Raw genomic sequence first — 269,511 nt, 5'->3', positions numbered from 1 at the left:
TACTGTCAGGTCTGAGCAGATAGAAGTTTGAAAGGAAATTTCCCACTAGACAGTAATAATTTACTGGCAGGATACATGGATAGGAAAACCCAGGAGTTCTATGTTTTTGCTTTTTTGTAGTTGAGCAAGGGAAACCACCTTGTTCCTGAAAGTACTTTATGTTACTACTGATGACTCTAGATCAATTTGTGATCCAGTATGGGCTGTAGTTTGTGCTGGAAACAATGTTGATAACTCCGGGATGTTTTAGCCATTGCTGAGGAGGGCTTGCACAGTGTCAAGACCTTTTCTGTTTCTCACCCCACCAGTGAGGGGGCTGGGGGTGCACAAGGAGCTGGGAGGGGACAGAGCCAAACAGCTGATCCCAAGTGACCAGAGGTATATCCCACACCATATGGCCTCATGATCAGCACTTAAAGCTGGGGAAAAAAAGGGGAAGGGGAGGGACACTTAGAGTGATGGTCTTTGTCTTCCCAAGTCACTGTTCCACGTGATGTTGCCCAGGTTTCCTGGAGATGTCTGAACACCTGCCTGCTCACGGGAAGTGGCGGATGAATTCCTTGCTCTGCTTTGCTGGTGTGTGTGGCTTTTGCTTTACCTATTAAACTGTCTCTATCTCAGCCCATGAGTCTTCTCACTTTTACCCCTCTGATTCTCTCCCCAATGCCAGCAAGGGAGAATGAGTGAGCGGCTGCCTGGGCTGGGCTGCCGGCTGAGGTTCAACCACAAAAATCTCCCATCTTTTAAACTTGGAGTGACTCCACTGAAAAAAAATACAGACTCAGAAGACACCTATTTTTAAACCAAGAAGATTAAACAAGATCTGCTTTACTTTGTTCCTTTCAAATGAAACAATCTAGCAAAATAGTTTCATGTCTGGTATTTTGATAAAATCTCTGTGGTAGTCCCCAAAAAACTACCATGTGGCATAAATGAATCACAAACATGTCTAACCTTTGTGTTAATGTGACACTATTTATGAGGCCAGAATTATTTTGGGTCCTGGAAACGTGAATCCTGTGGTACATTATGGTACTCTGCAGTTCCATACTCAATGTCATGTGTACAAGAGCAATTAATTTTCTAATTCAGAGCAGAAATAGCTCCTGAACTTTGCATATATGTGCATGTATGTGAAGATATTTTGCACAGACGACAAGGCACCTGACTCAAAAGATGGACTAGAAGAGAAACTCAGAGTTTCTCAGTCTGGAAAATGACAGAAGAGGCAGGTGGGTGGGGGGAGGCAGGGCATAAAGGTGAACTTTTTTAATACCCTACCCCAGTACCATACTGGATAAAGATTTGGAGGAAGAGGTAGCTGCAATAAGCATTCCTTCATTCGTTCTCAGTCACTTGCTTCAACCCAAGAGAAACACGGATTTCATCCTTGTTCAGATAGTTTAGGTGTTCAGCCCAAAGGGATCAAGTCTGTTTATTTTGAGTCCTCAAAATAAACCCAGGTGGTTCTCCTGGTAGTATTCATAGCAAGTAAAAAGAACTAAATGTATAGCTTCACTTATTTCATAATCAGAGTGACTGTGCTTTTCACAGCATGTACTTGCACAAGAACTAGGCATTTTGGATGCATTAAATTAATGTTTAAAAAAACCCAAATGGTCTTTTCTCTGACTTCTGTTTTTCTCAGCCATGTTCATATAACTCACCTTGACAACAATACACATAAAGCATCTCATCACTGATCACTGGCCTAAAACGTTGCATCTCAGAAAAACCTCAATTGAAAAAAAGGTGGCTTTTATGGTCCATATAAATTAATCTCTCTTCTTATATGTATCAGTACTGAATCTGCTTTTTATACATAGAGGTAAAACACATGAATTAACAGATATTTCTTGGAAATTGCAAAGTATTATGCAAAAGAATGATCACTCTTTTTTTCCATTTAAGCAGGTCTGATGGTGTCACTTCCTTTCAAAGGAAACTGTCATGTAAGCTGGTTTTATTTAGTTTTTTTCAGTATCTTCGTAATACAGAGCAGCTGCTTAAAATGTTAATGAGAAATACCTTCCATTCCCTGATTTACTCTTTGGCATTTCAGGAAATTTCTAGAGCTTCATTGCTGTCTAGACTGTAAGATCTATGGAGCAAGCAGCACCAACACCATTCCTGCAGGAGCAAAATGCAGTGAAGGGATGCATTTTAGATGGGTTTCGTGCTGGTTGTAAGTACCCCTGACCCAAAATATGGCAGGTGTTTGCCAAACGGGATCCCACTGTGGTGCACAGTGAGGAGGCAGGGTGCAGACAATAGGAACATGGCTCTTTTCCTGTCAGTGGCAGGTATTGTTGCTTAGCCTTTGGAGAAAATAAATAAATTAAAAAATAATTAGGCCCCTTCATTCACTCTGTTTCAGTCATTGTGAAATACCTGCATTAGGTCTTGGATTAACTTAAAAATAAATAAGAGGCATCTAACCTAAAATGGTTTTGGTTGTTGTGGTCTTTTGATTAGAAAGGAATTAATTTGAACACTAAAGTGTAGCCTAAAATACACATCTGGAAATGGTATTTTTAGTGCATTAACATGACATTTTACTATTCAGACTAGACTGGCACAAAGTTCAGCTAAAACAGTCCCAACAGTCCCTTTCTATCTGAAACTATTTGGTAGGGTACTTCTTCCTCTTCTTTTGTTTTCCTTTCCTTCCAAATACACACAGCCTTAGGTATAGTATAAATATACACAGTGAACTTTATTGTAAAATAATTGCCACACTTTATTGGTACAACACTTTCACCAGAAGAGTTATTAAATACTACAAGCAAACAAACTCTTGCTACCCAAAATTATTGACTCTGGGAGCTCCTGGCTACCCACTCAGACAACACAGGCTAAAACCCCTCAATATTGGTTCATGAAAGCAGAACACATATCTGGAGTGTTTTTTTCATTTTTCCTCTTGAAGAAAATCTATTCTGCAGTGGAGTGAAAGGGAAACATCTCATGCTTGCCATAGCCAGAAAGTTCTGCTACATCTGACTGCAGGCACACTGAGTGGTGACGTGCCTGCCCTTACAGCTCCAGGGCTCTGCCCTGCTCACAGGGAGATGTGGGTAAAAGCAGAGTGGCAGTAACACATTCTGTGCTGGCCTCCTTTAGGAAGTCTAGTGCCTGCACAGCACAGTTTCCAGAGGTTTCTTTAAAACAAAATAAAAGCCTACCAGTTCCTAAAATAAATTCTTTGTTCTATGGTGCGTATGGTGGAGGCTTTTCTCCAGGCAAGCAGTAAGTTGGTGTATAAAGGGCTGGAGCATTTGGGGGAAGACCATAGCTGGAGCTGGACTGAGATGGAGGCTGAGTTTCTTCTGATAAAGAAATGTCAGTAGATGATGTTCCTGGAAAATTGCTGGCAGGCTGTATCAGACAAAGAAAAATAACTTCTTCAGTAAATGATTACAACCCCATTGCAGCTTTGTGTTGTTTGCCATGTGTTACATAAACGATTAAATTTCTCATGCATTGCAGCACAACATTAACTTTAGTTCTAAAGCACCTGCTTAAGTATAGCAATGATGGTGTCTAGTGAAACAAGAGATTCCATCTGTAACCCAAGTCATTTTTAATAGACATTGTGCAGACAGCTAGGCAATACAGCAGAACAGGAATTTCTGCAGGAAAACATGCTTGGCTTCCTGGGCGAGGCACAGCACCTGACTGACTGATTAGATTACGTGTAGCTGTTCCTTTCCTGGCTTCACTGTGAAATTTAAATTACCTCAGATGTAATTAATCTCAGTTATAATACTTGCATAAATATTTGCCAAATGCAGATTCCTCTTAAGAGAAAATTTTATAGGTAGGCACATGTCTCCCTCTTTGGCAGTCAGGTATGATGGGGCTTTGCCTGAAAAAGGCACAATAAATAAATAGAGCTTGGAAACCCTGAGCTTAATGAACCCTGCTTCAGGAACAAGCAGGGTTCATTAAAACAAAAGAATGCATGTAGGGAATAATATTCAGGACAAAATCCTACTACTGCTTTAAACAAAGTTTTGTCACTGATTTCAAGAGGGTGAGGATTTTACTGCTCCTCTCATGTGCCAGCATGTGCCAGTCTATGGGCTTCAGCTGAAGACTTGGGCTCAGCTCCGCTCACTTTCAGACTTTAAAGTGAACTTAAAGTGCCTGGAATTTAAAAACAAGATAAAGTAATCATGGATCTTTTTCAAGGGAAATTAAAAATCCGGGCAAGTGATGTTCCCTGATGCTAAAAAAAAAAAAGAATAGCCACAATTAGAAGGCCAGGGCCAGGGCTGGCCCTTGGACAATGGCATCTCAGAGCTGTCCAGGGCTGGCAGACCCCATGCCAAGGTGTTTGCTTCCTCATGGGGCTCCATGTGAGCAGGGGCTGCTGCCCTGGGTCAAACCCTCCTGGCAAGGAGAATTGTCCCACATTTGTACCACACAGTGACTTAGTGAGTGAGAATGGGGACATCCCAACAGGAAGGCTTGTTTATGCCCTTTAAATCTCTGAGGCAGTGCAGGTGCACTGACAGACCTGCTAGACACTTCACCTCCAAACGTAGGTGTTGTGGTTTTGAGTTGGCTTGGGGTTTTATTTATTTCGGAGTTGTTGCTTCCCTCCCCTCTCAATCTGCAGCTACTGCTTCCATGTTTGCCTGGAATTGTTTCTGCAGTGAGTTCTCTAGCAGGAATAACTGGCAAAACCCATAACTGCTGTCATCACCACCAGTCCCTGCCCAACTAATCAGGACCATTACCTGCCCAGCTGGCTGGCCTGTTACTGAGACTAGTTGTGGCTGAACTGTACTAGTAAGGGATGCATTATTTTCTTGCACATGTCACAGTAAACAAAAGAAATGCTGGTTACATCCTTTCAAATGCATTCCTGCTATCACCATTTCTTTTTGCCATATGGCTGATTTCTTTTATAGACTTTGCCTCTCTGGCAAGCATTTATTCAGTGAGATACTGGATTCAGGACCAGGAATGAATGTCACATATCTTTCACCTGAGATAATTCACTGGTGTCTCTAAAGGGTAGAACAGCTCAGTCAGGATCTTCTACTCTGTGGACAGCTAAAACTTAATTCAATTTCCCACATCTAAGTGTGCAGCCCTTTTGGGATGCCATGGGATATCCCAGATGTCCACACAGATATGACCCGGGGACAATGGGACCTGAACATGGACACTCTCAGAGTAGCAGAAGGGGACAGGTGCCTACTTGATCTCATTATCAGGCAGTACTGCATCCCTACATGCCAACAGCCCCTGTGTTCAGTCAGATGAATCCCAGACCCAGACTGGGATTAAGGACTACAACCATCTGAGCAGGGCTTGTGAAGGTCTGAATCCAGCAGCTTGAAGCACTTAGATGGAACATGAAGACCTCAGACCTCCAGCCCCATGGATTCAGCCCACAGCTCTCAAGCAATGGAAGCAGATGGCTGTTAAGCTTCTGGCTGATCCTAATCATTCCTGCTTCTATCATTCACAATTTGTACCAAGTTTATCGTGATTTTTTAAAATTCATATACTGATGCAGAAATTACTTCTCTCCAAACTGCAACATAATGAGTTCATACATACAGGGAGGTGACTTGCTTTTACTTTTTTTCCCAGGAATAGAGTTAATTTTCCCCATTATTTCTTAGTAACTATCCCAGTGGATCTCAGTGTTTCTTACTAACCTCTCCTGACTTGGGGACAGCTGGCAGTGTCTGCTTCTGAATGTTATGAAGGGGAAGGAAGATAAATGAACACACTTATTTGAAAAAAGTAGAAATCTAGGGAAATAACAGTGTTTCTCAGTGGACTGAACAGTTACAATCGTTATAGATGGATAATGAAATTATTTGCTCTCGCATTCAAGGGATGAATATTGTGTGAATATTAAGAGAAGCTTTATTGATATATAGTTATGTTATTGTAGTTTAGATGTCCTCTGTTCTCCCCATAGTTCCCTTTGCCCCCCCTCTGTATTGTTGCCATCAGACAGTCTGTGTTATTTAGGACAGGTAGAAAGAAGGCGTGCACATGTGCCCCTTCCATGGGGCAGTTGGGAATGGAAAAGTTTATTGCTTCAGGGGTGCGGCATGACAACACCTGACCTCCAATCAAGTTACAAGAAAGCAATCTCCACCCATAAACAGCAAAGGAGAGCTGACTGACAGACTTTGGGTGGGGCCAGGGTTGGCTGATGCAACCCCTAGGAGTATAAAGGACCGAGCACCATCTTGAAGATGAATTGGCTATGTGGTAGGCAGCCATGAGGGCAGTTCTCAGTGCTGCAATTTTTCCTTATTTAGTCCTTTTGTTGTATTTTTGTTAAGGTTTAATAAACCTTTTAAAATTTTTAAAGTGAGCGGTCATTTCTCACACAATCGATCCTCATGACTGCTTACAAGAATCTTTTCAGCTTATTTTCATGTGTTTCTCTACTCTCTCTACTCTTGGCTACGCTTACCTCATCAGCAGGTAAGAGTTCAAAGGACAACCAGAACAGGCCAGAAGACTAGGCACAGACTAAGTCATCCCACAGACAAACCTGGGAGATGGGATCCAGCTAAGACCTACCTCTGCTGTGTTTGTACTGAGTAGCAGCTAATGGTTTTCTGATGGTGTGAGAAGGGTGTGTGTTGGCACTGTACCTGAAGAGGCAATGGGTAGGACGGATAGGTAGAAATTGTGGCTGCGGAAGGACAGAACCCAGCGTAGGTCAGGATCTGCTGGGCAGGATTGTACAGGATCTGAGGAGGAGGTGCAGCACTGAAGGCGATTTGGGACAGAGGTACCTGTTGAGCACACAAGACAACAATTTATCAGTACAATGTAGAGGGGGCTGGAGCAGGAGCTGCTCCTAACACAAGCAACAAGACAATTTAACAACTTTCTATTTTCCAACACAATACCAGTAGTACAAAAAAACAGCAGACAGAATGAGAGGAGGGTGTATCCGGAATGAATTTTCTGAGTAAAAATACACAGCTATTTTAATCTTCTTCCCTTGGAAAAAGGCGGCTGGTGCTTCCCTAGCAACAGTTACAGAAGCACTGGCAGGACTCCAGATCCGAGACACCCTGAAAGTGCACAGCATACAGCTTTGGCTGCCTCTTCTTATTCATCCAGCACCAAACACCAAGTCCTTCACCATTTACTGCAGACTTCTTCCAATAGAATTATCTGATGCCCTCAAGTCTTCTTTCTCTGCTTTCCTACACAGATTTACCTAGATCTCCCTTTCCAGACCAGTTGCTTCTCTTTAACAGCTCACTCTCACTTGGGAAATGGAGTTCGCTTCTGGCTCTCCAGCATCACTCTCAATGTGCTTACCTCATTCCTACTGTAGAAAATCCTTCTCTCATGGCTTTATTGGCATGTCTTTTAATTACAATGCAAAATTAACTTTGCATGAAGTAATAGCTCACATTAAACCAGCTAAAAAATCTTGGTCAGAAAGAAAGACCAAAAGCTGAATGTGAAAGAGAGTTTGTGTTAAACCCTAAAACCCTGTGCTATATAACAATTTGTGAAGGACAGCAGAGTAACAAAGCTTTGTGAAATATTTTCATGAGATAAATCCAGTGGTTTCTTTTATTTCCTTTGTTTTTGTTAGCAGATTCCTCCACATGAGAGCATGGAATTTTCTTTTCACTGAAATAATAAAATATGGTAGTTGCCAGACAAATGCTGAAAGCAGCAGCCAGTTTTTTTGGGTTGGTTTTTTTTTTTTTTTTTTTTTTTTTTTCCACTTCCTTTCAAATTTATCTGTGGAAGATATAAACCACTGCACCCTCTGGAGACAGTGTGAGATCTCCCTGTGATTGAGAAAGAGATATATTAATTGTTTGCACATGGAAAACATCATCTAGATCACTGATGCACCACATAAGGTTACTGAAACATCTAGGCCTTAGTTTCCTGGGGAAATCTGGCAGTTCAGGAGCTGGCATGGAGAAAGGCTGGGATCAAAGGCAGAGAGCTTATTTCACAGGAGAAGAAAAGTCTCTCATCTTCAAGGCACCCTCCTCAAAACACTCTCATCTGCAAGGTACCCACCCTTCTACATGCCCTGCTGGGTGGATATGGTGGGGAAAAGACACTGCCTCAGGCGTAGGGAGGAGCAGGTAACCTGCTTGCCTCAGATCCAAAGGTTTGGGGCCAGTGCACAGCCCCAGAGTGTGCCCTTCCTCCCTTAGAGGAGGGATAAAATCAGATCCCTCTCACATAAGTGAGTCAAGAAACTTTACCCACAGATGTCAAATATAGATGCCTGTTCTGCATCTGTCACCAACTTTCTGGTGTGGGTCTCTTTGGGTGCTGCTGTTTGACCCCCTTTGGCTTCTTCTCTTAGGAACCTCTCAGTCCTCTCACATTCCATCCAGCCACAGAGCAATGCTCTCTAATTGCTAAGGATGAACATCTCAGCAGTCCAGAAGACAAATCTGGGGAGTCATCCATGCCACATCTACTAATTCAAAGCACCTTATTATTGTGCTATCTGGTCTCAGTCCAGGGCTAGCAACAATTTGTGGTTACTGAAGCTGGTTGGATGCTTGTATCAAGTATTCCAGTAATTACTCTGTGTTAAATTACTCACCTAAAATACACGGGTAGGTTGAGACATTCTAAACTGCACCAACACCCAAGTCAAAGAGATAAGGAGCTATGAACTAGCCAGGGAGTGCTAACAGTGCCAGCTCACTGGCCTCACACAGACCTGCCAGAGCATTTATGCCTGACCTCCAGCTTCTTTTCACATCAGACTGCACCTGTAGTTGCATAAGTGCTAAGACATAAACCCATGGCAAGTAGCTCAGTAATTAGGGGTTCGTTTTGCTTTCCTTTTTAGAACAGGTTGAGGGAAGAGGAGAGGGGATAAAGCAATGCTATTTAATCTGTTCAGATTCCTTTAAGGACTGCAAGAAGGAGACTAATTAAAACAAATTTTAAAAAGCATCCCCTTCCCAGCCTCCCCATCCTCCCCTCAGGATTATCAGTGGATTAATGCAGCCCTAAACTCAGGGCAGGCAGATTCCTTGGCAAGGTGTGTCAGAAAAACATCCAGAAGTCATCAAATGAACACTGGGACAGGGAAGGGAGTTTCTAGATTAACTCATCATCAGCAAGTAAAATCTTCCATGTAATTCTTTACCTGCAGCTTCTGTAAGAAATAATCACAGTGTGTTATCATTTTGGGTACTTTGGCTACATCTATTGATGTAATTTCTTGATCTGCTTTTTTGTTAGAGGTGACTTTAAGGTAACTACCTCCATGTCCTATATCCAAGCATACTGTAGATCTTAAAAGGAGACCAGGGGAGTGTGCTAGGTTCTGCAGGGAATTTGTCACGAGAAAGAAAAGCTGAAATAACCAAAACAACACTATTTTTTCTGTCCAGGAAATATGATGGGTTTAAAGGAAAGGGCACTGTTTTGCAAACTCTCCCCTTTGTAACATGGTTTGGCTGCCAGCATTCCCCAGAGATAAACATAATGTTTTTTGTTTGACTAGTCAGCCTGGCCTTGTGTTTTCTGGAAGTCAATCCCAAAGCAGTGCTGTGAGGCATTTCAGGGGGCTTTGCAGTTCTCCCTGCAAAATGCCAGTGAGCATTTATGTGAGAAGCTGATATCTTAAAGCAAAGTAAATAGTTCTCTCACACATTTTAAAGGGTTTTTTTGTTTTGTTTTGTTTTGTTTTTGTATTTTTTTTTTTGCTCTTTTTATTTCAGTCCCATGCCCCTTTCTTTTCCTCTTCTACTTGATGTTTTCCTGGCCCGTCTTCCACCAAGAGTTGCTCCTTTTGTAAGGAAAGGGAGCAGCAGATTAGCAAATTATTTCTGGTACTAACTCAAAAGAACCCTGAGAAAGCACAGGCAGGAGCAAGGAGCAGTCATTGCATTTTGGATTGCTGCTTTAGTAAGATTTTCACAAGCATAGCTGAGGTGACTGACACAAACTCATCTTTCCCTTGAACTATGACATCCTTTTCCTGCTCACACTCGGTGGAGACATTGAACAGCTTATTCAGATGAGGTTTTTAGTTGGAGCCCTGACAGACTCACTCCAGCTACGCTCAGGGTCAAGATGCACATCCATTGCTGCTGTGATTTCCCCCCATGGTTTTATGCCACCCAGTCAGAGGACCCAGACCATGACCCAGGCTCTGCCTCCCAACAACGGAATGTGCCAGATCATGGAGACTGCAGTTCTCCTAGGAACATCTCCTTGGCTTGATGTTCCTCACAAGCAGTGCAGTGATGGCCCTGCAAAGCACAGAGCTGTATCAAAGCATCAGCCCAAATCTCATGTAAGCCTAGGTTTGAACAAGATAGGTTGAGGGACTCAGGCTGGCTCTCTGCTCTTGCTGCTCTCAGCAAGAAAACTGCTTCTACTCCCTTTGGGCAGCTGCAGCTCTTCAGTGGCTGGCTGCAATCTGTTATCAATTCCTTGCAGGAGTCCCCTGCATAAAGGAGAGCTCGGCTGCACATTTCTTACACGCCATAGCTCAGGGTGCTCGTTTGGCTTAAGCTGGACAGAGGAATATTTCCAGGAAATGTTGCAACTCTTAACAAAGGTGAATTTCAAACAATTCATATGTCCCTGCTCTATTTTAAACATGGTTTTAAGCACCCAACACACGTTGTAGATAGCCTGGGCATGCTTCCTGAGGAATGCTGGGTGGTCAGAGCAGTCAGGCCTGATGGCCTCGAGTCTGACTGGGTCTTTGGCTCTGACTGGGTGCCAGTTCTGAGCAGCCCCTTCCTGCCAGTCTGCTCCCCTTCCTGTCCTGATGTACATCTCAGCTATCTCTCTTGCCTTCTCTTCCCTGCTCTCTCTCTTTTTTTTTCATTTTACCCATCTTTCTATTCAGTTTTCTCCTCTGCAACAGTGACCAGACACATCATGGATCTAAGATGACCCTGCTGCTATCACACCGCACTTTGGTTCCTGCATTTCACCTCCATCTCCATGCCTCTGTCCATTTAGTTCTAATACTCTCCTGAGAGCCTAGTAAATCAAGACGCCCTTGCTTGGTTTTTAGGCATCGCTTTAGCAAACAGGGCCACTGACAGTGATAATCCCAGGAACAGCAACTTCACACTTTAACGTGTCAGTAAATCCAGGCAAATGAGGGACATTACTGGAGAATCCCTCTCACCACACAGTCTCTTCTGAATGCTGTGGTGCACATCAGCACAGCAGGTGGTGTGGCACAGCGAGTGGCATTCCTTAGTGAAACAAAAGGGATGTTGAAGTCCCGAGCACACAACTGTTTGAATAAAATTTTAACTGGTACTTCAGAATTCATCCCCATTCTTAGGGAAAAGAACTACACAAGCCTGAGCAGTCACACGTAGGACTTGACTTTTACATGTTAGCTACAAACTAGCATCCTCAGACTCCGTGCTGTCCCACACATTCAATGATGAAGTAGAAGGGAAAAAATATGCCACTAAGTGAATTGCCAGCATTTGTTTACACTGTTGTGGTTTTTTTCTACCATTCACTTATTTGACCGGGCTTGACCCGCTTAGCTGTGAACAGCTGGCAACAGCTTTGCCTAAAAGCATAAATCCATGAGAGAGGCTGAATTGTTAAGGGACAATGACTCAAAACATTCCCCCATTTGTTGAGACCCCAAGGTGCTCAGCTGAGCTGGAGGAGGTGAACTTTTGGGTGTGTAATGGCTAAACCTCTGATCTGATAAGGCACAGAGTGAATGATGAGGGAGATAGAAGCTGGATCCCGTGGAGATGGATTGTTCCCATTGTCATGCTAATTTGTGCTCTCCTGCACAAACCACTGGGTTGGGGACCTCCCCTCCTCTCCTCAGGGAATTACCTGGGAATTCAGGACATTTGCCTGTGGGCTCAGCGTCTTTATCTCTGCTGATAGGACATAACTGACTCAACTGCTGCTAGGATAGGCAGCTGTGTTGTCTTAGAAGGTGTCAAGGATTCCCAAAGCATACTATAATTCACATTATTATGTCAAGTTCCCCGCCTAGTGGGAGGTGCCTGTGCATTCCCACCTGAACCAGAGTGAATATAGACCCACTAGATGTTGTGTTCTGGGGATTTCTCTCCACCACGTCTTCAGGATTTCCTCCACCACCAGACAGATGTGGTCAGCAAACACCACTTTGACCAAGACTGCACAGCAACCAAGTCTTGTCTCTTGTAGGTGGTGAGATCCTCACACTTCTGTCCTTTCTCTCTTTCTTCCTTCCTTTCCCCTTGTGTGTGTCCTTGGGTGATGTTGTTGCACTTTCACATTGCAATGCTTTCATATTGTATTACTATAGATAATAACCACCAAAACTGCTTCATAGCTGCTTTCCTTTGCTACCAAATTGTTCTATAATAAACTCTACATTGTTTATTTAAAAGCAGTGACATTCGGTGTTGTTTCATTTTAATCTGCTCCAAGGGAGCTATTAACAGGAACCTGGGTTACATTCTTGGTATCTTCTGTGGTGGCTCCTAACATTCCAGACTCCCACAACACTCAGGAAACACATGTAAAGCATCTCCTTTGTACATTTATACTTCCTTGGTTTTAACTAATTTGATAATGCCAACAAGCAGAAAGCCCTCACATAAGGCAAAAGACTGTGAGCCTTACCATGTCTTTAAATGCCCCAAGAATGGCTGCGGTGATAATGCCCAGGAACAAGCCGATGATGTTGAGGACTGTGGAGGACCACAACAGTCTGTACAGGTGGAGCACATCCTGACAGCTGCTCACGCCGAGAAACTCATAGTAGCTGGAGGACTGGTCTGAGCTGAAAGAGAATGCAGACAATGTCACTGCAGTGAGAATGGTTCTGCACACAATATAGAGCACCACAGGATCTGACTCCTTGCTTCCTCTTTGGCAAAGTACTACACCCATGCTCCCACCAAAAACTGCCCAGAAGAACTGGAGAAAGCCCTGCTGAAAAACTGGCTCTGCTAAGGTCAGCATCAAATGTAATCCAACCCTAGTTTGGCTGATTGGTGGCGGTTACCAGCATGGACCCTTCTTTATTTTTTGTTCAGTGTCTCTAAACAGAGACATAATCTTGGTATGTGGAGGCTGCCCTTTCCATTTAGCTACCAGATAAAGCTTGCTTAGCTTTGCTTTTTTTTCCCCAGCTCACCTAGAAATCTGCTGGCATCTCAAAAATTGGGGAAGGCAAGTTGCTTAAGCATTAATTCCGCTACAGGAAGGGAGATATTGCCAGCTAGCTACATTGTTTATGGTGTCTATGGTTCCAAATTAATGCAACACAGTACAGTATAAAGTTGTCTTTACACTCCGGTTTGTACTATCCAGAAATCTTTGTTCATATTTCTACACCACATTGGTTATTGTAAATCAGGCATGTGGTGAAGTTACACCTCACTGTCTTGCCAAAAGCCAGAAATATCCTACTGCAAAATTTGAAACCACAGGTTCCTGCAGTTCTTTCCAGTACCTGCCCTAATTTGAGCCCACTAATGAGCTCCTAGAGCAGCTATTTGAATTGCAAAGGTTTTTTAAAATGCCAAGCCTCTTTTTCCACTGTTAGGAAATTGCCAAATTGCCATCAGATTATGGTGGAAACCAGAAGTGAGCAGTTTGTGTTCACTCTTCTGCTCCCCCATCCCCAGTGGATGGGGCAGCGTGTGCATGTATGGTTAGGGAAAGCTCTGCAGAGCAGTTCACAACATTTCTGGGAAGAACCAAGCTAGGCACAGTAACTTCTGGAAATATCCAATCAATGGCTTCAGGTCATGGTTCTGGCACTGAAGAACCACTACTATTGAGCTCACCTGGGCCCTGCATGAGCCCATCTTCAGCTACAGCTTCAGCTGCCATGAGGCTGAAGAAATTGGATTTACAATCCTGCCATCATATCAGTCTATTCTATGGCTGACAACAAATCATTTGGTGGGCCTGTGCCTCCTACTTCTCTCTAGCCATCCTGCGAACTGGAATTGCCAAGTCTCCAGAGCAGTGTGACTGTTTATTTACCCTGGATTTGTCCATGCCAGTGCCATAAGATCTTGCTGTCCACTGTAGAATGTTGACAATAGCAGAACACACACATTTAATTATATCATTGAATAATGTCACAGCAGTGAACAGTCCCAAGTGTTTCAAACAAACTCAATGTCTCAGAAAAATGGCACTGAGGATCTCCACCTGAAAGGGAAATACGCCTGATCTCTCCTCATGGTTACTTTAAGCAACAGTTTCAGTCACTCTTTTTTGACAATTCCGAATACTTTCACCCCTTTAACAGCCCTGATCTTTTCTGTGTTAGTTGGGCTGTTTGGTTCAGTGTTAACATATAGGCATTAGCTGTGTACCACAGAAGGAAGCATTCTCACTATATACATACTGCATTGCAAATATGATAAAAGGTTCCAAAGTTGAGCATTCTCTACCTTTCCTACTTGTTTTGTACGCCTCCATCATGTCCAGATTTAATATTTCTTACAAATGCAAAAGACTCTGCACAGACTTTCATTCACTTTGTTTCTCCCATCTGCATAAATCACTTCCCTCTAGTCCCAAATGTTTTTTTACTTCTCAGAGATATCACCTGGCTAAGAGCTACTTTTTCATGCAGAAGCCTTGTGTAGAAGCTTGATTGTTCCCACCTTGTTTCCCTACACCGAAAATATTTATGTCTGGCATCACGCTAGCCAAGTTCTACAGAGGACTGAGGTTATTCAGGGCTGCTAGCATGTGAAGAGGAGGCAAAACCAAAATAAAATAGATATAGGAAGGAAGAAAGATGAGAAATACACAGGGGGAAAGAAGGAAAAGTGACTGTGGCTGAACTGTAGAGGGTTGCAGAGGTTGCATGAGAGTGCATGGTAAGATGATTTACAAGGGCAGGTAGAGATAACACAAGGAAGAATGGTTTTAAACAAAAACAGGGAAGATTTAGATACTAGGAAGAAATTCCTCACTGTGAGGGTGGTGAGACATTGGAACAGATGGCCCAGAGAAGTTGTGGATGCCCCATTAGTGGAAGTGTTCAAGGCCAGATTGGGTGAGGCTCTGAGCAGCCTGGTCCAGTGGAAGGTATCCCAAACCATGGCAGGACAGTTGGAACCAGATGGTCTTGAAGGTCTCTTCCAACCCAAACCATCCTGTGATTCTATGACAGTGAGATGTGCCAAGCAGAAGATTCAGTAAATCTAATGGGAAAAATGCATTGCCAGGCCAACAGTATATCTGAACAGGGATGTAACTGAGTGATCAGTTTTGATCACACAGCAAAATGCTTATGGACATATTCAAAGAAAAAGAAAATTAAATAATACCAACACTAATGAACAACTCCTGACCTACTTTGTGCTGGCATCAGGACTTCAGTTGCAGAGGAACTGGATTTCTCAGCATACAAGCTCCCTGTGTTACTTCTTCAGGCCCTACCATTTACAAGTAAGGCCAGCTAACCAAGAATTTCTCAGAGAATTTCAGAATGCACACAGATACTTACTTCTCACAGTTGTACAGATCACAGCAATAGCATGTGTTACTCTTCACTTTCAGCTGGCACTTGCTGTTTAAGGTATGACATGTAACCTGCCAAAAAAGCAGAAACGTACTTTTATGTTCAATGTTTCAGTGTTGTGTGAATCATCTTACTGTACTGACCACACACACACACAAAAAAAAAAAAAAAAAAACAAACCAAAAAAACCCCCAAAAAAAACCCAAAAAACCCAAAAACCAACCAAACAGAAAAAAAACAAAAAAAAAAAAACAAAAAAAACCAAAAAACAAAACAAAACAAAAAAAACCCAAACAAACAAACCACAAAACCCAAAAAAACAGCTACTACAGCATTGCCAAGTTATAATACCTTGTACAGAAAGATCCTGAGATTCCAAAATTCATGACTGGAAGCCAGAAGGCCATCCCTGAGCACACAGGAGTTTTAACCAGAGCAACAGCCCTTGAGTCTGAAGGCATTTGCACTATGGAGCCCAGAGCTCCCAGGACCAGTCTGCAGCTAGGGCTGCCAGAGTTTTCAAGAGCTTTGCTGCACTGCCTGGTGCTATTCTGCTGAGACCCAGAGTGTGCAGCCAGGAGGCTCAGATTTCTGTGACAAACTGGCCATAGGTCTGGAGAGATACACCACAGCAAACACTGAAGTGGATAAGAGAACCAGTCTGTTATAGTGGGGAAATGGCAAGGGAGCCAATTTATTTGAACAGCTTCCAATAAATGGGAACTCTGCCCTTACAGTGAAACCTTCCTAAGAAGGAAGTAATTATGAACAACAGCAAGAATAATCTTCAAACCCACAAACAGAATAATTCAGAAAAGATCCAAGCACTCCAGCAAATAAGTACCATTTATTGCAGGCTCTCAAATACAAAACTGAAAAGGTTTATTTATGTGAGGAGGAATTCCAGGGATGGACAGATGTTAGAACAATAAAGGCAGGCACACGTAAGCCACTCTCCATCCAGACACAAAAATCATTTTAATGACTCCTTAAGTATGGTAAGCATTAATCACTTCTATTTGGCACTACAGACCAATTGAAATACTTTATATGTAGCACTCTTTTTTTTTCCCTGAGAGTTTTAGCTTATTGACTTTGAAATCCTGGAGAGCTGTCAGGTTTTAAAACCTAGCAGTGAGAAAACACATTCTTTCTAGAGCTTTTATTTGATAAGGAAAAAACTCTGTAACCACTGAGAATTATTTTATTCACAAAATGCAATTAAAATATATTATTGAATAGAAAACTCCTCATAATGAAAAAGTAGAAGGAGCATGCTTAGGAATACATGCCTGCTTTTGACAAATTTATCAGACAGCTCTGGCTTAGACACAAACATGTTACTCTATAGAATAGTGTCCACAAGAGATGTTAAATTAGATGTTTCTCACTTCCTAAGTCCTGGATCTGTGTATCCTTTTAGTATGAAATGTGTCACTGATGATAAGTCTGTACTCCTCATGTGCTTTGCTTTCCCAAAGGAAAAGGAAAGCAAAGGAAGAAAAGAAGAAAAGGAAAGGAAAGCCTTTTTGGAAAGGAAAGCCTTAAACACACACAGCAACAGAGCAAGTTCATCTTGCAACTGGTCTCCAACTTGCCACACTTGTCCTTAGCCGGATTTGATCAAGCAGTGGAAGATGGATGACAAAACTAATGTTAGAAGGAGATTAAAGTGATCCCTTGGGATTGCTTTGCTGCTCAGGACAAGGCTGTACCTGTAGCTAGTGTCTCATACAAATCAGCTCTTCTGTCCCAAAATGGTTATAAAAGAACAGTCTCAGTCTAGGCTGCAATCTGGAAATGGAGCTCACAGTTTGATACAGACACATCCACTTGTCAAAAGGACATCTCACCCTGAGATAGAACCTTATTTCTTCACCATTGCTCTATTGTGTCTGAACTTACTGGAGTGTAACCTAAGGGCTTTGTTGGCCTGAAGTCACATTAAGCTGCAGCTGTCAGCCTGAGCTGCAGTTTACTGCAGAAGAGGAGCGTGTTCAGTCACTGAGCGCATCAGCTTAATCAAGGCAGTGACTGAACCATCCCACATGGCTACTTCTCAAAGCAGGCTGAAAACCAATCCTGGAGCTCAGCCATTTTGTGGGATGCCCTATACTTATGCATTCAGTGGATCTTCAGACTTTAGTTTTGACCTCCTGTATGCAGTGAAAATGGCCCGGACTCGCAGAGTTAAAATACCCTTTGTTACACATGCATGACTGGGATAGGAGGGCTTTATAAGATGGAATGGGCTGCTAAAAAGTGGTTTGTTCTGATGCATGGTTTGGGGACCACTTCTGATAGGAAATAAAAGTAGTTTTTCTCTCTCCAAGCAATTATAAAGCCAGTCTGCCTGTTTTAATGGAGAAGGCTAGAAGTACAAAACAGGGAGATCAGCATGACCTTAAACATGTTTTTGGCTGCTTCTACACTACGAGACATATTATTGGCCAAGGAAGTTACTGTAGTTATCTATTTTTATCACTGCATTTTTAAAACATGCATAGAACAAGACACTCCTTTTTAGGAGAACAGTGAATAAACCAAAATAAACAAATTAATGTGTGGTGTGAGCAAGGGTGGTGGAAACAGGCCGTTTGTGGGTGTTCTGCATGTCAAGACCTATTATTTCATTTCAGTGACCAGACACATGGCTTTTTCATGTCCTGGACATTTGTAATTTATTATCTCCTCAGCACCAATTGAAGATATGTTCTCCTCTCATGGTAATTGCCAGTGAATCCAATTCTTTTTGCTTTGAGCAAAGGGAACTGAAACAGGGAGACCAAATGAGCTAGAGATCACTTACAGGTGAGAGATGTCAATCAAAAGGAAACTTGCAGTCAGTAAACAATCTGCTTTTCTAGTTAAGTGTTTGCCTGGCATGCAGAGCATACCCCCTGCTCACTACCTGGCAACCTTTGGAAAAGCAAAAGCCAAGTATAAATGCTATGAATTCTTAACTCTGAATTAGCATACACTGACTCTAAATCAGTGAACAACCAGGCAATAATGTTATTAGAAACTACATTTCTAAAAGATACAGGGTTTGTTTTTTTTTTTTTTTTCCAGAATAGAAGAAGGAGCTCTGGGTGGCCCAAGTTTAGACATTCCCAGAATCAGCAGAGCTGTGGAAAACCATCTGGCCAGAAGCCTGAGGCTGGGATCACCTGCAAGGAATTGTGGTCAGTGGGACACCAACCACATTCTCATTACAGGAATCAGAAGCATTTCTCAGGCCATGTCTGAGTCTGAGTGTGCATGCACACTTTAGAAGAGGAAGGAGTAAATCTTACAGGAAAGGGTGTTGTCACACTTAAGTTTGTCTGGGTCGGTCTTTTACATGAGATCTGTGAAATATTTTTGCTATACATTTCCTGGAATCAACAGCACGATGCCCTAGCAGCAAGACTTAAGGAGCTGCTTAACCTGGTAGTATACTTTGCTAAGCTTTCTAGAAATATTAGTGGTAACATTCCCCATACACATTTTCCTAGCCATGGCAGGAATGGTGATGAAGAACTGGCTTCTTGAAAGTTATACCACTGTTTAGCTGTTCTCCATTTCACTTTTCTATTCATGCATTACCCACAAATTTACCACAATAATAATATAGGAAAAGAAATGAAATCTGGACTTCTCAGGAAGTTAGGCATTTGTATATGGGCACTTTCCTGACCATGTTAATGTCATTGAGATAATAAAAATGCTGCATTCAAACTACTGATGTTCTTGACCTGTGCTGGATAAATACAGAGATTTGAAGTCTTCTGGATGATACAAATGGTTTAATTTAGATACTTCCTATTCCATTTGGAGTCTACAAAAGCCTTCTTAGAGGAAGATGCCAATGTGACAAACACATTCCAGACACTTATTCTACAGCACGGATGGACTAGGAATCATTCCAACCCCAGAGTAAAGTACTGGATACAAACACTGATGATGACTCAAAACCTCACTGACTAGTGATTTTAAATCATCAGAAGTTTGGACAAACAGGGAATCACTTGTGGGAGAAAAACAGTGGCATTTCTATCAACCCATGACTTACATGCACAGACATGCTCTCAAACATCTCCCTCGCTCCTCCCCAGCACAGCAGAAATGAACACATGATGGGGTGAGTTTGTTTACCTCAGTCTGGTAGGCATCATATAGGAATCCTATTCCACTTGAATAGAACTGGCATCTTTTGTTATACAGAGGTCTGGGTTCCTGTAAAGAGAAAAACAGCCAAAAAGTAATTGGTTTGGAGGATTTGGAAGGCACTATATCCATGTCCCCATGCAGATGCTTACAGCTCTGTGAAAGCAATGCAGTCACTTGGGTAAAAGGCTCACACCCCCCTGTGTTGGCTTTCTTTCTGGAATGGCTCTCCTCAGGGTTACATTTTCCATCCTCACTCCACCACTAAGCTATGTGAGTGTCATCTGTTTTTCTCTAAAAGACATCACCTTTGGCATTTAACCACTTGACACCATTTAACCACACTTGACGTCAAATATTACTGCTCTGAGAATGGTCTAGTCATTCTTTTTTCTGGTGCAGTTTCTTACCTAAGAACTAAGATCTATTTTGCAGGTTGTTTTCAAGATATGGGACTTTCTTTTTCAAGAATTTCAACAATGTCCATGGTGAGAACAAAGTAAAATAGATAATAGTTTGAATATTCCACTTATAACACACACTTCAAACCCCAGAAGTAAAACAAAGAATAATTAAGAAATTAAGGCATAAAGAGAAAGCAATTTACATTGTTTGGTTTTGCCTTATTTTCCACTTATGCTATTGCAAAAGATGCATTCACTGCTCATATTTCATATTTTGCTTGTAACAGCTCCCACAAACTGATATAAAGGAAGAACACAATGAAATATCCTTGGCCAGATGGAAAATGTGTGCTTCTGACCTTGGCAAAGAGCCACTTTGAAGCCTGGAGGATGCATACCTCAGTCAGTTTCAGGACTACACTATATTTGTTTTGGAAGGATTTGACAACTTGAGTCCTCTGTGATCCAATGTCTATCCCAAAGCAGTGTTGGATTACTTATGTTTGCAAAAAAAAAAAAAAAAAAAGAAAAGAAAAAAAGATTTTTCAACTTTCCATCACTTATCTGGTCCTGATCTGTGCCTTCAAAAGCATGAAGAGCTGGGATCCTGTGTCGATCTGTTGGAAGGTAGGAGGGCTCTGCAGAGAGACCAGGAATGTTTGGATGGATGGGCAGAGTCCAATAGGATGAAGTTTAATAAGTCCAAGTGCTGAGCCCTGCATTTTGGCCACAATAATCCCCTGCAACATTATTGGCTGGGGACGGTGTGGCTGGACAGTGCCCAGGTGGAAAGGGACCTGGGGGTACTGCTCAACAGCCGGCTGAACATGAGCCAGCAGTGTGCCCTGATGGCCAAGAAGGCCAAGGGCATCCTGGCCTGTATCAGGAATAGTGTGGCCAGCAGGACCAGGGAGGTCATTCTTCCCCTGAACTCGGCACTGGTGAGGCTGCACCTTGAGTGCTGTGTCCAGTTCTGGCCCCTCAGTTTGGGAAGGACATTGAGACGCTTGAGCGTGTCCAGAGGAGGGCAACGAGGCTGGTGAGGGGCTTGGAACACAAACCCTGTGAGGAATGACTGAGGGAGGTGGGGTTGTTTAGCCTGGAGAAAAGGAGACTCAGGGGTGACCTTATCACTCTGTACAGCTTCCTGAAAGGTGGCTGTAGTCAGGTGGGGGTTGGTCTTTTTCTCCAGGCAGCAACTGACAGAACAAGAGGACACAGTCTCCAGCTGCATCAAGGGAAATATAGGTTGGATATTAGGAAAAAGTTTTTTACAGAAAGAGTGATAAAGTTCTGGAATTGTCTGCCCAGAGGTGGTGGAGTCATCATCCCTGGATGTGTTTAAAGAAAGCCTGGATGTGGCATTCAGTGCCACAATTTAGTTGAGGTATTAAGGCATGGGTTGGACTCGATGATCTTGAAGGTCTCTTCCAACCTAGTAATTTCTGTGATTCTGTGGAAGCACTCAAGTGCTCATTGCTCCTCAGTAAGTCAGTCAGACCAGATCCAAGACAGAAGACGCAAACTCACTATCTGCCATCCCCTCTTTCCATGCCAACTTACAAGCAAAGGACTATTTAAGTTGTTAGCAGAAATCTTTGCTGATTAACTTACACTGCATTTTACAGTTTTAAAATCCATCCAGGAATAACCCAGATTTTGCATAAAGATCTGCACTGCTTCAGCTCACAGGCAGAGTATTCTCAGCTTGTTGGATAATGAAGTGTGAACTGTATAAATCTGCTGATCCAAAATACATAATTCGTTAAAATGCAGAGCTAGGCAGGAATGCAGAGAGATCAATGAATAAAGCTCCTCCATCAGCTTGCTTGCCTTTCTGATTACTCCAGCAAACTTAAGCAAGTTTGGACACCAACTCCCCAGGGCTAGAGAAAGGTTAGCTTCCTGCATCCAAAAATATTTATTTATACTACACAAGTGTAAGGAAAAAAAAAAGCTTCAGTAACTCTTCTTCTCTAGAGGAAAAGCAAATACCACACGAACATCATGCCATGTCTTGAACTAGGTCAACATTCTTCCACAGTCCTGGGAAAGCATTAACCTTTAGCCATGACTTCCAGGGACAGATCTGGTTGGGAGGTCTAAGAGGATTGCAGTTCCTCTGCCAGAACAAGGAGCTGACAAAGAGAGGAACTCTGCTGGACTTTATAGTTACAAACAAGGAAAGATTGCTCAGGGATGTGAAGGTCAAGGGCAGCCTTGCCCCTAATGTTATGGTGGGGCTCAGAATCTGGAGAGGATGGAGCAGGATTCCAGCTCTGGACTTGAAGAAAGGAGACTTTGGCTTATTCAGTGATGTGTTTGGAAGAATCCTATGGGATACAGTCCTGTAAAGCAATGAGGCCCAGGAAAATGGGTTAATATTCAAGGTTCATCTCCTCCAAATTGAGAAACAGTTCCTCCCATCTAGCAGGAAATCAAGCAAAGGCAGCATGAGGCCTGTGTGGATAAATAAGGAGTTCCAGATATAACCTGGACATGAAAAGGAAGTCTACGAGAAGCGCAATAAAGGGGAAATCACCAGGGAGGAAAATAGAAAAATTATATGAGTATGCATGGATGGGGTTAGGAAAGGAAAAACTCTCTTGGAATTCAGTCTAGTAAGGGTTGCAAAGGGCAGGAAGAAGGGCTTCTATTGGGTGTTTTAGCAGCAAAGGAGAAATTGGGAAAATATGTGTACATTACTGAATAAGGCAGGCAACATAGTACAAAGACATGGTAAAGATCAAAGTATTCTGTGCCTTCTTTGCCTTGGTCTACAGTGGAGACCAGTGGGAAAAATTGGCACAAGAAAGAATTACCCTTGCTAAAGGGGGATCAGTTCAGAGCACATTTAAGCAGACTGGAGATACATCCTGTCTTCAAGGATGACAAGAAAGACAATCAGGGGAACTACACACTGATGGGAAGGGATGGAGCAAATAATCTTGGAAACAATATCCAAACATCTCAAGGACATGAAGGCGATTTGGAGTAGTCAGCATGGATTTACAAAGGGAGAGTCATGTCTGACCCACCTGTTGACCTTCTACAAGGATGTGACTGGCTTGTGGATGAGTGGAGCTTCTTGCTCACCTGCTTCTGGATCTTTATCTTCACTAATCCCTCTGGCAGTCTCATTCTCACAGACAAGCTGATGAAATAAGGACTAAATAACTGGAGAGTGAGGTGGACTGAAAGCTGGCAGAACTGCTGAGGTTGTAGTGCTGGGAACAGTGACATGAAATCCAGCTGGAGGTGACTTAATAGTTGTCTACCCCAGGGGTCAGTGCTAGGGCAATATTGTGTAGCATCTCAGATACTGAACTGGGTGATGGGTAGAGTGCAGCTTCTGCTAGCTGGCAGATGATACAAAACTGGGATGAGTGGCTGAAACACCACAGGACAGTGTCATTATTCAGAGAGACCTGGGCTGGAGAAATGGCCCACAGGAACCTCAACAAGTTCAGTACAGGAAAATGTCAAATCCTGCACCCGGGAAGGAATAATTCCATGCACCAGAAAAGAGTGGGGCCTGACTGTCTGGAGAGCAGCTTTACAGAGGGTCCTGGTGAGTAGCAAGTTAAACATGAGCCAGCAATGTGTCCTTGTGGCAAGAAAAGCCAGAAGTATTCATGACTGCATTACAAAGAGCACCACCAGCAAGCCCAGGAAGGTGGTCCTTCTTCTTAACACTGGTGAGACCCATTTGGAATACTGGGTAAAGTGCTGGGCTCCCCACTATAATAGAGAACACAGACATGGTCTATGAATTAACAGACTGGAATATCTGTCACAAGAGAATCTGTTCAGCCTAGACAAGAGAAGGTTCCCATGTACCTTATCAATATGGATCAATACTTGATGGGGAAGTGAAGAAGATGGAGCCACATCTCTCTCAGTAATGTCCAGAAAAAGGACAAGATGCAGTGGGCACAAACTGAAATATGGGAAATTCCATTTAAACATAAGAAGTAACCTTTTCTATTCTATGGGTGATTAAACACTGTAACAGGTTTCCCAGAGTGGTTGTGGAGTCTCCATCCTTGGAGATACTCAAACCGGACACTCAAACTGGACACAGTTCTGAGCCACCTGTGCTAGCTGACACTGCTCTAAGCACAGGTGGTTGGATAAGAAATTGCCAGAGGTTCTGCCCAGTCTCAGCAACTCTGATTCTGTGAAGGTCAGAGTCTATGCCAGGCTATGAGCAGAATAACAAGTTCTCTCAAAGTATCATAGGTTATGAGTTTAGCACCTGGAGACAGATGGTCCCTGGCTTTACCTTTGGGGCATTCACATCTTACTACAGGCTGCTGATGAGTGACACCACCACATCACTCTATGAGGCTGAGTCTGACCCTGAATGCTAAGATACTCCCCTCAGACACCTCTATATGTTCTTAAAGGCTGTTACATTTGCATCCACAATCATGGCAAACCTTCTTTCATGCACCTAATTTTGAACAGCAAGCCTGCTGCACTAGTACAGCCAGTCTTCTGCATTCAGTCTGTTCTCTAAATGCATCCCTATGTGCAATCAAATAAATGAGTGATGATCAAGTGTACAAAAATAACAAAGATTATTGGCTTTGTCCACACACCTACAGAATTTAACACCTAAAGCACACAGCTTTTAAGTAAAGGTACACTGGGGATGCCAAAAGGTTGCATTGGTAAAAGCTTCCATCTTCATGCCACAGAGGTGCTGTGGTCTGTCTGTCTACTAAGGTGTTTATATGAATAAGGCACCACACAGATATAAAAAAGTGCTTAAAAGCTATCCAACAGTATGGCACACCACATAAGCACCCGCTGGACTTTATAGGAGTGTCTATTACCAAAGGCAAATGAGACATACTTTAAAGCTATAAAAGTATTCCTGACAGACTGGTCTTAAAATACTTCACATTGCTCACAACAGATTGTGTATGAATATAGTATATACCTACCAGTCCTTGATTCTTCTTGGTTCTACTGCTCATAGCAATAGTGGTTGAGACAGAGCTACTTGTAAATACTATATATGTGTGTGAATGTATATATATACATTTCATCTATTAAGAGTAACTCTAAAGTATATAGCAACTATATTCTTTTTAACTAATTTAGTATCATTTGATACCAAGAACTTCCTCAACTGAGAGGAATTTTACTGAGACAGAGCTATGCAATACCTCCCACTAATGTGTAACATTAATATATAATAAATAATGCATTCCCTTTCTTTCCTTCTTTGAGTAAGTCCCTTTAAGTGGAAATGGGCAGGTGGGAAAGTTCTGTTGGTTAAAGCTTTGCTGATACACACAGAGGACAAAATATGTAGGCTGGTAAAGAGAGGAAGAATTCTCTATAAAAATGTAGTTGTATTCTTGAGTTTGTTTATTTATTGATGTGAAAGAAAAATGGACAGGTTTTATTCAATCCTTCTGAGCACTGGAAAAGATGATTTCTTAGCTTGCTTTTGAGCGTGTTTGTGTATACTGAGCAGGTGCAGTCAGAATGCCATCAAGCTAAGTTTAGAAAATTTTCAGATGTGTCAAAACCCCCCCCAAAACCCAGCACACCCAGTACCTCCCTTTAATTTCAGACAAATCAGAACTGCGTAGCCTTGAACCCTACAAGGCTAAATGTAGCTTTCCCTCATCTTGAATTTTTTGTTTCAATAGTTTTCTAGTATGTGTATTAAAAACCTGAGAGTGACAGACGGACAAGGAAGAGAAGATTTGGTCCAAATATAGAGGGTTTTGGTTTGGCTGATTGCTTTATTTTAAGAGCATACAATAGAAACCTTACATGCTGTTTGATGGTGGGAGCATTGCAGTACATTTTTTCTGTAAGAAAAGTATTCTTTTAACAGTATCTTTGGTGGATTTGATAAAATGACTGAGGGGAGGTTGAAGGGCTCTAGGCTGAGGTATGAAAAGAAGCTTTTTCTATGCCAGTTTTTGTTTCCTTGGAGAACAGATATATTTTGGATAACATAGGGGAAATTCCATCTCCCTTATGTGTAAGCTCACTTTCAGAAAACAGAGATATAGCTTAAACTGTATTGACTGAAATGTATGCCATACTTTACAAAACATGGCTAATAATTTTATTGAAATAATTATTCAGTGAGGGCTATTTTTTTCCAATTACAGTATTTATTTAGTCTTAGCTTCCATAGCTGCTCAAGAGAGGTGTTGATTGATCAGTGCCAGGGAATGTTCCCAGGGCTGAAACTCGAGCATCAAGCCCATTAAATTGTTAGAACTGTGCTGGTGATGGCTTTGGCCTGGGCAAACTATCACTCTTCCAAAATATTTTCTGGGCATGGTTTGTAAATTAGTATGGGCCAAGAACCATTCCCAGTAAGTAATTTGGACATTGCCATTTACATTCCAAGAGACTTTGAGAGTGAGGACGTGGGCTTCACCACGCCAGTTGGCCTGGGGAGCAAGGAACCATGCTGGTCACATGTAAAAGATGAATATAGATAAAATTGAGGGGTCCAAAACCAGAATAATGTTTTCAGTGTCTCATTAGCGTCAAGTTTTAATTTTCTGTTTTCGGTTGTTTTCATCTACAGCAAAGCTAGCAATGAATAGGAGAGGGATAGCTGCCAAGATTTTTCAAGTTTAATCCTAAAAACAAACTGAAACATCACCCTTCAGTGCCAGCTCAGCCTTGTTGCCAACAGCTGGGTGTTCTGGAGATTATCATTCCCTCCAAGACCACACTCTCTCAAAATAGGCATGCAAATATGAACAAATACAAATATGAACAATAACAAATATGAAGTTATTAGTAATTAGCTTTTATGCTCCTCTGGAGGGCTAGATAGAGCACAGGTATCTGTGTCTGCCCCACGCTGGCTGACAGCACATAGCACATGGGAGCATATAAACCTGAGCTTTCAGACCAAAGATAAAGAAGCTCCTAAAAGAAGGGGCCAACCTATTAGGAGACTGGGAAAGCAGGCAGACTGGATCACTGTCTGGGGGCCCAAGCTAAAGTTGGTTGGATCCTACCCTGTACAAACAATGAGAGGAAATGCTACAGGTTTTTTGCAATTCCTGTCTCTCTCTGACCAAGGGCTACTTCTCCATCTTTTTCAACAGCATTCCCAATGAGAAGGGTTTCTCCTGAGGAAGACTGCTAGAAAAACCTAGGGATTCACAGGAGTGATTAATACAAAAATTGCTTTCAATCACAAACAAATAAAATATGCAAATTTTAAAAAGATTTATGAACAGTTTCCATATTGGCTCTGGCCAGTTTGATATTAGGAACTTCTGAGTCCAAGGCCAGTATCATCAACACTGCAATGAGGGGGCGTCAACTTTGAAGAACAAAACATTTTATAGCTCAGTTTGCTCCTCAGCCTTGTGACTCCCACATGGAGCAGAGGACCATACCCCTCTACACCCAGAAATAAGGGTGGGTTTTTTTGAAGTGTTTTGGGCTTTTATTCTCTGGCAGATAAACCTGCAATTCAGTTTTCAGTTTGTAATTTCTGAAGCAGAAATGGGTTTCAGAAAACAAATTTTCTTCCATAATTTCACTGTTATATGCAAAAAGAAGAAACAATACCCCCTGAAATCTCCAAGTCCATATTTCCAAGTACTGAACCCACATGAAATGGCACAAAACAACTAATTAAAATAACAATTTTAAAACTGCTAGTTTCCTAAAGACCTGTATCTTCTGTTGTGTATTTAAAGAATCTTTAACTCCCTGGTAGTCCAACAGAATGCCTTACTCATAATTCATGAGATACAAAATATTTGTATACATATAGTTACATACAGTTTGTTTGGTAAACTATTTGTTTCCATATAGTTGTTAACATACTATTCCTCATATGCCTTATTAAAATGTATTTCTGTAACTAATACCATTATTTTCAAACCTGTCTATTTCAGACAGCAGCTGGACAGAGAGGAAGAAAGGGGTCACTGCTCACTGTGTGCCAGGAGCCTCTGGGCAGGATAGACCATGGGCTCCCACAGGAAATGTTGCCTCCTTGGACAAGCCAGTGTCTTGGGCCACCCACCCCCACCATGGGGCTCAGTGGGCTTCTCTTCCCTCCCTTCAGTATGTGGGACAGCTCTTATGGGAGTGCCAGGCATCAGCTCCTACCCTTTGCCAGGATGTGTTCTTTCAGTCAGTGCCAGGGATTCTAAAGAGGCTGCCATTGCATCTCCACCTCTCTTATTCACAAAGAAATTCAATCCACATGATAAATTGGCTGTAAGCATTTGGCTGGCAGCTCTCTGGAATGCTGTGGTTGCTATAAAACCTCAGGTTTAAAAATCACTGTGACCCTGAAAGGAAATCCAGGTGCTAGAAAATAAAGTTATGGACATCATAAAGAGATCATTGAAAGACAGAAATTGTAAAACAAAAACAAACAAACATTTTTTTTTTTAATTAAGGAAGCTGGGAAAGTACAGTTATGGTCAGAAAATTAAATGTACTACTGGATTTGGCAGTGTTAAGTTTACATTGAACTTGATCATCTTAAAGGTCTTTTCCAACCTAAATAATTCTACCATTCTACAATAATCCCTTCCTATTTCACCTTTTGACCATGCACTGAGACAGTTTTTTTTCTGGAATTATTAACATAGCCACCAAGGTCATAATCAGCTTTTGAATCCAGATGTGTCAGTTCAGTTTCACTTCATCAAGTGGGTCTCCAGGCCTTTCCATTTCTTCATTTTAGCTGTTTTCCTCCTCTGTGATACCAGTGATTGTTTCCCACTTTTTCTGATGTTTTGCTCTCTTGATACCATCATGTTGACTATTGACATAGGAAGTCCTAGGTTGTCAGGGTGTGCACAGTGCATGCTGGCTGGGATTTGGAAGGGAGAATACTAAAAAAAAACTGAGCCATTTCTGGACTCCCACAGTCCTGCATGAGTGCAGCAGCCCAGCTCTAAGGTCATGCTACTGGCAAGGGCTGCAATGGACCGGACTGGCAGGAGTAGAATGTTTTCAATTTTTTTTCAAAATTTATCCAATAATTAGGAAAGTATATTAAGAAACTTTAAACCCTAGAATTGGGTTTTCAAGTGGTTTTTTTTTACCTAAGCTGTAGACATAATTACTGTGTGTTAATTCAGTTTCTACACATATTGCCCATGCCTAAGGAGTCAAGGGCTCCCAAATGTACAGTTGATCAAACACTTCAAAGCGATGCAGAGCGAGACAGAGACATGCTTCTGTCCATGCCATACTGCTACTGTAACTACAGCACATTAGTGATCCCCTGCTGCAAATAATACATCTCCAGTGCTGTTTAAGCACTTCAGAGGCAGCCGCCCTGGTATCTGGTTACATTCTTTGGGTGAGGTCATGCCATGAGAGCAATTCCACTACAGGCTGCAGACAGCACTTACCCTTTCTTGTGCTTCTACATCGGCCTTGCATGAATTTAAGAGCTAATCTTCTTCTAGAAATGCTGCACTCCAGTCTAGAGACCCTGTCTATTTTGTCTGCTATGCTGAAACAACCCAACTTCTGTGCTGAAAATAGGAAAAGCAGCTGGTGGGACTTAAAATTTTACTCTCACAAACCAGATTTACTTCACATTTCTAGGGGTTCTTTTTAGAATTTCTAGGATTCTACAGAATCCTCTTCTCTTAATATTTGGTAGCAGCACATACTCATTTCAGGTCTTTCAAACCAGTAAATATTCAGAATACCTGTAAACTGTCATGGCTGAAAAACACACATACATGGTTCTGTCTCACTTTATATTTCCTCAGTGATTTTTATTTTATGTAAATACTTTGCAGTGGTAGCCTTAGTCTTACTCTTCCCTATTTTGGTGAGGTTTGTGCTCGTGTAGTACTGCTATAGTCAAATGAAAAGCCTACAGATGCTGGAGCTGCCCCATTGTTGGACAATGGGCACAGACAAAATACTTCCTGATATAGACTGCCAAATCTGATCTCAGATGGATACAGATCTACTAGGAGAGGTTAAGACCTCTTCAAACAGGTGATTTTCTCTCAATGACTTTTGGCCGCACTCTCTGTGGCACAAAGGTGGGAGGAAAGGCCCATCAGCCTTCACAAGTGGATGGAGTGCACTGGAAGAGGCAAAAGAAATGGGAGCTGACTCTCCTGCACATTCCCAAGGAGGTTCAGTGGCTGCAGTGCCTTTAGCTGAGCAGGCTTAGGTGGTGGCAGGAAGGAAAGGTGTGTGCAGAGCTGCTGAGTGACATGGTGTCTCTCTGCTTGGGGGCTGCTGCTGTGGCTGCTCTGGAGATAAGGCCACCCAAGGCTCCAGCGAGGAAGCCTACTCCTGCCTTAATACAGCAAATCCAAGCCTGGCTCAGGAATAGGTCTGCTTTTCTTCAGTCAAGTCTTGCTAGCCAGTGTCTCTCAGGATGAGGCTATAGACCTTCCCATAACATCTGCAATAGCTATGTTGTGTGGTTAAAAACTTAAGACTTACCACTGGCTTTTACACAAGTTTCTAATGATGCAATAGCTGATACTATTCAAAGCTATAATTTTAGTTATTGCTTGATGCAGTTAGGTATTTAATTGCTTATTATAGTTGATTACTTACATTGATTACATTACTTTGATTATAGGGTTTGTTATATGAACTGATTGCTCTGTCTTGATTGTAATGATGTTGTGCTGTGTGAGTAATTAACGTTTCTACAAGAATGCAAGAACTGTTTATTCTGTTTCTGGTAATGTGACTCAAATACATAAAAAACCGCTCCATCTCCTTCCTATAGCCTTAATGCTATGAGAATATGTGAGAAATCACTGAACCACAGAATATTCTGAGTTGGAAGGGACCCACAAGGATCATCAAGTGCAACTCTTAAGTGAATGGAATGATCCCACGCAGGGATCAAACCTGCAACCTTGGCATTATGAGCACCATGCTTTAACCAACAGCACTAATCTCATATAAATCTCTAAGTATACTACTGCAAGAAGTGTTATTTTGAAAGACATTAGCCTTTAAACATCTGAAATACTGAATATCCTGCTGACTGAAATGTACAGGGGTTTAATTTATAATGCTCTTTTGGAATTATTTTATAGCAAAGGGAAGGAAAAGAGGCTGCACTAAATACACCTAATTGAGCAATATATAAATATATTGAATATCTGCATCTACAAATAAAATGCTGGAGGCTTAATAAACATTGCAGTGTTGGTTTTAATTTTCAGGGCATGGCACAACATATCCCTATTATAATTTAATTTATGTAATAACAACTTTATGCATGACATTTTTATGTTAGGTATTGAGCAGAAAACAGCCAGAAAGGAGGTGCTTATGCCCAGCAATTTGCCATGAAAGCTCCCTATCATTCCTGTAACAGGGAGATCCCCACTGCCACATGTCAGCCAGGCTGACAGGTCTCGTCCAAATGGGAGGAACTGCAGGACTGGGACCCAAAATGTAAGAGAGGAAAAAGCCCATGAGAGAAACTTCAAGAGGAATGAAAAGACATAAGTTTTAAAAGTAAAATAGTCTAAACAATTAGTGCGATGGTTCATGAATGCCTGGACTGCTCAGGTACCATTAGCTTTTCCCCATCTCCACTGGCTTGTCATTTTGAAGCTCACATGCATTTCACAAGATCAGAAATATTGAAATACATGGCACTCAGTGCTCTAGAGGTGAAGAAGTCATTGGATATACTGATGGCTGAGAATGTGGAGAGAACTGCACTGAGCCATACAAGAAAAATCTTAATTATGTTACCTTCTTGGAATTTATCATAAAAGACTAAATAAATACATTACAAGTGTGAAGTTCCATAATATAGCAGTGGTGAGGCAACACATTTTAATAAGCTCTTAATAGAGCCATAAATAATCATCAATCAAAACTTCGTTGAATACCTGGGAACATGGACATTGTATGCAACTGAATAATCATCCACCCACAGAGAGAGAAATTCCTCCTCCGTGATAAGATTATTCATATTAATCATGGTTTCTTCTTAAAGATGGAGCAAATAAAACCTTTTGCTAGGGCACATTGCAGCATACTGAAACACCCTTAATTAAACCCTTAATTTTTACTCTACTAGAAATTTGAGGACTACAGATCCATGTGAATAAACAGTGCCTTTACTTTTTTTTTTTTTTTTAACTCCACTAGTTGCTGCACTGAGCAACTGAAAACAATGTTTTTCCTTTGAGAAATGATGAAAAAACTATGAAGTATTTTTGCTGCAATCTGAAGTCTGCAGGTGGTTATTTTCGCTCCCTCTATATGTCTGTGTAGAAGCTTTCAATTTTTTTCATAGAAAAGAAGCATCTGTTGTTAGTCTAGAAACATTTCTGAGAATAGGAAACAATAAAGGAAATTATCTTCTGCTGGCAGCACATCAGAGTGAGGTAGATTATGCTTTTCAGAACAGATTGCAAGCCCTTTGCCCCAGGCACCCACCTTTCTGGGGATTAAAGTGTAATTAACTTGCTTTGTGCACTTTGCATAAATTCCATCATGGCCCATGCTTTGCAAAGTAATGAAGTAAAGATGGAAGTAGACAATAAATCTCCCCTGACCCAAGCTGCTATTCTGCATTGCTGAACAAGTTCCGCTGTCTCTGCCACTCACCTGATTTTTGGATGCATAGAAGCCACACAGATGCAGAAGTCAATATCTGTGTACAAATGCAGAAGACTATAATGTCTGGGAACTAAATTATCAGTGTAATTTTAAATTTGGATCAAATCCTTCTCACTTTCCCACATCTCATATTATTTCTTGCATTAATAATATGATTATTAATATCAGTAAAATGTGTAGAATTTCCCTATCCTATTTCCTTATTTCTGGAGCTGATTTACAATATACTCATTGGAATTCATGCCTACCTAAGTACACTAGAAACAAAGCTAAAAGAAAATAATTTAATTTTCAGAGCCAAAGTAATTGGAAATGCCTGACTAGCTACAACCCCAATGCACTAAAAATTCTGCCCAGTTATACACTGACATTGTGGTCTCTGTGCAACAGGATCGTGCAATTAAATGGCAGTGGCATTTAGCCATTAGCTTTCAAATATTCAAATGCATGGGTCATTCCCTTAACACTTTCCCACAGTACAAACTCCCAATTTAAAAAAAAAGAGTAGTCTTCCTTCCTTCTAGTAAGATGGTCTTACTGCATCTTCACAGAACTCTTCCCCCAAAGCTGCCTTGCTGCAGTTTGAATAACCAAAGCAATGACATTAATGAGAGATCTCAGTTTGGGCTGTTATGTCTCAAAAGAGGGAAGCCAATGGACCAGTGTTTATGTCAGGGGCCTAGGGAATTCTGGACCAATCCTTGGTTTTGTCAGCAGTGAAGGCATTTATCCTGTATTATCCTACAGTGGGGCAGATGGGAAAGGAACTCAAACCTCTCTTTTCCCTTCTCATCAACAAGTCAATTCCTCTTTGGTATCCAAACACAGTGTGTGTGCTGCCTAATGGTTTAGACATTCTTTTTGGTTGGCACAATACGAGCCCTTTTCCCTCAGGAGAACAAGTCACAGCAGGAAAGAAAAAAAGGGATTTTAAAGAATTTGCAATCTGGCTAAACCTGAAGGGAATTTCAGGGATTAAAAAAAAAAAAACAAACCAAACAAAACTGTATAAACTGGGGGCTTTTCCCTGTCAGTGTGAGAGGTTCTGCAAACTCGAGGGGGAATCACAAGAGGTTCTCCAAAAAAAAAAAGTTGCCATTATTTTTTCTTACTGCAAAATATCCAGCAACCAAACCAATGCATACTACCAGCTCCTCTGTAATGTCAATATATTCAGGCTGTATGCATAATACTTACCTGTCTGGAAACAGAGGAATATCAGATTGCAGATTTGTGGGTACAAAAACCCTGCATCTGTGTTCTAGACCAGAAAACATTAGCAAGATGGCAGTTTTGCTGACAAATCCCTGGATACATCCAATATATTCAATATATATGTACTTATATATATATATTAATGTAGTGAATGCATTCATCATTGGGTTGTCTTGTATGTTATCCAGTATGTGAGGAATAGTGGTTTTAGTAGAGATAATTTTTAAGTTATGTTCATGTTAAAGATTGCATTTTCTCTGTTGATTTGAAGACCAGCAAACCTAGATCAGAAATCTTGATAAATGGTTTTGAAGTGTTTTTAATCTATCAAATCCTAAACATTTTCCAGCAGAGAACAGGTCCTGGCACCACACATACAGGTTTTAGAAGAGGTAATAGAGTTTCTACCTGACTGTAAAAATAGTTCAAAGGAGCCTTCCTTGAAGATCCTTCTCTAGAATGACGTCCTGAACAACAGCTTAAATAATTTCATCCCAAGACATATGCTTCATGTTCATAACCTCTGGATATGCTTCATAAGATTAAACAAAAAGAAGCTTGAGATTTAGGTGTTTCAGCGATGGAGAATTATCCATAACCTTGACAATGCTGCTTCTATAATTCATTATTGTCAAAACCATATCTGCTCCATGGTTTCAATCTCTTTAGCATTGACTTCAACTCACTGTATTTCTTTTGTTTTTGTGTGAGAGACTAAAAGCCCTCTGCTATCAGATAACCTTTGACTACACAGATACCTTAGAAAGGCCATGATCAATTTACCTGTCAATCTTTTCTGTGTTAAATAAAGAAATCAAACTTCTGAGTACTTTTTCTAAAAGCTACCACTTCAGATTTCAGATTTTTCTTCTCCAAACTCTTTCCAAGTCAATGAGGTCTTTGGCAAAGCACCAAGAAATACTAGACCTGGAATCAGTAATCTAGCAGTGGTCCCACAGGCTATTCCTATATCGCCAAATAAAAGCCAGAGACCAAACTCCACACAGTCTCACCACTGTGCTCACACCAACACAGCTTAACATTATATGCCTAGCTCAGATCTGGTTTCAAAATAGCTTGTGGGGGTGGTCTGAAACTCTTCTGTAATGTCAGTACCTTCTCTTCTACTAGATGTCCTTCTGACTTCTGTTGTGAGGCTTTTGGCTGATGTACCTCTGACTAATTTACCTTTCACAGGACTGGGCACTCCCAAGCTGTAATGTGCTTCACAGGGAAAATATATCTGCTTAACAGGAACAAAAATGATAGTACAACAGGTTCCAAGCTCTTCAGGCCCTTCAGGAAAATTCTTTTTCAAAGTATTTGCCCTTTGATTTAAAGTATAGTCAACTGCATTTGGATGTGTGAATGGGGTTGTCTTGCAACACAAAAGAGAACTCTTGGCAAATGGGCTTAAGCTGGTAGCAAGAATCCTCCTTTGCTCCAACCCCTGAACTAAGTTCATAAAAAATAATTAATCCCACCCTGTAAATGGCTGGTACTCTAGGAATGCAATCTGTGCTTGAGTGTCAGATGCAAGGTCTAATACTAGAATTAATACCGTGGGATAGTTGACCATTGGCAACAAAACGTACTGGCTGCAAACTTAAGCACTCTGTATTTAGGAAGTTCACCAATGAAACAATTTTACCTTGGTGGACCATCAAAATAAAAATCACTACTGAATTAGTGCTAGTTTTCAGTTAAAAATGTCTAGTATTCACTCTGCTAAAAAGAAAATACAATTGCAAAGCTTTTCAGAGAATCACAGGGTTGGAAGAGACCTTTAAAGCCCATCTAATAGCAATGAACATCTTTAGCTAGACCAGGCTGCTCAGAGTCCTGTCCAACCTGACCTTGAATGTTTCCAGGGATGGGGCACCTACCACCTCTCTGTGCAATCTGTTTCAGTGTTTTACCACCTCATTGTAAAAAACTTCTTCCTTATATCTAACCTAAATCGACCCTCTTTTAGTTTAAAACTTTGTCCTATCACAATAGGCCCTGCTAAAAATTTTGTCCCTATCTTTCTTATAGGCCCCTTTAGGTACTGGATGGCCCCAGTCTGGTTTCCAAGGAGCCTTCTCCTCTCCAGGCTAAAAAACCCCAGCTATCTCAGCCCGTCTTCATAGGAATGGTGTTCCATCTCTCTGATCATCTTTGTGGCCCTCCTCTGGACTTGCTCCAAGGGATCCATGTCCTTTCTCTGCTGATGAGGACGCTACAGCTGGATGCAGCACTCCAGGTGGGGTCTCACCCGAGCAGAGCAGAGGGGCAGATCACCTCCCCCGACCTGCTGGACATGCTGCTTTTGATGCTTTTTATGGTACATGCTATGCCATGCTATTATATTAATGAGTCATACAGGGTGGAAATGGAATTAAAAGGAATTAGGTGTAATTTTGTCTCATGTGGCAACATGGAGAACACAAAATGCATTTAGTGTTGTTCTCCAGAGAATCTACCTAATTTAATTCCAGTGAGAAATTATTCTTTGAGTTGTGTTAGACATGGAATGAAACAAATTGTTTTTTTCTTCAATGGGAAAGCCAACAGGCTTGCTCAGAACATTTTCAAATGGATTTTTAGAGGATCTGGCCTATAGTGTGCAAGACAGTGGCCTGTGTTACATGCCATGGGCAAATGAAGCCACCCTGTAGTAAAATGTAGCGGGTGGCCAGCAAAGCTTCTGGTCACCCCTGCTGCCGTCCTAGCCCGGGTGTGTGTAACCTGCATGAGAAGTTCCAGAGATGGGAAGGGGATTGACATCCCCGGTCACTGTGCACGCAACCACCGGATGCAGCTGCCGGCTCCTGCACAGGCCTCGGGGAGCAGCTGGGAGCCCACAGGTCACCGCTGGGAGCCCACAGGTCACCGCTGGGAGCCCACAGGTCACTGCTGGGCAGGAATCTCTGCGTCTCTGCCAGGGAACCGCTCTTAACACAGAAATCAGCAGATCTTCATCTCCTAGAACGTGTTTATAATGTAGCTATTTGTTTGCTGCCAACTTTACTTTACTTAATACAGCAGCTTTGGAGTTCTACCAACCAGAGCTCAATTTGCATGAGCATCCCCCACATCAAAGACTCCGTTTTCCCATTGCCTTGTCTCTGTGCCTTACAGAAAGTGAGTTTACATAATGCCCGTCTCATCAAATAGTATTTTGAGGTAACATATATAAAGAGAAAGCAAATATTTCAAGTTCAATTTCTAAACTCCCAAATCAATAGGTAATTACCCAGCTGATATACTTCAGCAGTCCACAAGCTGCACTTAAACCATATATGTGAAGATCTGAATTTAGGAGTGTTTCAGTATCCTCTAGTTCAGCTACATTCAGTCTCAGGTTCGTTTCAGGGCTTAGCACCCGATGATATATTCTATTTTAATTAACTCCTTAAGCCATCACTATCAAGAGGAAGAAACTAGGTCAGCTGAAAATTGAATCAACGTTACACAGAAGTGGCTTTGCAGAAGAGGAGGGGAACAACTTAACACTGCTTGGTTTGGTGTGCATTTTAGATGTCACAATGGACAAGCAACTGTGCCTTCCACGGCGCCCAGCTTTTCCTTCACAGAATCACAGAATAAACTCAGTTGGAAAAGGCAATTTCCTCACTTCACACCTGGACTTCTTGCTGTTGGTTATTTTAGGTTCTTCATGGAGCACAACTGCAAAGCTAAAGATCATATGGCAATGGTCAAAGCTTGAAGTCATGAATAGGAGGTCATAGCTACTGCAGAGAATGTGAACCTGTGGTGGAACAGGGCATCTCCCTGTGTGGTGGGAGGACGTTGCTGAATGATCTCCAACAGAAAAACTGGACTATTCTCATCTGCTAAATAACAAAATGTCTCAAGCAAACACAAATGAACATAAATTCCTTTAACCACCATATTTTTCTGAAATAACATCACTGCACTTTAATTTCATCTTTGATTTATTTTACTTGATTCTGGTTTGGCTGTTTTTGTCTTTTTAAGGTGAATTATATCTGCATTATTTCTTAGATAAGCTACTGCTATTTTAAATCAAGCTACATTTTCTTCAGTGTTTTTAATTTTATAAATGGTGTGATCCAGAGCTTTCTATAAAGCAAAGTAAGTATTAAATAATGTAAGCATCTCTTTTCTGAAATGTATCCATTTCCTGGAATAATTTTTTGTCAATTTCATGCCCTCTTGGAAAGGAAATAAAACAGAGAAAACTATTTTATTATTCTATTCACAGTTTTATAAAAGCAGGAGAAAATGTGCAACAATAGTCTTCATTCCACTGCAGGCACATACTAAGAAAAATCTGTAATTATGTGATTTGTCCTCTTCACATCCTTCCCAGCTCAAATGAAGCTAAAAAGAAAGCAAAAAGGGGGACACATTTCTTATTCCAAATTGGTGTGAAAGATGCTGTATTTGTAGTCAGTCTGAAGACTGCTTGGCTTCAGCTACCATTTCTCACAAAAAGTTGATGGCTTTAGCATAGGCACCTACTCTGACATGGCAGGAATTTTTTCTTTCCCAGACTGGAGGACAGTTTACTCCAACTCTTCAGCAGTTATGCCCCAAAGGCAGTGGACAAAATGGTAACAGCACAAGCCAGATCTGAAAAAGGCTGGAACTGCCTGTAGGGAGTGGACTGAACGTGGTGTTGCTGTTCTTCCTGAAGGAAATGAGATGTGATGCAAAGAGGATGTAACACTGTGGCACTGACGCTGTAGTCTGTGTGGCACATGTTCTTTTGATAAGGCCCCAGCATTACTGTAAATTAAATTGGGAGCACACTTACACTTAGGAAAGTCATCCCTACAGACTTTCCCTGGTGTGTTAGAGAAACTTGGTGATGTACACTTTTACTTCACCTATCAAGTTCCTTATTAGACAGAGGAGAATGAGTTGAAGCGAGTGTGATCATGCTGAGATGCAAATTATTTTTCCAACAAATGGTGCTACTTAGTATTTCTTTGCTCTGTCATAGGTGAAGGAGATAGCAAGATACAGATGTGACAAACAGAACTAAGCCCGAATGTAAACAACTGGTCATGGATTTCCATGAAGCCATGCTTTCCAGCCATGATGTGACTGAAGGAGGATCATGTTACTGGGTTGTTCATCTCCAGCACTCCTGGAAATGGATGACCAGCCCCTTCCAGCCTCCAGCTCTGCACAGGGGATGCAGTCATATCCAGTCACCAACTTAACCAGATACAGAACTGCACCCCCCAGACTGTAAGATGCTTTTTTCTTAGGTGAGTGCAATGACTTTGTGCCTTGGTGCTCTCTTACTGAAAACACCTAGAAAGGTGTGAGGAGCAACATCTGCATCCGTGCTTGAGACTGAGCACACACTGTCCCCTGACACAGTACCTCGCCTCAGAGAAGCTGTGTCTACCCTCAGCAGTGGGGGGCTGTGGCTGCGCAGCTGCACTGCAGTTACAACATGCAAGACTGTACAAGTGCCATCTGAACACTTCCTAATGATCACATTAAAGCAGAACAGAAATAAGTCAGGTTCCTGGGAAATTACAGAATCACAAAATCATCAAGAATGGAAGAGACCTTCAGGATCATACAGTCCAACCATCAACCCTAAATTACCTTTACACCATATTCTTAAGTGACACATCCAGATGCCTCTTGAACACTTCCAGAAATGGCGACTCTGCCATCTTCCTGGACAACTTTTTCCAATGCTTAACTACTCTCTCAGTATCCAATTTGAACTTTTCCTGGCACAACCCAAGGCCAATTCTTCTAAAACTTCCAAGTGGGACATAGCAGAAGAGACTGACCTTCACCTCACTATAACCTCCTTTCAGATAAATAACCTCTGCTTCTCCAGACTAAACAACCCCAGTTGCCTCAGCCTCTCCAGGACAGGTCCAAAATTTTGATAAGCATCAGTGGTTTTCCAGGGCACAACCATGAAATGTTCTGGAGCAGGGAATGCAAGTAGGAATTTGCTCCCCTCCTCTTTTAAGCAGCTCCCATGGAACAGCTCCCTGGGCCTATGCTAATCAGAGACAGTTAAACCAGGTGTCATCCAGACCAGCCACAGGGTAAATCCAAGAAAAAGCAGGCACTTTGGCATCATGTAGGGTCTGTATTCCACAAAACATGACTACAATTCAGAGCATTTATCCATGCTCACATTGCATACCTCAGTTGTTTACACCAATAGATGCCTTTTATCTTATGCAATGTATATAAAGCTCTGAAACCCACATTTGGTTTAAAGCCCTCCTCAGTAACAGTAAAATAGAAATCAGTTTATAACTTTATGCTTCAGGTGATCTAAAGCCTAATTACTCTGAGGTATTTGCTAACAGAAATTCAATAGGGTCTCCCTGATGCCAGTGGAGTTATGCTGCCCCTCAATGAACATAAGCAGAAAGATGAGCAGGCTCATGGTATTTCATAGCACAGAGAGGCTCGTATACAATCATGCTGTATTATTTAGCATACTACATCTGACCTCTAATGTCTGTTAACATATATGACTACTTATTTCCTGATGATTTTGGAAATCAAAGCTCAATTAAAAGCTAGGGTTTAGACTGATTTTTTAGGTATTCTATCACAAAAGATAGAATAGCAAACAACACATTTCTAACATATAAATTACCATATTCAAATCCCAACATGTGATGGTGCTCATCACTGTGTGCATTCCAAATCCTTACTGTGCCCACAAAGCCTTTGTGCAATAGGAAATAAATGCTGGTAGTGGTTGAAATGTCTTCCTTTTCTAAGCAGATACACCTTTTAGCATGCCTTTCATGACATTTTACATCACCTTTTTATTTGGAATCTCCACCAAGAACTATCAAAACCCCTAATATACTGCTAAACATAAACCAAAAGAAAATACTTTCCTGCTAGAAATGACATAAATAATCAAAATTGAAACATGACAAAATTGCTGTACTTACTATGTGTCGTGCTGCAAACACTCCATCAACTATTGCACAACAGAAGGCTGCTACAACACCAAAGCTGATAAACACGATGGAGGCAACCAACTGAGAAGAGAAAAACAGATTGAGCAATCTTTTCAGTATAATTCTTTAAGTAAAACAATTACACTAGTTTTTCTAGTACTCTGAAATGATGGTTTCCACTGCTGTAATTCACTTTAGATCAGTGTGTCAAGGATGACAGTCATATACTAGTAAAAAGGCATAAATTCTTGATGCTGAGTTGACAGACCAACAAGCCTCCCAGAAATGTTTAAATCTTTCAAGAGAAAATTAGGTCAGCTGCAAGAGTTAAATTCAATGGTGATTTCTTCCAAATCAACTTACTTAATAAAACAGCAGTGCTTCCACAGGGACATGGTAAAAAGTTATCTTCCTGTTGGCTTACATAAATCTTTGGAGCTTTACTACATGGTAGTATTTCACATCAATAGATAAAGGCAGCTGCAGTAAGTTAATAACTAGCCTGTGAATGATCAGAAATCTTTTATCATCCCAAATAGCTTATGCCACAGCAAAATCAGAGATTCAGAGCACCTGTGGAAGGGCTGGGGTGTGCTGCCTTGGACCCCATCCTTGTTGGGGTTTCCAGCCTGGACAGAGCAGAGCACAGCAGAGCTCAGTGAGTGTCCCAGCTGTAGCACAGACAGCACAATGTCTTCATCAACCCACTAGCCATAGCTTCAGACCTCATTCTTCCTCCCAAAGGGCTTCATTCATTATGCACTATTAATTCTCTCTCAGCAGGACTGCTCATGGTGCACTGCAGGAGCACAGCTCTGGCACAAGCAGTGGTGGTATGGAGGGCTTGGGTGAAAAGGCTGTGCATGTTGGACATGTTGAGCCCCCTGCCCTCTGTGCTGCAGCTCTGACAGCAACTGCAGGGCTAGAACAACCCCAGACACCACAAGCTTCCTGCCCAATTCACTCTGGGGAGAGAATCAGAACTTGAAAAGAATGTGGAGTGCATCTCCACCAGGGACCAGTCAGTGTGCTGTTGGCACACACTTCTGAGATGACACTGGCTTCTTCTGAGGTCACATGTGAAGGGTGCAGTGCTGTGAGCCAGCTGAGATGAAGCCCTGAAAAACCAACTGTACACTTGGCAAGGTGCTCCCCTGGGTTTGCTACCCCCAATGCCATCAGATGAGGGAGAGATGCTGACAGTCTCTAATCTCTCCCAGATTAGATGATTCTGTGATGTTGAGGACTCTGCACCCTGAGTTTGAAGGACTGGATTCCTGCAGGGTATAAGGTGAACCTAACATGCACTATCTGGCTATGCTTTTTAATGTAATGTAATGTATACTTCTCATGTCTCTGGCATTTCTCAGGCAAAGTCACAAGAGGAACCCTTTGAAACATCCTATATGTTGATTTTAATTTACAACAGTGTTGTTATATTTAATAACAACAACAGATTAAAAAAATTCATTGAAAACTGACAGAACAGCATTCTTTTATTGGCAGAGCACATGGAAAAGGGATTCAGTTAAGAGTGTGGAACCTTTTTGTTATTTACTAGTCATTAAATGCTCCTTTACAACATGTATTCCTGAAATACCCAGGTAGAGATATCCAAAATTATATCCATACATTTCATATATCCTTTTGCCTATACAAAATCTGCATTACCTAGGTGCCATTTTCACAAATTTGTAAGGCATCACTAACTCACTTGAAAAACGGACTCTTTAGCTTGTGTTAGGTTAAGAACAGTACAATGTGAATAGTGCTTCCAGGGGATGCAGCATTGGTGATTTTCTCAAAAATACTTATATTGGGCAAGTAGGAAACTACAACCATATAAGCCCACAGCTTGGATGCACAGGTGAAAGCAGTATTACCCACCTGGAGGTAAGAGCTCTTGGAGAATTGGCAAAAAGTATAAATTAAAAGCAGAAGAATCACAATGCTTTCTGACATACTTCTTTAATCTCCCCTTAGTTCATGTCTCATGCAATCAGAGATGAGCCAGCACTGCCATAGGGATTGCTGTAGAATTGGAATCCTCAGCATGGGGAGAAAAGGGGCACACAAATGTGGCTGAGGTTGAAGGTACTGGCTGATCTTAGGAACCTGCTGCATTCCCCCTGCAGCCAGCTCCATCTTGCTGAAACCCTAGGAAAAACACTGTTGGCATCACCCTTCAACCTCTGCTATCCCATGGCTCTCCAGTATAGGAAGTCATGTCTCATGAATCTAAAGATCTTGTCTAAAGATCTTGGCATGCAATTCATCAGATTGAGAAGACTGTGGACCCTTATCACTGCAGAGTAGTGGGCTGTGCTGCCCTGTGGCAGCTGCATTTGCTATAGATTCTGATCTCTTTATTTGAAAAAGCAGCAGTGTTTAAAAGTTCTGATTAAGCCATTATTGTCTGATACCTCTATATTGTTTTTCAAGTCAAGCTGTCAATCAAATAATTAGTGGGCTAAGTCAGGTGTTTCCAAATTGCCTGAGCTCAAGATGAATTTACTAGAAGCTGGCCTCAAGGTGGCTTTTCATTTCACACATGAACAATTTAAAATCTCCAAACCAACATTTTCCACTCACTGAGATAGCTTAAATCACCTAATGAGTGTGCTGGCCTTTCAGTTTCACCATATAGCCTTAGGAGACCACAAATAAAGGTGCAGTAAATCACAGTATAGAAAGGAGCTACAGAGTTGGCTTTGCACTCCTCAGTCATGTTGGAGATCATCTATGCTTCCAAGGAATTGTGTGCGAGTCAAAGGTTTACAGCCAGAGCCTGCTGTTCTTCTCCATGACTACTAGCAATTACTTCAGTGAGCAGTCTCTTTAGAATCAATGTCATTCCTTGACTGAAGTAATATTTATCATGATGCCAAACTGGCAGACCATGACACTGAGAGCTTTTTATGACTGAAATTGCCTTATATATATTTGAACGACAGAAGAAGTGGTAGTACAAGAGCACCACTAAAAAAATTCCTTAAAATAAAAGTAGAGATTCATATGCTCTCTCAAATCTCTCATTGCTTATTAAGAATGTGAGAAACATAAAAAATCAAGTACAAAATTAATTACTTCTGAAAATTGCCAGGACAACCAAATGAAGAGCTGTTGAAAATTCAAAAGCTAATTTTCCCAAGTAGGTGATTGCTGGAGCAGTGAGTTCACAAGCCTAGGACTGCCTAGGAAGAGAAGCAATGCAGTTCATTTAAAGATAGAGAATGTTGCTGACAGGTAAAAGAAATAACACTTTAAATAAAATAAATAATGATCCATCACATCATCTTATTTCCATTTTCAACAGCACTATGTTTTGTCAGGATAGCTATTCATTATTTATAGCAATATATTTGAACAGTTATTCAAGAAACAGTTTTGCTCTTGCTCTTCCATTGGTGTGCAGCCAGGCTTCTCTGCAGCTGTTGCCATCAGAACATGTTTATTCCTGGTTCTTGTAGAGAATATAATAATTCGATTATTTACAATGGAGCCATAAAACCAGTTACTAAACACTGAAAACTATACTGTGTGGACCTAACAATCAAACTCAAAAGGCAGTTGTTTAACAGAGGGGTTTTAGCAAAAGGGAGAACAAAACAGCATATGGAATGAGGGACTTTTGTACACAGTATTAAGAGCTGTAAGCTATCTCCAGCTGTATCACAGAACTGTGAAAACACTCTAAAAAGTAAAACTAGTGAAAGGCTGGACTGCTAAATTCTTGCATACTGCCTTCTTTCAGAAAAGACATGCATTTTTTTCTCAGAATTCACCTGCCTTGGACAACCTCCTGTCCTTCAGCAGGCATACAACACCACTGCCTGCAGCGTCACCCTCCTGCGCAAGAGAGACTAGTGAAGGCATCAGGGGACACACAGCGGCCAGGGATGCTGCTCACAGACTCTTGTTCAGCTGCCAGAAATGCACCTGGCACAGGGAGTTGGCAGCTAAGTCTCCCACAAGGATCCCCATTTTTGGAGTTAAGAGCTGGCCAGACAGCAGACCCAAGAGGCAGTTTGATGAGGCCAGCCCAGCCGCAGCCACACTGATGTACACACTGCACACCAACACTGCACCTCAGGTCCCCAGGCACGCTCTGTGCTGAGTGACACGCTGATGGTGCCATGTCCCTGCTGCGTGACACGCAGAGACCTGCAGAGACCAATGTTTGCCAGCAGAACCACACAAAACCACATTGCTCCTCAGCATAAGCACATGCTGGCTACATGTTGGCATCTCTCTGGCTGTTTCCAACATCCCAGTGGAATACTTCTGGGAGCTAGCTAGACTCTCAATTCTGGTACATCCCTGGTTTCTTCATGATTCTAATTTAGCCTCTACCTATGCTCAACCAAAAAGCACAACTTCTCAGATAATGACAGTCATTTCTAGCACTGGATGCTGTGTGAGATGCCTCATTCTCTCAATTTAGAACAAGTAGATCTGAGACTGAAAAATGCATGGATTTTTCTTTTCAAAATCACCTCATTACTGGATGCAAGTTGCATTACATCTAACAGACTAACTTCACTCATGCTAAATGGTTAATTCTGCATTGCACAGCCTCTGATGTCTCCAAGGATTATGCTCTTCATCAAGACTCTCTGGGATTCTTTTCCAGGCAGAGAAGGAATCAGAATTACCCTGACTGATGTAAATTGAGAACCACTGTCATTCAATATTTTTTGCTGTAGAAAGTTAAGTCTTTGCAAAAGGATGTGTAAATGTTATGCCACAGGTTTGTAAAGCCCTTTTTTTTATTCCCACACAGGTTCAAGTATTTGGAAAAGAAATGCATGGGACAGTTTGTTGTAGGCTGCCCCTAACATTACATTCCCCAAATTACAGTTTAATTCAGTGGGCCTTTTTACTGGTTTGATTTCCCCATGTCCCCAAGATCAGAACTGTAGGCTTAAATAAATCTGCTGCACTTTTTCAATGGGAATGATGATGTAAGAATAGAAGTTTACAAAAACTCATATCACAAATCCAAAACAGAGAATTGTTTTTCACCCTGGTGCAACCAGGGAGCTGGAACAACCAATCTCAGCCAGAAGCCACATCTGTTACCATGGTACCTCAGCAGGCCTATGGATTAATATCCCACAAAATTAAGATAATTAAACTCGTTGCATTGCATTGTCTTTCAGATGCTGCTGTCAACTATGCACTGCCTGTCTTGTGAAATGGGCCTGGGTATATAAGTACTTAAATTGTGAATTAATTTTTTCTAATTTGGAATGCCCTCTCCCGTGTGGCTGCTTCTTACACAACAGTCAATTCTTTTTCCTGCCCTTGGGACAAATGTTTTGCTGCTGTGATGAAAATGAAGCACAGGCAAGACTCCTACAGTTTTCACAACTGAGCTAATTAGGAGGTTTCTCACTATACCAGGTAATATGCTCCACAATTTATGGCCTGACAACATATTCTTTCCATAGGCTGGTTCTTAAATAATGGCAATTGAGGTTCTGCTGGAGGGTTGTCACACCACAGGAGATGGGATTACATCATGTTCATTATTCATTAATGCCAACTCCAGTCATAGCTGTGCACTGGTTACAATGACAAGAATTCATAATGGTGAAAGACTTTCATGACTGCCCAAACTACACATTCCAGTTCCTAAAGGAACCCTACAAAAAAGCTGGAGAGGGATTTTTTATAAGGGGCATCTAGTGAGAGTACAAGGGGGTATGGCTTCAAACTAAAAAAGGGAAAATTTGGATTAGGTATTAGGAAGAAATTCCTTACTGTGAAGGTGGTGAGGCACTGGAATAGGTTGCCCAGAAAACCTGTGGATGTCACATCCCTGGAACTGTCCAAAGCCAGGCTGGATGGGGTTTGATCAGCTTGGCCTAGCAGAAGGTATGTTCTGCATGGCAGGGGGGTTGGAACTAGGTGATCATCTTTTTAAGGTCCTTCCCAACCTAACCTATCCTGTGATTCTATGATTGTGTTGTCATATGTTTAGATTAAGCCTCATCCTTAGATCAAGTGACCAAGTTAGAAAACTATGGCCTTTTCACAGTATAATCACTGTTGAATTCAGCACGTCCAGTCATATGTTGTTCAATATTATCAGCAAAACCAAAGATCTTTAATTCAGATTTCCTTCCCTCTTGTTAATAGCACCTTGTGCTATTAATGTATTGTTAATAGCACCTCAGGGCATAGACTTGAGCCTGTGTGATTGCTTGCTCACTGCCAACTCAAAGGGCATCTTCTTCTCCAGTCCTTAGTTTGGTTACTCGCTGTCCAGCCCTTTCTCCGGCTCCCTGTCCCAAAGGGCTGCATCCCTCATCCCAGCTCCTGTGCCTATCCAAGCACACAGGAAGCCAGTGAAATTCACTCCACAGGCAGAAACTACTTATTCCCTCAAATGAGTTAAATCAGAAGACTGCAGAGAGAGATGAGCACTAGATTCAGTGCAAATGAGAAGGTGACACCATGTAGCCATGACAGAAGGGAAGGAAGTAGAAGTGCTGACAGCAACTAATAGATTGTTTCACCTGTTCCATGTAATTTACAGTCCTAGGGATTATCAAAGTAAAAGCTAGGTTTTAGCTGTAATGAATAAATCATAAGGACTGGAGTTATTTTGTTGTTTGTGGTCAAGGAGAAAAAGTCTGCTGTTTCCCAGTATGGTGTCAGGGATAATTAGGAAAAATAGCAACATGAAAAGGCCAGTTGGTGTAACACAGGCAGGAGAAAAGTCCCATGAGACATTTAAGCAACCTCACATGCATAAAAAGGTGAAATTAATTAGATAAACAAAGGGGAAAGAATACAGAAACCACATGACAGGTATAAATTATTATGCCAAAGAGAAAAAAAAAATCAAACTCCACTTTCAAAATCAAAGTAGCATTTTTGTTTGGAAAATTTATCTTTTTTTTTTTTCCTTGCCCCACATTCTGAAGGGCAAAATTGTGAAAGGCAGGATTTGCAACATCTTTTGTTACACCTTAGGTACTCACAGTTCATTTTTATCATAGGTAGGCATCAGTACAAAGTAGGCACATTGCTCTTTTTCTCTTCCAGTGGTACTGCTGCTCAACTTTTGTAGATAATTCATCATTTAGGCTACACACAATGGCAAGGGACTACAGAAGTATCCAAGGATGGGAAATGTGCAGCAGGGTGACTTAGCAGTCCTGGCTCTCCCCCAGCCCAAGAAGGTTTATGCAACATAGTTGAGTAAGAAAAGAAAGGGAGCACAGGTCCTGAGCCTGCTTACTCCAGTTCCTAAAGGCACACACACACATCTTTAGGAAAGGGACTACTTCTTTACTGATCAGATGAACAGACTGCTCAAATTGCTGGGAACTTTCCTTGTGCCATTTTTTGTGGAAGTTTGTTATGGAGATGGGGGAACTGAGCATCTGAGCACACTGACACAGACCTGGGGTTGTGTGATGGCTGTGCTGGGCCCCACGACAGGAGGGCTCACCCAAGAGCCAGGAGGGCTCACCCTGCCAGCTTTGCTTGCTATTTCCCTTTAGGGCACAAAAGTCCATAGTTCAAAACTGTCCCTAGAAAAGTAGCATGGAAACATTTTGCCTTAACATTGTACTGTCCAAGTAAAACCTTGTATGCTATATCTAATAGTTCCCTGATCTGGGTCTCTCTGTTGTTTTCACCCTCTAGAACTGTTGTCTTGATTTATGCCAATGCATTTGCTTTACTCTTTCTGTAATTCATCTTGTCTTTTTTTTTTCTAACTTGATAAAACACGTGAAGATACAGTTTCTGTGAAAAAACATTATATGAAATAAAGACAAATTGTCCTATATTTTTATCTTCAAGCTAAGAAAGATTGGTGGGAATTAAATCAATAGCCATTATGAAACATGAAACGAAATTACTGGGAAAGGTTACCTGATTAATACATTCTTTCTTCTCTCATAATCTAATATCAGCTACAAAACCAGACTTAGAATAGGTAGGAAATTATTTCAAATTGTTTTAGAAAGCAAATCTTTACTAGAATGACCAATCTACAGAATAAAAAAACCTATATCAAGCAGTTTCTGTGCACTTAAGAATTTGAAACTGGAGTCACCATTACATTGCAATCAGAGAATGAATATCATTTATTTGTAAATGAACACATATCAAATTCAAGATAATTCATTCACTGATGAGTAAAATGCTTGTCTTGATTCAGTTAAAAATGCCACCATGATGATGCACTATCAAGTCTCCTGGGACTTTGGTAGAATCTGAGACTTCACTGTAGTCCAACAGATATTATTAAAATAATTTTTAAAAAAAATGAGATGGAACTGTACTTGCTTTGTATTTTCTAAGACAAGAAACAGAAGGAAAACAAAAAAAGGAATTTTTTTCCTCGTGCAGGATTAGCTTTATTATCTATAGTGCTCTTTTAAGCCTTCACAACATCTAAGAACCCCAGATCGTCCCAATAACCATTACTGCAGTTCCTGATTTCCTTCTAGCAGCAGCACATCTCAGCTTTACTCAGCTCATTCAAACAGTGCTGCTGGTATTTTGTCCCAAGTCTGAATTGATCCAACCCCCCTACTGGCTGACCTTCTCTACTTCAAGGAGGTTCAGTGCATATGCTCTGCTCCACCTGTGTTTTCGCTCCTTTTAGAGAGATGATTTTTTTTTAAATCCATTTTTTTTCCATCCCATTAAATTAGGTGCTGAGTGTGTGATCAGCCTCCTTTCCTCTGTTTCAGACTCATACTGTTATGTAGGGCAGCACTGGGGCTTCTCAGGGCAGTTCAGTCTAGTGTGCTTTTCCAGATAGTGCCACTCTCTGGCCACCCTTACACAGAAAAGAGAAAAAAAAATCATCTGGATTTCACAGCTGGAGAAATGCTAATGATTTTGGAACCAGCTTAATCAAGTTTTAGTCCAGTAGGCACTTCAAACTGGTAAGAATTCCTCTTTGCAAACATCAACAAAAGCACTTAGATAAGAACAGTTAAAAATTATTACACATTTAAGGACATCAAATTCAGTCTAAAAGAAAAAGCTAAACACAGCATTAAAGGAAAGGGAACAAAAGTGAAACAAATTTAGATTCACTGATCAACAGTGCTGACATTTTAGGAATTCATCACATATTTCCTTTTATGGATGCTCTTTTATTGCTTAAGCTGGAACAAGGTCATTTCATCACTTAAACAGCTGTTCTGAGTGGTATGAGAACAATAAACCAAAAATACATAGCATACCATGTGCCATAAAAGTTTATGCTTCCTGATAAAAATGGTGGAATTTACATAGATCAAGACTGTCAGAGCTGACTGTTTGAGCAGCAAGAACTGTTTTTACACCAGAGTCTCTGTTTTCACAAATCCTCTTTCCCTATACAGTGATTGCACTGGTTTCTCAAGACACAGACACGGTCTCTTTATAGAAATGCACGAATTACAAGTTTTCATGTAGTGAAATTCTATCTGCAGAGTCTGGAAGATTGTATCTGTCCATCAGGGATGTTCAGCTATTTAAATTGAGCTAATTCTTCAACAAGAGGTTCAGAAACTGCCTGTCCTTTTCACAGGCACACCCCACCTCACCTTCTTCACCACGCACACACCAGAAATCAGATTCCTTACTGATACTTTCTTTTTCCTCCTGCTTGCTAGGAAGAGTAATTGACATCTTTATTGTTCCACAAACACATTTCATGGGTCATAAAGTTTACTTTTGTTTTCAACTGTGTGACAGAAACACTTTCATTACATAAACAGCACAAGAAAACAAACTGGCAGTTAAAAAGTGCCCTATTTTGCACTTAATCCCATGTGCTGTTTCCAAGCAAGATCTGAAAGGAACCACATCCCCAAAAATCTCTAGCTTAATAAGATAGAGAACTTAAACTGACTTTGTGGCTTGAGTCTCTGACTCAAAAGAATGGTGACAGCCTTTAAAGACTTCAGTATTGGGAATAAGCTCTGTTGGTGGAAAGACATATTTTCATTCATAAAGGTATGCATCTTCTTTCTGTTTCTATTGAACTTAAGCTTACAGAAGCAAATTAAAGTAATTCTGGTTGCCAAGGAAGCTCTCCAAATAGAAACCAAAGAATCTCTTTCAAAATTTCTCCCCTTTGTAACCAATATTCCATTTCTGTCTTCCAATGAGGTGAGAAACCCGAGGTGGGTAAGACCTGAGACTGGTACAACCAGTGACCAGCATAGGGCTGTGTGGGAGGGAAGAACTACAGTGCTAGGCTGCAGGTGGAGGTACTTGGTGGCATCTCTCTAGCTATGTCAGACAGACACAGCCTTGATGATGGAGCACAAAGATTGCTACAGATCTGACTGTGCTACCCATTACAGTTTTGCCAGCTGAAACAACCTGGCACACACATCTATGAAGAGTGTAAAAAGCATTTTGCACATTAAAGACATAATGTCAGTGGCACAGTGGCATAGACTTCTTTGTCATTATTATAGGTATTTGCCAGGACATATCAGCTGTAAATACATACATGTACATATGTGAGCATGTATTACAGGTGATGTATTATATGGCTATAATTTCTATATTAAAATATTTACATATACATAAATATTTACATGTCTAGCTCATGAATCTGTGCTGGTAAAATCTGAAAGCATACACCTGTAGACATGTAATATGAAATGCCAATCCATAAGGAACTAGATCAGGGAAGAGCTGAAACACCTCCCACACTTCCTTTAGTAATTCGCACAGTGAAAATATCTATTTTTGTCTTTGAGTCCTTGAACTTCAAAATTCTCCAACACTGTTGGGAAATTTATGCTATCTGTCTTCAGGCATTTAACTCACTGACAACACTTAGATGATGGTTTCACGCTACAGTGAGTTGATATAACAGATTATTCCTGGCAAAAGGGATGAGTCTTGTTCCCTCCTTCCACAGATTCCTCTCTACCCTTACCCATGCAGCCCCACCAGTTAAATTTTGCTATGTCTTGATGCTCACTTGGCTGTGAAACCTTTTACTCACTTAACTAGTGGAGAGTGTTTTTCTCCGGGGCAGGAAAGAGGAGCAGAAGGAGTCAGCAAGATAGAGGAAGGAGCAAAGGAGGTAAGAGAAAAGAGCTCTTTGTGTCAGTGGGTATTTACATTTGCTATAAATTGGAAATCCTCACATTAAATGTACTAGGCCAAAGAATTGCATAAAGAAATCCAAAGTATTGTACTTAGTCTTTATTCATAGAATATATAACACTAATAACAGCAAAATGTCTCTCATAATATTATATTATTAGAAACAACTTTTCCACTTACTTACATTTACTTGCCCACAGAACTTTCTTCTTTTAATTTCACTTGTCTTCTTCATTTTGGAAGGTGCTTTCATACCCACCGATATATCACCTATCCTCCTCCTCTGCAGCTGAAATAACTTAGCCTTCAAAGCATCTCCAGTTATTCATCTCACTTCTACTCCTATTTTTGTGGAATATTCTCCTACATTACAAGGAATAACACATATTTCCCAGACCTACCATGGATAGACCACATTCCAAATCCCTTCCAAAAAGGGTTAAAAGGGGTCTCAAAGCTGATTTCTGCAAAATAAGGCAGAAAATACCCAAGACTACTTGGGTATGGCCCATGCTTATGGGCCATCTATACATAGGCTGCTCTTCTCTCAACCAGTAACTAGACAGAATTATAGTATGATATCTTCTGTAATATTCTCAATATTATAGAAGAGAAATATAAATGTCACTTAACACAGGATTTTTTAAATCCTAACTAAAACTCCAGAATCTAGTGTAAACCACCCTTCAAGGTCTCTTGCAGAACCTAAGGAGAGAACAAGATGCCTCTGAAGAGCACCTCATTACAGTCTTGAAGAGCTAGCCATGAGAGCAGGAAGACATTCTCAATGAATAAGCTGCTTGAACTTAACAGCTAACAAGATGCTGTTATATTTTGAAAAAATGCAGATTCATAAAGAGGAGCCACTCGAGCTCATTCAAGTGTCAGTGTCAACCTATTCTGATTATATAAATCTTGTCTCTTTCTGAAATGTGCAGTTAGGTCACACCACAAAACCTAGCACACATTTATGCCTGAAAAGGTATTAGTAGGTCTTTTCCATTTCAATAATTTTAGAGGTGCTAAACAAGAGAAGGATGATTACTAATTTCTTCCATTCTTAACATTGTTACCTCAGCAATAATTGTTTTTCTCTGAAAATGTATTTCTCTGAAATATGTGTGAAATATGAGCATACAGAAAATCAACACTGAAAGAAAGAAGTGCTGTTAACTTTGTTGGAAACTTGAGTTTAGGAAAGAAATAATACCTTGGTAATTACAAAGATTGCCTTTACATTTTGTGCATTTCCCCCACAACAGTAAAGGCTTCTTCCATTTATTTGCACAGAAACATCAAAGATAGTCTATGGGGATCTGCAGAATTTCAGTGGTCTTTCTTTATTAAAACAAGCTGCTTTAATTAGCCTAATATGTGATATGAAATCAATCAGTAATTAGTATCTTTGATCAAAATCTGCACTAAAGTTAATTTCTTCAGAATGTTTGATTTGCAAACAGCAAATGAAACAGAACATGTTTGAACTGAGCTAATTAGGTGTATATATAGCAGTATTTTTGGGGGGATGTATATATTTATAACCATCACCTTTACATAAAATGCCCGGTGGGCATAATTTACAAGACATATTGGTTTTGAAAAAAGTGAAAGAGGTTTGCCTCTTCTGAAAGCTGGCTCACACACGTACCTGCTTCAAAAAATCCTCTATTCTATTAAACAGATGTAAAGTCCGGTGTTAAGAAAATAATCAGAGATGATATTAAAATCCTACCTCACACAATGTCAGTGCAAGACAGGGATGCTTGCACTGTAAGAGAAGTCTACCAACTGAAAACAGAAGAGAAAAATATTGCTTTGTTTCTCCAACTTCAGCTATAGTGTCTTTTCAACACTTCATTGGAAATCTAACTCTTGTTGACAGAGGCTGGGAAGCAAGCATATTAAGGGACCTAAACTTAGCATCCCTTGAGAAGCCTGAATAAATAGCTTTGCCTTTTCTGTCTGTGTGTAGAGCTCCAAGTTTGTGTCTTCCTCATGTTTTCAAATTCTGCTTTGTTGGAAGCTTTGCCTCCATCTCTCTGAACAAGTCAAGGACCAGGCTGAGCACTAAGGTTTATATCTGAGTATATCCTAGACATGTCAGTGAGAAAACAAAATGTTTGTTAGCATGACAAAAACATGACAAAGACTCAGCAGTGGATGACTTTGGGTGTCAGACCTGCTGCACACAGCGGCTTCCATCCTAAGTACCAATGTTTGTGCTTACCCACCATCTCATGAGGGGCCACTCCTGCTCCAATGACCCTTCCCCATCTTCCCTGTGTCCTTTTTTCTCCTGTACCTCCTCCCACACCCTTCCTGCCTGCTCTCTGCCACAGCTGTGCTGCTCTCCTTGTAGCTCCCACAGCCCTAGTGAGGGCTCTTGCAGGCAGCACTGTGATACTGCAAACATTCAAAACCCTGGCAGCTATGATGCTGCCCTTGAATCTCCCCACCACTCTTGCAGGCACCACAGCTTCAGGGTGCTCATTTTCAGCCTTTCAAACAGTATGGCTGGGTGAGGCTGGCACTGGAGAGATGTGTGAGTGGAAGCTGTGAGCCATTGCTCGGTTTATGCATTGGGTTAGCTAAAACTGCATGCATGGTGTCACATCCACATTGCACATTTAGGGAGTGATTCATTTCTGGGTGCAAGCTCGTGCCACCTCCACATATTTTCTGAGGAGAAACCTCTTACAGCACTCCCTCAGCACTACTCACTGCTCTCAGCTCAACTCTGCTGCCAGCAGCCCCCTGCACACCCAGCTTTCCCCACTCCTGTGTGTAATTTCAGCATCTCACTTCCTAACTGGAAATACTTTGTACTGTAATGTGAGGAGATGGCAAGCAAGCAAACAAGTGAGAACACTTCATGTCTTACAATCAAATCCATTTGATTTGGGCAGTATCATGTTTTTCACCCATCCGGCTGGACTAAGTGTGCCTTTGGAATGAAAGAACATCCAGCTGTACACTGCCCTTCAATCCATAACCTGCTTTGCAGAGTGCAAGAGAGGCAAAAAGGGACAGAGACACATTATGCTTGAAATGCCTTCTGTTTGCCAGTTAGAAACATCCCAAATCAGTGCAAATCTTTAGTCAAAGGGAAATCTTGTTCTGCTGGTGCCAAGCTTTGCATATCAGAGCCAAGCACAAATGCTAAGAGCTGAAGTGAAATCATGCTAGTCAAGGAGGCAGAGCCTGCTTCTTCAAGCAACAGTTCCTTTGAATTAAGGGTTATACCTTGGTCAGCACATTGAACTCACACTGCGGGCTCTAGGGTGCCAAGAAGGAGGTCAAAGAAGTGCAACATTATTAATGTCATGTTTTAAGAACAAACCATTGTCCACTCTGCCTAACTGCACTTTTGTTCCTTCTCAAACTCCACACTCATCAGTTACTGAGTGCTGGGGTTTTGCTGTACTGGCTCTGCTAATCATTATATATTTTATGCTGCATTTAGCATTTCACCAACCATGAAAGAACCTGGACTTAAAATGGACAAGTCACAGTGAAATAGAACTTCAAGACAAAAAGAGAAATAGATTTAAGTAGAATGGTCAATTTGAAATAGACTTTTTTCCCTAGTACAATTGAATTTGCATTAATTTTCAATTTAAATAACAAATAAAAAATGAAGTATTAAGTCATTACAGGGACCAAATAACTGTCAGAGCTACACTGGGTTAAATTCAAACTATACTGCAGTAACTGCTGAAGGTAGCCTAGTTAAAATAGAAGCAATTGAGTAAGCAATTTCTTTTCCTTTCCACTCCCTTTTGTCCTGCTGCAATGCATATAGTTTTTAGGTACAGGAATATAACATTTATTCTACATTTCTGTGCTTCAATCTTTACAATCTTACTGACGGTGGCAAATTTGTTAAAGCTGCCCTAAACCCTTCCAATATACTCAGTTATGTCCCAGGGAATAACTACTGCCTTCTACTGTAAACCCTTTCAAATCTCACTTCCACAACTTTTAAAACCATCAGCTCAGCCTCAGCAAAGACAGTGTTCAAAGACCCACTGTGGATGGTTCTCAAGGCAAGACACATAATTAAACTTTCTAGTTATTCTCTTAGTCTGTTCCCCAGAAACCCAATCTTCCAACAGCCCAATCATCTGTAAATGTTATAAGCAGAAAGCAGTTTTCCTTGTTCCATGCTGGGAAATGCAAGCAGGCGCTAATCCCAAGCATACTGGACATTTATGTCTTCACAGTCCTTGTGTAAATGACACAACATGTCAAGGAATACTTACTTTAATGCTGCTTACCCACCTTATGGCTTTTTCAGACATTTTACTTTTGCTAAGGACAGAAGCATAGAAAACCACGAAGCAGATTAGAAGAAAAGTGGAAAATCAAACAACCCTAAAATGTTATGCATGTTAGTAAGGTAGCATGAATGCTGTGGAAGATAAAGCTATTTTCATCTGCCCAGCACTGAGCCTGCAACTTGGAACCTGCTGTTCATCCTGGTCTCTGATGTAGAAATCAGGAACAATAGTTCTTAATTAAGCTGTTTTGTTAGTAGCAAAATTAATGACACCTGACCTTCTGCAGATTTTTGTCTCACAGGTCATATCCCATTTGGATTCTCCATTTTTAAATAGTGGTGAACTGACATTGCAGCCTTTACCACTATGGAGGAACTAAGTTGTAATTCTCTCCTCTACCCACCTGTGAATTTTCATAAAACTTGATGGAATTTCATACCTTTCAAGTCTCTACCTCCCTCCTGAATTTGCCTGAAATTGGTCAACATATTCAAAAAATGGAATAGGGAACAGAAAATACAGAGACAAATATCACAGCTTTATAAATCTTATTTCTTTGTGAAACCCAGCTAGAAACAAAAGTTAAAAGCAAGGGAAATATTGCAAATACACTACTGACACTTACAGGTAATGCAAAAAAAGAGTGATACTATGAAGGAGTGATATTATGACTACTTGTAAGTAAAGTAGTTACTTATTAGTAAAATGCAAGCTAAATCCATCAGTTCCTTCTCTGAGCTTAACACCACTCTTGATTTATACCAGTGAAAGCTCTGCATTGTGAAATTAATCATATTTCATGATGCTTGGCTATAATCAGTCTACTGTGAGGTGCCCATTGGACATGCTGTTATTCAACCAAGATTGTTACTTTTTGCAAAGAAAGGAAGGAAATTGTTAAGAATTGTTAAGAATTATTAAGAATTTCTTCTTACACCTTCCTTTACCCAGATGCCCCAAAGACTTTTTGTGACTTCCTCACATAAATAAAAGCAAACTATTTGGGAAGCCAAGCTAAATCTACAAACAAATCATATGGTATCTCAGATCCTGTCTGACACAGCCAGGCAATCTTAACAGCAAGAGCTCTGGATTTTTTTCTTCTATTTAACAAATATAGTTTCAGGAAAGTTTTCTTGACAAACTTCTTGCACAGGATGAGATCATCTGCTAGGGTGGAGCTGATCATGTAGCTTGTTGCTGCTCAAACTGTTATTTTGCTCTCTTCCCATCCTTTTCCCAGTTACATGGTCCTGGCCAAACTCTGGCGCTTAAGTGATTCTGCCCTCGGTCAGTTCAACTCACTAAACCAGCAGGAAAGTAAATTCAGTAAAACAAAGTAAGCTGCTTTTGTTTTGCCTTGTACAAAGGAACTTACTGGCCCATTCATGCTTCTCTAAAGCTTCTCAGAAGTGGTGAAACTAATGACTAACATTTTGAGGCAGATAAAGCCGTTTTAAGTCAACTGGAAATCCCTGCTTTTCATATTTAATACAGTCTGATACAAAAAGAAAAAAAATGAAATTTTATTTTAATTTAATTTAAATTTAATTAAACATTAAAATTAATGTTACTTACTATTTGTCTTCTGTTTTCTACCAGGTAGATGCCAACAATCCCTAGGAAAGATCCAAAGCCAAGCTAAGGCAAAGAACAAAACCAACAGAAATGCATGAGGTCAGCTTCTCTGGACAACATACCAACACATACAGTGATATCTGAGCTAATGCACCACACAGATGGGCTAAATGGGGTGGGTCAAGGGAAAAGGTGGAAGTTACTGTTGGACATAAATCAAATAATGTAATGGGAAATGGCAAGGACTGCAGCTCTTTCATAGTTCAGTGCAAAATTTGTCATGCATTAAACAGAAGTCTGTAGAGACACACATCTATAACCTGACTATTGTTACCATTGTCATGTATAGTTTTACACACTGTAAAGCAAAAACTAATAAAGTAGGAGAGAAAACCACATTTAGTCCACACATCATAATTTTTGAAAATTGCAAAGCTTTAGGCAATTGCAGACAGTTTTTCTCAAAAAACTGATGTGCTCCCCAAAGTTCAAACCCTTACAGTTATACTTGTTTGGTTTTAATAATTAGACAGTATCACACAACCCAGAAAAAATCCTTGCTAAAATGCTAAAAAGAGCAGTACAGTCAGCTGCATCACCAATAGCCTCAGGAGAGAGAGGGGAGGAAGGCACACTGAAGTAAGCTGGCCTTAATGTTCCAGTGTTGCTTCAACATCGGGATGGTAGGAAAAGCCTCCTCCTTCTGATGGGCCCATGAAGGTTTGGAGCAGTAGAAACTCCTTGGATTCACAGTTCCAGCCCCTCTCTGCAATGAGGCCTCTGAACCAAGCTCAGAGCCTCTCCTCCAAGCACAAATTAAGTTTTTAAGGACTACATGTCCCAGCCAAGGGCTTAGGCAATGCCCGTAAATTCCTTGCTGTTACGCACAGCTGCTCACAGCAGAAAGCAAATCCCCTGCAAGCACTTTACCCGCTCAGTATCACAGGAGGAATCCGTCACTCGCTTTCAAGAGAGCGACTGTAGGGAAAGGAGATTTGCTCTTGAGTGCTTTGGGAAAATTTATGTGAAAGGGAAGCACAAGGACTAAAATCAGAGACTTTGAAAGAGTGGGCAAGCACACCCATGCTGACAGCTAAATAGTAGAGATACTTGGAACTGTGAACAAGGACACTCTGTTCAGGGGACAACAACTTTGCAAATTAAGATAACTACATCAAAATGACATCTGGTTCCAAGCCCCATTTTTCATTCCAACAGGAACAATCCATAAAGCCTCATTTATGGCTGATGCAGGGAACACAAAATGAGTAATATCTATGCGAATAAAAAGAATGACCAAACACAGAACAATAACAATTAAATCAGAAGGAGCGGAATCATAGACATCATGATGAAAGCCACAGCACTACTGAGATTGTTTTAGGATCATATGAGCTAGTTTTTTGTCTTTTTAGACAACAGGGAGTTTGGGAGCTCTGAGAGTCCAGGTCAGTATGGTGCTGGGGACCCTGTTGAAAGAGTATAGAAATAGCAAACAAAAATAATACAGTAAGAAGTCACAGAGCAGTGACATTAAATATTTAAGTATAAACAATATTTATAAAGAAATGAGGCTGAAGCAGTTCCAACTATGTCTTTGCAGACCATTCCAAAAATGCAGTCCCAACAGATGCTCTAATCTACTAAATGCAGACACCTTCCAAAGCATAACATTACATTAACTCATCTACACACAGAAATATTTTATGTTCAATTACTTTGGATGCATAAATTCAGGTAATACCTAGCACTATAAAGATGTATTTAGAAAAAAGATTTTTTCAAAACAAATTACAAGTGACCACATATGCAGAGAAATTAAGGCACGTAACTCGTCTTGAAGCCAGTGGGAACTTGGCAGAAGCCTAAGTGTACTATGGATCTAACCCTGAAGACCTGTTCTGCAAATACTTCTAGAAACAAGTAAATCTCTGCCAGTGGATAGTGTTACTCATCTTTGTAGGTGTCTTCAAGGCAGGGTTAATTCTGCATGGTTTTTAAGGCCAAAATTGCTTACCTAAGGTCAGTGGAGGTTTCACCTCATCTACCAGCTGTGGAATTAATATTTTACTACTGAAGTCTATGAGAACTAGACCTTATTTTAAATTTAAATTAACATTGTCTGTCCACATATTCTTGCTTTTCTCTGAGCCCAGCAGTTAAATATAGTGACAAATTCACTCCCCTGGTTTAGGTATCTAAGAGTCTGGGATCAGGGCTATGCTGCTTTTCTAAGCTCCCTCTACTGTCAGCAGAGAAGAGAAGCACCTTTTGAGTGCTGCTCAGTACATTCTGAAGGAGGTGATGGTGAGAGGGGATTCTGCACCTTTGCTTTGGTGGGATCCCAGCTGGAGTGCTGCCTTCAGTGGGGCTCCCAGCATAGCAAGGACATGGACATGCAGGAGTGAGGATAGAGCAGGGCCACAAAGATGATCAGAGGGCTGGAGCACCTCTTCTATGAGGGCAGGATGAAAGAGTTTGGGTTGTCCAGCCTGGAGAAGAGAAGGCTCCGAGGAGACCCTATTACTGCCTTCCAATTCCTAGAGGTGCCTTTCAAGAAAACATGAAGACATAAGACAAGAGGTAATGCCTTCAAACTGAAGGAAGGTGGGTTTAGATTAGATATTAGGAAGAAATTCCTTACTGTGAAGGTGGTGGAACTGGAATAGGTTGCACACAGAAGTTGTGAGTGCCCCATCCCTGGAAGTGTATGAGACCAGGTTGGATGGGGCTTTGAGAATCTGGTCTAGAGGAAGATGTCCCTGTCCACAGCAGAGGAGTTGAGATAACCTTTAAAGCCCCTGCCATCCCAAACCATTCTACAATTCTCCAACAGTCAGTCTGCCAATGCTGCACTGGAGTCAGTCACTTCTGGCAGTGAGGCAGAAACGTAACAGTCACACATCTCTGATCAGGCTTTTGGCAAGATACCATGTAAGATTTGCATAGCACTTTTAATTCTTGCTAAATGTTTGTGGTATTTAATATCTTGATGACATTTACATTAGCAATTACAAAGGAAAATTATTAATAAAAGGTTTTGTTTTCAAAGTAATCTAATAAATTCTTGCTTTTTATCTGTTTATTAATGAAAACAAGATTTTAAAAAACTATTTTAGCAGGTGATATTTTTCAGATGAGTGAGTAGACATTGTGTTATTCCTACAAGAAACTAAATGCTGAAATAACCTGTTTTGTACACATGGGTTTATTACTTATTATACTTGTTAAAAACAGCAGTTTAAAAATGAAACTTCTTTCTAGGGATGAAGGCAGATAATGTGGTCTTACAAAGGATTTTATGTCAAATTTTGGAAGAAGAGAGACCTTTATCAGTATTAATTTATCTATTCTAGGTTAATGAAAGGGAAAATCATTCTGTTAAGGTCTTATTCCTGGAACTGCTTTTTGACTGCTTTTTGTTCTAATTTTAAAACACTACTCCTTATAGATCATTATCCTAAAATTACCTTTCTGAAAGTCCTGTTCTCAATATAACACTAAGATGTAAGAGGAATTGTTTAGGAGGAACAGTTCTAACTCACAAATTATTAATGGTGTACGCACAGTATTAGAAGATCCATATCCCTCTTCTCTGGCCATTTCATTCCATAGAGAGCAAGAAATTATGGTACCTAACAACATACTTCGGCAGTATTGGAGCCACACACCTAAGTAGTGTCTAACTGTAAACAGGTGAATTTCTTTCTTCACCTTGCAGCCTCTACCTCCCCTTGGTTGACTCAGCCCTTCTCTATTTGCTACCCATATTCCTCATATTTAAAACTCAGGTATTTAATAAGTGGTTTTTGTTTGTTTGTTTGTTTGTTTCTCCAGACATTTACACACTTTGAGATATCACTGATCCCTTCTCCTAAGATCAGAAAGGGCCTGGGGGTTGAACCAGCAAGGGGCTGGCAGGGTTACTCCTCCCCAGAAGCCACGGAGGCACCACAGGACAAAGCAGGCGGAGCTCGAACCTTGTGCCCACTGCAGAAAGGCTTTTAAGCAGTCTGTTCCCAAGGCAAAAACAAGACTAAGGATTTTGGAAACAGGATCTTGTATGAGAGAACTGGCAGCAAGCCTGCAACAAAGGAGGTTAAGGAGAAGTCTCCACATGTCCTTTAGCAGGGCTTTTTCTGCCATGGACACAGCTGAATTCCTGGCACACAGACACAGGAGCGGAGTGGCTCTTCCTTCCATCAAAGCAGTAAACTTCTAAAAGGTTGTTCAAATCTATCCCATGCCTACTGTCTGGTCACACAGACACCCACTTCTAATGGAGACCAGTGGGAGTCTAGCACAGGTTTTCAACAGTTCCCTGAGCCCAGCACAGTGCAGTGCAGCCTTGACCTCCTTCTACCCCCTAACAGCCTCTCCTTTGGGGCACTTCAGAAATATAGTTTACCCCCTGCCTTACAACACAGTAGAACAAGATCAAAACAAAGCAGCATCTCTTTTCCGTGAAATGACACAGGACCAATGTCTTTTTTCTTTCTTTTTCAATCAATCAGAGCTTCCCATTTACAGCTGATAATAATTTATTTGGATGTACCTAATATTCTAAAATGGGTTTTTTACTTACAACAATGCCTGGGTAGTAGCCTCCCACAGTAACATTTTCTGTTCGTGTGGTAGCTGCCAGACCTATGGTGAGTATGAAAACAGACACCACCAGCAGTGCGACTGTGAACCAAAGGGAAGTCTTCTTCCTTTTTGCAAACTGTCCTGTAGAGAGTGAGGGGAAAAAGACCTTTTCATTGCAATCATGGCAGAACAAATACATACTGATGAAAGACTTTCTTTTGTTAATCTTTTCTGTAGATAACCCTCTGTTGTTCTCCCACTAAAGAAAATTGCTCCCAGACAACAGAAGGAATTAAAACCCGCAGAGTTAGCCAGAGTATAGCTTAATGCACACGCATTGGGTAGAGGCATGAGATGAGTTTTTATTATACTGAACTGTATGTCAGTGACAATGGTAATTATGCCTTGTCTTCAGTAGCATTTTTAATTGTTGTTCATGTTGGTGAGATCCTGCAGGACTTAAATTCTTACCTGTGTGAAGTGTCAATTTGAGTCTATTTGGCCTGAATATAAAAATGAATATTTGAAACAAGATTAGCAGGTGGTCTGCATGCTATCATGAAAATGAATGTGCTCTTCATGTTTACTGGGGTAAGAAATCTGTATCCTTGAAGCAAAGCTGTAATAGAGTTTATCAGGTAATGATACATGAGACTTTTCTAGCAGAGGCTGCTCAGTGAAATCCTTTCATTCTCACTGGGATTTGGACCCAGATACCCCAAACTGAAAACCAGCACGCTCACCTCCAGCTTGCAGGCTGCTCCAAGGCACTTAACCTGGTTATCCAGTGGAAGATCTGAGCTGTAGCCAGAGGTTACTCACACCAGGGCCCCAGCCCATAGCACAGACTTATATAAGACTAAAAAAGCCATTAATACATGACTGCAACAAAAGACACCCAAGTGAATCAAACTGTGGTCTCCATTTTTGGTGTTCTCGCTTTGGAATGTGCAGGATCACCCTGTAGCACTGGGCCACGTGATGCCATGGTAACATACCCTGCACCTGGGCAGGATGGAGCTTCTGAGAAAGCACAACCTGGCCACAGCAGGGCCAGTCTCTCTCCCTCTGTGGCCTCACAAAGCTGCCTGACTGCCCGGCCTCAGGAGAAGGCAGACACTGTGATGTTGCACTGAAGCCTGGAGGCAGCAGTCCTCAGCAGGAAGGAGGAGGTGAGAGGGGAAGGCAGGCTTGTATGAGCCAGGCTCTGGGGGCACTGCTGGAAGCAAAAGGAGAGGAAATGCAGGAAAGAAAATGAAAGGAGAAGCCATTTGCAATGAGTCACTTGAGTTTCGTGGCCATTTTAAAGTCATGTAACTCAGTTAAATGTTTATAGTTCAAAAGCCAGACTAGATCAGATGTTTGCAAACCAAGTCAAATAATTTCAATAAGTAAAAAACTTAATTTATAATAACAAGCTGTGTTTGCTGACATTTCTCCAGTAGAACAACCAGTCAAATTGATTCCAGTATTTTAGTATGAAATACAAGCAATTTTCCTAAAGACAAATACCATCTATTGATGGTATTAGCTTACACAACTCTCTTTCACCTACATGTACAAAGTCTTCCTGCTAAAGAAATAATTCCTAAGACTTGCTATACACCTCTTCTCCAGCCTGTGTCTCTGTTATCTTCCTCTGGCAATTCCCTGTTAATCCATGGAGGGTCACTGGGCACATGGAAGCAGAGAGGTTTTTGTTAGCAACCGGTCTTTCACCAAGTGGGTGGAGTTGAAGACGGTTCTTTAAGTGAAGCCAGTTCACATGGCCAAGAGAGAAAACTAGATTTCAGATGTGCAGCTCCCCAAATCCACTGTCATTCCCACAGACTAAAATGATTCATTCAATAGATCTTCCAGATTGTAAATAATATCTGATGCCCTTGCCATACCTTATCATCTTTGAAAAGTCATAGAGATTAAAGAATACCCAAAACTTAAGAAAGGTTTTGCTCCACCCATTTTTAAAAAGGCTGAAATGAAGATTCAGGGAATTATAAACCAATCAACCTCACTTTGGTTCCTGGGATGCTGGGACCAAAAGGTGGAATAAGTCTTCTTTTAAGACATTTCTGGGCACAGAATGAAAAGGTGATTGGCATAAGTCAAGATGGATTTACCAGAGCCAAGTAAAGTCTGACCAGGCCAGGTGCCAGCTATGGCAAAATGACTGGACTTGAGGAGCAATGGATGTCTTTTGCCTTAATTCTAGCAAGGTTTTAAACATGATGCCAAGTCCTGAGCAAAGGAAGGAACAATGCATTGCAATGATGTAGGTAAAGGACTGCCAGGTTGTAAAGCAGCTCTGCTGGAAAGGACCTGGGGGCATTGGTAGATGATGAGCTGACCATTAACCAGCAGCGTGCCCTAGCAACAAAATCCTGGGCTGTACTAACAGGAGCATCATTAGTAGATCAGAGGAGCAACTACACCCATCTATTCAGCACTTTTTAGATGACACAATATTGCACTCAGTTTGGGGCCCTCAGTATAGAGAAATACATAAATTAACTGCAATGAATTCAACACAGGACTGCAAAGAAGGTCAGGGGCTGGTTCTCACTGTATGAGAAGAGGCTGAGGGAATGGGGCTTGCTCAGCCTAGAGATGAGATGACTTTTGGTAGAGCTGGTTGCAGTCTTCCAATTCCTTTGAGTTGTCAAGAGAACAGACTCAGGCTTTTCATAATGGTGCACAGTGGGAAGAAAAAAGACCGCAGACAAACTGAAGTACAAAAAAGTGTTTCAGACTGGGTATAAGGAGGAAAAAAAAATTAACATTAGGACAGTCAAACATTGAAATAGATTGTCCAAATAACTTGTGCCCTCTGCAACTTTGAAGGTTTTCAAGATTCAAGCAGAAAAAGCACTAAGCAACCTGGCCTGACCTCATAGTTAACCCAGCTTTGAGCAGGAGGTTGGAATTGCAACTGAGGTACCTTCCTACCTGAATTCTTCTACGGTTTTATGATAGTCAAGACAGCTAGACTAAGAGTGGGTTGGGTATGTGTGCTCATATCCACTGATGAAACTGCAGCTGGAATGTAGACATACTGTAAAGGGACACAGGAACACAAACCTTTCCAAAGCCAGTGGGGCACATGATCCTCAGCCAAGACCTCTTGAAACCACCAGAAAGTACCTGAGGAGCCAAGCCTCTACAATTTCCTCAGAGTAGCACCTGTACTGGCAAAAGTTGAAAAGATTGGATGGAGATAAACTATGGGTCCAACCCACCCTCCTGAGTTCTGATTATGAATAATGAAAGGCATGAGTTTGACTGCCCTGAGTTGCTGGAAAATGTCTTAGGAAAAGCATGCTCTTATTCGTAATTGGAGTAAATCTGATGTGGATTTAGTGAGACAGAATAGAAAAAGATGTCATTATTTGTAGGGACATTTTTTGGTATGATCTACATTTTGACACTGAAATTTACACATGCCGAAGAATGCAATACTCTTCAACCCTCATATTTATTGATCTTTTACCACCTGCATCTCAAAACAGAGGCAAATATCCAATTGTATCTCCCCTTTTTCATAGCCTAGGAAACTCTGATAAATAACCACGTCACTAGCTATGAACTCTACCCTAAGGAGAGATGACTTACAAGCAGGAGCACAGAAAGGCCCTTTTGGAGAAGAGGCTGGCACATGCAAGGACTTATTCTCAAAGATTTCCACATGCACAGAGATGATGGGTAGAAATCAGCCCAAATTGGTTTTTATCACGGCTGTTTGGTTTTCCTTAATCACAACAGTAAAAATCTTTGCTCTATCAAATTATGTATAATTGCATGCCTATAAGCCACCAGCATACTGGGAGGCCTATGTAATATTTGCAAAGCAGCTTAATATCTTCAGAAGTTACTGCTCCAAAGGGTTCCCACAATTAAAAGGCTTCCTTTTGCAACTTCAGTCATGCTGGGCCCCAAGATTTTTCAAGCCTTTGTTTACTGCTGTTTGTAGGAGTTGCCATGCAGTTTATTTGGATCTTTTTTTAATGTACCTGCCAGCCAAAACTCAATGCCAGACTCAGAAATCCTGTGTGCCTGGCCCAACCTTCCTCCCTGACACTCTGTGGCAAGGCTTGGACTGAAGGCTGGCCATACACAAGAAAAGCAGTTAAATTAAGAGCAGAGGAAACATTGCAGTCAAGATTTGTAGCCTGAGTTTTCTTCCAACACCAATGTTCCTGGAGTGCAGAAAAGAGTTAATGGAGGCTATTCGCTTTCCAATTTTTTAGTACTGAAGTAACTCTCAGAATAATTTTGACATTTATTACCTTCAACTTCTTTAGCAATGATTTGGTATGAATACTATTAAGCTCCTACTCTGGACCTTAATGCAATTTAATTATAACTTTAAATTCTTATATTTAGCATACCAAAAAACCAAGCTTGTAGGAAGAAACCTTCTCCTATCCTTATTAGCATTAGCTTGAAGCTGGGGTCAATAGAGGGTGTGAATATGTTATTAACATCTATTGGCAATATTCTTCAGCAGTTTTGGCCAATGAAGTATTGACTGAGCCTTGGGCATTGAGTTTTTTGCAGTATTAACTGCAGCAATAGGCACTACAGATAAATTAGAGAGGTAACAGAACTTCCACATGACAGACTTGTACTTTGCCTGGCGCAGACCTAAACTGTGCACAAAAAGTCACAGAAACACTCTCTGCTTTGCTCATTAAACATCTGTCAGGAAAAGCATTTGCTTGAGCCCTGCTTCCACAGTGGAAGGTGAGAAAATGCCACCAGGACAAGGAAGAGACACACCAGACTGCTGCCTCCTTGGGACAGAGAAAGGCCCATTAGGGGGGCAATTGAGGTCACCCTCCAGAGAGCAAAAAGAAAAAGTGCCTGCTGAAGACCACACTCTGCTGCACTCAGAAAAAACTTCTATCTGTTCATCAGCTGCAGAAAACAAAATTGCATTACAATGCTCTGTTTGCAATGGGTGGGGTTTAAATTAAATTTGTAGAAAGACTATGGAAAAATAAATGGTTTTGTGGGGAGGGTATGTATGAGATTGCAAAGTGGTGGGTCTAATCATGAATAGTAGGGTCTGGATTTGAACAAAGTAAAGAGTGAGTTTAAAAGGGCAATGAATTAATTAATGATGAAACATGTCCGTGGCACAGAATGTGTCAAGAGGCTGAGGGAAAGAAAGAACAGAATGAAACAGCATCTCTCTGCCTTGGAAAACCTCCATACAATCTGCAACTGAACTAAAGAAAGTTTACATTTAGACCAAAGCAACTATACTTTGCTAACTTCACTACTTTTAAAATCTATCTTCAGACATCATAAAGCTAAAAAGTGTGGCATAATTTTTGGTGAGGAAAATGTCACTGTGGGACGTAGCAGTTAGCTGGGATTACAGCCACATTTGCTGAATATTAGCACTACATAATTCCATATCTTCTTTGATCTAGTTATGGTGATCAAAATGGAAACACTACTTTCAAATAATGCCCCAGCCCGATGTTTATTAGCATCTTACTATGAGAAAAAGAAGGAAACTTTTGTAACAGGAAAAAAATTGTGCATTTTTATTATGTAATGGATACGACTAAAAATTGTGACATGTTTTAGAGAGTGACATTAAGCACACAGAAAAAGATAATTTAAATGGAAATTCACCACAGACAAACCTTAGTACCAAAGGTATGCGCTGTTTTGCTGCTGTTGAGAAAATTTTTAGGAGATTTTTGGAGCTAGATTATAAGTTTTTAATTACTGCAATGCTCACTTCAGTGCCATCTCTCTCTCAACTACAGTTTTGTGTGTTTTAAAAACTGTTTCATGCCAGTGAAATTGAATTAATCCTACATTGCCTTCTAAAATTAAATGTGACGGATTGAGATGCTTAAAAGAGATGCTCACACCTGCTGTTGGTGATTACTTTCTCTTTTCTGATTAAATGCTTGACTTGTCCAGAGTGCTGAACTAATTAAACCAGATGCAACAGCATTCATTTCAAGCCACAAGACAGCAGCTTTTATCAGGCCCATCTCTTACCTTTATTATTAATTTGTTGAGTAAGCTTCTACAAGTGCATTATATATTCAAGACCATGCGAAACAGTTTACAATTCTGCCAGAAAATATCCATACTGAACAAAATTAAAAAGCAATCCCAAAAGCCCTGATATACTATGTAGTGTGGCTATAGTAAGTGATACCATGCAGTATCACTATGACATCACTGTTTTGGCAGCAATTTTTTCACCAATAAATAATTTAATGAGCATCTAATCACTAGTTTAAAGCTGGCATACAGATCCTTCTTTTTCCCATGACTACCTGAAAATGTTTTTAAGTTACAGCACATATTCCACGGCCACATTTTCAACACCAATATAATTCTTCTTCCAAGTTAAGACATAAATTGAGATCTGGTACATTTTTCACTAGGATGTTAAGATCCTTGAGTGCATAGCAAAGTCTCTATCCTTTCAAACGTTACACAGAGTAATTCCCAGCAGTAAGTTCTGTATTTTCTAAACTTTAACAAATTCCACTGGAATAACGAAATACTCGACCTTTCTTTTGCCTTTGTATTTCAGGATGTACGCTGCAAACACAAGCTATTCAATTAGGAGAACCAGGAGGACGGAAACGAACCCAACACCTGTGGCCAGCCCGCCCCGAACCTGCGGGCACCTCCGCCTGCTCCAGCGCAGCCACCGGCCAGCACGATGGCTCCTACGTTAATTTCCCGTCCGCGTCCCGTACCAAGCTCTTCCTCCGAACGTTAAACCTCCAGCACAGGGATTCTCCCAGCGCAGCTGAAAGCTCTGAAGAAGAGCCGGTATTTTTAAACATCTCGGCGGGCGAGCGAGCGGATGAGCGGCAGCGCGCACCGCGCCGGGGATCTCGGGCTGAGCCCGCGCTGCGCTGCCGCTCTGCTGGGCACAGCCGGGGCACAGCCCGGGCATAGCCCCTGCCCTCCCCTCCCCTCCCGTCCCGTCCGGTCCCGTTCCGCCGACTGAAGCGCCGGGGCAGCGGCGCCGAGCCCGGGGCAGCCCGGCCGTCCAGCCCCGCCGCCGGCTGCCGCTCTCCCCCGCCGCATGCCCGGGGCGCACGCACCCGGCGGGGCAGGTGCCGGGCTCACCTGTGGGGTCCAGCACGGCCAGCGGGCCCGACATGGCGGGGGCGGGCGGCGGAACCATCATCTCCCGGGGCGCCTCGCCCCGCTCCGCTCCGCGCCGCGGCCGGCGCTGCCCGGGGTGCGGCGGGTCCGCCCCGCGGGGCGCGGCGGGGCCGGGGCGGGGCGAGCGGCGCTGTCCCCGCCGCGGGCGGACCCGGCCGCCCAACCGGACCTGGCCCCGCTCGCCGCAGCTCCCGGTGCCAGTCCTCCGGGGAAGCACGGACCGGGTCTTTTCTCGTGCAGCCGTCAGCTGCTTCATTCATTGTGTCTCCTACCCGTGTCTCAGCCTTGGCGTCACTTCTGGACTTCTTGGCCAATTCGTCACCTGGTGGAGATCAGAGCTGTCCCAAACTTTCCTTGCAGCTTTCTTCTTCACTTAAAATATATATATTTATATATAAAAATCAGAAATAAAATGCAACAGCAATCAGAAATACTAAGTAAATTACTAAAGCTGGCATCTCAGAGACATGGGTTACGGCAGGTTTAGGCTAAGACAGGAAATGTCAATAGTCAAGAGATGCTGCAGGGCTATTCTTTTTCTTACATGGTCTATCATTCTGCAGATTTCTGACTCTTGTCCTGCTGCTTCCCAGGAACTGCCAGCTTCTAGTGCTGTTTACTGCAGGGTTGTGTGACTTCTGCCTGAAACAGTCTAGCAACAACTGAGAAGAAATAGCCAAAGGCACTGTGCTGTTTTGATGTCCGCTGTTCATTTTGCCTGACTTCCCTATAGCAGAGAACATAATAGTTGTTTGGTTTTGGGGTTTTTTTAGTGGTTTGGTTTTTTTTAGTGGTTTGTTTTTTTTTTTTTTTTAGTGGTTTGTTTTGGTTTTTTTTTTTTTTTTTTTTTTGGTAGAAAATGCTTTTGATAGGCTGCCAAGTGCTTTACTTATGTTGTGTTCTCCCATTTGCAAAAAGAACAACTCTACTTAACATTCTTGTTTTTCTTCTGTTCCAATCTCTAAATGTATATGTATATATGTATTTAAGTTCTTCAGTCTTTGGCAGATTTCCCCAGGAAATGGTTAGATGGAAAGAGACAACTTTCTCAGATGCTACTCCTGTAGTGTATGAACTAAGTAAGCCAGGAGCTAAGGCCAAACACAAATTCATTCTTTTCGCATCCTCTAACCTGAAGAGGCAGAAAAAAGGAGAAAAAATAGGGTAGAGGTAGTATTTGTACTATTAATTACTAGGTTTTAATAGAAATTAATGAAGTAATAGATTGAGAAAACAGAGATGGTAATGGTACAAATAAGAAATTTGTTTGAAAGTCGTAGTGGATAAGAGTGACACAAATGCCCCAAAATCTGGTAAAGACTCTCAGGTTTGGGGATGGCTATGAATAGAAGTTTTCACCAACAGTAAATAACAGCAAAGTTGGGGAAGATTCAATTCCCTAGACAGATGCAAAACAAAGACCATACACAGCATTTATTATCAGGTCAGATGCACAATAAACCTTTTGTTTACCAGCAGTCACTGTTCAGACTCAACAGCCTAAAGGGAAGCTGTTCTATAATTCTTTTCAGTAAAATATAAGGATATTATAAATCCTTTAAAATAATTTGATTATAGAAAATAATCTTTGATGAATGACTAGCATTATTTACTGCAAATTTATTGAGAACCAAGAATAGATTTACAAGAATATCCTACAATCCTTGATATCAGAGGGAAAACTATTAAGAAACTATGAAAAATTATTCATGAAGCAGCATGGACCTAGTATTTGAGTGTGGAAGAATCATGGACTTACTTTAAATCCAAGATGGAAAATCCTGTATAGCACTTACATCCCATAAAAGAGGTTGGAATAGATCAAGAATAATTGTGGAGCTAGAGGATAAGTAACTACTTGAAAATGAATGGACCTACAGGAAATAGAAGTACAATTTGCTGGGTTGGAAACTGCAGGATCAGAGAAAAAAAATTGATAAAAATCTAGCTGAACCAGATGTTGCAAAGAAAAGGATAATGGATAGCAAAGAATTCTTCAACTACATAAATAGAAATTATTCAAAGAAGTGAGATATGTGGTGGCTAAATGCCAGGGATGAGATGAAGGCTGTTCCAAATATTGAATAAATACATTGCCTCAGTTTTCAATGAAAAGAAAAAATTAAGATGAGAGCATTTACAGAGAGCATAAAGTAAGCAAGATAATGTAAAAGATGATACTAGCTTAAGTTAGGTTGTTTCTTGTGACAGGTCCCAGAAAATCACACCCCAAATGTTGAAAAAATTTGTATTTATCATGTCAAGTCCTAAGCAACACTTTTGATAAATCAGTGAAGTTGGGGTTGAAGCACTGTTATTGGAGACTGTTGGAGAACAGGAAACCTGTCTTCTAAAAAGGCAGAGGGAGGGAGAGGAACAGCAACTCCATGCCCTGTTAATTTGACGGAGAAAATTCTTAGAGGTAAGTGAAAAATGGGTTCAGCTACATTATGGTTCATCAAAGCTAGATCATGTCAGACTACCAAGATGTTTGATAAGATTATTCCTCAGGCAAAAGCATTGCAGTGAAGCAAATCTGTCTGGATGTCTACAGATTAATAGAGTCCTTTAGAGGAAAAGTCTTAACATGGAGAGGACAGCTGCAAGTATAGGTCAACATCAGGTACGGGGTATGTGCGTTTCTGGCATATTTGTCAAGAAAATGTTTGCAATCTCACCCAAAAAGTGCCTGGTCAACACTAAGCCTGAAGGCCTCCATCATGTCCTTGATTTCTTCTCCTGGTTTACTGTGGCACACTGCAGGTTTGAAGGATTTTTGCCTTTTTTCCTACAGATCATCACTATAGTAGCACATTCTTTGGAAATGAGATTGGTCACACATGAGATTTCTATCCTGTGTGTTCCTGAAGTATTTTCTTCTTTATTTTGAACATGATCAATCTGTTTGGTCTTTCTTTTCAGGTCATGTTTTCTAGGCTAACAGACATTGCCTTTGCTTCCCTCTAGCTTCTGTGTCATCACACTCTTTGTGGGCAACATCTTTCTTTATGGGTGATGCAAAATGACTGGGCAATATTCACAGAATCACAGGTTGGAAGGGGCCACAGTGGATCACCTGGTCTGACCTCTCCGCTTAAGCAGGATCATTCTAGAACACATTGCACAGGATTGCATCCAAACAGTTCTTGAATATCTCCAGTGTGGGTGACTCCACAACCAAAACAATTTTTTTTCTAAATAATTTTGAATTATAAGTCTAGCAGCATTAATTCCTCTAAAATGTGCAACAGTTTCTCCCAACTTTATATCCTCTGCTAATTTAATGTACTTTATATCCAAAGCCATCAGTGACCACACTGAACAATACCAGACAGCACATCTACACTTTCTGTCTTCCAGGACCATTGATAGGTACGACTCTCTCCAGCTACTTATTTCATCTCTTCTGTACTATTGTAATTTACACTGTTTCTCTGTAAAGGGTCTGGCACAGGCTCAGAAATCAGTCACAGAGACTACCAGTGTGAAGCAGATTAAATGGCCCCAATGCACTTAACTCATCACCACTGTATTCTTCAAAAAGTCTGGGAACTCTCTCCTCCTCTCATTATTTGAATGCCCAGCAGAAAGATAAGCCGGTCATTGCTGAGACAAAATTCAGGATGTTCAATAAGCTGGCTTGCCCAGTCACACAGGGTCATGACAGCGAGGCACGTAAATTTCCTTGGTTCATAGTATATAAATAGTATTTATTGGCATGGTTACTGGTACAGTCCCTTGAGAAGTACATTGCATTAGCTCAGCTGAACAGTATAAGGGAATCATGCAGGAAGTGAAAGGAACAACAGAAGTAGCCCTGAGGTTGAGATAAATGGCCACTGAATATTTGACTAAAATATGGCTATTAAAAAAACAATTTCTGGGCAATTCTCTTAAAAAATTCTTCTTCCTGGTGCCAGTCAATATCCAGGGTATGTTTTATTAGCACAAGATTTAAAAGATTCTGCCTGACTTCTTTAAAATGGACTTTAAAAGGTAAAGCTATTTACAGCATTGTTCAGAGGCATCAGAAATAAGTGAATGACACATTCATTTGTGGTATATGTTTGTCAAAAGCAGGTTTAAATTCTTTAATTGCCTTCAGTACACTTTTCACCTACTAATATTTGCAGTCAGTTTTTTAATTCTATAAACTTTTAGCATTCACAGCATGTTGTGACAAGGAGCTCCATGTGTGCTGTGTGAAGACATGGGATACCCCAATGGGAACAAGAGGCAAACTGAAAAGAGCAAGATAAAAGTCAAGTTAAATGTCAGGTATATTTAAAGTCATAGGAGAATATACCTGAGGACATGCCCTTACAAAAACACCCCAACAAAACAACAAGCAATCAATTGCTACATGATACCAAAAGACATTGTGTTATTTATATGTTAATAAAGGTAGATAATTAAAAGTGAGGATAATGTACTGGAGACCATTCTTGTGCTGTAGCTCACAGCCGTATCAAGACAGCAAATCTCTGAAAACTGAAGTAAAGAAAAGGTTTTCAGAGAAGTACCTGTTTTTGAAATATTATCATACTGATAGAGCCTAAGTTTGTATAAGCTGCATATATACCTCTGCAACGTGATTAAGAAAGGTGTGTTTGAAAGGTACCAACAATAGCCCATCAGAAGCATGACCAAAGAAAAAAACAATGTAGAAATGTCTACACAGAGGTATTTATACCAGTCCAAACAGGAACAGATCATCAATTCTTGGAATGCATGAGGAAACTCCTCTGGAAAATGCCTCTTAAATTGCAAAACTATGCCATCACCAAAAGAATAAATCAATCTGGAATGCAGATGTAGTCATGAAATTTTTATAACAGGCATAATTTCAATTACACTTCTAGATAGTTAACATAAAGTTTGATTAATTATTTTTCCTAGCTGAAAGCATCTTAAAAAGTTCCTTTGATAGCACAGTGAATTATACTCTCCCTTCAAATTAAGTTTTTTGAAGCCCCGAGGTGAGACACCCTGTACATTTTCTCATGTCAGTTGGTGCCTTATTTAGTCAGATGCCCTCCATCCATGTCTTCTGTAGTGACACCAAGTCAAGGACAATGTGTAGTACAGTCTCAGTGAGGGAAAAGAGTTCCTCATGCCTCACTTCTCCCATCCAGGCAAGGTTGTTTCCTTCATATATTCTGAGCAGCTTTGCTTGGTTGAGTTTTAAGTCTCACTTATGAAGTTCTCCTTTCCCTTGGCAGGCAGTTTTACAAGTTTAATGGAAAATGAGGAGAGGTAAGAGCCAAGTTCCACACTGACAACCCCTCAAGAGCTGTAATGTACCACAGCATTTGTCAAACTGATCCCCTAATGGTTTTACTGATGTACTCCTTTAACTTCAAGAACTCACCGTACTCTTCATAAACTCTGGACAATGAAATATGGAATTAGAGCCATATTCTGACATGCACTGCAGTTTCCTCTGAATCAAAAATGTCTTGGTAAGGAGAACAGTGAAATCTGTAGAACATTGTAGGGTGCCTCAGCTGGGAAGAAGAGAGAAGAGGCAGAGGGTGAGCAGCCTCTGCTTGTGGGTCAGCCTTGGAATCTTGTTCTAGAAGAAAAGCTACCAGCCATGGAGAGGTATCCCAGTAATGTCAAGTGAGTCTCTTCCTCCCTCTCAGAGGGTCCTTAGGAGCCGCCCACTTATTTAGAGGGGAATAAGATGTCAGGCTCTTAACTGCAGTCCAGTGTGTCAGCATTTTTACAGCACTCACATCCATTGAAAAGATCACAACTACAGCATTTCTTTCACATATGAGAGAAGCAGCTTGCCAATTCTTAAAATTGTGCTTGTGTTTAGGAATTAATGAAGATGTGAAGGTGTAAGAGAAAAAGACCATAAAACCTGATTTGGAGGCTGGGTCCTCCTTAAAGGAATTGTGTGATGCTGGGGGGATGAGGATTCCTGGTCACTTGACAGAATAAGGCAGTGAATGAGATGAATCACTGGAATTTAGCTGGAGACAGTACAGGACATGCAAACAGCAGGTGGGTTCTGAGTGTAAGATCCAAGGTTGTTCAGCTAGAATAGTGACTTACAGTGGCCACTGCTTTAGCTCAGCTGCACCTTCAGCCCTGTGAGAGTCACCTCTACACCATCCCACTTGTGACTATATCCATGCTGGCTCAAAACCACCTGAGGACGTTTGCCTCTACATTTAAAAGTGAGGATGATCTTCCATTCCCTGTTGATACTTCTGTGGGAAAGAAATTCTTCCATTAAAAGTTAAAATGTCAGCACTCTGTCTTCCCAATGCCTAGCTTGGTTCATTATGGCAGCACAAAGGAAGGGCTACAGCCTAGTTTATTTCTCCTGCTTGATTTGAAAGTACCAGAATTAATGGTGCATATGGTGACATGGGCTGCTTGTGGAGATAAAGAGGAGATGTAGGGTTGAAATTAAAAAGGGTGACAGGCTTTAAAATGCATTCTCTATTGTCAGGGCTAAGACACTTTCAGCAGCAGTTCAGAGTTTTACATGTACTTTGTTTTGTAAAATGCTATGTGGTAAATAAAGAAAAAAGAGTTAAAAGTAGCTGGTGGAAAATGATTTGCTGCCAAGGAGATTTAACTGTCCAGGAGATGGTCTATGGCTTGCTGCCATGGATGTTTAGACATACAAGAAGATGACGAAAGATGTAGAGCCATTGCAGCCCAAAGTGTTTCACAAAGGAGAAAAACATAGCAGAAAACTTTATTTGGAGATTTTTAATAGGGTTCTCCTTCCTTGGCCCTTCTCCATCCTTTTTTTTACAGCTCTAAGGCCCTCATATTCAGAGTGGTTAAGTGGAACATGTTACATGCCTTCCTCTATTTCCTTTTGACCTCATTGCCAAAGTATTCTGTGACATTATCATATTTTGATGCTAATAATAGAAATAAACTCAGTCTAGGAAGCACTTATAACTTCTATGTTTCTTCTGCCCCTAATTTTTTTATTTCCTTTGGGTGTCAGTCATAGACACTTCTCCTAATCACAGAGCTGTCACTTAAGCAGCAGAGTCCCTGTGCCTTGTGTGGTTAGACCACAAAAACAGTATTTTCAACAGGACAGGACAGCACACACAAGAACCAAGATAAACCTCTCTAAGCTGAGAAGATCTGAGCCATGAATAGATGTTGAGACTGGATTAAAATGACAAAGAGTTAGACTGGTATTTGCAAGGCTTGCATCCTCAGTAATAGGACCCCTTTCCTGTCCATGCACTCCCACAGATGGAGCCCTCAAGTCACCAGATGTATTTTGTGCAGAGGTGCAGAGGGTGCTCCTGAAGGTGCAGGACAAAATCAAAGCTCTTCAGTCTTGCTTGGCCTCCTGTGGTATTCACATTCTCTGAACAGAGAGAGACATGATTCTCTCTCCCAGAATTTTTCCTGGGAAGTTGTGAGATGCAGTGAGAAAGCTCAGAGAAGGAAGAAAACAATTCTTATCTCTGTTCACTGCTCCTGTTGTTTGGCACATGTGGAATGTGTTATGGAGATTGTTTACCAAAGAGTGATTTGTTAATTGGACACTGGTAATGGTTGTTTGGATTGATTGGCCAATTGAGTCAAAGCTGTATCGTGACTGTCTGGAGACAGTTACGGGTTTTTCTTTAGTATCTCTTTGGTATGATACAGTTCTAGTATAGTATAGTATTAATGTAATATAATTTAGCTTAATAAAAACAATTTATTCAGCCTTCTGCAACATGGAGTCAAAGCACATTATTCCCCCTTCAAGGGACACTGCTTCGATAGGCCTCCGTGGAGAACTTTCTGCTACCCTGGAATAAAGCTCTGCACAGGGGAGTGGGAGGGTCAGCTCAAAATGTGACAAAATGCTGTGGCATAGGAAGAGTTGTGGACTCTCCACGTGCAGCCACTGAAGAGAGCCCCGTGTTAGTTAGCTGCTCTATTCCTCCTCAGCAAACAAACTACAGCACTGGGTAGAAAACGAGATATTCTTTGCCTATGGATGTATGAAAGCAGATACATAAGAGGATTAGAATGAGAGTGGGAATTCAGTCTCCCTATCATGTTTTTTCAGTGTCAATGAAAAAAATGTCACTGAAATATGGGTGGGCAAAAAGTAGAGTGAGAGGTGAAGCTGTGTGGGCTGGATACACTGAAACACCTGTGAACATAAATGTGCAAATGGAGTCCAGATTCATGCTTGATTTCATATACTTCTAAATGAAAAAACAGATTGTATTTGGAGATGAGGTGACTGTTTGTAGTAAACAGATACCACAATAGATGGTACATTCCTTTTGCCTCACAGATCATGTATGTTGTTTTACATCTGATATCACATTAACTTTGTCCACTCACATGACAGTTCCTTCAAACAAGTGAGGACTTGAGGTGGTAAGTAGCCATTATGGGTTTGCCTCCAGGGTCCCTTACAGGTCCTTCCCAGATTTTGACATAACTCCCAGGCTGATTCCCTTAGACACTGCATCTGCTTGGTTCCAGCATAAATGTAACAGCAACAGATGATTCACAGATTTCTGGCCCTTTTTCCTGAGGATCTAAAAGACCATGATTGTTTATCTGTAAATTGAGATTTTATGTGTGTTAATAAGGAAAATAAAGCTGCAATAAACCTATTTTCTGTAAGTCATCTTCAAACATATTTTCTTTTTTTCCTAGTGGATTTGTTGTGCAAATAATGCAAGGAACTTTTAGAAAAAGATGCTGGCCACTTTCAGAAGAATACAACACTGTATATTTATTTATGCTAACATTCACGTATCTTTCCCTTTCCAAGAGCAACATGGATGTTATCCAGTTTTCATAAATAACTGTTAGGCCATGACAGCAGTATGTCTTTATTATTACGTTTTGCTGTATCTTCCCATCTTCTGTGAAACTGAGTTGATGAAACAGAGAATATCTCTTACCACACAGTTCTGTAACATCTTGATTTCCTATATATATTTTTCAGGTCACATTTGAAAATGTTATTTTTTTGAATTATTTTTGTTATCTATGAAGCCATTGAAATAGATACTGAAAACTTTTCATACAGCAACCTAGTAGACATCTGCTTAATGTCCTGCCCTACAATTCATCCCTTTGACTTCCATGGACACCCCCCCACCAACTCTACTGTACTGTGAGGAAAGCAGATCCCTCAAACTAAGTGGCAAATTCTTCTGACTTCAAGTGGCCAGTCGGCTTCAGAGGGTATGCAAAGTTTATAAATGCCCCTTGAAAGTTTATAAATGCTCAGTGCAGAATTGAGTCCTCTAATTTTATAATCTTTTTATTTTCACTATCTATACAGAAAGGACTGTCTAAAGTGAAGTAATAAAGTTTTATTAGCATGACTGGGCAAATGCCTGAGCTACTGGTCTGTAGCAAAGGCCTGGAGGCATCCAGATAGGTCATCCAGAACGTGAACCATCTCCCAGCAGTATCTAAAGTGTATGGTATATATAGCAGGTGGTGATAGGAAAAGGCACTCTGCAAAGATACTTAAACTATGCTAAGGGCAGTTTTCACTGCTTACTGCAGAGCCCTCTGCCTTGCTACCGAGGTACCAGAACACAAAAGAGTCTGGAAGCTAGCCAGTAAGTTTCTGACTTCCCTGACAGTTATTTATAACTGCTTTTCCATGAGCAGTAGTACCTTGGTGTTAGGAGCTCTGCCATCTGTCAGAAGATCAGCTATAAAGGTGGGAATCTCCATTTCCATTTGCACAGAGCCTTCAGTCCTGGCTTTGTAGCATGTTGTGATTCCAAGGAAAGGACACTATAGTGCCTTGCTGCCTGAGTTGCTAGCAGAGATGGGGAACGCTGTGAGGACAGGCAGAAGAGCATTGTGGAGATGGAGTCAGTGAAAAATCTGTATTTGGAAAAGGAACATTTGCTGAGACATCCTGATAATGGGAGGGCTTTGCTTGTTCAGCAGCAGCAGTTTGGAAGCATCAGAAGTTTACAGTGTCCACACTAGACCATGAGGATACTGATAAGTGGGACAGGCTGCAGAAAAGGCTTCAAAAATGCCTAGTGAATGAAATGTAATTTCACACAGCTAAAACTGTCACACTGCCATAAATCCCTTATATGGGCATATCTATTTCTATTTCAATATCTATACAGGCATGCTTTCATGTCCCATTAAAATGTGCTGTTGGATTCATAAAAACATGAGCCATACCATAAGTCCTTAGCTGGCCTCAGACCAAATACAATTTCTTTTAACTGTAAAACTTTAAATTTACTTTGACTTTTTCTTCATTAATTGATCCTAACTTCTACACATATATTTGCTATCACAATTAATCCTAACGATACAATTCAATATGAGAAAAAACCTGATGGCTCCCAAATCCAAGGTTTCAGCCTGCATTGCACAAACATAACCTGCTCCTGCCCCTGTGCCTCTGCACCTTGCCCAGGAAAATAAAAATTTGAAGACTAGTTCAAATAACAATTGCTATTCTTTGCTCATGAATCTACATGTTTGTTCAGAGAATAGCCATTTCTTGAGCACCTGGGCAAACCAAAACCTCACCCACACAAAAGTTATGAGCAAGTAACAGAAGATACACATTGAGCAGTAAAGAAGAAGAACAACCCAGCCGATCTTGAAACTGGAACCTTGCAGCGATCCTGAATTAGAATCACAGAATCATTTAGGCTGGAAAAGACCACTAAGATCATTGAGTTCAACTGAATTGCCTCAATCTTAACAAAAAATGAGCTCTGATTTTGGGTAAGGATGCAGTTTTGTGGTTCTCTGCTTCTGTTGGGCTGCACAGGATAGAAAGGGGACTAAACCTAGTTTAAAATAGCTGCTTTTTGCATTTGAATAGCCAAATCTCAAACATGCTATGTTTGGCCTTAATTTTAAATAATACTTACACAAAGGTGCAAATTAGTCAGTAGATGTGATCACAGCTATCAATACATACCAGTTTATTTCAAGTGCAACAAGTTCTTACTGCTTTGTCCTTTCATAAAACTTTCAAAAGTGCAACTTTGTTTCACTGTTAAATTTAGATTTAGGTTCTTTCAACTTAAAGACATTCCTCTTTCAGCACAACTCCTTTAGTAATAACCAAGTTTACTGATTCACTTGGCTCTTGTCCCTGGAGGGCTTCCTGATCATAGGTTGAAAATGCACATTTCCAATGTCACTTTTTAGTGACTCAAGAGCATTTATGTCCTAAACCAAGTCTGCTTTTATTTTTCATTTCCTTTACATCCAAATTCCTGCTAAGTGTGGTGGCATGTGTCAAGGGAGTGGCATAAGTTCCAAGGGTTCTCTATTCTGACAGTACACTTAGGATAATTCAAGATTTTGATTCTGGCCCTCTCTCTATACTAGAGCTTTTATACATGATGTCAGAATTTGGCACACTTCAGATTAGCAAAATGAAATGAGGTAAGCCTAAAGCTGTGGAAACCAGAACTTCACATAGGTCAGAATAAAACAAGGGAGGTATTGATGGTATTCAGGATTCAGACTGAACACAGGTCTCCTGAATGCACTCAGAGACATCTAAGCTGAAACACCAACATAAACTGTGGTATTAATGTGAAAGTTATTTAATATCAGAACATGGGAAAACCTCTCTGCAAGCCGCAAGCAATTATTTCCTCAGATCTTATACTGACCTTCTTATGAGCAGATATCTGACAGCAACAGGACAATGGTTTGTCCATTAACAGCAGGCACACATTTATTCAGGTCCTCAGTAACCCTTGGCTGTGGTGAGATACAAAAATACAAGAGCTTCTCTCTCCTGGATGCCTTCAGAACATGTCTCTGGCACAAGCATCTCTGGGCAGAAATCAGCCCCATTTTCATTCATTTGTAGTACAAGAGAGGAGAAATATTAGAGTATTTCCAGAGGAGAGTGACCAAGAGTGGTGAAAGGCCTTGGGTGCCAAACTCAGGAGGAATGGTTGAGGTCACTTTGTTCAGCTGGGAGAAGATAAGGCTGAGAGGTGACTTTGTCACAGTCCAAAACTTCCTCAAGGGATCAGCAGAGGAGGACGTGCTGATCTCCTCTTTCTGCTGCTCAACTGTGGGAGTGAAGCTGTCAGGGAAGTTCAGATTAGGAAAAGTTTCTTCATTGAGAGGGTGGTCAGGCCCTGGCACAAGCTCCCAAGTAGTTAGAGCAGCAAGCCTGCCAAAGGTCAAGCAATATCTGTTCTTAGTCATATGTCTTGGTTTTAGGTAGTTCTGCAAGGAACAGGGAGCTGCAGTTGGTGATCCTTATGGGTCCCTTCCAATTTGAGATGTTTCTATTTTACATCTGAAACAGTGACTGCAAAATTCAACCTCCAAAGACAAATTCCTTCTGTTCCTTTGGCCATTTTATGTTGGTCTTGGGTACTCAGGATGAAATGCCATAGTCTTTTAGGGTGAGGAGAATCAGCTTAAGGACTACATTGGTGTATATAAACCACTCTACATGGTTCCTCCTCAGCGTGCTCAACATTTGAAATGCCATGGGGGAAGGCCTAAATCCATATACTCTGCACAAAAGTCCCTGGACTGCCTCTCTTTCAGAGGTCTGAATTAAATTTGGGCAGAATTTGAAGGATCTTCAGGTCATGGGGAAACATCCGGTTTACTACGGTTTGAACTAGAGTTTAAATTTTATGTGTGTATCAGATTCCTAACTGGCTCATGTATGTATTTGTTATCTAAGATAAATACAAGGCCTTTCCAGCTCACTGGAGAAAAAAAATTCATTTGAAAAATTACATTAAAGCAATATGAACTATAGGAATAAAACAAGAGATGAGACCAAGGTTCCCACTATAATGCAAACAGCTTTTGGAAGAAGTCAAAAATATAAAACATTCAGATCTATTTATGTAGTTCTTTCTGAACATAAACATTCAATACTTTTAATTACTACAGAATCCTTATAGACCTAGAGGACTTCCATACATTTGAACAAAACTGTCTTTATCAGTCTGGAAGATTATAACTACCTATTGACAGCAAAGCTTAATCTAACCCAGCCTTCAGAGATTTTTAAATATGAGCAAATTCTTCATGTGCATGCATTTGGGTGTTCAGCTCTGCTTTGGACATCTGTGTCTTCCTTTTTATTGCCCTTTCAACTGTAGTGGACATAAATAAAAACATGAAGCATTTAACATGAAAAATTTCCTTCCTATAATATTTTGTTACATTTTTTTACTTCTTACTTAGACTTTTGGTTTTTAACTAGAAGCTGCTTGGCGATTTATAAGACACCATTTTCTTTTTCTATTAAAAATGTTCTACTACACAGCATCCTGCATTTCCCCTACCAAGCAAGGATGCCAGGTTTGTAATCTAAATATTACCCCTTTCTCTATTTATATATGACAGCTGTTTGTGGAAACTTCTTTTCACATAGAATTAGTCTGCTGCTTATTTGCTGTACATGCAGTACTGATTTCTCGTGTGAGGATAAAAGGACCAGAGTCTGCTTTAGAAAGCCTAAACCCAAGGAGAAACACAAATGGAAAGAAAGGAAATGGGACATGAACATCTTAACTTGGTACTGATTACTCAAGAGGTTTCAATTTTGATTTTTTCATCTGGAAATGTGGCTGAAGCAGTCGTGCTGCCTGTGAGTGCTTTATGGGAGGTGTTTCACTAAAAATTTTTGAACCCTGGCCAAAGAGGGATGTCTGGACTTCAGCTCAGAGCACATAACACAAGTGGCTGAACACCCTCTGAGATGTTTAGAGTGTACATGTGTGAGGGCAGGCACAGACATGAGGGACCAAGTGTCATATGGGACAAGAGGCCAAGACAAGACCTTGGCAGGGAAGGAGAATGCTAGAGGAATGATTTAAGAAGAGGCAGGTGGGAGACAGGTAATAAATGCCCTGCTGTTTTAACTCCTTAAATAGCAACTGTGCTTTCAGCAAGACATAAATTGACCCCACCCTTACAGTGACTTTGCAAATAAAAGATAACTTTATAATTAATTGCACAGTGAATGAGGGATAAATAAGCACTTCTTTTTATAATTATGATGTGTATTTGGTAGTGCTCTCCTGCTGTCTAAATAGAGGGAAGGCAGAGTGTTGTGGTGCTCTGGCAGTGCTACTGGAATTGGATTATCTCCCTTCCTCCACTTGGCATCACGGAACAGTCACTCTTAATTGTACCTTCTATCTGATTATTTACTGCTTCTGATCATGCTCCATCTCTTCCCTTATCTGTTTTTCATCTTCTGCATTGTTTCTCTATAATTGCAACTGACCTGCCTCAAGGCCCCGAATTATTTCCTATTGTCTTTGAGTTCAACAGGTTGTTTGGGGGATTTTGGTGGCTCCACTCATCATAGTGCTGCTCACCTCTTTCCTGAAACTGACTTTGTTGCAATTCAGCACTGGCCAAGAGCAGAAGCAGTTCCTACAGGCACTGGCTATAGTGGATGAGTTTGCTGAACCAGCACAACATTCAGGTGGTGGCAGTCTCCAAATAGCTGGGCAGGCCCAACAGCAGAGTTATTGTGAGCTACAGAATGGGAATTATTGCCCTGCCTGTCCTCAACAGGGCAAATACAAAAATGTAGTGGTGGCTGCCAGCCCACAAATGTTATGTGAAGCAATGATTTTGAATCATGGTCCAGAGTCTCTGGCATAGAGTAAGCAGTGCATGCCACAGGTTATGAAATGCACTCTTAAGAAATGCTTCATACATGCAGTTATTGTCTTCTAAAAACCCTCACATCAACCCTCCACACAGCCAGACAGGAGTCGCCTTAACGTCATTGAAGTAAATACATCTCTCTTTTAAAATCCTAGGAGACAGACAGCTCTTCTTGCCAGGAAAATCATTAGGACATCACTTGGAGTCTGGAGCAGAGTAAAGGAATAAATGAAAGAGATAATAAATCCCTCTATTCATATTACAGATCATGAAAGGGGAAAAACTGGCAAGCATCTGCCATGTAAGAAACTGGTCTGGAAGTTGGGGAACAAGCAAAAAAGACTGGAGTAAGACTTCTCCAGAAGAGCAAAAATACCTCAAATCCCTAAGTACTGCAAGTATGTTACACAAATAGATAGCAAATACTCAGTGGAAATAAAATTAATATTGCTTATTAGATCACTAAATACCCTGTGGCAGCCAGCTTTGAGTTGCAGTGCTGAGTACAGCAATGCCAGAAATTTCAGACAGAGAAACTGAATACCAAGTCTGTATTGCTGGTATCAATTACTTTGCTTTCATTTATAAATAATGCTGGCTTGCTTAGGTTGCCAGTTAGGAGCTCTAAGACTATCTGGGGTGATATCTCATTCCTTTAGAAAACCTTAGTTTAATACATTATATGCTCTGAAGGGCATCACTGAAGAAAGAGGCTCTAAGGCCTCAAAGCAAGAATCAGCTGCATGGAAAAAATTAGTCTTCATCCTGTATCAGAAGAAACCTGAGATCTTCTGCCCTTTTCCCTGGGTGAAAACAGATACCTACCTCCCAGTAGAATGCCAGTCATCGAGAAGTTGAGCTCACCTGCAGAAATGCTCTGGTCTTTTGGACCCTGGTTCCAGACTCACATTGACTGAGCTGAGAAAGCACACCCATGAATTCTAAGAGGCCTGACATCCCCCTGAGGAGCCCTCAGGGGTGGGACTGTATGGTACATCAGCATCTACACAGGCACACCCACGCTATGCAGGAGTCAAGGGCTGGTGGGCTTGGGTTGGGTGAGGTAAATAAAGTACAGGGATTTGCATGTGCAACTACAAATGAAACTCCTCCATGCAGCTCATCTGCCTTTTGAAACCTGGGAGAGATTTGGCTCCTTTGAAATTGAGGTCCCACTAAGTGATATGCCTACCATTCTTTTGCACTCCAAAATTGACATCAGAGGCACCAAAGACATGTATTTTTAAAGTCTCTATGTTATGAAGAATTGTTAGGCCCTTTTCTTTTGCAGGTTATTCACTGGTATGCAGATAAAATATCTGTTAATACAATATCCGAAGGTCTAGCCTAGTGTGATAACTCTGTCTTCAATGCAGGGATGTTCTTCCACTCCTTTAAGTGGAAGTTGCCTGGGAAGTCTCTGATTTTAACCAATGAATGCATGGAGGTTCCTTAAATGAGGTAATTTTTCTCCTTTTTGTTCTCTCCATGGGATTTTTATCCTTGATTCTCCTGAAGCTGGAACTTACGCAGTTGTGCTGCCTAACAATCCCCTGTAATAACACTTGAACCCAGTGGCCAAATGTAGTCTCACTTTGCAGAGGGCTGGCAATCTCAAGGATAACGTATCTGGGGGAAAAAGCAACCGGACAATGAAGGGAGAGGGAGTAAATGCATTCACTGCAGAAGGGTTTCAAGGAGAGGTCAATCACACTGGGAAGCATGAGAGATGTTACACAGGGAGAGAAACATGGGAAAGAGCCACTGCTGACTCTGCTCGTGGTGGAGCAGCTTGTCCAAGGAGTGTTAGCTTCAAAGACCCAGATGGACCATTCACAAAGACAACATCAAGTCTGCACAGAGATGAACTTCCTGTCAAGCTTTCCAATCAGTTCACAAACAGATGGGTGTCCTGGAGTAGTTCAGTCCTGCTCAGTTTTCTTTTATCTACAAAATCAGTTTTGATCTTCTGTGAACAACTTAAACAGACAGTGTTCAGGAGGCAATCCTGGCAATGATCCCTACAAGAATCAGTTGCTGAGATCCTACAACCAAGCACTTCCAGAAAAGAGATATTTAGTAAAAAGTAAGTCAGTTTCCTTCCTCTCTTGTCATGGATTGTGTTTCTCAGTTTATCCCACTTTACAGAAGAGGATGGCTTTTCTTCTCTATGCCGTCCATATAGCATATGTTGAGGACAAGTGGTGGCATAATGGATGGTTTCCTGAATAGAAAGCAAATATGCTGATTTGTGACACGATATTTAATCAGTGTCCTGAAAAAATTGTAACTCCTGTAGAGAAATTATGGAGGTGTAGGAAGGGAGAGGAGAAGTTTCCCATCAGAACCCAGCAAAGTGGCACACAGCAGCTGGCGATACCTCCCAAGCATGTTAGTGCTGCTTGCAGGGGGACCTCCTCCCATCAGGAGAGAAGGCTTTACACTCCCTCATAATGAAAGGACATCTGATAGCCCAGATTGCTCTGCTGGGCAATGTATCATTTATTTATTGGGATTTAATGGGATTGAATATCTGTCTGCCCCTCCTGGATGCATCCTGCTTTCTGCTCTGTACATGGCCAATAGGCACCAGAAATATTGCAGTGAACAGACACATTGATTTTAGGGGCAGATGTTTCTAAAGCTGGATACTCTGTGCTTCTCCCTACATCCAGAAAGCTGAAGCAGAACTGGAAAAGATGTGAAGATGCTCCTGATGCACCAGTGCATCATCAGTGAAGATAAACAAAGGTACTGAAAGGCCTCTGAACTGGAAACAAGTAAATCCAGGAGAGCTCTTCTGTTTGAAGAGATGATGAGAGGGGGTGGCTTGAGGGAGATCAATAAGAGCACAAATGGCAGTAAGAAAGCCAGCAGGAAACAGTTGCCAGCTGTCTCTTCTAATCCAAGCAGCACAGGGCAGCAAGTGATCCTGTCAAGCAGACGCTTCAAAGGATAGAAAAATACCTATACACACAACATGCAGATAATTTGTGGGCTGCCTTTGCAGAGACCTTTTGTTTGTAGGCTCCAAGGTCACCTGGGCTCAGAAAGACACAGACTGGTTGAAAAAAGGGTCATCACCACTGCTACAGATGATGAAAGTGTCTATCTGGCTGCTTATCCCTTGGAGTCATTTGGGTCCACATCTTATGCCCAGACTTGGTGCCTCTCACCCCCAGCCCAGCCTGTGGTGGCTGCTTGATCATCGGGATTGAGCAACCAGCTCCAGGGCTTCCAACCCCATGGCACATAGTGGGGCTTGATGAGGCCAGAGGGGTCCCCTCTTGTTTCTTGCTGGAAGAGTGGTCTCAGGATGCAGAGCAGTTCCCTGTCTGGGGGGGTGTTAGATCAAGAATCCCCACAAGGCTCAGCTGCTTGAGCTGGGGAAAAATCCACATTGCTGTTATGAGATTTCCTGCAAACCACTGGTACAGAAACCCCTAAAGGTAATTTGTATGCAAAGTATGTGTACTGGGGAGACTGTCCCTTCATCCCAGCCTCCAAGCCCCGCTCCTGGTGCCCAAAGGACATATGATCATGTTCAGCTCATTTGGCACTCTATACGTGCTCTGGCGACACCTTACGTGCCCTGCTCAGGTTGCTCCTCAAATAGTCAGATTGACATTATTTACTGATTGTATTGGTTTGGTTTGGCAACAGGAAAGTTTGTTCAAGATCAACCCTGAGAGCCAAAAGGGAGGGATGCTGAGAGGCTGTGCTCTCAGTAGTGTCCCTGAAAAGCTCTTCCTTACCCTTTCCATATGGCTTCATGCTGCTGTTGGATTCTAGAGAAAGCCACCCCGGCTGCCCCCATTCCTTGCTATACAACCCATGCCAAGAAACTCTACCCAGTCTTTGATAGTGAGCTCATAGCTTACAGTTTCAGAAGCTATCTACAACTGAATGGAAAAACTGTGGATAAAGTTCCCAAGGAGGGCATAAGCACATAAAATGTTGATACTCAGTATTCACACCTAGCTCCAGAGAAATTTAATGTCCCTAGCTTTAAGACAGTAAAGTCCCCTAAGTAGCAGTAAAAGCACTTCACTGTAAAAAGGACTGTACATTTTTTAATAAGTATGTGGATTTTTTTTTTCTATTAATCATGTCCTTTCTACGAGGTGACCAATAATTAAGGGTCAAACACACCAGTACCAAAAAGCTGGTTTTCTTCTCCCTGCTCTGTGCTGAGGTCACTTGTACAGGCAGGCCCTCATGTCTTAGAAGCAGGTCTGATTTTGCTGCTGGGTCCTCCCACAGCAGCTATTACTCCCATGCTGAAAAAAATTACCTGACAGGTTTCTCCATCTGCTGTTCTTCACCCTGAACCTTCTCACTAATGCTGTTGGTCTGGAAGTACAATACCAGGTAACAGATGTGACAGTGGGTTACAACCTCCTATCTCATCCATTCTCACTGTCTAGGAGGAAGGTACATATTCACCAAGTGACCCCTTAATCCTTCAGATCAGTGCAATTGCACATGTGCATCCTTAAAACACACAGCTTGAAAGACAGCTTCTAACAGCTGCCATACATGTTTAGCTTTTAGTCTCTGTGCAGGTATGAGGGGGATCAATGCTGTTCAGGAGACTGAGTGATAGTGAATATTGATTGTCCTGGCTGGCTGGCTGAAATGACATTGATTTATAAATGTATTTGCAGAAATGTTTAGGAAAGTCTAGACACATGTGCATGCATTCCTTGTGGACATAAATAGAGAAGTGATGTCAGCCTAAATCCATAATCCCCCTCCCATGCCTCCAGCAATATAGAATCCAAACAGCTAGACTTTTGGCATTTCAATGGAATGACACCACACAGGAATCAGCAATGGGTGTGTAGGTATGCACACAGCTACCCTGCTTCTGTCCAGTATGTCTGCGGGGTGCAGCAGCTCTGGATGAGTGTTGGTATCTGTAAGTGAGTCCTGCAGTGCACTGTTGGGGATATAAATAGATATTCAACTAGGAACATTCTGGATACTTCCAAAATTATTTTAGATTACGCTCTAAATAAGACAAAGCTTCAGTGAGCCCACATTTTTCAGGCACTTGGAGAAGAAACAAGAAACACTTTCCATCATACGCATAGCAAGCATTTTCTCACTTGCTGAGCACAAGCACATCCTCTGTGCAGGGCTTTTGGGTGGCAGCTAATGGGGAGCACTGCCCACTGAGCACAGGTGATGCACTTTGCCCTGTGGTCTGGGCTCTGACTGCCCCTGGAACAGTTAATATGACTGAGATGGAAGTCCCCAAAACCAGCAACCAACGTGTGATGTGAAGATGGTTGCTGTGTCCAGGAACAAGGCCAGTTGCCCCTGTCAGAAGCACCCCACTGGCAGCAGCACAAGACACAGCTGGAGGCAGGCAAAGACCAGTGGGATATGTCGTGGGAGAGAGCACTGGATGAGTAGCAGGATCTCTAAGCAGCTGTAAAAGCAGCAGGAAGAGGCAAGGAAGTAGAAGATGAAATGCAGGAGAGAAACAGAGCAACAGAAAGAGAAGTGAAGAGAAACTTCATCAGGCAGCAAAATTGCATTCTTTGCTACCCTCAAGGTGCATTGAAAGCTTTCCTTCCTCTTTCAAAACTCATCAGCTTCATCCAGGTCTCTGTGCCAGAGCTCTGGGTCCCTGAGAATATGTGTAAAATCAGAAATAACCCACATTTCCCCAATTTTTTTTGGCCACATAGGTGTAACATGATCATTGTAATCAGGGTGCCTCTTGCTGTGAGGGGCCCTGGGGAAGTGTCCCCTGTGGCTCTGCACTGCCTGAAGAACAGGCATGAGAGGAAATGCTGCAGTGCCCAGCACTGCCCCTACAGCTCCAGGCAGGGCTGCAGGCCAGGTTGCTGCCCCAAAGGTCAGTGGAACATTCTCTCCATCTACTCAGCAATGGCCAGATACTGCCTCCCCCAGTCCAGCAGCAGAAACACCTCTAGGGAAATAATCCAACATTAGAAAAAAGTGGCAACTATGTGCATTTAGGTAAACAGGGTCACTGGGACAAAAAAAAGGGTTTGGAAACAGTCTCAGGTGCAGTAGTTCTGGGAGACTGGAGGGGAGCAGCAAAATATTGTGGAGCTTCAGACCCCAGCCATCCTTTGTAGGAGTAGCTGACAACCTTTGCACCCACCCAGCTGCATCCCATGCACAGCTTTGGAGCCCAGCAGGCAACCACAGTGCTATGTGTCCCCAAGAGTACCGTGGCCTCAGCTCAGGTCCTGTGACCTCTCACAGAAAGTCTCCAAATCATCTTACCCATCCTCAGAGCCACCTGCTAATGATTCATATACTGATAACTGCATTTTGCAATATTGGCATTTACAGTGACTTTACTGAGTAAAGAGAAAGCAGCTGCTTATAGCGGCACAGAAATCAAAGGTCATCAGCGAGACCTTCAGCCCTGTCCCCCCCCCCCCCCCCCCCACTTAGGAGGGTGCTGCTGTCCTGGGGCCATGGGAAGGAATAGCCTGCTCAGCTCTGTTGGCCTGGTGCACTGAATGATACTATTGTTGTCACAGCTGAAGAAGGGAGATTGGAATTGAATTTTAGAACTTCATGAAAATCTGTCCAGGGAGGAAAATAAAAATACTAGATAAAATCTGTTTCTGGACATATGTGTTTTAGGGCTGGAAAAAGTCTTCCAAGAATTATCAAATATGACCACATCAAAACCAAGTTTTTGATGAGTCATACGAATGCCCGCTGTGTCTGTGTCCGTAAACCTGCCACGTCTCTGTGTGCCTCTGCTTGATTGCAGTATGTATAAACTACTTAAAAAGATAAATTAGGCTCCTTTGTTTAAAAGACACCAATGAACAATTCCATGATCTCTCTTTCTGACAGCTGTCATTATACAGATGTCTCTCACTTCGCTGAATACCCTTGTCAAGAAGAGTCCTACCCAGCAGGAGCAGAGGATGAGTGGTGGGGGGATTTTTACTGAACTCTGTGTCATGAGTCTCAAACAGAGTCTTTGAAACCATTGGGGCAGATTGAAGGCTGAATCAGTTGTTTTCTCTCTTCATTTCAGGGTTTCAGGTTCAAGTTGTACATGTCAGATCAGAAGCAGGTTCATTGTTTTGTGAGGTGGTCGGTGATCTTTGCATGCACCCTGCCAAATCCACCAATCTTAATATTTATTTCTCAGAAGGAATAAATCTAGCTACACATTCACAGCAACTTATAAATGTAATGAGTACATCTTTGAGCCAGTATTATAACTCGGGAAGAGAACAAGTTCTTTATAACAACTGGAATATATTTTGAGACCCAGGCCTGGCATTCACAAGTATCTCCACAATTTCTGCTTATAGCAGTAGTAAATGCTAAATAGTGGTGTTTCATAAGGGTGCCTTGGGTTCATAAGTGTCATCATCCATTATGGATGCTGATCCCAGGCATTCAGATCAATATAAAGATGTACTGATACTGAAATTCTAATGCATAGCCATATTCTGAAATGTTCCAATCCCAGCAGGATGACAGCTAAACATAAAAGCGCTGTAAATGCTCCTAACCTGTTTCAGTGAAACACTCTGTTCTATAGTAATTTTTCTATAATTTCTATGTAATTTTTCTAATTTCTGGCCTTCCTTTGAATATTGATTCAGACAACATTTGAATTAGTTGTATCTCCATTCAAACTGTTCACCTTGTCTTTCTGAAGACCCATTTTTTAAAGTCCTGTAGCTAAGTAGCCAAAAGTAGAACTATTTCCTCTTTAACTATGTATCTTTTTAAAGCCAGGTTGCTGTAGGTAAGATTTTCTCAGAAGACAGGGTAGCTTATGCTGGTGGTTTAATGGCTGTACAAGTAGGTACAACAGAGAGATAAATTGATACTAAAATCAGCTTGTTCTCAGCCCTTGTCCTCAAATTTCTCTCACTTCCTTTTCTCTTGAGGATCTTAGCACTTACAGTTATTCTATCAGGAAAAGTCTCCATCATCTTTTCCCACTTACCAACATTTACTGGAACCAGAGAAATATTTCTGCCCCTGGATGAAGACTGAATACATTATTTTTGCTGTTTCCTGAATAATTTAGACTACATTTCAAAATGCCCCTTAGCATGACCTGTTCTGGAGAAGAGCAAAGTGAGACTGGCCATGGTCTCTGGAGCTGTGCAGTGATGTGCAGGTCACCACGGACAGCCCTGGGGGCTGATCCCCCTGCACTCCATCCTCATGGGCAGCCCCTGAGGGATGCTGTGGTGGCTGCCCATGCCAGCACCCCACTGCTGCTGCTTGTTGGGGTGCAGGACAGCACCACACAGCCCCACTGTCACCCCTGCTGTAGTGAGAGGCGGTGAGAGTTGAGTCTTTGGGGGAAAAAAATGAGTTTGGATCGTTTATAACATAGCACCCTTCCATATGCTTTTTGATAGCTCAGAATACTTTATTATTATATCTATATAAGATATAAATATATTATAATATATTTATATCTTTTTATGCAGTGACAGGAGCCACATCAATAAAAAGAGCATTGGTTTGTTGTAACAAAGCCAGGAGGACAGCTGAGCAGCTCCAGAGGGACAAGGACTGTAAAAGGATGTGTGCATGCTAAAGTGAGCTCATTAACAACTGAACAGCCACTGTGATTGTACTGGAAGATAATTCTACACTTTCTAGCCCTTGCTTCCTAACATCAGCCTGGAAAAAACAAAAGCATATATATATTTTTTTTTTTTAAATCTGTTAAATATTTATATATATATATACTTGATTGTTATCTGTAGTGGGAATGAGGCCTATGGGGATTTATCTCCTAACAAATATGGTATTAATCAGACTGATATCAATGGAGCAATCAGCTATGCATTTTTGAGAGAAATTTTCAATGAAGAAGGGCATCTGTAAAAGCAGATTTTCCCAGTGGCAGTTTAACGTTCACAGCTTGAGACAATGCTTTCCACTGGTATTGATTTCTCACCTGGTTGGAGCTGACCTTTCCCTCCACAGTCTGATGCAGAGTTAAGGTCCAAACCAACACAGCCAAAGGCTTTGCAAGCCCTGAGGGCTCCAGGCTTCCTTACCTCAGCTGGGTTCCCTGTGGTGTTGGGCAGGGCAGGAGCTTTCAGTGACTGCTGGGGACCAGGCTGTGAATATGTGACCAAAAAAGCAGTTATCTTCTCACCAGGATCTGGCAAGGCTCCACCATGGTCAGGGAGTGTGCACTTTGGCTGACACCAGATTACATCCTCTAAGTAGAGCTTAATAGGGCTGTGTCCAAAAAAAAAAAAAAAAAAAAAATCCTTACATATTTTTGAGTGGCTCATGCTGACACATGATTCTACCAAGCTGACAAACCAATATTCTTCTCTTTAGGTCAGATCCCAAAGTAAACTTTAAGCCAGCAGGCACATTGCCATGGATTTTAGAGGATTTGAGGTTGGTGAGGCCACATCTTGAACACCATTCAATTTTGGTCACCTTTTTACCCTCAAGCCACATACAAGCTGGGAGGAATTAAGAAGAAAATGTCAGTAACAGAGTTATTAAATTATTAATAGCTTGGCTAAGCAGAATCTCAACAGTCTTTGAAGTAGGGAGGCATAAAGGAAGGAGCAAAAGGTAAAGGGGAACCATATCTCACAAGGTGATAGTGCCACAACAGCCATGGTGAGGTCAGGCTGTTGAAGGCTATTGATCCCAGAATTGAAGTCTGAGCAGGTTGAGGGATGTCTCTGGATGTCCCTGCCTCTGGCTGTCCCTGCCACCCACAATACCCCACCACCTTGGGACCCCAAGAAGCAGTGGATGGGGGAATGCAAAATCAAGAAAAAAGCGCAGAGGCTGAAAATGTGTGTGTGGTTTTTAATGCATCATTCTCTCCTGTAACAGCTAGATTTGGAGTGATAATGATTAGACTCTTAAAATTTCATTTTTGTATCAATAAATTCTTGGCTTTACTTGATGAGCATTCCTTCTGTCCACAAACAAGATTTTGAGTGTAGTAAGAGTTAGGGTGCAGCTTTGCAGATGGGCATTCAGCTGGGCATGTGGCTTGTTTTCTTGTGACACCACCTAAAACTTTATGGCCTGTGATAGCCTGTGCAGACAGAGATACCCTTTCAGTGGAAGGTGATGAGGGCAGAACTGCTGGAGATATTTCATGGGATGTTTAACATTCCCAAGGATCCTGTTATTTGCCTTCATCTGAAATACACCACAAGCAGTAGTAAGTTGCCCAAAACCAGCAGGTTTTGGCACTAAACCATGTCTGAAAGAAACACCACTGGGCTTTGCTAGGTTTTATTTTTGCAGTCAGTTTAGCAGTTTTTCACAGCAGTAATTTCCTTTGGATTCCCAGGAGGCAGAGGGCGAGTAGAGGGATATGGCTAGCCTCCTGGTGGGGTCTGCAGCCCTTGAGAAACAAGAGCAGGACAGAAAAGCAGAGACCAGCCAAGCCCTGAAGAGAGGCTGCTTTGCCTTTTCCACTGCCTGATCATGCTGTGCTATCATAAACCCAGCACAGCACTATTGCAAATACCCCTCCTTGCTATTATTGCTTTCTCTGAGGCTGAAAACAGTGGGAGCATCAGTTCAATTCCAAGATGTTTTCCCAGTTTTGCTTCCCTGAATTGCTCAGGCTGCAGATCAGATGTCTTTATTTCAAACACAGAATAACTGTGCTCCCCAGCTTGAAAAAATGCCAGTGTATTTTCTTCTGTCACACTGCAAAATACAGGAGAGAGGCAAATGAGAGGGATTATTAGTGAAATACAATGCAGCAAAGGAAAAAAAAAAACAACATAACACATACAAAACATCACACTTCAAACTCTGAAACTAGCTAGAAAGCCAGATGCAAAGAACGTTCCTTCACTGTGCCACGCCACCTGAGGGACTGGGATTCTCTTACATATTACATTTTTTATTTCAGAAAACTTTCAGGAGAAATTTTTGCCCTGTCCATGAGAAAGGCCTGACATGTCCATTCACCTTCTGACTTTTTAATACAGAAGACAGACTTGGACCAAAGGCAAAGGCATACACCTCATTTCTACCATGGAAGAAAGATGAACTTCCAATGCCAGCCTAGCGTACAACCCCCAGGTGCATGAGGGAGGGAGCCCATGGGATCCTCCCCCACATCTTGCTATACCAGGATGGATTCTTCTCCCAGCTGATGCAGTCTGTGCTGCACACTGGGGAGTCACCAAGGCATCATGGGATGAACAGAAGACAGGCTGAAATCATGGTGCTTGGAGAGGCAGTGCCATGGAACCACCCCACAGACTGACCCCCATCACAGTGCTGGCAGTGAGGCTTCAGGCAGTAACCTGTCTCTCCTGGTATTCCCCACCACCACCATCTCCTGCACAGCCTCCACAAGAGGGAGGAATCTATAATTGCCTTATCATGAGTAAACAAAGTTAATGTTTTATTAACATTGACACCGAGTTCCCAGTCAGCGCTGGGTGAACTTAGAGCAGTTCAAGCTGGTGTGGCATGTAAGGAACCTGGGATAAAGCCAGGCCTGGAGTGCCAAGGAGTGCTGGCACACAGGTCTGCTCAGGACAGCATCTCCAAGGGATAACATCTCAGCCTGGATCTAACCTTTTAGGCACAGTGATGCAAAAGTGGCCTTCAAGCTTATTACTGAAGTTGCTAATTGTGTAAACCACAGAAAGAGGAAGGGGTTTCACCTCCCTGTTTGTACATATAATTCAGCTGTCTGGTCACAGCAGTGTGACCCTTGCAGACACATTCTCCATTGGTTTCTTTTGGAGCCTCTTGATCTCCCTGAGCTCAGGCTTTGTCTTCCTGGTGCCTTGGTCAGCAAGCAAGAAAAAAAGTGCAATGGATCCTGCCTAGCCCTGCCCACCAACATGCCTGGGCTGTGCAGGAGGGGAAGCCAGGCCAAGTCTCACCTCCAGCCTTGGGCCACTCCAGGCTCCTGAGCAACCTTCTCTCTCTCCTGTGTGACCTTCCATCTCTGCTGTCCTTCCCTTTGGTGGCCAGCCCAAGGTCAGTGGGGCAGGCATTAAAAGCCAGCCAAAGAAAGCAAACATTAGTCCCTCTTTGAGCAGTTCGGGGTACATTAAACACAACAAAAGGCTCTGGGTCAAGGGATTGGCACTGCAATGGGACCAGGGCTGGCTGCAATGGCCACAATGCCAGGGCATTGTGGCACGGAAAGACGCTGATGGACAGCCCTGCAGGGGCAGGTGAGGAAAGGGGGCACTGGATGAATCCCAATGGACTATAAAGCAAGAATGAGCTTAGACCAGCCCTCCTGTGGGGCCATGAAGAGTTGCCCACTGGTCAGTAACAAGTGTCCTGACAAATTACTGCAGTGTTCAGGAGATCTTCAACAGAGCCCATGGAATAACAATTGCTCCATCCTACCTTGATAAACCATTTCAGGCAGGCAGCGTTCATTTTCACTCATGCACAAACTCTCCAGGAGAATCCCAGACTTGTCACAGCTGTACATGGGTGCTGCCTATGGCTCAGCCATGCCAAGCATCTGGCAGTTCACCAAGTTCCAAGTCAGCTTGTTTGTAAGGTGGTGGAAAATCCCTAGGTTCCCAATGGGAAACTTGTACATTCAGAACTCTTGTACTTCAGAAGGTTCTGCTCTTGATGGCCCTTTTCTCTTCATGGTCTCTGTTGCTGCAAAACAGAGGGGGGACAGGGGACAAGTCCATGAAGGAGACATGGCTTGGGAGCAGGCTGTCCACATACACAGCATGCAGCACACAGCCCAGTGTCCCCTCTGAGCCCCTCATGCTGCCACTTGGATCTCACCGAAGACATAATTAATATTTTTGCATGCATTCCCAGGTCTGTGTCTTGGAAGAGAGGAGGACAGCCCATCAGGGGTTTTTGTGATATGAAACAGGGGAGACCTATTGCATGCTCAGGGACAAGGGGTAATGGCCTTAAGCTGAAGGAGAGCAGGTGCAGATCAGATGCTAGGAAGAAATTATTTGCTGTGAAGGTGGTGAGACAATGAAACTGATTGCCCAGAGAAGCTGTGGGTGCCCCATCCCTGGAAGTGTTCAAGGCCAGGTTGGATGGATCTCTGAGCAAGCTGGTCGAGTGGAAAGTGTCCCTGTCCATGGCAGGGGGGATGGAACTAGGTAGTGTTTATGGTCCCATCCCACCCAAACCATTCTGTGATTCTGTGACTCTGGCTCGACTGAGTTGGGCTGTGTCCCAGTGTCAGTACTGGCCCCTTAGGGATGCTACTCCATACTGGTTGCAGCTGGATGTCCACGTGCTGAGTGCTGCACTGTGGTCCCAGCTGTCCTCCAGTTGCCATCTACCCCCTGGCCCTTCCCAAGCAAAAGCACAGCTCCCCACCTGGCTGCTGAGTCACCAGCTCTGCTGATGTCCAACTGGGTGATGTGGAATTGGAAAGCCTCCATGTTTGCCAACCGGTCTACTTGTCTCACAGACTGTGGTGCACCCTTAGTAAATCCCAACCACCTTCTTGTCTTCCATCTGCTTCCAAAGAGCTCCCAAAAGTAGGTGCATATTTAATGAGTAATTACTTATTTTCTAACCATCTACCCTGCAATACCCTATTTCCCAACAAATGGCTACACATTGTAGTGGGAGAACTGTATCTACTACTTGCAGGTTACTCAGAAAAAAAGAAAACCCAGAGAGAAACAAGTTCTCCATTGCTTTATCTGCTCTGATAACAGCTATCACACAGAGTCTATCGCAAACCCAACGCGCACTTGGCAAAATGCGTAACTCTGCTGACCTGCTAAGGCAGTGAAGGGAAAGGAGAAAGGCATTTGATAGGAACAAGCGTTTGCCAGCGTTATCAACACCCTTTATAAAGGTTGATAGTGGTGAGCATGGGCTTTCATTGGCACAGGAAGCAATCTCAGTGACCTTCAGTGGAAAAGAAGGTATAAAACCCAAAGTCTTTTTCTTGGTCGACTGTCCGGGCACCAGTTGAATTTCTTAGTTTCCACGGAGGACACATTTTTGGGAACTTTTCTGAGAAAATGGCAACTTTAAACGAAAAGAAGACCTGCAGCGAACGTATGGCAGATTTCCGTCGTTTTGTCTGGAATCCAGAAACAAAGCTCTTCATGGGAAGGTCCTTAATTAACTGGGGTAGGTTTTCATGTGCAAGATTCTTCTCTTCCTTCTGGTATACTTAAAAACTGTGGCAGGGGGACAAAATATAGATGTGTTGCAGCCAGCAGTTCTCATATGTGCTTCTAAGCCACTTTTTGGGCAGCTCTATGAGCTGGATCAAGTGGATCAAAACATTGACCCATGTAGTTCCTGAAAATGTATTATTTCAAAGTGGTTTTGAACAAAATACTTCTAAAGGAGAAAAATTAACACATTAACAGGAGACTTATTAATAGCCAGGGGTGATGGCTACAGTGTGGTTTTGACATTGCTAATTAAAAGGGGGTTCAGGTACACGGAGAAATTTGCTCAATCGCTGAGTTTGTCCGATTCTTTGGAAACAAGTTTTGTTTTTCTGAAATTCCTTTCTGAATTATTGTCTGCTCAGTAGATCGTATTTCTTATGACTGCGTGCTAGCACATATTTCATAGCAACATGTATTTCATACTAGCAGGTATTTCATACCAGCATGTATTTTATACCAGCAAGTGTTTCAGCTGAGCCTCCCTTCCCATAGCCAAACTTGTGTCTACCATGCTGATCTGTATTATGATCTACTTTCTGGGAAGGGCAGCCAGGACCGTTGTAAGAAAGATCCATACTCTTCCCACAGACTGTAGGAGTAGCTGCAAGTTTCCAGGTGATTTTTTCCTGCCCGTGCATGTAGTTTATTAGCTACTCCTAAAACCAGAATTTTACAGATGATGCAACTGGAATGTGAGCCTTTCCAGTTGGTAGAGAAGAAGGTGCTACAAGGCACCTATGATTACAAGTAGAGGTTTCTAATAGCACCCCTCTGAAACAACCACTGGCTGCTTGTACAGCACCAGCCATAGGTAGGACATGTTATGCACATACAGACAGAAACACAGCATCAATCTTATCTCACAGCAGAATAAACTAGCAAGATGGCACATTTTGCTATTGGTGATTTCAGCTGTATACTGTCATCTGTCATCCAGATAACACAAGGAGAAACTTGGGTTTGTCACAGAAACACCTCATCATCTGTGTTGCTTAGTCCATGTGCAATAAGTAGATAAATGGTCTTAATATGTGAAATTACTTCAAGATGCCAAATAACCTTTAAGGTTTAAATAATCTGAGCTCAGCACCAACTCCTTCAAAAGTCCTTCTAGAACGATACAATTTTTTTCTATAAGAATATTTTTTGAGTGTAGAGAAAATGCTCCAAAGCACCTGTCCCTCTATAGGGACAACTTCCCTGGGGACAAGGGTGGAAAGGAGATAGCTGCTGCTGCCCGGATCATCCTGGCCACAGAGAGAGCACTGCACAGTGCAGTGCTCTCTGCTCTAAAATTTGAAATTCATAATCTCTCTTGCTCAAAATTTGAAATTCTGCACTTATTCTTTCCATAGTGTGGATCAGCCTCTACTACCTGGCTTTCTACGTGGTGATGTCAGGGCTGTTTGCACTCTCCATTTATACTTTAATGAGGACCATTAATCCCTATGAGCCGGATTACCAAGACCAGCTGAAATCCCCAGGTACTGCCAGGGTTCCGTAGCAGCTGCGTAGGGCTGGGCTAGGCTGAGAGGCACTGGCAGAGCCCAGGGCTGAGGGGAGACAAACGTGGAATACATCAGTCAATTCTGCCCAGACAATCCCTGAAAAGTTTAACTTCTGCCTGAAAATACTTTCAGGCTTTAAAAAAAATCTGGCACGTTTACTTATGTATTGATACATGGATATACTTATATATCCATATCGTTATGAATATATAATATGAAAAAATTATATATTTTATATATATATATATATATATATATATATATATATTCATTTATTTCATCTTGCTATTGGGACCTTCTCTCCCCATGAGCAGGGGTCAGTCCCTGGGGACTGCAAAGCACAGAGTGCTTTGGGGTGCCCAGCAAGATGTAGAGGCAAGGGGGTGAGCAGCCTGGGGTGGATATTTCCACACTTGCCAGCACTATGGGAAGTCCCTGGGAGAGCAGGAATACCTTACCAGCAGGATGTGCTGTGCCAGTAGTCAAGGAAGTAAAAATAAGACAAAAATGTGGGATTAGGAATTCAGATTTGTGGGACATGAAAAGAGATAGGGGAGATGATCAGAGATCATCAGTGCACACTGCTAAAACTTCACACCCCAATGGCTTGTTTCCACAATGGGAGGAAAAAAGAATAGTCCTAAAAATTATTCTGTCAGATGCTTTTTTATTTTGAAGTTTCCACTCCCAGTATTTAGCAAGTTTGGTGTTTGCTGGGAAAATAATTCCTGTGACATATTATGTGTGGCTTTTTCAAAAGCTGTTTCTCATGCTGCTGTATGATCTGTTTCTTTAGCACGACGTTACTGTTATTGCTAACAAGTCCTGGGGAAATCCAGTGCAATTGCTGGAATGATTTTACAAGCTGTTCTTGTAATAGCATGGATATATGTGAAAAGAAAATCAGTAGCAGCACAGGCTTTAGGGTTTTGGGTGAACAACTCACAGCTGAAGTGGTTTCTGAACATGGTTAAATCCTCCCCAAAAAGGCTGGAGGATCTTTTACATTTAGAATGAGTCTTGATGCAGCATAATTATTACTGTCAATTTAAATAAACAAATCTGTGCCTGGCATCTCTCTGCTTTGTCTTCCTGTTTCCTCCTCTTGAAGGTGTAACCTTACGGCCTGATGTTTATGGGGATAGAGGACTACAAATTTATTACAACGTATCAGACAACAAAACCTGGGAAGGTTTAGTGACAACTCTTCACACTTTTCTGACAGGTAAAAATTAAGTTTCTTGCATAATACTGAAGAAAGGTGCTGCCTTATTTCCAATACTAAGTCTGAGGACCTTAAGTCAGTGCTTCCATTTTACATTTTTCCTTCTCAAATCACAGATTTTGAGTGGAAAATGCATCTTCTGAAAGGGATGAGCACATCACCTCATGAATCTATAAATCAAATGTATGTACACATCTATTAAAATCCAGGCTCTGCTTCAGGGCTTTTATTTTGTTTAATCCTAAACAGACTTAACAAAACAGACCAATAGGAAGTCTGAAGGAAGAGGGAGGACAAAAGGACTTAAAAATTAATCTTGTCTAAATTAATCTAATTAATTTGTCTATGACTACAAATATCAAAGTGCCATAATATGTCTCATAAAGCATGGTGTCTTCAGGGAATACAGTCAAAGTAGGTTCTGTGCTCCATTTGCCTGTTCATGTCTTAGCATGTTTATATTCCTATTGAGCCTTAGTATTGTAATTCTTCATGTTTCTCACACACATATTGAGAAAAATCATATTTGAAATTGACTTTATATGGAGCTATCAACACAGGCTGCCAGTCTTAACTCAATTTGTTCTCTTTTATTTTGCTTTGCTTGGCTATTCGGAAAAAAATACACAACAAAACTGAACCAAACCCCTAACAAGTTTAAACTTTCCTTGTTCCATCTAATCCCAACTTCACTTGAAGTACAATCTCCCATGACAGACTCTCCAGCCTGATGTTGGGATGTATAATTTGCATATGAAAAGCTTCAGAGGGGATTTTTTTCTTTCTTCCTTCATACATCTAGCATATACACCAGCTGCTCAGCATCTGAACATCAACTGCACCAATAACACTTACTTCATCCAGGACACCTTTGATGGCCCAAATAAAACAAAACTATCCTGCAAATTCACCTCAGACATGCTTCAAAACTGCTCCGGCATCACAGATCCAACTTTTGGATATCCAGAAGGAAAACCCTGTTTTATTATAAAAATGAACAGGGTAAGTACAAGTTCAAGGTGCTGAGCAGAAAAAATTAAGAGTAGCTTGAGTCTACACTGGGGAGTTGCTGTGTCTTTGCTGCCATGGGTTCTAAACTCTGCTTTCTACTGAGAACCAAAAATCACGTGCTGCTCCCTGGCAGACCACTAGAGTTACCAGGGAAATCCTGAGACTTTTTCACCATTCCTACAGAAGTAACATAGGGCAGTGATCTCTGAACTGACTCTCTACAGTTTAGTTTAGTATAGTTTAACTTAGTTTAGTTTAGTTTAGTTCGTGCCTCTGTAGGTCTCTCATCCCACAGACTAGCACCAGAAGAGCTTCCTCCTGCAATACCACTGCCCTGTGCCCTCAGCTGAGGCACCAGGATGTGACAGTAACTGATGCGGTTTCAGAGAAGGGATATCTTATTTCTCCAGGTGGCAAAGAAAATCTTTAGAAGAACCTATAAAACCAAAATTCAAACCTGGTGGATATTTTTCTCAGGGAAAACCACCAACACAGTTTTTAGAAAGGAATAAAGGAAATTTTCAATGCTTTAATTTTTTTCAGAATGTAGACAAAGGCATAAGCACTTTATATTTCTTTTTGGGTAAAATTCTGAGCCTTCTAATTCAGTTTCAGTAGAAATGGAAGAGTTCAAGCTCCCCTCCAGTTTCTGATAGACAAAACCACTGTATTTTTTGCTTGGCTTGCACCTCAGGCATTTCCAAAATCTGTGCAAGCCCTAACCGAGAGGGGAGCTGTGCCCCTGACTCTGACTGGTGAAACAAGCATTTTCCAGAAATGCCTTCTTTAGCTAGACTGGGTGCCACCCCCAGCAGGGAAAAGATGTGGATAGTCACCAGGGGCTTCACCTCCTTTCACTTTTGCCTCTACAGGATGCAACCCCACTTGTTTTGTAGCATCAAACCAACCCAAGGGTTTTTCTGCCAAAACCAAGGTTTTCTAAGACAGATAAGGTCAAAAGCATGGATATTCAGCTTTTCCTTAACTGACACACAATTAACTGCTTTAAGAGATCCCTGTCTGCCTGGGCATCAGCAAGGGCACGTGGTATGGGTGGGTAAATGAGCTGGACTCCGAGGAGGTGCCATGCTACTTGCTCTGGCCAGGCCAGAGCCTATCAGCAGTGCTCATCCCAGGTAATGCTGAATCCTGCTTCCTAAATTTCCAGCCACAACAGTTTTTCACCTACATAAATGAGATGATTTGTTTGAGAGAGTCTTGCACAGGAACTTATTAAACATCCTTTGAAGCTCAGCTCTCAAATAATTGATTGCTCAGTTTTATCTCAAAACAATTTCCAAGATGACCAAATGTGTTTTCTTTTTCAGATTATCAAGTTTTACCCTGGCAATGGCACTGCACCAAGGGTGAACTGCACATATGTGGTAAGGGTATGAGGGCTGGGTCTCACACATTTCAAGCACTGCAGCTTTGAGAGCAAACAAGTGCAGTGGTGACCAGAAAAAAAACCCTTGCAGCTCTGAAAATCAGATCCCAAATACCTGCAATATTCTCAGTTCTGTGCTAGTACTTGCACCAGCTGACATGCTAAGGAAAAAAAAACCTCCAAGTCTGCTTTATTTTAAATCACCTGAAAATTTGCATTTTGGGGCTGCAAGAGAACATTTGCTGTTTGCTTTCAGCTCCTCTGTGACGTTCACACCTCAGCGCAGCTCCCCCAGGCTCTCAGCAGCTCCAACTCACCAAATTCCCAGCTGCTATCAAAGGACACTTGCCTGCTTTTCTTGGCAATAGTAACAGCGAGAGATTCCCACTTTTATTTGAAAAATAAGACTGGTGCTAAACAGCCTGCTGAATTTGAGCTTTAACACACACTGAGCAGCCCTGAAACCCTTGCTTGGGGCTGGCCAATGATTTCCTCACCGACAGAGCTTCTTCCTCTCTGGTTTATGCACAGGGTGAGGAGTCTCGCCCGCTGGAGGTGGACTACTACCCTGTGAATGGCACCTTCAACCTGCACTACTTCCCCTACTATGGGAAAAAGGCTCAGGTGAGTGCTTCTGTACTTAGCTTTTCTTTCTCTTTATGTCAGGTGAAACATATGGAGCATCTCTGCAATCCTACGAGAACTGGAGAGGCTATTTTCAAACCGGCAGTGTCAAAATTAAGTATTTTCTTTCTTTTTTTTATTTCTCCTCCTAGCCCAGCTACAGCAATCCCTTGGTAGCTGTGAAATTTCTCAACATTACAAGGAATGTAGAAGTTAAAATAGTGTGCAAAGTCATTGGAGCTGGAATTACCTTCAATGTTCATGATCCATATGAAGGCAAAGTGGAATTTAAACTGAAAATAGAAGACTGAGCAGCAACAGAGACACTTCTGAAAAATGTATGAACGGTAAACTTAACTATCATCACACTCATCCATATTTATTTTCTCACTATGGTTCCCATATAAATTACAGTGCAAAGAGACATTTTATACTGCAAGATGGCCTATAGAGCTAAAAATCAAGATCCTACTCTCAGTGTGTAAAGATGAAGATTATCTCAATGTACATAGCTTAATATTTCATGGGTACAGGATGCTGCTGCCTTCATGCAAATAATTGTACAAAGTAAGTTTCCCCCAAAGGGTGCAGCTGTGCCTTCAAAGAACCTAAGTATAGACTCAATAATTTTCAATCACTTTTCAAACCATAATAAATAATTGATGTATGATACTAAATCTTGGTTATTGCAAAATTAGATAGCTTGAAAAGGAAATCAATACTCAGAAATACTACCAAGTAATTAAATTTTCAATCTCTCTTGTATAGGATGTATAAAAATGTATTAAAATTATCTGTATCCCTATGCATTGCCTTTTTTCACTAGTCAGCTGAGCCAGATTTTTTTAGTTGACAAATCAATGACTGCAAAAGAAGTGAACTTGAAATCTGTCCTCTAGCTCACAGATTTCCCTGTACCACTTACCTCTATGTATATAACCTAATCAAAATGCCTGGTAAGACTGTAACATCCAGTTACAGCCAGGAAACTGTTCATTTAACTAGAGGCTGTAATTTGTGGGGGTTTTGTTTGTTTGGTGCTTTGTTGTTGTTTAGTGTTTGTTGGTTTTGTGATGGTTTTATTTGTTTTATCCAGTAGAATAGCCCCATATTGTAATGAAAAATTTTGGATTACGTAAGAGTAATCTGGAAGATGCTGAAATCACACTAAATCTTTAAGTGAATCTAAACTTTGAGAAGTCCAACTGTATCACCTACGACACAAGGAGACAGGATTGTTGTGTCTGTAACATAGTAGGTTTATGTTACCTGAAGTCCAGGATGCACCAGCCAGAAAATAAACACTGCACACCCAACCCCCGCCCCCAAAACCTTCAGGAGCAGAAATCATTTTACACCTTCACTGCCTGGACATTTCAGAAAGCAAGAAGATGTAACAGATCACCTCCTGTATACTACAGAACCATTCAGCCAGCCAGTTTGTAGATAGAATCCATTTGGAGGGGAATATTTCATCTTCAAAGCCACAAATGATATTTGAGCCTTTCTTAGAAAAATTCTGCATTTCAAAAACAGGCAGAAAATGCTTCCTCACACAAACCCTTTTTTTCCCCTGGCCTTTCCTGTTTCAATTTTTACAGTGTGGCTTTGCCTTTCTTCTAAAAGACAATGAAAATCAATTTTATATCCTCTTTGGAACATAGGTCTCCCTCTCTGCATCTTTCTAAAATAACACAGAAAACAATAAAATACTTTTCATAACGAAATAGTAACTCACGTTCAAGATTGGTTAAATGTTATCTACAAACAGAACATTTAAATATTTCCAAGAAAATCAAGAACTCTTCCCTTGATGCTCCAACAAGAGCAGACTCTCTGCTTGACTACAGCTTCTACAGTATCTACAGCTTGCACTGAGCTGGGCAATGCAGTGGCACAAGCTCACATTGCAGTCAGCCCTACAACCACAGCACAGGAATATGCTGAACTAATTCCCTATGGATTGTGTGCCTGCAGAGCTACAGCTTCAGAACAGCCTACACCAGCTTCACAGAAAGTCCTGTGATGGGATAAATAGAGAAAGGGAAGTGTCCCTGTATTGACCAAATGATGATGTGTTCTGATATCAAAAAAAGATCCACCAAATCTGGTTCTCTAAGTACAAAGATTGCCATCCTGAAGTTAAGTATTTCTTGAACTTCTAGCCATCTGAGATTACTCCCTTTCTTTATTGAAATCGAAAATAAAGCAACAAAGAGCAAGGTTTGTGGCTAGTGTAGCTGAAGTAGAAAAGTGTAGTTGGTATTAGCCTGCCCAAACCCCAAATGCAAGCACACTTAAATAGCAGAATGCCCACCATGCAAATACTTTGTAATACTAATTACTGCAGGCACAGCCCAACACTACATACAAGCATGTCATCTAGTGAGCACAGCTGCACTTTGGAGGCATATTAATGACAGAAGTTACAAGATACAGACCAAAATAAGCACATGGGAAGGAAAACAGGCAGGGCATCCTGCCCAAGGCACAAGAAGCATGACTGGCAAAAGCTAAACAAACTAAAAAGCAGCTGAATCCATGAGAGGGGGGCCAAGAAGCAGGAAACAACAGCAATTAGAGGGAAGAAATTAAGAGAGACATTTCCTCTCTCTAAGAGCCCTCCAGCCTCATCACCTTCTCCCAGAGACTGAGAGGACCTCGGCCACCAGTGCCAGGTGAACAGCAGCAGCTGCAAGTTACTGTGCAGTCACAGCTAATTTAGTGTTAAGAGACTGACAAGTGTTACAGACTAACAGTTGTATACACAGCAATAATTATTGCTATGCAGGAGCTAACATTAACACAAAGTGTATTAAGGAATTAATTTAAAAGCTTTGTTTTCAAATTTTGAAACCAGACACATTTATCAGTCTTTTGAGCACTTTCACTGCAAGAGTGCAATTCCCTGAGAGATACACATGCATTCAAAAACATATATACATATGTATATCTAGGTATACATAGATATCATCATATACACAGATTATACAAAACTTCAGCTGCAATAGTAGCTGTATTTGATTAGAGTATTAGATTAGAATAGTAGAGTATTTGATTAGACCAATAATCATTGAATAGATTAGAATAGTAGAGTATTTGATTAGACCAAACAATATAAACAGGGAAAAAAACGGGGAAGCAGCAGATTTAAGAATGAATTGCAAGCAAATACAAATTCCTGAGTTTAGTCAGATGCAGATGAACTAGGATGGGGATGGATGGTTAGTCCATGCCTCTGGAGCAGTGGAGGGGCCAGGAAGGCAATATCGGAGACCACACAGTGGCTCTCAGTGCCAGACTCTGCTGTTTTTTCCTACCAGCTGTGCAACACCAGGGTTACCCAGGAGAAAAGGCATGGAGAAGGCAAAATAGGCCATGAAACTAACACACTAATACAATGAATTTTTATATCCAATAAATTTTAGTTTCCAGACTTATCTGCTAAAGTTGTTAAATAAAACTCTCGAAGATTAGTGTGAAGAGAACATAAACACAGCAGTTGCTTTGAGATGCACTTTCCACACCTCCTTCTTATCAATATTCATGGCAGTGGTAAATTATTGAAGTGCAAAGTCCTAATGTCTGTTATTAAAACAACACAGTGGAGAAAAACACTGAATAAAGCAGCTTGATGCTTTAAAGGGCTTTGTGCTATGGCTATGAGACTATGGCAAGTTCAAAGCTTCCTCTACCTTTCAGAATTGCCAAGTACTAGATATTAATAATTGAGTCTTTGCTTAATGGTTTCATATGATGTCATTGCTATTGCACTTGGGAATTCCTCCCACCATTTCACTGAGCTGTTCTTAATCTCTTACCTGTACTAAAAGTCAAGCAGAAATTGATTCTGCAACAAATAAAGCTGTCGAACCATGTGCTACTTTCAGTAATTGGATGTAAAGTAACAGCTACATCAATAATGCTTGCAGAAAGTATTTTCTACTGTGCACCTAAGCTCCCTTCACAAGCTTCATTTCTTTCAGGCACAAAAGCTCAAGCTCAAAGATTATTTTGTTTAAAGTAAAATACATACGTGCATGAAGGAAAAGGTGCCCTTTACTTCAATTTGATTGGAAAGACTCTTCTCAATGGGGATGAAGACTTTTCACTTTTCTTCCATTTTTTTTTTACCAGAGCGATAACAATGGATGCACCGAACTTCTCATTATTTTAAGAACAGAAATTGGGCTGAAAATACCCTTTTTAGGATCCTGCTATACCTCTCAGAAAGAACTGAATTCTGGAGAAACACTTGGCATAACACCATTCATTAATGTGTATATTTACACGCAGTCCTACTGTTACCAGTGTGGGAATGTGATCATTCCAATAAAAATATGTTCCAGCAGCTTATTACTATCATCAACTAGACAGCTCATTTTAATTACTGTTTTCAAGTTCCAGTTCTTAAATCTTTTGTCGCTTTTCCCCCAGATATTGATGAGCCTGTTGAAATGGGTATCTTTTGTGTGACCTGACACAAATCCATTAATTTCTGCATTTCCCTCCTTTTTATTGAACAAGCCAAAATAAGACTTTCTTAAGTCTCATAGTAAGAGATCTTGACCTTAGGAATAAAATAAGTGGGGGAAGGGCTTTTTTTCTGAGTCTTTCCTGGTTTTTCCAACATCCTTTGAAATGATGCTAACAAGCATGCAGCTGCTCACTGCTGGTCTCACCGAATGTAATAACAGCATTTTCCAATCCATTATTAGTTTTACCTACACATCCAAATTCAGATTAGCTAGTTCCTTACAAAACAGTGTAGGACACATGGAGTTACAATCTACCTTGACACCCTGGATCATCTTTAGGATCCTACATTTCCAGCGAAGTTTTTCCTCCTGTACGTGTACCTTTAATTCTTTCTTCACAAGATGTGGAGTTTAACCACAACATTTTTCGACATGACCTGCTTGCCAAACAATTCACATTATTCTCTCCTCTTCATTGTTTACTTCTTTTCTAACCACTGCTACTTCAGAGTATTTTTAAATTTTCTTCTGGGTTATTGAAGAAATTGTTAAGCAGGAGTACAATCTTACTTGCTGCAGCTGTTCAGTGATAATGCCACAAAAATGATTCAGCAGTAAATAGCTCATAACCCCTTAACATACAATCTGGAGATATTGTAAAACATATTTAAAATCAGAATGCAATGAAATTAAAAACGTTTAAATATGCTGAAGCATAGCCATTGTTTCCTTAATCAGTTAAACATTTGCAGTCTCCTCCCATATTCATTTGATAAGACCTATTCTGTACTTTGTCATTAACAATTCATCTTCTAGGCTTCTAATTTTCTTATAGCTGTTTCTTTCAACAGTTTTTCTAATACAAGATTCAGGGCTGATCTCAAGCTGTCTAGACCACACACATTTGGACAGGACTTCCTCACATCTTTGACACTTTTTACTTTTTCACACTTCAAAAACTGGCACTCTAGCATTATTTTAGTCTGTAAGAATTATTCTAAGCTTCATCAAAAATCAGCATCAGAAGTTGCCCAACCTTAATTACTGGAGCTGCCCGTTTTAAGAGTATGTGCTTACTGTTCTGCTTTATTTTTAATAAATTCTCTCAAGTTTACAGGAATAAAGAACAGGAATCTGCCTGGAGTCTGCAACCTTGCTGTCTTTTTAACATGCTACAATGTAAATGTTCTGACCAGGTAGGGCTGATGAAACTGCACTATTTATAGCAATGTACCATGATGTGTACACAGCAACCTGATAAAAGAAAATCAAAATTTTCAGCCTAAGTTTGGATTTCAACATGTTGAAAGCATCCAAAAATTTAACAAAAGGTCACGGCAGAACAAAGAAAAGCACTTGTAATGGTATTACACAGGTAACTTTCAATTAACACCAGCCTCTCTTCTTTATTCTTTTCCACATTAGAACATTCTGCCTTTACCACAGCTAAGCTGTGCATCAATAATCATCATGATTTTCTCCAATTGTTGTTTCATAAAGTGCTGACATTCACTGAATGTGAGGACAGCAGGTCCCAACTGAGTGAGAGGCAGATGGTGCTAGTGAGAACCATCATCAGCCAGACAGGAATTTCCAGCGTATCCAAATGCTTGAAGTCGGAAACACCCATGTATTGCTGCTTGTTGCCCTTCCTCATTCTGCTCTCAGCATCAGTCTTAGAAACCTCATCTTGAAGACAGTCTTCACTTCTACCTGCTCATTTAATCACCTTTTCCATCAGTTTGAACCTTTTGACAGCTTCTGAAGATGAGCTGAGCTTCCAATCATTTTCTGATGAGTCTGGCAAGCCAGATGACCCACTTGTTAGTCTGTTCCCAACACTGACATTTTCTAACATGTTTTTTTCTTTTCTGTGTCTCTCTGTTACGAGATCCACAAGGTAACTCGAGCTGGAAGGTATCTCACGCTGTCTCCCATCCAATCTCTGCTCAAAGCATGCTCAGCCGTGAGGTCAGACCCTACATTGCTTAGGGCTTTTCTTCTGTCTGGTCTTGAAAACGCTAAGGATTGAGTCAGCACAACCTCTGGGCAGCCTGTTCCACAGCTTGACCATGCCAAGTTGTTCCTCATGTTCAGCTGGAAACTCTCCCATTTCAGCTTGTGTGTGCTGTCTCTCCATCCTGTCCTCACACACCCCTGTGCACTGGCTCCACCTTTGCAATAACCTTCCTGCAGCACTGCAAGGCTGCCATTAGGTCTCCCAAGGCTGCCTCTTCTCCAGGCTGAACAAGTTGCCCTCCCTCAGTCTCTCCTCATACAGCAGTTGCTGCTCCAGCCCACTGAACATTTTGGTAACCCACCAGAATCCATGGAAGCTCAAGGACAAACCAAAGGACAGTAAAAACCTTAGAAAAAACTTAAATCCTAAATTTAGAAAGTAACGACATGAAAAGGCTGCTCTCAATGTGCTGGCTCATCTTTGCTTTTCCTGGTATATGAATGACAATTAAGGCTTCAACAATAAAAGTGTGTGTCATAGTAGCCTCATCTTTCTGGAAGTAGACAGGGCTGAGAAGTGGTGACAAGTTGTTAACTCAATGTAGTCGTAAAGACAAATTGCCTACTACACTTCTCACAAGCAGACAAGAGAAAGGAAATCCCTACAGTAAGCAATTCTCTATCTGGGAAAAACCATATATGCTGCCCTTTGTACTGGTGATCATTCCAGTAGTGTTACATCATGTTTGGCTGGTTTTGGTTTTTTTTAAACTTTTGCTCTTTCTATATTAAAGTAGCATCCAATTTTCAGATTTCTCATTCAGATGAAGATTTTAGAACCTATGTATTCACTGATGAAGTAATGAGGAGATTTGTGACAGTACATCCTTTCATTAAATATTCATCCTTTCATTCAAATAAATAAATGGGCATCTGTCAAGGGTCAGTACCCTATCAGCTACATTTACTTTTTTTTTTCTCTGCAACAGTTGCCACTCTTCATTGAAGTAAAGTTCAAATGAAAAACCAAAACCCATAAGTTTCTGAAGTCGTAACTGCTTCTCTTTGGTTAAGACAAATTCCTATGGGAAAAGCAAAACAGATTATTTGTGAAACGGTTCAAGAAATCCTTAACTTGTTACACATGCCAAAATAGACAGTCTTTCACAGCTCAGGAACACTTTAGAAAGCACAAAAGATGCAAACTGCTCCCAGGAATTAGCTGCAGGACCATTTCAGAGATATAAATACACACTTTGCAACTCTTCCTCTTTTCCTCTTCTTCACATCACAAAAAAGTGCTGGCTAAGTAAAGGAATTAAAAGTACATTCCTTTCCTGCCACGTTTTACCCCAAACTGAGCCCTTACAACAATTCTCATTCCCTTTACCATCATTTTATCTTTCTTAAACAAAATTCCAGTTTTTATCTCCTTACAGTATTTTCTCCTGAACATTTCCTGTCAAAATTTCCTGTTACGTTCTGTTCCTGGTCTTAATCTTCATTTGCCATCTGTACATGTGCAACCACTTCTTTCAGAGATGAGAACCACACAGTTTAAAGTTATCTTTCACTTTCTAGTTCCTTTCATGCTATGCCTGACATTATTAAATACTTATGTCCTCTACCTTTCTTTTTCTAAAATAAGTTTCTACTACTACTCCTTTTTGTAGTCTTTGACTAGTCTTCTCTTATTTTCTCCAACTTACACCTTCTTCTCTTATTATATTCCTCTGCAAAGCCCCTACTATAATCTGTTCTTTCTTTACTCTTCCCTCCACCTACTTCTTCACATTTCCTTTCCTCATCTCAACTGGGCCCCTCACCATTGCTCTCTTTCATCTTTTTTTTCTCCTCTTTCACCTGAACACTGTTACCAAGTAACAGCTCCAAATCAAGCACCTATTTAAAAAGTCTATAGACTTTCTCTCGTTATGATTGCTGCCTTTGTTAGAAAGCTCTCCCAAAACAAAGTCTATACAGAATCATAGAATTGTTTAGAAGAAAATCTTTAAGATAATCAAGTTCAACCAGAAATATAATAAAAAATAATTTCCCCAAAATTACTCCAAGGTTTAAATTATCAAATTCCATTTCATATTCATCACCAAGCAAAAGAAAGAAAAGAAAAAAGTAACATCTTAAAAATATGTTTTGTCACATTTTCACTCCCAGCATGACCTTATCTTATCTGAGGACTATTCCACCAGTAAGAACCAAAAGAAAACTGTCAGATTCTTTCCCTAACATCCCTCTACTCACTCTTTGCAGGTAAATCTTGGATCACACACTAGAGAACGCAAGGAAAAACTGAAATAATCAAAGTTCCTCTGCAAACTGAACTGCCATTCAACATCAAAGACAATTTGAATCAACTGTCTCATCCACAAGAACCTTGTGTTTAGCATTAGCACTGCAGAGAATGGCCTCTTCACTGAGAAGCAAAACATTCAAGTAGCCTCCTCTCCCCCAGATTTTTCCACAGTCCCCCAAAGTAATTTGTTTCATTATTCACTCATGTTACAATTTGAAAACCTTTAGTGTGTATCAGCTGTTCTATGTTAATAACACATAGCCCCACATAGATTTGTCTATGCATAATCCCTTCAAGAAAAAAAAATGATGTAGCACACTTCACATTTACCACAGGGTTTAAGTGCATCCAGGAGCCCCTACCACAGTCAGCACAGTTGTTAATACTTTGCAGGGAGTCCCTGGACTTTGTGGAAGTATCCAATCCTGACTATGATAGTTGCCTGCAGTGACTGAGCCAGCGCAGCACACTCTTGCAGGCGAGAGCAGAGGATGTGATCTGACAAAACGGTTTAAAAAGGAAGTATATGGAAAGTAGATTAAAACCTGTTTTGAGGACATAAGAATATATGACAGAAAGTTAGGACTGAGGAATATGGGATGAAAAGTTAGGACATTAGGCATGGGATTTTAAACAGAATCTAGACTGGAGTACTAAGATTGACCTGTCATGCTGAGGAGCAACATGGATAAAATAAGGAGGTGTGAAAGAAGAGAATATACCAGGTAAATTATTGCCTTTTGCATCATAAGTTATCAAGAGCTCTAAGGGCAAATTACTAAATCAAAGCAAAAACTCTGGGCCCTCTGCAGCACAGATGCAGCATCCCAAAACAGCTAATTCTAGGTCTTATGATGAGAAGTGAAATGTTCTAAAATAATCCTAGAATTAGAAAAACCACAGAGCTTGTTAAAAATGCCCATGCGCGTTTTATTAATAAAAACTAACAGTGCCAAGGTTAAACAAGTCAAACAATTATAGTCTCTTTATATTTCATAAAATATTACAGAAAAGTTTATTTGTGTTTCAATAAAAAGACTACTGTCTTAGAATAGGCAGCTGACAGTATTTGTGCAGTTAATTGTTTGTGAATAAATTTAAAAAGACTACCACCTGCCCTGAAATTCCTTTTATAAAAATGAACTATTAAAAATGATTGACAAATTTTGAGTTAAAAAACTTAAAACATTCTCTATATTTAATTTCAACTTTATAATAGATTACAGGAAGATGCTTATGAAACAAATACAAACATTTGTTTCAGTACATGTCTTTATATGATAGACTTATAAGTATGTAAACAACTATATAATAAAAAGTTTCCAAAGACTGCCTGTAAGAAATCAGGCAAATTTTACCATAAGCAATAAATCATTCCAAACCTTCAAGACATTTTATATAGCTGCACCAACTGGCAGTAAACATTTGCCAAAAACTTTGTAATTCGTATGTCCCAACATACAGTGAAAAGTATATAAACTTGATGGAATCATAATGTTAAGATATAATTTAAGGGAAAATAAGTTCACAACAACATTCCTGGAATTTAACATGTAAAAAAGTAGAACGTATCTTTCTTGTTTGGTTCTTTGGACACTGCATGATTAACAAAAAACACTACTACATTAGCTCACTATCCCTCAAAAAGTGGCATAATCAAAATACACTCCAAATAAATTGCCATTCAGTGTATTCATTTTCCACAGAAGGATAGTATTTTATTTCTCAATGATGTGTCTACATTTTCTTTAGCAAACTTTGAAAGAACATTTGGGGCAAAATTCTTTTTCCTTCAAGTAAAAAAGAAATCCCAAAAAACAACCAACAAACCAAAAACCCCTAAAACAAGAGTAAATAAAGGCTCTGCATTAACACACTGGTATCAAAAACACACATCCACACCACATTTAAAAATATCCTACATAAAACAATCCTTGTTTGCTTATCAGAGGTGCAATTTCTAAACTCAGAACTGCTTACCAATATTCTCCTTGGGGGATGGGGCAAAGTAATTTGAGACACTTCTCCCTAGAACAATTTATTCCTGAAGCCTGCTGAATTTTAACAAAAAATAGTCTACAAGCAGAGGGCATCAGTCGTCATCATCATTTTCATTAAAATCATCGTCATCATCATCGTCATCCCCAACATAAGAAACTGGTGTTTCAACTCTGGAGCCACTATACTGAGATCCATTGGAACTTGTAGCCAACATCCCATCTCCACCATTGGAAAAGTCACTGCAAAGAAAAAAAAAAAATCCAGTTGGCATTGCTTCATGATTTCCCCCATATCTAGTCCATTCCTTTAATATAAAGATTAAACTTTTTCACAGGCACTTTATAAATATGCTTTCCATGTTTCTTCTAAAGTACATGTAGTGTTAAGGCTACAAAGCTGAGCTCTTTAGTATTTTTGTGTAGCACTGAACAGTTGCAAGTGAATCATGTCTTTCAGAGTCACTAATGTTGATTCAAAGACCTGGAAAATTGAGGAATTAATAGCTTTTCCTTAACTCCTTGATATTACATAACAAACTGTCATGTGTTGTATTTTTAATTTGAAACTGTTTTCTTCTCATTGTGCAGTATTTGGTTTTAATAGAGCCAGAAAATTCCTGCCAATTAATTGCTACTTTGCCAATCTATTTAATTGCTGACTTTCTAAATAGTTTGGTAAACTGTTAAACTTGCCCACAAATTCATGACAATTTTTTTTAATCACAAAAATATCTCCCTTTTAAGTATCAAAAGTACAAAAGTATCTCCCTTGAAAGACATTCATCATTTAAAAATTGCTTTCAAAAATATGTTTGCTAGTAATTTTTTAAATGCTGATCCAGCTAATGCACATATTCAATCACACACTCTTGTTGCTGTATGGAGCCAATTTAATGGTCTATCATCACACAGAATGAAACTGCCAGGGTACATCCTATAAGCTCACAGAAAAAACATATCCAGTAAGACACTTTCAAGCATTTCTAGTGTTCTGCACACTTACTCAGCACCAAGATAGTAAGATATCTGTCTAGCTATAGTCAGAAGACCTACAACAGGTCTGCCATAATTATCTGCAAAAGCAGTTTCAAAAGCAAAGAAAACAAAACAAAGAGATTATTCTTGTGCTTTTGTGAACTTTGGAAGTACAAACCCAAAATCCGTTCTCCTCTCGTTTTGATAAAAAAAAAATGGATTTCATAACCCGAGTATCCTAGTAAGTAAGGCAAAGAAACTGGGATGAAGGTATTGGTAGCAGCATCTTCAGACTTTTGCAAACTTTCTTTTGAGATCTTGTTAAATAAATGCACAGCCTTTATTTGCCTTGGCAGCATAATTTGTATTGCCATGAGTGTTCATTGCTATTGCCATGAATATTCATATATCTCCTACAATTAAATATAATTTGTCACTGCCCTTTTCCAAACTCCTAAGAAATGGAAATGGTGGAAGTTCTTGTACTCTCACCAAGATAATGAACCCCAGTCAGCCTCCCATTTTCTACTGGTCCCTGGCTAACAGTGGCCTATTCAAATTTCAAAGTCTTAAAAAACACATGGTGCTCTTTTTCGCTACCCTATGCTCATTACCACAGAAGGAAACTTACTGAAAACAGAGATTTTAGGTACTGTTCAGCATCTCTAAAGATATTTTGGCAGAACTCTCACTCAAGCTTCAGTTCCCTTGCACAAAACATGCAGAACTTAATTCAAGCATTTGTTACGAATGTCAAGCGTTTCAATGATCATAGAATCAATTAGGTTAGAAAAGACCTGAGAGATCACAGAATCCAACTGCTGAATATTGGACTCATTTTACAACCTTGTGGAGCTCATAGAAGGACATATTTTTAATTAATACAGTAATAAGAAACTAGTGAGTAACAAAGTTGAATACTAGTTATGGTTTATAACACTACCAGCTTCTGTGATTGCTGTTTAAAACCCGAAGATCAAAATATTTTTTAAAGTTAGACACTAATGATCAAGGAGTAATCCTTCCAATACTCTATCTTTAGAAAAGTATCTGTTTTCTTGTCACAAGCTCTAAACTAGAAAAAAAAAAAAAACCAACAAAAAAACCCCAAACAAGACATTCAAGAATAACACCACTCTAACACCTTTCCACTGTACAGGAAAGGATTTCCTTAATGACACTGCTAAGAACCATCACAGACGTGATGTCTGACAATAAACTTAAAACACCTATCCATAGAACATTTAATCAAAACAGAACTTGTTTAATGAAGCATTTAATATCCAAATTTCTTTGATGACCACAGATTTTAAAAACTAATTGAAAACTTCATTTCACCTGGCTGAAAATCTTGTGCCGTTTGACGCAGAACCTGATGAAGATGTGACATATACACTGCTGATTGATCCCTGAGCCATTTCTGTAAAACAAACAACATGCATTTCAGGAATCCTTCCAAATACACCCATCTAATTCAGTGGAAATGCTTAATCCTTTAAAGTTCAGAAAAGGAGTCTAGCAGCCCAAACAACAAAACATATTTATGTACTACATCCAAAATAGCATCATTTTAAAAAAGGCTAGTGCAAACAGCAATAAAATTTCAAAATACATTTAAAAAACCCATTTGTTTTGAAGTGAGCCAGGCAGATGATTTCAGTATTCATCATATGCTTGCACTTACTACCTTTTGCCTTTGCAAGTGAATCAAGCATAAATACTGTTCTCTTAAAAGAATTACACACTGCAGTGTGTGGCTGGATGCAAAATGCTTTGCAAAGAGCAACAGTCCACTCTCTATCAATCACTATTTGCTCCCTAAGATACACTAAAAAGCAGACAAATTTGAGAACTTGACAGAAATCTTTACCACAAACCAGTGGAAATTAACTGATCTAAGGTATTTTCATGTTTTTTCTTAGAGTCCTATATTAAGGAGGAAAAACATCAACTCTTTTGGAGTAACTAACCTGTCACATATGGTTCCAGAGCTTTAGGAACCAAACTCCTTGCAATTTTTAGGTCCTCTGCTGAACAGCTTCCAGATTCTAGCCCACAAGCCATTCCCATTCGTTTTAGTACTTCTATATCATCATGAATTTCAAAAGTATTGTCAAAATTAAATAGATATTCAAACCTGGAGAGGAAAAAATGTCTCAATTAACTTCAATAACTTTAACTACCTTTCAATTTTCAGGAATTGCAGCATTTCAAAAGCTTTACACACAGTGTTGTGTTAGTGACACATCACATTAAGTAATTGAATTTTTCAAGATTTATGTATTTGCTTGTGACTGTTAACATTCAGTTTTTATTTAGCTGATGAAAAATACAGCTTTTTGAACCAAAAGTGGAGAACAGCAGTCCTGAAAGTGAAATCCATTTTCAATTCCACTGGCTGCATTTCACGGTGTTAAAGGAAAACTCTGCTTGGTTAAGTATGACATAAAATGTCAAGAGAGCGGTGCCTAGTATCTCTAGATAGCAAGTTTTAAATAAGTTATCAAATGTGAATCAATTAATCTATTTATTAAAAGTGTATATAAAACAGCTGTCTGAAGTGCATGTTCTTAATATACAAAAGGCACAAGTCAATTAAGTTTGCATTTAATCTTTAACAAATCTACATGAACATTTATATGAACTCAGACCTCTACTAAAAGGCGAATGGAAAACTTTCTTAGCTTACTTGTCATTTGAAATACTGCAGTCGATCACTGTCTTCTTGCTGGTGTTCACAATGATAAAAGGCAAATGGATGACAGAATTGGAAGGGGGAGGTCGGTTTGCCTGCTGTTCTGCTTGACGGTTTCGCTGGACGAGGTTCTTAAAGGCAATTTGCTAGAAAAAGCAACAGCGATATCAAAGCGTGAATGAAGCTTTTGGGATCATGTTAACAAAATTCCTAAGGATTCCAGCAATGGTTGCAGGAAGTAAATGCAGGAAAGGACAGAGTGTTTATCATATTTCTGCATGTTAAGATGCAGGAAGAGTCACAGATCATAGTATTAAAAAAGGCAACACAGTAAAACTTCACTGAGAAAAAACCCAAAGCATATTATACTAACTACATCAGCACAGCTACCTGGACAGATGCCTGGTGGAATGGAGAGAGAACAATGTTTGGAAAAAAAAATTTTCCCATAGCATCCTATCTCCTCTCCATTTACTCTTCCCTACTAGTTGCTGCACTCCAAAAAATACACCTGAATGTTAATACTGCAATGAATTATATGCTAAAATAGTGAATGTTTGGGATTTGAATATCTGGCATTAGGTTTATGAATTACCCATTTAAGATTAGTGACTTTAACATCTTACCAAAATTGCTTTTTACAATGGAGTGTTCCTATTTTAAAAACTAGCAATTTGAATAATTAAAAACCATAGAAACTCAAGCTATAAATCATACAGTAAGCTACTGAACAAAGAAAAATATTTTTCTGGTCACAAAATCAAATTAAATAAACAAGAATTAAGACCAAAATCCAAAGCCAACACAGAGACTGATAAAAATCAGGCAGCTGTCCCACAGCATTTCCAGCTACCCTGGAATACATTTCTGTGGACCAGCAGCTCAGTGACTTGGAAATAGACTATTGCTTCCCCAAGTGTAGTAAGGGAAATGTGGGAAGGAGTTCAGCCACTGTTTCACAGTGGTCCAGCCACTTACACACCAGTGGCAGTGAGTCTCCAGAGAGGCACAATGCAGAGCACAATGACAGACAACTTCTACAACCACATAATTTTATCTACAGATGCTAACACAGCAGAAAATTCTAGATACCTGTATCTAGTTTAGTTCCTGAACTGAATTGGAAAATTCAGAGGGTATGGTATGGAATATTTCTCCTATCAACATAAAGCCTGTCTAAACATACTTGAAACTCCAACATAACTGATGGAAGATTGATGGCATCCCCAACAGCAATGACCAACAGCATGGTCCCAGCTAAACTACACTGTTAAATAAAGCTGCATACATCTTCTCCTGAAATTCATCTCTAGAATGAATTCTTAGAAGCTTCCCATCCCTCAGACTGGGATACAACAAGAGGAATACAGATGTAAGTTACCTTGCCCTATAGACAAGAGTACCTTGACTGTACCTGTAGAATGAGTTCTTGTAGCTGAGACTGTTTTTGCTTTATTCTTTCAATTCTTCTCTGTTTCTCCACCTTAAGACAGATAAAAAGGACTGGTCAGTTTGTTGGTTTTAAGTAGCATTTCATGCCAACATTTTCTCCCTTTAAAATCATTTCAATACCAGAGCACTGGAGGTAGGAAATATAGCAATCAATCATTAAGATTCTACATATAATTTAGAGACTGAACTATCAAGACACATCAGTACTGCCTATGGAAACTAACAAAAAGCAGAATTAGAACCCTGGGGAATAAAACACAACAACCTGTGAAGAAGATAAAAACATCTTTGCAAACAGAAGTTAAGCCTCAAAGGGTTATTGGAATTTTCTCAAAGAGGCAAAGATAGACAAGATGATGTAGAGTTTATTGATATTGGAGGTATTGGAGAAGATCCATCAGAGATGGTTAAAGATACGAAGCTGCTACGGAGCCCAAGGTTAAGGCCTCACAGTACTTAATATGTACTAAATAATAACAAAAAAGGTAAGAGACAAAAAGCTAGGAAATACACAGATTTCTTAGTGGAAGAAGCTCCCCAGCAGATTCCCACAGGGATTAAACTGACAGACTGCCAGTTTTACTCTAACGACAGACAATCAGACTAAGGTGACAAGGTGACAGAATCTGCTGGTAATGCTGGGTTACCTGGCATAGTAAAAAGAGAGTTTGCCAGAAAGCAAACTCAAAGTGTCTTACAGCACTTTGAGATTACATCACCTAAATTATTTCTGGTGAGTACAGTGTGGTATGTGTGAGAAAACAATCTAATCCATGCATTCTTTAGAAAGAAAACGACATTTAGCAGAGATGTAAAATTGCAGTATCTGCAAAATCCATCAGCTCACTATACTGTGACAGCCAAAAATTCTAATTATTAGGCAAGAAACAGAGTACCAAACAGGAATTATCACTACATTCCTCTATGAAGCAGAATGTTTACATCTTGAATTCTGTAGGTCTGATGGTTCTATTTCAAGACAAGCATACAAAAGAGCAATCAGGATCATCAGTGATACAGAAGAGACTTTATGCAAGAGAATAATGAATAAATTAGGACTGTACTGAAAGGAGAACAAATAATGGGGGAGAACATGAGAGATCCCTATAAAACAATGAACAGGATGGAGAAAATGAATAAGGAATGACTAGGTCATCATCACTTCCAATTAAAAAAAATATTCAGCAGGTATCAACATATCAGTATGTTCAAAACCAAACAAAAGGTATTTCATAAGACGCTTCTCATGCACCTGAAACTCACTGCCACAAAATTAATTTAAAAAATAAAATTTAATTTAAAAAATAAAATTAATAAAAAATAAATTAAATTTAAAAAATTAGAATTATCCCTTTGTAGATAAGGCTCCCAAACATTTTTGTTCCACTTTTCCCTTAACTTTGGCACCTTTTCAGTTATTGCTTTTGTCCTGCTGAAGGAAATTTAGACTTATTAAGAATAAATACAACGCCTCATTCCATTCTGATGAAGTGAATTTACTTCAGTAAACCTCAGTTACTTTATTATTCTGCAAATCTCAGGAAAGTAAAAAAATCCTGTCAGAACTTAAGAATCTCTTTCAGTATAAAGCATTTCACTTCCTCCCCAAGACATGCAGTAAGAAAGTCTGACATACTCACTTAAGAGAATTGTCACAAAAAGGTAAGACCTGCAGCAAAGGAGAAGCCTATATGTACTGACCCACATGCAACATCTATCATCACAGAACTACTGTCTGTTTGGCATCTGGAGGAAACAAATCTTCCCAACTCCTGAGCACCACTGCTGCAATGTTGGAAATACACATTAATGTTTTACTACCTTCCACTCAGAACCACTTCACACGTACTTATAACAGCTGTATTTTTGACACAGAAGAGTTAAAGACACATTTGAGCAATCTGGAAGTTGAAGAGTGTGTGTTCAGTATATAAAAAATAAAATAAAAAGAGTCCAAAGAGGACTATGTTGCTATCTCAGAAGATTATAGGCATATATTGTATCAGAACATATTAAAGCTGTAAACATTTGCTCAAACACAAAGCCATTGTGAAATTCCAAATGGATATACCTCCAAATTCTGACATTCCTGAGCCGAGTTAGTAGGTAGACCAATCCATTTGATTTCCTTTTTCTCCTTAGAGATAATGTTCATGGCCATAAGGACATTTAAGGCATCATAGACACGTCGTCTAATATTCTTCTGGTCATAAGCCTGCTGTAGACATAGTGCATTAATCAAAAATATACCTGTGTCAAAAATATTTGAAAATAAACATATTACAGCAAATGGGTAAACTCAGTTAGTATCTGAACTGTTTCATTTAGCAGTAGGAAAAACAGAAGAATCTCAAGAGAAATTTCTCTTCCCCCATTCAGTTCACATGTAATTGACTTCCCATATACTTACTGATTCATTTGGTGAAATGTGATTATCAGTGGTAGTGAATTCTGCAACCAACTCGTCTGCCACCTCATTGTATGAGGTGGTTCCTTTTCTTTGTACCTTCTCACAAACCTTCATAGAGAAATGACGTAAACCCTTGCCATTCTTCTCGCCTTTTTTGTTCCGCTTCCTAAATATACGTATAATATATATTTTAAGAAGATTTAAACTTTGGAATATTTGATGTCTCTTTTTCAAATACAGGCACATTGCTGTAAAAAACCCAAGCCTTCCCTTTTCTTCTGCTTCTTATCCCTTACCAACCTTCTCTCCTACATTTTTCCCTCTACATTTTACAATATTTATAAACAATTCTAGTATCTTGATGCTGAAACACAATATAAATTTATACTTTTGCCACCTTTTCTAGCTTCAGTAGAATCACAAAATCATTGAATAGTTTGGGTTGGAAACAATCTTTAAAGGTCATCTAGTCTAACCCCCCTGCACTGAGCGAGGTTATCTTCAACTCAGTGAGGTTGCCCAAAGCTCTATCCAACCTGGCCTGAATTTTTTCCAGTAGCAGACAAAAAAATTAACAACAGGGATATTACTTGAAGAAGTCAATAAAGAGAACCTTCACAACTTCAAGATAAGAAGAGATAAGGGGATAAATACTAAAACATGAAAACTGAATCAGAGGAGAGAACTTTTTTGTCCTTTTAAAAAAATTTTATTTTTAAGTAGCACATGGATTGAGCATTTTCTATGCAATGTGATACTGATACTGACTGAACAAAGTCTGGTATTGGTTGAACTCACTAAACATTATACTACTACTAAAACACAATTTGAAGTTATACTGTATATGAAATTGCTATTAGAACTTCAAAGTTACAAGATACAAGCAGTATAACGAAGTTCTCTGCTTTGCAAATTTTTTATATAAAAATTTCCTTGTAACTAGAGGAAAAATACAAGTATCAATAAAATTAGTTTCAGCAAGGGGAAGTCTCAATTCTTACATCTCATTTCACTGTATAATTCCAAAGTAGAAATCTATTTATGTGTAACAGGCTACCGATAATAAATTTAGCAACTACATTTAACAAGATGCCCTTAAAAACACACTTGCATGAAAAAAACACACCAAAAGAATGCATTCCTTTTATTTAATACTTTTTCTCAAAAAGGACTACATTCTTATTTCAAATGACACTCTGGGATACCCTTGTTCAATCAGAAATACACAGTATTTTTCTGAAAATATACCAGCATAAGAGAAATCATAGAATCAAGTCAGACAAACTCCTGTGTCCTTTTAGGACCTAGATTCTCTAAATGTTAGTAACGTCAGAATATCTACCAGAGCTTACAGAAAATATGCAGAAGCATTCTTTTACAAGAAATGAAGAGGTACTCATTACTGTGTGACTACTCCCTATTTTAGAGCAACAGACTTCAGTGGTGAAGTGCTCTTGATGAAAAGACTTTTGCACACTGCTAGTCTGAGGAGTATGTACACTATCACAACACTTAAAGCAAACGTTCCAACACTTTATTAATCCTTTCTAGCTTTAATTTTGCTCACCCAGCAGACCAAGGTGAAGAATCTCCAGTCTGGTTCTGTGATGCAAAATGTGTGTTAGGTGTATGTGGACTTCCTACCAGGATAGTATTTTGCGCTGAAGGTCTCTGAGGTGTACCGATAACCTACAGCAAAGATAAAATAATTTGGAAAATGATAAGAATTCCAAGACATTTGTAAGTGACACAATTGAAATTATGCATTATCCAAACACCAGTACTTTACATACTTCTCTTAGATGCATCTAATTTATACACACTCGCATAAAAAACTTCTGACTATAGTTAATATTGTTAGAGCACACACCCTAAGATACGAGCATTTATATTTTAACCTTCTTAAATCAAGTTTTCATGCTTGGTGGATTTCTTAACACTGCTCAGCACTACTTAGGCAAGATAAAAACACACACACACTCTCTCCCTCCAAGAAAAATGGGGGGAAAAAAAGGAGGGAAAAAAACCCCTACCCTACCAAATAATGTATAAGGATGCTGCAGTAAATTACAGTTAAAATATGAATATAAGAAAATCTGAAAATCAGTAAAACCAGAGAGATAATGTAGAGCTTTTGCAAGAACCCTCTCTCCTGGAGTCAGCCTCTAACTACTATGTTAGAGATGAGAAAGAATAAGGGTGAACTTTCCTCATCACTGGAGTGAGTGACATCCAATTAGGCAAACCCATTCCATTGCAAACACATTAAGAGCACATGGCTAAGCACAGTCTTCCAGCCTCCATGTGAACTGTCCTGAAGATGTGGTAATTTGACCATAAGTAATAATACATACATCAGCACACAGAACTGTGCCCTCCTACCTCTGAAACGAGCTAAACAAAACACGCACTTTTGCAGGTCATGGTTTTTATCTCTGAAATGTTTAAAATGTAACTGTCTAGAAAATATGGATTATGGGGAAAAAATGACACGATATAGATTACTCTTTCGTAGAAAGATATGCCTACTTTTTTGGGGTACATTTACCTCCCAGTGGAAACAGCTGGTTGCATCCCTGACATCAGGTAAATGAAAAAAACATAAAACAAACCTAAACCCATAACCACCCACAAGCTTGCCATATTTTCCTGCAGCTACATTCTGTCTGAGCAGCAAAACTTAATTTTTCTTCCTCAGGCCATCTCCAACAGTTAAGTCTCAACAAGAGTAAAATACAAAAACTGAAAATGAAACATTTCATGCGTGAAAGTTACATAGATGGTACCAAAGGTATTCTAGTGACTGTAGGATGTCCATGATTTCAGCTGTCTGGAAAGACAAACAGCTGTATTTTTTCCCAAATATTCTCTTTATATTATGCCATCTCTCTGAGCAGTTAACATACAAATTTGTTATATCCACTTCTGTCAGCTAGAGTATCTTAGGCACTCCTTTCCAGGAGCATTGAAATGTTTCTGTCTCTTATGAAAAGCCAAATAATCTTCTCTACTGCTTTTGATAAACAAAACTTACGATTGTAGGAAATGGCATGAGGGTGGGGAATGCTGGCACAGGACACATGTGAACCTGCTCACTTTATCCCCATGAAAAAAAATACTGTCAGTTCTGATACCAACTGGTCTGGCTCACCAAACGTCTCCAAAGAGTGTGAAAACCACCCATGTGCTATTCAAGTAAATAGATTAGATGGAGAACTGAAGAAAGCTGTTAGTTGGTTTCTATTCCCTAGGAAGAATTGGCAGAAGACTGCAAGAGATGATTTAACACCTTGCTTGCAGAGAGTTCTGCTCTCCTGCCTTACTAATTCCATGAGCAGCCCCACCACTGTACTGCTAGAATTTGTATCACCCTGCAATAAGATGAAAGCCAAACCAGAACAGGGGCGGGGGTGAGGAGGAGAAGAATTACAGCTGGAGAAAAAACAAACTGGCAGCAGCAAACCCTGAACCTCTACTGCACTCAGGAGACTCTTGAAATACTCAACTCTATAAAGGAAGAAATGAAGTGTGCATAAATTCACAGGTTCATTTCTAGAGTGGAACAGAGAAGTCTGATTAACACCTACTCTACATTCAAAATCTACTCTACTGCTTTCATATCAAGAAGAACCCCAAATATAAGACACTCTAGTTCAGATGTTTACATGTTAGAGTTGTTTTCCAAAAGGCTGAGACCCATTCTACTCAGATCACTGAATTCTAATTTTGATTACTGAAAGAATTACTATAGCCTCTGTATTATCTATTGCATTATAAGATTCTTTGGTACATCTAATTTCACACATCTCACACACAGGTCAAAGTAAGTATTTCAGCAAAAGAGTATTTAAATTAAGCACTGAAATATAGTTATGTTTTCAATTTTATTCCCCTTAGCTCAAATCTCCATTAAAACATGTTTATGGACTTCATTTACATTTCCCCAGCCAGATTTCAGAGCAGAATCTGAAACAGACACTGATTTTAAATGGCAAGACTAACAAAATATAACCTGAACAGTGAGGTACTTTCGTGTTGATTTGAGAGTCACCTTTGAACTTCTTTATGCAATACATTTTTTATTTAACCTAAGTCCATTAAAATTAGAAACAAACTTAGATTATCTGCCCATGATGAGTGATACAGACTACCAGGCTACGTCAGATTTGCAGTATGTGTAAACAATAGGACAAGCAATAAAAATAAATAAATAAATAACCAGACAAAATACACAAAAACTCCAAAACAAACAAAAAAAACCCCACAAAGTCTCCTTACCACTTGTTGTGCAATGTTGACATTAGACTGTCCAAATGTTTTTGGCAGGAGCTGTTTTCCAATCGTATTTACTGTAGAAGGATGAACAGCCAATAGAGAAACAACCCCTAAAACAAATGTAAGTAGAGAGCTTCACGTCAGCACATTGTATTATTTTAGCAAATAGTCTCATCTATACTACCAATGCCTATTAATGGAAACTAGCCCTGAAACATGTAGTCTCAATATAAATGCAGCATTTACACATTTGAAGCAGAAAAAGAAATTAAGATTCACAGTATGTTCTCTCAAACTTTCTTCTATGTAACCTTACAGGTCAATGCTTTAATATTAGTATGGTTTAATTCCTTGTATTACAACTTCTCTCTTAAAGCAGAGCAACAGAGGCAACCAGCATTTGACTAAAAGCATAGTCCTCTCTTCTTCTAGCCTTACTCTTAATGGCTATTGAAATAATTTTCAGAACCACCTGACAAACATGCCCAATGCCATAGCATATGGCATAGCCTTCTGAGACATGCTGATCTACAGGAGATAAAATTTGGCTGGAACAGGCCTTTCCAAGGGAATATTCCCAACTTTCCTCTAAATGGCCCCTCCCAGCTGAAGGCAGGGAATTAAAGAACAAACAACCCCAAGAATCCATTATTTCAGAAAAATACACGCAACTCAGCACACCAACCCTGCAGGAAAGGTTGTTCTCTCTCTCCCTGTTCATAACTGATACATAATCAGCACTGGTAGGTAAAGCAAGTCTTAAGCCATGTAAAAGATAAATCAACTACAAAAATAACAACACAGGTATCCACTAGCATTTTGCTGTTCCATGATATAGTTTAGAAGAAAGAACCCCAAACCCACCTATTAAAAACAAACAAAAAACTCCCCAGCCAACAACAAAACAGAGCAAAGAAAAAAGAAGCAACAAAGACTAACTACAGTAAGAAAATGATGAACAAACCAGTCTTAAAATACTGGAGACATTTTTTTGCCAGATCAATTGTCAAGTGGTTGTCAGGTTTAGCAGTTGTTTCTCTGAGATGACTTTTAAAGAGGACAATGGGGTCAGAAGGACTTGGTACAACTCATATTCCTCTGTCTTTTTCCCACTCTCCAATACAGAAGTAATAAATATGTATTTTTACAAGGGCTGCATCAGGAGGGCCATAACTGGTCCTTAATGCCTATCATTCCTTTTTACACATTCAGGAAGTCTATGGGAAGTTTGAGGACAATTCAAATCTTCTTTAAGCCCTTGCTTTCCAGAAGGCTTATACTTCCCAGCTGCTATTACTACACCATGTCAAAGTGATAGCTTCACTTAAGAATTTACTCTCAGTGATCAATCTATTCCCAAACAGGATGCAGCAGCATGTCCTTCTTCCATTACTAACCAGCTTCCCAGTGCTCTTTCAGAAAGTCAGCAGCTATCCAGTTTGTAATGTAAGTCTGTTATACCTTCCTGTCCCTCCAAGTACACTCATCACTATCATGACCAGAATTATGTTTGTTCTTCCTCTCTGTGGAATACAATAAATCAATATAAACTACCCTGGCTAGCAGTGCTTGTGCAGCTTCTTCTCAGCTTCCTGGGGGTCTTTTTTTTAAACTTCTCCTCACTGCTTTAAAAAATTCAGTGCAATCTGAAGACTGTATTTCCAGTATAAAAGAGGAGTTGTAACTGCTTTCCAAGGTTAAGACACCTCATCTATTTGATCATCTTCTCAGAATCACAGAATATTCTGAGTTGGAAGGGACTCACAAGGATCATCAATTCCAACTCTTGAGTGAATGGCCTATACAGGAATCAAACCCCCAACCTTGGCATTATGAGCACCATGCTTTAACCAACTTTCCCTTACCTCTGATGGTCATTGTTTCTTTCTAGTTCTCCTGCCCTTTCTTTTGCAGATGACAGGCATCCATACAGTATTTGTGACCAAGGAATGCAGTATGTTATTTATAGCTCGTTTACTATTTTATTCCCTGTTCCTTTTTAAGTAATTCTCAAAATTCCCTGCCAAACACTGATACCACATTTTCATTAAAATAACCTACGACTTCAAGATCTTTCTTCAGTGCTAATAGCTCACTCGGGATACTCATTGTACCAAGTTCAGTTTTCACCAATTATTAACCCATGGGAGGACCATCCCATTCTATCACACCTTAGCTTAACAGGCTGATTAAGGGCCTTGATAATCAAATTTTTTTTTATTATTTTTAAGAAATCCAAGGACATTGCTCTGATTAGATAATCCTTATCCAAATGGTTGTTTACTCTTTCAAAGCATGACTTTGAAAAGAAGTAACTGCAGACTCTGGCTTTTCGCCTCCCTCTAGAAAAGCCCCATTGAAGGCCACTATCACATCTGTCCACAAATGTATTGCTTCTCTGTTACGTGCTCAACCGAGCCGCCACTGAAGTCTGACTTACTCATCTGCCATTATCTGAGCCCTTCACAAACTGGTGCAGGCTATGCTGCTCTCTTTCCTTCTGGTACTATACCAATAGTACTGGGGGCCTGGGAAGACAATAAGCTGCGTGTGACCCAGAGGGGCTCCCTTATGCTAACAAAGACTTAAACACATCCTGGGCTGCATTTGGAAGCATACAACAATAAGTGATTATTCCTTTTCTTTCAGCAGTCCTTACACTGTCCCTGGATGACTCTGTTCAGTTTTGGGGCCCAGAGAGGCACTAGCAAACAGGAGAGAGTGCAGCAGGAAGACACCAGTGTGCCTTGGGTACTGGAGTATATCCTGCACAAGGAGAAGCTCAGGGAGAATGGCACATTCAGCCTCTGGAAGAGAAGGTTAAGGTGGAGCAAGGGGTGTTATATGCGGAAATCACTGCCTTCAACTATTAAAGGGAAGTATAGAGATGACAGAGGACACAACAAGAGGAAAAAAGGGAATAGTCACAAGTTGTAGCATTGCAAATTCCAACCAGGGAAATTGCCAAAGGCACTGCACAGCAACAGGCTGCATAGGAAATTCCTTGGTGATACACAGCAAAATTCAAGAACAGAAGGCTCTGCGCATCAAAGCTGATCCTGCTTTGAAGGTAAGGTTTATTAGACGGCCTCTAGCCTCCTGTTATTAATAATTTTATTTTCTGAACAGAAATAACTATCTTGCAACTAAAATATCCCTGTGAAGGAAAGAGCACACACTATGTTTCTTTAATTTTTTTAATTACGCTAACATTTCCTGTAGTTCTGTGCCAAAGTTAATTCCTGCAACTGAACCAACATGGCTCTAAACAGAAACTGCAAGGTTCATTTTTCTGTACAGCACAAACTGACTGGCAAGGAAACATAAGTGTAAGTGAAAGAACAGTAACACAAGCATCACCATTCAAAGCAAAGTCAAAGTCAACAACTTATAAAAGCTGTAATGAGTATAACTGCTCAATTATACAGAAAACTTTTAAGAGGATAGTTTCAATGTCTCTGTCCAAATGCATTCTATTTTCTCATTTGCCTCACATGCAAACATTTTACTCATATTCATCTGCATTTTCAAAGGCTCATAATATGTGGGAGGGTTTTTGTTTGTTAAATACAAGCAGAAGTAATTTTATCAACTTAGATTTGCAAGTGACTGACAGCTCAGTTTCTCAAACAAATCTTACTACTAATTTCTAAATTACTGTTACTCAGCAATCACTGCAATCCCAACAATCCTGTATTTTATAGACAACATACAGTGTACATAACAGCATGTAAAAATTAAAACCATAAGTTTGCAAACAGTTTTACTGGCATCAAGTCTTCTTTTCAAAACAAATTATTAATATTGCTAATACTGACACATTTTTTTTTCCCCCTTAAAGACTTTGAGAACCACAGGGAAATGCCATGTAGAGCAGAAAAAACAAAGTATAGAGAAGGATATAACTACTACTACTACTTACATTCTCAGTGTCACAAATGTTTGGAAAACTACTTTTAGTAACTTAAAAGCAATGATTAAACCTAAAGGGGAGTAGAACTTCAGCAGTATGATGTCCAGAATACCTCCAAATACAAGATAATGATGCAGGCGGAATCAAGGAGTAATGGCATAAAAAATTTGCAGATCAAAAGAAGCAGCACTCTAACAAAACCTACTATTTATCTGTCTACAAACAAGTAAGTGCTCTCTTTGGCTACTGGTCAACTGGACCTTTGCTTGCATATAAAAACAAACCAAAGAGTTTTACCAAAAAGAAGGAATCCCTTGCAGAATTTTGACAGTTTAAAGGGAGGTGATGCAGTTAATTAAGAACATTTAAAAATCTTAAGATGACATAGAAAAAAGACACAGTATGAAAGAAATGAGTGCCCTCTGCAGACAGTGAGGTAGATCTCCTGAAAAGCTGACTGCTCCAGTTCTTGAAACAGTAGTGACTTTGAATTTTGTGTTCAGGATAGAGAGGATAGGCTGAGGTACTCCTTGCCTCAGGGGCAGAAAATCCCATTCACTCTAGATACTCTACCATTTTCTGAAGTAACTTGACTTTATGTTTTCTTTACTTGAGAAAAAGAGAGCAGTCAACAAAAAACAACTCAGTTCCCTCGTAATGCAGTCTCTAACAAACTAAGTTCTGTCATAAAATAGAGGTGACAATTATATCCTGGGAACTGATTCCTCACATCACTCCTGTGATGTTGCAGTTGTTAACATCTCTGTCAGGAACATCATAGATATTTCCTGTTATTTTATTAGTTAGCTATATGCTAATTTTCAGAAGACACAGAATTCTTTTTGAGGGTCTCTGTGTGACAACACACAGATGATTGTCTCCAGTTGTGTGCCAAGCCAAGTAAAACCACCTCTACCTACTGAAGAAGCCACACCATCCTGTTAAGACAACAAACATGCTTATACAGCAATTCTGAACTTTTTTTGCAGAAATCCACGTCTCCCAGTGTGCAGTACTCACTAACTGATTACATCAACTCAGACTTCTATGTGATTCCTACCATCTTTATATATGACTAGTAACAGTTCAGCTATTACAAACCAGTTTTTCCAAGTCTGTGTTGAAATAAACTGGGGTCCATTTCTAGACTTTCCAAAATTCTGTTTCTATTTCCAGAAAGAGTTTTATTTCCTTAGCTTCACTTTAGACAACATTAATTGGATTTTCCTCAGCTGCAGTAATACATATGCATTTTATAACCAATTTCAAGCATGTATCTGTTTGCTGAAGCATAATTCATGGGTTCTGAAATTGATCTCTTGTTCTATTCCAGAGGAACAATTCCAGTCAGTTAAAAATCAGGGAGTATGAATTTTCAAATAAAAGTAACAATAACATTACACTGCAAGTTTCTTATCACATAAATTAAAAGAACAAAACAATCTTATAGCTAGGCAGTATTGAAACACGAGTCTAAGCACACCTTAAAATGTTACATGTTTGTCTTTGATTTTTTCAAATCTGAAATGTAAATATAATTAGCCTATAAAATGTGAAACCTTTTTTTAAAGCATAAGCAGTGAAAGCAGCTAGAGACATACCTTAAAAGCATTTTCTGGTTACATACCAATAATGCCACCTACTGGCTTAAGAGAAGATCCAACTTTTCTTTCTGAGTAATTTTTAAACGAAAAGCTTTAATTTCAATACAATATTAATACCACTGGTTACCTTTTCCCTCTCATCCATCTGAAGCAAATAATTTCTTTCATCCAAATTTCTCCACAAGTGAGGGGCAGGATTAGAATTGAATGGTGTTCTATTTAATACTTCAATATCAACATTCATCTGAATATGACATGGACCAGAATGTAACAGTTTTCTTCAAAATGTATCCTCCAGAAACAGCAAAATTTCTCAGTTTCTAAAATTCATTGCCAAGTAACCAATAGAAAACACAAACTCGTAAGGAAATTTTGCTAGTTCAGCCCCTATTAAAAATTCTTTCCATCCTTCCAAACCATATGTATTTGCTAACTCTCAAAATTAATTAGGCAGTTGGAAACCACCTTTCTGGTTACCAAGTAAAACAAACCTTTCACAGTCATACTTCTTTTCAGGGCTATATGGAGTGTTACACTCCACTAATGGAAATACACAGGGGTATCAGAAAACATGGGCAAATTTACAGGCAACTTCTGGAGTTTGCACAAACACTGGAGGAAACACAAGCTACCATCTCATTTCTACCACAAATAGGTTGATACCTCTTACTTCACAGTAGAGACTGTTTTGAAGCAATACATTTTTAGAGCATTTTCTAGAAAGCTATTTTATGTGCATAATTTATTCAAAATTGCATGCATTACTCATTATAAACAAACCTTTGTGGGGTTGTTGATTGGGTTTTTGGGGCTTGTGTTTTTGTTTGGGGGTTTTTACATACTGTTTTATCCTCTTAAAATAAATAAAGTCTGTCTCTGTTTTAAAACACAAATCCTAATCTGGAGATCATGGCTGAGACCAGTCTCTGAGATCAGTCTCTCCATGAGATAAGTGGAAGCACATCCCTGTTTGCTGAAGTAAAAAGGTTGTCTACACTGGTAACCTGTTTCTGTCAGCAGACATTAATGAACAGTCAGGGAATGAGTGTATGGATAAGACTTGCATACAGGGATTATTCTCTAACATACCCTCTCTATCTGATTCCAAATCTTTAGGATTTTTTGAGCAAGATGGTGATGTCCCCTCTTTATTATTCATCTAAGAAACAACAGCAATATAACCCTACCACCAAAACTCAAGTCTGAAAAGAACTTATCCAGTTACCATACTTCTGCTAGTGAAGATTAAAAATTTACACAAGCTCATTCACAGCCAATTTTGAAAGCAAATTGCAACAAAGCTGTTCAGGCTGTGAGAACTTTTGCATCATGACCTGTTTTGGCCAGAAAAGTCAATCTTTGCTTATCTTTCATACTTGAGCCATATACCTACCACTTAGTCACATACCTTACAGACTGCTGACAGTGATGTTATAGAACCGTTTCAGTAACAATATTCTGCTCTTTCTCTTTAAGCCTGTTTTTGCAAGCATGTCCTTATGACCCAGCACACAAGTCATTTTTTTGTCCTCTACCATTCCCCTTAAAACCTTTATTCCTCTGACAGCTGAACTCCTCCTCCTTTCACATCTGGCTAGCAACAAGTAGAAACTGAAGTAATAGATTTCTTGGTGGATTTTCTTCTCAATCCACTGAGTTTCAAAGTTGGACTTTTCCAATACTGTGATGGAATGCACCCTCTGGCATTACTAATCCAGTGACTTTGAGTGCTGTATGTGCATAAGAAGAATGAACTTCAAAAAGCAGCCAGGCTCCTGCATTCTCCCTCAAGAGCCTGCCCCACTACTGTTGTCAAGGGCAGGAGATTGGGCTAAACAAACCACTCATCTGACACAGTAGTGAGATTTGACCCCACAACCAATATCAATTGTGTAATGTACTCTCAATCTCTCCTTGTGATTGACTTGCAACTTCCACAAAAGAAATACAAAGAAAAATACAAAGTTTCTTTCCTTAAAAGAAATACAAATCCAAAGGGGAAGATGAAGAAAAAAACCAAAACAAAACCAAAAACCCAAACAAACAAACACATAAAGAAAGACCTTTAAATGGTGACCACCAGATAAGAACATAAAGATTTTTTCCCTAACCACCTTCAACTCACCCTAAGAAGTATACCAGATACACTTCTGCTACCCTATGGAAAGCTTACTCCGTGACTGTTCTGGACTGAATCCTCTCCATTGTGAAATTAAGAGAAATTTTGCACAGATTTAACAAAATAGCAAGAGGACAGCACCTTGTTGATAAAATGGCATGCAATGCAGACAGCTACTTTCAGAGAGAGCGTAGTACTTTGCATGTAGTTGTCAGTCAACATTTAAAGACTGCACAAAACCCCCTAAAAATTATAAAAAGTGGCAAAGGAAAAAAGTACTACTTCAGTGAATAAATTCTGATACCTATCTGAGTACTTCAGTGACAAATATTTGCAAGTCCCTGATCAAGACCACAGAGCCTGCACATAAAACACAGACAATATCCACAAATTGATGAAGCTAAGAGAAATAGTTGTTTCTTCTCTATATTAAGAATTAGTTACTTTCTATTAACTTCACAGAACTCCCCTAAAAGCAGTGAGATGCAGAAAGTTTGAGTAGAGAGCTCTACCTCAAACTGGACAAAGTGCAGGGCTATAATAAACTACTTAAGAACTTTAATTTATTTACAAAATTCTATAAGCAATAAAATGCCATCCAATTTGATCAGTTCTACTTAGAGCTATGAAATAATGGAAGAGTCATATTTCCAGTTCTTACCGTCTAGACTGCACTGTTTTGACTAGATCTCCACTGACTGTAACAGGGTCTAGACACCTATGTGGGTGTAAAATGTACCCTCCTAAAGTATCTGCCCTGAAAAATAAACCACTTTTATTGTGCATAGGGTTAGGATATAGGGTACAGCTGTTAAGGATCAGGTACCTACCTGCACACTTCTCTAGCTCAGGGGGGTGTGACTGTGTTTATAGAAATACACCTCTGCCAGTTAATACGTGTCTTCACTCAACCCTTAGTGCCCTCTCCACCAAATGCAGAGCAGGACAGATTAGTGGGATACCCCCCTTCTGTAAAGCAGTGTGTATTTTAGACTAGGAAATGTCCAAGACAGAGCCTAGTGAGATGCCAATAAAATACTTGCTGTACCTACTGGTGGTTACAGAAGTTAAATGGGTTTCCTGAAATGGTATATAAAATACTAGAGCAGTAATACTAAAGGAGTTCACTTGAACTGGACTACAAATTAATCCGGGAGTATTGGAGTATTCCAGCAATGCTTAAAGCCAGTATATTAGTCAACAGTAAGGTTTACAGACAGTAAGCAGATGACTGTGTTAATATAAATTTCACCTTACTTCATACAGCCTATCAAAGGACACCATCTGTCATACACAAGAATAAAGCAGACTGTCATTATTTGAAAGCAACAACAAAGGAAAATGGTCATTTCACCAAAACATATTATGAGGTGCCTATGAACCAAACATAACATTACACAGAAAAATTACTGATCTCTCCATACAAAAATGACTGACACTTCACTTGAGAGTCCCACATACTGTTTTAGTCACTTGTATTCAAGAAAGTTGATGAAAGCAATCAAAAAGGCTCAAAAGATACAATAAGGAAAACACAGAGGACAAAGAGCACATCTGATGAGCAATCTAGGAAACAGTGACTAATTGGCTGCCAAACTACTAAAGACTGTTAACATACTCAGTTGTTATTTACAAGAGTCAGTAAACATGCTGAAGAAAATTATTGACCTGATAAACAACTGTCACCAGCAGAATGCATAAACTGACAAGAATATACTTTACTGGAATTAGAGAAGAGTTCTACAGTCTCACTTTGGAAACAGCCCTCCTGTAAGAATATATGAAATGTAGTCTTCAAATGTAGCATAATCAGTTTACAGAAGAGGTTACATGCCATAGCTGTCCAGAACTGCAGGTGGCTGGAACTAAGTGCCACTTCTGGTTTTTTCCCCCAACTACGCTAACTGGGAAAGTGCAGCTCCTAACTCCCCAAATGCTTAGGCACTCTCAGTCTTTTAGCTCACGTATCAAATTCTAGTTCTAATTTTTATCTTGTGTTTTATAAAATTGCTTAATGACATTACATTATCATACATGCACAGGCATTATCTGCAAGACCAAAACAGTTCTGTTCACAATATATTTTGAGATAAACTTGCAGGAGAGTGGATGTGCTATCGTAAAAACTGTCATAACCCATTTTAAACTTCTTCCCTCCTGCATTTTTTTTCCATTTGCTAAAACACAGTGCCTCAAAGATGCTTCAGAACATCCTGGTCTTTATACTTCAATACAAGCTACACTAAGGAGATCACATGTACAACAAACCACCACTGAACTGCACCTGTAGTTTTAAGACAATTATAAACCACAGCAAATCTACAGTTCGCTTATTGATCATATAACTTAAGAAAAACTTTACAAAAACTATGCTAAGAAAGCAGTTTAAAGTCAGTAAAATGCATAACAACTAAAAATCAAGAAATGGAGAATCTTACCAAGAATTGTGTTCTTACCTTTTCCAGGACTTAGGTTTTGGTCTATAAACACCTTAAGCTCTCCATTGGCTTCAATTAGTCCAGCCTGTTAAAGAAAGCAACTTTTAATAATTTTACAAACACAGATAGCCTTTTGGTAAAGATGAAAGGTATCTTACCAGTAGCCTCTACTGCTACCACTCTCATTTTGTCACAAACCTGCCACTATGAACTGTTTGGGGTATAATACTTGTCAAATTTAAGGTCTTGATTTTATAAACGCCATATTCTTTAAGAGCAAGCAGAAAATCAGTTTACACCTACTTTGCTATTTGTGTCCTAAGCTCTTACAGTTTGTATGCACTGTTTTAATAGACAACTGCAACTACACCTTTCTCTCTGTAGATACTACTCACCTAATACACAAGGTAAAAACATTACAGCAAAAACAGCACAGGCAGTGGAGAGTGCCTGGTCCATTTTAATCAGGAAAAATATCATTAATAAGAAATATATTGAGCCTTTCAATTATTATTTTTTAAAGATCAGAATAAAAACCTCTAAAATGAAAAAAGCTATAGGGTGACATAAGGTTTACAAAGTCATCACCATCCATTGAGAAACCTCACAAAGTGATTACTTTTCAAAATACTATTAATTGAATAGAGAACATGATGCAGTATTTTCTTTGTACCTGCAGACAAAACAGTTCTGAAAAATATTTAATGAACACAGGACACACTGTTTCCATTTAGAAACAACAGCAAGAAAGTCAATACCTGTACTTAACCACAGTGTAGCATATGGTGTTCCAGAGGCTGAAAAGTCCTGAGCTGCATTTTGCACACTGCGGGTACACACAGGCTTACTGACAACTCTGAGCAAGAATCAAGTGCTTTGCTGTCAGTCAGAAGCAAAGCTTCTCCATTGCAAGTCCACCTGAAAAGCCCTACTTGAGATCTGCCACAACTTCGGGAAAACAAGGAAGCCACTAGGTGATGCTGTGGAGTCATTATTATCCAGGTATATCAGACCAAGGATTTCTTACCAAAGACACGAAACTTTAAGCAGGAAACTTTCTCTCGTCAGTGAATGGGGAGAGAAGATGATGGAGCATAGGAGACAAGCTGGAATAAAGGTATAAAGAGCAGTGGCCTGTAATGGCACGGCAGTAAATAGGACCTGGATGCACAGAGAAACCGTAAGTGGGCAGACAGTAGAAGTGATGGATAGAATGAAAAGCCTGTGGCAGTTCTGTCCTCCATTCCCCCCTCCTAAAAAGTAACACAATAGTATAGTTTTAGAGAGGCTGCAACAACTTTTCAGTTGTTTCAGAACACTGCCTGTCCTCCTTCTTGCCCACAGCAGAGATTTCTAAGACCCACTTGAACAAACGACAAAGTTTTACCACCCTGTTCCCAAGCACAAGAACTCTTTACAAGCCTCACTCTTCATCACATTTAACCACATAATTCAGAAAGGAAACAGACTACATCTGACACCTCCAAAATAAAATATATACTCGTCAATATGAGACCAGTATAGTGTACAAAGATGTTATTAGGGCTACAGTATGGCAGCATGACATTCCAGAACACTGGAACACCATGAGGAAACATGAAGGAAAATTTTTGGCTGTTACCTTATACTCCCATTTTATCTAAATTTCAAAACAGAAGTGTTAAACCATGCAGGAAGTGCAGTCTCATCGTCATAATTTCTTTCAATGCAGTACTTAAGTTTGTATTCCACAGCAGAAAGAGGCTTGTACTCAGGACACCTGCAAATTCTTTTTACCATGAGAATAAAGAATGATTATAAATGAGAATGGGAAAGCATTTAATATATTGTGGTTTTGATCAGAAAACCACCAAGAAAATGGCTATTTTAACCTGTAATGTATTTAAGCACATTAATAATTTTGAATTATTAAATCCATTCATTGGTTTAATATGCAAAAGGAAGCCTGCACCAAGCGCATGTCAGTTACAGTGATATTCCAAAATCAAATATTTAAGCTGTGATATTCAGCAAATTCAAGTATTATTTCAAATCACTATTTCAGTAATTGGAAAATTAGGTAATTCAGAAGTCAACTACTTATTGGTCCCTTCCATTTTCTATTTTTTAAAAATCTGAATGTCTCCAGTAGAATCTTTGCGATTCATTTTAAGTAAATGAATCATCATCAAAGTATCAAATAATCTCATAAGCTTCAAGTCTTCTTCTGCATAATTAAAACATTGAAAGAATTACCCAAAACAATATGCAACTCCAAAAATCATAATTTAATCTAGCATTACAAAGGTTCAGGTTAATGATATATGCCCTATACCACGCTTTTGTGTGACTGAAAGTACAAAAGTCACTGAAAAACTAGAGAATATTTGGGAAAAAACACCACACTTAATCAATAGAAGAAAACAAATTGCGACAATTCAGAAAATAGCAATCACTGAATAACAATCAGTGATTGTTATTGGGGTCTCCTTAGGGACTAATGACCAATATAGGAGTTTCACCACCTTTCTACCAATGTCTTACTAAAGGTTCACCTCTAGCCATTAAAATGGCATGTAAATATTCAACTCAGTTGTAAGCATATGCCCAGAAAGACTTCAAGAAAGCTATTTGGAAAGAATACCATGAATCCCCCAGCAAAACAGTACCCCCAGCTGCTATTATTTATAATGAAAATTCTGTTATTCCAGCCCCAGTATGCTCTTCACACTTCTGGATACACTTTTAATTCTAAGGTGAGCAAAACTTATCCCTGGTTGAAGGGACAAGTTTTGGTCAAAGAAAACTGAAAAGCAAAACTTCCATCCCATAGAGAATTCTGCTGTCTTTATTCTGAAATGGAAACACTAGACAAAACATCTCTCAGTGTATATTTTGAGGACATTCTCCCTATTTTTCAAGCCAGTTTATTTTGAAGGAAGCACCAGGATTACTCCTCTGGGACCTATGTAGCATAGTGCCCAAAAGAAAGAAAATAGAGGAAAATGTGACTATAGCTTCCATTCAGTATATTATAGTTGCAGATTCACAATGAACCAAAAAAAAAAAAGAAAAACCCAAAACATCACCAAAACCAACACCCCTCTCCCCCCCAAAAAAAAGCAGCCAGGAAAAGTATTGGATTTTCCCCAATGGAAACTTTCTGTCAGGAAGGGTTCAGACATGAAGGAAATTCTATTTTCTGATGAGAAAATACACTTAGTTTTTAGGTCTTATAAAGCTACTTGTAACAAGGTATTTGGATTTTTACTATTTTCCTTTGTATTCTTTTTGTATTCCACAGTTTCTTCTCATCTTCTCCTGATTCTCAATCTCAAGATGTGTTACATCCTTTGATGGTGATCCTGGGGCTGCTTGAAATAATAATGCTCTTTACATCTGATTTTGAAAGCTTATTAAGTGTGTTCAACTTCACAATTCAGCAAAGTTTTGCTCTTTGAAGACACATATTAGCTATATCTACGGCTACAAAAAGAAACCCCTGAAATCCTGAACAGGCAACAGATACAGATACAGCCTTCATCCTTCACACACTACAACAAAGCCAACAATGATTTTAAAAAATAGCTTTTGACATCCAACACAGCATCTAAGCTGTAATAACTTAGTATCTTCCCACAGATCACCAGAAAGGAGGGTAAAGTCCACTGGACAAATTAGTAGATCAGGCAATTTGAACTGCTGAAGCTGTGGTGAAGATCCCAACCATCACTGAAGTTTGGTCTCCACTCATTATTCAGAGCTCCTAAGAAATTAATTGAAGGACTAAACATATAAAAAAAAATCAACTAAAGTTAGCTTTAGCCTGCTATGAGATCATCAGCAGTCCTAAGGACTGGGAAGTCTATTTCTGTTTTGTTTACAAGTGAAAACTGAAAGGCACTACAAGTGCCCTCAGCCTGAAAATCAGTAAACTGGGAAGTATCTTTTTGTTGGGACTGAAGTTAAACTGAAACAAAATTTTCTGAAGATGCAGAGAATTTCAGTTATTAAAAAATCCCTAAAGATTACAAGAGAATAATTTAGTATCTTACAAACAAGTTACTATTTGCAGTCTCTGAAGTTATGCAGTAGAAAATCAATATCCTTACAACAAAAATATAATTTCTTCCACAGCTTTCCAGCCTCGCAATTCAATTTGTTAATAAAAACTAGCATCAAATTATTCACTGAACCTTTAAACTAAACAGGAAAACATGCAAGGTGAATTTGGACAAAAGGACAAAGAACCTATAAAAGCAGTAAGTTTATCTGACAAAAACAAGACTGAACGAGTACATGTGCTATGTATATGAGATTTAACCTGAGAGGCACGTTGCCCCACACTTCTTCAAATAAGTATGGGGAAGAGAAGGGTGCTTTTGTGCCACAGAAATACCTCTTCTACCCTGCTTCTAAGTAATGAGCCTATTTTAAGAACACTACCTGAAAAAGTGCCGAAAGAAGAGCAAAAATGGTAGAGGTACATGGAAACAGAGGTACCTGCTACAAGGTTGGTTCTCAGAAAAGAACTTTTCAGTTGTTAACAGCAGATGAAGCCCATAGAGACTGGAGGCACAGGACTGGGTTTGACAAAGAGATACAGGTGCCACAGATACAAGAACGGTTAAAGAATGGGAGTCAGAATGAGACAGTCTGAAAAAGAGAATTTTGGGACTGTCTGGGAAAGACACAAAAAATGAGCCAGAAAATCAGATGGAAGATAGAATAATTAGGAGTTGAGGTAGAGAAACTGTGAGTCACTGAAAAAGTACAGGCAATACAATTGACAAGAACCTAAGAGAGCTTTAACAAGATCAAACCCTGTGAGAAGGAGGGAAGAACATGGGAAGTGGGAAAACGAACACAATCTAAACTACAACTGAAAGGGGAAATAAGCCGGAACTCAGAGAAGTTGAAAATAAAATTAGGAAAGAAGTAGCGATGACAAAATCAGAAAATGGAAGAATTGGGAAAGAAAAGCATCTCCACCCAGAGCTTGTCAGGGCATTTGGTACTGTTGGGTTTATGGCTGGACTTCTTGATCTTGGAGGTCTTTTTCAACCATAACAATTCCACAGTTCCATGACCAGGACGGTATTTCTGCTGTCTACAGGCATTTGCAAAGCCAACTAGCAAACAACCACCCATCTTGTGCAACACTGCAACTAACTCCATCCATGATGATCCCCAGTCATTTCAAAGGCAACATGTCCAAAGGCTCCGTGCCATGCAATTTTACTATGGGTCACTTCATTGACAATGCAGGGTTCCTTTTTTTGTTTGCCTTATTTCAACATCAGGAAGCAACAGAAAGTAAGCAAAGTTACAAAGTGGAACTGGAATAAAGCTTATAATCAGAAATAAACAACTTTATTTTAAGACTGCTTAAACAACCTTTATTCTTCTTTCATCCCTATCCATATGCAAATGCCATTTATAACAAGATGATAATGAACTACTTACCCATTGGTTTCTCATCTCATGCAGGGACCAGAGCAAACATGCCCTGGGAATGAATTATTAAGCAACTGCAAAAGATTATTTTTATGATACATCCATTTCATTTTTGCAAAAAATAAAGGGCAATCAAGATATTAAGTAGAGGAATACTGTAGAAAAGGGCAAAAAGTTCTTAAATTTTAAACATTTGGATTTCATTTTGAAAATTAAGCCAGTGAGAACTATTCTTTACTGTATAAATAACATAAAACTTTTGAAGTTGGGCTGCTGCAGTCTGATTGTTCAAAATTCTCAATGTGTTGTTTTACTGTGTTTCAGTAGCCTTTTTCTGGAACAGAGATAAATCATATCACATCCTCAGTTCATGGCAGTATCTTCAAGATTAATGTTTCTGCCAACCACTCAGCAATGAGCTACACCATAAAAATGAGCTTTCCAAAGAGTACATTTGAATTTTTAGCACCTTAACTAACAAGGCATAGTCGAAGCACCAAAATAAAGGTCTGGATACCACAGAATTATGAAGGCAAAAAGCTGAATACAGATGAGAAGTGCAGTCAAGCACTGTCGATACAGGCTCTGCTGATACTGCAGGTAAGTTGGACACCGAGCAATACACAAAATTACACCCAAGGTCTCCTTTACTGCAGAATATGTCAAGACCATTAGCTTATTGGCTTTTCTTTCTGACAAGAGCAACACATCCAGAATGCAGCAAAAATTAAATTAACTCACTTTGAAGACAAGTCAAATGGTGGTCTTATCTAAGCAGCCAACAGATCAAAAACACCTCAAAAGTCACTCCATGGTGTTGCTTTTTACAGTTAATTCAATTACTCAAGTGATACAACCCTTGCAAAATTGAAAGCTGATGGCCCCGAAACTAACCGTGAAGCTGTAAGAATGAAACAGTATTGAATACTAGACTGCTAGTGGTGAACATGACAACAAAGCACTGGTTTTCCACTTTTACCACATAAATTAATCAGATAATAAAATCATCATTAGTATCCTCCTGGACTAAATAACCACATGTGGAGGTACCAGCAGCAGCCACTTCCACAACTACGTCCTGCAACCATTCTAGGTCTGACCATAAGAGACTGCTGTTTTCCCAGCCAAACCAAGACTTCATAGCAGCTTTTTCATTAGCACCTGAACCACAGCTGAAATCAACACATAACATTACACAAGACCCTTCCAGAACCATTTGCCTCATCAACCCTCTTATCAGTGTATTACAAGGCTCCAGTGGCCCACACAGTAACTTTCTCTGTTACAAATCTGCATAACCAATAATGCATTTTTGGAACCCTTAGCAAATGTAATGTAACATAAGACAAGTAGCCAGAAGCATTTTTGGGGAATATGGACCACTGTTCATCTTTAAAATCAAGTTGTCTGCTACCTGAGAACTGTTTCAATATAGACAACATTTAGCAAAGATTGATCCATTCTTCTTCCCACTCCTAATTAGCCATAATAAATCTCCATTAATAGATAATCACGCAATCAAATGCAAACATCAAAACAATTAATCCTCAGTGTAACTTCTAAAATTTGCATTTTTGTTGAGCCTGTTGCCATCACAGTGTAGTTATTCAGTAAAATACTGCAACATACCTATATAAAGCCACTACCATTAACTGGCACATACAATTAATAAAGTTTAACACTTACAGGCTACAAGAAAATGCTTCATTTAGACAAATAAACTGGCAAAGTGACAGGCAACTTCTGAGCTGCTATTTCCTGATTTTATAATACAAACCAAGAGAGGAAAAAAACAGCTCTGACTGCATGCCTGGAATGTATAAAAGAGAGTTTAAAGATCACTTTTCTTTTGCCTTCTTTGAAAAGGCAAATTAAAAAAAATTAGCAATGTTCAAAATCCCAAACAGAGATACCTTTTTTAAATGACCTAATTTCATAATATTATTTGATCACTAATTTGCAAACTTCTGGACATATTAGAACTCACTAAAGGCAAACAGAAGTAGATCAAGTAACTGAACTAAAATGATATCAAAGAACATGCATGACCACTTGAGATTCCTCAAAGACTTAACTCCTCTAGTCCGCCTCAACGAATTTTCCAGTATATAACCCAAAAATAAACATAAAAGGAGAGATGTATGCTGGTATTTTAAGAAAAGTCTGAAGAATGTTTTGAAGACTTCTCAATACCTTCTAGGGATTGAAAGTGCATCATGTAAAAAAGGTCCAAAATAAAGTGGTCTTCCTACTTCCATTGGGTTCTTGTTTTAATCCATCCCAAACGTAACTTTTTTAGATTGCTCGAGACTGATGAAGAAACATCACATGGAAGAACATGGAAGTAAAACTTCTATGGTGTTCTGGCAAAAAAAATTAATATAAAACCACAGATTTTGACTTTACACAAAAACAGCAGCCCTACTAACCTATCCAGTAAAATTGTGTGAAGAAGCCAGTTTGCTGTGGGTTTTTTAAAATATTCTTTGAGCAAAATATTTAGTAACACTGTGAAATAAATCCACTAGATTAAACTACATACCTGAATGTACTCTGAATACTCAACTAAAATAAACCACCAGTGTTAATTCCCACGTCTGTACATCTCTTAAACAGTAATGTTAGATCAGTGATGAACTTTTGGCACATTTTATGGTGTGTCCTCATATTTCCACATGTTCACGGGGCTTCCTTTGCAAAACTGGATATATGTGCCATATCTACTGCTCAGTAAGATTCATGAAAGTACCATAAAAAACTAAAGAGACACAGTAATTTATATGCAAACTAGGGATCAAGAGAAAAATCCCTCATAAAATAATTCAAGCAGAAGATGACAGTAGAACATATTTTTTAAGAATAAATTTAAAAATCTGATTTTAGAACAAGCAGTTCCAAAGCCAACACCACTGTTAGTTACCTATGAAACAGTAACTCAAGAACTCTCAAGAAAGGTATTTTAGTCTATGAGAAATTCTGAAGGCTTACAGTGATGTGACGATTTAAAAGGTTTTTTAATTTTTTTTTCAACTTCAAGGTATCTGTGCACAATTTATTTTTTAAATGGCTTGAAGCGGCCATCCACTAATGGTGAACGACAGAAACAATCACAACAACAGAACTAGATAAGGATTTTTCATTTACATCATTCATCCATTCTGATAAGCGTAATTTTGGAGATCAGAAGGAACCACTTATTCCTTTTGAACAGCCCCTTTCTCTCGTTATTCACTATAACACCATACATTGGACTATCCTCAGTAACAGATCCAGTTCCTGCAAGTGCTTATATTAACAGTACAGAAATTCAGCAGAACATAAACTCCACTGTTCCTGCTTCTTCTCTCCTATGTAACACTGAGTCTTGAAGAAAAGATCCACAAGCTTCTCTTTCCTTATGCTCCTTGAGAGGCCTCAACAGTTCAACGGTGACAGAAGTAACTGAGGGGAGAAACATGGTCACCACAAGTTGGATCTTCAGCCATGCTACAGAAGCTGGTAATTTAATGGTGCAAGGTACATTAACCAATGCTATTAAAAAACAAAAAGTATTTATCATCTTAATTTACAAATAATTCTCAATGTATAACTGAACATAAAAGTGGCCAGCAAGAAGTGCTCAGTCTTACACTGGAGCTGGAAAAAAAATTAATGTATCAAATTTGCTTTCTTGCTACAGTAATTCCTTCTACTTCATTCAATGCAGCACCCTGGCTAATTGTAGGCATGCCAAGGGTGGACAGGTGACCATTGCACACAGGGAACTGCTTTCCCCCCACACTATTACTCCCACAAATCCAGTAAGGAGAACAAGTAGACTGAGGACCTTGGCTGGACATTTGGCTCCTTCAGCTCCTACCTTGAAGGTGCCAATTTGTAAGTAGCGGAAGAGTTCACAGGAGACGAGGAAAACTCAGACTGACACCGATTAATCAGAAAGAGGAGTTCTGGCTAAGATGAAGTTTCTGGAGACTGCCCATATGCAAGGACCAAGAAATTTCCCACACAGTGCAAATGCAGGTGTAAACTGTACCAAAAACTACGGACCTCAATTTGTCATCCAGACTCTGAGAAGCAATGCAACGATCCCACTCTCAAGGTATGCAAGTCCTTGAGACACGCCAATTGCTCTTCTCCTGTCCACATGTATTTTTTCATTGTTTCTTTAAATTGCACAAACAGTAAAGTCTTCCTAGGAACTAAGATGTCCTGAATCAAATGTGATATACCACATCTGCCTGATTCTGTTAAATTGCTTCTCAGCTTCATCAGTGCTCATAAACCCAAAAATGGCTGCGCTTATTGCCATTACCAGATCACACTGGAAAATGCTGCTTCTTTTTGCCCTTTATCTTTACTACACTTCAGATCCCCTACCCAAAACATAAAGTAATATACTCATGGATACTTTAACCTTCACAAGCTAGTGTTTCTTTTTACATTACCATTTTTCAAGTTATCCAGCTATAAGATTGTGATTATGCACTTGAACTCCACCTGCAGGCTCTTAATTAAGGTGCTATGTATGAATGAATCCTTTTCCCCCCACCTCATAGCTTCCTGACTACTGCTGAGGAAATCAAAGATTTTTGCATAAAACCCCAAAATATAAATGAAAAAAAAAAATTCAAATCAATGTTTGCTGCTTATTTTCTCTTGATTGTATGCTCTGAAAAGCATTAGAGAGATACACTTTAAAGTAATAATTCACAGAATTTAGACCTGGACCACATAGTTCATACACATTATTTTGCTAGCTTACCTGATCACTACTTTTGCAATTCTTTGATTCTTTATAAAAACATTTCACTGGGTTTGCCAGTACTCTCCATCACATTCCCCCATTTGTTCAATTATGAAGTAAAGTCTCAGTCTGCAAACTCTTACAACTATTTGACTTTCCCAGCAGGTTTTATCAAATTATGGTTTTTAAAAAGAGGCATCAGAAGAACTGGACAGGAACAATAAAAGGAAAAGTGCTCTCCTGCAGCAGGCAGGAAGAAGCATAAAGCAGGAGCGTGTTCTGTCATGGTACACTGTCTCCACACCTTCCCCTTCTGCAGGGCTCCCTGCTCCACTGTCACCACGGCACACTGGCCCCAGCAGCGCAGGACACCAGCAGGATGCACACCTTGCCTGCACTCCCAGGCTGGAGCACTCTGAGCATGCCTGCCCATGGAAATGCCACCTGAAGCCCAGACTTAGGATTTAGCAGCACAGCCCTTCCCACAGTTTAGCCACCTCAGCTCTGCTGAGAAAAAGGGAAGGAAGAGGGAAGAGCAATCATCAACTATGCCATCTTCTTCACCACTACGTCTCACTGACAGTTAGAGCACTTGATGGGTGACATGGCAGAACCACAAGCCATTAATCACAACAATATTTTCACATAAGAATGTTTAAATTTACAGCAACACAGGTTTTCAGAGACTCAGTGCCCAGAAATTTAGTGATACTGTCTGTATCATGCTTAATTTCATTCTTCTGCTTGAAAAAGAACTTGGACTTTGAACAAAAATATGGAAATAAATCTCTTCCCTTCTGAAAATTAAAATAAGTGTTATACCAATTAACACCTCTATGTTATAGCATTAAATCACAATTCATAGGGCCCATAGCCAGACCTAGAAATTTTAAATTTCCCAACACTCACTACACATTTTAGGTGTCATGTAATGGTGGGTACAGTCTGCAAAAAGGTAAGCAGTTCATATTTCTTCCCTGAGGCAGGTTTGAAGTATATGTAGATGTTTTTAAGAACAGGTTAGACAATATTCAGTATAGATTTCACACCCTTTCTAGCTACCCTGCTCAATGCTCATGTACACTTAAAATTTTACCTAAAACCTGACCTAGATTTTAATTTTTCCAAATTCAGTTTATTACTTCTTTAATAAAGATACTGAAAGTCATTTTTTTTTGTAGCTGTAGCACTTTCTCCCATTTCTTAAGTATACTCTGAGGTAGGTTATTCCTTCCTTTCTTCCTTAACTACTCTCTTTCCAAGAATAAACTAGATCTTTCAAAAACAAGGTTTGTTCTTAAATGTCTCATTCTCACTTAGATCTAGCAGGACATTCATCTGTACTTCCAGGTGCTAGCAACTCTTCGCTTAGTTGATCTCTCTCCCAAAAGATAATATTAAACAAACGTACTTTGGTATCTCAATTACTTTGAACTGTTTCAATTTCATCTCCTAGTCTAACACTCCACTTTCGTTTTCTTCCCGCTTATATGGCCTATCATTCCCTGAACTCTGCTATCTGTAATGTACTTGGCCACCCTTATCTCTTCCAGGCAAGCTTTGAGTGACTACGTATGTCTGGTTGCTTCTCCACACATTAAGATGTTTTTCAGCTGAACTACTGAAATTCCCTACAAGATTATTTTTTAAGCCAATCACTCTTTCAAGGAAATCCCCGCTATTTGAAAGCTGCAATATTCCACATTAGGCTGCAACCTGCTGTTTAAACAGTGAGTTGTATCACTTGCCTTTAGCTTGCATGCTGTTGTTTTTTAGGGGTTTTGGGTTTTTTTGAAGGGGAGATATGTTCTAATTTGAACACAGACTAGTCTGTTTTCTTATTTTCAATAAGAAAACATGAAAGCCCTACTATATTAGGTATGAACAATGACTGACATCTTAAAAGCAGAATAAACTGAATTTTTTTTTTAGTAAGTACCGGAAGGGGTGAAGAACAAATGTGTTCCATGAGGCAGGCCACAGAATCGAAGCTGCAAACCTTAACGACAGCAGTAATGGAAATCTATGGTGAAAGTTCCCAAAGCCTGTTTTTTACAGACACCAACGAGCATCTTTTGGTGGAGAAAGATAAACAGTGAACACATATGGAGAATGAACCATCTTCCCTCAAATGTCCGATGCCTTCTTGAACTCAAGAAAGGCAACGTTAGTTGACAACAGTAGTCAACGACAGCCCTGCCATGTGAACAACACGTGCTGGGCTTTTTTCAATCCAATCCAAACCCAAGCTGTTTTAGTGTTCAGTATGAATGCACATAATGACAACGGCCCAAGTGCTGTTATTAGCATAGGGAAGTCTCAAGATTATTCACTCTGAAAAAATTGCAGCAGATCTGAAGCTGGTTTACACTGTCTACAGGAAAACAGCCTAGGCTTGATGCACAGAATAGATAAAGTTCCACATATTCATTAATGCCAGCGATTATAAAGCCTGACCCCATTTGCTTTTGTTAACAGAAACATTCTATGCTTCCACATTTTATGTGCTACAAATATACTTACATCTTTTGCCATGTTACCAAAGACTAAAAACCAGTCGTCTTAAAATCTTGATGGCTGCAGGAGACAGGGACAATGCTATTTTCTGGAAAGCAGAAAGCAAAGACAGCACCAGCTATAAAAAATGAAAGGAGGGAAAGTTTTTACAATTGAAATTATTGACTACTACCAAATACAATTTAGGCTTCTTTTTTGAAAAAAAACCACGTTTTTAAAAAGGGAAAAGTTTCCCATCATCACCTTTTCGTCCCCTGAGCCCCACGCTCACGTGTGGGGGGCACTCCTTTCCCGACGGCGGGGGTGAGCGAGCCGTGCCCTGGCAGAGCGAGCCCTTCCCCCAGCCCGTGCCCGATCCCACGCGAGGCCGGTCCCTGTCCAGCTGCGCCCCTTCCAACACCGAGCGCTGGGCGCGGGCAGCGATCACGGCCTCTTCCTCCCCACCCCCATTTCCAGCAGCAGGCACAAGTAGGCCCCAGGGGCAGCTCCCCCCGGGGCCTTCCAGCCCCGCTTTTCTCCTCCTCCTCGCAGGCAGACGGGCCGCGGCCGCACCGGGCGGCACGGACCGGCGGCCGCCCCTGCGCCTCGGGCACCCCGCGCCCGCCCGCGCCCCCCGCCCGGGGCCTCACCGCCCGGGCAGAGCCCTGAGCCCCGCGCCGCCTCCCCCCGGCAGCGAGGGGCCGCGCTAATCGCCTCGGCGGCGGGGGCGCGGGCAAGGGGGGACGCGCCCGGCGGCACCGCCGGCGGCCGCGGGGGGAAGGGGCGGCGGGCGGACTGTGGCTCCGCGCCGTCCCCATCCCCATCGTGCCCGACCCGCCGCCGCCGGCGGCGCCCCCCGCCGCCGTCCCACGCAACCCCTGGTGCTCCCATCCTCGGGCGCGGGCTGCCCGCACCTGAGCGGCCGAAGGCAGAGAGAGCCGGCTCCATCCCCCGCCGCCGCCCCGAGACAGGGACCCGGAGCGCGGAGCGGGAGCACCCCCCGCCCGCCGCGCTGCTGCCGCCGCTTCTGCTGCTGCCGCTGCGGAGGCGCCCGACTGCACATGTGCGGCGGCTGCGCGGGCCTGGCGGGAGGGGGCAGGGGCGGGGGGAGGCGGCGGGACACCGACATCGACAGCCCGGGAACAGGGGAGGGAAGCGAGGAGGGAGGAGAGGGCACCGGCAGGGACCGCCTTCCCCCCCGCGCTCCTGGGGAGGGGGTGCAGGGAGAAGAGGCGGCGGGGCAAGAGGGTCTCCCCCGGCGGGCTGTCACTTCCCAGCGCGCCTCTGCCCCCGCCGGCAGCCAGCCCGCCAGGCTCCCGGCCGGCCGCCCCCGCACGCCGTGGCCCCGCACACCTGCCCAGCGCCGCTGCCGCCGAGGGGCTGCCCGCGGGAATGGGGGCGATGCGGGTAAACGAGCGGGGACGAGCGAGCGCAGCGATCCTCCCCCGCACCCTCCCACGGACCCTGCGCGCGCGACCCCGCCACTCTTCCCCCATCTCTTCTTTTTTTCTTTTTTTAAAATAAAATTAAAAAAAAAATTGAAACTTACACTTTTGTGCGTCCCCCTGACGCTGCGCGCTGACGTCACGGGCGCGGCGCGCCTCGCACGGGCACACGCGGAGCGGCCAAGCCAACCCGCCCGCCCGCCGCTCCAAGGCGCGGAGGGAGCCGGGCATGGAGCATGCGCGGGATTTTCGCGCCTTCTTCCGACTCCCCGCCCGCCCCGCGGTGCCGAGCGGTGCCCGCGGGCGCGGCCGCGCTGCCGGCGCGGAGCGGGGCCCGGCGGGGCAGGGCCGTGCGGTTTCGTTGCCACAACATCCTGCTGCCGGTGCTTCCTCATCGCGTTTTGTCCGGCCGTTACTCGAGCAAAGTTTCGCTTGCAGCGATCGTTGCTAAAATTAGGGATTTTGTGGTAATCCAAGCGAAAGTTTTCCTTCGGGCGGTTGCAGCTCTTAACCTTGCGCCCAAAAGTAAAGCACCTCGGGGCGGTGCAGCCTCTGCGTGCACTGACGACCGCAGAAACAGCATGTTAGCGAGGGTTATGTGATGTAATTACATCACTGTCCTGTAAGTTTTGGGGGGAAAAAAAAACAACCCCAAAACCTGCAGCGTTGCTGGGGGCTACAAAGGCAGAGCCGTTATAGTGGAAACTGCAGGAAAGCAAGGAAAGCTCAAGAGTCGTGTTCATCACCCCTCACAGGGGTGGATGCAAGGCTGTTCGATGGGGAGGAAGCTATACACAGTTCTGCACACAAGACCAAGCCTGCACGGTACAAGGTTGCTCATAACGCAATGAAGAGAAGAGCAGGAAGTAAAAGGCTCGTTCTTTCGCTAAATTGATGATGCTTCCTGGGAAAGAAGACTAGTTGGGAATAGAACACACGACCACAGAGCCGCCACATTGCAGTAGCAGACAAATCCAGCAGAGAGAATGCTGGAGAAGATGCATTTCACGAGTCGACGAGATTCGCATTCACTTTTACACCTTACTCTGTTGTTTTGGGTTTTTTTTTAAGAGGTTGAATTGATGTGCTTTACCATAGTAATGAAACACTACATTCATTTTCCAGATAAATAGCAATCTTTGGAGTTTTTTATTAACAATGCCTCCCCCCTCTCGCCCCCCCCCCCCCCCCGTGCTGCTCTAGGGTTATTACCCCATTTCTTCATTCCTCTTGATTAAATTGACGGGAGTGGCCATCGAAGAAAGAAGGTAATAATGAAATTGTGTTTGTAACATGATAACATTTAAGAAAGCAGCAAAAACTTTCACACACAAACCCCATAAGCCAGCTGCAGAAAAAAATTGCTTCCTGAAAGACGTCTCCAGTTGATAGTGCCGCTCTCCACCCTCTAGGTCATATATACTGTGCCTGAGGGTTCAAACCGTCTATGTATCTCACGTCCCTACCCACCCACCTCCCGCTCTTTTGTTTTACATTAATTCTTGTAGGAAAAACACTTGCGAGTCAACAGAACAAGCACAAACAAGGAGTGTCCTAGTTTGCTAGAATTTATTTTGATACATACTAACTGCCCAAACATGCTCAACTCTTGGGTAGTGTTTTTTTTTCTTTTCTTTAGCCGAGGGTTGTTCACAACTAATTTGAAGTGTTTGAACCAGTGAAAAAACTTTCAACACTTCTCTAATCTCTGAGCACACCTATTGCAGGTATTTCGGAGCTTTAGGATTTCGTTTGTGTTCGTAGTGGTGGAAGGCTATTCCACTTCACAGTTTTCTGGGAAGTGTCTGTCCCTTTTAAGGGTGCACAAAAAGCAGAACAGATCATAACTTTAAAAGAGCATCAGTGCGGCAGGACTGCATGACAGACGCGAGGAGATTGTCTCAAGAGGTCATCTAGTCTATAGGCAGAAAGCTTCAACAGATGCCAGAGGAAATGCACGCGAACGGGGAGCCATGCAATCTGAACACTGTGATCTGTGCAAACTCATGACATAATGAAAGACCTCATGTCACCTGACCACCTTGTCAGTATCTGGCCTCGTGGGGAGGTACCATCTCCCAATTCTCAAATTTCTACTCTATTTTAGGAAATAAAAAATACAGCTTGGTACCATAACTGAAATTTTTACTACTCTTTGATCTAGGTTTTTCCCACAAGGCAGAATCAGCTATCCCTAAGTCACTCTTGTCACAACGTTGTCCAGTTTGTTGTCTCCAGACAGCAGAAGGCTTTCCTAGTCCCACTGTCTTGCAAGCGTCAGTAAGTCCAACCCGGCACTGGCAATTACTCAACAGAGGTGGTGGGAGAACCCAAGGAGCAAATCTCCTGAGTGAAGTTGGTAAAGGCATGCCTTTCCCTTCTGCCTTTAGGGGTTGAGTGGGCTACACATCTCCAAGCTCTAAGGACATCTCACTGTTCTTCCTTCTCCCTGCAGTAGTTTTGTTGGCTCCCTGGTTGTCAGGTCAACAAAGATCTCTGATACTTTGCTGCTCCTTACAAGCTATTGCATTTCTCACAAAATAGCAATGCTGTTAGTGTGGCTTGCTTCTTGTCATTCAGGGATCCCATTTCCTCCACCTTTGGCACTGCCCACATGCTGGAACACTGCCAGGACTTGGTTACCGAGCAGAACTATGGATTCCTTCCCTAGACAAACCCCAGGAGTGCTTTTGTGGTTAGATTGTTCCTGGGCTCGTTCCAACAGGCAAGACCACACTAGATTTCTCACCCCCTCTATCAAGCATCATCGCACAGCAATATTCCATCATACAAGGCACTCCCACATCCTTTTGCCTGCAAAGCTGAAGATGTCCAATCATAAAACAAGTGAAGTACAAGCTTTGTGAGGATGCTTTTCCTCATATTTGAGAATGATAGGAAGTATAAATTCTTACAGCTTTTAAAAGGCCATGTAGTGCCATGGACTTAGTCCACCATCGCCACATTCTTGAGCCATCCTAGACCTATATCAGTCACAGTTTCAGGAAACCACCTCACAGCTCCCACAAATACCTTCCTACTGACAAACTGAAGCCACCTGCTCTGTATGGGATAAGCCACAAGTAGGGTGGTTGTGGGTCCATATATACCAATCTGACCCCAGGGCCAGGGAAATGGCTCACAAAGCACAGCCCACATTACCAGCTTTTAAACTACTTTGGTTCCTTTATCTTCACAGAATTTTCAAGGATAGCAATTAAGGGGTAACACACAAAAACTCAAATTTTCAGAAAGCCATGTCAAATAAGCACAGCTAAATCCACCTACAAAATAAATAAACCATCCCCCCCCCAAAAAAAAAAAAAAAGAATCTCAACCCCAAAATAGCTGAATGAGTTGCAAGTCAAGCATAGAGCAGACCTTCCTTTTCACTCCCTTAAGTTCAGCTTGACCATAGGAATATCCTCTCATCACTTAATAACGCTTCTGCTCTGTATCAGCTTTTCTATATTAAAATGATACTGATCATTAGTTAATTAATGAGAGAGAACCACTGTCCAACAAGCTGGAACATGAATTTCCAGAAAAAGATCTTTGTTTTTCAAGAAACCTTCAACAAATCAGTAGATTTTCCTTTCAGGGCTTCTGGAACTCTGCTTTAATTTTATCTGCTTGACACAGAAAGAGAATATTCCACAGTACAAGCATAAGGTTTCTGAAAAGCTGCAATTATATCTAAGTGGGCTGATTATGCAACATTCTCCCCATTTTTCATACAGGAATGAGTGATCATTCAGGAATAAGGTCTGTTGTTTCTGTCCTAAGATCATACCATGAGACTACCCCATTTGGACATGCAATTATGCATAGAGCCATTGTTTGCATTTCAGGAAACATTAACAGTACCTCAATATACCTCCAGATTTCTATGAGGCAATCTCAAATGTCTGACTGCAAACAAACTTACCACATGTCTGTTAAGATTACTAATTTGCACCTACATCTAATACTGAACCGGGCAACCCAAGTCTGTGTCAACAAAGAGGCACAGAACACACAAGGCTATTTCTCTTCCCCCAGTTCTCCTAAAGCCTAGCCAAGTTTTCCTGGTTTTGGCCAGGGCAGTGCGCTTTCTTTCACAGTAGGCATGAGGGGGTGGAACCTGGAGTGGTGAGGGCACGTGTACCTCATTATTCTATACCATCCTACCTCATTGCCAGAGACAGGGAAAAGGGGCTCCCTCTCTTACTTCCAGGAAGAAACTGTTGTTGTCTGGGGGTCCTCTTTGTACAATTTTGTTATTAATATTGTTGCTGTTACTGTTTGTTTTCTTATCTCATTGCTGTTTCCAGTAAATGGTGCTTATCTCAACCCACAATCTTTGCCTTTTGTGCTTCCAGATGGGGGGAGAGGAGAAACAACTGACAGCCTGGTTTTGGTAAGAGCACTAAATTGGGGAATACCATTCCTAAACCATGACAAAGTTTATTTGGGAGAGAACTGAGAGAGATGAGGCAACCAGTAAGGTATCTAGATGCTTGCTTTCCTTTTTTGAACATGGTACCAAGTAAGCTTTTCACTCAAATCTTTTAAAAGATATTCAGGAAAATATTGTCTTTCTTTTCAGAGACACATGCCATCAGTATTTCCTAGTCACTTTCCTGACTTAAAGAGTTTTCTAGAGAACTACAACTACCCACAGCAATTTATTTAAATAAAAGTTTTACTCATCACAGGTGCAATACATCATATAATTGCTTCAAGGGCTAACTAAGTGACATAATGGAAACCATACAGAGGTCTCTGCCATGACCTGTCATACATTTTCCCCCTGAAACAGGTACAAACTACATGTGAAATAAGCATCTTTCAAAGCCAAAATGAAGCACTTAGGAGAGATGCTTGTATTTCATGCAGAAGCAATGAGCTAGGTGAGTGGACAGAGTGGATCGGACAGCTAAGAAACAAATTATTTCAGTGAGGTACCTGGGAAAGAGTTAAAGGTCTGAGCTAGTAGACTGTTAAATGGAACCATAAAACCTGAACTGCCCCTCTATTTTGAATAAAAATATTGAAATATAGCAAAAATCAGTTTTGAGTTTCTTTTCTGTTATGGATTCATTTTATTTAAAAATATTTTATTTATAGGGCAGCTTTTTGTTCTGCATTTGTCTGTTTTGTGACAACTTTAGAAACCATTTGAGGGGAGGTGGAATTGTCATACATTCCTCCAATCTTTATGAAGCATTAGTGCCTAGAGGGAAAACCCCAAATCCAGTGAGCAAGAACTCAAATATGATGATCTCTACCCTGTCCCACCAGTACATACACGCTCCAGACTAATCCAAGTTTCATTTGGACAAGCCCAGCAGATATCAGAGAAAACACAGAAGAAACTGAGGCTGCTACAGGAGAAAGAGGTATAGAGTAGAAAGATCCATCCAAAGCTTTGTGTTGCTACTTGGAGGACAATTTTCATTTTAATTGGCAATTTAAACCTTGTAACATGCATTTTTCTAACCATTTTGTGGGTAAAAGTGTTGTTTCAGATGACACTGCAATACTGACCTGAAGTGTTAATGTATCTTAAATAGTATTGGGTTTAGCAGATGAACCTCAAGATGATTCTTAAATGCTTTGTCACAGAGTAGGTTATAGCTTATGAGTAAGCCTTCTCTATGACACTTAAATAATGGGGTTTTACAAGACCTATCTCACTACATACAACATTTTAAAGAAAAACTACGTTTAAGATCACATTCAAAACACTGTTTTCTAAACTATCATGGTATTTTAAGAAAACTAATAATTTATTCAATGTAAATGTAACTTAAAAGGTCATGGAGTTGCAAATACACATCCAGTCTGCTGTTTCCAGTTTTCTGCAAGTTAATTTAGTTAAAATAATTTCAAATCTAGAATAGTGTCAACTAGGAGCCAACCTCCAAGGTTACAGAAGTACTATTTTTCACATCTAACTGAAATTACACTTCCCAGTTTTACCACATTTATTTTTGATTTAAAAGAAAACACCTCTATAAACCATTAGTGTAGCAGCAGTTAGCAACAAGACGAGTAACAACTTTCAGTCTGCAAACATAAATTATGCCCTTTCTTACTGTCAATTTTTAGTCAAATATGTAAATAAATACAAGAGCTAACACAAAATATACCACTATAAGAAAATACATTATATGCTGCAATTTGGGATAAAACATCATGCAGTACTGGCTGCATGAATTGGAATATGTAAATAAATGCTTGGAACTGATGCTAAACAGTTAAATCTTTTCATTGTGTAGAGGATCACTCTTTTATTCACCATTAGAAATTTGTTTTGTAATTAATTTTATACTGCTATATTAAAATCATAAATGTGAAAATGACTCAAGTCATTTAGTGAAAGAAGATACCATAGGCACCATAATATATATATATATATATATATATCTTTTTTTCCTTTTTGAACAAAATCTGGTGATGAACCAGCATTAACAGGATGAAAATTAAAAGGCACATTCAGGCAAAAAAAATAAGCAACATAGTTTGCATGACACTATATTTAAAAAAAATAATTTATGCTCTGAATAACAGATTGGATCAGAAACAAATGTTCTAGTAGATTCCAATCAAAGTAAATTTTGTAAAAGGTGTGCAATTCATATGACACAATTATTTTTTAGTATTGAATTTTGTTTTAAGGTCAGTATAAGGCTTATAACCAGTCAATATAATTGCTTATTAAGAGGACTGACTACTCAACAGGTCTTGTTTTCTTAGTGCATAGAAATACAATGAGCAATGAAGGTGTTTTCCTTGCAAGAGAACATATCCTTGTATTTGTGCAAATCTTGATCAAGTGCTCGAGCGTCTTTCAGGTCTTGGAACACATTTCATAATTGCAGCTCTCCACAGGGCAGGGGCAAGTAAAAGGCTTAGAGTAGTCACACTCAGAACAAGAAGATAGACCTGCAAAAGGCAAATAAAAGCCATTATTTCTTTAGGCTACATGGTAGTACAAAGAAGTATCTAGAAGTTTGAGGAAATTAGGCTCTTCTAGACCATGTTTTCAAAAGACTTCACCTGTCTTCCTAAGCAACTTTGCATATTGCTACAAAAGCAAACAAGTACGTGCTCAAATCATCTAATTACCTGTTTATCTGGTGTGAGGATACAATTGCAAAAACATCATTATGAGCTTACAGAAAAACAATTGTTCTTATGTGAAGTGATCAATTTTGAAAATTCAGTATTTGTTAAAAAGTCAAAAGCCAATTATCACCTTATTTAAAAACCAAAACAAAAAATTCCCCAAACAAAATTCCCAAAACAAAAAAAATCCCCAAAACCAAAAAGACCCCCAATCAATCAAGCAAATAAAAAACCCCACCACTACCACTCTAAACCATTCTGGTTTAGCAATATAATGGCAAAGCTCACTGCTAGTTCTCTTATCAACAGAAAAAAAGCAAACATAAATCCCTTTAAGTCATACTGTACATCTTCTGAAAAAAAAAAAATATCCTAACTACACAGTGGCAGGAAGTAGTTTTGAGGTCTCAAGCAAAAGAATGAGTTTAGGAAATTTCAGAGGTATACAAACCTATATATTAGATAATCATGTGAGAGCAGAAAAAAAATGAAAGCCTAAAAGCTTCCAAGCTCAGTGGGTGGGCCCCTAAACTGGTTCTGTGATCACATATAGATATCTTGAAACTCTATGCAAACATGCAATATTTGTAACTCTTAATTATATGAAGGAGTGAACATGAAAGTTAACCACCTTTACCTACAAGTGAACAGCATTGTGAAAGTTTTTTACATGAGCTTTATTTGGAATTGGTTCCAACACTATGCAGTCCACTTGCTCAATGAAAATGAAAACCTCCGAGCACCAGGAGAGCATTTTTTTGTGAGCAGAAGCACAGAGGATAAAGCAGCTAGTACTAGAAAGTGAGGTCAGTTCCTGTATCTCCATAGCCATAATTTACCTAATTTCGTAAATCAGACTTTAATCTTCCAAAAAAAAGTAACATTCTCACAGGTTCACACTAAAACTAAGTTTAAGGCTTCTTTCCCAGGGGACTTTTTTCATGACTACCAAAAACATTGGTTGTTTCTTCTGTGGAGGATTTAAAATGAACAAGCTTTACAGGTTAAAGCGATTGCAAGTGTATTTGCTTGTTTAAATGTTAAGGCAATTTTCACAATATCTGCTCTCCAGTTCTTATTTACTGGTAATTCCTTCTTCAAATCCTATATTCTCTCTGTATTGTACACTCCTATACCTCTTTCAATAGTTGTATCAAGATTTTAAAAGCAAAGGTTTCTCAGTCTTTATCTGCAACTCACTGTTCACATAATTAAGTTGTAAGTGAGAGAAGTTAAGGTAAAGCATTTATAACTAAGCTATTTAAAATACTAAGGTACAATATGAAACAAGTGAGAACCAGCACTAAGAACCCTGTCAGGGACATACAAGTATCCAATTTGTATGGGTTGATTCTACTTTTTTAACAGTTGAGAGGCGCCACAAAATTGGAGTGCATTGGTATTTCAAATACTGGGATTTTGTATTAAAGTGCAAGTTATTCAGGTGCAAAAAATGAAGTTAATAACCACAGAAGAGCTTACCTCCCGAGATATGATCCCTGCTCTGCGTGCTCTACTTCCCAGAACAAAAGAGAATTCACTGACTTGTGCCAGTCCTGCTGAGACAATCCACTTGATATATTGGCTGGTCTTTGGAAGAATCAAAGAAAGGACAAGCACTGCCAAGACAAACTTTAAAAACAGGGTTTTTTGCATTACTGGGGGTTTGTTTGTTTAAATAAAAAAGTGCAATAAACAAAATAGTACTATCTCTGTAAGATACATAGCATCAAATATAATAATTTTGAACATAACATAAAATAATGGACTTCTAAGTGTGTCTTCTGTATTCATGTCATAAGTGGCAAACATACATTGCACAGTAAAAAGTAGCATCTTCTTTACTATAATGAAACACTTGATAACTATCACAAATCCCAAGCTTGAGAAATAGATGCTTTGCATTGTGCAATTTACTTTTAACATTAAATAATTTTCTTTTTAAATACCTGAAGAATATTGTATCAAACTGTATTCTAATCAGTATCATTCCTCCAAATACACATTTACAGTAATATTCTCTGTTATATCAAATATTCAGTTCTTGCACAAATTGTCTTTAGGGCATGCAGCACAAAGATTATTTAGATTAATGAAGATTAAAATATTTTTAAAAAGCATAAAAGAAAATACCTTCATTATGACGACAGACAATGTAAGGAATAGCAAGACTGTGAGCTCATATATTACAAAAGTGGGAAAAACATGAAGTCCTAGAAGGAAAGAAAACAATATTGCACAGTTAGAGGCCAATATCTTACTATGGTAATTTTCTGGGTTAATAATAAATTTAATTGCAGGACTGTATTCTCAAAACAAATCAAACAAAAATCCTTAACTTACTACCAACCACTTGATCACTAAAGCCCTAACTATCTAGCTAATCACAAAAGCATGTCCCACAATATCCACCCCTTTTTTCCTTTGGGGAAGTTTAGCACAGGCAATATTCCCAACTGAATTACGTTGCATATGACTGATGCACAAGCACTTTAATTTCTAAAGTTTTCTGTCTTCCACACCAGTCAACAATACAAAATCTGAACTGAAACACATATTTAATGAAAGCTATAAAAATCCTGCAAGAAAATAATTCCATTGTTATGCACAGTCATTCTAATATTTTGCTGGTCATTTAACTTTTTTATAGTATGGTAATGGACTGTCACAGTGGGAGGAACATGATACTCAGTATTTGCACAGACTATAGCTACAACTGAAATCCAAAGTGTTTTCATTCTACGACTTTCACTTCCAAACTCTGAAAGTCATCTGAACTTGAAAAGTCACTTAAGACTGGAATCAGGTAAAGCCATAAACCCTTGAGCACAGTCTAACAATTAAGGAATTACAGAAAAACCCATTGCTATGATGTTGATAGGGTTACTTTTGTTGGAATGGATTGTCTTTGGGTTTTTTTGCAATATTTGGTCATTTTAACTTGGTAATTATATAAAGAAAGGTAACAAGAACCACAAAGAATTCAGAAACATAAAACCAAATCCTGCAAATATTAAACATAAGAAAAAGAAGTATTTGTTGGAGAAGTCCTAGAGTCACTGAAGAATCATCTTAGAACTAAGCCCATTTTTATCTCCTGAAGTATGCAGAACTGCTGCAGGCAAACATAACTGCGTTATCTTCGGAAGCTCATTCCTTTTTCATAAAAGCTTCTAAAAAGTGAAATCAAAATAATGGTGGTGTTCTGGAGAAATTCATAATAGCTGGCATTTCTCCAACCCAGTTATTTCTGATGAAGGACAAGAATTTAGCTTTCTAAAGCATAAGGCATGTAAATCAATGCTGTAAGTAACTTCTTATTTTAATGCAGGACAAGATTCCACTAATTTTCCCTCCCTGTAGTGCTGCAGATCCAGATGAGCTGTAGAGGACCAAGAGTTGTCATCTCTTCCAGAGTTACAGTAACTTCACAGGGCTTTGTCTGGATGCACATTCAATTGCTAATGGAAACCTTCTTCAATTACATCAGAGATCTTTACACAGGTGCCACCCAGTCAGCATGCACACACCCTGTTTTATTTCTTAATTTCCTTCCAACTACTGAAGCGCAAATGCAAAAGACTATCAAAGTAAGAGGAGATACAAAAGAATAAGAGACCAAAACCGCACCAAAAAAAGAAATCCACATATATGCACAGATGCATGTGGAAGAAGCAAGTGGTTTCACTGCAATATCACATGCACAGTGCTCCTTCACCTTTAGGCTGACCTCAGAAAATACATGAAAAGCAATTAGAGAAATACAGCAATGGTATGTTTGATAAGAGGGACAATTCTGCCAGATCTAGAACTGAAGGTTTCCAAGAGAGGCTATAAATAAAGCCTAGTGCTCTCATCACTACTGGTGTGCTCAATTCTGGAGCACACAGGCAGTCTGAAGTCCATTTGAACAGCTGCCCAGTGTGGAGATTATTGCCATATTCCAAAGAGCTGAAGTACAAACTACAGCTGATTTCTATACCAGTTCTTTGGAGGACAGTGTTTGCAAGATGAAAACAAGCCTAAACCTGTCACATACGCTATTCTGAGCAGACAAATCAACATGACAGAAACCAGACTTTTTTTGGATGAAATAAATCCCATCATAAGGTATTTTTATGGTCAGTACAGACCTTTGCCCCATTCCTAGATGGAAACCCAGGATAAGGTCAGAAGTGCTATCAGACTTCTATGCAAGCACATGGCGCCTTCCTGACAACACAAACACCATCAGAAACATTAATTTCATAGGCAGACGGTGCATGAATATGGCCAATTATTGTAATAGTTTTGATCAGACTTCGACTAAGCTCAGAAGTAACTTTGAAATCATTCTCTAACATGGAAAAAACACTTCAAATAACTCAAAAACTTCAGCAGTGTCATCAGCACATGTCACACTGGCCAGCAGTCAACAGCTAGGATAACACTTAGGTACACTTTTACAGAGTTGACCACAAACTACCAGACGTTCAGCTCCAAGCAGTGCTCACAAAGAGCTGGAACAGAGGCCTTGGTGTGCATCACTGTCAAGCCAAAAAGCACAGTTCACTCACAGAAGTTGCTATGTGTTCTGTGGACAATTACAGGCAAGACTTTTCATGATCTTTTTAAAAGTACTTTTTTCTTAACAAGTAAACTCCCTCTTTCCTCAATTACAGAGATTCTACCAATCTGATGGATAGCTTCTAAACAGCATATGGAGATTCAGACGTCTTGACCACATCCTGGTTAGATCCAACATCAAAAAAGCAATCTTCGAGATCCTTGATGGCAAACAAGAGTACAAAAATCAGAACTCTGTGGGTCAAACTGGAGCCAGTAGAATTAATTCTGACACCTCCTCAAGACAAGACATCAGTCAGAAAAATCACATTAGCTATGCATCGAGATGCTGTGTCTACTAAGAGTCCTAAGATCATAGCCTGCAAATGCAATAAATACTACAGCCCTGGCTAGATCATTAAGCATCAGAGGGGAAAGCCAATCTTCTTAATCTTTCTCCAAAGGGGAAAGTCCTCCAAAAGGACTCCAAGGACTCCAAAGGACTCCAAAAGTCCTTTTGACTCTGTTGTCAGTTCTGAGAACATGAAACCTCCAAGTTTCATTGTACTCCATGCAGAAAAACAAAGCAGTAGTGCAGATGGATAAGGAGATGGTGATGCATGCCACCTAACAAATTCCAGTTGGGATCTTCTTTGATTTTCTCAGATTCAACAGAAGTGTAAAGAGGCTCATTGGACAATCCTTGTGTGCATGTTTGTTCTGGACAGTGGCGGTGCTGGGAGTGTCAGCATCACCCATCTTCTGAAGAAAAAGACTGAGCCGTTAAAGGGTTTTCAGCATCTTGTATTCAAGGTCCAACACTGATCACAGGAGTTACCCAGAAGGGAAACATGGAACCTGGCAGGCGGGTACATCTGTAGAGCACATTGAGAACACACAACTTGTCAGTCAGTGGAAGTAATCTGTTACCTCACCAGTGGCAGAGAGGGTCTTGATGCCCAGTTTCAACCTCTATACTCCACATGTAGACTAAAAAAGAAATGGAGCTTTTTTTAAAACAGTCAAACAGTCCATGCAAAGATGCCTTCCATCCTTCCAAAAAGTAATCAAAACAAAATCAAATGATGTATGGGTAATGATCTGTGCACTAGGTACAAAAACAGAAATGAGAAGGAAAGTGCGCAAAATGTGGCTCTAAGGGGTTGGTCAAGATGTTCTCTCAAAACTACCAGTAAGGACACAACCTAACAGAAACTCTCTAACTTCAGCAGGCGGCATAAAGAGTGCCAGGAACCTTGAAGAACACCCAGAGGCCTCAATGAAAGTACAGACAGAGAGTAACTCAAAGTGCACCTGTTAATGCCTAACTGCAAAGGTGCATTATTCCCACAAATGCACCCAAGTGCAAATTTGAAAGCAGTACCACTGCACAGGTCAAGCTAAAGGCAGGTCCTGCTAAGGATATTACATGAACAAGTAATATTCAGCTCAGCTTTTAGGCGCCAGAAGGATTTCTGTAGTAAGAACAGAAAAGCAGGCATTTCAGACAAGCAAAATAGGAATGAACTTTTCCAAATGGCATACTTACAGTCACTTTTCAATTAAGATAGTATTTTCCATTTGTGCCTTTATTCTAAAGGGACCAGAAATGATACTACTGCAGTGGTGTTCCTCAGGAGCTCAAGTGTTTCTGCTCTCTATAATGTGCTTGCTGCATATAGTAACAAACAAACCTTCTCTTTAAGCAGGGAGGAAGAATCTTTCCCTGTGGCTTTTACATAATTTTACACAGTAAATCTCTATATATTTATACATAATTTGCATATGTACATATGTAGGTAGAGAGCAAGCAAGAAGTCTTTAAAAAGAAATCTAGTAAGAAGAAAAATTAAGGAATAGTTTTTGGTTTTCTCAGGTTTTCTTTGCAACATCACATCACTCCTTTTAAAACCTACCTCCTTGTCACAGAATTTACTGTTAAGCACAAAATTTAAAAGTAATTAAAAGTAAAGGGGGGAGTGATGGCTAACTTTTTTTTGGGAAGGAAGGGGATTTTCTTTGAGGGTGGCGGGTTTTTAGGGTTTTGGGTCTTCTTTTTTTGTCTGGTTGGGGGGGGGGGTTTGTTGTTGGTTGGTTTTTTAAACAAGCAAGCATTATCACATTTTGTCAGAGGCCTATAACATAGTTCTGATTTTTTAGCTGATTTTCTTCTGAGGCAGGAATAACACTCATTTTCTATAAAATCACACCAATTTGTTACACAATTTTCTTTTTACTCTTTCTTGCAATTATGACAACATTTGTTAGAAGGATTTTTTTTAGTCATTCTGTAGCAGAATGACTAAAATAATTTCCTTAGAGTAAAATATAGGCTGTATGGAATGCTGTTAGCATGCCAACTGAGGTCTTGCTATTTTATTTTACTCTAGAAAAGTCTTATCTCTAGTCTTCATTTATGCAGCCACGAGAGTGTAGGACAGTATTTTTGTTCAGTCCCTTGTAAAATTCACTTTGGGCTTATAATCACTTATCATGCTTTGTATTCCTGATAACACTATCCATTCCATCACCATCTTTACTGAAACACATAAACAACTTACATCTGTAAGCATTTAGCAATTACTCATGCAAGCCTGTCAGTTACATGAGCCCAAGTTTCATCAGAGCTCATCACTTTCCTCCCATTATTAAAAAATAAGTTGTTCAAATAAACATATTTATTACTAAGTAATCTGACTCATCACCAGAAGGTATTATCATGGACTGGATTAAAAAAAAAATTAAAATAAAATTAAGACTGGCAAGCATAGCTATTTCATTTTTGTTTTGACAGCCACCAGTTTTAGTTTCTGTTAAGAAACAATGAGTATCAAACAGGTATATAATAAGGAAAAGCATTACAAGTATGCTGCTGATGGGACTTTACCGTTATCTGAATAAATATGTGGAGATAAAAAGAACAATTAAAAAATTGAAATAACAGCAGAAGAAAAACCAAGGGTGGTGTTGAAAAAATCCAAGCCCAAACCCTAGGACTTTCTGAGTAAACATGGGTTGAAGGAGGTTGGGTTGGTGCACCAGGCCACATCCAAACCCCCTCTTAGACACTGCAATGTCCCCAGCATAGGGACACGCACCTCCTGTACAACCCACAGGGAGAGGCAGCGCTTTCACAGGGCTGCCTCCTCACCCACTGTAGCCGAGCGCCGCGGTAACGTGTTCCAGTCTCCTTTAGACAGAGCGTATTGGGGCACGTACAGACAGCCAGAGAATGCAGCAGTTCAAAAGGAGGTTACTGAATTACTGTAAGTATTCTGAGTCAACTCCTTTTGGATATCAAGCATGATGAGTTACTCCCTCATCTTATACCTCAATGCTGCATTTTAGCTGGCATTCAAGTAGTGTCTGAGATAAATCTTCTTTCAATTATTTTTTCCCTGCATTAAGAACATGCAGATCACACCCTCCCAACTAAATTTCTAAAGGAACAAGCTATACAAAATTATATTATGACATTCTGCTTCTAGAGAAAACCAAGTCACAAAAATCTGAAATCTACTCATCCATTGACTCAAATAGTAGTACAATTTTAGTATAAATAACATATACAGCTGCTGGAAAGACAAGAGAACATTCAAAAAAAACTCCAATGTATCAACAACCAAACCAAGGCCGTTTTATCTTAAAATATTTAGTTACATGTTTTAAATAGGATGATTTCAGAATTAACATTGAAAAACTGACACTAAACCAAGACTTGGGAGTACAACATCGAAATGGCTTCTGAAACGGAATGTTACATTTAAAGTAGTAGCAAAGGCAAACCAATGTTGTGGTCAATTAACAGTACAGTATTTTAACAAAATAAAATCTATCTCCTCCCCTCACATTGTAGACACGATTTTTTTCTCTTCACCCACATTGTAAGCAATATTTTTATATATTATATATATTTTATATAGTATAGATTTAACATTATTTAATATTACATATAAGTATCAAATATTTTAAAGTAAGATTTCTTGGAAGTTACCTATAGATGCAAAGAAAATGATGGCAAGAAAGTCACGTATTGGTTCAATACAGCACATAATCTCCTCAGTAACCATGTGACCCTGAGAAGAGATCAGAGCTCCAGCTAAGAAGCATCCCAGCTCCATTGAAACATCCAACAGCTCTGTGATCTGTTAAGGAATAACAGAGAATCTACTGCTGAGTGACTTTATATACCATTTCAAAGTGAAACTATAAAACTTTATACCAAATGCAGGAAATTACTATGTCTTTATGCAAGTTCAACAACAAACAGAATTCCATGTATGTATTTCAATGTTCTGCACTATTTTATTTATACTGAAGACTCACAAATCTAGTTTCTCCCTTTATGTTACCTCTGTTCCCACAAAACCAAAAATAAATTTCTTAATCTACACTGCAATGTTTTGTGTGACCATTATGGACAGCATCTGATATCACAAGTCAGAGAGAGACTATGACAGCTTTGGAGTCAGGATTACATAATACATCGAGGCTGTGAAATAAAGCCTAAGAACAAGGTATTTTCCAGCTCTCAAACAAGAGGGGAAAAAATTAAAATCTAAGCTTATATTTGGGAGAATAGTCTCAATCTAGCTAGGAGAAGTCCCTGGCATAAATCACATTTTATTATTGTAAATTTGATTCCAATGTGCCTATGTGCTTTACTGAACAGGGATTCATTTAAGCACAATGACTACTTGAAAGAATTCAGACTGCTTCATTCTTTTTTAATATTTTAATGCAGTACTAGAAGAAGAGATGAAACAGGTAAAGAGACTAAAAACACAAAGCAACTGCTTAAGGCAATGCTTGGAACACTAAAAAAAAGCAAACTGCACTTCTAATGTATGGTATGGTATAAAGTATGTTTTAAAATAATTACTTCAAAATCATGCAGCTGCAGATGGTCATCTTACTGAGAAAGGGCAATGTTATTAATATTAATAGAACATTTAAAACCAGTGACTTAGTTTTATTCTAACTTAGATTAAAGAAGAATACACTATAGTACATTTATGGACACCATTCATTGTATCTTGAATGGTGTTTTAATGTAAGATATTAAACAAAAACTCAGGCAACGTGAAATTAATGGAGGAGTGCAAAAGAAAATAAATAAGTCTCCACACTATGCATAAGATGGCACCTGAAAATAACCCTCAAGACCTTTGTGTGTTGAAGTAATAATGTCTGAATGCCCATCACATAACTGTATTTGTGGTAACACTCTCTAATTTATTGCAGGATATTTAAGGTAATAAATTGGTTCTGTCAACTAATATAATTAGTTGCTGATCATGCAAAGCAAAAAAGGTAGTGTAATTCTCATTTTAAAACAAAAGGAATTTCAGCGTTTTTAGAACAATTTGAAATTGTAAGAGGGAAGAAGGCAATATGTACATGAAGGACTTTAAAATCACCAAGAGATGAATAAAATCAAGGAAACAGTTATGAATAGGAAACACTTAAGTTCTTCTCAACATACATTAGTTGTTTTAAAAGTCACAGCCTCTTGTGGATGATTAAGATCCAATACAGCCTATTCAAATAAAGTTGGAATTATTTTTACTACTCAGCTGTAATCTTCCCATACTTAAGTGGTATCAACTGCAACAGAGCTCTACATCAAAATTTTTATAGCTACTATTTTAAACATTCCCTTGGACAGGATTAGGTTACCATAAAGGAAGACATGCAGCATATCTTGTACTAGAATTGCATGATACTGCACTGTTGTGAGAATCACTCTTCAAGCAAGGAGCAATTTGAATGTGAAAGAAAGATGTTTGTTCAGAAAGCATCAGACATAACTGGAGCAAACTGCATGTCTAACTGGGAATTTGTTCCCACAGCATAAAAACTGAATTGCATTCCTTCCATTTACAGCAAGCCAAGTATAAGCTCAAGGGCCTGGTAAAACAACAGGCAAATTTTACTGTTTCTTGTCTAGTCTCTGGGTACTACGCAACTTCAGCTCTACAAAATTCATACGTCACTCTACATACAGAAAAGTGTAAAGTGTTATCAGAGAGCAAGAAAAGAACCAAAAATTACATCATCTTCTTAAGACCCTCCTCCAATTTGTTCTACATATTTACAGAATCAACTAGGTTAGAAAAGACCTTTGAGATCATTGAGTCCAACCTTTTATATATAGCTTTATATAGAAATTCTTTTTACAATTCCCATTTTGGTTGCTGGTTGTCCCATAGTATTACCTACAAGTGGACACATTTCCTCAGCTAAAACTGTAGCATCAGGGCTTATTATATATAATGTTTGGGCACATGTGCACACACATACTGGAGAGGACTTCTTTTACTGGCAGGAAGGCATTCACAGCAGAGTTTTTTACATAAGCAAAACCTGGAGAGTATTGAGCATTTTGTATTCCCTCTCTGCTTGCATCACTTCTAATGTTCAGCCTATACCAACAGGGCTTTAGCCATTATTAATCCCTGTGCTTTGCACTATCCTCTTCTCAACTCTTACATTACAGAAAGCTTTTTCAGTCAAAATTACATGAAAAACTTTGTCAATTCACATGTTTTTCTCAGCATAACTTAGTTTTCAGTTGTATTCAAGGGTCCCATTTTACACCAATTCAGAAAGGATTGCTGTGCTTTCACTAGAATATTGGATTTTTATGTTGCAATGTTCCACCACGTCAATAAAGAAAGAAAGAAACATTACTGCTATAACATGTTCTGGGCGAATCTCAACCATCTGTTCAGCAGTTGTTTTGCTTATATTCTCTAATGATGTCTTATTGCTACTCTTTAATCATCACAGAAGCTTAATAAGTATGGTAAGCCAGTAAAATTAAATAAAATTTTGGTGGAAATAAAAGTATTCAAATTTTAGGCTTTAGTAACTTAAAAGTAACTCAAGAGTAAAGAGGTGAATTTTAAGCTTGCATTTCAAGAAAGTGAAGCTGTAATGGAAATTGAAACAATTTTAAGTGAACCTTATAAAAACTCTATCTCAACTGTATTTTATGATATAATTAACTAAAATATTTGAGATTACAGTTCTTCCTTAATCTTCTTTTAATTGATAGAAAAGAGTTCATAAGCAGTTTATAAGCCATTGAGAAGTACTTCAGGCAAGCAAAGAATGATATTCCAATACTAGTAACAATATCCATAAGACACTGCACAAAAACCTTGCACATTTTCAGATGTAAAGTACTGCAATAACATCACTGTATTTTCTTTTCAGTATATAAAGCAAACTGGCAATTTGCCTCCACTTGCTGCCAGCATCCCAGGTCAACCATCAGGCAGTGAAACTAGAAGCCACTTTTGCCCCATGTGCATGCACAGACCTATGAACATGTAAATGTAACTGCTGTCCTTCTTGTCAGGTCAGATTTTATATTTTTCCATTTCCCTTAAAATATTCCACAATTTCAGTTTTTAAAAACAATAAAATTGACTACTGTTGTCCTGCAGGTTTCCAATACAGCACTTCATTATCAGTGTTTTAAACAATTTTCCTTGTAATGTTTCTGTACATATAGAACATGAAAAAGCAACACTACACCAATGAATGCTTAGGCTGACATATTCTTCAGCTCATCCTGGAAAAAATCTTCACTTACAACTACCAGTTTGGCCAGTGATCCTGAATGGTCATGTTTAAAACCCTAAGTTAGATTTGTTCCTTATGTTGCAATTCAGGAGAACAGTTCACCAATTCAAACAAACAAACAAACAATCAATCAATCAATCAAACCACTATCTGCATAACTCAAAGCTTGAAGAGGAGTTGCTGGAAGTACAGTAACAATCTACTGAACTTTTGTTACTGAAGATAAGGTACATGATTCAAAGATGCACAACTTTGTCTCAGTGTCATCTATACTATTACAGGATTGGCACTTGATACAATCCCCACTCTGATCTGCCTAACTAGATGAAGGATAAAAGGGAGATTATTCAATTATTTCTGAGAATACTGGGAGCAGAAAAGGTATCTTAAGCTTCAAGTCTTACTAAAATATCTGCAGGTGTAACAAGTTGCAGTGTTATCTAAGCAACTCAAGTTCAGAAATACTCAAAAGTCACAACCATACTCAACGCTCCTCAACTGACATGATAATCCTTCTATAAAAATTGCTTATTCACACTGCAGTATAGGAACCTCTTCTGTCTCACCTTCCCTCTTTTCTCCCATACAGATTTTGCCCTTATCAGCAGGGAAATGGCAATTCTTGCTTAATCATCTGAGATTTTTCTAACACAGGAACCAAGCAAAATAAATCAAGTTTATATATAATGAGCATTACATGTGCTGGTGTTACACATTAATCCAAATAATGAATAAGCTGAGCTGGACCCCAGAAACCCAGCCAACACTGAAGCATGTAATAAGTAACTATATGCATGAGGCAGGAACACCCTATCATTCCTAGTCTCTTTTTTGTGAATTGGAAAGAATGTGTCCTGCAAAGTAACTCACAATGCTAGAAAGTGAATTAAGTTCTTTAATTTAAAAATGTATCTCAAATTTTCTAAATGAGGCCACAGAGTTGTCTTTGGTTAAGGAAAGATTATTGCTCCCCTACAGTTTCAAAAGCTTTTTTAGAATTACACTAGTACAGAAAATTCTGTGTTTGCAGATTAATTATACAACCTCCTTCAATATTTAGGCTTGGCTTTCTGAGGAGAAAGATCATTGCAAAATCCACAACAGTTTAATTGTTTTCCTACCTGGCACCCAAAAACCTTAATTTAACCTTTCCAAAGATATGCAACATTTTTTTCAGCTTAGACTGCAATCACTCATCCTATGTTTGTATTCCTGACAAAGTACAGCACCTATACCATCTATAAGAGTGGTTTTCCAGAAGATTTGTTTGTTCACCTATGGAATTCAACAAGCACTTTTTACTTTTTTTTTAAGTTTGTCTGTTCAAACTATAACTTGTACCATTACTATAATGAATTTATAAATGTCAGTGAATATCAAGCATCTCAATTGGTTTACTGAAGTTACCTGCAGTATCCTTTGTAGCGCTCCCTTTGATAAATTATTCATCAACTTTAAAAGGAAAGATTTTGACAATGCTGAAGAAGCCTTCTGGGTTTGCAGTATAAATCCAACAAACTCAAACATATTTCCCCCCACCACGTTTGTGTATACACATGTATTGTGTAAAGTCACGTAGACAAACTCTGTGTATATTTGAAATGCAATTTGGATCTAAGAAGCCAAATTCTATGGAGGCCATGGTTTTAATTAAAATAAAATTGCTTCTAGATACCATAATATTTTACACAACTTCAGTGGTTTCATTACTGTTTTTTATTAAAGTTGTTCTATAAGTGTAATGTTTGCTTGTTAGAAAATAAAAAGGTGAAACTAGTTTTGTTTCTTCTCTTATTAGAGGACACATTTGAAATATGAATAGCTGTTTAGAGCAATGGAATTTTTAACTTATACAGTAGAAGTCACTAACTAAAGCAACGGTCTCACTAACTTCTTTTTAACCTTGTTCCTGAAGAAGGTCAGCTTTTCCTGTTGGGCTGTAGTAACTAAGCAAACACCCCTGGAAAACAGGCACAGGAACGTTTTGGCTTAATTATTCTCGGGGGATGTAACAATCTGCACATTCAGTATAATGGAGTGTCAAACCCACAACATTATCAAGCAACTGTGACATTCTGCTCTCCAGCAGTATAGTTTTTGAGAAGGCTGAAACATGAGATAGAAACAAAAAAGGAGAATTCAGGGGAAAATTAACTATACCCAATAGGGTTAATCAAAATCTATAAACCTTTAAGGCATTTCTCTACTTTCTTAACTTCATCCCAAAATGTGTCTCTTACACAAAAAGACAATTATTTTATAGTAACAACCACTATTAAGAATTTTCTATTGAGAAGCAACTTGCGAGCAAATGTCACAAATGTCATTATCAGTATCTCAAAACCCATCCTGAATGATTTTCAAATGCATGAAGTAGCCTACAATTAAAACTCAGATCATGATTCCTAAACTGGCTGTATTAAAAGCTAACAGCAGAGTTTCAGCTGATTCACATTCAAATTGTATCTCTTCTTACTCATCTGTGCTATAATGCAGGAAACATCTGCACATTTGGGGGTTGTTTTAAAACAATTTAAAACCAAATAATTTCAGAGGCACATGTATATGCAATAACACTAAATGTGATGGCTTTTGTGATACTGATGAAATAAACTACCACATGTATAAAAATGTTTTATCAATTCAAAAGCTTACCGTTAACATAAGGAAGGTGAATGCAGTTATTCCTAGAATGAGGATTTCTTTATTCCCTTTGCTTTCTGTGTGCAACTTGCGGTAATACGGTCCTATGAGATAAGTCTTTATACCAAGACATAGAAGAAAAACAGCAGCCAGAGAAAACAGAATTTGCCCAATCAGCATCAGTATTCTCAGAATTTCCTTGAAAATGCTGGAAGAGAAGAACAAACAAAAAGTTTCTTTCAAGTCTCTCATACTTCCCAACCAGTTCCCTGCAAATGAAAATACCTAATTCCATAAATGCTCAAAACAGGAAGGAATTTAGATACATTAGTAAACAAGATTAAGACAATCTGCAGAGTGCCCAGAAACCTCTTTCACAGTCTAGAATTTACTTCCATGTTGACTCAGAAAGATTTACTGATCTCCAAGGTAAGCCATTAGGCACAATAATACTATCGCTTAGTCTTTGAAAAAAACGTGCCCTGTGGGAATAAAGTAAGCGAAGAAATTAACTTGTTTTTTTTACAGTAACAAACTTTTTATTGAAAATTTTAATTACCACACAGGATTAAAGCAGCTATAGCAAAGAGACTATTTTCATATAACTACGTTTGTATGGCTACTACAGGTTTCTACTTCACAACAAGTAGGAACAGTAAAGGAAATCTCACTGAACAGAGTGCCTATTTTCCATGGAATTGACATTAATTGCAGTGCTTTCACATTCATATTGGCAATCTACATACTAATTGCAAGGGGTAAAGGGAAGAGCCATACAATGATTTCTTCTTACCTGGAATATGTGCTCACTCCTGCTTGAATAAGTGTAGGCATGACAGCTATAAATAAACCAAGCTGCACATCCTGCATCACCAGCATGCCAAGCAGTACGCTGCTGTAGTCAATATCTCCTGTACACCAGCAAAGTGGTCATGGAAACAGTCATCAGAAAATATGAATGCTTACAAATGCTCAGAAATCTAGAAAAGGTTTAATCAAATGGAAGCCCAATATAGCTCTTAATGGGCTGAAGGTCATTCAAAGGTGTTTAAGGACTTTTTTTTCCTCCATTAGTAGGTAAATTAAAATGTATCTATGAAGACATATTAAAACACAAACAAAACATTAATATGAAATTTCTGTTGCACAATAAAAACATAGACTTTGCTCAGCATTTAAGCACTAGTTACACATTGAGTGAAATTCCTCTACTGAGAGTATACAGGCTTTATTCTGAAGACACACATTTGAGCCAGCATGTGTAAAATATACACCTTGAATTTTGGCATTAGAATGAATATTCTAGAGCGCAAAGAGTACTTTAACACTATTTGTATGAGGGAGATTTAAGTGGAAGAAAGCACAATGTCAAAACTTTCCAAAGGAAACATTTAAACGTGTTTGAGAAGCTAGAAATATGGCCCTTGAAGGTCCTTACTTGAAGAGCTGTTAGCTATAAAAGACCATCTGAACTGGTTTCTGTTTCCTGAAGAAGGATGTGAATTTTTAAAATTAACCTTTCTGCCCTGATGATAGGTAGCAGTAGGCTAATTTGGTAACCTCTGAAAAAGTTCAAGGATTCCAGACTCTCAGTAAAGTCAGTTCCCAATGGAGAGTACTACAATGGTTGTACTATGCTGTCTTTGCCCAAAGAGGACTGGTTACATACAAATCAAATACACTTCCTAGCAAGAATACACACAACACTGGCCAGTGTTAAATAAGGATGATTGTTTGTAAGCCAGGCTTAAGAGTGGATTTTGTTTTGGTTTTTTATCTAGCTTCTCTTGTAATATTACAACATCAACTTCTTTCAAATTTTATTAGATACTACAGTAGTCCATATTTAAAGTCATATTTACCTTCTTTATCTCCTCGAACACTACCAGCAAGAAATCGGGACACCAGTGGTGTGCTTGACAAAGACAAACAAGTGGAAATGAAGACGCTCTGTGTTGGCCTAATTTGGAGCAAGTGCCCCCATAGTAAACCAAAGGCAATCATCAGAACTGTCATGTAGCAGGGTCCTTGCAAAGATATTTTCCATACCTTGGGAAGAAAACAAGTTCTTATGACACCTTTCTCACTGCTAAGTTACAATGTTTTTCACTGCAAATAAGCAGTTAAAGATGTGTGATTTGGGGCTGTAGTACTGGGGCACAGAATAATGGACTGTCACGCTGTATCACCTATTCCCAACTTACAACACTGAGTAGATAGTCTACCCCAAAAGACTCCCTACCAGAAACCAGGTGAATTTCCCAAAGCTCACAGACAAATTACGGGCCAAATGGTCCAGTATGGGTTGAAATACATTAAAGTTATCAAATGAAAGACCAGTTATTGGATGTCATTCTAAGATGAGGAAAAAATGGGTGCGGCAAAATCAGTCACCAATACCAGTAACCGGCCCCAGACTAGTGCAGAAGCAAATCTGAACCAGCAATTTACCTACTATAGTTTAGGAACCCTTGAATTAATGATTTTTATCTTGGACTTCAAATGGACTTGAAATAGCAGATTAAGCTAAATGGTCATTAATTGTAACATTTTTCAATCAAAGCTTTTCTAGTATCATAAACTCACAACCATCAGTTTAGGAACAGATCACACTGTGCAATTCTTTACATATATACAGTCTTCACATATTTGTAGCCATACTTTCCACTATTAAAATTCTAGCTGGCTTGTAACTTTATCTTTTTAAATTAAGACCAAAAGAAACTTGTAGTTTTTGCTCAATTCTGATGGCCACAAAATTTAATACTCCAGATTGTGTTAACATACTTGCTTAATCAGTTTACTAGCTAGTAGAGTATGTATTATCAATTCAATATGCAGTACTTAAACTTTCAGATTTTTTTTGTAACAGGAATGGCAAACATCACTGACACTCCATAACAGCAACTGCACATTACTTCATGTTAAAATAAAGCAGAGATGGACTGTCAAACTGTGAGAGATTTTTCTAGTAATCAAACTGTTTCACTAAAACAGGGAGTAAATGTAGGTTTTTTGAGGCACTGAATAAATAATGCATTCTATTCTTTCCAAAGTGCAGAAGCAAATGTCATATTTGTCTTTTTAAAAATGTACAAAGCTACACCAGTGTAGGGAGTGTGTAAAAATCTAAAATATAACTGAAATCTGCAGTTTTAGTATTTAGCAATTAAATCCCTTAATGCAGGGATATTATAAAAAAAAATACCTTTCTTAATCTTTCAGGAGAAAATTCCAGACCAACTAGAAAGAGAGTGAAGAATACACCAAACTCTCCTAACGTCTCCACCTGTACTATAGACTTAGGAAAAAAAAAGAAAAAAAAAAATCAGTGCACAGCAGTCAACTTATAATACAAAATTATTAAGTACACTACAAAATAAATTGATTCTTATTACATTTCCACAGGTAGTTCACTTGCTGTTCATATGACATCTGAAGTTCCCAGAGCCCCTTTGGAGTGCAATTATTTTTCCCATGACCTGGCTAATACGAGGCAGTAATTTGGTGGGAGAGTGCTGGTCACCCAATGTGCACATGTGCATTGATCTTGGTAAGTGTTGAGGAATACATCTGACCCAGGTAGCTTGGCTGGCAAGCTGCAGACTGAGATGGAGACTGAACTCTCAGTGGGAGCCTGCAACAAGTGTCAGTGAACTACCAACCTTTGGGATAATCAAGGGCACAAAGGTGAAGAAGGCAGAGAGCCTTGTGAATGGTCAGACTGGAAAGTTTCCTTAACAGTAAGCTTTACTTCCTGGTTGAAAAAAACTAGGCTATGTTTTATGCATGTACTATTAAATCTCCAAGGCTTGCATTCCAGAAGCTACTTCTTGCTAGTTGTTTTATTGGTCTATTGGTATAATCTTTCTGCTAGACTGTGACTGCTGCGCTGTTCTCCATCCTACAGGCTCCACACATCCATCTCTCAGACAAGTCTAATTACCAGCCTTTGTGCTACAGAGAGAAGGATCCAACAGCAAGAAAAGTGGCTCTCTTCTTCATCACAACAGAAAAATGGGCATACTTCAGGCCGGCAACTGGTGTACCCTCAGGGCTCTCAGGCCAGTTCCATAGATACATACATGATCAATGCCAGAATGAAGGAGGTGAACACACCACTCGCAAGTTTGCTGCTGATAACAGACTGGGAGATGCTGTTCACTCTTTTGAGGGACAAGATGCCTTGCAGAGGGATGTAGATACACTGAAGCATTAGGCTCCAGTAATTAATCCAATGATTAATGGGAGGAAATTATTTAAGAATCCAAAATGCTGGATTCTGATCCCCCTGGGATGGGGTAATGCCAAGCACAAGTATGGATTAGGAGAGGAGTGGCTGAAGAGCAGCCCTGCAGAGAGGGATCTGGGGGTGCTGGTGGACAGCAGGCTCAGTGTGGGTCACCAGAGGGCAAACCCCATCCTGGGGTGCATCAAACAGAGCATCACCAATCACTCAAAATTATCCTGCTGTATCCACACCGTGTTGGTGTGGCCTCTCATGGAGCACAGTGTGCAGTTCTGGGCCCCACCATGGAAGGAGGATGTGAAGGCCTTTGAATGCATCCAGAAGAGGACAAAGCTATGGAAGGCTGGAAGGAATGTCCTCTGAGGAACAGCTAAGGACTCTGGGTTTGCCTAGCTTGGAGAAAAGCAGGATGAGGCGCAACCTCATCATTCTCTCTCAGTTTCCTGAGGAGGGGAAGTGGACAGGGAGGTGCTGAGCTCCTCTTCTCACTGGTATGCACTGACAGGATAAGTGGAAATGGTTCATAGCTGCCCCAGGAGAGGTTCAGACTGGACATTAGGAAGCATTCCTTTACTGAGATGGTAGTTAAACCCTGGAGCACACTTCCTAAAGAGCTGATTGATGACCTAAGCTTGTCAGTGTTTAAGAGGCATTTGGACAACGCCCTTAACAATATGATTTAACTTTTGGTGAGCCCTGAAGTGTTCAGGCAGTTGACTGGAATATTCTATTCTATTCCAAAATCCTAATATTTCTTTTCAACGTATTTACAGGCCAGAGTAGAAGAAAACAAGGTTTATCATCAATTACAGAAGTGGGGACGGAAACTGCCAGATTAGAATCTACCTGCCTCCTCAGTTCCTCAGACATTCAACTTCTTTAGGAAATGGAAAAGAGACCAAACACAAGAGACCCAGTCAACAAGAGTATTATCCAGGTAAAAAATGTTTATTTAATCACAGCTCCACAAGAAAAAGGCAAGTCACTTAAACTGTCCTTGAGAAACTTCTTTCATATGTGTTCTGACCACATCATCTTCTTCAATGTAAGTGTCCTGAATATTAGTTGTTGGGTCTCTTTCTCATGCCAAGCTTACAAACTTGTTTCTCAGTCTAAGTGATCAAACTTTCCAGACATTCTCAACCCAGAAATCACGTACAACACAGAGGTTGAGATTATTTAATCTCTTCCAATACAAGACCAACAAAATCCTACAATTTCTACTAATCCCTGCTTTTGAGCTCAACAATAATTTTCAACAGAAGCCCACGTAGGAACAGATGTCGCAAAGACAGTAAGTTCCAAGTGGTTTCACAGATATCAGTGCAATAGACACATGCAGCTTAAGCAGACATTACTGTGCAGCCCTAGCATGTGTTCTGTTTTGCCTGCTGGCTAAACAATCTGTTAATGCACACCAGAGCACTTAATCAAAACATGTCCAGCCAACCACAGCTCATGGTTTCACAGGAGCCACTAATCAGGGTACACGTGATGGAGCTAAAAAGGTTGAAAAGACTTTAGGAATGTGGGCAGGGTACTGGGAAAGGAATAGGGGGACCAGGGTGGATGAAAGCACTACAGAGGTGCAAAACAAGTCTCTAGAAAGCCAAGCTATGTTCCTTGGGGAACTATTTGTTTTAAATGCTTCCTCCACCATCAACACTGACTTTTTTGCAAGTTTCTGTATATTTTATGTAATTTAAATAATTTGGCTCCTAATTGTGATGCTTTATGATTAAAATCAAAAAGAAAAAAAAAATCACATGGCATAAAACTTCCACAACACACAACCTTCAGTTTTCACTTTCAACAATTGTCATAATTATATAGGAGAAAAAAAAGTTGAAAACAAAATTATTCAAAGACACAAAATTTCAAGGCCTCTTCTTGTAAAGGTTCAGGTTTGGGGATATCTTTTTTCAAATACATTTGAGGCTGGCAATACCATATCCTTTTAAAACTACTTTTAAAGATTTCAACAAATTCAATCAGTCAAGAACTAACTTGCACACTTACCTTGATACTATTTAGTCCTGAGGGTCCCAAGAGTACTCCACAGATGATATATCCAAACATGGTTGGCAATCCTATTGTTGTGCACAGCCATCCACACGGCAAAGACAACATTCCTATTGTCACAATATCCTAAATGCATAAGATTTACAAAGGCATTAATATAAAGGACACATAAATTTGGGATGAAATTGAAGACTATTATCTTTCAAAATATAAACAGCACTGTAAAATTAAATGTAGACTACTTCCCATGAAAAGCAAACAAAACTTCTATAAATTAACCTAAGTGCTGCTGCAGGTGTAAGCACAGCAGTCTTTCAGATGAAGAAGATGAGGTACTGATCTTAAATAACTGGGGGACTTTAAATCAATTTATAAATATTTTAACTATATTGTAGAAAGTAGGCAATTTCCTGGATGGAATAACACCCTGCATTAAAACAAGATGGTGAAACAGAATTGTTTTGGGTTTTATAATTAAAACAAAAATCCCAATCCAGTTATTGTATATGAAGCACAAATACAATCAAAACTCTACCATGTCTATGTATTTTCCAGTATCCCTTTTTTCATCATGAGGCACAAACAGATAAATTCTCTCTACTGACAACATGCAAGTGGCTTATTAAGTACAGCAGTAGCTTTAACACTTTGTAGTCTGACAGAAGGGACAGTGCCCCAAAGCTGCAACAAGAGAAGCCAAATACAAAAAGAGAGTGCTCACATGGTATCATGATCAGTCTTGTGAAGACAAACCTAAGAGTAGGGAACACATGGCTGAATCATCATAGATGGAGAAGTCATGAATAGTGGGATAACTTCAGAGAGACAAATGCTGAAACTATACTCACTCCAGCCAAGTAGTACTGATATGCAAACTTGTGGGACTGAATCCAAAAGTGAATGACAAGAATGTCTCTAAAATTATTACCTTTATGAAATGATGATCAGCACGAGGAATGGTTGAATCTCTGGGTTTAGTAAGGATATACTGATTGTTCTGAGAATCAATAAGCATACTAAGACCTAAGTCATCTTCTACTTCTCTTTTTGAAGCATTTCTTTTGGAGTTGGCTTCATCTTCTTCCACCCTTAAAACAGCTTCGAAGTTTACACCTCTTACCTTTAAGAAAAAGAAAACAAATAATCAGACATACAAAAAAAAAGGAAGTCAATTAAGCATATCATAATAATGGAAGGACCATTAGCTGTGCTTGACGTTTCTACAGAACTTGTTGATACCAACTAAAAATACTGCAGGTTTCTTCTCTAAAAATCTTTCAATCTCTTTATCAAAACTTGATGTCTTTAAAAGTAACATTTTCTTATCTTGAACAAAACCAACTGGAGATTACAAAGTGATATTCAGTTCACAAAAATCTGAACTAAAGATTGCATTCCAAGCTAAGAAAAGGTCACTATCCTGTAAAATTGAAGGACAGATTATAAGAACTGTTTCTACCTAGTTATTTTCAGGATTTTATTTCTCAGAAAAGCAATTCTTGAACACAGGTTGTAGTGTAGATTTTTTTAAAATTATTTTTACCTGCCACACTTCACTATTTGGGTATATTTTAATAGAAGCTTGTGTATCTTTATCAGAATATTGATTACTGTATTAAAGCTTCTCTATTCTAAAATTCCATTGTTTTAATTTAAAAAAATGTTCCTTGCAATGATGGAGAAGCACTAAGTCCTCCGGGTTGCACTTCATGATTCCTTCTCTTTCACGATGGAGCCACAAGCAGAAGAGCAGGGAGAAGCCGGGAGAAGAAGGCGGCGCTGGCGCCCTGCCAGTTCAGGTGCCGCAGCACAGCGCCCGCTCCGGCTCCCACGGGGCCGTTCTGCCCCGGCGGGACAGCAGGGGGCGCTCCTGCCGGCCCGGCCCCTGCCCGGCGCGGCTCCCACGGGCACAGCCGCTCGCATCTGCTGTACACCAAATAAAAAAGCTGCTTCCACTTTCCCTCGGTTCGAGCTCAACTACAAAAAACCCAAACAAAACCACACACGGTTCACGGCTCTCTGCTACAGAGAAACTGGTTTTGCCTCCTCAGCAGAACTCAAGAGCTAAGTTTACCTCGGGAGTCAACCTGGAAATCAACAAAAACCTCCCAAGAGCAGAAGCCAAATAAACTGCAACCCGTGTTTATGCAAACAGGGCCAATTTAGGGAGTCCATTTGAGGATGGAAAAATGGGACACTAGAACAAACTGACGTATTCCTGGCTCCTGTCCCATCATGCAACATAAAAACAAGGATCAGTGCAGGTAGGCCAAGGTACAAAACGCAGAGGAAGTCAGACATGGAAGAAAGTAACATCACACATACATTTCAGGTCTTTCCTTAGAACAATATATCTTTTCCCAGACTGTGAAAACCAACTGCAAGGATTCTTGCTCTCCTATAACTTTCTCAAGAAAATGAAAAAGTGGAGACAATGCTGAACATGGTAACTCCATATCCTGCCAAGTCCAACCATCACAGTCCCCATCACCACAGAGATGCCACATCTATCACGGGCTGTATCACTCAGATGTACTACACTTGGCCCTGTCAAAGTGGCAGCTGCAGGGAGAACTTTCAAATCAAAACCACAGAAATCACTAGCAAAAAGGAGCGGTTACTCCTGTTTGCTCACTCTTTAACAATCACTAAAATCCTAACAACCTTATAACACAAGAGAAACACACAGGGCAAACATCAACTATAAATAAATGCACTCCAATAAAAAGACTGAGCCTAAAGCATCACTTACAGATTTGTTGTCATCAAAGGCATGCTCTTCTATTTCCTCTTCCAATCTATCAGCTGCCTTCCTGACATCTTCCAGAATTTCATCAAGCATTGACAGGCTTTTGTTTTGGTGCTGCATGTTCTTAAGGGCTTCAACCTGGTGTTTCTCTGCTGCTAAGAGTTCAACATATTCCATTTCTTCCTGTTGAATTTTAAAACACACAGATAAAGTGCTGGCAGGCCTTTGAGCAGAAAAAACATTTGACATAAATGTGTGCTTCTTTTGACACAAAACATTTTATCAGTGGAATTGCAAAAGCAATATAGATGTCATGAAGATATTTAAAGATTGCTTTTTCTTGTGCCAATTTTCATTGGGTAAGTGGGCAAGAAAACAAAACAACCAAACAAAATATCCACCAATTGCCTTTTCTATTACATTAAACAGCAGACCTGCCCCAAGGTTATGATCCAGAAAATACAAGAAAGGATTTACTTTGAGAAACTCTAGGAAACATTTCAGAGCCAAATAAAGTTTAGAACTTTGTGCTTTTGAAGGGAAGCATAATACCTTGAAAGCATAGCTATACTATCTACAACAAACAAACAAATTAGATGTAAAGCACAATGAATCTTAACTTTATAGGCCCTTTAATAGGCCCTTTATAGGCCCTTTTATAAACACAGGAAGAGGTCTGTTTATGGTTTTCAAAAATTACAGTAACTGTGGAAACAGGAAGAAAAAAAGAGCTGGGGTAGAGATGAGCAGCCAATCACTCTAGCCAAGCTTCCTGTTCACGTTTCCCAAAAAGCACTTTTCCTATCAGAATTAAAACATGTGACTTTTCCCCCTATTTCAGTTTGGGCCTCTTATCAATTTGCACTGACAACTTCTGAAATTACTAGGTTTCTGAAGTAAAAAGAGAAAATATGCTGATATGGTTTGATATGGTGTGAAAATATTTCAGTAATTTCCCTGATAAAGTTATGATGTTTCAGGTTCAAAAAGAGAACTAAAAAGCTTAATTTACTAACAGCTGGGCCTAACACCTTTTACATGGTTACTTATGACAGTAACCAAACAGAACACTTTGTGTATTGACAGAGAACAACTTGAGGATTTTGGGGAAAAAAGATTCTTTCCTTTACATGCCTCTATTCTTTTAAAGATTGTTGAAAGAACAGCTATAAGGAAACACACACAAGGGCAGCAGTCCTTCCTTTCAGTTAGATTCAGGATACTGAGAATACTTGGATGAGAGAGACCCTTCTTCTGCTCTATTAAAGAGCCAATATTATTAAAAAGGAAAAAAAAAAAAAAACAGGCAAAAAAAATGCAAGCAATCTATAGGTCTGACTCAATTCCCAGAAAACACAAGCTGCTGTCTCCAGATGCCCTGCCCCTGCCACATCCAGTTGGAAATCAAAGAATATAGATCTCCTATAAGTTGTGGGTTTTATCTGCCTACTCTCCATAGCTATCTTCAATAACCTGAGCTTATTAAATGGTCCTAAACACCTATGCTTAAATAACGGGGGTGTCTCCTCCTCCATGCATTTGCAGATGGACATTTTTCCCCTTGGAACCCACAAGAACACGCACATAATTTAGGCAATTCCTTGATGCCAAGAGAAGAATATATTCAGTACAACCAGTAACTGTAGCAGAACCCTTTTGAAATCCTGACAGTCGGATGAATGCCTCTGATTGTGAGGAAACCACAGTACTGGCGTCTGTTGGTGTTTAGAACTATCACAGTTACACCCTCATGGTGAAAAAGTTACCCAGATCCCAAAATAACTCGAGCTGGGAAGAATGTAACTATTAATGTGTTTGGCCCAATGTCAACAATTAGTTCTTATGCAACACATAAGTAGGAGACACAGTCACTCTCATACAGCCTCAAGGAAAAACATTTCCTATCTGTTGCTCTCTGCTAGCAGATATTGCTCAAAAGATGTAAGAAACAGCCCCCATATGAGCTGCAGATTCTCTGCTAATTCAGCAACAACTTAGAACACAGGATGGAATTGATAATTGTTAGATTCTTTCCCCTCGAAAATGGAAGAGGTTTTGGGGACCAGGAGCCCATCTCAAGCCCTTCCGTTGGCCAAGACAAACAGGCTGAACAGAGCTGAAGGCAAACTACATAAAAAATAATCACTAATTTCAAAGAAGTTACCTTTCCCTGAACAGCAAGGTAGAAAAGCTTTGAAAAAATAAGAGTTTAGCAGCAAGTTCCTTCAATTAATGGAGATAAAGGTTTTTGTAGTCTATCAAAGTGGCATCTGTTTCCACCAAGAGACAAATGCGATAGCAGTAGACTGGGACAACCACGGGCAATGGTGTCCATAAAAAGCACAAGTTAATTCAAACAACCTGCTACATGCTAAGCAGAAGTGCATCACAGTACAAACACTGCTCTGCAGCTCAGGCTGGGATTGGAGACACTTGATCATGAGGTACATACCAAGCAACCTCTTAAGCAAAATAATACAGATAAGGATTGTGTACTTAATAGGAACACCTAAAAACATATGAGCAAAATGAAGCAAGATTAAGACTTTGGGGCAATGCTGATTCAGAATGCAGAGTTGCTATTGCTCTCTACTATTTATTCAGAGACAAAAGCACATGCAGAAGAGGTTGCATCTTTGCAATACTTGCAAGTCATTTATTTCCACCCATGTCTGATTAGAAGGCATGCAAGAAATTAGAAGCTAATGAAAAAGTAGGTAAGATTTTGTTGCTTTTTCCTGAACTTCCAAACAGGATCCTGGAGCAAAAGAAGGCAGAAACCATCTTCAGTGCTTCTTTCTGACTTCCCCCTGCCCCACACCATGAATGATCCCACTACATCTTTTCACAGCAGCAGAACCAGCAAGAAATGCATCAGACATACATATATATCCCAGCACTAATGACTTCCAAGCATTTCTACTCAACAGACGTAAAATAAAGGGAAGAGTCCAGCACCCCCTACAGTTATTTGTATTTTCCATTCACTCACTGTTTAAAAAATAGATGTTCTATGAGCATACCAACAAAGTAATCATTACAGTAAAATGAAACTGGGACAAAGTTGGACCAAACGTGTGTCTTATGAACTAAGAACAAGTCCAAAACAAATGTATCCCCTGCAATTTTCATCTTTTTGGCACGCATTTTTCCATATCTTTTGCTTCCCTTTATACAACAATTGTAAGGTTAGAACCACAAATACTCTGTTTAAATAACCATATGCATGGCATAAGAAGGAAGGTGCAAAAAAATTGCTCACTCAACTAAATATTTTGATAATACAAAAAAAGCCTACACGATCCACTTCAGCAAAAATAAACTTGACAGGACACACCTCTAAAACACATCATTGTACACAAAGGCTTCCTTCTAGAAGCAGCACCATTCTCAAGTTCAAGGATAAATTACTTCACTATTTTACAGTAACATTACCAAAAATTAGGTAAATGGGAAAGAAGGTTCTGGAATGCCTCACTGATGCTATTTACAAGCTCTGAGAAAGAAAAAAAGGTAGAAAATCAAGTAAATTCATGACAATTTCTATGACATTTCTATGCAGTAGAGGCTGCCACTACCATAAATTAACAACATACGAGTCATATAAAGTAGTTCATTGGAATACATTTAGATCCAAATTACTCTCTATTCAAATTTGTTGTAATTCAGTCTCCATTTCCACTGCACAGAATCACTCCAGTCTGCCAAGTTTACATCCTAATTTCTACTTCCACCAGCCTATCTTGGCACAATTCACTGGACACCTTTACCACACGCAATTTCTTTCCATCTTCACTTGTCAAGGTCTGCATATTTCTTAGCACAAATGCCCTTCAGAGACTCTCACAACTCAAATGCTAAATGCCAATTACATTTTTGTTTCTTCTCTTGCTCCACTGTGCAAGGGCAGCCTCTTCTTTCGGAAGACAGAAAACAAAGAAAATTCTTAATATACTCCTCCAGTGGCTGAGGGGTAGACAACGGAAAAGAGCAGTTTAAATACCAAATACATTAAATTACATTTTCTCTCAATGGGAGACTTTCAGTACACAGTCTGAGCACTACCAAGTCCAGAATACAGTGGCAGATTGTGCTCAACCTAATGGGACATGGGAACTCAAACTTTCCATGAAGTATTTGTGTTCAACTCTTACTCATCTGTGTTTTTTCTTGGCAAAGTTATTTCACCTGACTCTTTCTTGGAAGTACTGCATTTCAAACCTGCAATTCTTAAGTTAGGAGTGCAATACTGAGTTTAAAAATGAAGTCACCTACAGTTTTGCACGTCCATTTTACTCATATCTATACAAACATGGAAATGAAAGGCAGCAAGTCATTCTGTTTTTAAGTGTGGACTTTGAGCAATTCTCATTTAAAATGGAAAAAACAGTTAGTATTTCATCATTTGATGGCATTATTTCCAGTCAGCTAGTGCCACTGGCTTGTCTCGTCCAACTGTACTATGTGCACTGATTCACCCTTCGTATTCCTCTCCTTTTAACATTATATTTGCCATAGGTCTTATGATTATGCTTGGCTTTGAGATAAGAACTATTGACTGCTAATATGTTACAAGCTCTACACCAGAATTACTTGTAAATTTACTAATGAAAACAAATACTTCATTAAACACTGCAAGTTCATGTAGATATCTTTTTTTATTAAAACAGACTGAAACTGTGCCATAAAAATGTTAAAATCACAAGTTGAATATGAAAACTCTAGCAACAAACATGGGGAAACCAACCTTAATTGCAGCTTCTCTCAAGGCCTCCAGTCTCTGTCTACTGCTTTCTTTCATATTTACAACATCTTTGTAATCACCCTGTAGAGCTCTCTGGAGTCCATGGATTGCCTGAAAGACTGAGTTTTCACTTTCATTTAGCTCCTTTTGGAAAATTTCAAAGGTGTGCACCTGAAAAAGCTTCTCTTCATCAGACAGTCCTGCATCCTTCTCAACTGCTCTTATGGCATTTTTTAGTTTGTTGAGAACAATGTTCTTTTGGCGAAGAAGACCAGAGAGTTTTCTGCAGCTCCCCAACACCCACTGCTTCCTCTGAGTGGTAACAGCTCCTTTCCCACGGTGCAGCTTTATTGCATGCTTCACTACATCTTCACGTTCTGCGGGGTTTGCTAACGGGCCACAAGGCAGCGAAACCAACGTCCACAGGGAAATAAATCCAGTCGCCTTCATCCTTCACTTTTTATTCCTCTTGAGAAACTGATAATCCACAGCTGTTCAAGGCTTTCTGCTACATGGTTTCTGCGTCTCCAGTATGCACATCAGGCTGCAAGATAGTACCAATCAATTATCAAACATGGTAATGTTGGGCCATTAGATCAAACAAACGTAGAAAATAAATCCAAGACTGCTCCCAGCCCCACAATCTTTAAGAGAACACATATAGTCTTCACTCAACATTTATGAAAGCCAAGAAATAGCCCAAGGTTACTGACAGATTTTTGTTTTCCCATTGACTATTTCCTAGATAACATCTTATTTTAAAAGCAGTGACTGGAAAGCTTAGTCACTTCACAGGGTACTCATCTGCACTTCTTATATGAAAGAAAGGCCTTTAAAAATATCAGGCCATGATGTCATAGGCTGCATTTCAACCCAGCACTAGAACTCACTATTCTTAGCTGTCAGTAAATCTCCTGTCTCTTCTAAAACCTATCCTAAAGCATTGTATCATAATCATTTGTTATTTATAAAGTCTCAGAAGCATTAACAAACTCAACTACACACATTCAACAAAACATAATAATAAAAAAACTTAATTGAATCAGATTAAATTATAAATCATAATTGTGGAAGAAAGAACAGCAAAACTTCCTGAACTTCTGAGTGCTACTAGTTTGGATCAAATACCTCCTTCACCTGAAAGGCTGCAGGGCCCTGAGGTACTTTACTTCAAAACCTATTAGGGATCTTTAAGATTTTAAAGTAAATTACAAAAACACAAACTCCATTCATTCATAATTTCATTTCCCAGCAACTACTGGAAAATCTATACTTAAACTGCTGTATTTAATTTTAACATCAAGCAGGATAGAATTTAAAAACTAATTTAATTCCCTCAGAACCTAGAAGGAACTACTGACATTATTACACAAAATAACAGTTATATTTTCTTTAAAAAAAATCTAACCAAACATAAAACCCCTCACAGCACAGTTACACATACCAGTATATAAAATTGTGTACTTGGCATTCTAAAAATCACATCACGCACAACATGTTAACAGATCAATTCAGCAGTTATTTCCCTAAAAATTTAGTTAGTCTTGATCATTGGGCCAGCAGCCTTAATCAGGAACCAACACATGGACACAGTCATCTGGAAGCAGCCTGCCTAATAGAGAATCTCATTTTCCTCCATCCAAGGCAGTAGCAGTCACAGTCCCAGATACCCAAGATAGCCAGCCATCATCGATACACAGAATGAGCTCTGAGCAGCCTGGTCTAGTAGAAGACGTCCCTGCCCACGGCAGAGGTGTTGGAGCCATTGGTCTTTACAGTCCCTTCCAACCCAGGCCATTCTGCAATTCCATGGGAAGGGAACATGGCAAGCATAGTCACGCACCTTCATTTTTTAAGTGCCCTCCCATCTCTGTTTCAGAGAGAAATGAGAAAATCTGTCTGTGAGTTGGTTTATTTCTTTTTTCAATGCATGAAATGTGACCCAAAGTATTTAGTTACTAATAGTTGACTGTGGGCTAGAGTTGAATAACACAAAGAACTAAAACATTTAAAATTAAGAACTGAAAGTGCAATCAAAGTAGCAAAAGCATATCACAGCAGTATAATGTCAATAAAATAATAAAGTACAAGCATTTTGGAACTTTAATAAAGCTGTGGGGCTTACTACTTTTAAGGAGTCAGGAAAATAACAATCCCCACCACCTGGCTAAGTTTTAGAAGGGAATTTAAGGAAATATTTCTTCATATATACAAAGTAATGCTCTTTCTGTTTAGTAGGCTTGGGGCAGAGATTTTGCTAAATATATATTACAACCTATTTCTGCAAGAAAGAGGGAGAAGAAAACACCCAGTGTATATCCAAGGTGAGTAAAAGACTCTACTGAATGTCTTACGTGACACATCAAACCACATAACTAAATTTTGAGCAGAGATTTACACCAGCAAAGTTCACTCCCTGTTGCGCTGCGCAAACTTAGCACTGTGGTTCACACACGGGACAGTTTTGTTTCAGTGCTTTTTACCTGGCTAGCAAAAACTGTTTAGAGGAGTGACACCTGGGGCAGTGCTCAAAAGCCCCTAAGGGAATAAAGATCTCACACACCAAAATAAATGATGTGATGCTGAGCACAGGAAAAAAAAAAAAAAAAACAAAAAAAAAAAAACAAAAAAACAAAAAAAAAAAACAAAAAAAAACAACACAACCCACAAAAAACCAAACCAAGGCAAAAAAACTATCATTCCTCTCCATTCACCACCAGTACCAGTAAGTATCAAATCAGAGGGAGAGTCCTTATTTAAGCAGCGTTTGCTTCCTGTTGGATTGCAGCTCATTTTCCCCCTTTTTTTCCGTCCTGAACACGACACTGTAGCACCAGATTTCATCAAGCTGATAATACCGGACCCTGCCTCCAGATCCCCTTGCAAGTCCTTCCACGACTGTGGGTTCGCCTCCACTCGCCCCCCTTCCCAGCCCCAGCTCCTCCCCGGGAGCCGCAGGCCAGCCGGGGCCGTGCCCGCCCGGCACCTCCGCCCCGGTGCGCTCGCACCTGAGCGCGATGGCAGCTCCCGGCGCCGCTCCCTGCGGCGGGCCGGGCGGACGGCGGGGCACAAGGGGAGAACAGAAGGAGGTAAGTGGAGCACGGGGGCGACCGCCCCGGCTCCCTTTCCCTCATGGCGGCGCAGGGACGGGGGAAAAGAGGCGGCCGCCCCGCCCGGCGCTCCGGCAGCGACGCTCACCTGAGGGACGGAGGAAGGCCCGCAGCGGCGGGGCGGGAAGGGCGGGATCGCAGGGCGGCGAGCAGGGGTGTCAGTGGGCGGCGGCCGCTGGCGGAGGGCATCGAGGAGCCCCGTCCTTGCGGCCGCCCCTCGCCCCGCGCCGGTGCCCGAGCGCCGGGGCGGCGCCTTGGAGCGCAGCTGGGCGGGACCCGCGCTCCGAGCGCCGCCTCGCGGCGGGAAACATCACCGCGGCTTCTCGGCGCACGCCGGGAGTTGTAGTCGGAGCCGCGGCCCCGCAGCTGCCCCAGCGCCGCGGCCGCCGCCGCTCCCCCCGGCAGCGCTGCGGGCTCCGCACCGCGACCCCGCGCTCCGCCTCTGCGGCCCGTGCCCGGAGCGCTCCCCGGCGGGAGGCGGCGCGGGCGGGCCGGTGCGCGCCTGCGCGGGAGGCGGCGCCGGGCGGTGAAGTTGGTGGGAGCGCCGGTGATAAAATGGTAGGTTGTGCGAGCCCGGGGGGGAGGGGAGGCGGTGAAACGAGGGAAGGAGAGCCTCGAACAGCCCCCCGGCATCCCCCGGGCTGGCGAGCTGAGCGGCCCCGCACCTCCCGCCGCGCCGAGTCCCGTTACCCTGCCCGGGGAGGCGCCAGGCGAAGGGGACGAGCGACGAGGGGACGCGCACCCCCCGTGCGGAGTCGCTCTCCCGCCGCCTCCTCCGCCGGGCCAGGAGCGGGGAAGGTCACCGGGGTTGGCGGGGGAAGGGAGGGGGCCGGGCCCCGCCGCGGGTATTTCGAGCGCAGACAGCCGGCGCAGCGCGTACCTTTCCCTTTTTTGGGATTGGGGCTGGCGGGGCAGGTCACCGGAGCTGCGAGTCCCTCGCTCCCACCGGCCCCTTCCCCGCCGAGGGACGCGGCAGGTGCAGCCGGAGGCGGTGGGAAAGGTGCGGTACAAATTCCCTTGCTGGGTCGGGGTGGCGGGGTCGGCCGGGGCTGTTTTGGGAAGGAAGGGCTCTCCTTGTGCCTCTGCAGCACCTTCAGCGCTTCCCTGGGGCGTGCGGTACAGTGTCATTAGCGCTGGGAGAGGGCTCCGGAAACGTGGCTGAGCCGTGCCTGGATGCGGGGTGCGCATCCTTGTTCGGGTGCCACCAGCGAGGGGTCGTGCTGGGGACAGGAGCTCCAGAGCCGCCCCGGCCCCGGGGAAGGTGCGCGGTGCCGCTCCCGGGCACCGGCCGCGGATGAGCGGTAGGAACCGTGCTACGTGGCAGGGTAGTGGGCTGGAGACACTTGTGTGTTTCTTATCGCTTCAAATAATTCAGTGTTTCATTTCGCTAGAAAATATCCGTAAATGCCTGGCGTTAACTAGGCTTGAAAGAGGACGTGGGGTTTGCTTTGGCGTTGTTGGCAGAGTCCTCTGTTTTGAAGTGATTATCGCTAAGTTTGTTGCCCAGAAGAAGTTTATGTAACTGAGGAAGATCTAGGTGCAGAGACTCCCTTAGCTAGACCTTCATGAAAATTTGGAGGCAGGCTGGAAACCTGCAGCCAAAGGATTATTAGCTATTTACTTACCAAAGTATGTAGTAGTTAAATTTTGCACGTTTTTCCTTCCACTGTACACATTTCTTGTGTAAAAAGAAACCCAGCATGTTTCTTCTGATGTTAAATTGAAAAATCCTGTATGAAAGACCAAAATCCTTATCTTGTTTACATGATGTGTTTCTTGTCTCAGGACCATCTATAGTCAAGATGTCCATATGGGTACAAGAGATAAAAAGTAAGCTGAAAGATGGTTCCATGTTTACTGCTCACTGGATCAGGATTCAGTTCTCTTTTAAGAGATCTGTAAATTTTCCATTACACCTAATGATTTGAGCTGTAGTGGGGAATTTTTACAAATTTCTTAGCTTAATTGGTGGCCCAGAACAAGCGTTAAGTATGGTTTAACAAAATTGGAAGGTACAGAATATAATAAAAAACAGAGTTTGACTTAAGCTATCTCCTTCTGCTTCTAACTTCATGGAAAGAATAATGTTGAAATATGTTACTAGCACATTTTCTCCCTGTAAAATGTCCATTCCTACCTCTTGGGTGTTCCAGAAGTTTAGGGGTATTGTCTCCATGTGGTTGCTTTAATTGAGAGAAGCATCATATTGATTCCTGTAGACCACTGCAACAGGTTTTTTGTTGTTTAATGTGTTAGTAGTATAACCATATTTTTCAAAGTTTAATTAAAGTTTTAGATCACATTTACAGCAATCTTACAGTTTCATTGTAACATTCAGCAGTCTCTGATATGTCCACTTCATCTGTTTTATTTTTGCCTTATGTCTTCTGTTGGCAGTGTTTTATAACATAATTATATGAGAAATGCTTCTGCCTTTTTCAGCTGATGACTGATTAAACTTTGCATTGTTAATTGTTGCTAAGAAAATATTAGGAAAACTCTTGGATATTTTTTCTCCATGTATGGACTTATACAGAATTTGAGAATCTGTAAGTTGCACCTTTTTAATTTCTCTTTTTTATAACCACTAGGCATATCTTTCAGAAGATAACCATATTGTAATATGACGAAACTTGTGTTTACTGCTGTTACAGAACAGAAAAAAACGTCAGCATATGTGAGCAATAAAGCAGAAATACAAGTTTGTTACTGACAGAATATGTGCTGCTAAAAATGTATGTATAGATACTGTCATTTCAATTTTCAGAAGAAAATGCTGTCTATTTAACTGCAGAAGAACAAGGCTTTGTCTTCCTGTAATTCTGAAGTGAAAGTTGTCATCAACAAGAAAACTAAAACCTTTAAAAGATAGGCATTAGTAGTAGAATGCTGAAACAAACTTCTGGATTAGCTTCATTGGCTTTCCTGCTTCTTTTGCATCCCAAAGCATAAACTTAAATCGTCCCAGAAGGACAAGGTCCGCCAGTTTATCGCATTTACCCAGGCTGGTGAAAGGACTGCTATATACTGCTTAACACAGAATGAATGGAAACTAGAAGTGGCAACAGACAACTACTTCCAGAATCCAGACTTGTACTACAAAGAATCCATGAAAAATTCAGTAGACAAGAAGAAATTAGAACAATTATATAATCGATACAAAGGTAAGGTTTCATTTTCGGGGGAGTTTTTGGTTGGTTGGCTTGGGTTTTTTGTTGTTTTTGTTGTGGATTTTGTTTTGGTTTTTTCTAAATTATGTTGTATGAGAAGTTTTCCTGCTTTTCCCTCTACCATTTCTAAGGAGTTTTAAGTTAAGCTTGCTATCTTTTGCTTTTCACTGTGTGTTTATAGTAATAAGAGTGAAAAAAGGTTTTAAATGCTCTTAATGATCTGTACACAACTTCTGAAGATATTTCTGTAGACTTAAAAAATAGAAAATTAAACTTCCAGTGAGGAAAAAGTGCCAGCTGTCAAATATTGTAGCAAAGTTTATTATGCAACTTATGTGATTTTTTTGCCAATAGCTGCTCCTAAATGTGTATGTTGGTCTTTCCATGGCAGAATAATATGTATTGTTCTTATGCTAATATTTGGGGGAATTCATTCTGTTCAGAAACAATAATATTTCTATACATTAAAATCAAAAATGTTTCCGATAACATTACAGATAGGAGTGTGGCAAAACAGTCAGATAAGAAAACTCAAGAACTAGAAATGACATCCTTGTTTAATTCCTTCGTGCTGGCAAATTACAGCAAAAGTGATGTGCCTTTTCAGAGAGGTTTGGAGGGAAAATCACAGGAAAGTGGATTAAAGGCAGAGTTGTTTACTTTCCAAGTTTCATTTTACATTGTTGTTAAAAAGAACAACAAAAAAATAGGCATTTAAATATAAGAAGGTATGTAATCCAAGTGACAGTGCTTGCTGAACTGGAGCCATCTGACATGGATTGGAGCAGTGCAGGCTGGAATCATTGCTAGCTCCTGTTGAAATCCATACATCTCATGTTTGAAAACATGAGCTCCTAACCACTACTCAACTATGATTTTATGTACTTGTCTAATTGAAATATGTGGCATGCTTTGTGTACACTTCATCCTTTTTTTATGTTACTGTTTCCAATGTTTTTGTTCTTCTTTACATAATCTGTTCTATTTTAAGTAGAGGAATTCTTTAGTACTTCATTATTGTGTGGTAATGAATTATGTAGGGACAAAGAGGCAGCAATGCTATAGTATTTCTTGAAAACAAAAACACAGAGACAAAACTCAGAGAAAAAGGTTTTGGTTTATATATGCCTATGTGTATGTTTACATATATATCTGTGTATATATAGCATATACATATATCTGAATCTTTTGTTTGCTCCTTGAATGTCAGTTTTGGAAATTGCTGGGTTAAAAATATATTCAAATTCATAAATGCTTTTAAGACATGGAAGAAGATTATCATGAATGTTATTTGTTATTTATAAATTTCTAGCAGTAGCAAACTGCACCATCTGACTTTAGTGAAAGCAAGTCTAGCCAGTTTATGTCAGTGTTTTAGTTAGCAGTACACCTTTGCAATTCTGGCACTTAAATACTGTAGGTGTAAACATTAAAAACTTTCACAAGATTTGACAGAAGACTGTAAAAGTTTTGGTTAAGCACCTTTCCTTGATTCATATCTGGCTTAAGCCTGAGTCACTGACCCCTGAACAGTAAGGGATTCCTTTGTTCTACAAAGCCTGTAGAATAGTGCACTATACTTGAAATCTGAAATGTCTTTTTCTGTGCTGTTTTTTCATTTTCCTACCTGTATATTGAGCAATTCTGTTAAAACAAGCATTGCATTTTTGTTACTAGTTGCCTGGATGATACGAAATATGATAGGGATGAAAAGTCTCCTTGTTGAAATCCACTAGAATTTTTCCACTGATTTCAAGTGGAACATCTTGCCTTCAGTTCTTCAATTACTCCCCAAATACACAAGAAATATGTTTTACATGTCTTAGAAGTAGTTGAATAGATACATTTACTTGTTATTTGGGATCGAAGGTCCCTGAATTATACCTTGGGTGTAATTCTTAGTTTAACAGATGTAAGTCTTTTTGCCAAATTAACTACCTCTGTGGAATTTACAATTTCTTTCACTGTAGTATTGGCTGGAAAAGTAAAAGAGATCTTAGCTTAAGAATTAAAATAAAATTCAAAAGGGTTTATCTAGGCTTGATTTTTTTTTTTTCTTTTAATCAACTTCTTGGATCAGGACTTAAAAATAGAATGGTTGAAAATGGTAGCAGTTCAAGAAGTTACTATTAAATCTACTCAAGAGATCCTTTTTTTACATAGTCCAACTTATGATATTGAAATGTCTTCCTCTCAAAACTGGGAAAGACAGTTTTGTGGTTTGTAAAGTCTCAAGCTTTGAAAACTAGAGGTTTGGGTTTATTTTCTTTTGTTTTCAATTGATTTTTTCTTCTCCAATTACCTAACTTTACATGCAGGGGGTTGTTTGTTTGGGGGCTTTTTCAAGAGAGTATTTTGTTACAGAATTATTATAAGGCATCTACCAGCATTCAGAAAGATACTACTGGGGAAACTATATTTCACTTGTACTAAATAGTATTGATTAGCTTAATACTCAGTTATGCTAAGGCATTGTTTGAACAATGTTTTGGTGATTTCCCTTACTTTTAATTAAACCCTCAAAATGTTTAAATGTGGTCTTTAAGTAGATATAGTAGATACCCATATGTCACTATCAGGAAAAAAAAATCTGGGGTCTAATGTGGTAGGTGTATTTTTGTTGGACTTGATTTTGGGTTGGTTTGGGGGGTTTTTTTAAGCTTAATGCATGCTGACTAATATAAATATGTTGTACATTTTGATATACTTTATCACCCTTACTATTTCTAAATGTAGGTAGCATTTCCTAAGGTAACTCAAATCTTTTATAGGGGATTGTGGAGGGAAAAGAAAATTATTTAGTTGATGTCAGCAGGTAAGTTCAGGAAAAGTTGCAAACCAATTTCTCTGTAAGTTTAGAATACTTAATCTGTTTACTTATTCTGTTTTAAAACAACTATTTAGACTTCAAGTGGAAACATTTGTGAAGGTTATGAAAAAATGATTACCTGTATTATGCAGCATATCAGAGCTGTCAGATGATTATTTGTTAATATGTTTTATAAATAATTACAATTCTCGTATTTGTATTTTGAACTGCAGACCCACAAGATGAAAATAAAATTGGCATTGATGGGATTCAGCAGTTCTGTGATGATTTAAGCCTGGACCCAGCCAGTATCAGTGTTCTGGTTGTGGCATGGAAATTCAGGGCAGCTACGCAGTGTGAATTCAGTAAAAAGGAATTTATTGATGGCATGACAGAGTTGGGGTAAGTATCCATTTCTGCACAGTTTGTAATGTAAGGCCTGAATTGTGTTTCTGTTCGAAACATTTTCACTTAAATTGTGTAAAGCTTTAAAAAGCTGTTGAGGCTAGTGCCAAACTTAACAGGTGCAAAATGCCTGTAGTGTCTTGTCTTCCTTGAATTGGTGCTTTACTGCAAAGCCTTAATGACCACAGTAGGGGGGAAGCAAAATAATTTCTACCTGTACAGCAAGGGAGTCAGATGATTCATGTATCTTTTTATGTAGTTCATAGTAAGCATATGCATATTTGTGTTAAGGATTTGAGTTGGACCTCCTGCTGTTAAAAACTGAAACTCACTGGAGGTATATGAAAGGTGAAAAATGTCAGTGTTGAAGCAGAAAAGAAATAGGAAAACAGAAAAGAGCCTTCAATTCTTTACCTTGCCACCAACAAATGGACCCATCTTTCTTTTTGTCCATTTTACCACCTATACTTTCTTCTCTTTCATACTAGATACTTCACTTGTACAAAATATCTATGGGGAATTGAAATAAAAATGAGGATATTGGTAGTAGAAAAGATTGGTCCAACTGTGATGTAACTGATAAAAAATTCCTTTCTGGGTTATGGAGCTGTTCTGGATAATAAGCTTTGAAGGCCGTGTCTGCTTGCCAGTAAAGTCAAACGTATATCATTATAAAATAATATTTTGTGTCTAACTTTTCCTTGCAAGAGGAGCAACATTTCTAATATTTAGAGATGTCAAATGACTCTTTTTAACAGATTGCATTAAATGGGTGGATAAGTACATTTTATTACTTGTTCCTCTTTTTTGTAGCTAAATAATTTCATTTGATCTTAGAATGGCACCTTAATCAATACATTTCTAAGACAGACCAACTTTTAGGAAATGTGGTGGGTGTTTTTTGAGCAGGGATTGTAGTGGTCTGATGTTACTGACCTCATCAGTTACTGATTTCTTTTTAGGGAATTGTGATGAAATTCTGATATCATCTGAAGTTCACTGCTTTATTTTGTCCCACTGGGTAGCTCTGAGTAGAAATTACAAGAATAATTATGATTTTCTAACCATGGACAGAAATTAAGTGCTCGTGCTATTATATTAAAGGTTGCCAGCATTTTTTTTTTTCCATAAAAGTGATTAAAAAGCATTTGCTAAACCACCTGTTCTTGGAACAACAGCTGTTCTTAGGAGCATAATATGGCTGTGCCTACTTGCCACAGCACTTATTGAGAATTTGGAATGATTTTGTTCTGTACTTGGAGGCACAGTGTCTGTGGTTTTTAGCGATGAAGACAAGTGAGCAGTCGAATGGAAAGACATTCCCCGAGGCTTAGATCACACAGCATCTTTAGAATGCATATGAGAAGGTATATTTATTGTCTAGATCAAGTCCCTAGAAGAAGCTCCCAAACTGAGCTTCTCAAATGAAGACTGTTGGCAGAATTCTTTCTTTTCTCCTCCTGGTACTGCTGGAGGCCAGAAAGGTACTTATTTTTGTCTGTACTGTGCAAGACAGTTAAAACTGCATTTATGTTTTATGGATCTTGTTATAGTTACTCATCCTTTAATCAGTTTTTCTTGAATCTTTAGAATAAATACAAACATTTAACTATGGGTGACTTTCAAATACACAGTGTTAGTTGTGATAGCTGCTGCTTTTGAAATCCATTTGCTTCACTTTGAGTTTCTAGGTACAATTCAAGATATTGGTAATGTCCTTGTAAACCTTGAATATTCATTTGTCAGCTCAGGTGTTTTCACTGAAAATGTTTTGGTGGTGTTATTCACAGATGTGTTTCTGTTAGAATTTCAGTAACTGGATTCTGTCTTAGCTTACCTGTGCCAGGCTGTTAAATAGTTTGCCAGCCTTCAGGCTATCATTCAAGGCTCATTTTGTTCCTCAGTTTTATTCTCAAGTGTTCTATGATGGGGAGAGAATGACTGCAAATAATACTTCATTTAGCTGTAAAGTCCTCAAATGTTAAGATGAACTGTAAAAAATGTAGTGTGAAGCTCTTTATTCAGGAGAGCAGGGAATAAGCAATGTCTATCTAGATTAAAGCAAAACCACACACTTGTGTTACACCTGTCTTGGGGAAAGAGTAACAGAGTTCAGTGAGGGTTGGGTGTTCTTTGAGAATAGAATAGCATCTGTTCAGAAATTCATCAAGAGATAGAAAATAAGTTAAACCACTGAATCCTGTTTGCATTGTGTACCTAATGGATGCCTGTACATAATGTTCCACTTAAAATTCTTTAGTGAAGGGACATGAGCATTTATATTTTTCAGAATGCTATCCACAAAGATAATATCTTTTGTCTTAACCACTGTTTTGTTTTGCTCTTAAACTAAACCATAAAAAGATGGGGGGAAAAGTAGGAAGAAATTTTAAATATATGTAAATAATGTAATCTCTTTTGAACAGGTGTGACACCACAGAAAAGCTGAAAGCTCTATTGCCAAGGTTGGAACAAGAGCTAAAGGATCCAGCAAAGTTCAAAGATTTTTATCAGTTTACTTTTAACTTTGCTAAAAATCCTGGACAAAAAGGTCTAGGTAAGTAGAAAAAAAAAAAGAGAAAATGTCTGCAGTCAGTGAAGTCTTCAAAATGTTTCTAGTGCTACAATATTGTCATTGGCAATTGTTTAGTAAACTCATTATTGATTTCTTTCACTGACTTCTTTCTCGTCGTCTTTCATTTAATCTCTTCTTAATGTCCCCTTGGTAAAGATAATTTAATGGGGTTCTCTGCCAGTATTGACATTCTCTCACCTCATGTCAAATGAAGTTCCTGCAGTTCTTTGAGACCTGTCTTTTTTTTTTTTTTTTTTTTTAATGCTGAGCTAGTGAGCTCTGTGTCTTAAGAACTGCTGAAACAAGATGTCCCTATCAGCTCAGGAAGAGGGAGAAAACTGGGCAAAAGTTACTGTTCTCCTTAAAATTTTTAGTTTTAGCTCAGTTTTTATGTAAAGTTTAGAAAAAGGGTATTATGGATTTGATTTAAAACTAGTGTGTAAAATTAGGCATAGTTTATATAGCATTAAACTATTATTCTTCATAAAGTTTGAGCTTTATCCCAATCCATGCCTTGTATTGCTGGAGTAAAAGTGATGCAGCATTTCAATTCCATTTTTTTCCTTCAAATCAAAAATATCTAGTTTTTGAATAGATGAAAATACTGCTAAAATGAAGTCCACTCTTTTCAAATTTATGTCCGCTTTCAGAAGATCCTGTGTAGGAAGGAGTTAATGTTTTGTATATAGAATAGCACTGTACCATCATCCCTGTTCTTTGTGCTTGTGTGAGAGGAAGTGATTTGTTGGTTTTTATAGGGTTTTGGGGTTTTTTTTTTTCTTTTTTTTTTTAGCACAGCTGCTTTAAATCTGTGTCTAAGTTACTTGGAAAGTTGATAAATGTTTTTCTCAAGAACTGTTAGAAGAGCAGAATATCAATTTAGACCTCAACTAGGTGTGTCTGTTCCACGCTTTTTACTTTGAATAATCTCTATTGTCTTTCCTCATGTCGTTTTTTTTTTTTTTTAACTATGGACAACTTTTAGCCAGTTTATTTTCTTTATTTTTTTTTCAGCAGTTCCATATTTCATTTCATCTATCACTTTCACATGGCTCATGTGCCACTTTTACTGACACGAAAATGAAGTCTTGTAGTGACTCTGTGAGGTTGGTTAGGATTCTAGTCCCTTAGCTAGTCTTCATTAACAAAGCTTAGTACTTTCAAATTGCAGGAAAGGTAAGTCAGTTACAGCTGAAGTTGGGATTTATGGGATACCTAAAGAAGTATTACAAATAGCTTCCTGTTTTCATTGGGTCATTCCAACATGAAACTCATGAACTTGGGCAGTACATTGCAAAAGCTTTTCACCTAAGCCTGTATGAAGAGTGGAGGAGGGGAGGTAGCCCAACCCAGATTTGGAACTGTGGGAATTGACATCAGCCATGTACAAAGTCTGTTTCTGTCTTATTCAGTTTGGAGCCTTTACTTTGATTAAGTCCAAATAGTTAAACAGAATGAATAATTAGATTTGTTGCCATCTGAGCTGGTAGAAATCTGTGCCTAGCTCTGTCTAGGTCATCTTACAGTGATGACCTCTCCTTCTTCCCCACGTGCACATTTGATGACAGTCAGTCACTGTAGGATGCTGCTTAGCTCCTGCCCAGGCTGCTTGCCTTAAAGTCTTTCTGGTAAATGGTAACTTCACAGAATCACAGAATAATGAGGTTGGAAGAGACCTCTAAGATCATCAAGTCCAGCCTATGCCCTAACACCTCTACTAGACTGTAGCACCAAGTGCCATGTCCAGTCTTTTTTTAAACACATCCAGAGATGGTGATTCTACCACCTCCCTGGGAAGACAATTCCAGTACTTTATTATTCTTTCAGTGAAAAATTTCTTCCCAATATCCAACCTGTACCTTCCCTGACGTAGCTTGAGACTGTGTCCTCTTGTTCATCAGTTGCTGCCTGGTGGAAGAGACTGACCCCCACCTGTCTACAACCTCCTTTCAGGAAGCTGTAGAGAGCAATAAGGTCACCTCTAAGTCTCCTCTTCTCCAGGAGACTTGGAGGAGACTGAGAGGTCTGTAAGTTTATGTCAAGTAAAGGATAAAAGTGAATGGTTTCAATTAATGAAGCAGAAATAATCTAGGAATTCTTTCCTAAATTTCAGTTGCAGGATATTTTAATGTGATTTTTCTAGGGTCTGAAGTATTCAGTGCTTTTTCATAGTATGTTGGGAGTTGAAATTACCAAGTCTGGTACTTGTACTCATTGGTTAGGGACTGATCATTAGGCTAAGAGTGTTGGATTCTTGGATATACACATGACCTGTAAATGTGCCTATTTGAAAACTAACCAAGTTTGGCATAGTGCCAGTGACAAATGAGAAATTCATATTCTTAGCAGATTGTTAATAGAAACCTTTTATAAAAGAAGATGTAATTAAACTCCTTCTGTTGGGTCCTTCAGGCTAAGTGCTAGGGCATCTTTTTTTTTTTTTTTTTTTTAAAGAAATAACTCTTGAGGCTAGAGCTTACCAGAAACTTGTCTGTGATAGGCAGACTGACTTACACAATTATTTTTCATAATTTTTTCTTGTTTGTTATCTTAGCATATTGAAACTATAAAAAATGAGTGAAATATCTTTAAAATGTTCAAACAGCAATGCTTTGGTTATGAGTCATGTTCACTGCTCCATCATTTCAAATTACTTTTTTTTAAATCTGTGTCTGCCATTTTAAGAAGTGATGTGCAACAGTTGTTACTTTATTTATTGTCCCCTCTCCTCTGAAAAACACAGGAAATAGTGATTCATGGGTTCCTTATTAATATGCTGGGTGGTCTTTAAATTCAAACGGTAGAGAAATGCTTACATAGTGTATTCTCTTACGTTAGACAGGGTCAACATCCACCAAAACCAATTCTTGCACATGCTTTTCTAACCAAATGCTCTGTGGTATGCTACAATATACACTAAATTGCCTTTTCAGTTTCAGTAGGTATTAATAAGGTTTGAGGTTTGTTTTGTACTGGTCCTCTGGCTGAACAAGTTTGAGAGCCATTGCCTTCACAAAATATAATCTTAAATTTTTGATGGCAGGTTTCATACATCTTTGTCCATGTTTGCTTAAACCTATTGTTAGATTTGTTTTCTTTCTCTAGCATATAAGTTAAATCTCTGTTTCTGAATTTACCAGTTGAATACTTTAACCAGCCAAAGTAAATATGCAGAATACATTTTGTTAAGAGTAAAAACTTCTTACACAGTTGATGATGTATGTGTCTTCACTTAGTCTCTGGACTGAGTAAAACCAACTGCTCTGATATATTTTATCTCCTAGCTCTCTGATACTGGAATTTTGTCTTCCAACTCTCCTTTCCTTTGCAATCAAATTGATCTAATTTTCTCTTGTCATGTAGTACCCAAACAAGCCAGATAACCTTCCACATGTCTTAAGTATAACTGCTTCTTGTTTTGCATCCTTTTGAGTTTGCAAACTGCAGACAGTATCAAACTTAAGCAGTCTGTTTTACTATTTTATGCAGCGCTGCAATGTACCCACTTGAGTCTGATCTTTCTGATCTGATATTTCTGCAGTTGATTACTCTCATTAGCACTGTGACTTTGTGCTTCTGTTTAATGAAATCTTTCTTGCTTACTTCCATGTGATTTTTCCAATTTGTCCAAATAATTTTGAATCCTAATCCTGTCTTCTATCGTGTTAGACTTTTTTCAGGTTTTGTCTAAGTTGCAGATTTAACAGAAGTTTTCTTTGTTGTATCATCCGAGTTACTTTAGTATTGGGCAGTGTTAGATGCAGGACTGACCTGCTTGGATGAGTTATTTTCTCCCAGTTTGACAGCAAATGCCTGAGGTTCTTCCACAAGTTCTTCCACTTCTTTGACTTTTATGAGGCTTCAGATATGGTAGGAAGCAGTTTGAGATTGCTTCAGCATACTGAGATGAATTTCACCATATCTGGCTTCACTTTGGGCAGCAGTGCTTGAAGACTGAATTTCTAAAAGTTTTTTCTGAAATAACTGTCAGTTTTCACTGAATTTTTTTGCTTGGAGCGTAGCTTGGGAAAAAATCTCTGAGTGTCCCAGACTTTCTGGAGTTATTATTAGCAGGACACAGTATCTTTTATCACACCAGCTGCCATTTGTAAGATGGGGAGTGGGAAGGCACAGAAACCCTTCTTAGAAGTTTTTTTGGTGATAGTAGAATTTTGATGATACCTGACAGAGCTGTCTTCATAGTTCAGAGGGGATTTTGCTCCAGGAAAGTGGTCTTGGAGACTAGGAGTGTGTGTGTAGTTTTGTGTTCTATTTATTTTTGGACTAGCATGTCTTCCTTTGCTTTTTAATTTCTTCTTCTCCAGTTCCCCTCAAAACCAATGCAAGAAATGCTGCCATTATGTAATTAGATGGGAAGAATCCTCTCCAATAAACTAAGTTACATCTGTTCTGTCATGCCCTAAAATAGACACAGAATTCAGTACACTGATACTCATTCCTAGAAATAGGACTGCCTTTTATAGGAGTCTCTTTTCCACAGTTCATGTGGTGACAGTAGGGAATTTTTATTTCTCCTTGTATCTGCAGGACTTCTGTTGCTGTGGTCTTTTCCAACTCGAATGTTTGCATTTACTTTTGTCAGCTCCTGGAATGCTCCAGCCTGGGCATGTGCTGTTTAAAGAAGTGAAAGTCATAGCAGTCCCCCAGGGTGGTGTCTTGTGTAAGGAGCGAGATGCAGAAGGCAAAAGCTCAATGCATAGGATCTGCCATGATGATCTTGAAGCAGAAAATGATGTTCTGATTAATGTTACTAAGCACCCAACTGTTGAGTGTCTTCCAAATACATCTGAATAGATTTGATCATTATCCAAAAAGACAATGGATGCATATAACCGTTAAGACTGTGGCTCTGTAAGTGGTGGACAGAATTAAGGAAAAAAAAAGGCAAAGTTTCAGCACAGCAGTGCCATCTCAATGGCTGCGTGTTGGATCTGGAATACATAATATTTAGATACATTAAACTTGATTTTCGTTTTGTCTTTATATTTTGTAGGTGCAGTTTATCAAGTTATCTGGTTTGCCAGGAGACTTTAAAAATAATTATTATGGATAACTGTGATTCTGTCTTTAATCTGCTTTCTCATGTTCTTTCTACTGTATATAGTGCAATAAGTCTTAAATTTTTGCATGATGCAGATTTGGAGAAGTTTATCTTGCATTCTACTCCCAAGGGTCTGCTTTTCTACTGCAGTCTGAGTGAAATTTTGTATCGTAGCTCTTGCTGGTAAATGTATTAAAGATTAGGATTATAGGTCTTTTGTCGTTTTGTCTACAGAGCAGTTCAGATAGTTCATATTTCTAAGGGCACTTTCAAAACAAGGCCTTAGCTCTATCTCTTTTTTTTTTTTTTTTTTTGGTTGTTTGTTTTTTGGACCTGATACTTGTTTTGATTCTCTTACTGGACCTCCCTTTGAGCCCCAAAAAAGACATGCTCAGGAGTTTGTTACAGTTTGTTTCAGCCCCAGGGAGGAGCTTAATGCATTCTTTCATGGTCTTCACTTTCCAACATGGAAACAAAAAGCCGATTGGGTCCTTCATCACTTCTTTGTGATCCCTTCGTCTGCTTGCTGGCTCAAAAGGTTGTGCTTCCTTCTCTCTGCCAGTTGCCTGGGATCAAGCAAGAGATGAAAGATGAGGAGGGCATTCATACTTGAAATATTACCTCAAGACAGAAGAATGGCTATCTTTGCATCCGGTATGTGGACTTCAAGGAGGTTTCCTCTCCTGTAAGCAGATGAGTATAATGTACTCTTTTTAATTGAAGCAACATCAGCTTTGGCTTTTATCATAGGAGTGTCTCAAGATTCTTTGAAGAGCTCTTTAGACATTAGGGAAGGATATTTTTTTCTTTCTATCTTGTTTTCTTTTTTCACTCCTGCCCTCCCCCAGGCTAGTTATCAAGATGTCTTTCCCCTTTCAATGAAGAATTAGATTCATAGGCAATTTGTAGGAGTGAGTGCATGGAAGAAGTTGAGTGAGGTCTATAAATGAATTTTATATTTATTTTGTAAGAGGTCTGTAAATGCTGTATTTTAGGTGGTCCAGTGACCTTGGTTTGTGTGTATCGTTCTTGCTTTATTTTTGTCCACATTTTCCATGTTGAAAATGTCCTCAATTTAAGGGAAACCTAGTATAGAAGAGGTGCTTCCATCAGTAAAAGTGTGGCATAACTGCCAGTTCTACTAATGCCTCATTGATTCTTTTACTCATGTTTGGGAAATGGGTATCCAGTCAACTTTGTCATCTGTTGTTGTTTATCTGAATGGTACATGGAGAGATTTGCAGAGGCAAAAGGATTTTTGAACTGGCTACAACTGGGTTCATTAGGCTGCACTCAAACTGGTGTTCTGACACTCATCTCCAAAGTCTAAGCAGTTCATCTTTTTTTCTGCTTAAGGTGATAAATAGATAAACATGAAAGGTTCTGCATGGAATTAGGCTGCATCAGCGTGGCAGATGCTGAGACAGAGCCAGTGAGCACAGCCAGACCCTGCTAGGTTCCTGCAGTGCCCCTCTGAAATCCATGTGCTGTCCTTTACCATTCCTCCTGTCCACCACAGGCTCTTAAGCCTGACACTGGAAGCTCTTTGCTGATGTCATTGCAGGGATGAGTGGATCCAGCTCAGGTAGATCCCAAGTTTAGCCATGATCTGTATTTGTAGTGCTCCCCTTGTTCTTTCCCCTTCTGCCTATCTTCTGTGGGGGAGCTTCCAGTTGCAATTACAGCCTATTTTGCTCTAAGCTTTTGGCAATTCAATTAAGTATTTTTAGGTTTAATCATCATGGTATATTCTTGTTATTTTGCTGATTAGGAAAGAAGAAACTAATTCTTGTATCTGTGTTCTAGCAATTTGGTGGCCAAAGAAGACTCTTAAAAATCATTCAGAAATGAAGAAACAAGGAATTTATTAATTCACTGAATCCTGAAAGTATTCACTTAATGCTTATTGGTCAGGCAGGTATAATAGTCCTGTTGTTGAGACAGATAGACACCAGTTTCCATTGTTATTACTTGTGCATTGGTTCCAACACAGTGTTGAAAAGTTATATTAGTAATTCAGGTGAATTAGTGATAATAATTCTGTCCATTTCAAACATGAGTGCACGAACAGGTCTTGTTGGTAGGGCAGACTGAGAGCTAGAAAGCTCTGTTTGGCAGAGGATGACAAGTGAGTGCTGCAGTCCCGGAGGGTGGTTTTGGCACAGCAGGTCTAAATGAGCTGCATTTCATGTTCCTCAGAAATCCTGCTCTCCAGCCAATTCCTTGCTATCTGTTGATTTCTCTTTTTGTTTTCACACTTCCTTAATTTCTAGTGTGCAATGACTTCATTGCCCTGGTCCAAAATTGTACTATGAGGAACTTAATTTGATTCTTATTTTTTCCATGCAGCAATCTAATACATTTTTTTTTAATTCTTACAAGATTTAGTCAAATCTTAAAGGTAGACACAGGCTGTATTTCTCCTTCTGCATTAATTGTGCTGTTTGTTATCACTTCAAGCTTTCTGTTCAATCAGGATAGAAGAGGCTAAGGTTCTTTTAAAAGCCCGTTTAGAATGATGTGTTAATGTTTGAGGATCGATCATACTGCATGCAAAATACTATTTCTGATTGAGGAAAGCTGATTAAGGGTCTGCATTACATACAACTCTCACTGAATATTGATACTGAAAATATTTTTGGGTTTAAAGGAAAGCTGAAACTATATAATGTACAGTATATTGTGTATTTTTATGATGATCTTTAATGATTTAGCAATTTTATGCTTTGGATATGAACATGGATGTTAGCAGTGAAGTCTCTTTTAAACTGATCCTTGTCTAGGTGTTTTCAGAGATCTGTGGATCTGTCTTCTTCTGTTTGTAAAACTTACATTATTGGTCTGTAATGTGGGTACTATATATTTTGGTACAAAAAACCCAGCATATTTCATAGTTGTAGTTTGATTCTTATTGTAATGACACCTTTGTATCTATACAGCATTGAAAGAGGTGTTCCTAAGACTGCCTGAGGAATTTTCGCCTTGCAAAAGCATCTTCCTGTGGGGATGCAGAACTCTAATGGCATAAGGCCTTTTTTCTTTTTTTAGTATCTGTCTGTATTAGTGCAGCACTAATTGTAGCATATCCACAGCAGTACTGTTTATTGATACTACTGTCAGCATGTAGGATTTGAACTCTGTAATTAGGTCTTCCCTTTAAAGCAGAAAAATCTTTTTTTGTCCTCCAGTGCCAAATTTTTCAACCTAGGTAGGGAATTATCTTCAAACAGAAGTGTAGGCATATCCCCTGAGATCGTGGCAAACCTGAAGGCCTAGTTTGTTCACGTACTTTAAGGTTGCATAAACTGGCACCACTACCAAAAGTGGTAGTCCCATCTAGTCCTTGTGTTCAAATAACACTTGTGTTAGTTGATGGCTTTGTGGGATTACAGTGAACCAGGTGAGAAAGATGGGCTTTTTTTTCCCCTTTTAGCAAATTTTACTGAGATAAGAACTTTCCTCCATGTGCCTACTGGGAAGAGCAGCTCCAGCGTGGACCTGTTTCATCCACTACAGAGCAGCATCCTCAGTGGGATATGCATTTTTCATATGTTACAGCAAATAACTTCTGTGTCTTTGTGCAGGAGAATTCATTGGCAGACACATGTACACAGTGTCCCTCAAGTGTCAGCTTAAGATAGTATTTCACATGCATTGTGTTAAACACAATTTTGCAATAATCAAGTTCACCTTAACATGATACTGACTTTGACAAAAACCAAGGAAGTGTTCTCTTTCCCTTTTACCTCTTCTTCTGTGGTACCTTTAATCATCTTTGTTTTCCTACCTGTACTTTCTTCCTTTTTCCAAGGAATATTTCCATCAGAAGTATAAACTTTTCAACTATTAAGGTTTTATTTCTTGAAAGTGCATTTTGCTTCAAGTTGTCACATGATAGAGTTGCAAGGTTTGTTTGGAGAGCTTGAGTCTTCATAAAGAAGCCTGAGTGAATGGGATTAAAGCCAGTTACTGCACAGTGATGTTTAGAAACTATTAAGCTTCTCCTTTTTCATTCTTTTTGCTTTTAATTTGGGATAACAGATAACAATAATTAATCTGCATATCTAAGCAGCAAGTAATGCTATTAATTACTCTCTTCTACATATTTCTTGTGAAAAATGAGCGTGGTGGCATAGACAGGAAGAGCAAAAGGAAGTTTAGTGGAGCATAATTCAAGTTCTGTACTGAAGAGCACTGTAGGACAAGCACTGGCAGCACTGTCTCTGTGTAGATAGGTAGGGGCATATTGCATTTCTCTGCATCTTAACTGCTGCACTTCATCCAGGCCCTGGCCCTGTCTGAAACAGGGACTCTAGGGGCGTGGCTGTGTTAAAATCTGGAACATGTCTTTCAGACATGAAGCTTGATTTCAGGTGACAGTGTCCTTTGGTTTGCAGTGTGATATGTACAATTTCAATTTCAAAAACCACTCTTCTTTTTTGTAGGTGCAAGTTGAGCTTCTGTTTTATGTGCTATCACAGTACTGTCTCTTAAGCTTCATATTCTGTTTACACTTCGTTTATACTGAAAGCACAAGCTGAAATATTTCTGTGGTTTAAGAAAGGCTGTGCCTTATTTTATGGTTGCCCAGTAGGTATCATGTACCTAGTGCAAGCACCAAGGCCATTAGGTATTGTGAGCTGCTGAGGATGAAAACAGGCCTTCAAGGAAACATCCTTTCTACCCTTAAGCTGCATCTAATGTTGCTTCTGCCTTTCTGCTGGAATATGTGGCAGTGCTGCATCTTCCTTGAACCCTGCTCTCAGATCACTGGTCATGATGCAGAATGTGGCTGATTTCTTGAACTTGTATTTTCAGTACTGGGTGTAAGTGTTTGACTATTGAATGATGCCAGAAGAACAGAATTATTGCTATAAGGGGTTCTGTAGAATCATAATACCACAGATAAATGACTTTTTTCATCTCCTCATGTCCTTACATTCCCTTCAAAATCAAGTGTGTCCAAAATGTGATAAATTAGGAGGCGTTGACATCTGTGGATTTAAATGTTTGTTTCTATCACTATTTGCTATGTTTGTGCGTGTGTGTGTATTTTTTTTTTTTTTTTGATTTGCAGAGAGATTTATCATTAAATGCTCTGTTTCTGTAGATTGAAAGTACCTTTAATCTGGCATTGGTGGATGGTGACAAAATATTTTAATTTTATTGATCTTGATGTTCAATACAAAATCTATACTGTTACTGCTTGTCTTCTACCTTTTGGGTCAGGGAGAGTAGAAAACCAATTCCTTATAGTTTTTTTTAGTGATTTTGAAAGACCGTCATTTATTTGAATTATAATATACTAGATACAGCATTAATAGTTTAACCAGAAGGGGTTTATTGCTTATAAGGTACTGCAGTATTTACGTGTTGCTTTATCTCTTGCAGATCTAGAAATGGCAATTGCATATTGGAATTTAGTCTTGTCAGGAAGGTTTAAATTTTTAGATCTTTGGAATAAATTTTTGTTGGTAAGTATGTACTTTATTACTTACTGCCTATCTTATTCCACAGTAGTCTGGCTTTTGTTGGCTGTGTGCTTCCAATAACAAAAATATGGGATATCTCTATACTTCCTTCAAAATTTTTCCTTTTTGAAAACTGATATAAAATAGTCCCAAATTAAGCCAAATTAAATCTTCTCTTTATGGGTTTCTAATTTAGAAGAATGCAAAAAGATGCAGCAACGTGTTCTGCTTGCTTAATCCTGTATCCTCCTACTTAGGAAAGTTCCTGAATGAAAGGAATGATTGTAGATTAAACTGGTGCTGCAGATTCTCAGTGAAAAAATATCACAGCTGTGATTATTGTCAACCATGTATTTTACCATGCTTGTCCTTTTGTAGTACTAATGCATAAACTCGGTCTTTTTAAATCAGTCATAACAGAATTTAATGTTAAGGGACTTTGCATTTTCAACAAAATTTTTTGCCTGAGTAATTACGTTGATTAATTTTTTAGCTAATAGTAGGGAACTGATCTTGACAGGTTTCTTATTACTAGTGCAATTCTGTGGGCAGTGAAGTAAAGATGCATAAATTAAAAGTTAGAAATTCAAAAATATTCTTGTAAAAGACCAGATTGACTCATCCATGTTTCTTTATTTGCATGTCTATATAATTACAAAAAATGAAGTTACATAATATATTATGTATCTTGATTTTCTTCATTTTATCTTTTTATCTGTAGTTTAGGAGAAATAAAAAGTCTTTCTGCATTTCCACCCCCCAGTGCTTAATAGGGAAGGTGTACACTTCTTGAAATATTTTTCTGTAGTTTTTTTCTAAAATTTTTGGCAATATATTTATTTGAATCATTGAATAATGTACCAGTTTCATCAAAGGGGTTTCTGAAAACATTTCATGTTTTAACTGCCTCAGTACATTTTAAGACATCCAAATTTAGATCTATAGATGTAACTGAAGAAAAATCTGCAAGATACAACCTGGTATTAAAGTGTGTTACTTTAGAAGAAACATTTAACCTGACTGTTTAGTTGAGAAGAAATACTTAAATTAAAAGATTTCAACCTAAGAAAGAAGCAAGCAGGAAGTCTTTCAGATGGATTTGTTTGTTTGTTTGTTTGTTTGTTTGTTTTTTTAAGATAAAGAAGGTGAAGAAATGTTTGAAATGGGTGTATTTCTGTATGTGTCAATATAAAGTACAGCTGTGGAATTTGAAAGTAGCTTGGACTGAACAGTATTGTTATTCCTCTGTACAGGAACATCATAAAAGATCAATTCCAAAAGATACTTGGAATCTTTTGTTAGATTTTGGAAATATGATTGCAGATGATATGTCCAACTATGATGAAGAAGGTAAGTAGTACCTGAATATCTTCAAAAATTGGTACAGCAGAATTAAAAGACTGCTATAAATGAACAAGAGAACATGTTTTTATCTTGTGTCCTAATATCTTTACCCTTAAAGTTTCAGCTGCCAATACAGTGTCATACTTATTACCAAAATAGTAGTGATAAGAAGGTTAACTGGTTTGCTGTAATTTGAAAACAGGGGTAAGGATACAGTCACACCATGATAGAGCACATTATTTGAATGTGTTATGCTACAGACTTCTGAGTGAAATGTTTTGTACAAAATTTTTGCTACCCTAAACGCAGTTTACTCTGTTACTAATTCTGTTTTGGAATGTGTGCAGAAATAAGTCCTAAGATATGAATGGCTGTAATAAGAATGCCGTGGTTTTGCTATCAGCTAATGCTTATATTTGTAGTGTGACGTTCTGTGTTTTGCATACATTTTGGTTGTCTTGAGAACTATCGCTGAAAGAAGAGATCCAAATGTAGAATTTATTAGTTAGGTGGTTTTTTTCAAGTATTTTATCATGTTGTGCCTGTTAAAGCTAGAGTAGTGCAGAAATGTCAACATGAGGTAAATCCTGTGTATTTATAGACTATACCAGATTACTGCTGATGATGGTAGGCTAATTTCTCAATTGCTTCATTTCACTGTAGGAGCGTGGCCTGTTCTAATAGATGATTTTGTGGAATATGCACGACCAGTAGTCACAGGAGGAAAACATAAAACTTCCTAACCCCAGATTTGTTGATATGGACTAAATGAACTGCAGTGGGTAATGAAGATTTGTTAGCTGATAGCTGCACATTGGTGCTGGTTTCAGTGGCTGGGATGACATTCTGCAGACAAAACTGAAATTCCTCCTTTCTGCCTAAAGAAAATGATGACGGACATGTGGACACTTCAAGAACAAACTCAGAAGATCCAAGCTGTTTGTAGGCTATTGGCTTCAATTATTGTACTGGTTGTATCATATAGGATGTAGATTTTGCATGTTTTTATACTTTGGAGAAGTTTAACTAGAGGCCATTTTATTAAAGTTTTGACAGCACAGCATGCCATTCAGTTCATAATCCAAAGTGAACACCAGCAGTTACATAAATAAAAATGTATTATATTGTACTTATATTAAAAGCAGTATTTGTGGTATATAAATTAAATCCATAAATAAAACTTATGCAGTATGTTGTATTTTTATAAAAGTTCTGTGGATCTGTCTTGCTACAGAATTGTGAAAAAACCTCAAACAAATGAACATATGCTTTTTTTGTTTTTAATTTATTGCCAGAATGTTACATCTGTATTTTCACATCCTTGATGTATACAGTCATCACATCCAGCCTTTTGCTTTCTCCCAATGAATTTGCCTTCCTCATTTTTCTTCTTGAAGTGCTTGGACATGTAACAATAGCATTGCTGAGGACAGGCTGCTGCTCTATGCTGTGTTGCAACTCCAGCTTTTTTTAGTAACCGTTTCAAAGCAGACATTAAACAACCAAAGATGCTTTTGTAATTCATGTTTAATTACCATAATTCAGTTAGTCTCTAATTGTGTATTTTATTTATTTTAATAAGGAACTGGTGGAATATGGATTTTATTTGTAGCTCAAAACATATCATAAATTCTAGGTAAACATAACGTAGTTGCAAATTCATTTCCTGGCACTTCTCACAGAAAATAGATGCAAGTAATCCCAAAGACTTAACTAGTTGGCTTCCATGGTGGAGAAATAGTTAGGGGTAAGGAAACTTTATATTTATGATTATAAGTATTCATGCCTGTGATTGTGTTGTTCATTCAATTATATTTAAGTGTTCTGTTTCTCATCAGTGTCTTCTGATGTCTAAGCACAAAAAAGTTTTACCAGAAACTATTTGGCGTGTCTTCACACAGGGCTCTTGCAAATGCTACCTCATCAAAATGAGTGTGTCATAGCCACTGTAAAAGTTTGTTAAAATGAAGAGTTGCTAGAGAGTATGTACAGCTATGATCAATATATTTTCTGTATTTAAGGCTGAATAGATGCAAGAATTTTGGAGAAAATAGTGCATTAAGTTATATAAATTATATCTGTTTGGATCATTGAAGTGTTGCATGACAACAGACTCTTTTGTTTTGTAGTTGCCAGGGTATAAAAGCTTACAATATTCTCTTAAACTCTAATATTTAGAGTTTCATACAAGCATTATGTCAACACAACCTGCAAGGACAAGTGTACATGCTGTATACAGAGACTGCCTTCGTTCTTCGACTTGCTAGAATTTCAGTTGTGCATGACGTTTAAAAAGCAAGATTAGGGAAGATTTCAACAAATTAGTGATTTTTCTCTTAGTAAGGGCCTAGCAAGCAAGATACAAATACCCAGTGAGTGGTTTGTTATGCATATTTGTCTTTTTTTTTTTTTTTTGAGTGTTAGCCCTGGCCAAACAGCCGCCAGGTGTCAGCGTCTGAGCCTACTGCTGCATGGTGCTCCTGTGCAGTTAGTTACCCACTGAGGTTATACCAAATTTCTGCTTTCTGACTGCATCTTTTTAGAAAAGCATTTGTGTACATAACTCCAAGTATTCTACAGAAATCAGCAGAGAGCTAGAAGTAGTTATACTGTTTTTACTGCATTTGATTTATGTACACCTCCTCCCCAAAGCTAGCCATTTCTATATCTGTCCCACAGGCTTTGCAGAATGTGTAACATCTTACAGCATCAATTGCATTTATCTAGCCAGAAGCAGTGGAATGCTTGTTCCTCACACAATTGCCACTTAAAATATATAGATAAAATATAAATGACCAGAAGTAGCTTAATTTATTGGTATGTGATATAACTGAAGTTTCATAGCATTAGAGCTTGTGAAACATTTGCTCATGATGAGAGCTCCATCAAATCATTCTGATGAACCTTCTACCTTTTAGAATAAATAGAGCATAAAAATGCATGTGAGTTGAGGGTTTTTTCCCTTGTTAATCAGAGCAAGAAGGAAGGGGTGCTTAGCCCAGGATTTGGTGCGTGTGTGTGTATATATATATATATATGTACACACACATTTAAGTCTCATTCCTGGGGGGATCCTTCATGGGTGACAGTGGAAGACTGGGCAAAATACTCCAGAGATAGTAGCTGGTCCTTGTGAGCCAGTTTTTGAGGTTTGCTATGCTTTTCCTTTTTCTTTTGTTCTTCCTGGTCCTCTACCCATTTTAAATCACAGGTGATTTTTACATTCCCATATGAAATAACACCTTAATACTTGAACAGTCAAAAAAATGCAAATAAGCTGCTTTCACCTCACAAGTTTGTTACATATTTTAATCATTTGCTGCTGTCCACAGTTCCACTTTACAGGGTACTCTGACTTCCATTTTAAGTAAGCTGATACAGTGGTAACACCTAGGCTACTCAATTTATAATCCTAAATGGTACGGATGTCTTCAAGTTGTTCAGTGCGTACAGTATTACTTCACAGATATGCTGTATGTATTTTTAAACTTGGTGCCAAGTTGTTTGGTTTGAAACTGAGCCATAGGATTTGTACTTGCCAATTTCTAAATTTAAATGTAATTTATCATGTGTGTCATGCCAAGGAGAGCAAACCTGCAGGCATCTGCTTATTCAATGCACCTGGGAGATTTGCTGCTGAGTAAGCTGTACATGTGTGTATATTTTTTGGCAATGGAAAAAGGAATAAATGGACTGTCAAAGGATTGAAGTCAGTCATGTGAAATGTCTCTATGGTTCTTGTTAGTTTTCTGCTTTGGAAGTCTTGGTCTAGTGGGAGTTTTTTGTTGTTGTTTTCTGGTTCATTTATTAGGTTCTTGTGTTACTACTCCACCAGCCAGAAGAGGGTAAGGATGTAACTCATTAATTTTTAAGTGGCCTTAATAAATGTTTGGTTTGGTCATTTGTGTCACCGTTAAGCTTTTAAGAGGCTTGACATGTTTAGCTGCAGTACTGTATTCACTGCATGTATCCGCTGGTCACCAGACTCTCCACAATTTGTGTCATTAGTTTGTGCTGGCAATGGGTGCTGTAATTGCAGGAAAGTGTTGCTCAGTCCTGGCTCTGAGTTCTGTTGGAGAAGCAGCATGCTCAGAAATTTGTGCAAAGACCTTCAGAGTTAGGCATTTGCCTATCGTTAATTCTCTTCTGAAAGTTTAAATCAAAATAATTTGTCCTCTATCTTCACCCACTTGCCCTCCGTCTCCAGTGCTTTCACCAACCACGGGCTGCTTTGGTGTTGCACAAGTCTTGCCCTCCATTTCCTGTGACAGTGAAGCTGCAGGCGTTGATGCTTGATCCATGGCAAGCCTGTTTTCTTTACAGTGTCAGCACCAGTAACTTTCCTCAGCTGATGCCAACCAGCATCTCGCACACCAAAAGGCACAGCCCTTCTGAAAAAGAAAAAGTGTCATGTTTTTACAACCACAAACCTGTTCAGCAAAACATGTTTTCTGAACTTTTCATTATCTGCAGTGTGCTGCGTAGAATTAGTGACACACCTCTAAAATTAACTTTTTGGTTCTAAACTGTTGACAGAGAGATCTTCAACTGCAGCTGCCTCTTACAACCACATGCAGAAAATACTGTATTTCAGACAAGTGGGTGCAATGTTCATCTCTTAGTGAGAATGGGGGAATTTAGAGGCATTCACATTTTGATTGAGTATTGGGATACTTCCTCTTGTTGGTGCATATACTTGACCAATTCCCATGGGGGTTTTTTGTGCCTCCTTTCTCAAGAGTGAACTACTCTATTGTTTGGCAAACCCTATAGGTTTCATGTTTTCACCTTAGCTTTCTGTCAAGACAGTAAAGAACTCCATCCTGTGGTGTTAAAGGATTCTTTTTCCTTCAAGGCAGTGGTGTAAAACTGTATGGAAATAATTCATTTCCATTGTTAAAGAATTGAGTAAAGCATTTTTTTTTTTTCCCTGGATCTCAATGAATGTTTTTTAAAGGAATGATCCTGATGCTCAAGTAAAATCCTGCACTTCAAGAGTTGTAAAAATGCAGATCTGACAGAAGTCTGGCACCCACCTGGTAGCAACCTTACTTTTTCAGGATATGGCTCTGCATCCTTTGGATGGGTGAACCTGGAATGAAGAGCATTTCTCTGCCGAGTGTCTTTGAATGGCAAAGGATCACTCACTCACTCATGGTGGAAGCATTTGGGGTGTACTCCTCTTTTAATTTAAAAAGAGTTTGTGTGGACACAGCGTCAGTCCAGCTCCATTTGCCAATTCCTTGATTTGGAGCAGAGCTCAGTGCCTGTAGCATGCATGGGCTCATCCTGGGCCTGCAGCCCATCCATGCACTTCCCTGTGCTGGAAGAGGCAGAGGAGCCACATTTGCCAAAGGCTGCTTTCATGTTCTCACCTTGGATTTCAAATGCAGTTGAGCTGAAACAACAGTTTGTTGCCACCAACACAGACAAGCCTTTTCTCTGTCCTGCCTTCCCATTCCTTTTTTTATGGATTCTCCCCATCTGAAAGCTGTCATATGTACACTAATGAAAAGACACCAAAGATGCATTTTAATATGATTTACCAAATTTTTGCCAGCTCTGCTCAGGTCTTTTTTTTTTCCTATTGTGAATAGTTACCCATCTTCATTAAATTACTGTATTTTATCTCTGTTTAAGACATGTAGGTATATTTTACAAAAAATTGTCTCCTTTTGTGGGGAGTAGAGGTATTTTAGTGTGGCCAGCCTACCTCTGCTCAGAAAGCTCACAGTAGCTGGAAGTACCACATGAAAAGGAGATAATGTGTAATTAAAAATTAAATAAAAATGTCTTTGCTGCATGTTCTATTTTACAGGGTTGAAAAATATAAGTTCTCTGAAATTTTCTCTAGGTTTTTATTATAGCCTTATACCTAATTTGGGCTGTGTTCTGAGCAGCCAAGTGTGTTGTGTTGCAACAGAGTGAAGTCTATGGGAGGCAAAAGGGCAGTGCAACTGCCAGCCACATTCGGAAGGAAAAGATAGATGGAAAACTAAGAATAGCTTTGCCCATTTTCAGGGAAGAACCTTCCATCTGATGAGGCTCTTGCTAGCTCACCACAGTGCCCCAGCAGGAGATTCCTCCTGTCCTTGCTTTGCAAGTTCAAATGCCCATGTGCCTCCAAACCGTGATGCTATGCAGGAGTAGAGAACAGGTGTGTGCCACAGAGGGGTGGATGCACCTGTAACAGAGATATCAACGTCAGTGCTCCTGCCTGGTGTGTTCTGTAAGCTGTTCTGGCCTTGGTTTTCCATTTCTAGTGTTTGTTTTCGGACACGTGGAACGTGAGGCAACCTGCAGTGCAGGGGTGACTCTAAGATTACCTCTGTGTTGCGTAAATGTCCTGGTTGTGGGACATGAGGCTTGTTCCCCCTGCCCCACACAGGGCTGGCATCCACCACTTGTGGCAAACCAGCCCTACAGCAGGCTGGACATGCCCCACTGATTCTTGTCCCTGCATATCCTCTGGTCCCTTAGGGCATAATTGTCCTCCCCTCCTTTTTTTTTTTTTTTTTTTTTTTTTTTTTTTTTTTTTTTTTTTTTTTGGCTTTCTAGCAATGAAAACACACTCTCAGTGTCCTTTTCTGAAACAAGACTGCACTAACATTCTTTAAAACAAGAATGCACTGACAGAAGCTACTTTCACCATTTGGGCACCTCATTTCTTTTAATGTAGAGCAGGCATGGCAATGTTTCTGTGTGTCCTGAAAATCCATTAAGTACAGAGATATTTCTACACAGGTCAATAACTGAGACCATGATAAATTTATTGCTTATTAACTTGTTGCTTTGGGTGCTAGGATGATGCATCCCTTACATTGCTGGCCTTTTCCATCTGAATAGCAACCAGTATTGCCCTCTGAAAAAGATCAAAGAAAACAAAGACCAAAAACGGGTATCAGTTATCAAAATTAGTCAAGTTAATCAATGCTTTCTGTTTACCTGTCTATGTTTATGCTTACATTTCTATTTCTGTCTGTAAAGTAGTAGCAATTTGTGAGTCTTTAGGATTTTATTAGACTTACAGGATGCCATTTCAATACATCTTTCAAAATCGTTTCTTTCCAGAGTTGAAGTGTGGACTGACCTCACCTTTAGGAAAAAGTCACTCTTTGCCAGGGAGTAAGAGGCATGGAACTGAAGTTGCTGTTTTGCTCAGTGTTTATCCAGGGATGCAGTGAATTAGAAGAACATTCTTGTACTAGGTGGAACAGAACAAGATAGATGTTAACAAAATATCTCCATAGGGTGTATTTAGAAATGGGAAAGGTTATCTGCATTTCACTAGATTTCTTACTGCTTAATCCCTCCTTCTACAGTGTGCAGAGCCTGGAAATTTGCTTTTATAATAGCCTTTACTTCTGACTGATCCCTGAGAGGGAGGCTGACTTCAGCAGATCAGAAATGGGTAGAAGAAAAAATATTAATTTACAAGTTGTTGAATAAATAAGCACCCCTGTGGAGGCATCTGTTTTTCTGGGTGTAGAGTTACTTTGGCTGGATAGGGCTGAGGATCTCCTGACTTGCTTTAAGCTGAGTTGCAGAAACGAGGCTTTTGCAGGTCTGGTCTTACAGTTTCATTGAACAAAGCCCCTGCAAAATCCCTGGGTTATGAAATATTTCCTCTCTGTCGGGTCCCAGACAAGAGATGGCATCTGCAGAGCCAGAAAAGGAAGTCCTTGCCTTATAAAGAGAGCTCTTAGTGTGACACAATGGCTGATATAAAGTGTCGGGGGAGCTGAGTTGAAGGCAAAGGAACAAAGGAAGATCAAGATTCAGTGGCTGTCTCGGGCAAAAGGAAAGTGGAAAGTGTCTTGGGGATGGATAAATTTAAGGCTGCACTTGTTCTGGCTGCGGTAGGGGATGCTCTCGGTTATCGCAATTTCTCCCGCGAAAACAATGCCTTAGGCGCAAAAATCCAGCAGGAGCTGAAGGAAATTGGAGGGCTTGAGAACCTGGTGCTCTCTCCTGACAAGTGGCCAGTAAGTGACAACACGCTCATGCACATGGCTACAGCTGAGGCTGTCATCACAGGTAGGTACAGCAGGAATAGCGACCACAGTCTGCAGAGGAACAGAACTGTGGAACTGCTGCATTTCTTAGAATAAGCCTGATTGCTGGGGAAATCATGAGAAAGTGTGTCAGAAATGCTGCTTATGTGAATGATAATGTGCATTAGTTTGGCTGCTCCATGAGCACAATCCTGTGACCATCTCATAAACTGGGGGGCTCTTGATTTCTGAGTATGGAGGGGCTCTTCCTATATTTTCCCTAGAGATATACAGTTGGTTAAAGCTTAAAGACTAAAATACCACATGTCCAGCGTAACAAAAATAATTGCCAAGTAGATTATCTGTATGCTGGAGTACATCAGGGAATAATATAGCCACTAGAGAGTCTTCTGTAACAGATAAGAACTCTTCTGAGTGCATTTTTTACATGTTTGTATCCAGAACTCCAGGCTGGAGTAGAGTTACCTTAGTACCTCCTTCAGGCTAAAAGCACTAGTCCTGTCTCCTCTTTGCTGCCCCTCAAACAAAGGGTTGCATCTGGAAAAACCTATTTGTTTTATAAGGAAAGCTCCATGTCTTTAGTCCAAAAAGTATCCTAACACACTGTATTTATGATGAAATCTGTCATAATAGTGGAAGTTATTAAGATGTCTTCTAAAACCACAATGGTTTGAGAGAGAACATTTATTTTTTTTTAAGGTGGGGGTAGTCTTTTTAAGATGAGAAGTGTTTGTATTGACACCTTACTCATCAACCTAGAGCTTTCTGAGACTGGAAAGATCATAGAAAAGTACACCAGAAGACAGTGATCTCTCAACAGCATTTTGCCTCTTCAGAATGATTCCATTTTTCTTAAATCTCTGTAAAAGTATTCCTGATTTTTCTTAAAACTCATAACACTGCATAGCTACCAGTAGCAGAAGCTCCCAGTGTAGCAGAGTATCCTTCACATCAATGAGGTTTCCTTTGTGCTGGTGTTTCACGCCTTTATCTGCCTGCTTCCAATCTGCTCTAAATTTAGCAGGTAGAGATCAGTTGAAGAGTGTGTAGGACACTTCATACTTGGCTATTAGCTAACCAATGGTTTAAGGGGTAGCTAATATACTAAAGATAAGGGCAAGATGTCAGCCTATCAAGAAAAAAGATGACTAGCATATTTCTGAATATAGGTTATGATTAAATATGTATCATATGTTTCTTGCTTATTGAACCCTCTAAAATCTTAATTTCTGGGTAATCAAGTCAGTTAGACCAACAGTAAAACAATAATTCTTTTCTTAAGTATAGCAGCCTGTAAATTGCTCTAAAGAAAAAAGTTTAAACTACTTTTTCCATTGACTGTGTTTATCCTACGCTCTCATTTCTTTCACCTGGTCAGACAAACATTTTAAAAAGGTGTGTTCATGGGCTGGAGAGAAAAACAGCAAGATGGAGTAGGGAATTTTAGAAAAAATCTTAATTTCACAGCAACATTGGTGAGTGGGATAAAACTAGTCCTTCTCCCTGTTTCCCACAAGGGAAACAAGGAGAACCTGCCCACAGTAGTGTCTCCTCCTGACATGGGAAATGCAAAAAAGCCCCATGGCTCACTCATGGCCCAGCCTAGGTGGCAAATCACCCTTATCAACAGAGTGAAGCTGAAGAAGGCAAACGTCTGTGAGGCTGTTTGCCTGCCTGGCTGCCTGCTGGCCACAGCATTCCCCAGACACTCACCTGCGGCCAGTTGCAGGGTATTTGTAGGCTGGGACAAGCACGCCCATGGCTCAAAGCCATGAAGTCCTGCTGTCATTGTCGGGACACTGTCCTCGGGGGAGCTCCCAGCCTGAGGCTGAGGCAGCAGCCAAGGGGCAGGCCTGTGTTAAAGACAAAGGCAGTTCTCACCTGCGGAAGGGATTTTGGCCAGCGCTTTGGCAACTGCATAGAGAAAGAACATCCCAGGAGGGGCATGGCTACAAGCAACCAGGGCAGTGGGCACTGCTGCAGACTGAACTGCTGCTCCCCAAATCCACCGTGTGCCCTGACTGAAAGGTTGATCTGACAATGAAGGACAGACAAAACATCTGCTCCCAGGAGGAGTCTGTCCTATAAGGCAGGAACAAGGACAGCATCATCAAACGCAGGGAAACTATCTCTGTAACAACAAAAGCATCGCCGTTTTCCTCTCTTGCTTACACATGGGTTAAAAAAAAATAAGAGTTCACCTCTAAAGAAAGAACCTGTCCTATTGATGGCTGAGACAGCAATCTGGCTCCAGGCTTGGGAACCATGGTGGGCTTGAACAGCCTGGAGGTGCTGGACCACAAGGACTGTGCTCTGGGGACAAGGTTTCTGCAGGAGCTGCCAGGCAGTAAACCTGCTTCTGGCTCCCATCTGGATAAACTGTGACACCTGACTCTAAATCTGGAAAGAGCTGGCAGCTTGAAAGTGTCTTGTTTCTTCAGGATTATATGTGGGATGGCCAGTGTAATTGGTAGGGTATTATTTTATGTGAAAGAAGAGGAATCTTTGTTCTACCCTTCATCTTCTTTTCTGCCTGCCTCCATAATGGTACTTCAGAATGTCTCTTGCTTCTGGGACTCCAAACTTCCTCCTAAGTTAAAATTGTGGATTTCTGGAATTCACCATCTCTGACAAGATGAAGATACTTTTAGAACTTCCCCTGCTGTGTCATTCAACCTGTGCAACTAACCAAGTATTAAATGGGATTTCTCTAAGTATGTAGAAAATATATAAGTGGATAAATCCCTTTGGATAAATCCCTTTGGCCTCTGTCCCCACTGATTACACAGCTGTAATAGATGCCAGTGGAAGGTTTTCCTTGACATGAGTCAAGGGCAGGATTCTTCAAGACCAACAACAGACAACATCAGCTGAGAGAAGCAGCAATACTGAAGAAACAGTCTATGTTTAACAGAGGGAAAGCTCCCCCTTAGGCAAGACTGTAGGACTTGGTAAAAATAATCTATAAACAGATGTTGTTAGTGAACTTATTACAGAGAGAAATTCATGTGTTGGAAACTGCCTTCAGGCAGTAGGGATTTACTGCTCTTACTGATTTTTATAGTATTTTTTTAAAAAAACGTCACTGTGATATTATAAGATATTTGGATCCCTGCATGAAAGACCTACAAATTTTAGACAAAATACATATAACATACAGATTAAATAAAGGAAGTTGCAATTTGCGTTTGTATCTAGTCATACATATCTTTTAAAGAGATTCTGTAACGTGGTAATTTAAAAAAAAAAAAAAAAAGGCTTTCATTTTTGAATTGGATTCCCGTTTGTATGGGCAGGGGCTGAGCCAGGCACAGTTGGCTTTACCCAGACCCCACGGCAGCCACGCTGTCAGCTGGCAGTTGATTGTCTCTGTAATGACTTCACAGCACAGAGCTTAAACAAAGGTCCTCAGCAGCTACTGTTGATTAACAGAATGCTTCATCATTACAGTGAAGGAATTAAATGTGGAAAGGAAAGGAGGGAAAGATGAGAACTGAGAGTCAAGACCATTCTCCCTCCAGCCCGCTGTCATGTTGTGTAAAAATGTGACAGTGGCACCAGAAACGTGACTCGGTGTATTGGAAGTGGAAACAGGAATATTTCTCAAATGCACAGTGAGCTTGCTTGCACGTTATCTGTGGTTTTTTGCTTTTCTGCCTTCACACAACAACCTTCTCTTCCCTCCTCTGAGCAGATTACTGGTGTTTGGAAGACCTGTACCGGGAGCTGGTGAAGCGCTATGTGGATGCTGTGGACAAGCTCACGGGCAGGCGGCCGGACCCTGCCACCATCGAAGGCTGCAGGGAGTTAAAACCAGACAACCACCTTCTGGCCTGGCACACGCCCTTCAATGAAAAGGGTACGGTACTGCTTTCCTTGTAGAGGGCCTGCCTAGAATAATGCATGCTCTCCCTGTTTGTGGCTAGATGGAAATTGTTTCCTTTTCCCCCCAACATCAAAGGCCACTACCCCTGAAACGTTTCCATGTTTGCCTGAGGATGACAAGAGATCTGCCAGGAATTCCTTCTGTAGGGCACTGTGTCCTCTTGTAAGCAAACCCCTCCCTCTTTAACATCTATTTAAAGAGGCTTTGTCCTTGGCTCTGTGCCTCAGGGTCCAGATCTTTGTCCTTGAGTTTAATGGTTATTTTAAGAAATATTTTCTGCCATTTTTCCTTTAAACATTTGTAGACTTGGATCTCTTCAGTGACACCAGATCTGAAACAAAATGCCAAGCCTGTAAATTGCTCTAAGCACCAACACTTTCACTGGAGGGAAAGCAGAGACTTCTCCATTTGGATGCCCTGCTAACAGCTATGATTGTTTTGTTGATAATCCCTAATATTCCTACCCTATTTTACCTATGCCTGACCCTTTCTTTCTTTCCCTTTATGATCATTTACTTCTACAATGAATAAAATTTCCACTTCAAGTTAAATAACATGCACACAGCTATGTGCATACACATACACACACAGTGCAATTCATCTTGAAAGCCTGTAGAGACACCCCATTATCAGAGATAATCAGCCACAAAACAGTGTCAGCTCACTGACTGTGTCACTCAGCCACTGCAGAACACACTGCCTCAACAGAGCTGCCTATTGATGCAACACCATGGCAAAGACCCGGTGGCACAATGCCACGGCTATTTCTGGGTCTCTGCAGCCAGTTTTCTCTGACAAAAAAAGCATCTCTCACTTGTCCCCTGCTCCTCACAACAGCTGCTGGGAGTGAAAAGGGTGTATTCTTCCCACCCTGCTATCAGCCAGCCAGATCTGAGAAAGTGCCCCTTTGGCAGTTGTCATGTGTTTTGTGACTGACAGTGGATAAAATTTGGGGAAAAAAATTGTGGGAGCTACTGTTGGCCCCAAGCAGCTCTTAACATTGTTCGACAAGCAGTGGAGCATGGCTGTTGCCTGGTCCACTGCAGTGTTGGAGCTACCACTCTTCTTTCAGCCTTCTTCCTCCCCAGCTTTCCATGGACTAACTGCTTTGGGGATACTCTGGGCTAGAAGAATCTAAAATTAATTCCTGCCTTGAGATCTAGCAGCTAAAAGCCACCTTCTCCATCTGGTCTGACAAATAAGAATTTCAGGAAGCCTTTTTTTCACCCTGAGAGCAGAAGAACCTGAAGTGGACATGTTCTGTCTTCTATGGGACCCAACACTGCTATGGACATAATTAAGTTTTAATTGAATTAGCACAAAATTCTTCTTGAGGCAAAAACATGACACAGGCATTGAATGCCTGGGATTGAATGCCTGGAAGTCAGATTATATTTTGGATGGGCTGGAACCAAAAGGCTGATTTGCTGTGGGCATTCTATCTTATCTTGCTTCCAGCAATAATTCATGTGCCAGCATTCATGGACTTAGGTAATTTTGCATTGCTTATGGATGCTTCTCTGCTCAAATTCTTGTGGGCTTAGTCAGCACACTGAATCCCAAAGTCAAAATGCCCTATGTGTCTCTGCCACCTCACGTCATGCTCATTGCCACACTCATTGCAGATACCTGGGTTATGTTAGAGGCTGATGAGATTCCTGTGACCACCAGAAAACCTGCCCAAGATTGTCTAACACCTTCCATTTTAAGAGCTTGTTTACAATTTACAACACTGATAAGCACAAGGCTAAAATTCTCTCCATTAAGTGTTTGCTTCTGTTTGTCTGTAAGTACTTGTTTAAAGTTTTGATGCAGATGAATTTGCTGTTTCTGAGACATGGTAAAAATGTTTTGACCCACTGCCAAAACTTCAAATTGTTCAGAAGAGGATTGTTGATGTTGTAGAACTGGAACCAAAATCTGAGTAAGGTAGTACCCCCTGAGCCAGATATTTGCTTTTGGCGTGACTGCGAAAGGCCAGTCAAATGGTGAGTCAAATAGCTGGCCTCTACCTGTATCATGTGTATTTCAGGCCGAGACTGCAGCATCCAAGCAGGTCTTTATTTGCAGCTGTGGAAGCAACTTCTGGGCCTCCTAGAAGCATTTGAGAACTTTCTGCAGGTGGTATTGGCAGAGGAGCATGAGGGAAAAGTGTGAGGAAAAACGAGGAAAGTGAGGGGAAAGTTGAAGAGAAGGTTAAGCTGCAGATGCTCAGGAGATAAAGGTGCTGGGCTCTAAGTTTTCATGCAGAATGATCTGTAGTCACAAAAGGCACATCCTCTTCAGGGCTTAGCATCCATTACCCTAATCTTTGTTATTCTGCAGGTGTAGAGTGAAAGAAATCACACTGAGGTATGACATACTAAAAAAGAATTATGTAGTGCACAAATTAAAAGGAAAATAACTGGGAAACATAGATAGGTACAGCAAAAATTCACTGTCTCCTCCAGGACAGCAACTAGGGACTTCTAATGAAACTTGGAGGTCATGAGCTCAAAGAAAGACAAAAAAAAGGACTTCATACAACACCTACATAAGCTACATAACTATTTTCCAATGCCAATTTGCAGATGCTACAGTTCATATGAGTTCAAAAATGAGCTGGGCAAATTCACCCAGGGGAAATCCTTCAAGGGTTTTTAAGCAGAAAGGTGAATAGCCAGCTGCCTCCTGGATCAGGGAGACAAATTGTCAGCAGCTTAGTTAGTACAAAGGGGTAATGTCATTGTACTTCTCTTTTACTCTTTCTCGAGTATCCTCCTCATTGTCAGACATGATGAGGTGGCTTGACCTTTGGTCTGATAATGGAGGACAGTCCTTACATTGTCACATGTGTCACCCCTGTTGCTTGGACTAGTCTTGCTGTCCCTTGTGTCCTTAGTTGAAATGGTAGATGTGGGACATGGGAGTTAGCTCCCTGAAGCTCTGTCTGGGTATAATGTTACTCCATGTGATGGAATTTTTTGTTACCAAGTTTACTTGTCTAATTCTACAGAAGATTTTAATGGAACTTCCCAGACTGTAGGAACGCAATGAAGTGGGAAAGACAAGCTCCTCCAGACCAGCAGTCAGATTACTGTAATACACCTTCCACTTCAGATATGCTGAGAGATGTTATTTAATTAGCAGTGTAGTGCAAGAGCCTCCCCTCTTGGATAACCAGCATGGACCATGTCCTTTGGCAAAACCAGGTCTGCATAGTGAAGACTCTCATCTGCTAGCCTATGGCAGCAGATGATTTAATGAAGAGTTTGGTCTTGCAAGCAGGAGATATTTCTTCCGGTTGAGCGGTGCCCTGGAAGACTGGATTTCCCTCCTGACTCTTCCTTGTGGTTTCTATGTGATCTATGGGCTAGGCAGACAGTTTTATCTGCTCCTGGACAGCTGCTCTAGGGGAGAGGAAGAACTCTTTTCCTAAGAGGGAAATTCAGATATTGCACCTGGAAATGCCAGTAGGTGGTTTATGTTAATTTGGCTCAGACTTCAGTTTGGCTTGAAGTAGATCTCACTGCCACCTCCACTACTCCACTTGGATCACACTCATAATCTCAGGACATTGGAGCTGAAGTCATTTGGCATGAGACTTGATGGCAAGAGGTGTTCCAAAAGAACCCCTGCTGCTGTCACAGCAAAGTCCAGTGGAGCAGCTGAGGGCCCTTCTCCAGATAAGTTACTGAAAGCTGTGACCCTGGCTCCTTGGCATCTGCTGCTTCGATTCACTCTGGCCCCCGAGTTGCCCCTACTATGCCATCATACACACTAATGGACATACTGCATTTCTCCATGCTGCCTGCCTGGGAAAGACAAGGAGATTGGGCTCCTAATGCAGGTTCACAGAAGCTAAAATTAGGTAGCATAAATACGCCCTTTATCTTACAGGAACCTAGAAGAGAAATGCTGATTGCTCTCAGCTATTCCCAAGGTCACTGGGAAGTGTGATTGAGCAAAGGCAGCGCTGAAAAATGCCAAGTACCTTGAAAAATAGAAGCCTACCCATCTCAGGGTGGTTGCCTGCAATGAGTTAATGCTTTTTTGGGCATTGGCTCACCAGCTGCAAAGAGGAGATAATCACCTCCCTGGTGCCTGGTGAAGATAAGCTCATTAAAACTTCCCTGGGATCCTAAAATTACTGTGATAAGTACTGCAGAGAAACTCATTAGTAAGTTTAACTCCATTCAATGAAGTGTTTAAAAGTTGAACACCTGGGATCACACATTCAGTGCTAAGGAGTAAAAGAAATTTTGAATTAGCTCTTCGATAAACAAATTTTGTGCTACATGGGGGTGGAGGTTCCCAAGACTAAGCTTGGTAAGTGTAGCTTGGCTGTAGCACAGCAGGCACTAATTTCAGGTTGAATGGGAAACTTCAGTTCTGACATTGCCTAACTTTGTAGGATTTGGCTCAGTAGCCTTTCGTTTCTTTTGGACACATTATTTTTGTATGTAGCAGAAACTGGTGAGGCTCTCCAGGACGAAACATGCATTAAAATTGAAAGATGAACTGTGAAGTTCATATAAAGTGTTTTAATTATGTGTTTACAACTATCAAATAAGGGTGTAGGAAAATGTATCTGTTTCTCAAAGTTCTGTTTCTGGTGTGGGTACCTGGAGGAAGCAAAACAGCAGTGTCAGCCAAAAATGAGTGAAGACGGGATGAGAGTTTGGATCAAACAAACCCTGTGAACAAGAGAACACACGGCTTTCTGAGCCCACTATGGTCTTCATAGCACTTGATTATATTGGAATATAGCTGTAAAACCAGAATGACTGTGGAGGAGCAAAATTCCTCGCAAGAAACTTTCAAAACTTGTAACTCATTTTGCATGGTAATTTCCCATTCCCTGAGGAGTTCCCTTCCCACACATGAGCTGATTTAATGAAGCGTGCTTGTCTCACATTTTATCAACATATTTGTTTGAGAACAATTTCCTTTTAAATACATGTTGTTATCCTTTTACTTTAGGTTCTGGATTTGGAGCTTCCACAAAAGCCATGTGTTTAGGGATGCGATACTGGAAGCCAGAAAGGCTGGAGTCACTTATTGAAGTGAGCATCGAGTGTGGACGAATGACTCATAACCATCCCACAGGTAATGCCTGCACTCTGACATCCCCTAAAGCAGCTTTGCTCTTCTGCAGGGACCAACGTGGCTCCTGTGAACTTCCCTGGTTAAACCACTCCTGCTTTGCAGGCTTCAAGGCCTCAGTTTGAACTTTGCTTGGTTAACACATACAAGTGTATATTGCTTATATATTTGCTTGTATATTATCCTCAAGCATAGTTGTTTTCTCTCCTAAAATCCCAGTATCTAAACATAACCTGCCTTGTCCAAAGCATATTCATGTTAGTTTCTGTTATGGTTTGATATTGGTGTAATGTTAGTGTTTTTATGAAAATATACTTTTTTAAATAAATGTTGTGAGATGTTATTAGGAATAGAGTAGAGTAGGTTTAAGTTTAATAATAAAGGAAAAAAAAAACTTTATTAACTTACTACTATAGAAGACATACACACTAAATTTAGGATGAAGATTTTTAAAAACACTTTTCTTTTTCTTAATTTTTAAAATAACTACTATGAAATGTTACTTGGGATTTTTGATTAAATTACTACTTTTTAGGTAATTAATATTTAGTTTATTAAGGGAGAGAGAAGTTTTTTTTGTGTTATAGACTTTTTAGGAAACACAGTTGTTATTTCTTGTGTTTCCTTGTTATATATGGTAATTGTTTGGAGAAAATTTGTTAGTGTGATTTTTTTTTTTTATGTTATAGTGTTTTTATTATTGTGTATGGATAGATTGTTTATAGGGTTTTTTTAAGGATGTTTTGTTATGGATTAAAAGAGATAACAGTTTAGTTTTTTATTTTGGGATTATAGTTTTTTTTAATTTTTTTGGGGGGTTAAGGGTTTAGGAATAGAGATTTTTTTTTTTTTTGAAGATAGAGGGTATTTTTTTTTTTTAGTTTTCTTTTTGGTTTTGTTATTTTTGTGTTGTTGGTTATTGAAGTAGGTTTTTTTGGATTACTACTGCATTTTTTTTGATGATTGGAACTAAAGAGACAGTTTTCTTGGGAGTTCTTGCTTTTAACTTCCTGTGTTCTTAGAGGCATGTCTATACTTTTAGTGGTTACTTTAGGTGTTAATATTTAAACTTGATTATTGATTGGTTTGACTCAACTTCTTGAAAAAAAAATTTACTTTTATGATCAAATTTTAGGATTCATGTATATCTAGATGACTCACTGTTACCATGCAAATTTATGGTTCAGGGGAAAACAACATTTTTCTCTTGGCAGGTTTTGTCATATCCAACCGCTGTAGGTAAAGTTAGTAAGCCAAAAAAAAACCCATTAGGATACAATCTGAAACATTTTCTAAACAAAACCTAAATAAGCAGATTTAATGTTGTTTGTAATATTCAGGTCTGTCATTTTGATAATTTTATGCTATGTAAACATGTATTCATTCTGTCTGTTTTAAACAGCAATAAATAAAACCATAATGAATGGTGACATGTTCAACATGCTCACTGCTATGACGCAGTCAGAAAAGCCATAAGGATGCCATTGAATTAGGGGAAAAGCATTCAAAACAAAGCAGAAAATTAGGCTGGTATGTAAAGTCCGTGGTGCATTAGCAGCCGTAAGGCTGCTTGTAGTCTACATCCATCACGTCAGAAAGGGCTTATGAGACCCAGAAAATGGCAGCAAGGAGGATCCAAGTTGTCAGACACCTTCCATCTAGAAATTACATCTAGAAAGTTTTCAGCTGGGAAAAGAAATAAGTAGCACAGCAGGGAGGCTGGAGGGGTGGAGAGGGGTGGAAGGGCCACATGCACCTCACTGCCATCCTGAAATGTGTCAGAGAGATGCCAGTTATGTTCCTCATAACTCAGACTCAGAAAACCCAACCAGTGTGTCAGCTGGGACTGAAACAAGCAGACAAAGGAAATACTTGTCCATGTTATGCACAGTGAAGCCTCAGACCTTGATGCTACAGGCAGCTGCAAAGTCCATGGGTATGCCTGGGTTCAAAGGAGACCAGGCAAAGAGGCTGTCTTGTCAAAATCAAACAAGCTGTGTAATTAGAATGACCCCTAAAAGTAGCCTAGTTGCTCTGGGGAATGGAGAAGCCAAACCACTTCACTCTGGGGCTGCCTCTGTCTTCCAGAGGCAGACACCTTGGCTGGTGTGCTTTCTTCCCCAGTGAGGAGCAGCAGGCTGTGTGAGGGCTACCATGAGCAGGGGCAGCAGGGCAACAGCAGCAGTGGGTGGGCAGCCTGGGGAGTGGGCAGGAGGAGAGTGCCAGCCCCTGGAAAACCTTCAGGACACACCCCAGCCTCTGCCACCCTCTGAGTGAGCTGTCCCACTGCCCCCAGCTAGCCTTTTGATTCACACTCTAAACCTTCTGCTGCCACCTTCACAGTAAATGTGTCCCTCAAGGATCTTTGTGGCATCTGGGCTAGATGCTCTCTATCTGAGCAAGATAGATACACGGGCTGTTATTCTTTACAAAAACATCTATGGGACTCAAGTTGGATGTGCCTTGGGCCTGACCCAGTATTGCAAGTCTTGTGGCAGAAGGAATTAGTAATCACCTCATCTGGGCTTGTCACCTCCTAAGATAATTTTGTTTTACCTCCAGCAAAACACAAAAGTCATGATTACCTCTATGCATGGGTGAACGCTTTTGGACCCATGCACCGAGAGAAGCACCTGCATCAGTACTTTGTTCAGCTTGGATTTATTTAAATGACTGTCTGGTTTTCTTAAGCTTCTTTTGCATACTGCACCAGGTTGGTTTTTTGCCCTTGACAGAATGCCAAGAGCACAAGTAAATGCAAGAAATGAGCCGACTGTTTCTGGTGTCATGGAAGTGTTGAGTGCCCATCAACAGTTACAATATTTGTAATATTTTTAATATTTAAAATGTTGAAATATTTGTAACTGAAATAGAATACCAGCATGTCTTTCTTGGACAATTTCTTCTTTCTTCTAAGGGGACATGGGTTTGTTCCCTTAGAGTCAAATGAGACAGAAATGGTCTTAGATCTAGCAACCACCACTCTTGGGCTGGATGATGCTGTAAACAAGCTGATATAGCCTGTAATTGAATCACTTTGTACAAGTCAATTATTTCATGTGACTTCAATTAGAAGATTTTCAGTATCCCATTGGTAGATGATGTTTATTTTTGATCCCTACCTCAATTTCTATCACATTACACCGCTGAGAACACAAGCTCCCTTCTATGTAAGATAAGTCGCAAACCAACGGGCAGCACTCATTAGCCAATAATCTCGACATGCCACGAGTCAGGCAGAGATGGGTTGTGTACATTTGCTAATCTACCTGACAGCCACGAGACATTCCACTGGTGATTTTAAAAGGAAAAACAAGGACAAAAAGGATGGTACCAGCACAGATGCACACTGGTAATCCTCGTTATTTGTGAATTCCAGGTTTTCTAGGGTCCCTATGCACAGCTCTCTTTGTGGCATATGCAATACAAGGGAAACCCCTTGCGCAGTGGGGAAGAGAGATGATGAAGGTTGTGCCCATGGCTGAAGAATACTGTAAGAAGACCATTCGTCACATGGCAGGTACCAAGATCAAATGTTTATTTTTTTAAAGCTATCTTTAGCTGGAAAGACACTGAAGAAATGTCACTCCCTAGTCTTTACATCTTGTTGCTTTCCCCCTTCTCCTCCCTCCAGAGGTTGTCCTCCTGCTTTCTCCGCTCAGAGAAGTAAGCTCTTCACAGGTGGTGCCACCTTCTTATACCACCAGTTAGTTGCCTGGTGTATTGGTGGCAAAAATATAAAGCAAAATAGCAGTGACCATGCCCTACTGCACAGTTTTATTTTTAGGGAATCGTCAGAGATTGCTGGGCAGAGGAGAGAAAGGAAATTATATTTAGCAGGTTATTAGGCAAACTGACTGCTGAGATTAATTATTCAGCTGCCTTCCATCAATTAGCGCAGTTCAGCATCTTCCTTAAGGAAAACCACTGACATTCCTCATCTTGCCAGGAAAATTTCACCTGCAGATGTCTCCTGGCCAAGAGTTAACTTTTGACCACAATTCAGATTTGACTTGTTGCTTTTCTGAACAAATATTTAAGATACAACCTGTTGTATCCTCGTTTTAAACAACTAAGTGTCACCCAATTACTGAACTTGATACTGCTACTTTCTTATTGCTATGCATCTGGTCTTTGGGGCAGAGGTACTTTAGTCCCCCCTTGCCAGGAAGTGATGTTTGTGATGGTGAGACCTGCCATGGACAGACAAGTATCATTACATTGAAATATCAAGGTAAGAGATTAAGGGACAGCTGTTGAGAAAGATTGAATTCTATAGAAATCTTTATTCAAGAGCACTCAAAAATTAAAACTTACCCCTGAAGAAAAGCTGCTGCTTTAAAATCTGAAAGGAGCTCCAGGAAGGCTTTCTGAAAGACCCTGCATTTTCATCTGTGCCTCATTGCACACCAGGATTTTTTTAGCAGAGACCCATGAGGAGCAGGTGCAGGATTAACGCGATTGAGCGTCTCTCTGAGTGGCTTTGCAGCAGGTCCCTGTCACTCCACCCGAGCAGGACTCCTCGTGTGGAGGTATGTGTGCTGGGCTCCTGAGGCATGCCCTCCAGCCAGTGCCCGTATTGTTGAGCTTCATCCTATTTTGGTAATGGGAAAAGTGTCCTGCATTAAAGTTAAGCTCCTTGGCTGCTGAGATGTGCTGCAAAGAAATCCTGCCAAACAGAGTCCTCCAGTTTTAGAAAATCCTATTTTAGCTATATTATCCTCCATGGATAACAAACAGAGTTTGTTATCCATGTCACAGAGAGTTTGACTCTACAGCCCTCTCTGATATGCAGTTCAATTACTGGCCAGATCATTCTATGGACCTGAATGTGACCATCACCTCGGCTGGGCTCAAGGGATGGTGCAGAGCCTTGCTAGGGTTAGTGGCATGGGATTCTGACCCTGCTACAGGTCCACCCAACAAAAATCTCCTTCAGCTGTTTGACCCCTCTATTTCTGAAACTGTGGAACAAGCACCTTGCTTGTTAAGGTGCTATAAAAGAAAACATTCCTTTTGAGGCATTTATGGTTTATTGTCATGGGGGAATTAGGGGAAAAGCCCTCACAAACAAACAAAAAGCCAACAAAAAAAGAAAGAGGTCAGGTCACTCACATTTCTAAAAACTGTCATAACCAGCTGCTGCAGTGGGCGTTGATAGTTTACATTTGCTTTGCTTACATTTGTTTTCCTCTAGATGCTATATATACATCTAGATGCTCTCCTTGGCCTGATGGCTGTAAATGCCCTTTCACTCTATTTTTGTAAACACCTCCCTTTTTTAGGGTTCTGGTGAATGGTTTCTTTGAAATGAGGCCATGCTGGGTCATAGACTCAGAAAAAGGGCAGCTGGACATTTCCAGGTGATACTGGAAATGAAATGAATTTTTACTCTGTGAAAGTATCAGGTTCTACAAAGCAGCTTGGATTTTTAGAAAAAAAGCCCCTTAAAGATCTTAATTGCCAAAGAAAGTCACCACTGTGGCATTTTAGGAAAAGAAGCAAAATCATCCTTCAGGTTTGGTTGTGTGTGCACTTCTCAGCCACTGAGCAGCCAAGCAGGAGAGAGACAGGGAAAAAGTGGGAGTTAAATTTATTTTACACCCATAGTCCCATCCCAAATTGCTAGTTTGCCTTGGTATACTTAGCCATCCAGGCCACATCACTGTTCTCTAATTCCTGACCCCCTTCAGCTTGCCAGGCAGGGCTTCCCTCAGGCCTCAGTTCTGCAGGCAGGTAGGTGCATGTGTATGTGCTTAACAGTCCAGTGTGGCTGACATAGGTGCCTTTTTAAGCCTTTATAAAAAGGGTGAACCAGAGCATTGCCTTGAACATAAACTAAATTTAATAAGTTTATTTACGTGGGGAACATTAAGCATGATTAGAGATCATATCCCAAAGTGACAGAAAAAAAGGAGAAAGACATGTTTATTTAAAAAGGCTTATTTCTATGGGCACAGGTAGCAGATGTGTGTGTTATTCATCCCTTTGCTACACTTGATATGTATTATAATATATGCAAATGAGAATTTTGGACTTCCCTATAATAATAAAAATAAATAAAAAGAATAAAAACTGACAAAGAATTGATTATTTTCTTTTTGTTGACTCTTATCTTTTCCTTGCAGTGCTCTTCAGTAAATTCTTGTAAAATTTCATCTTGATATATCTTAAATGACATTAAAATAGCACAAAATTCTGAAAGTATTTTCTTCATTGCATCCTCTGTTTTCAATTAGATGTCCTACTCCATACGTACTTAGTATAAATGCGGTACATTACTGTAAAATACCTGGGGTTTCATGTCAGTCAATACTGTCATTATCCTTAAAATATGTTAAAATAGAACTGAAATTGTTCTTGAAATGAAATACTACATCATTACTTTATTTTGCCTTCAGAATATCAAGAGCACTGGTTTTACTTTGAAGCCAAGTGGCAGTTTTATTTGGAGGAGAGAGAAATCAATGAGGAAAATCAGAATCAACCTGTCTTTCCAGCCAACTATGATGCAGAGGAGAGAGAAAAGGTAACTGCAACTTCCAAAAGTTCTTGGGATGGCTCTGAACCAACAGAGGTATTTTCAAAGTGATACACCACTATTTTTCAACTGATTCCACTGCCAGAGTAGTCAGGAATTTTTTTTTTTTTAATTTTAAATTTTTAATTTTTTTTATTTCAAGAAAGAAAAAAACAACTCTGGTACGCGTTAGCTTAAAAGAAAAGCAGTTATGACCAGTCCTGTGTTTGCTGCAATGGGAGAAAACAGTGCAGAGAGGCAGGCTTAATGGTCTGGTACCCAGAGCAGGTACAAAATATGGGCCATGGCTATCTGAGGGTGGAAAAGGCAGATGTCCTGCCTGGGGCAATCATCAAAGCCTAATGGAACTGTGGCCAGAGTCTGATAAAAATACCCCCAGGTATTAGAAGCTGGATTTGCTCATGTTTAGTGGAGGATGTGGCAGGATCCCCAGCTCATGGCAGGGGACTGGAACTCAGTGGGCTTTAAAGGTCTCTTCCAATCCAAAGCAGTCTATGATTTTCTGGTCCTTCAAGCAGAAGACAGACATCCCAAGTGATTGATTCACTGCCAACCTGGCCTGTGCCAAGCTAGTTTTAAGTGTCTTGAGAGATGGTGTTTCACCACATTCCATGAGATACTATTTTATAATGTACTTGATCTTTTCTTTGCTGGTTATATCTTCTTAACTCGAGAGAAATAATGTGTCTTCTTCCCTGCTGTTTACAGCTATCTGATATGGGCTGGCACCCCACAAAACTCTCCACTTAGCAGCTAAGCAATAAGTATGTGGTTCTTGACACCTTTTGCCATAAATCAATCCCTTTTTTCCAGATTATGTAAGTATAGTTCTATGCTTACGAGTAACTTTGTGTATTTTTAGGTGATTATCTGTGCAGTGAAAGGTGCCTATGGAAGTCTGATTGACTGTGGATAATAACAAATTGCTCACTCTAAATATAAAGAATATTCCCTTCCAGGTTTATTTTACTAATTCAGTGCCATGAATTTGCTACTAGTTTTATACTCCTTCCAGTACTACTGGAGTCTCTGCAAAGCTTTAGGAGAGATTAAACCCAACAGTAATTTCTCATGATCATTTCAAGAGAGAACTGTATGAATTTTTAATGCAGAAGCAAAATTTACCTCCATTACCCTAGCCCAACTATTTTGGCCTACTGAGCTATGTATTTTGACAAGAAAGGAAAAATGGTGCTTGACCCTCAAATTCCCCCATCAGGCAGAGATCATAGCCTGGCAGAAGTCGAGACACTTCATTAGTGTGCTAGTAGCTGTGGAAAGAATAGATGAGGAGAAGGTAACCATTCTGCCTGCCTTTTTCCCAGGAGTGCCCTCCCTTTGCCTTCCCTCCAGACTAGCTGTCCCCTTGTGCTTGGGAATACAGCCAGTTGCCTTTCCACATGCAGTTAACAGAGCACCAGTATCTGGCACAACTCTTGCCCACAGGAACATGCACGTTCCTGCTTGGCCAGGTGCACCTTTCTGCAGGCACAGTGCCAGCTGTATGTGAAAGTGAAGCTCTCAAATGTGGCTTGGATTGATCCAAGCATCTTTCAAAGGCAAATTCCCTCCCAGAAAGAAATCACACCTTGAAATGCTTAGCAGCAAAGGCCAAACTCCCTATAAGCTGGTATATATAATTTTTCAGTGATGTGCCTTTGGAAGATGTTAGATACATGGTGAATGGGCAGACATTGCTCAACACGTGGGATCAGCCTTGGTTCTGCAAACAAAATACTCACCTGACTCACTTTCCTGTGATGGACACAATGTGCCACAAACGAGGGAGGAACAAAACCAAAGTCATCCATCTATAGATAATTAGACTATAAGGACCTTGTTCCCTTAAGATGAAAATGCTTAAACCAGCAGTGAGAAAGAACCCAGAAAGGAGGGGGAAAAAGAATGGAAAAGGAGTGCTAGCCAGCAGGAGGTCAGCTCCTGAAGGGTGGGGAAGTCAGAAGCAGCTGTAATTACTGGTGGCAGGGGTTGACAGCAAGGAGGCGACACGTGAATTACTTCCTGGGCTTGGCAGCAGCTCAGTGCCTTCAGCAGGAGAGTGCATGCTAACACCCAGTCAAAGTCCTCGGTCCTTGCTGGCCCATCCAAGGGAAGCTGGGCTGGTGCCACAGCACAGCATAGGGCTGCACAAAGGCGCTGGAGCTGAAAGGAGAATGAAGCAGTTTGGGAAGTGCTGCCTTGGGGCAGTTAAGTCCTGCCAGGTTCAGTCCCAGGACAGCTATCTGCAATGTAAAGCTGTTTCAGCAAGGCGAGATGACATCGGACGTGTGCAGAGCATCAGGAATGAGGAGGAATAACTGGAGTGACACTTGAGCAGTCTGGCTGCACACCCAGAATAGCCCCTCCGTGCTGAGCCCTCCTGCCTTTGGTAGCATTGAAAGTGTTCTGTGCTGCTCCACCAGCATCCAAACTCTGCAGCAATAGGGCTGGAAATTTGCACGGGGCAGAGCATGGCATAAAGGCATAAATAATCTCTCTAAATTGCAAAAAAAAGAAAAAAAGAAAAAAAAAAAAAAAAAAAGAAAGCATAGAGTGAAGCTGTTGTCCAACTCTGCCATGTTTGATATATGTGTAGATAGACCTGTAAACCTCAACCAAGTATGAAATAGCTCAGGTGAAAGTGAACAGAGAGAAATGCCAACTGTTCACACATGTTGCAGAAGCCAAGAGCCAGCCAATCAGGAACATTCAACTTGCCATGATGTAAGTTAAACTTCAGGAAATAAAGCTGCCCATCTCTTAGGGCGATATTTTTTAACTATAAATTTATTCGTGTTAAGATAATTTGGGGATTTGGGGCTGGAGATATCTGCTTTAGAGAAAATCCAATTTTTCTTTGCAAATCTCCAAACTGTGGGTTTGGAGTTCTTTCTTCTGCCTTCTTCTCCTGGGGAAGAACTATTTCTTACATTTGCAAATTATTTTCCCTTTTGTTCAACAACTCCTTTTAGAAGAGGAGAGAAAAGGCTTGGCAAGAAAAAGACAGAGAAAGGGGCTTGAATTATATAGTCTGAACCTAAGGCCCTAAAGAAATTACTGGATCAGAACATTTTCACCCCCCCTCCCAGTGAAAATTTGGCTAATTGAAACATTTGCATATGTGTGATGAGTTGAGAATATCTCAGAGGTGGTAAGAGGACTGACAAAGTATGTCCTTGCCAACCATAATTTTTTATATGATAAGGAATTTCTAGGACGTGAGCTTGAAATCTGTCTTGATCTACTTTTTGGCATTTCTGGCTTGCTTAAACCATCCTCTTGGCCTAGTGCATTAAGCTGGAGTGCAGGCTTGTACCAGCACCTCAGGCATCACCAGGAGTGCTGGAGCTGCCGCTGCGGCTTGTCCCACGCCGCACCAGAGGAGCCACAGCACAGCCCCTGCTGCCCTTTCCCAGCCCAATGAGCTGTTCCCACTCAGCAGGGGAGATGCCAGCCTGGCGTGGCCAATGCCCCACGCCTGCAGCTCCAGTGCCCTGCCCTGCTCTGCCCTGCCCTGCCCTGCCCTGCTCTGCCCTGCCCTGCCCTGCCCTGCCCTGCCCTGCCCTGCTCTGCCCTGCCCTGCCCTGCCCTGCCCTGCTCTGCCCTGCCCTGCTCTGCCCTGCCCTGCTCTGCCCTGCTCTGCTCTGCCCTCCCCTGCTCTGCCCTGCCCTGCCAGCACTGTCTCTCCCACAGACGTACCGGCGCTGGAGCTCTGAAGGCCGGGGGGGAAGACGAGGCCACGACGCCCCCATGATCGCGTACGACGCCCTCATGGGCTGCGGTGGGGACTGGACAGAGCTCTGCAACCGCTCCATGTTCCATGGAGGTGAGGGTCCCCTGTGCTTCCCACCCCTGCTCCCTCGCCAGGGCCGGGATAGAGCCTTCCTTGCTGTCAGCTGCCTCTGTTGGCCAGTCTGCCATGTTGACTGTAACATTCTCATGTCTGGTTTTAGCCTCTAAACCCCATTCTTCTGGCAGCAGCTGCCACACAAGCCATTTACAGCACTTTTCAAATGCTTCTTCATCTACATCTCATGGTTCTGCCAGAGGTGCATGAGGAGTAAGTCCAGTGTGGCTTTCTAAAGGGCTGGCAGATGCTGCCAGAACATGAGTGCCTCTGGAAAACAACCTTTTAGCTGCATGTAATGAAACCAAGTAAGGGAGAAAAATAATGCAGCACCCAAACAAGTGCCAGCCAAATAAAATCTAGCACTTGAAGGCACACAGCTTTCTGAGAGGGAACTTTATCATTAGCAGACAAATCTTGCTGGGCTTTTGTGAGGGCCAGCATAACTGGGGGATAGGACCCCAGCCCTGAATCACCCACTCCCCCCCTATGTGGGGTGGGCCCTTTGCAGAGGCTCTGAGTCTCTCGCCTGTCCCAACACAGTGGTGAGAGCTCGCAGTCCCCCATTGCAGACCCTGGCAGGCACAAACCCACAGGCAGTGCATGCACAGAGCATCAGTGCTCCTCAGCAAGGCTGGGTGTTTTAGAGCCTGCACTGTGCTGTGCTGTGCTCTGAGGAGGGAAGGGACACTCTCCAGTCCAGAACCTTTGTTTTGTAGTAGACACCTCTGGAACTATTATTCCCTGCTTTGTTCTTAGCAATGGCTAGCTGCCTGCAAGAGCTGCTGTGCTGGGGTAGATTTTCCCGAAACCAAGTGAGCTCCCAGCCCAGGAGTGCACACCACAGTGGCATCTCCATGTGCTTGCTTTGGCATCATTCTCTTACTTTAGGCATCCTTAGCCTTTAGGACTGACCCAACACGCCCCCACCGTGCTCCATCAGTGTGGAATGCTTCCTCCTCCAGGCAGGGCAGCTTTTGGTTGTGTGTGTGAAGGTGACACTAAGAGACCACTGCAATTGTGCTTAAACCTGCAGGGGAGAGCGCGGCGACTGGCTCCATCGCCGGCTGCCTGTTCGGCCTGGTTTACGGCCTGAGCAAGGTGCCCAAGGGCTTGTACCAGGACCTGGAACAAAGGGAGAGGCTCGAGTTCTTGGGCGAGAATCTTTACCGACTATCCATGGAGGAAAAGTAAAGCAGTTTCTGCCATTTTCTCTTTCTATAAAGGTTATATCAAACCCTGTAGATATCTGGCTGGCATTCATAGTGAAGGAAGTAACCCTGAGTTAGTCTGAAGAGCCCTATGTACATTGCGTGCAAGTGAAGATAGCTGAGTTATTAGACTGATTAGAATCATTAGACTGATTAGATATAAGTGATATTTGTGGGTTTTTTACAGATGCAGGGATTTCTAAATATAAGGAGTGCTGCTTAAACCTCAAATGGCAAAAAATAAATAAAACATCTTTTGACTGATTTCAGTCTAACTTGCTATAATACCACTTCCTAAACAGCTGTTTCCAGGAATTACACATATGAAATTAATTTTCAGAACTAATGCTTTCTTGCAAAACTAATGGTAGTACCCACTCACGGGATATTCTCTGTATATTTGACAATCCTTTCACCACTGTGTCCCTCCTTGTTCTCAAATCTAATGTGTCTGTGACACTTGTAAACCTAATGTCTCATGGATTAGCTTTTAATGAATCACTGATCCCTGTATCAGCACTGTGGTGTAAGGTATTGTTACATTAGAAGCTTCCAGAAAAGGAAAAGCCAACACTAAAAATACCTCCAAGGAACAAGCAAAGCATCAGTGTGTCTAAAATTTCTGATCAATGTGTCTAAAATTTCTGAATTATGTTTTTATTCTTCCTCAGTCTTCAGAAAAAAAGTTTCTCTAAAATATAACTGGCTGAAATATTTGTAAATAAATTAATCTTGCACTATTTTCTAAGTATCAGTCTTTATTTTTAGATTGAACAGATTATATGTTGCTGTATCAGTATCAGAATTTTTGGCTGAGGTCTTCAAGCAGTTGTAATAGGTCAACAGTTAGGCTGTGATACATTTCACAAGTCTGAGCACCATGAAAACTCCAAGAAGAAAAGTTACAACTGCTTTACCTTTTTCCTTTTTTCCCCCTCTTTCATTTTATTATCTTTTGTTCTTTTTTGCCTTTCCTTGCCTGACTTCATCTCACCTTTCGTCTCCAAGTTATTTTTCAACTTTTCTTTTTTTTTTCTTTTTTCTTTTTCTTTTTTCTTTTTTCTTTTTTCTTTTTTCTTTTTTCTTTTTTCTTTTTTCTTTTTTCTTTTTTCTTTTTTCTTTTTTCTTTTTCTTTTTTCTTTTTTCTTTTTTCTTTTTTCTTTTTATTTTTTCTTGTCCTTTTTTTTTCCATCCTTTTTTCTTTTCCTTTCCCTTTGCCATTCCCTTTTTTCCCCCTTTCTTTTCATTTTTTCTTTTTCTTTTATTGTCTCATTTTTCAAGAAAACCAGCAAACTACGATTGGGTTAGAAGTTGCAGACCACAAACAAATCAAACAGTAGGCCTTGATGAAGGACATCCTAATGCCCCCAAAGAGCAGCACAGGCACAAATATGGAATCCTCAATGAAATAACACAGAAGTGAGCTCAAAATTTGTTCCCACATTTAACCTCATGTTTTACTTTAGAAGTTCACAAAGTGAGGTCTACGTAATACTTTCTAATTTCCACCATGTGTGATTGCCTACGTGGTGTTGGTTTCTCCTGTCTTTCTCCAGCTGCTGAACTGTGTTTTAAAAAGATAGCTAAAAATACATGAGTACTTTCCTACGCCTTTTTCCGTGTAAGCCATTGCTGGAATCATCACTGGGATGTTATGTGGCAGACACAGGAGCAGGTGATGCCTGTCAGTAGGAATAGCAGCCTGCATGACAATGTCCGTATGAGAAGGTTTTCCGTACTACGCGTTACCTCTCGCTCTGTTGTTGTAGCATGTTTTCTCTTGGCAGCTTCGCAAGGTGCTTTCTTGTTTGCTTTGGAGATGTATTAAACCAAAGGCAGCAATTGTGTCAGTAGCTTTTGGTGCCAGAGAATACCAAGATTTCTGAAAACATTGCTTCTAGTTTAGGATGCCTGTAGCACTCCTGTAATAAATTCAGCAATAGAGAAGAGAGAAGAACATATTCTGCATAAGGTAGGACTTTTTCTAGTACTTTGGCTTTTCTTCTTCCTTTAGGAAAAAAAATAATCACTGACAAATATTAAGGGAATTCATAATTTTTCCCACTTTACCTCCTATCCAAGCTGGGCAGGACCAAGTTGTGTTTCTGAGATCAGTAAGAGAATCTCATTGAAAAAAAAAGGACTGAACCTCTAAAGCACCCTTTCTGCAGCTGTTGGGGTGAGCAGTGCCTTGGCCATCATTTCACTGAACACACTCAAAAGGCCTGCGCATCGTTTTGAGTGGGCAGAACTACTCCTGGTTTTCTTCCTTATCTAGGGGCAGGTTGTTGGACCAAACACCACACAGAGCCAGGTAGGGATGCCCAGGGATGAGGGACGCTATGAGATGCAGCACTTTGCACACTCCAGCTCATGGCCATTTCCCCAGAGCCTACCAACAGTAAGGCAGACCAATCTCATTGATCTCTGACAGTTTTTGCAGGACAGTGTTTTTCAATTTGTTTCTTGTTTTTTGATGAGGCCTCCATAATGCTGTTTCCTTCTGCCCATGCCACTGTCCCTGCAATAGCCAGTCCTTTGGGCTGCCAGAGTGTCTAAAATGGTGATCAGATATTTAACATGAAATTCAACATTAGGAGACAAGGCCTTCTCTTTTCCACACCAGAGACACTGAACCAGAAAATCCTACAAATGTATGCTTTTAGCAAATGCCATGGGATGCCACCATGCCCTGCTACTCAGCAGCATCTGGACCCCTAACTGAATGGAAAGGCTGGAGGGCGCTGGTGCAGGAGGCAGCAGGCAGGTCTGGGAGAGAGTGCCAGCTCCTGCCCCTTCGCCTTGGCACCTCAGCTCTCCTCTGCTTGCGACACAGGAGTACCCACTGCAGAGGTTTCTCTGGGACAGGCTGGCCAGTGGGATAGGGTTGCACTGCTGACCATTAGCATATTAGGCTGTTACCACTCTGATGCTGCCTGTGATAAGTGTCCCCAGCAAACCTATAAATAAGTAACTAAGCAGCCTGTCTTATGCATCTTAATTATTTGTAGGCCAAGAAGTCAGGAAACTTTTGAAGGTGGCCTTGCCTTCTCTACAGCTCCAAGCAGTCTGTCCTCCAGACACTGAAAATCATGCAGCAGCATAAACCAGCTTCCATAACCAGCAGCACATTGAGGCACAGCACAGTCATTAAAAAGAGTGGAAACCAGTGTCTCCAGGGGAAAAGAGGGGTGAGGGAGATAAAGCACATGTTATGCCAATTTTCAGGATCAGGGAGGAGCCTAAGTATCTGCCTTGTCATATGGCATAGCTCACAGTGCTGGGAATTGAATTCTGCTGGCATGGGGTTCCCCCTGTGCATGGGGACTACCTGTCTGGATATCCCCAATGGGATTAGAATTGACTGTCTGTAGTTGATATAGAGGCGACTATATTTCATTGATAGATGACATAGTTTAAGAGCAGCAGGATGCAACTTGGGAAAAGGCAGTAAGGAAAAATTAGGGATGATGACTTAGCCTTTTGAAATGGCAGTCATGCTCCCAAACATGAAAAGCCTCTTACTTAGGCCTCCTTCCTTGAGGGGAAACCATGGTATTTCCCAAACACTAGGTTAAAGCAGACTCATCACTACCTCCATTTTTTGTGGTGGTCTCAGAATTCAGTGTCATTGTACCACTGCCCTTGCACAGAATGCATTTCAGATTTACATGGTCACAATGGTCATTTTCAGGTGACGTCATCTTGGAAGAACTGCAGATGCCCTAAATAGGTGCCATAGCTGTTTGTTCATTTTCTGCTGCTGGCTGGTGAATATGGATCAAACACTCAACCCATGCAACATGTCTTGGTACTTAAGGCAATGAAGTATTCCCATAAATGCTACATTTCAGATGGCATCCTATAATAACACTCTAACATGGAAAAGGAAATCCCTGAATAGAGCTCACTCGTAGTATATTTTAACAAAGTTGTTTGAATTTCATAGCTCATACGAATATTCCTAGCAGAGAGGGCCTGATCTACTTCCCTTCACAATCAACAGTAGTTTGGCTATGCTGAAAGCAAGACTAGTCTGTATTTTACTGTGGCCATTTATAGCAACCAAAGCAGTCCAGAAGGAGGAGGCAAGCAAGGCATCTGGTTCCACTGCTGTTCTGAGAGATCAGAGGTGACCCTGAAGCACATTGGTTGATGGCCCCACGTGTTTTTCTGAATACACCAGACACTAGTTAGGGAGGAGAGGGATGGTAAGCTTGCAGTTAAAATATCAGCAGACTTGCAAGGAGAGGGAATGAACCTGGATATTTTTAGCCAATTGTATTCTGAATTCTGGTTCTTTCTTTATTCTGGAAATTCCCATAGTTGGGACGAATGGGCTTCTTGGTGTAACATAGAAGCTTTGCCTCTTTGGCTGTAGTCAACTTGGAAAGGGAAAGAGTGGATGATACCACCTGTGCTATGCTGAAATGTGGTCATTCCCTATCAAAACCTACGAGATATTGTTTGTCATATTAGACATGGGCCAGTTGTCAGGCTTTTTTCTTTTATTGGCCTTTAAAAATACCTACAAAGTCATTATAAATAGACCTTCTTCCATTCAAGATGGCAAATGCATCCCCCTGCTGAGGGATGTAATTTTCAATATGTGCACTTGAAATGCAGCCAAGTGGAATCCAAATATCACAACCCAACTGGACAAGGACCAGCCCTTCACTTTGCAAACAGCCTCCATAATATCACAGTGGGGGAACGGGTCCAGTTTCTCTCAGAGACCATGGTGTGCCAGCTGCTGGGGCACAGCTGGGCCTTCCCCAACTTTCCGAGCTTGACACTCCCTAAAGGATGACCCTCTTTGCAGCCTTTCTTCATTTCCTACACGTGGATTTAATTTAAAGAATTTTTTTTATTCCACTTCTGGTCATAAAAATTAATCCCCTGCGGGTATGCAGGCTGCATTCTGTGCATGAAGGTATTTCACTGCACGGTGAAGTAACCTTCCAGCTTTTCATGGTGTCAGAAAGATGACACCTTTCGATTTTTTCCCTCCTAGACCCATCTATTGTTATTGAGTTCAAGCTCCAGCTTTTGTGCTGAGTTCAGTATTTTATTTAGTAACTGATCCACACCAATTAAAGCATTGCCTAAATCCCCAGCTGTCCAAGGGCCTGATTCTTTAAACAAGCAAAGGTCCAACATACCATCCTTCTTCCTCCAGATTAAAAGATGTTGTAGTCAAGGGATATTGCCAGGGTTGTTGTTGTGGTGATAGCCTTCACAAAGCAGATTTAAGAGCATAGTCCTGATGTGGGATTTGAGTGCTATCAAAAAGCAAATAACAGCAACCCTGCTGTGTTTTTTTTTTAACTCTGTGGAGGTATCTACTGATTTCTAACCTATACCAATAGTAAAAACCATCAGTGGTGCATTTGGGCCCCTCAGCCTTGATATTATTTTGTTTGAATGGTTATAAGCCAGAGACAGAACCATGGTTTCATGCTAACTGCAATCTCATCATATTTATCTTTCATCTTTCTCATCACTTTACCTATCAGGAAAGGAAAATGCCTTCATTGTTGCCCTCACTTTAGGACATGGTAATTCTAAATGAGGGATTAGTGGCACAGAGGAGATGTAGTGATTCCAACTAGCATTGCTTGCTTCCCTAGGTGCTTCCACTGCCCACAAAACACAGAAGAAAGCTGACAATGCTGTGTGGGACAATGTGAAGCCCTGACATTCCTGCTACACATGCCTCATGAAGCTTGTTGAGCACTTTGCATGCTTTTTAACAGGCCACTAACATCAACTCTCTTGAGAAGTTCTAAATTTAAGTGGTTTTTTTTCCCATTTCATGCGTAGCAGCATGCCATTAAAGCAAAGTAAGAAGGTAGTGACAATGCTGACAACTTGAAAAGACATTTATGTTTTCTCTTGCACAGCACCAAAAGCACACACTTCTGTGGAGATAATAAGATGCTTATAGACCCTCTGGTGCTGAAGAAGAAGCTCAATAGGATGGCAACAGAGCAAGGAGCCTTTGCTGTTCTCAGCAGCCTGCTGCTATACGTCACCGAGCTCGCAGCCGGCGATCTACAGATCAGCAACAAGAGGACGAAATGGGCAGAAGGTAAAGAAAACCAGGTGAGCTCTAACCAGCCATGTCCAGATCCAATCAGGGTTCAGTATCCAACCAGATTTCAGCTCTTGCGGTCCAGGTTTCTAAACAACAATCGTGAGCCGTACACCAAGAAGAGAAGAGAAGTCGGCAAACTGGTCATTAAAGAGAAGATGTGGGTGAGCAGGGCTGGTAACAAGCTGGACAGAAATAGAGACAGGAAGGGAGATGGAAAAGCAGTGGAGGAGGATGCAGACACAGCACCCAGCGAGAGGGCAAGGTGGACTAGTGTGACTGGAAAAAACACAGTGAAGAACATCCTGAAGAAATTTTTAGCTGCCGAAGAAAAAGAAGCCAAGGAGAAGTCTCCCAGCTGGAAAAAGAAGGGAACAAACAGCAGTTTGCCAAAAATAGTCAACAAGAATTCAGTCTTGTCCAAACTGAAGGAGAAGTTTGAACAAAGCACTCTCTGCTCAGCTGCAGAGGTGAAAGCATCGCTCTTGCATAAAGGTGAGAGAAAGACTAAAAACTTCCCCAGCAGAAAAGCTATTCGTAAGCCTGAGGTCAGAGTGCTGCGCATGGCAGCAATGACAGCCACAGGTATAAAGAGTCCAGAGTCCCAAAATTTAGTGTGCTCCATGGTCCCAGTGCCCAGATTCAGCATGGCTACCAAAATTAACCATCCTTGGAGCTGGTCGAAAAATAATGCCACAAAGCAGCCTTTTGGTCATGGCACACTACTGAAGGAAAAGGAGGGATCCAACAGAGACCACAGAGAAAACAAAACCCTGGGAAATGCAGCACAGGACAGGGAGGACAAAGAAGAGTTACTGGTGGCAGCAGAGGCCATGTCAGATGCAAAGGACTGTGCTGAGGATAAAACAGATTCCACAAAACAGGGACCCAACTTTCATCCTGTTCTAAATAACTCTTCAACTACTCATAAAAACAAAGCTCTTGCAGACTGCATTCCCCCCTTACCTGAATGTGGTCTAGATTGTGACAGGACTAACATGCCAGCTGGGCCTGACACATCTTCACTATTGGGAATTACCAATGCTCTGCAACATGTTGAGGAAGACAGCCCACCTTCTGACTCACTTGACTCTAGCGCAGCTGAAGGATCCCATGAACAAAGTCCTCAGGATACTAAACCAGGATTCAGATTCCTGATTCCTGAAATTCAGATTCCTGAAATATCTCTGTATGTATATGGTTCAGATGAAGATGACAAAGAGCTCACAGAGCCAGAAAAAGACCCTTTCTTTGCAAGCCAAAAATGTGTTCCAGAGCAGAAAGTACTGGAAAACATACCGCCATTTTGCTCTCCAAAATTTTCAGCATCTTGTGAATTTGAGCCTTCAGTGGATGATCAACAGCTAACTGTCCTAATACCAGCTTCTGGCACAAAGGCACCAATAGAGGCACTGGATTTAAGAGGCAAATATTCTAAGGAAGCCAAAAAAGAAGCAACATTTCACAGTGAAGACAAAATGTCTTCTAGCAAAAATGATAGTGATGTCCCAAATATAGAGGAGGAAAATAAGACACCCAACAGCCAAATGCAAAATGAATTAAAAACAATGCAGCCTCAGCCTCCTCAAATGAATTTTAGCTCACAAAATAACTTTGATGTTTCCAGTAGGGACATACAAGTTCCAGATGCAAATCAGAACAAACCTACACTCTCCTCAAATGAGAGCCTGGAGCTAAAGCCTGGTGCTGCATCAGAAGAGGATACTACTTCTTTGGGAAAAACACAAAGCCCTTTACCAGGTGACCTTGTGAAGCACAATTCCTTTATTTCAGAAGAAGATTTTGGGAAGGACAAATTATCGTCATCAAATGAAGTGATGAATCACTCAAACAACCAAGCCTTACAAAGGAGTTCCTTCACTGACCTGGAGACCTGCCACAAGCCATCTGAATCTGTCATTGAGCATGAAGAGGACACTGCAGATGAGATGCCCTGGCCTGACTCTGAGGCATGGCAGCCACCCGTGTCAACCTCTTTACCAATATCGATGAGTGGGATTGCAGGACAAGGTATCCATCGCACTCTTGGAAATCCTCTGGCACTTCCACCTCTTGATCTGGTGGGACAGGGAGCTGGTGCTGTGGAACATGAGCATGACAGCCATGGCTGTGAGAAGCATCCACACCCCCCTTCAGATGAGTTGACAAATTGTGGGAATGACACAATGGGGGAGAAGAAAACCATATGTGATTTTAAGAACCAAGCACTATTCTCAGATCATGCAACAGAAAATGAAAATTCTACAGACAAAGAGACAAAGACATGTCAGAGACGTGAGAACTGTCTTTCACATTCAAACACAAAGCCAGGAAAACATGAAAATAAAGCCACACTAGCAGAAAATCCCCTGTTACCCTTGGAGAAGAGCCAAACACCAATATTAGATGATACCAAAAAGCAAGGATGTGGTATGCTAGAAGAGAATCCAATTCCTTCATCAACTGAATTGGTCTCAGACCAAAAGAAGGATGCAAAAAGTAGAAATAAAATATCTGAACACACAAGGGATAAGCTCTTCTCCTCAGATGATGACATGAAGCATGAAAGTGAGATGGAGACAGAGGAGAAAGAAGAGAGAAATGCCTTGCATAAATTTGAGCAGGAACCAGTATTCACACCAAATGATACTGTGGACCATGATAATAACTCTTCAAAGGAGAATGATGCTTATAGTCTTCAAACACCTCAGTTACCTTCATCAGAGCATGATACCAACATTCAAGGAGTGAAAAATACTGGACAGAGTTTGGAGAATCTAGCATCTCTGAGAGATTTTGTGAAACATAAACATGATGTGACAGGAGATGAAAACATCAATTACAATAACAGGAAAAACCACCTGGACTCATCAGATGAGCCAATGAAACATACAAATGACAGTGAAGGGCTAGAAAACATCAAGTCAGACTTCAACAATTATTCAATGCCACCAAGACACACAAGAAGTCAGGACAATAAGATGGCTGATGAGGACAATACCACTCTAGAGACACAGAAACAAATGTCACCAGGTGACCTCATAAAGCCTGAAACTAAGCCAGACAAAAAAGAGACTAAGCATACCTCTGAGAAGTTCCAGTCACCTGCTTTAAACAAAGTGCCAAATTGTCAAGACAGAAGCCCTTCAGGAGAGAGGAAGCAAAAGACACCAGCAGCAGAAGACACTGGATCACCTGAAACAGAGGCAGTAAAAGAGGATATTGAGCAGCAGTTTTCTGGGAAGCATCAGCTACCTCCATCAAGAAAGTCAGGAATGCATGAGGAAGATGTTCCAGGAGACAAACAGCAAATGAGATTTGAAGATCTTCTGACACCTGATACAAATACTGCAAAAGAGAAGGACAAACTTCCAAGTTCCAGGAAGTGTCCATCAATACCACCAGAAACATTGGTTAAGCCTCAAGAAAAAATTACTCCAGAACAAAAGCAAAAAACACCAGATTCTTCAGGTTTTAAGAAGCCTGGTACTAATTCTGTAAAAGAAAAGGATGGAAATCCAGATTCTGAGAAAGTGCCTTCTTCAAATGAAGTGCTGAAGTCTCAAGAAAAAAGCACTTCAGAAGAGAGGAAGCAAAAGATACCAGCAGGAGAGGACACCAGGTCACCTGAAGAAAAGGCTGCAAAAAAGAAAGATAAATACCAACGTTCTGGTAACCATCCGTTACCTCCTTCAAGTAAATTATTGAAGCCTGAGAAAAATATTCCAGGAGGAGAAAAACCACGAACTATATCTGAAAGTTTTACAAAGCCTGGTGCAAATGCTGTAAAAAATAAAAGCAAAGATCCAGCTTCTGGGATGTGCCAGTCCCCATACTCAAATTTGCCCATGAAGCCTCAAGAAAATAATTCCACAGTCAAAAAGGAGCATTTGCCACCACCACATGATGAAAAACCAACATATAAAACTGGTAGTCCAGAAAAGAAGAGTGAAGCTGAGAGAAGAGAGAAATACCAGCTAGGCTCTTCAGCTCAGTCAGAGAGGCACAGCAATGATGGCTCAGGAGAGGAGGGCCCTGTGGGTGATTCCAGAAGCTATCAAGCTCCATCACCAAGCAATGGCCTAAACTGTAAAAGCAGTGCTGTCCCAAAAGAGACCAGTTTGTCTAATACAGAGAAATCCCCCAAATCATTCTCATCATTACAAGTTGTGTCAAAAGAGGAGGTAAATCCTGCTGGAAACAGAGAAAAGCAGCCTGGATTTAAGAAGTACAAAGCGCTCTCGTCAAAGACTTTGGTGAGGCATGAGAAAGATACTGCTGAAAGGGAGGGGAGTGGGCAGGCAGCTGGCCAAACGAGTGAGAAAAAGGCAGAGCTGGAGGACTGCTCTAAAGCAACGCCATTCTCAAAATACACAGTGGAAAGCTACAGTGAAGGATCCTTAGATTCAGCTTTCAAACCATTGATCATTAGAGTAACTGACACATTTAAACATCACAGCTAAAAATTACAGCTACAGCTTAGGCAAGAACTTACAACAGATCATGCTACCGACTCACTTGATCTTTCCTTTCTCCTTTTTTCTCCAGGGCATTATATGATCATTTTTTAATCACAAGGACATTGATGTGCATCTATCAGAGCTAGGGTTTTTTTCTTTCTTAAACATTAGCCTGAAGACATGAATTAGATTAATCACTGCAAGTGAATTAGCTAATCACTGAATTAATCATCAGTTTATAAATTAAATATGAGAAGGGCTTTGAGATCAGTGTGAATTCAGCCCTGCTTCAAATTCTCCTTGCTAACTAATGGGCTTTGTTTGTAACAAAGACAACTGTTCAGGCTAAACTCTATTTGTATTTACTTGTTCTAATGAAACTCTGCTAGTACTTCTTCCAGGAATAGTGGTAGGCAGTGTAGCTTTAATTATGTCAAAAAGCACTTGTTCTAAGCTCTGCCTTTTCACAGATTAGCAGGAACTGTTGATCTATTGCTGCACTGAGTGACACTGTTAGCAGATGTAGTGAGGGAAGGAGGGGAATGCTTCATTTATCTGCAGAAAAATCCTCAAAGGACATTGATGCTACAAGGGGATTTACCGCAAATGGTCAGCCTCATTAATATTAATATTGGAAAAATTGTGATTTAACCTCCTCGGAAACGATTTGCACTTTGGCCATACACACTGTATGCATTATTATTGTAAAGGTACACAATTTCAAGGGGTTCTTAATTACTGCAAATGAATATGCAACAAGTGTAAGAGCTCAAAAAGCTCAATGCTGAAAGGCCGTGAAGACAAGGTAAACCAGAGGGGCTCAACACTTTGACATAGCAATTCAGCTTTTCCTGGGACATCTGTCCCACTCTAAATGCTGGGGCACACAGACATGAGACAGGTGCCTCAGCTCACATTTAAAGTCTTAGGAAGTTTTTATTTTACAATGCAATGTGAAACAGAGCAGTAAAAAGCAGGCAGTGTCACTGAATCCTAAAAAAGGGGTAAATTTTTGTGTTTACAATAATAGCATCTTCTGCAAAAGATGAACGTTGTTTTGGAGAAGTGAGGGCAGGGTTGCTGCCTGGGGTGTCTCAGTAAAGCTGTGACAGACAGAACGTCTCACAGCGCCAAGTCTCCCATACAGGAGTTTACCTTAACATTGTAACTGCACATTCATATTAAAACTTACTGTGGAGGAACCCTAAAGGCATATTCTAAGGACTCAACTTCAGCAGGACAGAGGGTTCATACAAACAGGGCCCTGCTTCCCTGTGGCAGTGAATTCCCTTCCATTTTTATGATGCTCTCCATGACCACGCTCTGCATCTGAGGGCTGGCTGTTCCTTAGGCACAGGTTGGCAGAATGCCCCCACCCACTGCCATCAAGAGACCGAGGACAAGAACAGGCTGGCAGCAAGCTGAGATCAAACCCATTTGCCAGCACAATATACCTGAGTCACATACATGACAACTGGGCTGGCCCAGTTGGGGACATCGCTGGGAGGAAGTGGGAACGTGAACATTGTGTCTCCCGACTTCTTTTTCCTTCCCAACCTGCCAAGGATTAGGCTTTCTGGCATGTAGAGGGTCACAAAGTGAAAATTTTATTTATGTATCACACCAGTCCTCAAAAACTAAAATAGATTTTATTGGAAATACAACACTGCCCTTACACACAGGGTTTACTTCACCCACCAAACTTTTATAAGCTGGCAACCACAATGGCCACTTTGTACTAAACCAAAAGCATAATTTACTTTTTATTGTCCATGATTTCATTTCACATTTGAGAAAGGTCCTTAAAGCATAGAGCATTTGCACCAGCCTTGAAGAATAAATTCTCTATTAGCTGGCTTCTTCTGCCTGTACAGGAAAATCACAGAATCATAGAATTGTTGTGGTTGGGAAAGACTTCTAAAACTGTTGTGTCCACCCATTACCCAGCACCGCCAAGTCCACCACTAAATCATGTCCCTAAGCATCACATCCCCATATTTTTTTAACACTTCCAGTGATGGTGGCTCCATTTCCCTGGGCAGCCTGTGCCAATGCCTGACACTCATTTTGGTGAAGAAAGTTTTCCTAATATCCAATCTAAATCTCCCCCAGCACAACTTGAGACCACCTCCTCTTGTCTATTGCTTGTTACCGGGGAGAAGAGACCAAAACAAACCTCACTACAACCTCCTCTCAAGTAGTTTTAGTGACTGATGAGGTCCCTCCTCAGTTTCCTTTTCTTCAGGCTAAACAGCCACAGCAGGTCCTCATCAGACTTGTGCTCCAGACCCTTCACCAGCTCCATTGCTCTTCTCTGGACACTCTCCAGCCCCACAATGTCCTTCTTGCAGCAAGAAGCCCAAAACTGAGCACAAGATTTGAGGTGTGGTCTCACCAGTGCTGAGTACAGGGGGACAATCACTGCCCTCATCCTGCTGGCCACACTATTGCTGATACAGGCCCAAATGCCAATGGCCTTCTGGGCCACCTGGGCACTGCTGGCTCATGCTCACCCCCAGGTCCTTTTTTTCCAGGCACCTTTCCAGCTTCTCTGTCCTCCAGCACTGCCTGGGGTTATTGTGACCCAAAGGCAGGACCTGGCGCTTTGCCTTGTTGAACCTCACACCACTGATCTCGGCCTATCGATCCAGCCTGTCCAGACCCCTCTGCAGAGCCTTCCTGCTCTCCAGCAGATCAACACTCCTGCCCAGCTTTGTGGCACCTGTGAACTGACTGACAGCAGGCTCAATCCTCTTGCCCAAATCATTGATAAAGGTATTAAACAGGACTGGACCCAGTACTGAGCCCTGGGGAACATCACAGGTGACCAGACAACAGATGGATGCAACTCCATTCACCCTCACCCTCTGGGCCTGGCCATCCATTTGGTTTTTACCCAGCAAACAGTTCACCCTTCCTAGCCAGGAGCAGCCAGTTCCTCCAGGTCAATGCTGTGGAAAACAGTGTCAAAGGCTTTATTAAGGTCTAGTTAGACAACATACTCAGCCTTTCTCTTATCCACTAGACATCCTTCTCCTAGAGGGAGTTTTCATTAATCTAATTAGAATTTAATTATTCTAATTAGAAGCCAACTCAATTATTCTTTGGCTAACCTTTTAAAAGTAATTGGGGGGGACGTTGCCCCTCTTTTGCACCTGGAAACTCTGTAACAAATTGAAGGAGTTCTTGACTCTCCCAGAAAGTTAGACAAATATTAAAGATGTGCTTCCCAGTAGAGCTTGCCCTTGGGCACCAGGAAGCCCGTAAATCTTTCAGTTTACACCTGCCTTGTTTGCTTTTCTCAATAGAGATGCAACACTAAGACTAAGATGCAGCATCCTGTGTTCAGGGTAAGCCAGGCAGAGTCATCTTGTGGGGGTCAGCTTTTAGGTTGTTGCATGCCTTAATCTCTACTGGTAAAATAAAACATCCATCCACGTCAAATGACCCTCCCCAAAGTACACTTAAAACCTGACATAGATTTGCATGCATCCTTATGAGTAAAGCCTTACTTAAGGAAATCACTTCATTCTGGGTGTTAGCACACTTAATCCTTCAGAAAAGAAGAGAGCAAGGCCATAAAAATTCCAGTCATGATGGAACAGTAGAAGACTGGTGTGCCTTGCAGTAAACAAGTCACTTCAGACCACATGGGCAGGAAATTTAGCACTGGTGATAAGCAAAGAAATGCCAGAAATGACTATTTCAGAAAGAAAAAGAGTTTGAGGAGTTATATATTCATCTATGCAAATGATGCCAGGTGTGCAAATGGCCAGGCTTGAACTCTGATGAGACCCTTTCTGACACAACAGAAAACAGTTTCATTCCCAGTGTCCAGCAGTCCTTCACAAATTTTTTACCCCCAGGAGCAGAGGGGTAAAAATTTCTGCCCTGCTATCCCTTAGGCACATCTCCCACTCCCCTCTCAGCTGCTGTTTCAATTTGTCTGACCTAATAATACATACTTTTGAGGCATCTGCCAGCACCTCTCCTTGCTTTTTGGGTTCTGGACAATGAGTGTAATTCTGTGCAGTTCTGTTCCTTTTCCATACTACAGCCCTCTGTTTTACTAATGTACAGTTCTCAAGGCAAGCATCTCTCAAGGTCACTGGAGGAATTAGATCCTTAGCCTATACTAAATGTAGCACAAATTTTTTTTTAGTAATGATTCCTGAAAGTCCTGGCTTAGCTATGGACACAGATACACAATCACAACCCGGCCAGGCACAGGGAATATAAACAACCCCAAAGCCCAGGTAGAAAAGGTTTTTCAAGGCTCCCCCTCTATGGTGACATATATTGAAATTTCATATTCTTATGGAATTAGACTCTCATGGAAAGATATTTTTTTAAGGAGACTGGGCAAAATTAATGACAATATTATTGCCTCAAGCATAGTCCATTTCTTTGGAGTCTCCAAAGTGAAGCTTTCCAGAAGTTTTTAAAACCCTGAATAAAAGAGGCATTTAAGAGGAGTCCAGACTCTGAGGTGGAGCTGGGGTACCTGAAGGGTCCCATCTGCAGAAGCAGGTCTGAGGGGGCTCAGTAGTCAGTGGTGCCTAGAGACTGAGGTAACAGAGAAGCCAGGCAGGCTCCCAGTACCAGCCATCAGTAAAGTGCTTCAGACTTGTTATGTCCTCTCTAATTAGGCCATAGTCAAATCTCCCCTAGCCCTTCTTGGCAGGTCACCTGCCAGATGGGCTTAGTAATACAGAAATCCCAAAATGATTGGTTTGGGCTAATTTGGATAGTCAAACTTGGACCTGGCACATCAGTATGATAGTACAGTCCCCTTCACAGTGCTGGAAAGTACCCACCAGCTCCAGCAGCCCCACTCATCCTCCCACATTTCTGACTGAAGGACAAACCTCTGCCTTTGGGGCCCTCTCCAGGTGCCCAAACTCAGAACAAGTTCAACTGCCCTCTGGATGTGCCTCTCTCTCCCTCCATCTCCTGCAGCAATGCAGTCCTTGATTAAAGCACTCGGGGCTGACTGGAACAAACCTAGGCCTCAGAATCCTGAGGAGCCCATCACTTTCTCCAAAGTTTCATGAAGTGAAAGTGATACCTATATTCCTGGGACTTCAGGTGCCAGGAGAGCTCAGAGGGCCATAGGAGAGCTCCCTCTCCCCCCAGTTCAGAAAGGGCTGCTCAGCCATGCTGGATGAGTATTGTCTCAGCCATGTCTGGATGAGTAAGTATAACAAAGAGCTCCTCGTTGATTTTTTTTTTTTTAATTTTTCAAATTTTAAAAGGGCACATAAAGAATAGCTATTCCCAGCAATAGAAGCCCAAACCCTGTGAAGGTTTAACCCATGGAAGAACAGAGGCCAGTACTGTATCATGAAACACAACTGGTCCACTGCAGTGTCAGGAAATGTGTCACTGCTTTTACCCAGGCATCGAAACCAGGAAGAAATAGTTGTCCTGGAAGTACTATCTGATTCCAAATTGTTCAAATGAAATGAAAAAAAAAAAAAAAAAAAGAAAATAATGAGTGCACACTTTTGGCTATGAACTGCATAACTTAGTAATTGATCAGTATCTTCTTCAGTTGGATAACATTTAACACATCATACATGACAAAAAAAGATAGAGACCAAGACCATTAAGCAACCATTTGACTCAGGTTTGTACTATTTTGAATATCAATGGAGCTGATAAAAGAAGAAAGCACTAAAGATAACAGAAGGGACCTCATATCCTGGCACTATTCAGCATCTGTCCCAGGCACAAGATGCTGCAGATGAAATCTGGGCTGCTGACAGTAGAAATGCCCCACCTAATGGTTGAATGTGTAAAGCGGGATGCAGGCAAGCAGTGGTGAAAGCAGATGAAAAATAGTGCCAGGAATAGTAGGAAAATTTAGGGAAACATTTATTCTCTTATTACTGTGCCACTATGGACACCATCCAAAAGAAGTTTGTCTGGTTGATCAGAGAAACCTGATAAGTAATAGCTGGGAACCTTACAGATTTTGGGGCAGGGTGTTTCTCTGGAACACTAAAGTAAATCTCTCTTTACTTGAGAAATGAGCACAGGGATATGTATTATCAGCAAAACAGTTTCAACTATTGCACTCACAATGTGGTTTCTGAAACGTATTATGTTCTGTGAGCTTTAGTTCTCCTTTTCATTTCCATAATCATCTTTCTATAGAATTGAAACATTTTTCACTCCTTGATGAGAATTTAGGAAAAATGGGAGGGAAAAGATTGCTAGGTATCTACTTTCCTGCCAACAAGAAGACTTTTTGTATTCTGAATAACCAAGGAATCAGCAGGTCAGTATTTTACCTCTTACGATCTGAAGGACCTGAAACAGTTTATGGAATTGCTAGACACCTCCTGTTTACTGCACTTGGTAGTAACCTCAGTGTGTCCTCAGCTGTAGGTACAAGAACAACTGTGTAAGATGGTGGGATTTTCATTTGGCAAACAAGCACTACAGCAAGCTCTCAATGGTGCTTATCATTCAACAGCAGAAATGTGCTGCCAGAGGGAAAAATCACTGGGAAATAAAGCCATAAAAATCTAAAATGCACTGAACTGGTTATCCTCAAAACCCCACCAAATAGCTTTGCGCTCTCTTTTAAAAAATTGATAATGACCCTGAATTTCCAAAAAGGGGCATCTTATCACAGATCTGATTTTTGGGGAAAGTGCTCAGCATTTGCTCTCTGAAAATCAAGATTCTTTCGTAAGATGCCTCATGTTAGGCAACCAAAGCCCCTTCTAAATAAAGTGCCCTAGATTCCAGAAATACAGGAGAGTTTCATGGGCACCTATTTCCCCTGCACCTACAAAAGAAAAGCATGTGAGCAAAAGAATTGGTGTGCAGGGATGGCCAGCTCCCTCCAGCTTTGTAGGTGAATGCAGCCAGTGCCTGCCTTTACCACAAAGAATTTCAACTACTTGCTGCAGGCTGCACACCATCTTGACCTGCATAACACCATTTGCTGCAGTTGAGATGTAGGTTAAATAGTAGGTGAGTCCTTCCCATCGCTGTACTTCCCAAGACTTCTGGAAGGAATCAAATAAGCCTTTTGGACACTTCAGAGCCAGCCCATCCTTCTCAAGAAACAACTGTGAAGCTGAATTACACCATCAGAGTGAAATCGTTGTGCCCCTTGGGATTCATAGCAATACAATGGACTATCAAAGGCAGCTCTGGATTGCTAACCCAGTTCCTGAGATCTTTGATTCTTCTCAGGAATGGGAACAGTGCAGGCAGCAGTGTTCCAAACACCCAAATAAGGTCCCACCAGATGTATCTCAACTCCAACTGTCTCCAAGCTCCAGAAGACCAGAAATCCCCAAAAGACATCTTTATTAACTCATTTAAATTACACACATCATGTGACAAGAAAGTCTGTACCATTGTCATGCCATACAGATTTCTTAATAAAACTGTTTTCCTCCTCAGAGGGTTCCTTATTTGTACCACTGAGTCTTATTTGTGTGTTGAGAAGATTAAAACAGTAAAAGCATATAAAATATCAACCTGGTATTCATTCTGTCATTATCAGGGAAGGAGCATGAGAAATAAAGACAAATAGCATCTGTAAATGTCTCATCAGTATACAAACTGTTTTCATTACGCCCAAGAGAGCTGACACGTGCCAAGTTTCATGTGACAGCTGGGAATAGGTAGAAAATATGGAACATTAATTATGCAAATGGAATGGCTTTGAAAAGAGCCCAGAAAAAACTGCATTTTCTGTAGCTTGTTCCCTGCTGCCTTTTCCCTGCTGGCTCCTCAGACATGGGCAAAGGGAAAGCTGTGTGTCAGGGAGGTGACTCTTGCTACTGAAACAGGAGCAGTAACAGGCTAAGGACCAGGTTGGTTGGACCAGCTTCCTCCTGTGCTGCCCATAGAGGGAGTGGCTGGCCAGGGCTGCACGACCTGACATGACTGCCTGTCTTGCCTTTGCTTGGTGAGGGCAGTTTTTGATCGCACACCTGAAACAAACCCAGTGCTGTGGCAGGGCTGGATCAGGTTTGGCTACCTGTGGTTCAAGGCTGGCAGAAGAAGTCAGTAATCTGGTGACCAAATCAGTATGTTAGAACTGTGGAAAGGCCTCAGGCAGCTACTCCTCCACATATAACCCTTGAGGAAAACAGCTTTTGCTGTTGAGATTGCCAGATGCTCTCCTCCCAGAACAGGAGACTCCAGCAAAACTGAACCTTTGAACATGGACATACAGTTACCCACTGAGTAGTCCAATATGACCAGCAAGCATTCCAGCCCTGCCTGCTGCTCAGCCAGAGCACCTGGGCAAACCTGGGGCTAGTCTGTGAGGAGCAAACCCTGAAGAGACCCCCAACACTTGCTCTGGGCCTTTGTTCTGTTCCTATAAATGCCAGTGAAGGGAAGAGAAGGATCTTGCTGAAGGTTCACCCTGCCCCATCTGAAGATATTTCGGAAGAGCCAACTTCAGTTCTGTTCTTTCTTGTCACAAACTGTCTGTGAAATCATTGGTAATTAATTCATCCATGCATCCTGCCTGCAGAACAGCAGATGTACTTCACAGGCAGCAGGGAGCTGAGATGGCAGCTGTGGGCAGGCTCCAGCAGCCACCCAGCCTGGAGCCAGTGCCTGGATACAAACAGCATAGGGAAACCAGGCCCATTCACCATTGTGCATCTGACTTCTTTTCCAAAACCACCACCACTGATCCTCAGCTCCCCTTCAGCCTTTCCAGTGCTATTTCCTCAGGAGACATACATAGGTGACACTGAGTGGGACAAGTGTGGTGGAGAGTGAACAGAGTTATGGGGGAAGACAGCCCACGTGAGCACACAGGTCATCATTGCAACCCCCTACAAAGGCAGCACTTTTTCAGCTTTAGGTTTAGTTGAGTTACAACTCCCATTCTTTTACCCAAACCAATGCCAGAAATTGCTCAGGAACTTCTGATGTCCTCTGATGTTTTTCTTCACAGACTATTACAACCCATGTTTGAAAAAGGTACAAAGAGTGTGTGTAAACTGTGTGGGAACACAATTCCCAGAAGGAGCATGTATGAAGCTGAATGCCACTAAGAAATGAAAGAAACAGACTTGGGTAAGTACCCCATGAAACCAAACACTTAAGCCCAATGGGGTCCTAAGAAAATATAATGAAAATACAGTTAAGTCTTGATTTTGCTCCCCCGGTGCAGTAAGGCTTTCTGATGTCAAAAGAATCAGCCTTGGTCTGTGCCTCGCTTCTCCCCCTGTGTAAGGGGAATGAATGACTCTTCCCCTCACCATATCTCTTAACACTTAAGTTCCTTGGGTCATGGCAGTCTGCAACAAGTGTATGTATGCAGAGTACGACCCTTCTGACTGCAACCAAGAGTTCACCTGATATTTCCAGGCAATGGAAAAATTCACTCTGAATACTATTTTCTATTACCTTCAGTCTCCTGTTTTCAGAATTCACCTGGAAGCAGATACATGGCAGAGGCACAACCTCTGGGTACTTCCCTTTCAAACAATTAAAATTTGGTTCACTCTTCTTTACATTTTTTTTTTTTAAATAAGTAGACACTGCTCTCCAATGTATACCACCAGTGCCCAACTCTAGGCAGACAGAAATGCAAAATCAGGTCTTTATGCTTTCTTCTTTAGAAACCCAGGTTTAAATGAAAAATCATCTCAGCTTAGAGATAGTTTTTATTCAAAATGGGGGTAAACTGAGGCTACTTTCAGTTTTGACTTTCTATGGTTAATTAGATGCAACTGACATTCAAGAGCACTACAAAATAACCATTGAAATAAATATCCTCCTTAAGATTTATTTCAAATAGAAAAATGCATTCCAATAATATTCCTCCAGCCTGACAAAGAAAGCTCAAACTTCCTGAAACACTACGTTTTAGTATCATAAAAAAAAAAAAAAAAAAAAAAAAAAAAAAAAAAAAAAAGAACCCAAACAAACCATGTTCTCATGGCAAAAATATGCTTATGAAACAGTGTGTTCTAATCAAAACTGTATTTCTTGGGATGAAACAGTGCTGATTTGTAGGAGCTGGGGGAGGGTATAAAGGCCTGGGCTGGGAAGCCATGCTCTCTCCTTGCAGCTGAGACCAGACCTGAGTTAATAAGGGCAGAAGAAGCCTGCTGCAGAACAATATCAAGTCTAATTTTTTTTACATTTTTAAGCAATCTACTGGGATAGGATTAAACTCCAGAGACAGACACTCTAAACTTCTTTGGGATAACACCGAGGGAGTGATTTCCTTGTGTTAAATGGGGCACAAAAGAGGAGGAAATCCTAAGACTATCGTAAGCAAGGTGTTCCTGAGCTTGTGGGGCTGCTCCGCCCCCGCCCCTGGCGAGTTGTCTCACTGGCCTGCAGATGGCGAGTTTGCCATGTGGAGATGTGTCTTTTTGCTGACAAGGAAAAGCCCTGCATCCTTACGGGAGTCGGGAAAACAAATTCTGCCTGAAGATGATAGCTCAGAGTTAACTCTGCACCCTGCCCAACAGTTCTCCCACAACACTTCATTTTGTGTGCATGACCAGCTGTTCGCCGGGCATGAGGATATCGCCCCGAAGATGGTAATGTCAATATTTCAGCTGATCATTAAACATCACTCTTTGTAATGGAAATGGGGATCTTTACTCCCCACTTCAGCAGCAGCCACAGTCCACAGCACAAAATCATTAGAACTTCTCTTCCAGGAGGTGAAGCAACAGTATGTGATGATTATCTGATCATTTCTTGATCCCCCCTACAGTCTTTAGTAATACACAGACATTAATTAAGAAATACCCACATTGACTGACTCCAAAGCCCCCACAGCAAAGTCCAAGATTTAGACTCAAGCAATGACTTGCAGTGTTACTGATATCTGTGCCACAATGAGTTAAATTCTCTAGAGTTCAAAAATTTTCAGTCTGGGCCCCACTGAATCACAAAGTCTTTCTAGGAAAATATGTTTTTCATATCTATTTTTTCAAAGTCCATGTTTGTGCTTAAAACTCATCTGGATTCCTTCACCAATTCACAAAAGAAAAAAAAATATTAATGCTTCACGAAAGTAACAATAAGATGTTGCAAAGAGTAGTTTTAATAGACAAAAGAATATATGTTTTTCCCTCACTGCTCTCATGGCAACTCTGCTAAGCTCCTCCTGTGACACATGAATTTCCTATTGCTGCCTTCCCTCTCTTCCTTTCCAGTTTCTTACTTTTCCCTTTACATTTCTGTCTTGTTCAAGGGCTGCAAAATGAGACTGGAACATGAATCATGTGTTTCCAAGAAACATAGAGAACTTGCTGTCTGGGTCAAATTTTCCAGTTACTGTTCAATAAAGACTCCTGAGCCGTCCCAAGAGCCTCATGAGAAAGAATTTCTTTCCAAAATGCAGCTGCTCATTAATTCCTGGGAAAACCCCGAAAACAGAGTTTTCAGTAACATAGTAATCTTTCCACTCTGAAGTTTAAAGAAAGCACTCACAGACATTAAAAAATCTCCAACATTTTGAATGTGCCATTTTGATCAGCTACACAGATGCACACATAAACTGCATTCTGGCAGCAGATCTCAAATTTGGTGACAATTGGGTGCTCAAATAACTAAAATACTGGGACAAGCAGAGAGCTCCTTGTGCTCTAGGGCAGTACCTACTCATCCTTGGATACCTTGGGTTTTACCCTCTGCCACCACCCCAGCTGCAGGAAGAGCCTGGTAAGGAAGGCTGAGTCCTCTGCACCTTAGAGCCCCGGGCAGGACAAGGGACAGGCAGCTGGTGCTCCTGCTGCAAAGCAGGTACAGCATCCCCTCTGACATTTCCAGCACAGCAGAAGGATATCTGGCACTCAGCTCTCAGTCCACAAATGCACAGCAAAAGCAGGCCTGTTTTATTTGCACCAGGCCTGAGCTCTGCCATCGTCTTCATCTACAAGCCACAAGACTGTAAGAGCTGTGTTCTGTAATGCAGCCCCGGTCCATGGGAATGGATGGGTTGTGCAAGAAACTCAAGGCATCACCTGGACATATACATGAGCATATTTGCCCATGGCTTTCCCTCTGCTCATCCAATTCCCAGTGCTGCAGGGCTGCTGTCATGACAGGAGCTGTCTTGGGGCTGCTGCAGGGCTGCCCTCCATGACAATGAGCAGCTGTGGAGGACAGAAGAGTGTGAAGGCTTCCTACAGTACCAGGGAAGGAGAAATGTACAGCAAAGACTGTGGTAACAAAGATGAAACCTTGATTTATGCTGAGAAGCCCCTGTTGCTGGCAAAGAACAGCACTTGGTAACTCCTCCCTCCAGCAATCCAGCAACTCTATTTCATTCCTAGATTTGAATAGCTTGTCTTTGACTCCACAATATAATGTGAGTTATGTGGGCAAAGCTAAGGGGAGCAGAGACAATACCTCCATACCATATTTTGCCAATCTGCGGGCATTCCCTTTGCACACAGAGCACTTTTTGGCTGATAAAATGCAGGAATTTTGGCTGACTAAACCTCCTTTCATTGCTGCAAGACCTTTTATGTCATTACCTCTGCCTTTCCTGATGCATACAGGGCTTCCAGGCTCAGTTGACAGTGAAGCTGCAACAGGGACTACCAGGAGTACCAGACCATGGAGGTCTTAAAGCCCTATTACCACTTGGCACTGAGTGTACTTCTATATTTTATAGGATGGAAAACCTTCAACTGCTTTTCCAGGTTACTGTGGACAAAAAAAAATCCCAGGGCTTGTTGTCATTTAGATGATGTGGTTGTGCAGGACTGAAAGGAAGACTGCGACACTGGCAATCTCTCTCTAAGAACAGCACTGGCTCCTTCACCTCACACAAGCCATTTTTGGAGACCCTCCCTCTCCCTCCCCACCCCATTTCTGCCACTTCAGGGAAAAAGGTGAAGTTGGCAATGCTGGGTTAATGGTTGGACTCAATGCCTTAAAAGTCATTGCCAACAGAAATGATGCTCTGATACTGTTGTCGTGTGTGGATGGAAGGATTTTCATTGCACATCCTGGCCGGAATAAAGTCATGCCTGATTCTCTAATACTTAGAAGATGGTGTTGGAGAGTTTCTTTGATTCTCTTGGTTTTGGTGACACTAAGATTTTGTGATTCTATGTTGAGTCTGCACTGACCACAAACCAACAGCTAAGTGGCTTTGCCTAATTGGAGCCCTTGCATTTTGTAGGCTCTGACTCTTTCCATTTTCCACAGCTGACAAGGTCTGGATGGTATTTTGCTGAGATCAACAATCAAATCCTCCACAATTTACTTCAAGGCCCTTTTGACATTCACTGATGGTGTCTGCACAGTGATTTCTTTGGGTTTTATTCTGCTGCAGGCATAGCTCAAAGTGCTCCCTCTGACTCCTCACTGCTTGCCACTCAACTTGCATTCCCCAGCCTCCACAGCCAATCAGAAACTTTTTTAATGAGGCTGCTTTATCACTTATGAACATTATCATTCAGCACTGTGGGTAGACCTGTGAGTGAACAGCTTGCCAGTAGTAAATGGTGATAAGAAAGATGCCCTTGGCAAAGGCAGACAGAATTTTGCCCTGCAATAGCTCCCTTATTCTGGGCCACCTCAGGATGCCCCTCTTATAAATGTGGGTCTGTATGGCAAATGTGTTCACATGTCTCCTGCCAGAGATTACAGAGTCTTCTTCTCTGCTTCTGTCACCGTTCAGCAATGGGGGAGACAGATTTCTTTGTAGGGATTATTTGCTTCCCAAAATCTTAGAAGGATCACGGAATAGCAATAAAATGAAGGCAATGGGAAATCACGGTTTCTATCCATAACACAAAAGGTCTGAATTTTGAAGAAAAGTCATTTATTCCATTAAATAATATGAGCTAAAGGCTGTAAAATTACTCTCAAGACTAACTTCTAAAAGGAAAATAGAGGCAAAATAAAAGCATGTTTCAATTTGCTGGAAACAAATATAATTAATTACTTTTTATCACTATTTATCACTATAATCCTGCCAAACACATGCTTTAGTTAAATTCTGAGAGCTGCATGTGATGTCACTGGCTTTAGGAATATGGATGTCTCATCTGGCAGTTATTGGTGTTGTTGGTGTGTACAACAGGTCTTTTAAAAATAGTCATGTTCACATTAGAGCTGCAAAAACCCTGATGCAGTGATTCTCTGTGGTGTCCTGCCTCATCTCTCTTCATATTTGTCAAAGACAGATTCTGTCTCTTCATTTTTACCCATCTTTAATAGTACAGACCATCAACACAATTACTGTATTGCAGTATGTATGTTCAGGGAGGAGATCCAAGATGTCTTTTTTTTCAGTTTAATTAAAGGTAAGTGGTAAAATGGAAGCGACAAGATAAGCATCTTGCATGTCTTTATTGTCAATATTTCAGCATTCACAGCTTTGCTGCTTGAAATCATCTCCTGCAAATTTCTCAAATATTATTTGCTGTTACTCCAGTGGTCTTCAAAAGTGTTTAGCAAGAAATGTTAAATGCAGGCTAGACCCAGACAACTGAAGTTGCACTCCCCCCTCCTCTGTGGGTCAGGGGAATGCAAGTTGCCAATAAATGCACAGGAGGATGTATTTTCAAAAGGTACTGAAGGATGCTGGAGCAGCAAATCAGACCACTGAAAAGCTAAAGCCAGACATTGATTCTTATCTAAGTGTTACCTAAATGTTATTTCTTCCCAGAAATCAGTCCACCAGAGCTGTCTTGTGTTTCATTACAAATGACCCTTTGTGAGGACCCCTGACAGCAACTGTGAGGTTTTTAAGTACTGTTTATTACCACTACATAAGGTTAACTGCAAGGACCAGCATTAGCTTTCTCTCCTGGGAATATGATAGGTATTGTCAGGGACACACTATCATTGCTGTGGGAAATACAACACCTTGCTAATCCTGCATTTGTTTGGTGCTAGAACCTACACTGTGAACTCTGGCCACCCCTTGTAGTAACCACACAGCAGTACTCTAAAATACAGCCAGTGCAATCACAAGAACTACAGTGTTTTCCCACATAGAATAAGTCCCAGTCATCCTCATGAATACTGTGTGCACTTTGAAAGCTGAGTCCTCCCTAGAAGAGAACTTCCAAGAGTTCCCTCTTTTTTTTTTTTTTTTTCTTCTTTTTTTTTTCTTTTCTGAAGCACTGGGTGAATCTGAGGAAGTTCTCAGCAAGGCATCCGTCTTCCTAGACCATTTGATTCTCAGCTTGCATAGAGATGCTAGACTTGCAACTTTGCTGTGAGCAATAACTGGTCCTGTAATCTGCAGGGGGAAATTCTGAATTGTTCTGCACAATATCCAATGCACCAGCAGATTTTTTTTACCAGATGGAAGACTGAACTTGCTTTTGTTCTACTTGCAGCTCCTTTATGTTTATTTTCCCTGAGTGGTCAGATGTGAAGTAAAACTGTGACTCCACCTTCACATTTATTATTTGCTTGCTTTAAAGTATAGCCCCCGCCTCTACTTTTTGTAACACAAGCAAAGAAATGCCATGTGAGACACACAGCAGCCACATGTAATATATTTCACAAGAGGCAGTCAGTCCCTTCAAGCAGAGACTGGATCTTTCTGGCTAGGAGGAGCACTAGATCTTCCCAGCTCTGCTTCTTCTGGATCAGCAACTCTGTGTTGAACCTTGGAAGGCTCTAAGACTTGGGTGAGTTTTGGAGCTGGAGAGAGAAACCACCTTTTTTTCTTGAGTGAAGGCCTGAGTGACAGATTTTCACCCTGGAGGGGAATCATCTCTTCTTGAGTGATTCATACACTCTCTCTGATCCTTGACTCCTCAGCTGCTTGAACCCCAGGGGCTAGGACATGATGAAACAAAGAACTGAAAATTATTAAGAGGCATGAAGAGCACTCAGCCCATTCCATTGACATCTGTGGGATTGAATCTGAGCTTTCTTTGCTGAAGTGTTTCATTTATACAAACTAATCTGTTGCCCACATATAAAGAAACATTAAATTCTCAAAGTCTGTAATTCTCAACAAATTTTATACAGGGCATTTATGCTGCCATCAAAATACAAAAAGCTTTGTCTGAGAGAAGACAGTGAAGTTAAGAGAATTGCAGCTGGAATTACTTATACAGTCATTCTTTAGAATTCCAAATGGTGTCATCACATGTAGATATCATGTGCTAAACTGCAACTGAGTGTGGCAGAGAATCAGGGCCCCTACAAGGCATGTCCAAAACTCTGATGGTCTAATGTCAATTCTAAGTATTACTTATGTATTTTGGTGAGTTGATTTGCATCTACATGTAGATTATTGACTACAGTCAATTTTTTATCAACAATTTTCCATCAACATCTAATAAGACAACAATTGCACTTTTGCAACTATATGAAAAAAATTACTTTGCATAGATCAGGAGAGATAATTATCATAAAGCTTACTTGACTGTGTTCAGAAAATTAGCAACTGCTCATGAAGAATTGTCAGTGAAAAGATGTCATGTAAAAGGAAATTATAAAAATGAGACATTTGTAGTATCTGAGAAGAAAATTTTTGAAAAATATGTTTTTGAGAAATAAGAAAACACAGAAATAGCACCTGTTGCAGAAGCAATACAAATGTGCAGCACTGTCACACTCAGTGATTGCTATGGCTCCCTGAATAATTACAGCAAATTAAGTTCTATAATTTTCTTTAATTCATACACAGCTAAAATAAAATTTCTCAGTTGAAAAAAACAAACTGGTGTTTTGTTGACAAAAGAGCTACACTTTGAATGGAAAAAAAATCAAACAGGGGACTGAGAACGTATTATTTTTGTATCTAATTGTGTAGCATACCATGGAAATACCAAAATGTTGCTGCTGGTTTTCAATGTTATGCTTCCCTCTTCAATGTGATTACTCTAAGATGGGAAAAAACAATGTTAGAAATACCTGAAATATGAAGAAGAAAAATTAAATTATTTCAATTTTGATAATGTACCAGTTTATCATAGTACTAGGAACACTTATCTGCAAATTAATACAAAATGAGAATGACATCTTTCCTCCAGTATTAGTCATGTGATGTAATTTGTAACCTGACAAAGTAAGCCAGAAGAAAGTAATAATTTGATCCTAGATGTTGCAATCACAGTTTCTTCCCTCCCAAAGGAATTTAAAAACATGATACTTCAGCTGATATCCTGATCCCATGTAAGTACTGAGGCATGTCTCTACTGATGGTTGTTGCTATAACCTTGCAGTTCCAAGAAGCTTCACTCACTCTTGCTGTCAAACCCAGTTTTAAGTTTTCACAAAACTTCTTTTTCTTTCAGGCTGTGAGTTTGAAAAATGTGTAGGGCACAAACATGCAGAAAGCTATGGTGAAGAACAACCTCCTTGGGAGCACATTACCTTTTGCAGAGTTCAGCACTCCAAAGCTAGGAACTCGCAGAAAGGGAATTTCCTGATCTAACTTAAACTAAGTACCCCTGCATGTATGCATTGTAAAATAGTATTTAATTACAGAAACTTTACATCTATGCTCCTACAAAACTCATCCTCATTCCTTGTGTGAAATTGATGTCTGTTCCTGAGTGGGTAGACATACCTTCTTCTCTTTACATCAAATCATGTTGTAACTTTAAGGGTTTTTTTTTTATTTAATGGATTATTTTTAGAGAAACCCCTTACTGCATAGAGACAACTAAGTGAAACAGCTAATGTTATTCACAGCTAAGACCATGTATTTATATGCAAATCCTGTATTTAAAGACCTGTAATGATAAATCTTCCTGTTTCTTACCAATTGGGATACTACTTGAGACAACTGAAATGAGAGTCCTTGCGGAGGAATCCTAATGCAGAAGCCGTCAAAGGCCAGGAGAAGGTTTGCCTTAACTTTTCTCAACTAGGAACAAATGTGAAGTCATAGTAGACAGAGAACATCCAAATTAAACCCCATCCCTAATCAGTAGATATTTGAGCTACCAGATTTGCTAGGCAGGGTACCTTCACAATCGGGGATAAGAAAGAAAAGGGGATGGGATAAGTAGGGAGTTAATAATCTCCAATCTTGGCTACCATCTCTCCGTATGAAATTTCAAAGTTCAGTTATAAGCCTTGTACTCATGCAGCCAGGAAGGTAAACATCATCAGAGTGATTTAGAGGGCTTTCAGGCTTTCAGTGCATCCCTCATGATCATTCAAGTAGATAAGGAAAAACAAGATAAACAGAACAAAGCCATCTAGAAAATACTTCACTTTATCAGCTGAATAACAAAAATGTTTTACAGAGTTGCAGCTTGACCTAAGGTAGATTCATTAATTTCTCTCCTGCTCTACTCAGTTCCACACTGCTGGGTTACCGATCTGTGATAGCTACTGACCTTTTTCCTAAGGACATGCTTGTCCCTACCTTAGGAACGCTTCCTGCTAATAATGTTTAAGTGTCTTTCCCATATCACTTTTGACATATGATTTTGCTGTGTTTTTCACACTGAGGGCATTACCATATAATTTCTCTTCCCCTGTTGTTTCCAGGATTGTCACTTACAGCCTTGAGCCTTCTTTTCTGATGCAGCTGGAGGATGGCAGCTGGGTGCAGAAACCCTTCTGCAGAGGTTTCCATGGGTAATGTTGATTCTCCAGGCAGCTGCAGAGCTATGCAGCAAGCTTTAGAGCTCCTTTTTATAGATGCTGTTATCAGTATGCTTTGACTCCCGGGGCCACAGTCATACCGAGAATAATCAAAATACTGGCAGTTCCCAGACTACACGTGGATGTAACTTGTGCTTACAGCTAGTAACCTTCAAAGACATGAAGCTGTGAAGCCTTTAGAGAATAGTGGAAATTAACTTTAAAAATACATTTCTGTCCTTGCTATGCAGTCTGTTCTAAAGTTCAGTGAATGCTCATGGAACAATTCACGTGAACAGGTTTAATCAGGTCTGCAGACTACAATTATGTAAGCATGATGCAATTTGCTGGGACAAAAACATGGAACAAGTTTAGCATTTCATTACATTTCATTATGGAATGAGAGCCTTAATCCATATGTAGGTGAGGATTGACTAAACTTGGTAGATAGCTGGTTGTAACAGGAACTAAAGGTGTCTGGATGTGGTGATTATAGATATGGTATAAACACACACACACACACACACACACACACACACACGTATGTTTACTTCTTACTTGATATTCTATATTGCCAAATCTACTTAACCTTAACTGTTTTCTTCAAGTATGGAGCAGCAGATTTATTTCAGGTCATGGGAAAGTAGCTCCAGCCAAAGAGTAGAGCTCCAAGGAAGCAGAGTACACTTGTGTGGCATTGTTAACTAAGTACAGACACAAAGATGAGTAGCTGTATGGAAAATCACATGAGCTAGGGAAGCCACGTATGCTGTGGGATTTTCATCCCTTACTTAGGCTACTACATCACCCAGTCTGTAGTGAGAATTTTCTTTTTATCTCTTCTTCAATGATGATGCATTCATATTTTTTTAAAGGGACTATTAAACCATCTTGTAAGCAGTTAAGGTTTTTATAAAAATTTAAATTCCTGTCTAGATCTGAAAAAGCAGAGCTGCTGCCTTTGCTGAAAATGGTGTTTCTCACTGGTATTTCTTATGAACAGATTCGCCCATGCTGTTTTAAAAATATTAGGCACACTATATCCATGTACACCTATATTCACACATACCTTATTCTTTCTCGGTCCTATAGTGCTTTTCTTTCCCCTAACAATTTCTCTTCTTTGGCCTTCCTGAAGCCAGTAAAAAAGAACCTCAGGGAAAAAACAAAAAAGAAACCCAGACACAAACCCAGACACATATCTGATATTCAAACATAAATAAATTTCTTCCATTCTTGAATAGATAAAGAATCCTTACGGTCCCCACAGGCAGTCAAAGAAATACTTCCAGCACAAATATTATTATCTCCTGGTGCTTCTCCACTTCTGGTCTTAAGAGTAACAACGGCTGTGGGGTGGTATATGAGGAGCTGAACCACATTTCAGCACTGCTGATACATCAAACATAGGTGACGTAGCACACAAGTCACAATGTTAGGAAGCATAAAGCC

At 40.3% G+C, this 269,511-nt stretch overlaps 6 protein-coding genes across 17 annotated transcripts; 3 read left to right on the top strand and 3 right to left on the bottom strand.

Annotated features, from left to right (window-relative positions):
* Positions 1-2,717: 2,717 nt before the first annotated feature.
* On the bottom strand, positions 2,718-69,547 carry TMEM255B (transmembrane protein 255B). The gene is made up of 9 exons (XM_053970437.1): positions 69,452-69,547; positions 62,334-62,476; positions 57,749-57,811; positions 40,791-40,880; positions 19,625-19,705; positions 15,473-15,558; positions 12,616-12,775; positions 6,639-6,782; positions 2,718-3,378 (listed from the first exon to the last, which is right to left on the bottom strand). Exons 1-9 carry the CDS (start codon positions 69,510-69,512, stop codon positions 3,211-3,213), a joined length of 996 nt encoding a protein of 331 aa, XP_053826412.1. The 5' UTR covers positions 69,513-69,547; the 3' UTR covers positions 2,718-3,210.
* A 28,556-nt stretch (positions 69,548-98,103) lies between these two features.
* Positions 98,104-104,331, top strand: ATP4B (ATPase H+/K+ transporting subunit beta). Its single transcript, XM_053971353.1, has 7 exons — positions 98,104-98,215; positions 99,621-99,749; positions 100,885-100,998; positions 101,801-102,000; positions 103,338-103,400; positions 103,928-104,020; positions 104,173-104,331. Exons 1-7 carry the CDS (start codon positions 98,104-98,106, stop codon positions 104,329-104,331), a joined length of 870 nt encoding a protein of 289 aa, XP_053827328.1.
* A 9,346-nt stretch (positions 104,332-113,677) lies between these two features.
* Positions 113,678-150,961, bottom strand: TFDP1 (transcription factor Dp-1). Of its 7 annotated transcripts, none has more exons than XM_053971044.1 (12): positions 150,878-150,961; positions 149,356-149,437; positions 136,671-136,737; positions 126,582-126,688; positions 123,871-123,992; positions 122,304-122,469; positions 121,965-122,111; positions 119,856-119,924; positions 118,436-118,587; positions 117,717-117,883; positions 117,085-117,166; positions 113,678-115,011 (listed from the first exon to the last, which is right to left on the bottom strand). In XM_053971044.1, exons 2-12 carry the CDS (start codon positions 149,365-149,367, stop codon positions 114,864-114,866), a joined length of 1,239 nt encoding a protein of 412 aa, XP_053827019.1. In that variant the 5' UTR covers positions 149,368-149,437; positions 150,878-150,961; the 3' UTR covers positions 113,678-114,863. The 7 variants fall into 7 exon arrangements, with proteins under 7 accessions (XP_053827019.1, XP_053827018.1, XP_053827016.1 ...); XM_053971043.1 differs by having other exon boundaries at positions 149,356-149,467; positions 150,878-150,927; XM_053971041.1 differs by lacking the exon at positions 150,878-150,961 and adding an exon at positions 150,243-150,349.
* Positions 150,962-155,439: 4,478 nt separating this feature from the next.
* TMCO3 (transmembrane and coiled-coil domains 3) lies at positions 155,440-189,761 on the bottom strand. Of its 3 annotated transcripts, XM_053971820.1 has the most exons (13): positions 189,630-189,759; positions 186,435-186,975; positions 181,691-181,870; positions 179,867-180,058; positions 178,936-179,064; positions 175,876-175,968; positions 174,530-174,716; positions 173,461-173,578; positions 172,680-172,875; positions 166,426-166,576; positions 160,020-160,099; positions 159,369-159,518; positions 155,440-157,703 (listed from the first exon to the last, which is right to left on the bottom strand). In XM_053971820.1, exons 2-13 carry the CDS (start codon positions 186,879-186,881, stop codon positions 157,590-157,592), a joined length of 2,037 nt encoding a protein of 678 aa, XP_053827795.1. In that variant the 5' UTR covers positions 186,882-186,975; positions 189,630-189,759; the 3' UTR covers positions 155,440-157,589. The 3 variants fall into 3 exon arrangements, 2 of the variants coding, with proteins under 2 accessions (XP_053827795.1, XP_053827796.1); XR_008435981.1 differs by lacking the exons at positions 155,440-157,703; positions 166,426-166,576 and having other exon boundaries at positions 159,431-159,518; positions 189,630-189,760; XM_053971821.1 differs by lacking the exons at positions 155,440-157,703; positions 159,369-159,518; positions 160,020-160,099; positions 166,426-166,576 and adding an exon at positions 171,745-172,130 and having other exon boundaries at positions 189,630-189,761.
* Positions 189,762-190,023: 262 nt separating this feature from the next.
* DCUN1D2 (defective in cullin neddylation 1 domain containing 2) lies at positions 190,024-214,079 on the top strand. Its single transcript, XM_053971822.1, has 7 exons — positions 190,024-190,099; positions 192,489-192,705; positions 195,754-195,922; positions 198,352-198,482; positions 208,954-209,036; positions 210,287-210,383; positions 211,041-214,079. Exons 1-7 carry the CDS (start codon positions 190,097-190,099, stop codon positions 211,118-211,120), a joined length of 780 nt encoding a protein of 259 aa, XP_053827797.1. The 5' UTR covers positions 190,024-190,096; the 3' UTR covers positions 211,121-214,079.
* Positions 214,080-218,082: 4,003 nt separating this feature from the next.
* Positions 218,083-253,369, top strand: ADPRHL1 (ADP-ribosylhydrolase like 1). Of its 4 annotated transcripts, XM_053970841.1 has the most exons (9): positions 218,083-218,414; positions 222,087-222,251; positions 227,241-227,366; positions 230,743-230,883; positions 233,765-233,892; positions 237,598-237,730; positions 238,788-238,941; positions 244,866-245,053; positions 245,128-245,207. In XM_053970841.1, the coding sequence occupies exons 1-9, from the start codon at positions 218,201-218,203 to the stop codon at positions 245,160-245,162; spliced, it is 1,284 nt and encodes a 427-aa protein (XP_053826816.1). In that variant the 5' UTR covers positions 218,083-218,200; the 3' UTR covers positions 245,163-245,207. The 4 variants fall into 4 exon arrangements, with proteins under 4 accessions (XP_053826816.1, XP_053826815.1, XP_053826818.1 ...); XM_053970840.1 differs by having other exon boundaries at positions 244,866-253,369; XM_053970843.1 differs by lacking the exons at positions 238,788-238,941; positions 245,128-245,207 and having other exon boundaries at positions 244,866-244,956.
* The last annotated feature ends 16,142 nt before the right edge of the window (positions 253,370-269,511 follow it).

Source organism: Vidua macroura, chromosome 2 (genome assembly GCF_024509145.1).
Source record: "Vidua macroura isolate BioBank_ID:100142 chromosome 2, ASM2450914v1, whole genome shotgun sequence".
Classification (NCBI taxonomy): Eukaryota; Metazoa; Chordata; class Aves; order Passeriformes; family Viduidae; genus Vidua; species Vidua macroura.
This window is presented reverse-complemented; position numbering and strand designations above follow the sequence as displayed.

What these genes read in the sequence shown, in the direction of transcription:
- ADPRHL1 (XM_053970840.1), top strand. Translation starts at nt 218,201, where the DNA reads ATGGATAAATTTAAGGCTGCACTTGTTCTGGCTGCGGTAGGGGATGCT. An exon ending in GACTCATAACCATCCCACAG is followed by an intron (nt 227,367 to 230,742) that starts GTAATGCCTGCA and finishes TGTGAATTCCAG; the next exon opens with GTTTTCTAGGGTCCCTATGC. An exon ending in ATGCAGAGGAGAGAGAAAAG is followed by an intron (nt 233,893 to 237,597) that starts GTAACTGCAACT and finishes TCTCTCCCACAG; the next exon opens with ACGTACCGGCGCTGGAGCTC.
- TMEM255B (XM_053970437.1), bottom strand. Translation starts at nt 69,512, where the DNA reads ATGATGGTTCCGCCGCCCGCCCCCGCCATGTCGGGCCCGCTGGCCGTG. An exon ending in GATCTGTACAACTGTGAGAA is followed by an intron (nt 12,776 to 15,472) that starts GTAAGTATCTGT and finishes ATTCTCTTTCAG; the next exon opens with CTCAGACCAGTCCTCCAGCT. An exon ending in TTGGGGCATTTAAAGACATG is followed by an intron (nt 6,783 to 12,615) that starts GTAAGGCTCACA and finishes TGTGCTCAACAG; the next exon opens with GTACCTCTGTCCCAAATCGC.
- DCUN1D2 (XM_053971822.1), top strand. An exon ending in GATGGCATGACAGAGTTGGG is followed by an intron (nt 195,923 to 198,351) that starts GTAAGTATCCAT and finishes TCTTTTGAACAG; the next exon opens with GTGTGACACCACAGAAAAGC. An exon ending in TTTGGAATAAATTTTTGTTG is followed by an intron (nt 209,037 to 210,286) that starts GTAAGTATGTAC and finishes TCCTCTGTACAG; the next exon opens with GAACATCATAAAAGATCAAT.
- TMCO3 (XM_053971820.1), bottom strand. Translation starts at nt 186,881, where the DNA reads ATGAAGGCGACTGGATTTATTTCCCTGTGGACGTTGGTTTCGCTGCCT. An exon ending in TGAGAGAAGCTGCAATTAAG is followed by an intron (nt 181,871 to 186,434) that starts GTTGGTTTCCCC and finishes AAAATTCAACAG; the next exon opens with GAAGAAATGGAATATGTTGA. An exon ending in GGAGTGAGCACATATTCCAG is followed by an intron (nt 172,876 to 173,460) that starts GTAAGAAGAAAT and finishes CTTCTCTTCCAG; the next exon opens with CATTTTCAAGGAAATTCTGA.
- ATP4B (XM_053971353.1), top strand. Translation starts at nt 98,104, where the DNA reads ATGGCAACTTTAAACGAAAAGAAGACCTGCAGCGAACGTATGGCAGAT. An exon ending in TCTTCACACTTTTCTGACAG is followed by an intron (nt 100,999 to 101,800) that starts GTAAAAATTAAG and finishes TCATACATCTAG; the next exon opens with CATATACACCAGCTGCTCAG. An exon ending in ACTATGGGAAAAAGGCTCAG is followed by an intron (nt 104,021 to 104,172) that starts GTGAGTGCTTCT and finishes TTCTCCTCCTAG; the next exon opens with CCCAGCTACAGCAATCCCTT.
- TFDP1 (XM_053971044.1), bottom strand. An exon ending in AGGAATGTCAGAATTTGGAG is followed by an intron (nt 119,925 to 121,964) that starts GTATATCCATTT and finishes ATCTGTCTTAAG; the next exon opens with GTGGAGAAACAGAGAAGAAT. An exon ending in TACAAGAACTCATTCTACAG is followed by an intron (nt 118,588 to 119,855) that starts GTACAGTCAAGG and finishes TGCTTTTTCTAG; the next exon opens with CAAATTGCCTTTAAGAACCT.